We start from the raw sequence: 288,358 nt of genomic DNA on the forward strand, positions 1-288,358 counted from the left end.
GATAACCTTCCATGTTAGATTTATGAAATGAAAACCCTAGAGGGTAAATGTGGAATTATTTATACAGGATATAAAAGAAAATTAATTATGCCCAGTGGTTAATAACGATATCACTTAAAAATGAATATATCCCTGCTGCCTATATAAATAACAGAGATGAAGTTGTCATAGATGTATTACAGTACTTCTTTTGCACAAAAAGTTGTAAAACCATGTTTTTAAGTCAAGTTGTTTCTTTGTTTTTTAGAGAGATTGCAAATTATGGTATACCACTCAGTGTGTGAAAACCAGAACATGAACTAAGCCCGAGTGCCCTGATGACAGCACCAACAGGATACGCAATAGGGAATAGTTGCCTTGCTTATCTTCTAAGAGATAAATGTCTATGTTGGTTCTAGAAACACATTGTTGTATCAAGTGTTGGAACATTCCTTTTTTGCCCGTATAAATTGGGAAGGGCATAAACAAGAACGGTGACTCCTTGTGGAGGATACACCATAGAAAGGCAGAAACAAGATGTCTGATGATTTTGTTGTTATGCATCTAGTGGAAATGCACACACAATAATATGTGGTTAAGTATGTGTTTTGAACAAATGTATGTGTTGTTTTAATATTGTATATTTGAATTGATGTTATGTTGTGATAAATATTAAAAGATGTATATTTTCTTAACAACTACATGGTCAAGAGCCCTTGTTTTGGGGTAAAAAATGCATAGGATTTAATATGTATACATCTAGGGTAGCTCACTCGGTGCGGTAAGGGAAGGAAGCTGATTTGTGGGATTCTTTGTTGATCTTGAATAGTCACGGGCATGTGAAGAGGCCTCCATTTCTAGGAGCTCTCCAAAGTAGCTGGAGCACTTTGCTTCTGTATCTGCTGCTTCATTTCCCCTTCAGACCGGGTCCTCCCCTTGCATGCGTGCTTGGCATTTCACTTCAGACCGGCTATTTCAGATATGGCTATATGCTCAGGGTAATGTATGACTTCTACTAGCCTGCCCATGCTGTACTGGTGACCCGTCAGCCCTCCTGAAGCCCCTCCTCAACCATTGCGACAGTCCTGAGTGTACTGTGGATGTCATGTACGCTGAATCTGAGTAAATTGTCACCTCCTTTTTCCTGCTGTCCTCCAATGCCAATATTAAGGCCACTAGTTCTGCTGCCTGTGCCGAATAATGTGATGGCAATCGCGCACTGACCACTACCTCATTGGTTCCATCCTCTCTTAGCCTCACCACTGCCGTTCCCGTATGTCGGACCCCATCTGTCTGGTCAATCGTTGACGAACCGTCAATGTAAAGCACGCCTCCCCCATCAAGTGCGTCCTCCTGTACCTTGCGGGTGTCACTGAATTCCTGTATAGTTTCCGTGCAGTCATGTGCATAGTGACCTTTCTGTAAGACGTTGGCGAGAAAAGCCGCCGGGTTAACAAGTCTGCACCTCACTACCTTGAGTGATGATTTTGATAGTAACACCTCGTACCATGATGGTCTCTGTGTTGTTAGTATGCTCTTTGGTCTCTCCAGCATTGCGAAGAGGACATGCTCCACGTAAACATTGCTGCTGCAACCCATGGTAATACTTGCTGATTTGTCCACTGCGACTGCAGCAGCAGCCAAAGCTTGTTTGCAAGGATAGTGTCCTCTCATTACTGGCTCGAGCTTCCCACTGTAGTATGCTAGTGCCTTGTGCCCCAAGCCTGTCTTCTGTGTCAGAACTGCTATCATCAATACCCTATCGGATGTGAGAACAAACAGAATTAATTTTTGTAGTCCAGGATCCCCAACACTGGAGCTGTGCATATCGCTTCCGTCAGCTCACCAAATGCCTCAGTCATTTCCATTGTTTTTCCATCGTATTGTCTTAGATCCTTTTTGTGCTTCCTTTGGAGCACTCAGTAGAGGTTTGGTGTAAGAGTTGTAGTCGAAAACCCATGCCCTGCAGCAATTGCATAACCCTAAGAATTGCTGCATCTCTCTCACTGTCGTGGGTTTTGCTGTCCTGCATTTTGCCTCCGCCCTTTCTGGAGTAACCTGTAGGCCATTTTGGTATATCATCTGTCCTATGTATAGCACTTCATTCTGACAGTACTGTAGTTTGGCTGTGTGCACCTTGTATCCCTTGTCAGCTAACACTGTCAGCATGTGTACTGATATTAAACATAGGAGGTAGTTAGCTCTTATCAACAATTTACAGTCAACATTCATTAAATTGGCGCTGTAAAGAGTTAACTATTCAATCATTTTTTAATAATCAGTTTCAATGAAAAAAACACACATTAGCTTAAAAAAGCGATGGGCCAATCCCTTTCACTTTACATAAAACAATCATACGTTGTTTAAAAAGACACACAGACAATTTAGTTGTGACACTTTGACTTTGGCGCAATCTAGTGGCTTCTATCTAGTTAAAGGGATGTTCCGGGACTTTTTTTTTATTGTCCCTACGGTTCGGCCATGTGTTTTTAAGCATAAATCGGTAGATCGTAGAAAACTTTCCTATGGACCTTACCCGACTTTTCGTCCATTAACGCACTCGAAATCAGCCGCCATTTTGTGATAATCCTATCACTTGCCGCATCGCCTGGCTGACCTGCTTCTGCGGCACTAAATCAAATCCCCCGCCCCTGAAACAGACTTTATCAAAACATTCATATTCCCCACCTCTCTCTGTGACGTGACTGTGCTGCGTAGGCAAACACGCCCAGGCGTCTTCTACGCGACTCCACACAGAACCCGGAAACCAACACAGATCAGCTCACAACACAGCGCGCCACAATTCGGAATATGAAACTGTACTTTTAAATCAAACCGCAAGATTGTAAATTTGGTAAAGTACATTTATTGGACATCAAATGTTTAGAGAATATTCAGCGATTTGCATTTTTCTTTGCTCTCGATCCAAAATAGTTCGTCTTGAGGCAAGCGATGTTCGTGTGCAGTACACAGGGTGTTGGTTTACGATAAAATAAGCTCTTCGGTCGCACTGATAATCGCATGGCTGTTCCAACAACGAGGCACTATGCCACCACAACGGTCTGTATGTTGCATCTAGCCGTTAGTACCGCGTAAGGGCATACTTGTACTTGGCGATCGTCCCATAAAATGGTCAGGGTGGTAACGTTGTTCACGCGGAGAAGCAACTGGCGGTTGTAGAAGCCATCCGCCGGTGTCCGGTACTCGTGACACAGACAATAATGAAGGATGTACCTGTTTTAAAAACATAAAAAATGAAATTAGTCTCACCATCAGATCTTTATTAAAATTATTTATTTTATATATTAGGTCGGGAAATTATTTCATAGCTAGGACAGTGCAACTGGGTATTATACGTCAAGGGGGGGCTGTAGGATACTGAGACAGTCCCCCAGTGCAGGGGTTGACAGGGAGGCAGTGCAGGTGGAGAGTGGAAAGGCCCAGGACCGAGGTCGCAGACAGTGGACAAGTTGTAACAGGGGAGAGGGAGAGAGAAAGCAGAAGCAAAGAGGAAGGTTTTGAGGTGCTTCCGTAAAAGGAGATGGTTCTCCTCAAGATAGTGCGCGGTACAAAACAATATGCCACATAGAACGAACAAGTACAACTTAACCCGTCTTTAAAGCTACTGTAAAGTAATTAAATTGCGGTATAAACTCATCTAAAGAGTTACTTACATTATATTTGCATTTTCCATTGTGTCTGTGCGTAGGGCAGCCCCGAAATACCACTCCTTCTATGCCGACGTTATTTCTTCTAATGAACGAACATTAAATGGCTTTCGTTTCTGAAATTATATTCATTATCGTTTACGTTATTGCACCACACCCCCAAAAAGAAGTCTTTCGGGATGGTCCCGGCCTGTCAAGGTCAAATAACAATAGAACCTTATACTGAGTCGTGGGCCATTCCGGCACCCAGCAAAAAATCAAAGCAGCTGACCTTCACTTTGAATGAGCACACATTCCTAGTTAGCTACATTCAGTGTAAGGCCATCTCACAGGACTTGAAATTTACACTCCATCTTTGCATTTTGTCTGCGTGCATTTGCAGCCCCAGAGAACCATAAATACGGAGACATTCTATATTTTTTGAAAAATGATTTATATTACTGTTTGGTTTAATTTAATGTGCAAATGAACAAGGTTGGATAGACACATTGCATGTACACTGAGCAATCACTTTTATTTACACATTACATAGATACACATATTCAATGGGCCTGCAACATGAGGAGACTCGAGAGAACAGACAATCAAATTACAATCATTTAAACCGTGATGTGTATTTCTCAATGAGCTCTGCAGAGGCAATGTTGGGTGGCAATGCAGTTGTCCCCTGCACAGGTTCGTTCACAACTCCATGTATGTGCCTATCTAGGACATCAACAATAAGTCTCTCAATAAACTCATATTGCATATCCTGAAACACTGGTTTGATCACCCATTGTTTACTTCTTTTAGTGAAGGCCTTATTGTAGCGAAGCGTCCCTAAAGTTCCGGTCGTCCTACTTTGTTGACGGCCAACATTATGGTTATGGGCCAAGACCGCTAGAAGAGTCCGATTTATCATGCCCTCCATGCCAAAATGCAATCGTTTTGGCCTGTACTTTAGGCACATATTGTGGAACACCTCCAAATCTCCTGTGTGGCAGAATTCCGTGAGTCCCCTCAAATCTCTTGTTATAGTTTTATCAAATACAATCTTTTCAATGGCTTTGTGAGTGGGTGATGAAGGAATCAACCACTTCTTCTTCCGTGCCTCCTCTGTGGACAAATGGCCATGTTCACAATTGTGGAAATGTTGGTTTGCGGTCTAGCTGTGAACGTTGGTACAGTGGAGCATTACTGACCGCCATTTTTCCAGTAGAATTTCCAACGACCCTCCACATGTTTTTGAGCTCCACCAAAGATGGTTGCTGATTGACTTGGACCACTGTGAAATACCTTGCATATCTTTTTTTTTACCTGCAGCCGACATTTTTTTATTGATTGTTTTTGCAAGATGCCATACTTCAAATTGGTGATTTATATTTTTGTACTCTTCTCTCATTGTCTTGGCAATTGAAACGTGTCTGTCCGTGGCTATCAGGTCGATCACCATTCCCCGCGATTGTAGTTCTTGCAATGATGCTACAAAGCCAACTTTCTCCATGGCCACTGAGGATGTACTTTGTGACACCTGCACGACCACCGAACTCACAATTTTCTTACTTTCCATGTCCTGAAAGTGGTAGGTGCAGTACTTGGCTGAAAATCCTTGGCTGTCGCACTGTCCATCACCGGCTAGCCTGAACCGTTTGCCCGCGAATGTACTATCAATAGACATTTTTTCCATTCTCCAAGCTTCGCTAATGGCTGGAAATAGATAATCGGTTTGGTATTTGTAGAACTGAGTTTTCGCAATGAAATGGATTCCCACAAACTGAAAGAAAGACTCTAACTTTTTAAAACTTGAACCACTAAAAAGTGCAGCCGCTGCACAAAGTAGATTGCCTGCTGGCAGTTGCCCCAGCATGGGTTGTGCAGACCATGAGAAAGGATGATATTTTGTACAGGTGGCATGTATTTTAAGGTTAGTGCCTCGAATAGCACGAGTCACATTAATCAATGGCTCCCCACATACTTCCCCACCAACGAATGCCCACATTACATCCGAATAATAATATCAATCAAACAACTATCGAATACAATGAATTTGGCCTCTTTCCTTATACTGTCACTCTGCATCCCAGCTGGTTCGGCCTGTAACGTTGAGGACATGTCACTCACATGAAAGGTAGAATCTCTGATATCGTCTTCCGCTATGTTCAGTGATATTGATGGTGTTTCATTGTCGTCCACTTCATTCTCTTCCATTGCAACATCTGTTCCTTCTCCGGCGATGGGTGAATAAAACAATTTCTTCAACTTTCTCGATGTCTTAGTTTTTGCGGGTGTGGATTCTGTGAATTGATCTCCGACTGCATCCGAACTACCAGGAGGACATTCACTATCAATGGCTGGTGGTGGTATAGCTCCGTTGTCAATCACTTCATATTCTTCCGATTGACATGATGCATCTCCAGTCTCAAGTCCCTGCCAAAAGGTTTGACAAGCAACATCTCTCGTTCGCTTCACTGTCTGTGTAGATCTAGTTCGTACACCCACTCGCAACTAGAGGACAGATTGGAAAACGGATGTTCAGTTTAAACACAACTTACAGTATTGAACTATTAACAGTGAAAAACAACATAATATAGTGACCAGGACACTAACCTTCTTTTGCTTTCTTTTCTTTGAAACTTTCTTGCCTCGAACTTCAACATCAGGACGCTGTTGCTCCGACTCGTGTGTGCATGTCTCCACTTACTCTTGCGCTGCAACGACTATATTTTCATGATAAGCACATCCATCACGCACTGACGCTCCATCGACTCCCTGAAACATAGAACTTTCATTAGTATGTATAATAATATTGAAAACACAAAATGTACTTGGGGACCAATACCCACGTACATCTCAATAGCAAAACACGAATGAACGCTTTGTGTAGAACATTCAAACGACAATTATTCACGCATTGTTGATCTAGTTAGATGGAACTGTCAAGATCCATACCTCGGGCTCCGCATAGACTTCCATTGATGATATTATTGAAGATGACGCTTCAGCAACTCCCTGAAACACAGTAATTGCATTAGTATGGTTTTCTATTTTGTTAAAAAGAACATAAACTTTGTGCAGGCGTCAACGGCTCATCTAAATAGACCTGCACAAATGATCAGTTGTCTAAAATAAATAATGGATATCTAAATATGATTCGATTTGCTCGATCGTTGGAAGTGTCACCACCCAGAGATCTGCATCAACTACTAGGGGTGATGTTCTTGTAGAAGAAGCTCCGTCATCTCCCTGAAACATAGTACTTGCGTTAATAAAGAAGGAAGTATAGCGGATGTAATCACGTCATATGATTTCGCTTGATCGAACTGTCAGTATCCATACCTCGAAATGCATAAGAACATCAAGGGACGATGTAACTGCGGTGCACACTTCTGCAAGCTGTTGCGCCGACCCGTAATTGCATGCTCCCCCTTCTTCTTGGACTAATGCTCCATCGACTCCCTGAAACATAGGACTTTCATTAGTAATGAACACAATATTGAAAAAAGAAGACACATAGGAGGGCGACGACAGAAGGACATATCAATGGCTAAAAACGAAAGAAACATTGTGTGTAACAATCACGCTACAAGAATGCAAGATCTGATGATCTCCATCGATGGAACTGTCCGGAAACGTACCTCGAGCATCTGAGTGACATCAACGGTTGTCGTCAATGCGTTGGACTCCTCAGCATCTCCCTGAAAGACAGTACTTGCATTATTTTGGATAACAATAATTATAACTGAAAACAAAGACTAGAGGACGAGTACAAGGGTGTACCATTAGGTAAAATAATCACACGATAAATTAAAACTATTGATTTACATGCCTAAAACAAGTCAGTGGCAGAATAGCTAAGTAAGATTACCCGATAGGCGCTTGAAGTGGCTGATGACTGCAATAACGACACGGATGGAGAATCTTCCGCCTTCATATTGAGTGGATACATAAATGGGGAAATTATTGTTAGCTAATGCTACACACTACCTCAAGGCCGAGAGATAAATCCGTAAACTTGACTCACCATTGGAGGGATGTGGATGAATAGAGTGGGAATAGCGGTTGAGAGCAATTTTCGCTTCGCTCGCGGTGTGTTCTTCTTTATTAGCAATGATGTGGAGTACATGTCTGAGCTAAAGTGCCTGCTGCAGATGCGGTATCGGTCACCCCTCTTGTCCGCAAAGACCTCTAGGACTCTACTTTCAAGCTCAGACGGTGGATATCCGCAATATCGGACCCATTCTCTTATCTGATCTATTGTCTTAGGGAAAACATGCATTATAGTACCTTCAGATTTGTTATGGGTCTTCGAAGGGCAACCGCCAATGGAATAGGCAGGCATTGTGGAAAGTTCTGAAAAGTAAAGATCAACAATTCTCTATGAATACCAATGTGTTAAAAAATTAAATGACACATAAAAGGTTCAATGCAAGGTTCGTTTTGGTTGTTGGAACTATACACGTTATTCACATGCGGATAAGTATTTGAATAACTTTAAAAAAATAGAAAAATAATTTGACTAAACTCAGAACATGTGACTAGTTCCTTGCATGTACTGTCTTGAACGAAAAGAAAACATGGATGCAATTTGATGACTACTAGCAAATAGATATAATTTAAAAAAATTGGACGCAAAATAATTATGGTACATGGCCTTACCTTGACGAACAAACAGTTAGATGCAGGGATCAGAGTAGTTTCTTGTCGTAGAACAGGGAGCAGTTCACAGGTTGCAAACTGACGAGTTTGCTCGAAGTGGTCACGGAAGTTCACAGAGACGAAGAGCAGATAACCAGCACCTTCACGGGTTGACTAGCAAAGCGCAAAGAAGTTCTCATTAGAAATATGAAGTGGGTTATAAAGAATTAGAAACAGGGGTGTGTTTGTGAATGAATGACGTGAATATGTCGTGGCATTATGCGGTTTGCAGGGGGGCGTCCAGCGTGAGGGGGGATGCTTGGCAGGAGACACGGGGTCTGGAGGTAGACATGGGAACAACAACCCATGCTCTATAGACCCCTTTGAAGTGTACATGGTCTTTGGCACCTCTTGGCCTTTATCGCTCCCTGACAGCTCCACTTGCCAGCGCAAGTACCCCGGTGCGAACTGCCTTTGATAGGGCGGGGGTGGGGTGGATTGGGGCGGTGGTCGTGCAGACAAGACACAGGAAGACTCGTGAATGGAGACACACTTATGTGGATTGCAGGGGGGCGTCCAGCGTGAGGGGGGATGCTTGGCAGGAGACACGGGGTCTGGAGGTAGACATGGGAACAACAACCCATGCTCTATAGACCACTTTGAAGTGTACATGGTCTTTGGCACCTCTTGGCCTTTATCGCTCCCTGACAGCTCCACTTGCCAGCGCAAGTACCCCGGTGCGAACTGCCTTTGAGAGGGTGGGGGGGGTGGATTGGGGCGGTGGTCGTGCAGACAAGACTTGTTTGCCGCAGGGCCTCACCAAGGAGAGGCCATCTAACTGCATGTAAGAGGCAGGCTGCAGGATCTAGTACATGGAAGGCAGGGTAGTGAGTTTATATATACCTCAACCTTCCTGGAGAATATATGGGTGCAGTTCACCCTGGAGACCCTGGATGCCTAGGCAGTTAGTCAGCAGCAGGCTGGCCTGTGGTGGCTAGGCGGCACGGGCCAGAGGGGGTCATCTCTGTACCCGGTGCCCAAAAGGATGATTTATTATGAACAACCATATTGATTATTTACCTATAACCATATTTTGTATCAATAAAATCCAACGGCCTTTTATTGCCAACGCTTGAACAAAGTGGTGTGGTAACAACCATTGTTAAAATATATGTTGGGTTTTATTTTAGATCTTAATTTCAATTGAACATAAATAATAAACATTACACATTGTAAAGTTCCGGTTGCAGCACATCCAGGGAAAATCCGCTGTATTGTCCACTGTCGCTGGGGAAATGTTGTCTAATGGCAAGTACCGCACAGGCAGGTATTACTCTCCGAACGCCGTGTCCGAGCCTCCCGTGAAGCCACCAAGTGAAGCAACGATAGGCCACCAGCCTGTACCACCTGTGAAAAAGAAAGATGCAAACTGTATTAAAATGACAAAACTTTCTTATCAATGTCGATTCAGGTAAAAAATGTCATTCTGCTTTGAAAAAAATTCTATCTAGAAAATGCACAATATGGAACCAAGTGGCATCACTGACATCACAACCAGAGTATACTTACTCGTTACTCGGATTACGCTGACGAACAGTGCCGCGAAGTTCGTGCATAAGCACCATCATCATCCTCAACACGGTCCGTGAGAGGCAGGCTTCCCTGAACTCTGGCAGCTCGGTGATGCATTGCAGACTTGGCTCGCCTTCCGAAATGTAGGCCAAGCACCCGGAATTTTCACGGCAGCAGCAGTTCTCCTCCTCAGTTGGCATTAGCTTGCACCGATTGCACGTGCACCAGGTGGAGACACCGTCCATGCGACATGGTCAAGGCTCTTCATCCGTTGACTGGTCCTCCCAACTGCCGTCCGAATCCCCATCGTTTTCGCGTGCTTGCCTTTCCAGTAGTTCCTCCTCGGTGTACTCGGGCTCGTACATATACGGCATTATTGTAGCCATTGTGTGGTAAAGAAAGTAAAATAATTTACAGAGATGGTACAGGTGTTCACAAGGACTAGAAGCGGCGAAGGTAGCTGACCAGAGCACAGAAACGAGTCACAGAATACTCAAAGTAACACAGAGAGAGTAATGGAATCGAAAATCTGCTGCTGTGTGTTGTGAAACGGTGTGTTTATACTTATTGAGGAAAGAGGCGTCCTGCCATTTCCATGGCGACACTTCATTAGCTGAGGCGCAGCGATTGTTGACACGAGACGTGCTTCGGCGTTGGGAAATGGGCGGTACGGGTCTGCTGATGACAGGCTCAGGGGCGGGGGATTTGATTTAGTGCCGCAGAAGCAGGTCAGCCAGGGCATTGCGGCAAGTGATAGGATTATCACAAAATGGCGGCTGATTTTGAGTGCGTTAATGGACGAAAAGTCGGGTAAGGTCCATAGGAAAGTTTTCTACGATCTACCGATTTATGCTTAAAAACACATGGCCGAACCGTAGGGACAATAAAAAAAAAGTCCCGGAACATCCCTTTAACGGGTAGTTGATTCAGTAACCAGCGCAGGGGGTAGGGGTGTCACGGTATTAGTTTTATGACGGTACAATAACCTTCTTGCCAAATGACGGTATATCATGGTTATCGCGGTATAGCAGGTGGAGTTATCTTAAATATTTTCTAAAAGGTCATAAATTGTCAGATTATTCATCACAAACAAAACCAGGCACTCAGGGCAGAATTGGGCTTTTCAACATACTTTCCACTTTCCACTGAAATGCCTGCTGCGACTGGCAAAGCAAACTGAATAGCTTTTCTTAAGTGGTCATTTAGGCTTTTAGCTCCCCCACTGGCTACTGGTGAAGATGAATATGTTGCCATCTTGATAACCTGCATGCCACAGATCAATGGAGTCTGATGGTAGTATATGCTTGTGTGCATGCACACGCACTCTCTCTTTATGTTACAGCCTTTAGTTTACTTCGGGACCAAAAGGTGTTCAGTAATCACGGACATGTTACCCTTTGGTATGGCAGCAGGGAATACCCACAGAGATGAGTACATTTCGCAGTGTGACTTATTATATGTAAATTCAATGATAGAACCAGGGAAATCCCCCATTGTCATATGTTTAGAAAACATTATCCATTATAAATATATAAACCCCAAAGCCGCCAACCCAAAGTCCCGGGAGGATAGCTCAGCGGCAACATGTGCGCCTTGGAAGCAAAATGACACTAGCAGCAACACAGGTTCGATCCCGGGTCCGTGCTTAGAAACCTCTGGGTGTTTAACCGTGTTATAAATAGGCAACTAAGACAAAAACAATTACACAACTAAATAAACAAAACAATTTCTTTAACAGCACCGCAATGCCTGCGGACTGTGTGAGCGCTTTAAGAAAAATGTAAATAAAAAAAAGCAAACCCTTTTCCTCCTTGGCACTGTATTTATTCTTCCTATTGCTAACATATTGATTTTGTGTCAGGAAGTGTGGTTTATGGAATGGCATTAAAAATTACTGAAACTACTTGGCAGACGGCACATCCAACAGTGCAAGGCCAAGACTGCGCAGCACTTGCTTACTGCAGCCTTTCCAAATCAGATTGAAAAGCACACTTAACGGTATGAACGGTATACCGGTATAAACAATGTGACGGTTATTATTGTTCAATTCATTGGTTCACGGTATCTTTAACGGTATACCGTAATACCGTTACATCCCTAGCAGGGGGCAATTGCTGTCTTGCACTGTTTATGGAACCCACTTTCAGGTAACTATGTCGTCACCCTAGTGTTTATTCTAGATGGAAGAACTTGACATGTTTCAGTTCTCTAAACATTTTACGGAACTTTCTTCAGGAGTGGTGTCACTGTCTCTGGAGGTATTATAGTAAAAAAACAACAACAACAACTTTGGGAACAACATTAGAACGTGCTATCAGTGCATATCTCTTGAGATGATGGTTCTTGTTGCCCGTGTTTAATATCGAACTTGAGTGTTCTTACTGCAGCTGTTGCTATAGAACAGGGAGATATAAAAAAAGATATAGGCTATAAGTGCTTTTTAAATCTTTTTGATAAATCTAATTTATCAGACTGGGCTAGGTTAGATAATTACCTAGTCTTGTCAGGGCGAGTGGTTCTTTGGGAGGTATGTTACGGTCTACAACAGGATATTGTCCCCTTGGTCCGTAGTTGGCTTCCAAGTGAGTCTAGTGGGACCTGCAAGTTTAATTTGCATTAATTAATATATACTGTCAGCATAGACTGGCTTACTCTCTTGTTACGCATGTAGTGAAATCAATGGTAACTTACCTCTTTTAGAGAGAGGTTCTCTATGGTTTAGATGTTAAATAGACTGAGGAGATCCTCTCAGTAGTTATGTTGTAATCAATCCTTCTGTGTTATCTAGATACTCAGAACGGAGGGTGGCGCTCAGTTGTGCCTAAGAAAATGTGTACTATGATTACTATTTGTAGATAGGGCTCGTTAGAATTCTAATTAGCATGCAGCTGTCAGTATAGTGCTCGTGCTCACCTTGTTGATTACATATAGTGGCCCAGACGGCAGGAGAGCGTTCGTAGCTTTTCTTAATTCGGTCCTCTTTAATAAAAGCGAATTTGGTAGCAGTAAGGGAATTCTAGAGGAAACAGTAGAAAGACACCAGTAAGAACTGTTATTCTTACTTGTTAAGGATCAATAGCTTGGTTACTCAACATGTCGTGGCGGAGCAACCCGTATTGTTATTATTAAAAAGTTCTGGGTTCCTAGGGAGGGGTTTTACCTTAATCCAGTTGTCTCTGTGTGCTCAAATCTGTTCGCTCCTGTCGTTGGAACCTCAAGACACTGTTTCAGTGTAGGTAACGGCCACCATCTTGTGTGGTGCGTGCTATATAGGGTACAAAGTCCTTTTTCAATGTTTATTAGTGTTGTCTCTTCTAATCGCGGTTTACAAGCGCGGTGACTACTGTGTAGCTTGAAAGAGATAGTGACACCGATGAAGCTCTCTAATGATCATGATTATTAATTACTTAAATCACAAACTCGAAAGTAGTGATTTACTTTAGATGTGTGGCCGCGATGGCGGGACTATGTAAATTAAGTAAACATGGGTAGGTTAATCTCTCTCCAGTGACTGTTAATTATTTATTCCTATGAGTATCTTATAGGACTTTGCAGTGAATCTATTTTTAAAGGTTTGATCTAGAGGAGCCTTGTGGGCAAAAAGGGGGTAAAACTGTTAGTATGGACATGAATTAATAGGCTGAGTCCATACAGTGTGTACCTTCTGGGTAGGTATAATTTGCTGATAGTTATTCAGGTAGGCATGATGCTCCATTTAGATTTTGTGCCATTCTATGGCTTCATTGAGCCCTCTTTTGTCGCTTTGAGTCTGGAAAATAAGTCTTTGTTCTTTTTCTAATAGTATTTTTATCTTTTTGATGGGATCATTCCCTTTGATAGTTAGTAGAACAGTCCATTTCAGATCTTCACTTGAGTGGGTGGGTTCTAAGTAATGTTTGACCATAGGTGCCATTAGTGTTTTGTTTCTGATGCAGCTCCTATGTTCTATAGTTCGGGTTTTTATTTTCCGAATTGTTTTGTCTATATAGTTTAGGCCACAGGGGCATGTTATCATATATATGACGTAGTCTGAATTGCAGTTGGTCAGTTGCATCTGTTTCCAGGGTGTAGAGAGACCCATATCAGCTTCTTTAGATTTTATCCGCATGGGTAGTGGCGGTTATTGGGCTCATCCCCCATGTCTTAGTTAGGTTTTCTAACTCTGGTTGTTTACCTCTGTATTTACTACTGCTTACCCTGTTTCCAATGGTGGTTGATTTTCTGTAAGCGAAAAGTGGACAAGGGAGTTTGTTGATGGATTGGTCAAAAATCTTCCATCGTTTTGTACTATGTTTGTGATAGATAAACTCAGATTCGTGAATGTATTTACACTCACTATTCTTTCTCCAGGTGGTTTTATCACCTTGTCTTCAAGTAAGGATTCCCGATTATTATTGAAGGCTCTTTTTTCTGCTTTTCTTATAAGTTTTTTAGGGTATCCTCGATCTCTCAATTTTTTAGAGAGAGTGCCTGCTTCTTTTTCATAGGATTCTTTCGTGATACTATTTCTTTTCAACCACAGGAATTGATCATATGGCAGATTATTTTTCAGGTGTTAAACATGATGACTATGGTAGTGCAGGAGGGAATTATTATCGGTAGTTTCATGATAGGGTGGTACTAGTAATGTTCCTTGTTGGTGGAAGATGGTTAGATCTAGGTAATTGATTTCCTCTCTTTCAATCGTCATAGTAAATTGTAAATGGCGATTGCATTGATTAAGCCATATTACAAAATGATTAGCCTCTTCTTTAGTTCCTTTCCAGATGACTATAATATCGTCTATATACCTCTCCCATGACTGCAGATGATTTTTGAATGGGTTGTTGGCGTAAATATGTTTTTTCTCGAATAATTCTACATATAAATTCGCCACGCTTGGGGCCATGGTAGCTTCCATCGCTGTCCCTTCTATCTGCTGGTAAAACTGGCCTTGCAATTCAAAGACGTTTTTTGTTAAAGTAACTTTTATGCACCAAAGGATGAAAGACGTAGGGACGGGGTCCTCGTCTAGCCTTGTTAGTAGTATTTCCTCTAGTGTTTCGATGGTTTCTTGTTGAGGGATGTTAGTATACAAAGAGACGATATCTAAAGTAATTAGATATCGTGTATTGATATCAAATTGATGATTTTCATAGCGTTTGATAACATCTTTTGTATCTTTAAGGTATGATTCCATTTTGGTGACATCATTTTTCAAATAATGGTCAGCGAATTTTGAGAGTGGTTCTAAGATGGATTTAATACCAGCTACGATAGGTCATCCGGGTGGTTTAGTTAAGGTCTTGTGTACCTTTGGTAGACAATAAAAGGTGGGAGTAGAGGGATCTGAGTTGGTAAGGAATTTGCTTTCTTGGCGACTTATCCATCCTCTGTCTTTGGCTTTTTCTGCTTTTAGCTCGATCATTTTAAGTAGTTCTTTAGTTGGATTTTCTGGTATTTTTTTGTAATATTTTATATAATTATTAAGCTAAGACATTCATTAACATAGTCTTCTTTGTCGAGGACCACTATGCCTCCTAATTTATCGGCACTTTTTATTATGATGTCATCATTTTTGGAGAGGCTAGCAAGTGCATTAATTTCTTGATGACTAAGATTCTGAAAAGTAGGGTGGTTTTTCTTTTCAAATTTCTCAATCTCTTTTAGAACTTGTTTTTCAAAGATCATAGATTCCGGGGAATACAAATGGTTAGGTGGACAGAAAGGGGAAGGATTTTTTAGATCAGTGTGGTTCTTGGTCTGGAGAGTCATGACCTCGTTGGAAGCATCTGAGAAAAATTATTTAAGATGTATCTTTCTCATCAATTTGTGAAAATCACTGCGAAAGAGGAAAGGATCATGTTTCTTAGTGATGACAAAACCCAGGCCTTTGTTAAGGACAGATTCTTTTAGGTCTGTAAGTTTCTATTTTGATAGGTTTATTAGGAGCGATTGCCGCTCCTGGTTTGTCGTTTGTCGTTGTTCCAGTTGCCCCGATTGGGGCCTTGTTGTAAAAAATTCCTAGATTTATTTCCTTGATTGCCTTGTCCTTTCTTGTTGTTGCCTCGCCCCCTTTGGGGGGGTGGTACTTCCGGAGGTGGCATTATCTTGGTCACTGCTGCTGTTGCTTGAGCTAAACGAGGTTGCTCTAAAGCGGACTCTTCGGTTCTGAATGGGATTCTGTGGTCTATTTCCCTGTTGGCCTGTGGATTTGTAACCTTCTTTCGTGTAGAGATAGGCTTTCTCATGGGAATATTTTGTAAGGTCCTTTTTCAAACATTGTATTCTTTCTAGGGTATTGCTTTGTTTAAACTCTTTCATGTCCTTTTCAATTTCGTCTAATCTCTTTTTAACTACCTCTATTGATATAGTCTGTTTTAAGTCAGAGACAACTGGATGAAATTAAACTTGCAAGTCCCAGTAGACTCACTTGGAAGCCAACTACGGACCAAGAGGACAATATCCTGTTATAGACAGGAACATATCGCCCAAAGAACCACTCGCCCTGACAAGACTAGGTAATTATCTAACCTAGCCCAGTCTGATAAATTAGATTTATCAAAAAGATTTTAAAAAGCACTTATAGCCTATATCTTTTTTATATCTCCCTGTTCTATATCAACAGCTGCAGTAAGAACACTCAAGTTCGATATTAAACACGGGCACCACTCCTGAAGAAAGTTCCGTAAAATATTTAGAGAACTGAAACATGTCGAGTTCTTCCATCTAGAATAAACACTAGATTGTCGACATAGTAACCTTAACGTGGGTTCGATAAACAGTGCAAGACAGCAAATGCTCCCTGCGCTGGTTACTGAATCAACTACCCGTCAACTAGATAGATGCCACTTGATTGCGTCAAAGTCAAAGTGTCACAACTAAGTTGTCTGTGTGTCTTTTTAAACAATGTATGATTGTTTTATGCAAAGTGAAAGGGATTAGCCCATCGCTTTTTTAAGCTAATGTGTATTTTTCATTGAAACTGATTATTAAAAAATGATTGAATAGTTAATTCTTTACAGCGCCAATTTAATGAATGTTGACTGTAAGTTGTTGATAAGAGCTAACTACCTCCTATGTTTAATACCATTGTCTTCCTGATAAAAGGTAGAGCTACTACTAACGTAGTAAAAATTGGGTTTCCCCCTTTATAGTATATTGGAGCATGTGTACTGAGTCATTTCTACACCTTTCTTCTGTCGTGCTGCAAATCAAAATGTCATCTACGTACTGTATGGACCTGCTCTCCATCTGTACATTGCCTAGGTCCATCTGGAGGACCCTATTGAATGTGAAGGGTGACTCGCAATTCCCTTGAGGAAGTCTTGTATGTTTCCACTTCTTGTTTCTATACATAAAGGAAGTCAAGTCTTGTGAGTCTAGGTGTAGTGGTATAGAAAAGAAAGCATTCTTCAAGTCTATGACCGTGAAATAGGCAGCTTCTGCTTGAATGCTGCACAAGATTGGTGCAGGATTCGTAACCAAAGGATATTCTGCTTCTACAATATGATTAAGAGGGTGCAAGTCCTGTATGAAATTCCATGACCCCTCTTTTGCTTTCTTGATGGGGTACACAGTAGTGTTGCATGGTGATTCTGGTAGTACTAGGATGCCCTGTTTCACTAGTACTGCAAATGTCTCATAAATGCCCTTGTATGTCTGCCTTGAGAGTGGGTATTGCTTGACTCCTTGCTTCAGCTTTATCTTCACCCCTCAAACCCACTTCAAAAGCCCCACATCATAGGGACTAGTGGTCCATAGGATGCTGGGCACCTTAGCCAGATCCACCTTGTAGAAGGATGGTGGTGCTTTCAGCACCATCGCCATCCTCTGTGGTACCTATCTGTAATGTATCTTTATCCAAAAAGTCACACTGATTTCGAACACTATCTCGTAGTCTGACCTGTTGTCTCGGAATAGTTCTTCGTCTGTCACTGTCATCAATCTATTCCCTTAAGCTACGGCGATCACTGATCGCCATGATCGTCCTGTGTTATGGGTGTTGTATTGGCAACAATAGCCATAACGGAACAATGACCTCTCAATGTTATTTGAAATATATGAAAACAATCCTTTATTCAGGGATAATTATCCCGAAAAAGCTATAAAAGGGGAAGGATCTCATTCAAGTCTCCTAAAATGATTGTCAGAATGTCATGTAACCAACTGCACAAAAAGGTTACAAAAAATATTAAGGCAAATCGTGCATTTAAAAAAGCAGTTTTCCAGACTGATTAGTGGGCCTTGTCAACCCAAACCCAGTTCTTCATAATGTATGCATGTGCTTGCTTAGATATCCTCAAATTCCGTTCAGGATCAATGTCCCGTAAGATCTTATATCCTATATGTAAGAAAAAGAGATGTTTTATCCCTCCAAAAAACTATTTTCAATTGTGTCAAGTCCCCGAATGTGGAGCACCCAAGCCTGTCAGTTGACCCGAACAATTATTATGAATTAAACACTTCCCATATCAATGTTATTTGGTTCCATGTCTTAAAATTGTGGCACAAGTGGGCTTGGATACAAAATATTGCGGCAAAAATGTTATTTTGCCGCCACAATCATGTAAAGGATGCGGGGGACACCCCGGCAAACCCCAGACCCATTATACCATTTAAGGGAAGTGGAGGACACCCGCAACCCCTGCTCCTCTTAAATGGTATAATGGGGTACACCTTTACTGGGTCAAACCACAGCATTTGTGCCACAATTTCTTTTACCGGTGATGTTTTTGACGCGATTTTATTAACTGATACCTGTTATCTATTGTAAATTTAAAGGAAGAAATTGGGGATTTATCCCACCCACCGACTTTTATATTCCTTTTTATATTCAATGTATTCTCTTTTGATTCTACCAAGTGCCCAAGTGGTGAACACACGAGCCTGGCAGCTGACTCAAACCATTCTTCTTAATTAGACAGTCCTTTGTCAGTCTGATTCATAGCACATTACCAAATGCACCATTATGTCTATACACACCTGTAAACATTGTGCTGAGCCATATAACATAATTTATAATTGTTAATTTATAACTTGCTTAATACCAGGAGTGGTCTGTGCGCAGGATCGTGATTCAAACCTGTGTTGCCCTGCGTTGTCTTGCTTCCAAGACAAACACGTTGCCCCTGAGGTATCCTTCATGGTTCATTAACATTTTAGAACCTCAGTTTAGTCATTCGATTATAACATTACTCTTAATCCAATCTATAACATGTATACGACTCCATCTCTAACGCTGACCTCCATCTTTCTGCCTCACTTTCAATGGCCCCCCAGGTGAGTGCTGTCTCTAAAATGGGCTATTTTCTTCTTAGAGTGCTCGACAAGGTGTTACCATTTCTACTGACTCACTTGGGCCCTCTGGTAGTTGCTTTGTTTGTCACCAGCCGCATTGATTAAAGTAATGCCCTGTTCTCGGCTCAACCTATCAGACTCATATATCGGTTGCAGCTTCTACAAAATCTGGCTGCTCGGGTGGTTCCTTCTACTCCCTACGGCTCTCATATCAGCCCTGTGCTTCAATCGCTCCATTGGCTCCTAGTGGCCTAAAGGATCAAGTTTAATTCCTTGTGTTTGATCCACTGGGCGTACTATCACCAGGAAGCTGACTACCCACAAGACACATTCCTGCCTTATATCCCTGGGTGGACTCTCTGCTCTGACAATGCTTTTTTAGTTCCCATACATAAATGTTGTCTTTCTGGGGTAGGTGGGTGTGCATTTTCAATCTCTGCAGGTACATTGTGGAATGATTTACCTGGCACCCTGAGGTGTATTGAGAACCATTTCCAATTCTGATGATCCTTAAAAACTCTATTTTAGGCTGCAGCTTGCCTACGCTTACTGTGCGCGTCCTTGCACCAAGATGCCCCTTGGGTGAATGTGCACGGTACAAAATCGGCTAACATAACATAACATAGCTGCCCATACCTCTCAACCTGTTGATGGTGAAAGCGATTGAAATCGCTTGCTTTTGGCCCATAATCCAATTAAAGTCTGTGGGATCTGATAACATTTTCTTGGCTCAGCATGTCAATTGGTGTTCTATGGAAGAGTGGTGGTGTGTTGGGTAGGTACAAATGTGACCAACGCAGGTGAATCCCTCCAAAAGCAGGTTGAGAGGTATGGCTGCCAAGTTGCCCTGTGCCATGTGGGCACCTTGCGCTGGTCTGTTTTTTACCATTTCATGCTGAGATTTGTAAGACCATAGTTACAATAGGAAAGACTAAACTATATTTCATTTATATAGCGCCATTTCCCCATTTGTATGGCCTCAATGCACTTTGTGGTTGGAACGCCCCCCAGAACCAAAGTCCAGTCTGAGAGAATTCTAAGAGTTTACTTTAAGAGGCGCGTATGCATTCTGCCGAGATTAGGATTTAGGCGGCTTGCTGGGCTCCAGGAGGCAATCCAGAGGTCAGGTATTTGGGCAGGTGCTGTTGGGGGTTAAGAGAGAGTGCTAGTGCTGGAGACTCGATGTGTGCCTAGCTAGACCGAATTGTCGTAGGTTGTCGCTGCATTCTAGAGTGCATGGATGGGGAGCCGTTCCTGCGGCTTGTGTCCACAGATGTGGTGCAATTAATACATACCTCAAACTCAGATGGAGTTTATCTTCGATTTCGCTTTTCTGCGTCTTCCAAGATGATAGGTTGGTCGTTCAAGTGCATCATCTGGTGGGGTTAGCATACTGCCACTGGGAAGGACCTGGCTGGTGGCATTCTTGGGTGGAATAGGCAATTAAATTAAACAGACATTGCCACCTATGGCCTAAGACCAATGGTATTGTTTCCTGTCCCCAAAAGAGAGAACCGTTTAGTTTGTCTTCGTGCATCCCCATTCCTACCCCTCAAAAGTGCGTACCGTGCCCTATAGCCCAAGCTGAGCTGGCGCATTTTCTCTCTACCTCAAGTGAAACCTATGGGCTGAGCGTTCTGAGTGCTTGGGTAAGCCCCTTGATAATTTTGTAAGGGTGTCCAACTGAGAGCGTGATATGACCTGTCCCCAATTCAAACTGGTTGTGCTACAGTTACTAGCTCTAGTGGTTCATCTAATTGAGCATTCGTTCCAGACAAATTTAAATGGCCACATTCAAGGTACAATCCGATTGTCAGGTGTTGTTCGGTAACTAGTTTGCGCCATTTATAGAGTTACGGGACCGGTCGGGGCGGGGATGGATGGGGGGGTTGATGTATGATCTATCGTCTGTGGAGTTTATCACAGTGTGCCACTGCAAACACATGAATCTTCATACCCCAGTATGCAATGGGAAAAACAGGTCTGGCTTAAGGTGTCACACATGACAATGTAACAGAATGCCTTTCTTTCATTTTTCATCCCAAAGCAGCGGCCCTGCATAGCACACAGCCGCATAGTTACTAACATGCTATTTTCCAATCTTTAGGTGTTTATCCATTCCTGTGTTTTTCTTTGCATTATGGAACTTCTACTCAAATTTTTATGACTGGAAAAGCAAAAATGAAAGTCCCAGAATGCAGAGAAAAAAACAGAATGGATAACCACACATAGATTGTAATGGATCATGTTGGCACATATGCATCCCCTCTGGCCGGGTACTACTACCCTTACTGCCCGAGTTATGTGCACTATACCCTCCTTAGGCACCCTTGCTTTGATTGACCCCCATAAATGACGCATAAGAAAGCATTTTCATCACCAGTTATCTGAACAGCTACAGCACCAGCAAGTTTTCTAGCAGATGGCCGCCTTTCCCAGATAATGCCATCCCCCCCCAGAGCCTTCTGAACATGAACAATTTTCACATATTATGGGGGCCCATTTCAAGTTGTTGTTTGGGGTTCCCTTTGCCTACATTTCAGGAAAACAGCTTGAGGCACCCATGGGTTGCTTAAATATTAATGGATATAGAGGAATGCAGCAAGGATGTCAATTACTGCAGATTATCATAGACCGGTAGCTGAAACACTTTGGGCCTTATCACGACTTTGGCGGTAATGCTGGTGGTATTACAGCCGGCGGTATTAGCCCTACCGCCGAACTCCCCGGCGCTAATAGCGCCGGATCACGGGTTCGGCGGTAATGTAATTCCCCATTCCCCATTGAGCCCATTCGGGAATGCCCCATTCCCCATTGGGCTCAATGGGGAACATTCGGGTTCTTACCGCCGGCGGATTTCCCGCCGGTGGTAATAGCGCAAATTTTCGGCAGATTTCCCCCCAGCCAAGAGCTGGGGCGAAATCCGCCTAAGTCCTGATTTGGCGGACCCTTAAATCCGGCGGTAATAGCGCGACCGCCGGATTTAAGGGTTACCGCCAAAGTCGTGATGAGGCCCTTATGTCCAATGAAAAGCTAGTAATTGCTCATCAGCAAGGTGCTAATGCAGACGAAACGGAGTCAAAGTATATGAGGTGATAACGCTTCTGTACGGTGGGCATCATCAAAGGTTACCTGTAACGTGCATGCTTCCAAGCGCACATTTAAGGGGCCTCATTAAAAAAGTTTGGCTGTGCGGGTAAAAACGTGGTGGTAATTCCCTTACCGCCACTTTTCCTGCACCGCCAATTATATGCATTTTCCCAGATTTACCACTGAAAGATATATTGTTTCTGGATGTAAATCCTTCACTTTACAGCCAAAATCACAGATTTACCAACCAAACAGTAAATCCGCCAAAATTCCCCATGGAGTCCTACGGACTCCACAAATTGAGATTTGCCTCCACTTTGGCGCTAATGGTAATTGAGTTTGGCGTGGATTTACTACCAGAATACCACCAAAATCGAGAGTCAAAGTCTTCAATTAAGGTTACAGCATCCATCAAAGCAGACGCAAAACTGCACGAGGCCATGGGAGAAAGTAAAATGTTTCTGGGTAGTAAGACTGGCAAAACGAGAACAGCTGATGCGGGCCTCCCTGATTTTGCAAGTGATAAAAAAATGAAGGCCCTTCCGTGACATCCAAGTGAATGACAGTGTGCAGGGGATGGGTCAGCTCGTGTGAAAGGATACTACAAACCTTTCTAAAATGTCAGATTTGTTTTTAATTTTGAATATTGAACAAGCAAAATAAAACAAAAGTACCCAAATATACATCTGCCTGTACAGTGATCATCAAATGACACCTGTCAATAGTATTGTGTAGTGAACCCCTCCCATGTGTGTTTCCCATTTAAGGGGATGTGCCCCTCCCATAGGCATTGCATGGCCCAAGTTAATAAAAGGCAGCCCTGCAGGCACGTGCAGAAGAACGGCTGCAGACTCCAGAAGAGGAACTCCTGAGTCCGTGTCTCATTTATGTAGGCTGCAGGCCTACACGTGGAGGCACAGGCCTGCATGCCCTGATGCTGTGGTACTCTCGTGCCAGCACGGTGGCAGAGGCCTGCACGGTCAAGGGCATTGCTGGCTGTGCCCCCACCCCCGATTGTGCTGGAGTTCTATAGCACCACGGGGCCTGCCGGATGTCCAGGGCAGGCCGCAAACCCCACAGGCACTGGGCCTGTCGTATGCTGAGGGTCACCTCACGATGGGTGGGCCTGTTGGATGTCCATGGCAGGCCACTCACAACATTGGCGACGAGGAAGAAAGATCCCTGCGAGGTGGTGCGGCTGCCGGGCTATCTGCTGTGCCATGAAGTCATTAAGGAAAAGAAAGCAGTGGTGGCGCGGCCATAGCCGCCGAACAGTAGTTTATTCAGCCCCAAGATGCCAGCGATGCGTCCTGTCCCTGGAGATGAGGAGTATCCGTGTTGTCAGGACAATGCAACTGTGCCCCGAGAAGGAAGGTAGAGCAGCTCCCGCCTGAGGAGTGAAGTGGTGGCCCGCTGACATAACCAAGTGACTCCCGCCTGGGAGAAGGAATGGGGCGAGTCCCCGCACAAGCGCTGGCCCGCCGTTGAAGAAGTGTGCTGCCGGTAGGATGTGGGTAGACCCCTGCTTGGAGAGGTAAAGAGCGGCCAGCAGGGCCTTGTCCGCATCAGTGAGGGAGAGTATGATGGTGGCAGCACCGGTGCCAAAACTGAAAATCTCCCGTCAGACGGCAAGAAGAGAATGGGTAGAGTGTGGCCGGATCCCCTGCAAGCAACTGGGGAAGCCATCACTCCACATCAGCGCTATGAGAACCAATCCCAGGCCAACCAGCAGTGAATTATGCTGTGCTCTGACAGCGGAGTTTGGAAAAGGGGGATGGCTTGTTCACACTCGGACAAGGAAGGCAAAGAAATATCCCTGAGAGACGTGTCGGAAGCGGCCTCAGGAGAGACGTGACGAGTGAGAGGTGCGGCTTGACACAGTACGTGCCGTCGGTACGTGATCTGCAAGCGCCGGCAGGTCCTCTCCTCTAGCACGGGACCCGATTGCTAGAGGCGAGTGGAGCTAACGACGCTAGCGGTGCCCGCGCAGGGCGAGGCGCTATTTGGAGCAAACCAGGCAACGGAGCTCCCCCCTGGTGTGACACGGAGGTGCCTGGGGAAGGTGAAACAGCAGCACAAGGAAAGCGGTGCTTCCCCCCAGTATTTATCATACCTGTGGCGTGCGTGTCGGTGTTGGGATCGCCTCTGTGTGCACCAGAGCAGCCGGAGGGGGTAGGACGGCAGCTCCAAGGCGGCTCCTCGACTGTGGACAAGTAAGTGGAGGGGCCAAGGGGGCCGTGGGCTTCGGCTGTGCCCTAGGGTTTCCCCAAGGTTGGCCTGGGAGGATCTCCAGTGTCTGACTTGCCCAGGGTACCTGCTGACTTTTTGTGTTTGTGTGGCTCGGGGTACTTTGGCTGCGCTCAGACTGTGGACCCGACGGAGTTGGCTAAGTGATTTGTAGGAGTCCTTGAACCCTACCGAGTTTAGTAAGGCGGCAGTAGTGTAAAGATGCAGCGGGGGAAGAGAGCTCCGCACTCTTTATACAACCTGAGGAACAACAAGCCGCCTGCTGCGAAAGAGCAAAAGGAGTCCAACAGAAAGGGGATTAAACGTAAGAAAAACGCCAAACACGTTCTCCCTGTAGTACATGGTGCCATTACCAAGTTTTTTCCGGCGAACCCTCCTCCCGAGACTAACTCCACCATAATCGACGAAGGGCCAGAAGGGTCAGTACAAACACCCAAGGATTGCCAATCCATCATTTCTTCCAACTATGAGGACATCGATAACAATTCCCTTCTGGACCTGTGCCTGTCAATAAAGAGAGGAATGCAGCCGGATACCTTACAACCCACTGTAAGTGGTTTACCGACTCAGAAAGATATCAGCATGAATGATGTAGTTGAGGAGCATATTGCGGCAGGACACCGCGATCGTCTCTCTGCATCTCCTAATCTGGTAATGGTTTCGATGGAGGATGAGCCGGATCAGGAGACAAACGAGGGCACGGGATTAGTAGCTAGCTCCACTCAATTGGCAGAATTACAAACATCTGTCGGAGCTCTACAATTTGCTCTAAAAATATTGCTTCAGATGACAGGGCGCATCCTGGCAAATTCCAATGCCATTGCACTAGCACTGGATATGAAGAATACACTACAAGAGGAGACGGAAGAAAACTTATCTGAGGCACTCCGAATTGCCAAAGAGATTGAAGAAAAGGCAGTCGAGAGGGAGGAGAGCGGGGACCAAGTGGTACGGGAGACTTACATCTCGATTCAAGAGGCTCCCAACGAGGAAGTAGACCTTGAGTTGAATCTCAGGCCGTGGAGCCCCTGCTCACGGAAGCAAAGGAGACGTGCGAAAAAGGCTCTTAAAAACATACCTCCAAAAACGGGCCCCCTACTGTCCTCTATAGGAAGTGGCCCTGCTATAGAAACCCGCTCAAAAAAAGCCCGGAAAAGGATGAGGAGAGCAGCAGCCCGGGCGGCAGAAAAAAAAGGCCCTCTTACCGGATGGCTGATACCTAAAGAAAAGGAAAGCGAGGTGGACCTGGATTCCAATAAGGGGGAGGTCTCGGAATCAGAGGGGGAATTAAGCCTGCTTATCCCGGCAGAGCCTGTATATGAGGGACACCCACCGAGTGACATTTCGGTGCCGCTATTACCAGAGAGAACGTGGGAGGCACAGGAAAATCATTCTAACCGCATTTGTCTCATAAAAAACCTATATACTAGGGATAACCATTCCTGGCTGGCACGCTCAGAGCTATTGACCAGGCTCTATCATATCCCGCAACTCCGAGTGCTAAAATCAGATGACTTTCTGTTTCTTGAGCCTCTATCGGGGCCAAACCCGAATGTGTCTGCGTTACACTGTGTGTTTCTGAATACAGCGCAATTACTAAGAAACCATAAAGAAGAGCTGAGAGCAGTGGATATCGCCATTGATGTGGATTTGCAAGAAATTGACCTTTCAACAATCCCTGAGGCCCCAGAGAATACACCGGACTTGGAAACTGTAAACAAGTCAGTTTTAGGGGAGAATCCCCTATTGTATGAAGTGCAACAGGCAATCAAATCCCTATTGGAGTCTCTTCCCCAGTTGATACAGAAGCATTGAAGCTTATCACTATTATCCTGGAATTGCAGAGGCTCCTCCCATCTTCTGAGAGAGGAGGGTTCGGCTGATCTTCTATCTCAGCAGAATTGTTTCTGTCTACAAGAGACTTGGGCGTTGGATCCTCTTTTTATGGACGGCTATGTTGTACACCAATCTCCGGCACGACGTGGACCCAAAGGACGCCCATTTGGCGGCCTTCTAACGGGGATTGATAATTCCCTGATGTCGCGTTAAATTCAATGTGGAGCTGAGGACCTACTACTGGCAGTAGAAGTTGCTTACCCCCAAGACCAGGGAAATACTAAGTTTCTTCTTATTAACTTATATAACCCCCCCGGAGCAATTGCTAGAGACTCTCTTCAAGAGGCTTTACAGAATTTATTATCTTCCTGGTCATTGGGATCTAGTAATACTGCAGCTGTGGTTGTCGGAGATTTTAACTGCCACATGACCGATGAAACCTCTATTTCCTCCATTCCGGGCCTCAGTACCAGTTGTACGATGACACATAAAAAGAGAGAGCAGGAAGGGCTGGGGTGGCTGCAACTGTTTGAATCATGGGACTTGGCAATGATCAACGGCCGAACTCTGGGTGATAGGCCGGGGAAACACACCTGGTCCAATGGATCGTCTCAGAGCACATTGGACTATATATTTATGTGCCCTTTGATGCGATCTAGAGTGGAGGACCTGTGGGTCAAGTCTAACAGCTGGAGTGATCATGCGGCAGTTATATGCTCACTCCTGACCACATTACCTGACACTCCGAAGTTGAACATTGGAAATATTTCAACTAATTGCCCAGGAACTAGAATAGTTTGGTCGGAGAAGAATGTCAGAGCTGCCGCAGAAGCTCTTAAATGGGATACAGTAGAGGGCGGTAATGATTTTATGGCTATGACTGCCAATGAAATAGAAGAGTGGATATTGGGATTCTCAGGTCACCATGCAGCTATCAAAAAGGGATATCTCATAAAAGATGGAACTGTCCCCCCTCGATATAACGGGCAAATCCGGGATGCCAAGAGAGGACTGAGAAAAGGGATACGCAGCCTAAAACACCAGAATTTCACAGGAGCTTTATACCTTGAGAAATTAAGAACGATTAAAAGTCGTTACAGAACAGAGGTGAAGAGTATCAGGAGAACTGAGAAGAACAATTGTTACCAGCGACTTGTTAAAACTATCTGCTCTAAAAACTCGCGCAGCATTTGGGGACTCTTAAATGAGAATAGAACCAAGGGCAAAAGTATTATTGGCAATCCTATTAATGAGAAAATCTGGGAACTATTCCTCCTAAATCGTAATATGGAAGAGGATGGATCCACAAGCTGCACCATGGGGAAGCCCCCTATTTTACAACCTTTTGATATTTCCCCGGGGGCTATTCTCAACAAAATTGCTACCCTTAAGTCGTCTAGAGCCCCGGGCCCAAATGGGCTAGCCAATGTGGTGATAAAGAGCAACCCGCCCTTCTGGGCAGAGTTACTCTCCATACTTTTCAATAAGGTCTTTGCATCGGGGGACATTCCTCGAACTTGGCAAACTGCTATTTTGATCCCGGTATTTAAAAAAGGCAATCGCACAGATCCAAATAATTACAGACTTCTATCCATGCTGGACGTCACTGGGAAACTCTTCGCCTCACTTCTGCTAAGTGAAATGCAAAAATGGGTGAATGATAAGCAAATCCTCAGTCCATTCCAGTGCGGTTTTAGGCGGGACTTCTCAACAATGCATAATCTCCTGGTAATGGACGTACTGCGCACGAGGGCACTTAGTAGGGATCAGCCCCCTCTCTATGCACTATTTATTGACTTTAAGGCCGCATTTGACTCGATCCCAAGAGCAAGGCTTTGGAACAAGCTTGAAGCATTGGGGTGCCCCCCGGGTTTGCTGTATTACCTCAGACTTTTGCACTGTGATACCTCAGTGCGCCTTCGTCTTAATCAGGAGGGACAATCGACTCAAAATATACTACAAAATAGAGGGGTAAAGCAGGGCTGCGTTACAGCGCCTCTCATCTATAACCTGTACGTACATGACATCCCGGCGACTTTAGCGGAGGTTAACAACTGTCCTCCAAAAATAGGGGATATGTTATGTGCGGTCTTGGCGTATGCAGACGACCTAGTGGTCCTTGACAACACCATCGGTGGCCTCAGGCGTTCTGCCCATGCCCTCTGGGAATATGCAAAGACCAATGGCCTGACCATTAACCTAGAGAAAACTAATGTCCTGCGTTTTACCAGGAAAAGGGTGACCCGTTTGAATTTAACAGTACTCGAACACATAATTATGTACGTTCCGTCCTACCGCTACCTAGGTGTGGAAATAGAGCCCTAGGTGATTATGAACTATGTAAACAGGGCCGTACCACCAGGGCCCTCCAAGTGATTTCACTTATTGCATCTTTCACTAGCAAACAAGGGGGTTTCACTCTGTGGGGAACACGTCATCTTTACATGCAAGTCTTTGCACCAATGGTCATCTATGGACTAGAATCTCTGTTGACGATGAACCTGGCATGGCTCCAAGTGCTAGAGGGAAAGTTTTGGCGACGTATGTTGGGGCTTCCCCCGGGGGTGCCGATAGCCCTGATAAGATTAGAATTGGGCCTGCCATCACTGAAGGCCAGGGTTTTGAAAAGAAGAACTGGGTTCTACCTGAAAATGATAAGTGGATCGGACAATCCCCTCATGGCAGTCTTACAGCAGGAATTTAGCAAAAAATGTACTTCTGCATCTCTGCATAAAGTCATGGGTAAATTTCTTAATGAAATTGGCTGGATCCACAAAGGGTCTACGGTGACCAAGGAAGTGTTAAATGCCCTAGGGAAAAAGGTGGACCTATGGGATTGGCTGGAGAATTTCGCCCATCTGGATACTCTTAAATCTTATCGTTTTGTGAACCATAGAATATTCAAGTTCATGAAACCGCAGGACTACCTGTTTCTCTGTCCCACCAGAAGACTCCGCCGATTCATTATCCTATTCCGCCTAGGTCAACTACCTACCCTGTCGATCACAGGAGCTAGGGAAAACATTCCGACTGCAGAGCGAACCTGTCGCATGTGTAAATCTCCCTTGTACCCTGAAACTGCTAGACACGTTCTAACGCAATGCATTGCACTTAAGATGATCATTATTAAGTTCTTGGCTGAATTCGTGCATGATCCCTGTACTATACCTAAGCTTCCATTTTGGTTGTATTGTACAAACACATCCAATATGCACCTATTCATAGCCCTTTATAACGTATGGCAACAGATAGAACCTGGATTGGGAATTTTAGCTTACCCCATTACCAATTAGTATAAACTGGCGTAGGCTCATTGACTAATTAGTGAAAGTAGTTGAAAATATCAGTAAAGAAGGAAGTTAGTTAGTTTCTTCGAATGCAGATTGTGTATTTTGCTTTAGATGCTATTTTAGTGACTAATGCTTGATGATCATATGAGTTTTTACTTTTAGGTATGATTTTTATATGTATAACTTTTTGATTTTGACATATGTGTAAAGTTTGAATTTATTTTCTTACTACATCACATTAAAGAATTATTATTATTATTATTATATCCCTGAGAAGAGTACGGCGCCGCTTGAATACATAACTTTCCCCCATGAGAGCGCAAGCAACAGGCTGTCGCCTCCGCTTCAAGTGCTGTCACTTTTGCGTCAAGTGTAGTCGTCCCCAACTACAGCGAGCGAGGGAAGCGGTCTGCCCAGAATGGTATCAGCCCGGTGGCGGGGCACTGTATGTGCTCGGAATCGGGGCGCAAACAAAACAGGACAGTGACAGCGAGGGACATATGAGAGCACAAGACCCCCTGCAGGAATCCCGGGCCGGGCAGGGAGTAACCAAGAAACATAAATGGGAGCCCCACCCCCGAGTTTACCAGACTGCAGGCGGTGAACAACTAACGTCTCCAATGTCGGAGCTGAAGTGTCTCTTCCACAAGATCCGTGGCCCACTGGCGGTAATGAGAAAGCGTGCTCCGTGACAGCGCTATAAATGCCAATTCCGAATCGGCAGGAATGAGCAAAGAGCTTCACGTCGGTATCCCTGGCCCATCAGGAGTGAGGCGGGTGCCACGTGAACACCTGGGAAAGAGATGTGGAACGGTTCATGGGGCTATGCATTGACCTTTCTAAAGCTCCTGTCTGGGGGAGAGTAAGAAGCAAGGCAAAGAGGTGCGCTATACCACAGAGCTGGGGGAAAGAAGAAGAAAGTGCTCCATGTCAGAGCGGATGGGGAAAAGTGAAGGTGCAAACGCTCAGTCACTGTGAGAAAGACGGGGAAACACGAGTAGTGTGCGCTCACCAGTACTGGCAGCCGCATGGCCCGCCCCCCCTGTAAGCCTGGGCCAAGTGGTGGTGTGTGTAAAAGGAAAGGCCTCAGGATTGGACTGAAACAATGCAGCTGCCATTGAGTTGGTGTACTACAGCCGGATGGGCCCTGAAACAATGCTGAGTTGATGTGGGTAAGCAAACCAAGAACCATTGCCTGTAGCAGTGCCCAGTTTGAGTAGGGTGGAATGTTCTGTGCTTCCTCCACCAAGTTGTTGTTGGTGCTGACCATTCCCAAATACAGCTCAGAAATGGACGGTGCCCCGTAGTAGAAGGTTGAAACGGAAACAGAGTGAACGGGAAAGCAAAATGATGGTGTCTGTGAAGTACTATCAAATAAAATAGATGGCCTGTTTGAAAATCCAATGACCAACGGTTTGTGTGAAGGAAAGTGCTCTGGGATCAGAGTGTAATAGATGGAAGAATCGCCCTTTAAGTCTTGCCCATCGAGCCTGCCAATGTATGCACCAAGAGAAAAGGTGTTGGTCTGACAAGTGTTTTGCCTCGCATGGCAAGCTGCCTAAGTCACCATTAATGTGATTTCTGGATTTCTGAACTGTGTCCAGGAGGGGCAGAGGTTCAGAAGGCCTGCCTAGTTTCTTGGAACAGGGTAACCTCTGGACAAGCCAGACCAATCAAGGTAGCGATGGCGGCTGTCAAGACTAGGTCTCAAGAGGGGTGAGGGTGACTGAAAGCCCGCAATGAGATCGCCCAGGCCCCCGGAGGTGCAGGAGCAACCCCCACTGCAGGAGCAGTGCGCCAACAACTTCAGCCACCTTTATGCGATTTAAGGTAGGCATCTCTGCCTAATCCCAGCCTCCGTCACCCTTCTTCCCCCCGACACGGAGATCGCTGCATTCAGCAGCATTATTCACATTTAGCAAGGATAAATCTCTTGCAGGCTCCGATTCGAGCCCCAAAGCTCATTTTCGCCCCCTACCCATTCTGTGGCCACCATTTGAACACATGAGGTGTACCCAATCGAAAATGGCCGCAGGCACCTTCACTGTGTCCACCTGACCTGGGCCGCCTGATCCTATTGGCCCAGCCCCTGCTCATCAGGGCCAACCACACGCCGGTAGGCGAACGCCGGCCTTCTCCCTAAGGAGCTTCTCCACAAGGGGCATTTCCTGTCTGGAGCCTGTCCGGAGGCATCCGAGGCCCTGGCCACAGGACTCTGCAAAATAGCGGGTAAGCCTCCCCTGACTTTAGAACTTAACCAGAATACTACAGATGCGACTAACCCGAGACCCCTCAGGCGCCGCACCACATGGGTGCATTCACGCCCCTCCATCTCTGGACATTTGCTCGCATACACATGGCATTAGTTATTTCAAAGTAATATTGTTCTGTTTCCACTATGTGTGCCAATAGCAATGTTGACAATTCTATAATGCTAGAACGTGTGCAGATTCCCGCTTTTATCTATGCACGCTCGGTCCAAAACTCAAAATGCGCAACCTCGCCTCAGCATTAATACGCACTAGCATTTTACCTGATTGCATTGTGCTCTAGTATTTTGAATAGCCCTGTTGCATCTCCACAACGTAAATGTAACAAAATGAACTTCACAGTAACTAGTGTTTCAGGTCTTTATGCTAAAGTCGAATCTAGATGCCAGCTTGCTTGATTAGCCCTACTGCTAGATGTCAATTTGCTTGAATAGCCCTATTGCGTCTCCACAACGTAAATGCACTCAAATGTACTAACTACTGCTGCCCAGTCACTAGTGTTTTAGGTCTCTGTGCCAAGTCGAATCTAGATGTCAGTTTGCTGGAATATCCACACTGCTTCCCTACAACGCAAAGGTACTAAATGTTAGCTCATGGCATCTCCCAGACATTAACGATTTAGGCACTTCACTGAAGTATCTACTTAATATCTAGACGCTAGCTTACAGCATGCTTCTGGCATAGTTAAGAAAATGTCCCCCATTTGCCTCTCAAAAGTCACTGTGGCCCTAATACTATTCACTGTTATATCCAGCATAATGGCCTTTACCCTCCAAACTAGCCCCCCCATGGAGAGAAACCTGAGACTCAGGTCCAGACTACCTAGCATCTACGAGCCGGTAGGAAACCACCAGAATAACGCCAACAGACGTACTATTACCCAACCAAAAAACCTATCACCTAAACAATCCAATCACATTGGTGATCAAACTCCAACTACAACCTGCACAACTCTGGACTCCCTATCACCTAAAAACTGTCAAACTAGCAAACCTAATAGTTCTCTAACACTACTAGGATCTCTCATCAACGCAAGATCAGTGGTGGCCCATGCCACAGAAATTGCGGACATCCTAAATAATGACAATTTGGACCTACGGGCCATAACTGGGACCTGGCTTCACGAGGCTACAGGACCAACACTAATGCTAGCAGTGCCCGATAAATACCAAATTCTCAGAGCCAACAGGCCTAATGCCAGAGGCAGCGGATTAGCCATCATCTGCAAATCTACTTATCCCATCAGACTTGCCACATCAGTCTCTTACTCATCCTGTGAAGTACTCACAGCTAAAATTCCCCTCTCCAACAACCGCATGCTCTCAATACACTTAATATATAGACCCCCAGGGCCTCTAGGCACCTTTGAAGATGATCTAACCAGCCTTATAGCCAACAATACCAAAGACCACTCCCAACCCCTACTACTGGGAGACTTTAACCTCGGCTTTAATGAAACTAACAATAAACATGCGGAGTCAGTTGCAGCCCTGCTAAAGGACCACGGCCTTGATCAAAAAATCCTCTCCCCCACCCACATCAAAGGAAGGACCCTCGATTGGGTATCGGAACTGAACTGCAACATCAGTATCATCGATATTGTTCCACAAAAATGGACGGATCATTATCTAATAACCTTCTCCGCCACCTTGGATCTCCTTAGCCCTAAAATTAACAACATGGTTCCTCCCCTCCTGACCAAAAGTAAGAAGGACATGACTGCAGAAAACATTATCCCTCTCCTCCTTCCTGCCATATCTGGATTGGAAAGTAACAATCCGGTCGCCCTGGTAAATACTTTCAATGATGCTATGACCAAAGCATTAGACACAGCTGCTCCAGCCAAACTACGTAAAGTTAAACAGGAAGCCCATTTAAACGCCTGGTTTACGCCCCACCTCAAATCGCTAAGATTACACAAAAGAAAGCTCCAATCCATTTGGTGCCACTCTCCCACTGAATACAACAAAATAACCTTACAGAATTTGCCAAATCCTACAAAAAAGAAATTATCAAAACCAAGAAGAACACCTTTAATGACAGGATCGCAAAAGCTAACTCCAATACTAAAGAGCTCTTCACTATCCTCCGTGAGCTGGAATCCCCTATTCAACCAATAGACAATGCCCCTAAAAACAAAGCTTGGTGCACAAACACACAGAATGCCCTTGCTAACAAAATCTCCTTGCTTCAATGTAAAATTGCTAAAAAAAAAGCCAATACTCCCACCTCTGGACCAACAAACACCCCAATCCCAGGAGAATAAGACCACTGTGCCATTTAGATTCAAATCTATCTCCATAATTGACACAGAAAAAATAATACTCTCCCTCAAACCCTCAAATTGTAAGGGCGACTCCTGCCCAGCACAATTAATAAAGGACGCAGCTAGGGATCTAGCTCCCTTCATTTCCAAGCTCATAAACTCTTCCTTTAAATCCAACACGGTACATACCAACCTCAAAGAATCATGGGTCCTCCCATTATTGAAAAAACAAACTCTGTACCCTACCATCCCCACCAACTACAGACCAATCACCACAGTGCCCTTTCTACTAAAAATCCTAGACAGAGCTGCCTACATACAAATCCAGGATTACCTGGAGGCCAACCATCTGCTTGGCTCTCGGCAATCTGGCTTCCGCCCACTCCATGGCACGGAAACAGCTCTGCTAGACCTCAAGACACAAATTGAGGAATTTAAGGATAACGGGAAAACAGCCTTGCTTCTCCTACTGGACTTGTCGGCTGCATTTGACTTGGTGGACCATGCAGTCTTATGCAACCACCTCGAATCTGCCGCTAACTTCACCGCAGATGCTATAGCCTGGGTCCAATCCTTCTTAGCAAATCGCACTATGCGAGTCTTCTCCACCACCAACTCAGCCGACCCTATCAAAATACCCTGCGGTGTCCCACAAGGATCCTGTGTCTCCCCCACCATGTACAATATCTTCACCAAGCCTTTGTTTGACATGTTGGACAGATCGGGTGTCATCTACACGAACTACGCAGATGACACCCAGATCCTCATACCCCTTTCGGGCGACGAGACAGACTCAGCCTTGGTGAACAAGATGTACACTCTCATTCAGGCATGGATGGCCACACATGGCCTCTGTCTGAATGACGATAAAACAGAACTACTAATCCTTGGCTCTGAAGCCAACATCCAAAAACTATGCCCAAACTACACATCCTTCAGCATTGATAACAACCCTATCAAGGTGATGCCTGTGGTTAAAACCCTGGGATTCTATCTGGACTCTCAAGAAGCAAGGCAACTCCCTCGCCTCCTCCACTACCTACACCTGCAAACTCATGCGCGCAGCTAGACCTTACCTCTCCAGTACCAGCTGCATTACATTAGCTAACGCCCTTATCATGTCCAGGCTAGATTACTGTAATGCCCTGTATTCTGGAACCAATAAATATATCACTGACAAACTTCAAAGACTACAGAACAATGGCCTAAGAGCAGCACTAAATATCCCTTACAGAGAACACATCACTAACTTCAGGAAAGAGGCTAACTGGTTAAAAATAACGGATAAAATCCTACTTAAAACAGCTTCCCTGACATCTAAGTGTCTAAACAACCTTGCCCCCCGTATCTTATGGAAAAAATAATCAGGAGAATCCCCACGCGACTCACAAGATCTGCTAACACCTCCAAACTAGAGATTCCAAGGTTTAAACGCTCCACCGCGGGAGGAACTAGCTTTCCTGTCAAAACTGCTCACTGCTGGAACAAATTACCACTTGACCTCAGAACGGAACAACTGTACCCGAAATTCAGGCATAAGATAATCAATTGGCTGCGCGCCAATGACACATAACTTACACCTGCCTCCGACCCAGCCACGACCTACCCTTAGACCGGACACCCCAAGACATGCCCTGTTCGGGGTATATGTCTGCATATATTCTTGTATATATTTGCTTTTTGCCGTTGTGTTTCGTCTGTATATGTTTGTATATAGTCTCACATATATTTGCTCTTCCTGCTGCTATGTTGTATATATTCATGCCAAATACTATAACAAGCTTAAGTATTCATGGAAACTCTTGCGCCCGGCTACCCATGGGTTTGGCGCGCATTAACAAATAAATAAATAAACAACAACAACAACAAACAACATTGAACGAGAGAAGGATAGTGGTGGCACATCCTGGTGCCACAAAATCGTGTAGTGTCTCCGCCCGGGGGTACTGAATAATTGGCAAGTGGTGGCCCCTCCAATTCGCAGTGCACCACTACTAGCGTCACCCTGTCCAGAGTATCCCTCTACCATGGGTGCGCGCTCCTGCCTGGAGAAGAGAGGGTGAATCAAAAGGACTGCCAGCGTTACCCTGGCCATGGTATCCCACTACCATGCGTGCGCGCTCCTGCCTGGAGAAGAGAAGGTGAAGCGAAAGGACTCAGCGCACCAAAGGCAGCAACTGGTTAACGAAGTGTGGCATTGCACCAGCAGTCGATAGGCAAGGCCAACAAGACGAGAAGTAATCATCTCCTGGCACAAGGCCATCAGGAAAACGGGGTACCCTGCCATGAGTCCCCCTGCCACAGAAGCCACCCTGCCTGCCCTACAAGTGGCCTCAACACCATGCCACTAATGTCCCCTACTGTACTGTCGGAGGACCAGGGAGCTGGTAGCCCTGCCTGCCGCTGAGGACACCCTGGCTGTTTGCCACAAACGTTGCCCGGCATGCCGCCCTGCCGAGAGACTAGGCCAACGTGGGCCTGAGGGAGGTACCTACCGGCTCCCTGAGTTCAACCACAGCCGAGGTTTGACTAATGAGCACGGTGGCCCTGGCACCCCCCGCTAGGAGGCGGTACATGGGTCGAAGGAAGGGTTGCAGCTCCTGGGGAGTGCTTGTGCGTCCTCACATGCTAGAGAGCAGCACGTTGCGGACTGGAGGAATGCTGCCGAAAAAAAGGGGTGAGTGATGTCCCGTCATGTGCATGCTTAAAGTGGTCTGAGTAAAGGACAGTGATGTGAAGCTGTGTTCCCGCAGTTGGTAGGAGTGCTCTATATGGTACCAGTGGCTCCCTGTGAGCGTCATGCATGGTGGCAATTCCGTAACCCAGGTTAATGAAGTGTTTGTGAAAATGATTATCCTACCGATATTCCTCTACTACTTTACAAATGTTTGCTACTACATCCCCCTACCCTTCTTCAGAAAGCTGGAATCGCTAATCAGAGACTTCCTATGGGGCTCAGCTAGACACAAGCTACCCCTAAAGATCCTCACGTTGTGACACAAAGAAGGGGGGGTGCAACTCCCAGATCTACACATTTATTACTTAGCAGCTCAACTCAGCCATGTCACAAAGTGGCTCCACGAGGACCCAAATGCAGAATCAGGATTACTAAGGCTAATACCTTCCAATCTGTTTCCCAAGGAATCACTCTGGAACCCACTGAAACAAGCATGTGAAGTCCCTATGATTGTGCAGCTGGGTAGACAGATTTGGACTAGAACCTGCTCCATCCTTCAACTGACTCACCTGTATTCTCCTGACACCCCCATCCTTGTGGACACATGCCAAACCATAACAGATCTCAGGGTGGCAAGAAACTGGGAGAGCGCTGGGATTTACACTTGGCGACATGTACGAAGATGCCAAATTCAGAGAATTCGAAGCGATCCTGGAGTCAGAGGAACTAAACAGAGGCCAATTCCTGTGGCATCATCGTCTCAGACAGGTTGCAAAAACGAAATGGCCAGAATGGCCGGAAGAACCCAATCCCAACCCCCTGCTCAGCGAGATGCATGAACTTTCAGACGGCTGGAAACCAATAACCCGACTCTACGGTCGACTGATAGACAGACCCAACCCCAAAAGCGCAGCACTAAAGGAAAGATGGGAACTTGACCTCCAGGTCACGCTCACGGACACTGAATGGGAGAGAATATTACTCTACCCCAAGGAGGTCTCCAGGAACACTAGATTCCGACAAATCCAACTCAATGTTCTCTACAGAACATACATGACTCCGAAGAGAGTGGCCAGCTTCAACAAAAAGACATCATCAAACTGCCCTTGGTGCGGCACCAACGCAGCGGACCTACTGCACATGTTCTGGTCCTGTAACAAGGTGATGCAACTCTGGTCCAAAATAAAGCAAACTTGCATGGAAGCAGGCATTACCAGATACAACTGGGAGCCCAAGGAATGCCTGCTTGGAGCATACCCCAGACTGAGCAAGATCAAACACGTGGTCAAGCTGATGGACATCTCTTGCATCCTAGCCAAAAGAACTATAGCCATGGCTTGGAAGTCAAAACCAGGCCCGAGATACGAACACTGGCTGAGAGAACTAGATCGTTGGACCACAGCCGAGACCGGAGCCTGGCAAGATGGAGCTAACACTGGAGCAGTCGACATAAACAACACCCTTGAAGCATGGAAGGCCCTCCTCCGTGACATACCCTTCTCCGCAGACCACAAGCCCCCCTGAGGTATCTGCCCACCCTAATATTAAACAAGTATGGAACCATCCAGAACCAGGACTTTGATCATTCGTAAGCCCTGGAACTCTGCCTTCACACTCCTTTCCTCCGGAATACGAGCTGAACAAGGACACCCTCACGAAGAGACTGTGCAGTTTGTTGTTATTTTTGTTGTTACCTCTTATCTTGTCACTTTATATGGCTAACAAGTACCTTCACTAAATGCAATTTTGAAATGCAAACTTACCCAAATGCCAATAAAAAGTGTTTAAAAAAAAAATAAAGTGTTTGTGACGTGCGGTCCAACTGCCAACCATCCACAGGGGGACCTGCCACCTGTGACAGTCACCTGAGGGTAACGGGTCGGGAAGTGATATGTATATAAGAGTGTGAGATCATATGTGTGTTAGTAGCACATCCTGTGTGAAGTTTGTCCCATGACTTTGAAGTTATGTCGTTCTGCAACGGGAGGGAGTAAAATCAGTCAAGTTGCAATACTATGTGTTTTGTTCCTTATGAAAAAGGAGGGATGTTGTGTAGTGAACCCTCCCATCTGTGTTTCCCATTTAAGGGGATGTGCCCCTCCCAAAGGTATTGCCCTTTTAAAATGGGCCATGACTGAGTCATGGCAGTCATGGCCCAAGTTAATAAAAGGGAGCCCTGCAGGCATGTGCAGAAGAATGGCTGCAGACTCCAGAAGAGGAACTTCTGAGTCTGTTTCAAATTTATGTAGTCTGCAGGCCTACACGTAGAGGTACAGGCCTGTATGCCCTGAATGGCGTGGTACCCTCCTGCCAGCATGGTGGCAGCGGCACAGTCAGGGACATGGCTGGCTGTGCCCTCACTCCCGATGGTGCTGGAGTCCTCTGCCACCAGGGGCTTCCCGGATGCCACTGGGCCTGTGTTATGCTGAGGGTCACAGCACGATGGGGGGCCTGCCGGATGTCCATGGCAGGCCACTCACAACACATGACATGTTATTCCAAGATGGCCGCTTTACAAGCCCTACCAAATAGAATACGATCTAGCCGTGATTTAAGTTTGTAATCTAGTGGCAGATCGGCCATGTTTAAATGAAAACATCTATCTTTCATTTCAACTATTATCAGAAATTGTTAGAAATATTATTTGTTTTCTAATCGACAATTATGAAAATGTGTGTTTTCTAAAGACCGTAATTTTTTCTAAACTGTAATGAAGTTGATTTTTAAAAAAATCTATTTTCAAAATATACGCGTCGTTCTTTTAAAATTGCTTGCATATGGTGCGCTTTTCAAGGCATGTACGTACCTTCAAGATGGCCTTGCTGTTTGCTGCTTCTACTGCACGGCACACAGAGTTGACAACTTCTGTCGGAAATGACGTTTGGATCCCGGAAAACGCTTGGTGCTTGAGGCGGTGTTGTCATTATGGAGACTTCAGTGGATTTTGTTAAGCTCCAGGGCCGTTTAGAAAACTTAGAAACCCGGGTCTATGGGGAGCGAAGACCAGGGGATGGGCGTGGAAGCGCAAAGGTGAGGCGGTTGGTGGCCAGTGCAGAACTGTCAGTCTATACACCGTAAGGTTGAGAGTGGGCGGTGTCAGTCTAGTGGGCGGTTTCAGACTATTAACTGTAAAAGTGGACACACACTCGTGTGTGAATGCCTGGCTGCTTTCAAACGAGACGCAATTCTACCGGTGGGCACAGCTGCTTAATGTCTGCCTATCGCTTTGTTTTGGCAGAAGTGAATTTTCTGTGTTAAGAATGCTTGAACTGCCAAGCAACGCAATGAGATAGTGCCCCGTGACGTTCTATGTAACGCTCTCTTACCACTTTGTCTTCTCAATTTTTATCACGGACAGACTCGCCCATCTTTCCAAACACGCTTTTGCCATATCTTCTTTGCTTTTAAGACCAGTAGCTAATATTATTTAAGTAGGTAGGTCAACAATAACACTGCTCAATAAACCAAAAGGATACCAAAAATGTAATGCAAACAGATTTTGTTTTTAGGAACAATCAATTTAGAGTATGACCTGGTATGTGCTTTACATCTAATGCCGCTTTTTGAAGAATATTTTTTCTGTTGATAAAACTGAACTTTCCAAGGATATATATATATATAAATTAATACCTTTGCGAATTGTTTAATATCTTACAGTTAACACGTTCAAGGAAAAATCTTAATCTCGTATCTTCCAAGATGACATGAAAAATTAGCCGGCAGGGAGAGGTTTTGCTCTAGAAGAGCTAGTGTTTGTTACCAAAGGAGTGATGTGTGTTTCTGTTCCCACTCCTCTTGCATCCTCGGGTGTGATGGGGAGCATGGAGCTTTGCGTGTTTTCTCTTCCTGGCTCTTCTACTATCCTTTCAACCTCTGTGAGGTACAAGGTCCATAGTGTGACACCACTTTCTCTCTCTCCTTATTCTTTTATGTTACCATTTTGACCTTTTTATTGTTTATTTTCTATGTAAGCTACATTCAGCCATTGTAGGTTTTTAGTGTTGGCCTCTAGCTCCTGTTCAGTTTGCCCTTGCGCCCTCTTCCATTGGGCTCTGTATAGTATCGTTGTGTGCTAAAGGTTCATTAGCTCGCACAAACTGTACTTCTTTTTCCATTTCACTATAGCCTGAGTTTTAGGTCTTAAAGGAGAGAGTTCAGGGATATTAAACAACCCGTGGCAGTCAGTATGTATTTTGCACAACGCTCCAGGAATTATGCCACAGTGGCATAAACACTGTATATGTTGCGAAACACTTCCTTCAACTGATAATATGTAGGTAATCTAACCATTGTTGGGTTCAAAAGTATATTACAGTTACTTTGACTCAGTGATTAGCCCTTGGCTGCAACTGAATACCAATGAGCAAATCTCAGTTAGGGACCAGACACGCAATGTGTTCCCACCCATTTTGGAACTCTCTCATCCAGGACTGTCTAGCACTTATTTTAGCAAAACAAAAGGGGTAATGGCTGGAAGGTTTTTAATTAATCTAAACCTCTGGCATAGCACTGGGCAATGTAGAGAATCCCATCCGTTCTCACAACAGAATAAATGCAACCTACTAGGGAAAAAGGCCCAGCACACTTCTTGCAAGGAGAACAAGGTTTCTTTCCGCAAAACTAGATGCACCAGCAAAGCACTCTGCTGCTGCAGAATGTTCTGGCAAAATTAGTAGAAACAACATATCAAAAAGGCACACAGTATCATCCGTGACATAAATTACATAAGGTACAAATCTGAGTGGCTGGTTGGCGTGACCTTCTACGTAGGCTACCTACTCCATAAGGGATGCCAGGCCATTGGTCCCAGCCCTGTCTGCCCATCTTCCACATGGGATTCTTGTACGTCATCAAGCATGAGGCGTCAGTCAATTGCTTGTTATGTGAATAAAAAACAATGCAGTCTTTATCTCTAACCTAGTTTGCACCTGGTACTGCAGCCAAAGCCGATACTTCGAGGTCATTGTAAATGACAACCTTAACTCGATTCCAGAAACATTGGCGCCCTTCTAAAGCTCTCACCCTCGTTTTAGGTGTGTTGTTTTACCCCTCCTGGCACCTTCCAGCACAAAATCAGTGACCCATGGTGAAGGCAGCCTGTCCCTGTTTTCTGATTTAACAGTTTTATGGTTTGTGGTCTGGGACTGACTGGCACCTTGAAATGCTGGGGTCTTGGGATGGGACAGCTGGATGCTATTACCTAGAGCTCGGACAGGGAAGGCTGGAGGCCCGCACCCTTCTTCTCATGGGATTGCTCTTCACAGCAAGCTCTAAACCCCCTTGTGTCCTTGCAGGGCACATTCTTCCTACGATACGACATGCTGGCAACAAGAGACAATGAAAGGTCTATTCGTCTTTGCAGTTCTGGCCTTTCTCACCAGTACCCACAATACAACCTACTGTTGCATTCATACACTTATTTCCATGTTCGTGGTCGAGGCCTGCAGTACCAGCTGCACTGCAATGCTAGGCCTCAATTTCAATATGGTGGCTATTACCTAAGATGGCGTCTGATTCCCAGTGTGTTCTAAACCCACACCATTCACTACCCTCCCTGCACAATAGCTCCTATCCTCATCCGAAACCGTTTGGGGGGTCTGGGATTTTTTGGCCCCCCTTTCCAAACCTCCAGACCATCGTTCTTCATCTGCCAAGCAATTACAAAAGAGGAAAGACCATATACAAATCAGGCTTGGTCCCACTTATCTTAAACTGAACCCCACTAAGGTCCCTCCTTACTAGAGGTGTAACGGTATGACGTTATAGATCCCGTGAACAGCTTAATTGAACTATAATAACGTCACATTATTTATACCGTTTTAGGGCCTGCAGCTATTAAGTGAGCTTTTCAATCTGATTTGGAAAGGCTGCAGTAAGCATGTGCTGCGCAGTCTGGATCTTGCACTGTGGGATGTGGCGTCTGCCAAGGGGGCCTTGTTTGGCAGACAAGAGCATAGGGAAAGTGAGGCCACATTAGTAAATGCAGCTTTGATGCTGTGAGCGCTCTTTTCTGTGATCAGTAGAGTTGGGTTAAAGGTCAGCCGATTTGTAGTTTTCCTACCAATTTGAATAATGGGGAACTACACATCCCAGAATTCAAAGGGGGAATGAACTGGATGCCCATCTGATGCATGTCCACAAAAAAGACTGTATGAACACTGGGCCTATCAGTGCTTTGTGCTAGTATATAAACAGCCGCCCCCCCCCCCCAACTGTCCTCTGTGTAGATTTGCACATTGGCACTAGAGTTGTTGCTTCGCTAGATCTTTCACCTGCCACCTGCCCTCTGGATATGGCACTGGAATCAAGTAGGCAGGACAGATTCTACATTCAATTTGAAGTATCCAGAGCAATGGGGGTTAGATTTCTCAGGTCTATCCTCGATTTGTGACACCACCCATGAAAGCATTCCTCCGTCTCAACTCGCATGACAAGGTTCCTAATGCGCTGAGACATGGGGAAAATGGTATTGATGGGGCTGTGGTGATGTGGTGGTCTAGGCCATATTTGTGCCGATATGTATTTTAACGTTGTCATTTTCAAAAGGTTTTTGTGCCACTATCTTTAAGAAGTAAATGAACATTTATTGCAAGAATCAAGAAAGAATTCAACAGTGCCCACTAAACGCTGACCTGTTTGGATTACATGGTCAGTGGTGACTCCAACATCAGACCTTTATAATACACCAGGCAGATAGTAAACGAGCTGCAGTGATTTGATCAATATGCAACCTGTTGAGTGTGTGTCGGCTATGACGTTTTGACAAAAGAAACACAATGGGCCTCATTATAAGTTTGTCGGTCCGGGAACTATGGTACCGTTAAGCTTGTTGGTACCGTAGTTCCCGGACCGGAAAACTACAAGTTCTGCTCGCGGGGGCCATTGCGACCGCCAGGTCTGACCTGTGGACCGCACCGGAAACCGCGAGGAGAGCATGTCGGATGCACCGTTGATAACGGTGCTGGTGCATCCGGCCTCCCCGTTCCCATTGAGCCCTATGGGAACGGGGAAGAATACTTTTGAGCGGTCAGGAATGTGCAATTACCGGGTCCGGCAAGGCCATAATGACCCGATAATTGCCCATTCCTGGGCGGTGGAAAAAAATATACCGGTGGCAGCCGTGCCTGTGTTACAGGCACGGCTACCACCAGCCTCGTAATGAGGCCCAATGACATGGGATTTCAAACCTCACTTGAGTGACTTTCTCCCTTTTAATGGGATAAAGCGTTATCAAAATAAACTTTTCTGACTGATCGCAGCGAGGGGTCATGATGCCCATGCCATGTGGTTCCAAAATTATGCGGGTCGAGGCCTATTTTCAAAGCGATGACCTGTGACTGAGCAGCAAGCTCATTGCTCAAAACGTGCATTTTAACACTTCCACTAGTCGCTCTTTCAATGAAGGCGATCAACGAGAGTGCCATGAAGTCCAAATCTGCAGCCGCCTTAGATTCCTGGCGGATCAGCTAAAAATGTGCAGAGACAAGTATCAAAATGCTGACAATTTATGACCTTTAAGAACATTTTTAAGATTAGTTAACTCTACCTGCTGTACCACGATAACAATGATCCGTAATTTGGCAAGAAGGTTATCATACTGCCATCAAACCAATACTGTGACACCCCTACTCAACAGTACAGTTGTGCGTAAAACGCACGATTGCGCATGTAGAACAAAAAGCGAGTCTTCTTGGGAGAGCTGTAGCAAGTCAGGAAGGGGCTTGAGGTTCCCACTTTTCGAGTAGGGTCTGCCCTTACCACGTGAGCTATTCCCACCTTTTGGAAACGGCTAAGGAGCGCAGGCTAACCCAGCCAAAAGCTAATACCTTCTTAGGGATATTCGTGCATAAAGGAGATTGGTTGTGACAGGGGTTGATGCAAGTACTCACTGACCCTCAGCACAGTCCGGATTAAACTTTGCCAGTTTAGTCGAGGTCGCAAGTAGGTTCGAGTCCTGCAGTTTCGCAGCGCTCCGGCTCTCAGCGGCTGCGGGATAGAACGATCGCCCGTAACGGGACAGTTGCCTTTTCTCAGCTTCCGAAGGAGATACAAAGAGAATTTCAGGGCACAGGAAAGCAGGTCAGCAAGACACCTACAGCGACCGTCACCAACAGGTAGTGACGCAGGAATCACAGGTGTGTGCAGCGTTACGCACTCTCCTAATTCGGGACCCAGAGGAGCTAGGCCTTTGAAATTTGGCGAGAGAGGGCACAGGACCACAAGCAAGTGATGTCCCAAGTCCCGGCGTTTCAACTCGAGACTGCGGCAGTTCTGCGGGATACACTGTGGTAGGGCTGCACAGTTGACTAGATGGCCCAAGAACACTTCCGAAAGGGCTCCTTCGGTGGGAAAGCAGGGGGCGCCGACAGTAATGTTATTCCATCTACTCCAAAGGGGTGACGCGCCCTTGCAGGCCTTGATCGATGAAGAAAACAGGTGTCCGACGGGGCAACAGAGGGAGAAGGGGGCCAAACCTTCTACAGTGCCTCTGCTGGATTCACAAGTTTGTTCCTTCGTTGCCAGATACTTGGTTCTAGGGTTGTAACGGTATTCCGGTGTAAACACTGTGGTCAATTTCATTATGATTAAATAACTGTTACCTTGTTTGTTATGGTATACCAATTTTAAATGATTTTTATATTTTGCACGTGTACTGTGCAGTGCACTTCAATTAGTGCAATTGCGAATTGCAAGCAGGGCTGGCACTGGGCTGGGCTGGCTTCTGTGTTGGAGCCTGGGACTGGAGGAGACGGAGGCAGAGTTTGCCGAAGCCCAGTGGCAGCTGCTTATTCAGGGCGCGGGGGCGCCGCCTCCCAAGCCTCCAGAGAATATATTGTTCACTTGTCTGTGTGCATTTATTTTCTTATGCGCAGGGCGGCGTGGCTGCAATGTTTAATAAATAATTTTCTCACATGCGTGGGAATGTGTACTGGCATTGCCGAGCCCCGGGCTATGTCCCCAAACAGCAGAGAGGTCATTGGCCTCCGCGGGGGGCAGTGGCTGTAGGCTAGAGGGGGCTTCAAGTTCTGATGTGTGGTGTGAGGGAAAGGGGTCAGTGGTTCGGGCCAGGGAACAGAGGATCATAAGAGGGCCGACAGTGTCAGGCCCTGTGCCAGGCCCAGTGTCGCTGTTGAAGGAGTGTGTGTAGAGAAGAGGACTGTAGCTGTAATCTTGGTGGTTCACTCACTAAGGGTTACAGCCTTATAAGCACATAGGCAAGACCAGGATTTCTCCTGACACCACTGGAGATTGAAAACAACTCTTTCTTAAATTTGATTATTTAACCAATGGAGCGCACAGCGTCTGTTAACGTGCGATAACTGCTCCACAGGTATCAAACAGTTGTAATTTAGTACGAATAGTTATTTGCATTCCGTAGAGCAAATGAGCACATTTAACTCCTTGAGTGCTGAATCCTCTGTACATTTGCATATGTCGCCATATTACCCAATTCTTTTGTCCGCCGTCAACTCATTTCAGATTGATCCGCCCAAAAACTGACATTATTTTCCGTTTCTGTTGGTTTTTCTTCATGCAAACGTAAAAGCTTGCGTTTCCACAGAATAAACTGACAGTATTTTCTTAACAAGACAGGATTGTAACCCGTTTCGTCATTTCCCTCGGCTCATTGATGCCGCTTCTAGCTGATTACATTTTCCTTCGATGCTTCCACAAATTGGGACTAGCAGAGCTCTCAATTTGATCAGGCATGTGTAATCGCACGTATGCTTTCAGCCTTTGCATTCAAGTAGAAGTGGTTTTGCTTTATTCAATGCAGGACTTCACCGCCCAGAACACAAAGGGAAAAACATGACTAGGTAGATTACATCTGCTTGTCATGGCTATATTTGGGTGCTACGAAGGCTGGTTAATTATCGTTGTCGCACAAAGGTTTAGTAATTATACGGGTGTCATTCATTTCATCAGTTTAGTGGTTAAACCTCTGTGGAACTTATTTGTGCTGCTTTATAGAACAACCTTTCAATCTGCTCTTGAAAGGGACCCGTTGCCATTAACTTCGATTGAAGCACTTAACCTGATAAGTGGTGCATCAGAAACAAGAAGGGAAAAATAGTAGTGTATACAGAATCCACAGAAATGCATACTTTTAAGATGGTAGTGAAAGCACTGCAGTTGAACCTTTTGTCCAAGTGAGCGTGCCATTGGCGAGGAAAGAAAATGTTTGATGTGATGAAAGATAAAAACCCAGTGGTATTATAGGCTTGCACATAGGTGTTCCTACCTGTCCGTGATGGACCGATTCACATTCTATTTTCAATGTTTTACTTTGAGCTCCCACACCATAAGCACTGAGCTAGAAGGAGCCGGCAAAATGCATGCAGCCTCCACCTGAGATCCCCGATGGAGCAGCCATCGCTGATTTCATGGCCACTGTTAGTCACATCTCAAAGAAAGAATAGCAGCTGTTTTATTGGTCAGGAAAGGGCATATTATCCTGATGGATGTGACTGCAGCACTGATGCCAAACTGGTAGATGAGATTAGAAAGTTCGCGCTCTGGCTTTGGAAGTTTTGGATTCAAAAGCTGTCTATGTGAAATGCAAAGACAATTCCAAAACGCCATTTTTGTTTTTACAAAAAACCCTCCATTTTGAAACTGGAACTCAAAATGGCAAACGCAACCATAGCCTGACATTGTAATTCAAAACTTTTACTTGTGATTTATACGTTGGATGGTTCTAAATTGGTTTATAATTTTGATCCTTCAGAATTGCATGTTCTAGACTCGCCACCTCGAGCTGACCATCATGAATCAAGTTCTCATCTCTTATTTGTAGTCATGGCGGTCACACTGGGTTGGTACAACTTTTGCTTTGGCTACAAAAAGCTTTTGGTTGTTCACAGAACTAATGCACGACCTGCTGGGTTAGTGCCCTGACTTGGTGTGCTTCATTGCAATCTAACATAATGTTCTTCCTTTCTCTCCCCTCTTGGTCTTCACGTATGCCTCTGCCCCATTGACCACCATATATCTGCAGTTTTTTTTAGTACAGCTAGGAGAAACATGTCAGTGAGGAGGAACACAGTTTGCGTGTTCTTTGGTTATTTACCCACCCGCTGACTGCTCATAATCCTAATCCACATGGACCATTTCCCCTCGCTTCCTGCCCCTCTCCACCAAAACAAGTCCTCCAAGGATCGCTTTAAGCTTATTCTATCAAACAGTAACATTACACCTTGGTCTGCCAGTGTTATTTGTAAGCAGGGTGAGTGTTTCCAGGCCCCAGACCCATAGGCAATTTCAAAAATTTTGGAAAAAAATCATTTAGTGCTTTAAAAAGCATGTGGCGCGCGGGATGCACCGTGGTAACCATTATCCCGCTTCACTGCCGTCCCACCCGACATGATTGGTCTGCTACAACCTCCTCAAGGACAGCCCTCTGCCCGCGCCCCTTGCAGCCCCTGCGACAAAGGGCGGCTCCAGAAAGTGTCAGGAAGTGTCAGCAGGGGAAGCCGGTGAAGCCAGCGACCAGCCTTCAGCCACCAAAATAAGTGTGGCTTGGGTGGGGAGTAGATAATTACACTACTCCAGAAAACCCCACTCTACCTTACCTTTCCTAAACATAGACTGTCAGGTGAACATCACTCACCCCACTCATACTTACATAGATTTGTGACCACTAGAGTTTATGTATGACATGATTTAATTTCCTGTATATCTCGAGCCTTGAAACACTTGTGTATAGGCGCGTTATAAATGCCATATCATATATGCTGCCTTGCGTCGCATTTAAACATATTTTGTGAATGTTAGCATGGGACACACTTAGATGGAATTATGAAGGCTAGCAAGCGCCACACTTGGAAATAACCGTGGAACATTAGCCTGCATCGCATCTAGATAGGATTGTGAATGTCAGCATGTGCCACACTTTGTTGGAACTTGAATGTTAGCTTGTGCCACACTCGGGATTGTGAACAATGGCCTGCGTGGCATCTAGATGGGGCTATGAATGGTAACATGGCTCACACTTAGATGGAATTATGAACTTCAGAAAGGACCACACCTAGTTGGAATTGTGAAGGCTAACACGCCCCACACTTAGATAGGACTGTGAACATCAGGCTGCGTCGCATCTAGACGGGATTGTGAATGTTAGCATGTGGCAAACATAGATAGTATTGTCAATGTTAGCGGGTGCCAAACCTATATGGGATTATGAAGATTACCAAGTGCAACACTTAAATGAAATTAGGAATGTTAGCATGTCCCAAACTTAGATGGAACTATAAACACTACCCTGAGCCGCATCTAGATAGGATTGTGAAGGTTAGCAAGTACCACGTTTAGAGATGGAATTTTGAAGGTTAGCAAGTGCCACGCTTAAATGGAATTGTGAATGTTAGCATGTGCCACACTTAGAATTGTCAACGTGTTAAATGTCATATAATCCACTAACCAAATAAAAGCTCAAACATTCTGCATACTTATCCCACTCAAAAACTCACACAACAAGCCCCACGGTCTTCACCACACCGCAACAACACATAAGCCTCAACAACAGCACACGAGGACTGACATCGATCTGATACTCGCACCAAAACTCAGCACCCGGTGTATACCGAGTTGAAGCTGCCAACAGAACACCGCTCCTCTCGCTATCCTGCTTACTCTTCACCTTATTAAGCCATCCCACATTCTCGTTTACAGATACGCCAGCGCCTGAGGACCAACTCCATTGGTGACGGTGCGCGGGACAAATACATTTAACAATAGTACATGGCTTAATTGTCGCTGTAAATGTGCTACTGGTGTGATAAAAGTGCACTGGTGTACGGAAATCCTGTAATCGCACTATTTTCTCTTGCTATTTTATGATAATGTGTTTATATAGTACTTTTGCCAAAGTGCTTTACATGGAGCATATTTATGTACAATATCACCCAAATGAAGTTGGTACTAATTGACCTCGGAAGGAAGAAAGGCTGAGTTGGTCTTGCCGAGATTCAAACTTGCGACCTGCAAGTCACATATAGATCACAGCATGTTTGGGTCCGCTATTCCTCCTGCCTCTGTAATGTTTGGCAGACAACACAGTTTTCAAAGTTGACTAAACATCTGTAGTGCTTCATGACTTCAACCACCAGAGCATGTTCTCCCTAGTTCATGGTCCCGCCCCGTATAATGAATACATGCATGCAGTGCACATTTGAACTGTTGGATTGTGTAAATGTGTACTGTATGTATTCATTATAACCATCTTCAGGCCTCCACCTACAATGCCTATTTGGCCAGCATGAGAAAATATTTTTCCAGCATTACTGGATAGCTGTATAATGCATTTTATTTAATGCATGCAACATAATACCAGCCATTCTCAAAACAAGCTGCTGTAAAATACACCATCACAGACTTACACACGTAAGAATAATGTACCATCATTAGTACCTAAAACCCAATGCTTTTGGATCATGTTTATGTGGGTTTGGACAGTAAATTACACATTTTGGAAGCCATCTTTCCAAATTTTTTCGTGGGGGGGAAAAAAACCCATGCACCCTTGTGATGTGGGTTGGGCTCGCTCGCTGACCTCTCTCGCTGGTTAATTCCACCTGCAAAATGTGCACCTTCAAAGTCACCCACCACTGCCCATGCCCATGCTACTTGGAACATGATCCTTTCGACAGTTTTACCTTGGTAGTGTTGCAAAAACCCTCATTCAGCAAACCAAAAGGTTTGGCATAGCCCCACCGGGTACCCCTTCTCTGACCATCATTCTTCAGCAGGAACAAAACCTATTGAATTTGCAAATTGGGCGTTCTTCCTTCTGTGATGGCAGGTTGATTTGAAAAACGATAGTCTGGGTGATTGCCCAGAGCTATGCCTGCAGTTATGATTGATTTTAAAACCTTCCATCCATCATACATTGAGACCCTAGGGTAATACATGTCTTGGACTCCTACTTCTTTAGTTAAACTTGTAAAAAGGTTTTATTGTCTACAAAGTTAAATTGGACCTTCTGCGCCATTGAGTTAAAACTAAAATGTTTGTAAGAAGAACCAAGACAACTTCATGGGGATGATTTCTTGTTTGAGTATGTCTTAGAAAATTTGACGTTTCCTGGCAAAATGATACTTAATGGTTATACACACGTGCGTGCTACACCACAATAACCGAGGTATGCCGGCATTTCAATTAAGGTTATCATACGGTCATAAAATCAATATTGCAACATTGCTACTTGGCTCCTTCTGTAGTTCGGGGAGAACTCGGGTGATCGACCTTGAATGGATGCAGAGCCCCCTCTCTTATCCAAGCTAAGCTTTGTGCGTAAATCGAGATCTTCCAATCGAAGATCTGCTCTCATGCAGGCATTCCAGTTGTGGACCAATCACAGCCCACAGTGGTCCCAGTCATTCATGCACTCCGGTCATCCTGGCACCAGTAGTGTGGATTGGGACCAGACAGACCCATACCGCTTCCTGGGCGCCCACACGTGACATGCAGAAGCCTGCAAAAGAGTTTTTGTGGGAAGCTGCATGCCCAAATAAGGAAAAACGGTGTTACTTGGCCTGGGTGAAGGCAAGGGACAAAATGGCCAAAGGACAGAACAAAAGACTTTGTGGCTCAGACATTTTCCGACCCGGCCAGTCTTGAACCATACGTGGTAAACGCAATGTGATCTGTAAAAAGTAACTGCTGCCACCAGTTTGTCCTAGGCACACTTGTACAATCACTAAAACATCCTTTGAGGGTGTCTAGAGCCATAAAAGTAAAAGGACCCCAGCGCATGGTACTGGAAGGTACATTGTGCACTGTTAAAAAATTACCAAGAAATGGCAACGTAGTCGAAGACTAAGGGAAACCTAGTTTCCCAGTACTTACAGTCTGAAGGACGTGTCAGTTTCCCCATAACATGTGAGCAAACGCCCCCAGAGCACAGCTGAAGGCTGAAGGCTGTGCTCCACCGGAAAAAAGTCAGGCTAGGATAGCCAAACCAAAGCAAAATGTTTGGGGGGTCCACAAATGGAGAGAAAATTACACATTGATTAAATCTTTCATAACAGCCTCTCCAAATATATGGAAGGTGTACAGGTCTACCCTTGGACGAGTGGCTAATATGAGCCAGGACCAGGAACGCAGTTCTCTCACACCTGCACCATGTCTGCACTGTGCTGATCAAGTGGGGATTTCTGATCAACGTCCTGAAATCGCAAATTATCCTGTCTCAAGCTTTACAGTTCATTGGAGCACAGTTCTGCACCGAGGAGGAGAAAGTGCGTCTTCCAATCGACACTGCTTCCAGGCTGACTGTTGTTATCCATAATTCTCAACAGGGGCAAGACAACTACAAGTGACCTATTGATCCACATGGTCCCTTGGTCTCTTGGAGGAGACTGCCTCTGAGACCATTGCTACAACTTCTTATGTCCTACTGTCGCCCGGAATCGGAAGACTGCGATCTCATGATCCCGATCATTGTCTTTCTCAGGAATGTCCTTCAGTGTTGGCACTCCCTTCCACACCTCAGGAAAGGGATGAGTTTCCAGGACCATACTTGCCAGCAGCCTAGGCTGCGGAGTGACACTCATGGGACAGGCCCACTAGGGGCTATGGTCCAGGGAGGAGAAGAATCATTCCTCCAACTTCAAGGAGCTGGTGGCCATTTGGGAAGGCATTGAAGGCCTTCAACCGCTTCTACTCCATTGTTCTGGGGTTGTGCTACATAAATCACCGGGGTGGTATGACGTCCAGGATGCTGTGGACATTGGTTACTGGGGGCGGAAGCACCTCTGCTCTCCCCACAGACCATCAATATCGGTGTGTGGAGGAGGGGACAGACAATGTGGAGGCGAATTACCTCAGCTGGGTTTTCCCAGTCTCGGGAGAGTGGATCCTGCGTCACTCTGTGATCAGTGACATCTGCAGGAGATTCGGGGTCCCCCGGATAGACTTCTTTGTCTCCCCCTACAACACCAAAGTGCCCAGGTTCTGTTTCCGGTTTCCAACCCGTGGCGCATGGATGTTCTGTTGGAGGAATCGCCCAGGGCGCTAGTATTCCTTCCCTCCTGTTCTTTTGATATCACGGGTTATCAGCAAAAAACGGGAGCACACAGTAATGGCCGTTCTAGTTTTCCCTTTCCGCTCCAGGAGGTGCTGGTTTCCAGAGTTGAAGGATCTACAGTTGTAACCACCTTGGGTATTGCCTAGATCCCCCTGCGGCATGTGGCAACCTGGCTCTCTCGCCAATCAATACAATAGTCCGTATGGAAGTTGAAATGGGAGGATTACAGAAAGTAGGGTTTTCTGTCCAGCTGGTTCAAGTGGTCCAGGGTGCTAGCCGTTGAGTGATCCTCCACGCTTAAATCACATGACAGCCAATGGGCAATGTTTGTGGCTTGGTGCGGCAGACAGAATATGCCAGCAATAGAATGTGATGTGATATCCTGTCATTCTACAGTTCTTACATGAAGGGCATTGAAAGGACAGGCAGTACCATTGGACGGCTAGCAAGGTATTTCGGGAAAATTGGACTCTCCCTGGGAAAGATCAGGGCTGGTGACAAGGCTCCTTGAAAGCCTTTAAGTGTCTAGGTGTATGTTGCCTGCGGGGGAACCCACATGGGACCCGCCCTTGGTTCATGCTACAGAAACCCTCCTTTGTACCGTTGGGCCGTAAATATCGCTCAGGGGCAACGCGTTTGTCAAGGAAGCATGATAACGCATAGCAACACAGGTTCAAATCCCGGGCTTGCGCTTTGAAACCTGTCCCCGGTATTAAGCGTGTTAAAAGAACTATTATAATTATCAACGTAGGGCTGGGGGAAATAGACCAGAAGTCATAGCTCTCTATTTTTGGGGTGAATGGTGATATATGATATATTTTTATGATATATTTTTTGATGTTGTTGTGGGTAAGCTGCTAAATACATGTGAGCCGTCACAAACACCTTTTTATTTATAAGACACTTATTTATAAGACACTATCAAAATAAAGTGCAAATACAGGGTTCCTCTTCCTGTTTGTGAATACACACAGCTATAATTGTAGTATATGCAGGGCTGCACAAAATCTACTAGCCTACTCGCATTTGCGAGTAGATTTGTGAAGGGTGATTACCATTTGCATGGTACTCGACCTTGCTACTGAGTAAGACGATGTTTGAAACAGTTACTTGACATTTACTGCAAACCACCTTTGTTTGCAGCAGCTGGCAAATAAAATGTTCACTGTGCATGGCTGGCCTTTTGGGTGGCAGCATTGCACCAAATAATATGAACTGCGCTGATGGTGACATGCTCCATTTTACATAAAACGCTGGTAATATTTTGTCACCCATCACCATGGGGCAAGTGCATTTGTCTAAGTTAGAGTATGTAAATACGGAACGCGCCCTGCAGGTCTAGTGGGATTTTTACAAATTTGCAAGGCCTGAGTATATGTAATAATGTGTATATATCTCGATTTTATTGTCTCATCCTATATCGATTTTGAAAATATATCTATATATCTCCAAAATTCAATATATTGACCTTGAAAGCCACCTTCCTGGTGGCTGTCACTTCTGCCAGGATATTGGAAGGGGGGATTGATGCACTTTTATGTCAAACCCTCTCTTTGAACATCAATACGGATGCGCATGTCCTCCTATGTGATCCGGCTCTTGTCCCCAAGGTCGTGTCGAAGTTCCACCGAGCTTAGGAAATAATACAGCTGGCCTTCTTTCTAGACCCCTTAAATCTCTGGAGAAATGCAAAAGACCATTTCTTATTCGCCAAGAGCAATTTATCACTAGCCAATGGCCAGTGGAAATTCTGAGCCCTGACTACTGGGCCAGAATATCAAGCACCCATGGCATGGCATAGGGTGGGGCGACAAAAGGTTCTGGCTCCATTAGTCTTTTTTTTTTTTTCTTTCTTTTTATTCCTTTATCTCGTCCCATTCCCCCCCCAGCCTTTTTTGTCTACACCTCTTCCCACTTTTTTAGAGGGTGTTTAGAGATGCGACATATTACAAGGATAAAGCCAAAAAAATATATAAGAAAACCATCAACGCCTTAAAAGCAACATTAACTTAAGATGGCAATTACTTGAAACTAAAATGGAGTACTATATAAATATTCAAAATAACATTATTAAAGGAATGGTTTGGTCAACATTTTTTATTGTCCCTACGGGTTTTTAAGCCTAAGTCGCTCGATTTTAGAAAAATTTCCTATAGACCTTACCCGAGATTTCGTCCATTAAACGCACGCGAAAACAGACACCAGGGCGCTGACATTTTGTGATAATCCTATTGCTTGCGCATCGCCCTGGCTGACCTGCTTTTGCGGCACTAAATCATATCCCCCGCCCCTGAGCCTGACATTATCAAAACATTCTTATTCCCCGCCTCTCTCCGTGACGTTACTGTGCTGCGTAGGCAAACGCGCCCAGTCGTCTTCTACGCGACTTCACACAGAACCCGGAAACCAACACAGATCAACTCGCAACACAGCGCACCACAATTCGTAATATGGAACTGTACTTTAAAATCAAACAGCAATATGGTACATTTGATAAAGTACATTTATTGGACATTAAATGTTTAGAGAATATTCAACAATTGGCATATTAAATCGGAATGGAATTATTTTTCTTTACCTCGATCCGCAAATCCGGAAAAGTTTATCGTGAGTCACGCGCTGTTCCTTTATGGTACACAGAGTGTTGGTTTTCGTTAAAAGAAGCACTTTGGACGCACAGTGAACCGCAAGGCTGTTCTATCAACTAGGCACTAGGCCACCGTAAAGGTCGATATGTTGCTTCTAGCCGCTAGTACCGCGTAAGGGCATATGGCTCCTTGGCGATCGTCCCATAAAATGGTCAATGTAGTGCAGTTGTTTACAAGAAGCTGCAGCTGACGGTTGAAAAATCCATCTGCCGGGGTCTGGAATAGGTGGCAGTGGCAATATGGTAGGATGTACCTGTTTAGAAAACATAAAAATTGAAATTAGTCTCACCAGCCGATCACACACAGCCGGGAAACACACAAACTAATGTTTTTTTTTTTTTTTACCGTTGAACCACTGAGAAACGACTGTCTACATGCGTATCGAATGGGTACATGCATGCCCATCTGCCTGGTAGAAAGACTATCCCACAAATGTTGTACTTGCTTTTCATTCATTCATTCATTCATTCATTCATTCATTCCGGTATAAAAGCGTCTAAAGAGTTACTTGCATTATATTTGCCATTTCCATTGTATCTCTGCGTAATGCAGTCCATAAATCCCACTGTGTTCGTGCCAACGATTTTTCATATACTGAACTAACATGAAACTCGGTCTAGTTTCAGAATTTTCAGCCTTATCGTCTCATGTTATTGCCCACCTCCTTCAAATGAAGTCCTTTCAGCATGGTCCCTGTCTCTTAAGGTCAAAAAATAATAGAACCTTCTACTGCCAGTGCGATTCGCGGGCCTCTCCAGCCCGCGAGCAAAAAATCAAAGCCGCTGACCTTCACTCTGCATGAGCGTACATTCTTACTTTGCAACATCCTGTCTAAAGCCAACTGTGAGAACTTGAATTTTCGACTCCATGTTTGTACTAGGCCTCAATGTGCAAATGCGAACTGGCTTCTCTCCCATCTGCAACACCTCGCTCGGCGCGTTGTAAGGCCCCCAATTTTGTCCTCTTTGTCCGCAAGCTTTGCAGCCCTAGAGAACCATAACTATGGAGATATTGACTTTTTGGGGGAAGGTCAGGGAAAGTATAAAGTACCCGAGGAGTTGAGTTGAAAGTGAGATTTATTGTTTATTTGTTTTATTATTTGCAATACGCAAGCCTCCCCTCAGTTAACAGTGCGCAGCACTTACATGAGATTACGAAACTTAGTTACAGCAACAAAGATATATACATACACATATTCACAAGGTTAGCGATATGAGGTGAATGGAGGGAGAAGTCAAAGATGACACCCAGGATGGTGAATGGAGGGTTTAGGGTTAGCATACTTTGTATGCACACTGTACAATAACATTATTTTCAAAAAGACAATCAGATTACAATGATTTATTTAAACCGGGATTTGAACTTCTCAACAAGCTCTGCTTTGGGTGGATATGGCACAGTGGCAATGCTTGGTGGCAGTGCATCAGTGCTCTGCACAGAAACGCTCAAAATTCCATATCTGTGCTTCTCTAGTACACTAATAATAAGGCCTTTAACAAAGTCGAATTCCATTTCCTCATATACTGGTTTTACCCCCCATTTCTTAGTTCGTTTTCCAAAGGTCGTAGTGTAGCGAGGCATCCCTACATTTCCGTAGTCCTAGACTGTTCACGGCCCACATTCTCGTTATGGGCCAAGACCGCTAGTAGAGCCCTGTTTCATGCCCTGTAAGCTGAAATGCAATCGCTTTGGCCTGTACTTTAGGCACATATTGTGGAACACCATTCTCCTGTGTGACAGAATTCTGTCAGTCCCCTCAAATCTCTTGATAAGAGTTTTATCGAAAACAATCTTCTCAATGGCTCTGTGTGTAGGTGAAGATGCAATCAACCACTTCTTCTTCCGTGCCTCCTCTGTGGACAAAGGGCCATGTTCACATTGGAGGAAATGTTGGTTTTCTGTCCAGCGGTGAACGTTGGTACAGTGGTGCATCAGTGACCGCCATTTTTCAAGTAGGATTTCCATTGACCCTTCACAAGTTTTGGAGCTCCACCAAAGATGGTTGCTGATAGACTGGGACCACTGTGAAATACTTTCAAAATCTTTTTTTTTTTCCCTGCAGCCGAGATTTTCTTATTGATTTAGCAAGATGCCATACGTCAAATTGATGTTTTATGTGGGAACTGATCTCTCATTGTCTTGGCAATTGAAACGTGTTCGTCCGTGGCTATGAGGTCGATGTGCATTCCCCTTGATTGTAGATAATGCAATGATTTTATAAATCCTAGTTTCTCCATGGCCACTGAGGATTTACATTGGGACACCTGCACGACCACCAAACTCACAATTTTCTTACTATCCATGTCCTGAAAGTGGTAGGTGCAGTACTTGGCAGAAAATCCAGGGCTGTCGCACTGTCCATCGCCGGCTAGCCTGAATCGTTTCCCTTCGAATGTACTTGCTACAGACAATTGTTCAATTTTCCAAGCATCACTAATGGTGAAATGGAGTCCCACAAACTGAAAGAAAGACTCTAACTTTCTAAAACTGGACCCACAAAAAAGTGAGGCAGCTGCACACAGTAGATTGCCTGCTGGCAGCTTCCCCAGCATCGGTTGTGCAGACCTTGAGAACGCATGATTTAATCTACAAGCGGCATGTATTTTGACGTTACTGCCTTGTTTATGACGAGTCACATGAATCAATGGCTCCCCACATACTTCCCCTCCAACTGAATGCCCACATTTCGGCATACTTATAATATCCATCTAACAACTGTCAAATACTAATGTATTTGCCCTCTTTCTTTAGACTGTCATCCGGCGTGAAAGTTGTTTCGGACTGTGCCGCTGAGGACATATCAACAAATTAGAAAGAAATATGGCTGATATCAAGTTCTGATGCGTCGTTGGGTGCTGTTGCTGGTTCATTCTCTGTCATTTCAACATCTGTTACTTCAGCATTGATGGGAGAACACAACATTGTCGACAGCTTTTTGGGTGGCATTTTCTTGGCGGGTGTAGATTGTGTGAATTGATCTGCGACTACTTTAGAGCGATCTTCAAAACCTTCAGTATCATCTTCTTTTGGTGGTGCAGTCGAACTGTAGCAATGGTCCAATACAACTTTACTGGATTCTCCGAACACATTCAATTCATGTTCTGGCCATTGGACATGAGCATCCCGAGTCTCAACACGCCGCGTCTGAATTAATAATTCCTCCATAGTGTAAATGGTCTGGCAAGCAACCTCTCTCATTTGCTTCACTGTCTGTGTATGTATAGTTTGTACACCCACGGGTAACTAGAGGACAGATTGGAAAAGGGATGTTCATTTTAAACACAATATAAAGTATAGTACAATTGACAGGAAAAAAACATAATATAGTCCCCAACACACAACAATTCCTAAAATTATTAACTGTTTGTAACCTTATTTTTGTTCTTTTCTTTGCAACTTTCTTGACTCGAACTTCAACATCTGCACGCTGTTGCTCCCATTCGTTTCCGCATGTCTTCCCTTCATCTTGCGCTGCAACGACTATATTTTCTAGATCCGCATAGACAGCACGGAATGACGCTCCATCGACTCCCTGAAACATAGTACTTTCATTACTATGTATCACAATATTGAAAACATAAAACACACGTGAGGACGAACACACAGGTAAATCTCAATAGCTAAACACAAATTAAACATTCTGTAGAACAATCAAACGACAAGTATTCAAGCTCTGATGATCTAGTTTGATGGAACTGTCAGAATCCATACCTCTGGCTCCGCATGGACTGCCATGAATGGTTGTATTGGAGAGGAGGCATCAGCAACTCCCTGAAACACAGTACTTGCATTAGTATGGTTTTCAATATTGTAAACATAACACACACTTGGGGTCGACGGCACAGGTACATATAAAGAGATAACCACAAATGATGCATTGTCTAAAAGAATCAAGGAATATCTAAATATGATCAGATTTCATCGACTTATTTCTCTGATTTATTTACATCTGCATCATCTAAATGGGATGTTGTGATTGTAGTGGAAGCTCCATTGTCTCCCTGAAAGACAGTACTTGCGTTAATAGGGAAGAAAGTATAGCAAATGGAATCACGTTATATGAGGACGCTCGATGGAGCTGTCAGTATCCATACCTCGTGCTGCCGAAGAATATGTAGGGATGTTGTAAATGTAGTGCGCACTTCCGAAAGCTGTTGCGCCGATTCATTTACGCAAGGTCCCGCTTCCACTTCCCCTGGAATTACTTGAATGTCAGGCTCTGCATCAAGTGCAGGGGTTGACACTCCATCAACTGCCTGAAAGATAGTACTTGCATTAGTAAGAATTACAATATTGAAAATATAAGGCACACTTGGGGTCGACCGCACAGGTACATATCAATGGCTAACCACGAATGAAACATTGTTTAGAACAATCAAACGACAAGTATTCCAGCTCTGATGATCTAGTTCGATGGAGCGGTCAGTATCCATACCTCGTGCTGCTGAAGAACATCTAGGGATGTTGTCAATGTGGTGGACACTTCAGCATCTCCCTGAAAGACAGTACTTGCATTACTATGGATAACACTAATCATAACTGAAAACAAACACCAGTGGACGATAACTAAGGTGTATATCAATTGGAAAGCACTAACCAAACATTCGGTAAAATAATTACACGATATAATAAAAATATTACTTGACATGCATAAAACAAGTCTGTAGCGGAATAGCCAAGTAAGATTACCTAATACGCGCTAGAAGTGGTTGATAACTGCGAGCACGTCACGGATGTAGAATGTTCGTGCTTCAGATTCAAGGGATAGTCAAGAAGTCGTAAAGGTAAATTGATTGTTAATAAAATGCCAATATTAAAAATTGCCATGTAAGGAGACAGAATGCTAGAGAGTAATGCTATTGAAAATGCGCAATATAGCACAGTTCCCTGTGCCCATATATAGATTTCTTTTGTGGGTTATGAAATCGAAAAAGAATATATTGATAAATGTCATTATTCAAAAAGCTATACACTCATATCAATGTCAAAAGTATTACAAGGGACACAACACCTAAAATATCAATGAATCCATTCGGCCACCTGCACACTACCGCAAGGCCTAAAGCTAAATCCGGACACATTTGACTCACCAGTGGGGGAATGTGGACGAATAGAGTGGGAATAGCGTTTGCGAGCAATTTTCGTGTCGTTCGCCGTTTATTCTTCTTTGTTACCCAAGATGTTGTGTACATGTTCGAGGAAAAGTGCCGGCTGCAGATGCGGTATCGATCACCCCTCTTGTCCTCAAAGACTTGTTGTACTCTACTTTCAAGCTCATCCAGTGGATCTCTGCAATGTCTGACCCATTCACTTATTCGATCAACAGTTTTTGGGAATACATGCATTATAGTGCCTTCAGATTTAGCATGGGGGTTCGAAGAGCAACCTCTAATCGAACAGGCAGGCATTGTTGAAAATTCTGAAAAGTAAATATCGACATTATACAATCTTGTTGAATAAAAATGTAATACAAAAGTAAATTAATCATACAATGATCAATGCAAGGTTTGTTTTGGTCGCAGGAACTATACCAGTTCATCATGTGCGGCTTAGCATTTGCATAAATTGCAGAAATTTATAAATGATGTGACTAAACTCTAAACATGTGACTCGTCCTTTGGATGTTCTGTCTTGCACGAGAAGGAAACCTGCTTACATTATAGACTGGACCCCCGAAGGATGCAATTCGATGGCAATTGACACAGATGAAAATACATTGATCTATTGATAGCATAACAATGGAAACTCAAGTCAATATCAATGAGACCAATGAACATAGCACTATTGAATACTCTACTCGCAAATAGATAGAAATTTAAAAATCAGCGAAATATGACAAGGATACATGGCCTTACCTTGACCAACACACAGTTGGATTCAGCAAGCAGAGCAGTATGTTGCAGGAGAACAGGTAGATGGCCACAGGTAGCACACTGAAGAGTTTGCTCGAAGCGGTCACAGAAGTTCACGACTAGCATGACGAGCAGATTAGCATAGATCTCGGTGGTTCTCAGGTAGCACGTTCAGGAGTTGACTTGCAAAGCACAAAGATGTTCTCATGAGACATATCAAGTGGTTTATAAAGTATTACAAACAGGGGTGTGTTTGTGAATGAATGACGTGTGTATGTCGTGGTATTATGTGGTTTGCCGGGGGCCGGCCAGCATGAGGGGGGGGTCCTGGCCGGACGCACAGTCTGAGGAGGCCATGTGAGCGATGGGCCCTGGGCGTGGGATACCTTTTGAAGTGTACATGCTGTTTGGCACCTTGGCCGTTCGCGCCCCTGAGTGCCCCCCATGACAGCGCGCATCCACTGGCGTGAACCGCCTTTGATAGAGGGAGGTGGGATGGATGGGCCTGGGGCATGCAGATAAGGCACAGGAAGACTGCTGAATGGAGACGCACTTGATTCATTTAAAAAATTGAAACAACCGTTGTTGAAATATGTGTTTGTTTTTTTTTTTTTTTTTGATGGCACAAAAATACAAAACTTTACACATTGTACAGGTCAGGTTGCAGCACAGCGAGGGAAAATCCCCTGTACTGACCGCTGTCACTCGGGAAAGTTTCTCTTATGGCACGAACGGCACAGGCGGGTATTCCTCTTCGAACGCGGTGTCCAAGCCTCCCGTGAAGCCACCATGTAAAGGAACGATAGGCCACCAGCCGGTATCGCCTGTGAAAAATGATAAACTGTTTTTAAATGAACAAGATAAGTTGATTAAACGTTTGTTGTCAATGACAATTCTTGTAATTAATGGCATTCTGCTCGGACAAATGCTATCTAGACACTGCACACTATTGAACGACTTACATGCGTTACAATAATATGTAGATGTAATTTTGGATATAGGAGACGACCATGAAATAGTAGTGGCATCACAACCAGAGTATACTTACTCGTTACTCGGATTACGAGGACGAACAGTTGCGCGAAGTTCGTGCATAAGCACCATTTCAACACCCGTGTGAGGCAGGCTGCCCTGAAGTCTGGCAGCTCGGTGATGCATTGCGGACTTGGCTCGCCTTCCGAAATGTAGGCCACGCATCCCGAGTTTTCACAGCAGCAGCAATTCTCCTCCTCGGTTGGCATTAGCTTGCACCGATTGCATGTGCACCAGGTGGAAACACCGTCCATGCGACTAGGTCCAGTGTCTTCATCCGTTGATTCGTCCTGCTAACTGCTGTCCGAAGCCCCATCATTTTCACGTGTTTTCCTTTCCAGTAGTTCCTCCTCGGTATACTCGGGCTCGTACATGTAGGGCATTATTGTAGCCATTGTGTGGTTAAAAAAAACTAAAATAATTTATAGCGATGGTACAGGTGTTTCCCACGGCCTACAAGCGGAAATGGTAGCTGACCAGAGCACAGAAACGAGTCACAGAATACTCAAAGTAACACAGAGAGAGGAATGGAATCGAAAATCTGCTGCTGTGTGTTGTGAAACGGTCTGCTTATACTTATTGAGGAAAGAGGCGTCTTGCCGTTTCCATGGCGACACGTCATTAGCTGAAGCGCAGCTATTGTTGACACGAGACGTGCTTTAGCGTTGTGAAATGGGCGGTACGCGTCTGCTGATGACAGGCTCAGAGGCGGGGGATATGATTCAGTGCCACAAAAGCAGGTCAGCCAGGGCGATGCTGCAAGTGATAGGATTATCACAAAATGGCAGCTCCCTGGTGCCTGTTTTCACGTGCGTTTAATGGACGAAAACTCGGGTAAGGGCCATAGGAAATTTTTCTAAAATCGAGCGACTTAGGCTTAAAAACACATGGCCGACCCGTAGGGACAATAACATTTTTGACCAAACCATTCCTTTAAGCGCCACTGGAAGTAATAATGGAGTCGGGTAGGTAGGATAGAGAGGGCAGAGGGTGCTCTCTCTTTAGCAAGTAAGTCAAGTTCAAGCCGAGCTTTGAAGAGATCCACAGTTGGGTTGGTTTTGAGTGTTCTGGGCAGTGGGGTTCCAGTGGAGCGGGCGAGTAGGGAGAAAGCTGAAGTTAGAGGAGGCACAGGGCGGGTATGGGACTGTGAGGTTTTGTGTAAACTGAGGTACAATTAGATGGATACTGAGGAGCAGGATTAGTAATAGCTTTGTAGACTAACTAGGAGAAGGATTTTGAAAAGAGAGCAACTCTTGCCCGACAATGACTTCCAGCCACATAGAAAGAGGGAGATCTCAGTAGATCGGCGTATAATATGTTGGGCACATATAGTTATTTTCCTTTGGGCAGTAAGCAGGCTTAATTATTTTTCTCCATGGAATATTAAATCGACAAGCATGTAAACAAAATTTTTTTTTTTTTTTAAATGTGCACAATGGGGACATGAAAACGAATGAATCCTATGGGGAATTGTATACGGGCAGAGCGCCAAATAAGAGTGGGAGTATTTTACTCCCTATGTTTGTAAAGTAGGGAGCAAAATGGTTTTTTAGGGAGTAGAATTGTAAGCCCAATGATTTATAAGCGGGTAAAAATACTGGGAAACAGAAATATTTCTTTGCACCGTTTTATGCATAACCATTAAAAGATACAGGTTTACTACTTCCGATCACGCATTAATAATAGCATTTTCTTCCTGTTGTACTACATACACTGCTGGCCCAAACATATTAATTGAGCGCTAGGAGTGAAAGCAGGGGCACAAGGTCATATGTCTCCCATTTTTTGCTGGGAATATTATTACTCTCTATTGTTATTTTTTGGGAGTATTTGCCTATTTCTAGGGAGCAAAAGTGGCTGATGCACCCCCTTGTCTGTAGGGTTATATACTGGAGACCGGCCAGGTTGTGAGGAGGGTAGAAGAAGGAAGGTAAGCACATTTTGGGGGTACAGGTTTAATACTTGCCACTCTGTACTCTGCCAGGCTTTAGATATATGGTTTTAAAAAGAAAGTCGTGCAACAAGGAAGAGGACCCAGTTGAATCAAAACGGGGTTACCTTTGATCAGACACACTTCAATGAAGTTGATTTATAAAGCTTTGGAGGTGCCTTCTGTCCATAGACATATACGCTGCTGAATGTTTCGATTTGATAAAAATGTTTTCGTTTTGGCAAAGCGCTGTAACCTCCCATGTAAGACCATCAAAACATTTTACAAGAGACTGATTTTATCAGAAATATGATCCGACAGGGTAATTGTGGAAACCAGACCAATTGAACACTGTAGTTTGTCTTCTCGCAATAATCCTTTTTTGTTTTGGCTGACTATCATTTCTTCTTGTTCTAGATTGCAGATGGCTTGATGAAGGTTCAGAGTGCACTTGCAAATCTTGCTGGCAAAAGAGAGCGGATTAAAAGTTTGTTTAAGAAAAGTAAGTGTCCCTGGCTGTTCTGCATCACTTTCTCATGAACTCTGGGTCGAAGAGAAAGTTTATTCTGTTTCAACTACACTGCAAGCCCGTTATGTGACCAGGTGCAGTATTTTTCACTAATGCTTGGTAAGCATGGACGGATATGTCCTGACACCCACAGCATGATTTGCACACACAGTGCATTTTTTGGTAAATTGCAATTGTATATGTACTACAGATAAGCACCTTGATCGTCACGTTGTATATGCCTTTTCCTCATTGGTCTTCTCGTTTTATTTTTTAAAGCAATTTCTATTGATTTATTCAAACCAAACAAAAAACAATACAAACCAAACACAAAGTGCATATATCAACAGCTCAATTGTACATTGCTTAAGATCAGTCACTGCTCCCCTTATCCCACCCCCCATTACGAGCCTAATTATTCCCACACTCTATTTCTGCCTCACGTGGTGGGGTTTCCCTTCCCGTGGGTTCTGTCAGATCTTGTATTGTCCCAAACAGTTCCGCAATTAATGATTTCCATGCCATCAGGGATCCCGCCTCCTCATTTGCTCGCCTCTTGCCATACCATGGTTTCTGCTTCCGTCCATTTCTGCAACTCTTTCCACCACACCTCCACCCGTGGCCTGTGACATGTCTTCCATCCCATGGCAATCCTTCTTTTTGCAAGCACATATGCTAGATCTTTCAATTTAATAACATGCGTTTCTGCGATCTGTGGAACCCCCCCCCCAGTAAGCAGGCCCAGGCTGTATCTATAACAATTTTGACCCCCTTTTGCGCTAGTTTCTGTGCTACTTCACCCCAGAAACGCTCCAATTACCGGGCATGACCAGAACATGTGTACCATGCCAGCCTTTTCCTCATCACATTTGGGACATGCTTGTCGTCCAGCATTTTCGAACCTAGATATCCTCTGGTGTGTCATATATGCCCTGTGCGTAATATATCGTTTTATCTGTTTTAGTCTTGCATTCCTTGACACCGTCTTGTCGTACCCCAGGGCATGTTCCCACATCCCGTCCTCTATCGGGACACCTACTTCAGCTTCCCAGTCTAGTCTCAATTGTGTTAATTCCTTCCCGGACTTCGACATCATCATCTCGTACAGTCTAGAGATCTCGTGCCCCCCTTCCGTCCTGTCATATATCGCATCTATGGTGGCATCTGGTTCTTCTTCTAATACCGTTTCGGGCCACGTTCTCCTAATCCTCTGCACCATTCTGTGATACGTAACATATTGGCCCGTATGTAACCCCATTTCCTCCCTCAGTGCTTCAAAATCTGCGATGGTCCCCTCTCGCCAGATATCTCCCATCGTTACTAACTCCACCGACTCCCAGTGATTCCTGATTATCAACCTTAGCTGCTTATCTCCCCCTGCCAGTACAACTAGTGGCACCTGCGGGGAGCATGGGAATGGGTGCTCCATCATCCGGCATGCTCGTCGCCACATCTTCCACCCAAGTATAATCATCTTAGGGCGCTCTTCCATTTCTGTCTTGGGCAGCCAGATCATCTCTCTTAAATAGAATGGGGCACAATCATGTCCAAACAACCTAGATTCGGGGGTCACTTCATCTGAGAGCCATTTGGCAATATACTGCAGTTGGCTCGCCACATAATAGACCTCATAATTAGGCAGTTTTATCCACCCCTTTATCATAAAAGTTCTGCAGCTTCCATAGTGCCACCCTATTCCACGTACCATGCCACAGGAAGTCCCTACACATGCTGTTCAGTTTAGTGAAAAACTTCTTGGGTATCGGGTATGGAATATTCCCATAGTGTAGGAGCCTAGGTAGGACCACCATCTTAAGCATTGCCCCACGCCCCATCATTGCTAGGGGCAACTTCACCCAGAATTTCATACAATTCTCGATTTTTCTTAATGGCTACCTCGGTGTTATGCCTGTGCTCCACTTCCACTGGGTGGTACACTCCTATTCCAAGATACCGGAAGGTACTAACCGCCCATGGTATTTGTAAAACCGGTAACCGTCCCACAGGGATCTCCTTATACCTAACTAACGGGAAAATACTGGATTTTTGGGGATTCACCGCTATACCAGACATCCCTGCATATCTCTACATTACTTCCAGAATGTACTGGAGATTTTCCTCCGCGTGCCTCAAATACAGCAGCAAGTCATCTGCATATAAAGAGATGAAGTGTCGTTCCCCTCCCACCGCAATGCCTATAGTATCGTATTGTTGTCTAAGGTATATTGCTAGGGGCTCCAGGGCCAATATATAGAGCATTGGGGACCATGGGCATCCCTGTCTGATGCCTCTATAAAGTTGCCATCTTTCGGATATCACTGATCCTGTTCTAACCCTGGCCAACGGTTCACTATATAGCATCTTCGCCCACCTTATGTATCGAGGCCCCATTCCATAACCCGCCAGGGCCGCCAGCAGCCATGGCCACTTGACCGAATCGAAGGCCTTCACCGCATCCAAGGACACAATTGCCATTTTGCCCTCGTTCCTGCTCCCCGATTCAATAACCCGTTGGAGTCGTCTATGATTATGAATTCCTATTCGGGACATAGCCCGTCTGTTCGGGGTATATTAGGTTGCCAATAACTCTCTGCAGTCTATTTGCCAAGACAGCCGTCAATATCTTGCTGTCTTGGTTTAACATCGACAAAGGTCTGTAGGAGCCACAGCTATGCCCAGGCTTGTTGGGTTTGGGAAGCGGTATTATGATCGCTTCTCTAAGTGACTCTGGCAGCCGTCCCATCTCAAACGCTTCATTTCTAACATTGGGGGGAGCACTTCCTCCTTATATACTTTATAAAATTCACTTGGGAACCCGTCCGCCCCCCGGAGTCTTACTAGTGGGCAGCTGCCTCACTACTTCTTCTAACTACTCCAGAGTAATCTGCATCCAGCTCCTCTTTCCACCACACTTATCTTAGGCAGTCCTATATCTTCTCATAGCTACTTCCCCCTTCATCCTCATATAATAACCTATAATAAGCTGCAAACTCCTGATTGACTCCCTCCTGGGTATCAGCTACACTACCATCTTCTCTCGTTATCATTCTAATCGTAGGTCTAGGGGTTTCGCTCTTGTATAACCATGCCAAAAGCTTCCTGTGTTATCCCCTCCCGCATGCTGTCTCACTATATTTTTTATAGTTGAGGTTACACAGTCTTTCCCATTGCCCCGCACATTTTTGCTGCAGTTTAAGTATCCGCTCCATATCTCCCTTCATGTCGCTTCCATCCCTCAATGCCTTTTCCAGTTTCCTTTCTGTTTCTTGTAGGTCAGCCAAGATCCCACCTTGCAGGCCTTTAGATTTTGCAATGGCTGTGCCTCTCATCACCACCTTGAAGGCTTCCCATAATGTACCCGCCGAGTCCATGCTACCTGTATTCACCTCAAAGTAGCTTATAATCTCATCCCTCATATCTTCCCTAAAGAGGGGGTCCTTAAGTGCCTCCGCCCGGCGGCGCCATATCCGAATCCTTGCTCTCGGGGGGGGCAGTATTGCCATCCAAGGACCAGGGGTGAGTGGTCCGAGAGGACCCTCGCTTTATATTCTGCCTGTGTAATCCCTGTTATTACCTCTGACGTAGCAAAGACATAGTCTAGTCTCGTATGTAACTGCTGTGGGGCGGAATAGTGAGAGTACTGCCTTTCTTGGGGGGGGGTATTGTTCTCCACACATCTGCCAGACCAAAGTCGTCTAGTAGTGTCTGCAACGCTCTAGCCGCTGGGGCGGGTCTATCGATCTTTCCATCTGATCTATCCACCCTGGGGTTTAATACACAGTTAAAATCCCCACCCCAGATCACCGCACTCCCCATACACATGCTAAGGTTAGTACACAGAGTTCTGAGATATGCTGCCGTATTCTGATTGGGGGCATATGTATTTACAATGCATATCTCCCTATTCTCCACCAATCACCTCATTATGACCATTCTCCCGTCCGATTCCGCCATTTCCTGCAGCAGTTGGAACGGGACATGCAGCGCCACCCAGATGAGCACTCCCCTGGCATAAGCAGAATGTCGAGCCCGCCACAACCATCACCATCTTTTCCCGTGTCAGGTGAGTCTCCTGCAACAGTGCAATGTCTATCTTTTGTCTGCGCAGGTACAACATGACCTTGTTCCTCTTTAGATAACTAATAAGCCCTCTGACATTCCACGTCATTATTTTAAGGTTCCCCATGATCCATTAGTATTCCCCTTCCACCGGTGCAGTCCAGATCCCTCGCACCCGTGCAGTTCAGATTCAACCATTCAACTCTTCTATGTAGGCTCGTAATCAAACTTAAAATCCCCAGAACTATGTACACAACAAACTCTTCCCCCCCTCCCTCCCTCCCACCCACCTCCCTGCCCTTACCCAACAACACCCTCCCCAACTTTTGCCCAGCTCCATCCCTGGATCTCAGGTGCCCCCATATTTAGCCCTGTCCAGCACAAGCCTATGCTCAGGGCTCAGTAGGGTGAAGTCGCCCTAGTGGCCACTTAACTACTAATTCTCAGCGGTAGGTTGGTTCCATCCCTTTGCTCCTATTTCCCATTTTACTATGCTCCATGTTAGTGCTATTCAGCTCCTAGATGAATTTTATTCACTATATTCCAGTCCGGCCAGGGCATAAGGTCCAAAGACTACAATATGTCAATCAAATCTCCATTTTTCACCATGACAGGGCCACCCTCCCACGTATCCCCTCAATGTCCATGACACAGACTCCTCACTTGTCATGCTCCTGACGATCTCGTTCCGCCTCTTGTTCCGGGCAGCCCTGCAGGTCCAGCCATGATGACGCCGCCTCCTCCGGGGTGTCAAAGAAAAGAGCTCGGCTATTGTGCAACACCTTTAGTTTTCCGGGTACAGAAGCATATACTTGATGCCAGCCATGCGCAGCCTCCTCTTGACGGCCACGGACCTCTGCCTCTGCACCAGCATCGTGTAATCCGGATATGCCATGATGTTGGTGGATGCTCTCTCTATTGTTCCACCCTTACGAAAATACTCCAGGATCTTCTCCCTGTCTTTAAAGTTCAAAATCATCGCAATTATCAGCCTCGGCGGGGCCCCAGGTCGTGGTTTCCTCATCAGGGCTCGATGTGCTCGCTCAACAATGAACCCTTGTGAGAGCTTGTCTGCTCCTACCTCCTGGAGGATCATGTTCTCCACATAGTCTGTGGGGTCTTGGCCCTCTTCTCCCTCCGGCAGGCCGACCACCCGTATGTTGTTTCTTCTCGCCCTTCCTTCCGCTTCTTCTACTTGATTCTCGAGGTTGGCAACCTGCTGTTTTAACACTTGGACCTCTTTTGTGTTGTTTGCGCTGACATCTGTGTTGATCTTCACTGCGCTTTCCAGACCATTCGTTCTCTCTGCCAGCGCCCTAACATCTTGTCGTAGCAGGGTGACTTCAATTCCCACAACATCAATTTTGTTCTCTAGCGCTGTCCGCAGGTCCGCTTTTGCTGAGCCCCATTTGGTGCTCCATTCCGTTATGGCTGCCAGGATCTGATGGTTGCCTCCTTCTGAGGCGCTGTCTGCGGGGGTCGCCACCATGCTTTGAGTAGCTGTTGTAGGGGTCCGCTGCGCTTTTGCAAAGACCTCCATTGTGGGTTGTTTAGTCTTAGCTCTGTCCTTTCACTGACATCGCGCAATCCTTCCTGCATGTCTGGTTCCAACTATACGGTGTTGTTTTGACACTCCCTGGTCCTTCAGGCGCTGGGGCGTCTACCTCAGCAGGTTGCGTTGTGCTATGGCGCGTACAATTGCTTTTCAAGTGGATTGTATCCCCCCACGTTTATTCTCTGCGTACAATTATCCGTGCGCCATCAGCTTACTTCTAAGGGTCGTTCAGTTCGCCCTTCCGTCACTGCCGCGGAGTTTCAGGCCCCTAGAAAGTCCAGCGCTATACATCCACGTCAAAGGGAGCTTCTCCTGGGCGCTTGTGCTTGGCCTGATCAATTCTTGCTTGTTGTGTAGTGGTCCTCTAACAACCGTTCAGGCCTGTCATGTTTCCGCGCCTGATTCATAGTTTTGCTGCCAGTGTCTCACTCCTCGTGGAGCCGCTTCTCTTGTATTTTGTCACATCAAGGAACCCCACCAGTCCAGCCAAGCGCCATCTTGCATCCGTTCCACAAGCATCTGGTCTCTCGACAGATTACCAGCTCCATCGAGTGCCTGAGTCAATCAGCCCGGGAGCGCACGTTCACTGGCACACCATTTTATTTCTTCTCCCGCTCCTTACCTCGTTGGCCTGCCTGGTCACATGTAGATATTGGGTGTGTTCTTGCTATGGTATGTCACACGCTCACACTCATCAGCCATCGATTTATTCCATTATTCCCGCTTTGCCGTGTCATGGGATTCGATGGCGCTTTGCTTCCCAGATTGCCCTCGGTCCACCTTCAATCCGCAGGGTCAGTTATGCGCAGCTATAATGTGCCAGTATTCGGTGCTGGACTCACCTAGGTCGTAGTCCCTGGCTGCAGTGCAGCAGAGCGTCCGCCCGCGCACTGCGCTTCCCACGGCTCTCTGTTGTGTCCGTGTGCATTTACCAGCCAGCCTCTCACTGCCTGATGTAGTTAGAGTATGCAGGTCTCAGCTCCGTAACGTCAGATGGTCTGCCGGGGATTTCGCTGCGGTGTTCGCAGCACGCAACACCAGTCCCGGGAGCTCTCAGCCTGCTCCCCGGGGTCACGTCAGATATGTGTTGCAACGGCAGGCCTCTGTTCTGCAGGGCGGCCGTTAGCCTCCGCGTTCGACTCTGCGTTCAGTAGGTGCCGCTCCTCCGTTCTGCTTTTCGTGCCTTGTGACCAAATGTTATCATGCACACACATCCGATGTGCTCCTTCGGTGCGCCAATGTCCTCGGCTAAGTCGACAGGGGACACACGCTGTTAGCAGCGGCCAGCAACGAGCAATATGTCATTTCTTGTATTGCTTCCACAATATGCAACTGTAGCAATCTGCCAGAGACAACTATTTCATTATAGGGACGCATCCCTCTGGATCTTTTTTTTTTTAAACATTTTATTAATTTATTAACACAACCAAACAATACAAACCAAACAAGCAGTGCATATTTCAACAGTTCCATTATACTTCCTTAACTTCTAACCACTGCTTCCCTTATCCCACCCCCCCTTTACGAGTCTATTACTTGGAACGTTCCGTTTCTGCGTCCTGTGGTACGGTCTCCCCTTCTACAGGTTCTGCCGGGTCTCCTATTGACCTAAACAGCTCAGCTAGCCATGATTTCCAGGCCATCAGGGACTCAGTCTCCTCCGCCCTCCCTGTGTTGCTCGCTTCTTGCCATACCATGGTTTCTGCTTCTGCCCATTTTTGCAAATCTCTCCACCACACCTCCACATTTGGCATGTGGCATGTCTTCCATCCCATGGCAATTCTCCTTTTTGCAAGCACATAAGCCAGATCCTTCAGTTTACTCACATGTTTGAGCTTCTATGATCTTGGGAACCCCCCCCCCCCCAACAGACGGGCCCATACTGTGTCCACTACAATCTTGACCCCCTTTTTTACCAGGTTCTTTTTCATTTCACTAGAAGCGTTCTATAGCCAGGCGTGACCAGAACATATGCACCATGCCCGCGTTCTCCTCATCACACTTGGGGCATGCTTGCCGTCCTGCATTCTCAAACCTCAATATCCTCCAAGGTGTCATATATGATCTCATGGCCCCCTTCCACTATGTTGTATATCGTATCTGTGGTGGCATCTGGTTCCTCCTCCAGCACAGTTCCAGGCCATATTCTCTTGATTCTCTGCACCATTCTATAATATGTGATATTCTGGCCCTCGTGCAACCCAGTTTCTTCCCGCAGCCCCTCAAAAGTAATATTAGAGCCCTCCCGCCAAATGTCACCCATTGTTGCCACCCCAACCGGTTCCCAATGGTTCCTGATCATCATTCTTAGCTGCACATCTGCCCCTGTTATTGCAACCAATGGTACCTGCGGAGAGCATGGGGATGGGTTCTCCATCATCTGGCATGCCCTACGCCACATCTTCCACCCCAGTAGCAGCATCTTAGGGCGCCCATCATTTCCGCCTTGGGTACCCACATAATCTCTTTCGAATAAAATGGTGCACAGTCGCGCCCAAACAGCCTGGATTCCGAAGTCTCCTCATCAGAGAGCCTTTTGGCAACATATTGCAACTGGCTTGCCACGTAATACACCTCATAGTTGGGCAATTTTATCCCTCCTTTGTCATGGAAATTCTGTAGCTTCCATAACGCCACTCTATTCCGCGTGCCATGCCACAAAAAATCCCTACACATGTTATTCAGTTTGGTGAAGAACTTTTTGGCAATCAGGTACGGTATATTTCCAAGTAGTGTAGAAGCCTTGGCAGAACCACCATCTTTAGCATTGCTCCCCGCCCCATCATTGCTAAGGGAAGCTTTGCCCAGAATTGCATGCACTTCTCAATTTTTTTAATGGCTACTTCTGTGTTGCACCTATGCTCCTCTTCCACAGTGTGGTATATATTTATCCCTTAGTACCAAAATATGCTGACCACCCATGGTACTTGCAATACAGGCAATGGGAACATGCTGGACTTCTGGGGGTTCACCGCTGTACCGGACAACTTGACGTATCTCCATCACTTCCAAAATGTACTGGAGATTTTCTTCTGGGTATCGCGCTGTCTTGATTCAGCATCGACAAGGGTCTATAGGAGCTGCAGCTGTGCCCAGGCTTATTATGTTTGGGGAGCGGTATTATAATGGCCTCTCTCAGCGACATTGGTAAGTTTCCCGTCTCGACCGCTTTGTTTAACATTTCTAACCGTGGTGGGAGGACCTCTTCCATATATACTTTATAAAACTCACTTGGGAGTCCATCTGTCCCCGGGGTTTTGCTAGTAGGCAACTGCCTCACCATCTTCCCTAGTTCTTCTAAGGTAATTGATGCATCTAGTTACTCTCTCTCTACCTCACTTATCTTTGGCAATCCTATGTCCTCCAGCGTTTCTCTCATCGTAGCGCGACTACTCTCACCATCGTCTCCATATAATACCTTATAATAGTCCACAAATACCTGATTAGCTCCCTCTTGGGTGTCCGCTACGCTACAGTCTTCTCTCTCTATAGTCCTGATTGTGACTCTGGGGGTCTTGCTCTTATATAACCACGCCAAAAGTCTCCCCGGTTTATCACCTCCCGCATGCTGTCTCTCTACATATTTTTTGTAATTGAGGTTACACAATCTGTCCCAATATTCTGTGCATGTTTGCTGTAGCCTGAGTGTCAATTCTAACTTCTCTGCTGTATCATTTTCGCCCCTTAAAGCCTCTTCTAGTTTCTCCTCCGTCTCCTGTAGCTCAGCTAAAATGCCACCTTGTAGTCCCTTAGATTTTCCTATGGCTACTCCCCTCACCACAACTTTAAAGGCCTCCCATAGTGTTCCTGCCGAGTCCACGCTCTCAGTATTTGTTTCAAAATAATTTACAATCTCCTCCCTCAAGTCCTCCCTGAAGAGGGGGTCTCTCAGTGCTTCCGCTCGCAGACGCCGTGTCGGGATCCTCGCTCTCGGGGGGCAGTATTGCCATTCGAGAATCATGGACGAGTGGTCCGAAAGGACCCTAGCTTTGTACTCTATTTGTGTAATCTCCGCTATCATTTCAGGTGAAGTAAAGACGTAATCCAACCTCGTGGATAGTAGGGGTGTCACAGTATTAGTTTTATGACGGTACGATAACCTTCTTGCCAAATGACGTTATATCATGGTTATCGCGGTATAGCAGGTGGAGTTAACTAATCTTAACAAATATTTTCTAAAAGGTCATAAATTGACAGATTTATCATCTCAAACAAAACCATGCACCCAGGGCCAGAATTGGACTTTTCAACATACTTTCCACTGAAATGACTTGCTTCCACCAAACACATGTGTGGAGAGGGGGAGGGGGCCCTGCTACAACTGGCAAAGCAAACTAAATAGCTTTTCTTAAGTGGTCATTTAGACTTTCTGTTCCCCTACTGGCTACCGGTGAAGATGAACATGTTGCCATCTTGATAACCTGCATGCCACAGATCAATGGAGGCTGATGGTAGTATACGCTTGTGCGCACGCACGCACGCACGCTCGCTCGCACGCTCTCGCTCGCACGCTCTCTCACACACACACGCTCTCTCACACACACACGCTCTCTCACACACACACACGCTCTCTCACACACACACACGCTCTCTCACACACTCTCTCTCACACACACTCTCTCACACACACACTCTCTTTACGTGCTTGCGGGCCAAAAGGTTTTCAGAAATCACAGACATGTTGCCCTTTGGTATGGCAGCAGGGAATACCGACAGATGTGACTTATTATTTGTAAATTCAATGATAGAACCAGGGAAATCCCCCATTGCCATATGTTTAGAGAACATTATCCATTATAAATATATAAACCCTAAAGCCGCCACCCCAAAGTAAACCCTTTTCCTTCTTGGCACTGTATCTATTCTTCCTATTGCTAACATATTGATTTTGTGTCAGGCACGTGTGGTTTATGGAATGGCATTAAAAACTGCTCCAACTGAAACTACTTGGCAGACGGCAGATCCAACAGTGTAAGACCAAGTCTGCGCAGCACTTGCTTACTGCAGCCTTTACAAATCCGATTCAAAAGCACACTTACGGTATTAACTGTATAAACAATGTGACGGTTATTATTGTTCAATTAAGTGGTTCACGGTATACCGTTCTACCGTTACATCCCTAGTGGATAGCTGCTGTGAGGCAGAATAATGTGCGTATTGCCTCTCCTTGGGGTGTCTCACTCTCCATGCATCCTCCAAGCCAAAGGCACTCGGCAATGTCTGTAACGCTTTGGCGGCAGGGGCCGGTATATCCATCTTCCCATCCGATCTATCTACCCTCTGGTTCAGTACGCAGTTGAAGTCCCCTCCCCAGATCATCACGCTTCCCACACATGCGCTCAGGTTAGTACACAATGTTCTAATATACGCCTCTGTGTTCTTGTTCGGGGCGTACGTATTGACTATGCTTATCTCCCTATTTTCCACCAGTCCCCTCCAGTATAACCATCCTCCCATCTGTCTCAGCTACCACTTGCAATCGCTGAAAAGGGACATGTGGCGCCACTCAAATAAGCACTCCCCTCGCATAAGCGGAATATGATGAGCCCACCAACACTCCCGTCCACTTCCCAGCAATCGTATCCATTCTCTCCCGTGCAAGGTGGGTTTCTTGCAACAGTGCAATATCTATTTTTTGCCTACGCAGGTACAACATAACTTTATTCCTCTTTAAATAACTGAGCCCCCGTACATTCCATGTAACTATTTTGATGTCTCCCGTGGCCTATTCAAATCCCATTCCTCCTCCCACAGGTGCAGTCTAACTCTAGGTTCCAATCCAATCTGTATAGACTCGTTCCCCAATTTTGAACTCCCCTTAACCAAAAACACCCCAAACTCCCCATTCATACCTCCCGCCCCTTCCCCAACATCACTCCCCTTAACTGTTGCCCAGCTCATCCCTGGATCTTAGGCTCCCCCGTATCTAGCTCTTTCCGGCCGTCACCTGTACTCGAAGCTCCGCAGGGCGCGGCCGCCCTAGTGGCTAACCTACTGCTTCTACAACTATAATTCGGGGGGGGTAGGGTGTTTTCGCCCTGCCGCTCCTATTTTACTACAGTTTAACTACACATTGCTACACATACATGCTGCTATATTCCAGTCCTTTAAGTTTGTTTCAGTCAGTGGTATCCTAGCAAAATATCAGCCTTACTTAGCCGCACCCATTAATCTAAATCTTTATGTAGCCACTGCTGGGGTGCCTGCTCTGCGCTTTATCAGTATGCATACAGTATATCAGTCACTTATCGTGTTCCTCTTCAGCCTGCTCCGTGTCTCGTTCCGGGCAGCCCTGCAGATCCAGCCATGTCGTTGCTTCTTCCGGGGTATCAAAAAATACATTTTGCCCTTGTGTACCACCTTCAATTTCGCGGGGTACAGAAGAATATATTTTATCCCAGCTGCGCGTAGCCTCCTTTTTATTGCCACATAGCTGTACCGTTGCCTCTGGACCAGCATTGTGTAGTCAGGATACGCCGTGATGGTGCTTGAAGCCCTTTCAATCGTTCCTCCTTTTTGAAAGTACTCCAGTATGTTCTCGCAATCTTTATAGTTCAGTATTTTTGCGATTATCGCCCGGGGAGGGGCCCAAGGCCTCAGCTTCCTCATAAGGGCTCTGTGTGCGCGCTCCACTGCAAATCCCTGCAAAGTTTTTCGGCACCTATTCCCTGTAAGAATAGGTTCTCAACGTAGTCTGTCGGGTCCTTTCCTTCCTCCCCCTCCGGCAAGCCTGCCACGCTGATATTGTTCCTTCTTGCTCTCCCTTCCGCTTCTTCTGCCCGAGTATCCAGGTTAGCTACCTGTTGTTTAAGTACGTGGATCTCCTTTGCGTTCTTAGTGCTGGTGTCCGTGTTGATTTTCACCGCACTTTCCAGGCTGCTCGTTCTCTCCGCCAGCCCCCTAACATCTTGCCTTAGCAGGGTGACTTCTATGCCTACTGCGTCTATTTTAGCCTCCAGGGAAGTGCGCAGGTCTGACATTGCTGTCCCCCATGAGTCTCTCAGCTCTGTGATAGCCGTTAATATCTGATGATTTTCGGTCACTGCGGTGCTCTCCACTGGTGCTATCAAGCCTTTGGGTGTTCTGTCCGCAGGGGAATTTTGTGTTTTGGCAAATGCCTCCATTGTGGATTGCTTGTTCTTGTTCTTGCTCACAGCCCCTCGCCCCGTCATCTTGTGGCCTCAGTTATACGCCCAGGTTGCCTGGCCCCAGATGTGTCAGTCCTGCTTCTCTGTATTAATTCGGCACCGTACGGGGCGATTATCCTAGAGGAGCCCCGGCGTTAGCTTATGTCTGCTGAGCTTTTACTCAGAGTGGGTTGTGCCCTCCTACGTTTCAAAGTGTCTCACCGCGTCCTAGAGACCACGCTTCCCATTGTTGTGATCACCTAGCTTCCAGGCTCCTTGTATTCTGCGCATCACTGTCTGTGTCCCTATCCGCTTAAGTTCGCCCTACATGCCATGCTTCTGTGTGGTGGCAACCACTATTTATTCCTTTGACTTCTCATAGGCCAACTGCATCTTTTCAGCCCGCCACAGCTCCCATTATTATATTGCTCATTGTTGCCAGGAGCTCAATAGCACTTTCAATAGAGCCGGTTCAATGTTTGTCCCCTGTATTTTTCCAGTAGTCGTTACTGCCGGGTGTCCTTTTCCACCCTTATCAGCCACTTTAGTGCTCCTTAAGCGGCCGCCGTGCACTATTCGCCACTTCTTCTGCGGTCTTCCGCTTATTGATCCGTGCCGGGCGAGCGCTTCATATGTCGGCCGTAGCGCAGCCCATCCATTCCAGTAGCACTGGGCAGGGTTTGCTCTGTCCGTTTATTACTCTGGCGTGCACCTCACGCCACTGCTGCATCCCGGTGCTCCCTGCCTGATTCCTTCACAGGATCGCCCCGCTCGCACACTTATCAGTGCGTCGCTTGGGCTCCCGCGGTGTGCGATCGGGGACTGCACAGCGCTGTGTGCCAGCCCCTCGCCTCGCGCTCCCACTGCCCCCGGGCACTTGCCTTCTGGGTCGGCCCGCCTTCGTTAGGGTCCGCGTCGCAGGCCAGCGTCTCGCGGAGCAATCACTCGGCTTGCAGCCGCAGAGGCTCCGATTTACCTCCGCACGCCTGCATCATACTTTCCACACGGCTGCCAGCTCCACTCAGCCGCTCTGGGTGCTTCAGTTTCAGTTCCTTTGTTGGCAGCCATTTTATATTACATTGTATCCAGCAGCCGCATTCTTCGCCGAGCGATTCCTTCCGAACTCCACACACGATTCGCCCGATCTTTGTACAGTGTGCAGATCACCCGTTGCCACGCCTGTGCTGCCAATCCTGGAACCAATAGAGCGTTTATTGTAAGTAGTTTCACGGATCATTTGTCGGATCCTCCGGAGCTGCTGCACAGGAAGCACGTCCTACTCTATGGCTGCTCAAGCCACGCCCCCCGCCCCTCGGGATCTCTTTGTTCACAGCTGCCGCCGCCATTTTGATGCTCCTCTCTCGGCTGGTCCTGAAATACAATGTATCCCTCTGGCTGTTCCTCGGCTTCGAACGTGCAGTCAGCTCGCCCATGTTCTGCCCGATGCCTTCCCACACCTCTTCATGTGTTTTATAGCTATGATCGGATGAAATAGCCTGCGTTTTCAGTCGGATCTGGTCACCGGATCTCAGAGCTCACAGGGATTGCAGCCTATTGCATGGCTGCCCAAGCCACACCCCGGTCTTCTCGTTACTTGTTCTTTTGGACAATACATTTTGTGGGGAGGGAGAAGCTAATTAAAAAGTGAGAGAAGTGAAGCCATCTTTGTTTCTTAAATTGTCACTTTAATAATAATCATGGTTGCATAGGAATGAATATGGTTTACCACTAGTTAGTACAGTTGCCTCGTAGGTGTTTATTTGAAAATGCGCCTGTGGAGTAATAAGGACTTGTTCGTGATTACAGTACACACCTATAAGGACATGAGCAGGAGCCTAAACGTAGTCGATGGAGGTTAGTTTGCCTTGGCGTGTATCGTCGCCCTCTGAGATTTAACATGCCTGCCTTGCCATGGTAAAAGTTACTACTCTTTCTCTTTCCCTCAGTCCTGTCAATATTGTCCACTCTCATAGCAAGGACTTCAAGTGATGGTGAGACTGGGTTGAATAATGCCAGTCGGAAACATAGCAGCCCATATGCAACTAAGCTGTGTTTTATTTTTTCGTTTTTTTCCCCCTTTTTATTTTTGTAACACAACTATACTATGCATCCAGGCATTTGGTTTTATGTTTGCCATTATAAGTATCTGCCTATGAACTCCTGCGTTCAAAGATATGTTTGCTTAAAAGCCAATTCTTGCTGCTGGTCATTTGGCAGATATGCACAAAACCCTAATCAAAACTGATGATCATGGCTTCATAAAAGTGCTTTACTAAAGTTCAAGGTAGGGTAAAACAGATCTTTGTTAATGCAGTAATGGTGTTCGAAGAAATAACCCAGTGTCCTGAACGACTTTCATACAAGTTTAATATGCAAGGAGTTTTCAACAGATTAAAATCAACCTTAACAGTAACGGAACATAACATGTGTGGTAATATAAATGTTTAATCAAATCATTCCTTCTTGCGATGTGCACTTTACTTAAAATTATTTATAAGGCGCTACAAAAGTGGCCTGGTGGCATACGGGTGCCGAAAGCAGACAGTAGAAAAGATCGGGAGGGGTGGCAGGGAACTTACTGCCCCACTTTATCTAAACAGATACATTTTACGTCATTTTTTTAATCCCTCCAAGGTTGGGCTGTTTCTTAAATCTGTAGGCAGGGCATTCCATTTAGCAAGTGAACCACCCAAAAAGCCCCCTTTCTTACCAGATCGAGTGAGGCTTTCGGTATTTGCAGTATCGTAGCACTGTTTGAGTGAAGGTGGCTCACAACCGGTTTACTTTTAACTCTGCGAGCAATGTAGGCAGGGAAGAGCCCTTTAAGGGATTTGTAAGTGAAAGTAAGCAGCCTAAAAATCTATCCTCTCAACAATAGGTAGCCAGTGCAGTTTTCTTTGCGCCTCCGATACATGGGCATACTTTCGCATCACACAATAGTGCTGTTTTGCACCACTTGAGGTTTGGCAAGTTCTATTTGTTCCACCCCTGCAAGAAGAGAACCACAATAATACATTTTTTTTTTTTTTTAATACAACAATTTTTATTGTTTTTTACACAAAGAAAACACACGTCTCGCACAGCGAGAAAACAGTTACGTTCCTCCCCCACCCACCAACAAACACTTTTCACCCATCCATTACTCTAATGTTCCTAAGCGTTGTCAACTGTCTTTATCATGCCAGTAGCGTGTAACTCTGTAATATCCGTTCATGTCCTTGGGTACTACCTCCCTGCCGAGTAGGGGGCATCTTTCAGTGTAAGTCTTCCCACTTTTGCCAAATTTTCGGGCCTTTTTCAGGGCATCCCCTGGCCGTGTAGATTCTTTTCTCCATTGCGACACAAATGCTCACGTCTGTGGTCCATTGTTCATATTTTGGTGCTGATTCAGAGCCCCAGAGTTGCGCTATGTTTCTTTTAATTAATGCACTGGCCGTGAACAATAGCACTTTTTCGTACCGTGACAGTTCAATCTCATCATCTATCCCCAATAATAGCAGTTTTGCATTTCTGTGAACCTTTTTGCCCAAAACCCTTGAGAGATCGTCGCAGCACTGCTGCCAATAGTGTCGAATTATGGTGCAGTCCCATAGAATGTGAAAGAAGGTGCCCTCATCTCGTTTGCATCTCAAACACGTGGAAGAGGAAGCCCTACCCCACTTGAAAAGGGCAACCCTCGGATAATATATTCTGTGCAGTATCTTTAGTTGTACCAATCTCAATCTGGAGGAGATCGCTATTTCTCTAGGGAACATCAGGGCAGTTACCCAATCCTCAGGGAGCATACTACCTATGTCCCCCTCCCATTTCGTTTTCAGGTTCGTCAGTTCCTCGGTGGCAAATGACGTTATGACACCATACATGGTAGATGTGACTTTACTTTTAATCATGTCTGGGAATAGGTTACGTTCCAAAGGGGTGTATTCCGGCATGTCAAACATCTCAGGAAGATGAGTTTGTATGGCGTGTTTGAGTTGTGTGTAACGATACTGCTCTTTAGTTGTCAGACCGGAGTTGGCGATTAGATTCGCAAGAGGTACTATTTCGTTACCTTGTATTACATCGCCAATTTTGGTGATACCCGCTTGGGTCCAGGAGTGCCATTTTGGAAGTTTGTTCACTTCCGGAAGCAGTTTATTATTCCATAAAGGTTGAGCTGTGGTCAGCTTATTATCCCAACCTAGGTATCTGTGGACGTTCGACCATGTTAGAGATAGGTGTGAAAGCATGGATGGGGTAGTGGCTCGATCTTTTCGTCGATAGAGGTATCGAAGTATGGGCCGTTCTTTTTGGGTAAGGTCTGGTTCTCTGTTGTGTGGTAGTGTCATGTCTGCGTGGAGTTTGTCGTTCACTATTGCCATTTGACTGGCCCAGTAATAAGTTTACATTCGGGGCAATCCAATCCCACCTTCCCATACAGATCTTTGTAGCGTGGTTAGTGCTAAGCGCGGATGACCTCCCTTCCATAACAGTTTGCGTAGCGACTGGTCTATTTTCCGAAATTCGTTAGGAGCTATGGGTAGCAGTGCATTTTGAAGTATGTAAAGGAAGCGGGGGAGTGCCAGCATCTTAAACAGTGCGGCTCTGCCTAGTAGTGTCAGTGGTAGGGACATCCAGTGCTGGACGTCTTCTTTGAATCTCGTCATTATTGGATACAGGTTATTGGGCACATAGTCTGTCAGGTCATTCGTGACTTGTATGCCTAGGTATCTGAACTTCTCCTTCTCCACATAATATGGACAGTCATCCGGTACCGCATTGTCTATGTGTTGCAGTGGAAACAATCTGGATTTATTCCAGTTGACGCGAAGACCGCTGAATGCGCCGTATTTAATTAATAATCGCGTCACTATGGGGCAGGATGTACGTGGGTCTTTCAGGTATACTAACAGATCATCTGCGTAGAGGGATACCTTGTCCTCCCAGTTGTCTGCCCACCTAAAGCCACTCCATGTTTGCGTAGATCGCAGTAGAATTGCTAGGGGCTCAATTGCTATTGCAAAGATTAGGGAAGACAGGGGACACCCTTGTCTCGTGCCTCTGCCTAAATAGAAGGGGTTGGAGACGTGTCCATTCACTTTCGTGGTTGCTTCGGGGCGGTTGTAAAGTAATTTGACCCAGCTCATGAAGTATGGTCCAAAGCCCATGCGTTGCATGATCGCCCATATTGCCTCCCAATAGACTGAGTCGAATGCCTTCTCGAAGTCTACAGCAAGTAAAGCCAAAGGATCCTGAATCTCAGGTGTTCTCTCCAGTGCAGTATGCAGCCTGTATATGTTTTGTCTAGTAGACCGCTGTGGCATGAATCCACACTGGTCGGGATGTATAAGTGTGTGTATGACCTGTTGGAGGCGGTTGGCTAGCACCTTGGCCAGCACCTTGGCTTCGCAGTTTATGAGAGAGATGGGCCTGTAGGAGCTGCACTTGTCGGGTGGCTTGTCTGCTTTGGGCAGGACCACAATTGTGGCTTTCCTTAGGTCAGGGGGGAGACAGCCCTGTGAGTGAGAGTGCTGTAGTGCGCGAAGTAAGTGTGGGGAAATTATGTGTGCACCTATTTTTTTCCATGTTTCAATGGGGAAGCCATTCGGGCCCGGGGTTTTACCTGATTGGATTTCTGACATGGCTTGGGTCAGTTCGCCTTCAGTGATTGTCTGTTCCAACAGGGTAGACTGTTCTGCACCTAAGGTGGGGAGGGCAATCTCCTCTAGGACATTCATCACGGGTGGTGAGGTTGGTGCCCTGTATAGCTCAGCATAGTATTTTGCGAAACCCTCCGCTATGTCTGCGTCCTTCACCAATGGGTCTGATTCTCCTGTTACTAGTTGCCTGACCTGGCTGGATCCCAGGTCTTTGCGTTCCAGCCATGCCAGCATCTTCCCGGCTTTATCCCCCGTTTCGTATATCTTTGCACGCATTGCGGTATGTGCCTGCTTTGCGTTATCTAACGCTATATGTTGGAGTTGCGCCTGCGCCAGTTGTAGTGCACGGTGCGTTTCCAAGTTGTCATGGGCTAGGTGTTCGGTCTCTGCTTTCTGCACATTTGCTTCGGCATGGTGTATTGCCTCTGTTTGTTTCTTTTTATGGGCTGTGATCCAGGCTATTATTTCCCCTCTAAGTACTGTCTTGAACGCCTCCCACAAGATTACCGGGCTATCCACTGAGTTGGTGTTCCTTTCAAAGTATTCTTCAGTGGTCTTTTGGATGTGTTCAACCAGCTCTGGGAAGCCTAAATAGTAACTGTTCAGTCGCCAGCTGGGTGGTGGGATCGAATTATTGGTATTAAGTGTTGTCACAAGCGGGGAGTGGTCTGATATGCCTCTGGGGAGAAAGTGTGCCTCACGGACCTCGTGCATGTTGTTCAGTGGCAATAGGAGATAGTCTAACCTAGACATCGAGGCATGTGCACCGGAATGGTATGAGTATTCCCTTGTGGCGGGGTGTAGCGTTCTCCACACATCCTGTAGTCCCAGTGCGTCCACAAATGTGGCGAGTTTTGTGCGTGCATTCGGATTTCTAGATCTTCTGTGTGTTCTGTCAAGGTCCACGTCCATTACTTCATTAAAGTCTCCCCCGATCAACGTAAGGTCTGCAAGGTTGTTCATAATTAGAGGCGTAATATCGTTAGTCAGGGGGGTCAATAGGTTAGGAGGTGCGTACACCGCCATCATGGTCACTGAATGCTCTCCAATCGTGCCTGTCGTGAGTACAAACCTCCCTCCCGTGTCTTGCGTGGTGGATTTGGGGACAAAGGGAAGTCTTTTATGTATGAGGATCAGTACCCCTCGTGACCCCATGGTGAAACCGGCGTGGAATGCCAGCCTGTAGTTGGTGCGTCTAAAGAATAAGCAGTTGGAACCGGCTAGGTGTGTTTCCGTCAGGAATACTACATCCGGGGAGTGTCTATTCAGCGTTTGCAGCACTAGGCGTCTTTTAATGCAATTGCCGAGCCCATTGACGTTCCAAGTCAACACTCGGATTGTTCTATTTCTGGTCACGTTAGTGATTCCAGCTATTCGTCATGTGTTTCAGCGATAACAGGGTGTGCCATCCCCCCGATAGTACTGTGGCGTTTCATGTTATAATGAGAACAGTCAGGGTCGAAACCAGGCTGGTGTTTTATCGGGCGTGATTCCATTTGTGATGTGTAGAGTGCTAGCAAGTACGGATTGACAATTGGTGCGTTAAGGGTGGTGTAGTCTTTGGCATTACAGGTGACGTGGTATCTCGGAACATAACTAACTTGAAACAAATCCCCATCCCCCCCTCCCTATACTCCTCCCCAACATGAAGTATCTGTCGCCCTAACTCTACTGGCTACAAACAACTATATCGCCAGATTCAACTTAATGTGAGCTGTTTACACCTTTCTCCCGACTTACTGTTCTTGTGCAAGTCTGGTGTTCCAGGTCACAAGTCTCGATCTGAGGGCGTGGCTTTGGCCGATGCAGTGAGTGCCCCCGTGCTTCCCGGGCCGCGTGCCTTACATAGCACGGTGTGATCTAATAGTTCGTTAGGTGTGTCGTGGTCGAACAAAATGCCTCATCAGTATCAATGTTTCAGTCCATTTCCTCTTGTTGTGGTGGTTCCTGCACCGGGGGTTGTGGAGCTGGGCGTCCTCTGTCCGGTGGTGGGCGGCGGTTTCTGTTTCTGCCTCTGTTGTTTGCGAGTGTCCAGTCGCCTGCAATGTGCTGCTTTGCCCAATTCCATGCTTCTTTCGGGTCTGAGAAGTGTATTGTTGTCCCACCGTGGTAAATTTTGAGCTGGGCCGGATAGAGCAGGCCGTATTTAACGTGTAAGGATTGGAGTTGCCTTTTGAGCTGATCAAAAGATTGCCTGGCTCTCTGGACCTCCCTTGTGTAGTCAGGGAAGAATGTCACTCTGGATCCATTGAAGGTCAGTGTGCCTTTGGCTCGCGCCGTCTGGAGTAGCGCATCTCTATCTCTGTAGTTCAGCAGTCTTGCGACTATGGTGCGTGGTGGGGCGCCGGGTATCGGTTTTCCAGAGGGGACACGATGCGCTCGTTCGATTGAAAAGAACTTCGAGAATGTCTGGGGCTCAAACATGTCGGTGATCCATTGTTCTAGGAACAGTTCCATGGAAGGGCCCTCCGTTTTCTCCGGTACGCCCAGGATGCGCACATTGTTTCGTCTCGATCGGCCTTCACTGTCCTCGGCCTTCTCCTCCAGTGTTTTCAAACGCGCCACCACTCCGGCCATCCTCTGTTCCATGGTGCGCAGCCCATCTTCATTCCCAGAGATCCGCTGTTCCGCTTCTCCCGTGCGGGAGGACAATTTCTGGAGATCATGACGGAGAAGCGAGACATCTGTACTGATGCTGTCCATCTTTTGTTCCATAGAGGTTCTGGAGTTAGTTATCGCCGCCATGATGTCCTTTAGGGATATGGCCTGTTCTGTTTCTAGCATGGGGTTCGGCTGTTCGTGGTCCGTTTGTGCGTTTGCTGCGGCCGTGGTGAATTGATCTATCCTACTTTGGCTGGTCCCTCTTTTTGTTTTGTCCTTCCCCGTAGTGGCCGGCATGGTTTGTGGCGTTTAAACGGTACCGACCGGGGCAGGTGTTTCGTTGGGCAGCGTCGTTCGGGTGCGGTCCGGCGGACACTGTGGTAAGGTTTAATACGCAGTTGAGTCTGTACGGTGTCCAAGGCCGCGGCCACCAATCCTCGGTGTCTCGCCGTGAGTAGGTGTGCCGTGAGGTAATTTCACCTCGTATTCCGTTGTAGACGATTCTCGGGCAGCGGGAATGGGCGAGGATGTAGATCGGTCCCACGGGGTCCCTGTGCCCCAAAATGGCGGGTTCCCGCTTTCCCTTTATCCCCCTCTCCGTACCGCAGGATAGAGGTGGTAGTCGTCCGGTGACGGGCAGGGGTCCCCTCAGGAGTTCAGTGGTCGCTCCGGTGGCATCTGCAGGCCGCGGCCGCATGTGCGGGAATATTGGTGTGACACTGACTGTCGACGCCGTGTCCAGGGGGGTATCCCTTCCGTTTCACGATTTATCCTCGAAGTTAGGATCCTTCGTTTGCCGTGCGGTCCGGTCCGGCTTCGACCCCGTCGGCTGCCGGTGTTCAGGCAAAATTCAGTAGTGCTTGTTGGTGACCACGGCGCCCTTTGTTCATCCGCGGTTCGCGGCGGCCATCTTGCGAGCTCCGCGGCGCGTCCGCTCGCTTTCAGAAATATCTTACTAAGTGGATTCCGCGGCACCGATTTCCTCCAGGAGCCGGTCGGGTCATTCAGCAGAGGTTCCCGTGTCGAATAGACGCTTTTTGTTTGTGCAGGAAGCAGGATTGTTTCAGAATACGGCTAGCGGCCCGGGAGCGAAGCGATCTCACGTCCTCATCGCTCGGCTGTTGGCCACGCCCCCCCACAATAATACATTTTTGATCAGATGATGTCTCGGGCAACCGTTTCATATCCCTTTTGGGACAGAAAAGAGCGAATGTGTGAGAGAAGCCGAATATAATAAGCCTAAACTGAAACCAGACCGTTAACCTGAGCAGACATGCTCAGTGTCTGATCAAGAGTCACTCCCAGTATTTTTTTCTTTTTTCTTGGGAATGTCATGATGCGCAATACGGAAGGACTCCTAGTCCGCATCGAGTTTTACGCGTCTAGGTCTAGAGCCAACAATCATGAGCTTGGTCCTAACGTGATTCAATACCAGCCCGCTCATGTGCATCCACTCATGTATTAGATCATAAACTTCTGATACTGCTAGGGCGTCTTTCTCATAAATGCCTTTTAGAGGAATGAGGCATTGCGAGTCAACCACGTAGTTTGAGAAGCAGATCTTTTTTTTTTCTTAAACATGTGAAAATATTATATTAAACCGGAGTTAGGGAGGCCCCTTGAGGAATGCCATAACTAAGTGGAACCGCGTCTGCTTCCGCTTGCTTACTGCAAACCCGCATGGTCCTATTACTGAGGAATTACTGCATCCAATCCCTCGCTTGACCACTAAAATTAGCTACATTCTGTAATCTGTTGAAGAGAGGGTGATCCACTAAATCGAACACGGCTGATAAAATCCAAGGACATCAGCAGCATTGTTTTTCCCTCATTATTTTTGTCATCATATTGGACTTCAGTTCCAGCAACGCTGATTCGGTACTGAGAGTTGATCTAAAACCAGACTGACCTTCATTCAAAATAGGGTGGTCTTTTATGTGGTACATAAGTTGTTCATAAGCCACTCTGTCCATTATCTTCAAAATGCAGGGCGAGTTGGAGATCGGCCCATAGTTGGTTGCAATTTTGAGGTCCTGATCTGATTTTCTTTTTAGCAAGGGGGTAATCCAGGAACCCTTCAATCTAGTGGGGACCCTTCACTCTTTAAAAGAAGCATTCACAACCCTAGTAATCGAGCTGATCAAAATCTCAGAACAGGCCTTGATAGCTGTCGCTGGAAACCCTATCCCCTTTGTAGGTGGATGGCTTAAGTTTGGCAAGAATAGCGCGAAGTTCCTCTTCCGTGATACTCCTAAAGTTGAACTTGGGTATAGTCTGCCCTACGGTGGGGTTTTCTCTCAGTGGGTCCTTAGGGGATTCAGTTAGCTCTGTGTTTAAGGTTTGTTCAATACATTTTATTTTTATATTTATTGTTTCTGTCTTGGTTACCATAGCCTCTTGACTATGTGTACACCACTCCACTCCTGATCTTTACAAATAGTTGCTTGATATTTGACATCAGGTTTTTCCAATTCCTTAAGGATAGCAAAAATGCCCTTGGCGTCGTGTTGGGCATTTTTCAGTACATGCTTCATAGGACTTTTGTTTGTTTTTATAGTGGCCAATTTCAATTTATAGGCCGCTCTCTGGTAAGCTTTCCTATTGTTTTCCTCCGTAGACTTTATCCACTGGTAAAATGTTTTCCTTTTATTCCCTCTTAACCTAGTCAGGTCATCCGAGAACCAGATATTTTTTAAATGGTTAATAACCTTCTTATTTTTTAGAGGAGCTATTGCATCAATAGCTTTAGAAAGGGTATCCAGAAGGGAGTCGGTCATACCCTCCACATTCGTGGGAGGCAACATGTCCACCTGGGATGTGGGCGGTATCCACTCCTTCATTGACTCAAGTTGAGCCTCTTCACGTTTCTTGTGACAATCCAATTTTGGTTTGGTATAGTCGTTTTGCGCTGGCTCAAAATATCTATCCTGAATTCAATGAAGGTGTGATCCGACCAAGAGTATAAGGAAATGTTGGATATATTAATCTTCAGATTAAGTAAAAAAAAAAACAATCCATTGTATGACCCTTAGTGTGTGTGGTCTTATCTATATTTTGTCGAAAGCCCAAAGCATTCATAAATTTAAAGTTCCCTAGCAGCAGACTTTAGGAAATAATGTTTGGGGGATGATATATCAACATAAGATTCATCGTGGTGAAGGCATCCGTTCTAATTTTAAGACAGTCTCTCACACCCACTAGGGCCTTGAATGTCATCCTTCCATATATCCAAGGATTTCTTTAATATAATTGCCACTCCTCCCCCCCTCCGGTTCTCTCTGTTGGTGCATAAAATAACATAATCTTTGGGGGTGGCAAGTGCCAGGGAGGGGCCTGCAGCCTCATGTATCCATGTCTCAATCAGAGCACAAATATCTAGATCTCACTCTGATTAGGGGTGTAATGGTATACCGTTATAGATAGCATTAACAGCTTAATTGAACTATAATAACCGTCACGTTGTTTATACCGTTTTAGGGCCTGCAGCTATTAAGTGAGCTTTTCAATCTGAAAGGGAAAGGCTGCAGTAAGCAAGTGTGGCACATTCTGGATCTTGCACCGTGGGATGTGGCGTTTGGCAGACAAGAGCATAGGGAAAGTGAGGCCACATGAGTAAATGCAGCTTTGATGCCGTGACCGCTCTTTCTCTGTGATCAGTAGAGTTGGGTTAAAGATCAGCCGATTTGTAGTTTTCACACCAATTTGAAAGATGGGGAACTACACATCCCAGGATTCAAAGGGGGAAATGAACTGGATGCCCTTCTGATGCATGGCCACAAAAAATGTCAGCTCTGCAGACTGTATGAACACTGGGACTTTCACTGCTTTGTACCAGTATATAAACTGTCCCCCCAATGTCCTCTGTGTAGATTTACACATTGGCACTAGTTGTTGCTTCGCTTGATCCTTCACCTGCCTTCTGCATATTGCACTGGACTCAAGCAGGCAGGACAGATTCTACATTCAATTTGAAGTATCCAGCGCAATGGGGGTGAGATATTTCTCAGATCTATCTTATATTTGTGACACCACTCATGAAAGCATTCCTCCGTCTCAACTCGCATGACAAGGGTCCTAATTCGCTCAGACCTGGGGGAAATGGTAATGAGGGGGCTGTAGTGATGTGGTGGCCTAGGCTATATTTGTGCCGATAGGTATTTTAACGTTGTCATTTTCAAAAGGTTTTTGTGCCACTATTTTTAAGAAGGTAAATGAACATGTATTGTAAGAATCGAGAAAGAAATCAACAGCGCCCCCTGAACGCTGTCCTGTTAGTATTGCATGGTCAGTGGTGACTCCAACATCAGACCTTTTATAGTACACCAGGCTGATGGTAAACAAACTATAGTGATTTGATCCATATGCAATCTTTCGGTGAGTGTGTGTTGGCTATGACATTTTGACAAAAGAAACGCAATGATATGGGCTTTCAGACATTTCTCCCTTTTTAATGGGATAAAGCGTTATCAAAACACACTTTTATAACTGATCGCAGCGAGGGGTCATGATGCCCATTCCATGTGTTAGGCAGAATCATATGCAGTACCCTTAGGGACCACTACATACGATTAGGACTACAAATGATAGTACAATTTCACCTTTGGTACAAACCTGTACTACACAGTAAAGTGGTAGCGATGGCTGAGCAGACGTATCTCAAGGGCAAATGAGCAGTACTAGGGATTGCACAAAGGACTACAATTACTGTGACTTAAGCAAACACTTACTCAAGGTTTCTGGTTAAAAGAATATAAGTACATTGATTTTTAAACCATCTTTTCACAAAACACTTCACTTCTATTAAATAATACCACACTCTAAACATACTACACACAACCAATTCCTCTTGTTCAGGTCAATTCAAGGTAAGTACAGTAGGATTTGACAGACCAGTGTTTTGAAACAAAGACTTTACGGTCTTACGAAAGAAACGCGTAACCGTGGGAAGAATTGTAACAGTAGTCAAACTTAGCACAAAGAATTAAAACAAGGGAATAGTGGGTAAAAATCATAGGCAATACTTTTGTCAAGGCAATAGAATCAGAGGACGTGTTCTAAGAGGCACATAAAAGTCAATAGTCCTGGGCCAGTGTCAAATGGAGCAGGGCTCTGTTGTCGAGGATCACACAGTGAGAACAGTTCAAGATTAACGTTGCCAGGAGTACATGGATATTGTCAAAGGGAGGCAAAAGTTATAAGACGGAAAGAAGAAAGGACAAGCATTGGGCAAGGAAAAGGGTTCACCCCAATTCCTCAAGGTCAGACGGAGAGAACGACCAAATGGACACAGTACCTTATTCGGGTGAAGAAAGCTGGTGATACGACAGTTGTTCCTGATAGTTCCTGCATACTCACGGTTCCTGAAGCTTCAGTCGTGAGGGAGGACGACGACGACGTCTGGAGCGATCTACACTACCCAGGGATGAGGCCAGCAGCAGCAAAGCAATGATGAATAAAAGTTGCGCTCCTTAAAAACAGGAGAGGGCTCTTCTGATGGCTATACGGACCACTACAGCTCAGTGCAGTGATTTCGACCCAGAAGAGGATTCTCTGGCTTTAGAAGGTGAGCTGGTTGATCCCACCAGGCTCAAGCAATGAAGACTCGACTGGATCTTCTCTGTCGTTGAGGGGTAGATAGCTCAGGACTGCAGCCGGGCTTCACCGTGATCCATGAGTTGGAGCAGCCGTCCTCTTCTCCACTTCTCTTTGGTTCTTGTAGTTCCAGTGGCGACTCTGGACTTCCAGCCCAAGAGTCCTGCCTTTTATGCCCAAATCCCCCATTCACACAGTCTGGCTGTCACAGCCCGGACATCCACCTCAGCCAATGGACACAAAGTGCGACTAGGGTCTCCAAGGAGACCCTGTGCAGGGGGTTACTAAACCCCTCCCTCACATTCAGCCCACCTAGACACCCAGACCGCCAAAGGACGGAGAACAAGGAAACCAAACCTGGTTTGGCGCGAAAAAGCAAACAAGAAGAAAGACCTTTCCAACACGAAATGGCGAAAACCACGCTAGGACCCAAAATAAAAATTATATGGGGTAGCGGGTTTTATGTTCACGTCTGTCACCACAGCCAGAACACTAACACGGGTTTCCGTGTAAAAATGATAGAGCCATGTTGAGTTGGGAAGGGGGACACAAAGTGCCCCTTTGAGGTACAGAAGGAAGATATTCCCCCTCCAGTACTCCATTGTAAGATGGTTTGTACTGGGTCTGTATTAAAAAGGACTAGTAAAGCCAATTTTGACTTTACATGTTTCTGGGGGACAGTAGTCATCCCCAGAAATGGAGTTCACAAGGGAAGTCTAAAAGACATCCCTGTGTCACTGTACTAAAGGTGCTGTGTGACACATAAGTAAAAAGATGATGCCTAGGGAGTTGGTGACACTCCATAGCCCATGAGCACAAAAAGTACAACACACATAAAAAATACACTGTAAGAGTGAGAAAAAGGTTCACACTCTTACCAGGTGGAAAAAATAAACCCCAGAAATCCAGCAAAGCTGCTGAGGGACTCACTAGGTAAGGGAAATTAGCCATAAATGAGAATTCTCCCTAACACTATGTGTTTCCAAAATAATGCAGGTCGATTTTCAAAGCGATGACCTGTGACTGAGCAGCAAGCTCATTGCTCAAAATGTGCATTTTAACACTTCCACTAGTCACTCTTTCAGTCAAGGCGATCAACTAGCGAGCGCCATTAAAGACCAAATCAGCAGCCACCTTAGATTCGTGGAGGATCAGCAAAAAATGTGAAGGGACAAGTTTCAAAATGCTGACAATTTATGACCTTTAAGAAGATATTTGTTAAGATTAGTTAACTCCACCTGCTATACCGCGATAACCATGATCTACTGTCATTTGGCAAGAAGGTTATCATACCGCCATAAAACAAATACTCTGACACCCCTAGCTCAGATATATATTCCATTATTTCAACAGCGTTTAAAAAAAAAAAAACTGCTTGTACCTTATTTAGGAACCTATTATTTACTAAGTTTAGACTTCTATGTAGTATTTAACTACCATCCAGGGCAACCTTTAGGACCTGTAATTCACAAGATACATCCATATTCAAGTTGTAGCTTTAGCTTAGATTTGTCCTTTTTATACAGGATTTCACCTTGGATATGAAAGTGGATGCTCAAGGCGAAGTTTGTGCCAGCAATTGTAGACTGACATGGAGGCCCAGTCTGGGGACCCACATCAATTCGATGATTGAGGCAGAAACGTGTGTAACTATCCCGTTTCTGTCAGTCTCACAAATTTATGGAACATGTACTGTCATGGCCATAGCCTCTGGCCCTCGTACTCGGGATCTCTGGGCCCCATCAGTGTTCCTGCAGGGCCCCATCAGTGTTCATGCAGGGCCCCAAGGGCCCAATCATGCCCCTCAAGACTCTCCTGGAGTCGGGCTCATATGGCAGATGGAGCTTCCAATGGGAATGGAACAACATGGCTGCCCCCACATGGTTCAGTTCAGAACTGAACCGTGCGGTCTAGCATCTAGGGTGTGGTCAGCCCTCAAGGCACCTGGGATACCTGTAGACTATTTAAGCCACGCCCGAGCTGCAGCACACGCTTCGCATTGCTCTGCACTCGCAGCGTGACGTTCACCATGATCTGTCCTCAGCATTCCAGGCCTGCACCAGCAAAGGAGAAAAGAACAACACCATTAACCATCCTTACCTGCTTGGCAATCCAGCTCCTCAATCACTCCATTGTCCCCTCGGAAGCTCGTCCTCGCTTGAAAGTGGCATCCTGGAGGAGGAAAGAAAAGGACAACATTAGTAAGCGTTCGCCTTCCTCATTCAAGCGTCATTCGGAAGCGTGCTTACCTAGCGAACTCTCTGTTGGTACTCGACGGCTGTCTGGACATCTTCCACTCAACGTTCCGCATCCCCCGGCCGTGCTTCATCCAGGAACATCATGGCGGCCTGCAAGAGAAGAATAATACTGGTTAGCCAAACGGCAAAAGCGCACATATTGCCGCGCTTCGCGCATTCACTTACCATCTCGAGCACAGCCCTCTCCATCAGCTCGACGTCTTCATCATCCCTTCTGCACCTACGAGAGAAGGAGGACATTAACCAGGGCAATTACAATTACGGACACATTATTTAAAAACAATAGACTTACCTCAAGAGCGGAGTCGCAGCAAGTCTGGACTCTCGGGCCCATGCCAGTGAAGTAACTTGGCAGCAAGGCGCCCATTCACGACGCACCCCTGCACAGAACTGCAGGACGGAGAGCGCATCTTATCGAAACACAAGGTGAGGAAAACTCTAAGGGGGTCGCTGGGGCTCACACTGGAGGTGGGTCCCGAGAGAAAGAGATTGTGGGCTAAACCAGAACTCCTGTCTTCCAGACTAGATCCTTGGCAGAAGGAGAACCTGGGGGAGCCGAATCCAGGTTGGAAGCAGTCCAACCAAGTCGGGTGGCGCCCCTGTGGATACCAGGTGAGCGTTACATGTACACAGAATATTGAGCGGGCTAAACATAAGCAGAGACTTTGTTTCTAGATGACTTAATCCTGTGAGAATCTGTTTTTGTTAAGGCTGTGCATGAGAGGAAAAACTATTTCGGTCCACCATTAAGAGATTAAGAGAAAGTAAAACAGATTGTTGTACTGAGATAAAATGGAAAGAAAAACAGGCCTACAAGAATTGGCTCACAAACCAACCATAAGGTCTTGATGCTCCTCAGAAATGATGATTGGTTCCTTATGGAAGAAGGATACAAGTGCATTCTGGCACTTACTCTGGATGTTTAGGTAGCCCATTTTCTAAAGCTGTACATTGTCTGGGGGGGTAGGGGCCACACAACGTTGCTTTCTCGGAAATACCAGGTGGGGCATGGAGACTGGATCTCCACTATGATATAATTGTGAGATTATTAAAAAATGTTAAGCCTCCCGGGCTCCTGTGGCTTCTCTAATACCACTTTTAAAGCCAATCCTGCCCTATGTGCAACTGTTTTATTGAGCCTATTTAAAAATCTATTGGAGTAGCAATCTCTGCCTAGATCCTGGAGTCAAGCCATGATTATTGTCGTTTTTAAAAAGGGCAACAGAATGAACCCAAAGAATTACAGGCCCGTTTTGCTTTTGGATGGGCGAGTAAGCTATTTCTTCTGTAGTCTTCATTGAACTTCAAACCTTTTAAAAGAACCTTGCCACGCCCCAGAACTATTGGATTTTACAACTACTTAATGCTCAAGTTAAGGATGCAGGTAGACCACTCCATGTAGGGTAGCTGGACCTGCCTCAAGCATTTTTGTAGACGGGTCCAAACTTCGACTAGCCAAACGGGGTGTCCTCCAACTTTAAGTGCTGCACTTGCATACAATGATTTAAAATTTGTTTAGATCATCAGGGGTACTGTACTAAATGATCGGGATGCAGCGTGGACTTCGTCAGGGCTGCGTCCTGGCCCCTTTCTTATTCATTTTCTGATATTGCTGCAGCCTTCACAAATAGGAGTACTAATCCACCACAACTAGGATCTTTGCACATCTAACACATGGCCTACGCAGATGACTATCTGTGATCAAACACCTGTTGGCCTCCAATGGGCTTTAGTTGCCATTAACAATCATCTTCCATCTTTAGATCTTATGGTTGATGTTGGAAAAACAAGACATTTAATTATGAAATCTGAGCATGGTAAAGGTGCAAAACTATCTAAATGTGTTTATTATCTAAACAAATCTCGTGTTGAGCTATAAAACCAATACAAATGCCTAGGTGGTAATTTGCCTAATTGGAAATGCTTAACAACTTATACTCAAATGTTTAAGACTGCAGTGTGTCAATTGGGAATTTTTCACCATCGTTTTGGTCAGTTTTCTATCGTCTCCCCTTCTGTGGTTTTATTTACATAATGTTATGCATTAATTTATGGAGCAGAAACATTTTTAAATTTTGGATATTTATTTTCCTTTTTCTCAGCTAAAATTAATAAAATTGATGCCAATGTTTGGCGAAGTGTTTTAGCTTTACCTAAATGTGTGCCCATAGGTGTCATTAGACACAGGTTGGGTTTGACATCTTTTGAGAGCACACAAATTGGAAATTGATGCAATTGTATTCTATCTGCCCCGTGTCCTTTTTTGAGAAGCTGGCAGAACAACGGAAACTACGCAGTTGTAAGGTACTGAATAAATCTTTATCTTGCAAAGTCATCAGTGGAATCTTCTGAGGGAGAGCTGGTTTTAAACACAACAAAATGTAAATCTAAGAAATGAGCAGGTCTGGATCTGCACAAATAATACTTAGCACTTTTATTTACACATCAAGCCTTTTAATGTTTTGCCGACTTACTTATGGAGCCATCCTTCTAGGACTTTTAGGACTGCTTTTCTTAGATTTATGTTAAATTTAACTCTAGATAAGTGGTGGGTGCTTGATCCAATCTATACAGGGCGTAAGAGGATGTTGCTACTGTGAAGGAGCTATGGAGACTTTTGTCATTTGACTACCTTCTGCCGTGTCCTGTGGCCATTATGATTGGAATCATTTTGAAAATGTTTGGCGTATGATGAAGTTTTATCAGCGTATTACTTTTGGTTCCAAATGTAAAATTCACAGGAACCTTCATGGAGTATTTCAGTTTTAAATAGTTTAGCTAAGGTTTTAGCCTGAATAATTTCTTCTCTCTTTGATTTTATTCTGTATTATGTTTGCTTTTTCTTTCTCTTGCATAAGGTTTATTGAAACTATGAATGCAATAAATACCATTGTAAGACATTTATAAACTTTGGCTCTTTTCCAAACAATGACCAGTGATATACTAATATGATTCTAACTAGTGGCCTACACCTGTTTCACTCATATTGTGGTCCTTATTTCCTCCACAAACTGGAGAGCCTTTTCAGGGCCTTTATTTAACTATCGATCAATTTAGTATTTCTAAAATAAATCAAAAATAATTAGGATTGATTTAAATTCTGTAACCACTACAGGTATGATTATTAAACATTATCACAAGTGCAATTTATATTTTGAAGGATTTCAAAATGTATATATCTGTATCACAGCAGAAGAGCACACGTTATTCCTGAATTGAGTACCTGTGAAATATACTTTTACCCTTTTCAACACACCTTTAGTTGAATCCTATGTCAATAAGATAATTCTAGTGTCATACTTTTTGTTTCTTATTTTAGTTGAAGATTTAAAGAAATATCTGGACCCCGAATACATTGACAGAATCGCTGTCCCTGATGCCATGAAGTTGGAATTTATCCTTGCAGGTACGTTTGTCAGTGTGCCTTTCAAAGTGCAAGTTTACACCGTGGCAGAGTGACTGAATGTTATGATGCATGCATCACAAACATAATTGCCTTTACACCTTGCGTGCCTACAATTGAGAACCATGACATGAGTTGCTTCATTTAGCTATGTGCTCCTTGAAGGGATTTGTTTTTGAGGTGCACTGATGATTTTTCTATTAATCTAAGGATGTGTCCACCATATCACAAGAGGATGAAACTATTAGTGTGCCAGGGCAATAAATGGACATGCCATCTTCCCAACCGACCTAGTACTTCTTAGTTGTGTTTTTATTTCTGTTTAGCAGTTTTCCAAAGCATACCTAGGTCTGTTCTCTTTGAGTAGTCTAGATTTAACATTTTGGAGCAGAACATGTTTAGATTTTGTCTGGAAAGTGGGTAAGCAGTCTAATTGAGTAGGATGTTGTTCCGTTGTCAATTTATACAATTTGTGCATCTCTTTCTACATACATGCCTGGTCTTTGTATAATTCAATTGCACAGTTGCACTTTATTTTTAACATTGTGTTTTCAAAAATAAAAATGTGCTTGTTTTGATATTGGTTGATCTAGAAAATGTTTTGATATATTGCTTGGGATGTTTTTGTTGTGTGCTCTTCAACCCCCATGGATCCCTTGCATGAAATAACATGGTGGGTTGACCTCATATCTGTGAATAGACATTGAGGAAGCAGCCTGAGCTTTTGGCAATGGGTCATGAGTTACATTTACTGCGGGATGGCATTTGGACGAAACCATACTGCGCTAAGCTTGAAAACTTTACTTGCCGGAGCACTGTTCACGGAGGACCAAGGTTCAAACCCCACAGGATAGTTATCACGCAGTCTTCAAGATATGCCCCCAAGCTTTGGCTTCGTCTGTTGCCCGTGAGCAGGCTTCAGTAGAGCCTCTTAAGTGGGACTGAGTGATTTGGTTGAAGAGCTGTGTGTGGAAACAGCCTGGGCTGCTCATCCATTGAGAGGCTGTCCAAATTTGTATGTCGTGAGTTATCAACATGTTTCTTTTAAGGTGCGACAGATGAAAAGATCGGAGAGCCAGGTATGCAATACTTACAAATATCGTGCTTTGATCACTATAACAGACCTATTAAAAAAATATAATATTTTGTGGTCATTCTTGCGTTCCCAAGATGCCCTTTGCTTTTATGGAAATCACCAGGATTTTTTAATTGAGGATATTGGAGATGCTCTGGCACTTAGCCCCATCCACATCACTCTGACTGACGAGCCCCACCACCTAGTGAGGCCTGGATATGAAATGCCTTTGTAGCGAGATGGACGTCTAACACGCTGAATGTGGATACGGGTGTAGGCAGACTCTTCAGTATATTTTGTATTTGTTATTAAACAAGAGTGTGGAAGCCCCTCTACCTAAAATGAACATGGGTCAAATACTGTGTTCTATGGAATTTCTTCCGCTCGGTAGGCTCGGGAGGGTCTAAAACCATGTTTTAACTCCTGCACTCTTCACACAGAAGAAATACCCATGTGCATATCGGTCCAGTCCCACCTAAAAGTGCAGTCCAGTGCCGAAATGCTAGGCAATTCTCTGAACAAGCTCACCATCAGCACCCCCAGACACGTGTTCGGCCTCATTGAGGGGGAAATTTAGCCTCTCTAAAGCAGAGGGAGCTAGGGGTCCGCCCCTGGATAACCATGGGTTACTTGGATTTGAACCAAATGGAAACTATTCTGTACACGCAAAACCCTCCCACCATCCTCCCTTCTTTACAGAGTTGGGAGGGGAGTGGACTAAAGATCCAACTTTGTATGATATTCAATTGTTGACATGCCCGTAGGAGATAGTCACAGAAGATGACCTTCACCCTCCACTATACTCTTATCAATACAGTTGTGTGAAAATTGGCCAGGGGAGATGAATCAACGAAAGAAAGTAAACTAAATCGGGTGGTCTTTTCCTATGAGGCCAGCAAGCTTTTCCTTCTCCCACAAAATTTGCATCCTGTTACTCAGTCCTGTTCTCTTCCTAAACAGGTTCAAGTGTGTTCTAAAGGAATTATTCTAAAGCAACTGTCGGAATAGACCATTTTCCAGGGTCCCTGGATTCTCAACAAACAAAATATTTTTCATACTAAGGTGTCTCTCAGTCTCTTAGGGAAGGAGCAAGCTCTGCGTCACAGATCTCATGGTTGTGTGGTTGTTAAATCCTGGTGTCTGCCTTTTAGCTTGAATTGTCATGTGGCCCAAGCTCCTTCCAGAATGGATGATTATACTTGCCTTTCAAAAATTGGGCGGTTAAATTGGGTCTACAGGTAGGCTTTGTCAGAAGAGCTAGAGGCTTTTTGTTGGGGCTGAGACTTTCTGTTAACCCCAAGATCCCTGACCCTATGAGTCTCCAGCCTGTTCTTACTGTCCTCCCATCACCTAGACTTCTGATTGTATCCAAGACTTCGCTAAGCCCCGTCTCTTTCCCTCTGGTGTAGGAAACATGTGCCAGACCTCTTTAATGCCCAGCCATGTGTCTGTTCTCCACCCACCTCACTTGTACACCCCATAGGCATGCAGAATGTGTCACCCACTCTGTGCTCTTCTCTCCTCTTCTGGTCTTTCCCAATCTTCTCCTCTAGCCCCACCTTCATCACATCCTGTGTTGGTCTTAGTATCACCTTCACCCCTTTAGCGTTTTTCTTCAGCACCACGCCCTTCGTTACTTTCTTCACCTTCTACCACCTTTCACCAATTCCTACTCTGCACCTCTTTAACATCTCTTCTGCCCCTTCTTCACCCTCCTCCTGATGCTATCTCCTCGTCTGCTTCTCTCTTCAACGCCTTCTCTACTTGATTACTTTGACACATTGCAGGTCAAACAATGCTGAATAAATACCCACACACTCATGAGAAAAAGTTAGGTTAATAGAAAAAAGTGCATAACAAACAAGGATGGAATTATAATTCTGTACACATTCTAATCAGCCTCTGGGATACCTCAATGGCTGCAACAAACAAATCAAGGGGTGGTCGGCTGTACAGTCTTTAGTGAACCACGAGAACTCTCTATTTCCAGTACTAAGTTCCCACAGAATGTGCCAAATGCTAGTATATATTACAGAAACCTGGACAAAAAGTGTAATCTTACTCCCTATGGAATATACCAGAAAATGGCACTGTGAGCTGACAGTCTCGCAGATTTTACAAAACTATCTTCTGCCAGTACTATCGAGCCTGAGTCTAAAAACTGGGCATTCTTGTCTCTGCATGTTTGAGGAAGAAAACATCTACAGAAACAAAAATATGTTCTTGCTTCTAATTTTACGAATACTTTTAAAAAGTAACTTGCAACTCAAGTGCTTCAAATTGTTTACTCCTCATAGTGGTATACATTGTTAGGGGAGTTTTCGTGAAGTCCACTTGAGGTAAGACTTCCTGAAACTATTCCCTGGCATACAGTTACCCAACTCTTAGTATACGCCTGTATGACTCCAGGAACCTTGGTGGAGTGGCAGAGCAGTCGGGATTATTTATTTATTCATTTGGATTTATAAAGCGCACACACGGCCCTGTGGCATCGAGGTGCTGTTACAGTACATTCACTTGGATACATATAAAACAAATTCTTGGGAATTATTGCAAAGGTTCAAAGACATTGTTGAGGAAGTGTTCCATGGTTACAGCGGTACATCCTTATTAAGACAATCCTGTTTAGTCTAGTTGAATAACTTGGGTTTTTAGCACCTTTCTAAATGTCAGGAGGGAGTTTTCCTTTCCTAGGCAGAGTAGGAGGGCATTCCAAGCTTTTGGGGCCAACACTTCAAAGCTGGTACCACCAGCTTCGGCTTTATGGAATGCAGAGACTGAGAGTAGGTTGGAATATTGGACTCTTTTTCGGTCTATAGGTGAGTGCCTGATGTATCCGTTCAGCTAGGTAAGGGAGGGCGGTCTGGGAAAGGCATCTGTGTGTTATAGTGAGGGCCTTGAACATTATGCGCTCTTTGATTGGGAGCCAGTGGGCAACTTTTCTGGCCTGGGAGATGTGCTCTCTTAGGGATGCTTATGGCAGCTCTGAGCGTGTTGTTTTGCGTGGTCTGTAATTTGTTGATGTTAATGGCAGATGTGCACAGGAGTAGGATGTTGCAATAGTCCAGTCTTGCACCGATGGTGGCTCTTGCGATGTTGAGGCAGTTTTTATACGAGAGGTGGGTTTAACTGCGTAGATGATTTTTGTCGTGAGAGCAGCAGATGATGAGATGGTGCTAACTTGTCTATCCATTGACAATAAGGAATCCAGGTATACACTCAAGATTTTCACTGCAGCTGAGACTGTAATGGCAGTGTTCTCAATGCTGAATGATCTGTATTTGTTATCTAGTTTTGTTAGGTACTCTTTGGGGCCTACCAGAAGAATTTCCATTTTTTTCCCCATTTAGACATAGGCCATTGGCTGCCATCCAAGCATGGATGCGTGCATATGTCTTCTGGAGAGTGTTGAGGTCTTGCTTGTAGTCTCCTGATGGAGGGAGAAGAATTTGTGTGTCGTCGGCGTAGTTGGTAAAGGCTCTGCCGAACTCTTCTAGGTCGCTGAACAGCGGTAGGGTGGGAAGGTGCAGGATCCTTGCGGGACACTGCATTCGATGGGGGGATGGGGTGGCTGATGTGTGATCAGAAAAGACCCTCCTGGCTCGGCTCTCCAGGAATGAGGTAATCCAGATGGTTGCTTCCTGGGAGAAGTGTGCAGTATCCGAAAGGTGTTTGCACAAGATCTTGTGGTCAACCAAATCAAAGGCAGCAGAGAGATCGAGGAGTAGGAGAAGGGATGATTTGTCTTTGTCAATGGAGTCGAGTAGCAAGATCAAGCAGGGCTGACTCTGTACCATGACGAGGACGGAAGCCGGATTGTCTTTTTCCAAGGATGGCCTGTGACTCCAGGTAGGATTGGATCTGCAGATATGCCGCTTTGTCCAGAGATCTGAGCAAGAACGGGATGGTGGTGATTGAAGGTAGTTGTTGGGCGAGTCGGGGTCAAGGGTAGGCTTTTTAGCAGCGGCCGAACCCAGGCTTCTTAAGGGAAGGGGTGAATGAAGTATTAATAAATGTGGTGATGAAGGGGGAAAGCGCAGTCAGTCTTTTAATTAGATTAGCAGGGCAGATGCAGAGCGATGGATTGATGTGCTTCATGATCAGAAGGACTTCCGGTATTGTTACTTCCCTAAAGGGCTTGGGGGTGTTGGTGTCGTATAGGCCATTGGTGGCTGGTGTGGTAGCAGAAGATTTGGGTTTGGGTGTTGTGACTTTAGACTTTAAGCAGGTTTTGTGATCATTTTGTCTAACATGGCCTGTTGAATAGTGTTGCACCATGTTTCATTTTTCTCTGTGGGTTGAGTGGAGGTGGGAGGAAAGGTCAGCTCATTATAAATGGTGAACAGCTGTTTGGATTGGGAGTTTGCTTTCTCGATTCTGGTGTTCTAGGCAGATGCTTTGGCTGTGGAGATTTCCTTTTTGTATTGTTTCGATACTCCCAGGTTAGGTATCTTGTGTGAGCACGGAAGGGCTTGTTTGCCATGTGGTCAGTGCTGCACGTTTGAAGGTATGTATGTATGTATGTATGTATGTATGTCTAGGATTTCTTGAGTGAACCATGAGTTGGCATGTAGTATGTGCTTGGCACTCTTTTTTTCCAGTGGGGCGGCAGCGTCTATTACCTCCTTAAGAGTAGTGTTATAGAGCTCTACTAATTCTGTTGGGTTGTTAGATTTAAAGTGTGCTAATGCTGAGGTTTCATGTTTCATGGAGGGGAGAATTCTGTCCTTGGTGAGTAATATTTTAAACCTTGCCTTGGTGGCTGGTACAGTTTGGCTAGGTTTACCTTTAATTTTGGAGGGTATGAAAAAGAGCAGCAAAGTGGGTCAGTCCAGGGACGTGGCGTGTTGGAGCTGATGTCAGCGTCACAATTGTGATCTGCTATCCAGTCCAGTATGCGACCTTTGATGTGGTTTGGGTTGTTGACCAGTTGGGTAAAGCCTATATCTAGAACGGCTTAAGTGAGAGCTTTGCCTTTCTTGTCTTTAGGGTCTTTTAAAGCCCAGATTTAGGTATCCTAGGAGAATTAATCTGGTGTTAGTTTTGAGGTTGTTGCCTAGGAGGTGTGTGATGCTGTCTTGGAAGTCGAGAGGGGGGCGGTAAACTGTATGTAATGTTATAGTGTCATTTGGCGAGAGAGATGTTTACTGCAAATACATCAAAGTTGTCTGACTTAGTAGTATTTATTTGTCTAGCGTTGAGGGTTTCTTTGAGAATTAGGGCGACGCCTCCTCCTTTCCTTGATGTTCTATCTTGGCAGAAGATTATGTAGCCTGGGGGTAGGGTTTGGCAGATAGCTGGTCCGGAGGCTTCATGTAGTCAGGTTTCAGTAATGGCTAGTGTATCTAGATCCGTGATAAGGTCATGAATCTCTATGGTATGAGCTGGCAGGGAACGTGCATTGATGAGTGCACATTGAATTTGGGTAGTAGGTTTGTTCCCTAATTTTGTTTTAGTGGGGATGTTGTTGTGGGTGCTGGTCCTAGGGGATTTTGGTGGCGTGGGGGTGGGGGAAGATGGAGTTTAGAAGAGATTGCTTTCTTAGGTCCTTCTTGGTGGCACCTGAGATGTGGGGGCTACGTGTACTTAGTCTTAGGTTTTTCAGATGGAGGGGCAAGGGGTGGGTAAGGACTTGCGCTTCTAGGAGTGGCTTGGGTATTCTGATGGAGCGGCTAGGTGGGAGGATGCGGGCTGATGTGGCGGACGTTACACGTGGGTTAGGTGTGTCTGCAATTGAGTGCAGGGAGGAAAGGTGTGGGTTTTATGTCGTGGGAACATGGCAGTATGGGCGACCTAGTATGGGGCAGTTTTATTAGAATGCTGGTGCAGGAGGGGTAAAGTTCGGCTATTTTCATAAGCGGAAGATGTGAGCTGTAGGTTGTACACTTAACCCAGTAAATACAATTGTCCAAAGAAAGACTTGCACATAAAATGTAATATTAAAATATACATTTGTTATATGTACACAAGGAAGGTAGGTAACACGTGGTTCACTTAACCAACACACAGGTTGCCAAAGGCCATTGGTTCAATGGTAGTTGCTCGCAGTACACTTGTTACAGAGTTTGACATTAATGACATTTCTACAGTATTATCGGTACTACCGCACAGTCACATTAATCCAAAGCTTTACAGTAATTGTATTTAGTTAGCAAAACCACATAAGATAGTCTTTTAAAGGTTGGCTAATAACACTGCAGCAGAGTTTAACATTCTACAGATCCTTTTCGGGGAAACTAATGCTTTAAAGGTCCAATCCGTAACTATATGAAAAAGTCAGTGTAGGAGTGGATTCAAAGTCTCAAGAAGCAGTAGAACAGCAAAGGTTCCTCGGGATACTTTTAGTCTCTAAGGAAAGATACTTGGCAATTCAACACAACGAGGGAGACCCAGCAAAAGCACTCTCTAAAGGGACACAAGCTGGCAGTTTGGGTCAGAGGTAGAGTGGACACCCTGGACACCTCTTCATGCACTCCAGTCATTCTGGAGCAACTTCTTGGTCCAAGGTAAGTTATACCTTTCACTCCACAGTACCTTAGGTTAGAAGAAACTCTTGCAGCTGTATTCTCCTCTGTGCAGTAGCGACAGGCCCGGTTTCCTGAATCCTCCGTCTGGTGTTTGAATGGGATGTATCGGCAGCAGTCTCTAGAGAGGACACTTGGCACAGATGTGTTTGGTCACCTTGGTCGATCTGCGGTTTTGGTGTCTTTTTCTCAGTACTAACAAAGGACAGTATTCGCCCGGTTGAGCTTCGATTCTGAAGTCCTGCACTCTGGTGGGGGGACTTAAATGAGTCGGATCATGCCTCTGGAGGTTCACTTACAGCTCAGCAAAGACCAGGATGGATTCAGCCTCTCAAAGACATTGCACTGCAAATGGATCAGAGGTCTCCTGGTATTCGCGGTCTGCAGCTCTGGAAAGGCACAGTACCTTGGGAGATGGCTCAATTTGTAGTTAGTCTCAGGGCTGGTTGGTTCCACCAGCCAAAGGGAAGGAGTCGTTCTCTTCGGAGCTCCTCTGTTGAGTAGAAAATGGGTTCAAGATAGCAGTCGCTTCACTGTGATGAGAAGGGACTGCATGCATCTCTGGTTGTCTTCAGCTTCAGTTACTTCAGTTTCCAGTGGTCCGCTTGCCTTTCAACCTGGAACCGCACTTTTTATTCAGTTTTCCCACACACTCCTCTGCAATCTGTCAGCATTTTACAGAAAGGGGTGGGTGGCTGTCCAAATGGGACAGCCAGCCCCCTAATGGGAACTGGTTCCATTCAGGCACTCAGGCAGAAAATGGGCAGGGGAGTGAGAAAAAAAAAATATATATCCCCCTCTCTCTCTCACACACACACACACCCTCTCACACATACACACACACACACACACACACACCGCCCCTCTCACTCACCCCCCCCTCTCAGAATGGCACAAGAAGGGCCAACAAGGAATAACCACAATAGAAATGGCGAAAAAAGAAAGGAGCCACCATGTTAGAACATAGGAGACCCTATTGTGCACAACCAGGACTGTGACTACAGTATGCTTTAAAACGTAGCACAATAGTTGGTAGAACTGTTAGACAACCCTATAGTTATGGCTGGTGGCAGTGTATGTGACTAAAAAGTCACAGGAGCAGAGAGAAGGCGGATACTGGGTATCCCTTTTGCACTCCACATAAGGTCGGGTGTGCTAATCTCTCATAGTATAAAGTTTTAGGAAGGATACAAGGTATCCCTCTATCGTTAGGAACTGTGGTTTGTTAGGGTAAGGAAAGAATCTCCAAGGAGAAACCAAAGGGTTCCCAGCAACACTGCTCATAAGGAGCTCTGTGCTGCAGAAGTTAAACACAGATGTCTTTAAAGAGATACGGAGGAAAGCAGACTCCATAGTAAAGATAAAACAAAGGGAACAGAGGTCCAAAAGTCAGAGCAAATAAGAATGAATGAGGGGGGAAAAAGGCTTCCTTCATTCAGGAAATAAGAAAAAGGTCCAGAAGTCCAGCAAAAGTGCTTGGGGCCTCACTGGGAGAGGGGATGAAGCATAAAAATGATAAATCTCTCTATGCCTGGTACTTTATCTTTTCTCAATCATCTCCTGCGTTGCTTCTTCACCTCTTCTGCTTCTCTCACCTCCTTATTCTGATTATGACCTCTTTCTCTAACCTCTTCTGCTTCCCTACTCCTATACTATTTCTCTTTACCTCTTCATCAGTGCTAGTCTGTCACTAACATTTGCTTAGTTCTGATACTCTCCACCACCTCCACTGCTCCTCTGACTCATCCGGTTGTATAGGGGATAGAATTCTCCCATGGCTGTGCCTTTCATGAGGTTCTGTACCTGTGGGTTATCTCCTTGCCCCACTCTAGGTTGGTTAATATATATATTTTGATTTTGAGCATCTTTGCTGTCTCTGAGACTTTACAAAAAAGGTAGCAGGTGCTCCTCTCTAGAAAGAACATGGCATGATAAATGTGTTCTGAGATGAGCGTTTGCAGCACACGCTTTTTGCTCACTGTACCTTTCACAGATGGGAAATATCCATTTGCATATCAGTCTTTGTCCCGCCCACATGGGCAGTCCAGCACCGAAATGCTATGGCAATTCCTCTCTGAACAAGAGTACCCACAGCAACCCATAAACGTGTTTCAGCCTTGTTGGGCCTCATCAGTGACGTGAAGCTGTGTGTCTCTGAGCACAGTGAGCAGAGAGTCCTCGTCAGGTTGCCCCCAGGTAACTCGGGGTGACCAACCCCAAGTTCCTTGCAAATATTACAAAAAAGGTAGCAGGCGCTCCTCTCCAGAAAGAACATGGCATGATAACCTGTTCTGAGATGAGAGTTTGCAGCACATGCTTTCTGCTCATTGTATCTTTCACAGATGGGAAATATCCATTTGCATATCCGTCTTTGTCTGTCTCTGAGACTTGTCCGTATAACGCGAGAGTCCGTGCTGTCAGGGAGGAATCCATGTTTCTTTCCTCTCCTGGTTTGGGGCTTAGTAATGTAAATGGACTAGGTTTCAGATTGCCAGACCCATTCTAAAAGGCCTGCCGATTCCATGCCCCTTTTGTCCACCTGAATAAGGCTTGGCCCCACTCTGCTTGAAGTGTTCTGTAACACTAAAGAACACGTGTTGCGTGCCTTTGACCTAGGTGTGATTAGGGAGGAGCGGGGACCGGGGGGCGGGCGGGGTCAGGGCCTCTACCCGATGTAAACTATTGGCCTTGCATTAAGAAACAGGGGTGGTACATGAATGACCCCCATGGTCACCTGCACCCAACCAAAACCTTAAGGGTTAGGTAGATAGCTTATTAACAGGGGAGTGAGGCAATAACTTTAACTCGCATCTTTTTTGTAGAAGATTTCCTGCATCAATGGTAAATGCTGGGAGCAGCAAGACGGCCTCCAGTCTGGGGCATGGAAGAGCGCACAGGTTCCAGGTTCACTCATAATATGCTTCAGAATATGATGGAGGTCTCTAGAATTTAAAAGATATGGGTCTGTGTAGCCCTTGTTAACTAACCTCCATTGCCTGGGCCTAATGTCGGTCTAGGAGTGCATCTTGCTTCCCAATCTCTGTTTCACTCGCTTCCTGTGTATGTGTGGCTACTGGAGATCAACCGCACCCATAGCCCACGTTTGGACAAGATGCTGTATGGAGGTGAACAGTATGATCTACCTTCAGAATCTTGGCACCTGCACAACACTTTCCTCGCAGCAACTCTCCAGCTGGCTTGTGTGTCTCCTCCTTTCGGGTCCCACTGTGAGGTGCCATTACCCAATATAGCCCCCCAGGTAGTCTCGCCCAGCAAAGCGTAGGAACCTGGAACAGTCGTTGGAGCCACAGTCGCCCTCTATGCTTGACACCACTGTCAATGGTAGATCATCATACATTTCTGCCATATTCTTCTGAGTAAGACCCGGAGCTGCATGCATGCAGGTTTCTGGCACCAGCCATCATTTATGGTAAGCAGAACAGAGGGTGCATACAGTTGCCGTTAATGGGCTCCTGGTGTAGGGATTGATGGAGCTCTGCACTATCCCGTCCACACCGCCCCCTTTTAATGAGCAAAGTTTAATGAAACAGAGACTTAGTTGCAGAACATTGGATTTTACTGTACCACCCTGGTATGTGTATAAATAAAACTGAACATACAAAAATGTGGCCAAACCTTGTACATTGCCATTGTTTTGGATGAGATTTGTAAATTTACGCGTATGTCTGCGTTTTACTTATGGAATATGACTTTCTTTCAGAGGAACAGTATATTCTTGAGCATGCAGCCCTCTTGGAAGAGTTGAGTGTTCTGCAGTCATTCCTGGATAGTGAGCATGTTAAAGGTAATTTCAATATCGTGCCTGGAGTCGAAGTTGGTTGAGCTGGTTTGCAAATATGCTTCCTTCTGCATAAATGTTATATTGTGTTGACAGACCTTTGAAGTAGTATTTAAAAGGAGTCGTCTACTTGAATAGTAACCTGTCAATCCTGCATTGCCCTGGTAACCAATTGCTTATGTGTTTATAATCCTGCATTGCCCTGGTAACCAATTGCTTATGTGTTTATAATCGTACAGTAGGTGTCCCATTTCATTCCTGATTGGCTATTGTTTCACCAACTGTACAGTCAAGATGTGAAAGATATTACGACTTCACGGAACACATCATTCTGTAATACTAGCTTAAGAAGATATTTGGTGACCTCCTTTTGAGACTTTGGCACTACATGTTCATACAGTTTTCCATCTCGGCGAAGTAGACACAACATGCTTTTCCAAAAGGTCACTTTGGACGATGCACTAACTTGCTTTTTACCCATATAGCCATAAGTCATGATGATGCATGTAAACCACTTGTTCATTTTCGCGCTCTGAAACACTTGTGTATGAGCGCGATACATAATATTAATTAGTGTTTTCATAAGACTTCCATCTTTACCACTAGGACTTTCTTTAGCATTGGGGCCTGTAATGAACACTGGGGAGACTGCAACATAAGAGCCAGTATCGAGCACATCAAATAAGAATCGGGTATATTCCTCCGAATGATTACTTTGAAAGACTAACTCCTGATTGAGAGGATACAAATGCAAAGGGACCCCCTCCACACTCTCCCGCCCAAAGTACAAACTGGTAGAAGAACAAGTTACTTACCAACTGTAACGTTATTTCGACTGGAAGTTCCTCCCACGTATTCCTCATCTTATGATATTCGTATCCTGCCAGCTTCGCTGCTTCTGAAAAAAAAATTCTCGCGAGGTCGTGGCGTCGATGTCCTTCGACGGGCTCGTACGTCACCATCAGTATAAATAGCTTGTGCTGTGCCCGTTGGCTTCAGTTCTGTTTTTTTAGAGGAACTATTCGAGGAACACCCAGGCGTGCCTCATGACTGATGGACTCTTTGTGAGAGGAAAGTGTAAGAAACATAAACTGTACTGTCGGGTAGGATGGGAGCTGCGATGAGGAATTTTTGGGAGGAACATGCAGTCGAAAGAACGTTACAGTTGGTAAGTAACTTGTTCTTCAAATGGATTGTGTCCTCCCACGTATTCCTCATCTTATGATAGACTTCCATAGCAGTGGTAATTTTGAAGGTGCGAGTACTAGTTATTATTCTCATGGACGGATTGGAGTACCGCCTTGGCAAATAAACCCTCATTGCAGGAAGAGGCATCTAAGCAATAATGCTTGATGAAGGTATTCATTGAAGCCCATGTTGCAGCTGAACAAATATCTGCTGCAGGGACTCCCATCTTCAGAGCCGCAGAAGTAGCCATCCCCCTAGTGGAATGGGCTTACAGTCCATCCGGTGGGTCTTTTCCCACCTATCTGTAGCACTCAATTATAGACAGAATGATCCAACGGGATATAGTTTGTTTTGTCACCGCAAATCCCAATTTATGACCTGTCTTGCCCACAAAAAGTTGGTCGTCTTGACGTAATTTTGACATTCTTGAAATATAAAAACCGAGAGCCCTTTTGGGGTCCAGTCTATGCAGTCTCTCCTCTTTGCCCAAATGAGGAGGAGGATAGAATGTTGGTAATATGATTTTTTTTTTGTGACAAGTGGAAGTCAGAATCTACTTTTGGTAAGAAAGATGATTTAACCGTAAGAACCACTTTGTCCTTGTAAAAAGTAGTATATGGAGGTTTACATGAGAGAGCCTGTAGTTCACTAACCCTGCGGGCTGATGTTTAGGCCACAAGAAGGACAGTCTTCAATGTTAGAAGCCTCGAGGGACAGGAGTGCAGAGGCTCAAAAGGTATACAAGTTAGAAACTTATAGATTTAAATCCCAAGTTGGGACATGAAAGGGGACCGGAGGGTATACATTAGTAAGCCCTTTCAGGAATTGAATTATCAGTGGACTTTTGAAGTATGAAACCCCTTCCGAGGAGCGCTTAAAAATGGCAGCGCAACTAGATGCAATAGGAAAGAGAGCACCATTGGGGTGCCACATTGAAAAGGGTCAAATCCTGATCTTTGCACCAGTTATTGAATTTGTTCCAATGACACTGGTACAAGGATTTTGTTGCTGGCCTTCTGGCTGAAAGCAAAATCTCCATTACGTCATCCGGATGATCCCAATCCTTGTATCTCAACCTCTCAAACCATGCGTGGATTTTGAGTGTCTTGACCTCTGGGATGGAGAACCCGACCTTCCACTTGCGAGAGAAGATCCTCTTTGCAGAAGACGTATTGGAGGGCAGATGGACATGTCCAGAAGGTCCGAGTACCACGTCCTCCTCGCCCAATCCGGGGCAATTAGGATCATGTTTTTTCTGAACTTTCTCAACCTCCTGATTACTTGAGGAATCACGGGGACTGGAGGAAACACGTACAGAAGTGGAAATTTCCACTACACCACAAACGCGTCTCCTAGAGCTCCTCTCGGAGGAAATTCCCTTGAGCAGTACTGTTCGCACTTCCGGTTTACCGTGGTCGCAAACAGATCCACTTGAGGGGTTCCCCAAAGTGCGAAGATCTCCAGAAGGACTTCCTGAGCTAGCTCCCACTCGTGGGAGACTGTGCTCTGCCTGCTCAGAGCGTCTGCTGCCATGTTTGCTCTCTGGCTAGGTAAACTGCCGATAGAGAGATTCCTTCTCGTATTGCCCAGAACCAGAGCTGCATTGCCTCTCTGTACAGTGGTAGTGACCCTATGACCTCCTCTCTTGTTGAGGTAGTTCATGGCCACCTGTAACGCTCACCTCATATCCACGGGGACGCCACTCAGCCTGATTGTACCACTCGTGATCTCGAACCCCTCCCTTGGAATCTGTTCGACCGAGGATTGGGCCTGAAATACAGGAATTTCGGATTTAACTTTATTGTCTCTTGTTGCTTGACTCCCACCTCCCTTGAGGACCAAACCTTCCCCTTTGTCCTCTCCTCACCTTGTTTTCTTGTATTGTGCGCTCTCCATCCTGCTTCTCGGTGCAGGGATGCGTTGCTTCACTGGTGCGGGCCCAATGAGTCTGGACTTGCTGTAACTCCAGTCCGACAAGGTAGGTTTGTTGGTATTGATGAACTGTCCTTTTCTTTTCTCCTGCCCCTAATAATGTCTCCTCTTCTCCCTTTAGGTGCTGGAAGAGGTCGTTGATTGTGTTGTGCTGCTTGGGCGGGCTGAGCACGGAACGGTGAGTGAAAGCGCGATGCGCGGCACCTTCTTGTCTTCATGTGCTAACCTGCGTTTTTTCTCCTTTGTAGGTCGATGGTATGTTCCGGAATGGGTGTGACCAATAGCGGCTCGAGTCCAGGTAAGCGTGTGATTATTCTTGCTGTTTTCGGAATCTGAATATGAGCTTACTAATGTCTTTTCCTTCGTATCTTTTCTTCCCAGGATGCAGCTTCCGCAATTGGAGATGGCGTCACTGAGATGCTGTTCTCTGGACCAGAGGGGCGATGGATGGAAGCAGGATTCTACTCAAGATAAGTGTTGCGCTAATGTTGTTCTTGTTCTTTCAGGTACGCAGGTCTAGGAAGGCAGGCAAGGATCTCAGGAGACCGATCTGAGCGCGGTGAGTGTCACGCTGCAGGCGCAGAGTAACGCGAAGCATGTTCCTCTGCACGGGCGTAGTTTATATAGCCTCCAGGTATCCCTAGGCCTAACCACACCCAAAAAGCTAGACCGCATAGCACCGTCTCATCTGTGACCCTCCAAAAGGGTCACAGATGAGACGGGGAGGCCTTTAAGGCCAATATGGAGGATAGTAGCCTGGCTCCAGTGTCTTGCCTAAGAGGGTTAGAGACAGGGATCATGACACCACCGGGTTGTCCGTCATTATCAGGACATTCTTTCGCTGTACAGAGGACAGGAAGGCCTTCAGCGCTAGTCTGATTGCCCTCAGCTCCAATAGGTTGATGTGTAATTTGGACTCCGATGGAGACCAACGATTGCTGATGGAGACCAACGATTGCTGATTGTCAGATCGTTGGTATGGGCTCCCCACCCCGTGAGTGAGGCGTCCATTACTACTGTTATCTCCGATCATGGTTGCCAAAAAGATTCTCTCTTGAGGATGTTGTCGTTGCAAGCCCACCATAGTAGATCCTGAGCAACTGAGCTCAGGACTTGCAGAAGATCCGACATACTCCCCGAGAACTGGGACCACTGAGTTCTGAGGGCCCATTGAAGGGATCTCATTCTCAGCCATGAGGCCGAGCAAACTAAGAAAATTGAAGGCCGGCAGATGCTGGGCATTCTGGAACTTTGTTACCATCTGCAGAATGTGGAGAGCTCTCACCCCGGGAGGTGACGCTTTACCTGAGGAAGTATCCAAAACTGGAGATTTTGGGATGGTATCATGTGAGACTTTTTGAAATTGAGGGAGAAGCCCAGTTTGTGAAGGAAGTGACAGGTGATCGACAGATGTTCCTGAGCTTGTTCGGGAGAACACGCTCTGATCAACCAATCGTTCAGGTAGGGGTAGACGTGAATCCCCTCTCTCCTGAGACTCGCTGCCACAACGGCCATCAGTTTGCTGAAAACCCTCTGGGCGCAGGTCAGCCCGAATGGCAGAACTCGAAACTGAAAGTGAGAACCGCGAACCTCAGGTACTTTCTGTGCTTGGAATGGATTAGCACATGAAAGTAAGCATCCTGAAGGTCCAATGATACCAACCACTTTTGGAGTTGGAGAGCCTGAAGGATCTGAGAAAGGGTTACCATCTTGAACTTGTCCTTCCTGAGGAAGTTTCCTAAGTCCAAGATGGGTCTCAATCCTCCATCCTTCTTTGGAATGAGAAAGTAGGGGGAGTACCAACCCTTGTTCCTCTCCGCTACAGGTACCTGTTCTATTGCACCTTTTTCTAGCAGGGTTAAAATTTCTCCCGGTGGATGATTCTAAGGCCTTTTTAGGAAGGGAAGGCAGTAACCTTGAGCTACTGTCTCCAGTGCCCAAGCATCTGAAGTAATGCCCCGCCATTCTTTCAGATTCTGAGAGATTCTGCCTCCCACTGGGGTTTTTTTGTGATAAGGCCTCAGAGTGATTTGGAGGCGGCTGCAGGCGCGGCTTAGGGCAAAGATGCCGTTCCTGAGTCCAGTTTTGCACTTTTTCCTCGTCCACCACGAGCAACATTTCTCTTGCCTCTTTGAATGGCCTGTCCTCTTCCGCTGCCAACAGATGAGTAGTACCGAAAAGAACGACCTCTCCAGGAAGATGAGCCCGAATAAGGTTTCTGAGGCTGTTGCATGGAGGCGCTAAGAGATTTAGCTGCCGCTTTTGAGGTTTGTAGTTTTTCTAAGCTTTAATCAGCTTTACTACCAAACAGCCTCAAGCCATCAAAAGGCATGTTGAGAAGTCTGGCCTGCACATCTGGTGCAAACCCGACTTCCTCAACCACGCAAATCAGCATAGCACTGTGCTTGCAGCCATGGATCTGCTGATACTATCGGCATTATCCAGTCCAGACTGGAGACATTCCCCTATTGCCTCCTTTCCGTCTTTGACAATATTCAGGAAGTCTTCCCTTTCTGCGCCTTCCGGAATATGTGCAGCCGCCACTGAAATGCAGTCCCACAGGGTATGGGTGAACCTGGCGAGGGTACAGGTGACATTAGTTGATTTGGGCCATGCTACCCGAAGTAAAGACCTTACGGGCCCAAGCATCCACCTTCTTATCCTCTCTTTCCGGGGGGATAGATGGATATGCTGTCTGTCTTGAGGAAGTTGCAGCCTGAATAACCAGACTTTCTGGAGTGGGATGCCTGCTTAAATAATCAGGATCAGAACTAGAAGTTCTATACTTATTACTGTTGACTGCAGCAATAGTATCAGGAACTTCCCAGGTTTTTTTTTTACTGTTCTTTGAAGTGCCCTATGGAAGGAGAGAACTGGATCTTTCTGGGGGACCTGATCAAGTATGTCAGTCATATCATGCTGATCAAAAGTGGATGAGGCTCTACCCCAGCCCATGTATACAACCACCCTATTCATTAAACTCCTTATCCTGAATCTGCATGTTCTGTAGGGTCAGATTTTGCAAACTCAAGCTCAGGTGACGTATCAATGTCACTAGGAGAGTGAAGGGTACAGCACAGGTGTCTCATTTTCGATTCTGGATCGATTAATTCTTCTGGGACCTCTTTAGTACCAAAAGGAGAACATCACACATTGTATGTTTCGGAAACAGCAACATTCAGTTCAGTTTTTTTACAACAGAATACACAGTATTACTGACTAGACCCTTCATCGGGTCCTACCAGGCTGTTACTGGCTGAGTCTGCTATGCATAAATATATTCTAAGCGGGGCCCAAATGTCCTTTGGTTTACATGTGTCTGGGAGTGACATTACATATTGTTCCTCGCATTCATTGGCATATATCAATTCTTTAAGGAAGTAGCTCACTCGTGGTGTCTGTGCGCTCTTCAATTTTAACAGAATGCACTTTTTGGCCACTGCGCATGCAAGAGTCTCTTTGTCTCCTCTGACTGTTTTCCAATATCCCCAAACAGGTATCTTTGTGGTGTGAGGTCTGCTGGTATCTGAGTAACTTCCTCCAAAATGGTAGCTGCCTTTCCCCAGAATACTTGTACGTTGGGGCAGCTCCAATACATGTGTATCGAATCAGCCTGTTCAGTTCCACATTTCTGACAGATACGGGGACCATTATTTGTAAACTTAGCAACTTTTTTGGGGGTATAGTGCAGTTTGTTCAATATCTTAAATTGGATCAGCCTGAGGCCTGCATTCATGGACACTTTCTTGGTCAATTCACAGTACCTCACCCAGGTTCTATCGTCTATGCTTTCTCCCAGATCTGCTTCCCAGGAGGCCTTGATTTTATTTACCGTTGGGGTGTTAGCCTGCACGGCCGCATATAGCCCTGAAACTCTTGTTCCCGATCGGGTTGACAGCGCCAATAGACACGGGTGTGGTGGGGGTTCATCAGGGAACATTGGCCATCTGGCCTTAAAAGCCATTCTCATTCTATGATATTGTAATACCATCAATTGGTCACTTCCCATCCCTGTTTTAAATTCTTCCAGCGTTATAAACTTACCATTGGGGAATATGTCTCTAATTTTAAATTCCTCCTCCGGGTCCCATTTGTTTTGTATGCCTGGATCGTATGTGGGTGTTATGCCGGGGAAGTTCCAGAGCGGGGCTTCCGCATAATAAGGTTTCTCTACTCCAAGCCTACGGTAGAGCTTGTACCAGGCCTGCACCGTTGTACTGACTGGATCGAATGGGCACTCATCTCTGATTTCTTTTGAAGATGACCGACCTTATATCGGTTGGGCGTGCAGAATGTTTTTCTAAACAGATGTGGGGTGATGTGTCTTGCTCATCGTACCAGTGCTTAACAAACTGGGCCTGTGCAACTAGATAATATAGTTTGAAATCTGGAGCGACTATTCCACCTTTGCTGTATGGTTCCACCATTTTTCCCACTTTATCCTGGCCGTCCCCCCGCACCAGACAAACTCCACCGCCATGGATCTAAGCGTGTCAAAGAAGCGCCTTCAAGGCCAGACCGGTATATTAGTAAATATGCACAGTAGTTTCGGGAGAATGACCATTTTTAGTATAGCTACCCGACCAATAAGTGAGATGGGAAGTTCAGCCCAGAAACAGAGTTTAGTGGCAATCGTACGCAATAAAGATTCGTGGTTATTCAAAAGTAGGGATGTTTTATCTCCTGACACAATTACCCACAAATATCTTATCTTATCTGGGGACCACTGCAGGCCGTGTGTGTTTGGACATCTAGTAGCCGGGGTCAGGGGAAATATTTCAGATTAAGCATGGTTAGTTTTATACCCCGAGTATTCTGTGAATTTGTGCATTGCTTCCAACGCTGGACCCAGATGTATGTCTGGTTCCCGATAATAGGGCATCGTCTGCATATATAGATTGGGTCAAGCCCGCCATCCGTATCCCCCTCTGTCCCTGATGTTCTCTAATAGCTGCTGCAGCTAGTTCCATTGTCAGAGCGAATAGTATGGGGGAGAAAGGGCAACCCCGTCTCGTACCCCTCCCCAGCTCAAACCATTCCGACACGGTGCGGTTGGTCAACACCCTAGCTCCCGGGTTGGTGTATAGTACCTTGACACATTTCAGAAAGTATGGACCTAGCCCAAATTTTTCAAGCACCATGAATAGGTACTTCCATGATACAGAGTAAAACGCCTTTTCGGCATCTAGAGACACCGCTACTGCCTGGGCCTCCGACTTAATCTGGGCCATTACCCCAAACAGCCTACGTAAATTGAGTGCTGTCGATCTAGTCGGGATAAACCCGCATTGGTCCGGGTGTATCGGCACTGGCATGTGTGGCAGGAGTCTGGCGGCCAGGATCTTTGCAAATATTTTTGCGTCACAATTTGAGGGACAGGGGCCGGTACGAGGACATCTCATTGGGGGGGGTCGTCTAGGTTTGGGGAGTACTGTGATAATGGCCTCTCTCATGGACGCTGGGAGCGTCCCTACCTCTATGGCCTCCTCCCACACAGACACCAGTATCGGGGCAAGCTCCTCGCTGAGCTCCTTTTACAGTTCAATCCCCAGCCCGTCTGAACCAGGGGCTTTGCCATTGGCTAGTGATTTAATCGCTTCCTTTATTTCTTCAATTGTGAGGGGCGGGTCTAACAATAGCTTGTTTTCTGATAAGATTCTCAGGAGCGTGATTGTGTGCAAATATTCCCCAATTTCGTTGGTGTTTTTGAGTCATGGTTAGCGTATAGTTCTGTATAAAAATGGAAGAATTCTTTATTAATACCCGCTTCACTTGTTATTGTGCCGTCTCTCGCTATTACACCAGCAATTGGAGTGTGGTATCTTTCAAATTTTAGTAGGTTAGCTAGGGTGCGTCCCGCCTTATTCCCCTCACCATATCAGCGTGCCCTTACCGGGGCGGCCACATACAACAGTTACCTGGTAGCCAATTTATTGAATTCTTGTAATTTGCTATTTATTTCTGCAAGGGTCCTTTCTTCGTGTAAAGAGGTATATTGTTGCTCCAACTCCCCAAGTTGTTTCTCCACCTCCGTTAGTTCCCCCCTAACCCGCCTCAACAGTCCCGTGGATTTGGAGATTAGGATGCCTCTCACCCATGCCTTTAAGTGTCTCCCACAGAATAGCGGGGCTATTTACTGAGCCCTTATTGGTTTCAAGGAAAAATTCGACCTCGGTGCGCAATTCCTCCACCGCCGCAGGGTCCCCGAGGATGTTGGGGGGCATCCTCCATCTCCCGACCAGGGGTCCAGTGTCATATCTAACAATATGGGGGAGTGATCTGAAAGGGTGTGGGGATATATTTTGCTGCTAACAACATTACACATGAGTGACGCAGACACCAGCCATTAATCAGTGCGGGACTCCGTATCATGCACAGAGGAGTAAAAGGAATACTGTCTTTTTTGGGAGTGCAGTGTTCTCCAGGCATCTACTAGCAGCAATTGTGTCATTTGTTTCACAGTGTCAGCTGTTTTTGTGGGATTCCTGTGCGCGGAGGTGGATCGATCCAAGTTAGTGTCAAATATAGTATTGAAATCGCCTCCCCACAGTATTCGCTCGTGGACACATATACCAACCTTATGTATTACATTTGTATAGAAATCGGGGTCGTCCACATTTGGACCATAGGTGTTCACCAAAATCAGTTCCTCCCCTGCAATGCTCCCCCATACTATGACGTATCGACCCAGCGGGTCTATTTTACTTCTCCCCTCTTGAAACCCGACGGACGGACGGATGAGGACTCCACGTGCCTTTGAGGAGTATTCTGTACAGTATCTGTGCCTACCCCAATCTGAGGATGATGGCGAGGGACATAGGCTCCCACTTTATTCAGCTTGGCTCGGTTGTTCAGCCCACGTACGTTCCATGTAAGTAGTCTCAGTTTAAGCCCTTGGGCCGTTCTAGCAGCGTTAGCAATGCCTGTATGTCCATTTTGCACTTCTTGGCTTACTGTTGCTTAGGAGGATACCATGTGTTGCAGTGTCGCCACTTTTTTAACTTTAGGGACTCCTCCAACTGAGTCCTGACCCCTGAACTTCCCACCCCTTTCCCCACACCGCTCAACTGAGCTGAACTTCCCATGATTTCTCTGCCCCCCACCCACATCATCTCCCCCAACTTGACGATGCTGCCTAATAATGAACATCCCCTTTAAACTTGTGGAGCTTTCCTGAGGGTCTCCTGTTGCAGTCACTTGGCTCGTCCTGACGGAGGCTCTCGGCTTCGTTCATTGTAATGTTTTCACTCAGTCCGCCCATATTTCAGAGTTTTCCTGTCTCTGGGCGGGAGTACCTTGGCTTCCGCCGATAATAGGGGGTCTCCCCATCCCCATCCCCTCGCGGCTCTTTCCCCCACGCGGGGCCTGAGGATGTGTCCTTGTTAGTCAGCCGAATCTGGTATTTCTTCATTTAGTCGTGATCTGGCGTTTTGGTTGACCCCTCCGGTCTCTGGGTGGTAAAGGAATGGATGCTTCAATGTATGCCATGGCTACTGTGGGGTTTTCATAAAAATGGGCTCTCCCGCCATGTTGGATTCTCAATTTCGCTGGGAAGATGAGGGCATATGGTATGTTACGGATTCGTAGCTGTTTCTTAACTGGTTCGTAGGACCGCCTCTGTGCCTGTATACTAGCGGAGAAGTCTGGATATATGTGAATTCTGTTTTGTTCAAAATGTAGGGTACCTTTCTCCCTGGACAGCCTCAGTATCACGTCTCTATCTCTGTAATTGAGGAGCCGTGCTATTATGGTGCGGGGGGGTGCCCCGGGCTTCGGCAGCGGCGCCAACGTGCGGTGAGCCCTCTCCACAAGGAAATTGTCGGAAAAGGAATCTGATCCCAGGATGTTCCTCAAAAGGGTTTCCACTTGCCTCTCCATGTCGCCCTTGCCGAACGTTTCTGCGACTCAGACGATCCGGATATTATTTCTCTGAGATCTTGACTCTAAATCTTCACACTTAGAGTTTTTCGTAGCTCTGTCTGGAGGTGGGCTATGTCGCAGCCATGTTGTGATAGTGTATCTTCATTGGTGCTTATCCTGCTCTCCGCTTCCGTGATGCGCACACTCTTTTTCTACTCGGGCTTTAAGGGACCCAATTGTTGCGACTATATCGTCCAGTTTGACGTTAACCGCCATGAAGCCATTCTGGACCAGTGTTGACAGACGGTCCAAGGGATCTTCCCCTTGCTTGTCATTGTGTTGCGGTGCCTCCTCAGCTGCCCTATGTGGCTGGGAGCTGGCGAAGGTATCCATCGGACCTGTCTTTCTCCCCCCGTGCCCTTCTTCTCAGTGCGTCCCATGTATTACGGTGTGCAATTCCTGAGTGGACTGTGTCCTCCCACGTAGTATATGATTACGTGGAAATGTTTTTTTTGGGTGGGCAACAGGGCGGGTGTTGTGAGAGAGTTGGGCTGTCACGCACCCTTCGATCTCCGGGTGTTCAGCTGTCTTTGTTTTTCTTCCATAGGGCTGCGGTCTTCACTGGGTTCTCCCTGATTGTTAGTTCACATATGCTGTCCCCAGATGGCTCATAGTGGGATGTCCCCCTCGTTCCCTTACAGGATTGATGAGTTACTGTCTAGTTGGAGCCGCCGACCCCTGTCTTCACACAGTTGGGTGTTGGGAAAGCACCTTCCCCTTAACCCCCAAAGTTCTACTGGTGTCCCATTAGGTGAACCCCGCTTAGTGCCAGGGGGGAAAGGGGGGAAAAATGGCTCGCCACCCAGCGACCGCAATTTCAGTGGCTCCTGCTGCACCTCAGGGTATGTGTTAGGCGCTGTATTTAATTAATTGCAGTCCAGATATTGATCTGCTGTATTTATCCTTCCCTCTGCCTTTCCACGAGGAGTAGAGTGGCTGTCCCGTTCCACTTACTTGAATTGGGCATTTCCACCCGACTGTGTGCCTCTGCGTCGCCCTCACGTGCCCTCCTCCTCAATCTGTCAACCCGGAGGGGAAGGGGGCCACTCCTGCAGCCGCTCAGCCGTGTCTGCGATCCTCGTGTCCAGGTGCAGCAGTCGCGGACGCCGGATGCTCTCGGCGGTCGCGGCAGCGCAGCCGCGGGTATTGGTGTATTACGGCAGCAGCGGCCGCACGGGTGTTGCTGCTGCTCGTGTGTGGCCCCCGGCGTTCCAGATCTCCCCAGCCGTGTTTAGCCTCGGTTGCAGCCGCTCAGCTGCGCCCGCGATTCCCGCGACCAGGCGCAGCAGTCGCAGGAGCCGGATACTCTCGGCGGTCGCGGCAGCGCAGCTGCGGGTGTTGGTGTATTTTGGCCGCAGCAGCCGCACGGGCGGGCGTTGGTGTTGATTGTGTGTGGCCCCCGGCGTTCCAGATCTCCCCAGCCGTGTTTGGTTTCGGTTGCAGGCAGCGCGATACAGGCACACCGCTTCGCTCCTCCCCCACTGCGGCCCTCCCCCACTGCGGACCGCTCTTCCCAGCAGACCTCCGCGGACCTTCGCAGTGGAAACGCTGTGGATCCGGCGGCGGCGGAGCTTTCAGTCCGCTTGGGCGCCTTCAGGCGATTATCGCAGGTTTCTTTCGATGCACAGTCACAATTTTCTGGCTGCCCGTTCCAAAGGTCTCCCGCCTCAGAGTTCTTTGTCTTGTAGCCTGAAAGGACGACTCAGATAGGATATATTTGATGAAGGATTATTAGTGAAGCCGGAGCTCTCTACTCAGGCGGCCATTTTGGTTGTGCGCAACAGCGCCCCCTGCGTCAAACGCTTTTGGCTTCGATGTTGGCGTCGACGAAGTCGTCGAGGGTTTCAACGACTTGTTTTTTATACGGAGTCGGGGAAACACTCGATTCTCGAGGAATCTTTGACGATTTGACGTCGACTCGAGACTTATGAGTTTCACCCATGCTACTGGGTTTTACCACAGTAGTTCCTGACTTCCCTATGTCGTCCAACGGAGCGACCGGGTTCTGGCTCTTTTGAGGCTTTTTTGAGGGGGTCGAGGCCGCATTCTCAAAGACCTCCATCATCTTCCTTCTAAATTCTTCCCATTTTCTTAGTCGGACATTGTACCAATTCGGTAGATGTATCGGAGGATGAAGAGGGAGATCCATGTCTCCTCTTCCTAAGTCTTTTTGACGAGGCCTTTGAAGAGGCCTTGGAAGCTTCCTGCCCCACCGCCAGTTTACCTTTCCTCTCACAAAGGGCCTTCTCCGTCATCGACTGACAGGAGCCACAGTCGCTGGTTCGATGGTCTGAACCTAGGCACCAAAGACAAACGCAGTGAGGATCTGTAATCGACATCTTCGATCCGCAGTCGATACATTTTTTTGAACACCGTCTTGGGAGTAGAAGGGCTGGAAGAAGACAACATTTTCTGAAAATTTCAAAGCGCACTGTTCTCGAGACCTCGTGCACAGTGCCCTCTACCGAGAATTTTTTTTCTGAAGCAGCGAAGCTGGCAGGTTACGAATATCATAGAATGAGGAATACGTGGAAGGACACAATCCATTTGAAATAGATTTTACTTGACCGTTGAATTTTCGCGTCACCATAAACCAGGAGAATGCAATCTGTTGATGCTCCAGTATGCGTTTATACACTTTTTATTCACTGGTATCATGCACAAACATTTTACTTGCGTTTTATGAAAGGTGCATTATATTTTCCTAAACATCTCACCCCACATCTCCCACCCTGCTTTCCTCCCGAGAGTTGACCTTGGCTGCTTTCTCACAGCTACCACTTGGTGAGATTGGGAAATCTAAAAATCATGGCTAGAACTGTGTTGATACAGTACCACCAGACCCTTAACAGACTGCTGAGTGGATCCACTTTTAACATAATAGTAGATTTTTTAGGGGTGGTAATGAATATTCAGAAGCTTTTTCAGGGATATTTTGAGGTCCTCAAATTTGGTTTCATACAGACCATTGTCACGGTTGGTTTAATAATTCCACAAACTCATGGTAGGAGGAGATGAACAGTTAACCGGTTTTTAATTTGTCGTTCAAGTCTTTTTTACGGTTGGAGGACTGCAGGTTGGCCTAACTAAGGGATGTCCCTGACAGATTCTTCAATCCCCCATGGGCTCTCTTCCCTAGCTCAGGCTTTCATAATCCCCTAGTGGTCTGATAAACTAGCTATTGGTAACCATTACTGTCGAAGCTATCCTAATCTAGTAGTGAGGCCCTGGAGTCATAGGCCTTATCCAGTCTGCTCCCCTCAGTAAATTACTTTTATAAATTATTAGTCGCATCAAAATATTAATATACATATACATAAGTGATAACATTGTAAGAATAATAGAATATTTGATCATAAGTATCACATTTTCTAAAGTGATTATATGATAATATTGAAGTAATAGAAATCCTGAAAATGAATTGGGTAGATAGACTAGACAAGACAGAGTATAGGGGGAGGAAGAGGGAAGGAAACGCAGTTGAAAATCCAAAGTGATTTTTAATCAGAACAGTTGAGATATTGAAATAAATGTCCAATTTCCAGTTGAATTTGTGTAGAATTTTGCAGGAAAAGGCATGATATTTTTCAACACGATGAATAGAACAGCTCTAATTCCACCAGGCAGTAAAGGATAGTTTACAAATTGTTTCCAATTGGAAGAAATTGTAATATGTAAAGCAAGGCTAATAAAAAGGATAAACAGAGTCAATTTGCAAATACAGATGTACAATAGGGCCAGTCATAATATTGCAAAGTGGCATTGGCACTTGAAAATGAACTCTCTTGAAGGCAGGTCCATATTTTGGTCCAGGTGGAACGTACATATTTACAGTCCTAGATTAGGTGATAAAAATCTGCATGAGGAAGGTGGCAGGACCAATAATTATTGGAAGATCTATTGGAAGCTTTGGCAATTCTTGAGGGAGTAACAAATGCGCAATGTAAAATAAAGAAAGGAGTTTGAGTAAGATCGCCAGCTACTGAAGAGGAATAGTATAGTTTTCAAATATTCGTCCAAGCTTCTAAGGAGGGTTGGAAATCCCAGTTTAGTTCCCACTGTCTGATTTAAAGAGGTATTGAATAGTTTCCTATTACTAGCATCGTTTAAAATAACAATTTGGCCGCTTTGATGGAAGGATTGAATAAACATGATATTAATAAATGTGAGGGGGATTTGTGGCTTAATGCAGGAAGAGACTTGGTTAAGGAATTAAAGTGATCTATTAAAGGTTGCCTCTGAATGGTATCTAGTCAATCCATCAAACCATTCCATCTAATGCCTTAAGGCCCAAATAGACGAGTTTAGAGATAAAGGCCAAGCAGCACTACTCCTCCTTCTAGACCTCTCGGCTGCATTCGACTTAAGTCGACCACAAAGTCCTATGTAGTCACCTTGAATTCGCAGCCCATTTCTCCGAGGAGGCCATAACATGGATCAAGTCTTTTCTGAGCGACCGGACTATGAGAGTCTTCTCTCCATCAGCCTTGGCAGACCCCATACCCATAACCTGCGGCGTTCCACAGGGATCCTGTGTGTCACCTACACTCTATAACGTATTCACCAAGCCACTCTTCGACAAAATGGACCATTTGGGTATCGCCTACACTAACTATGCAGATGATACCCAAATCCTCCTTCCGCTTTCAGGAGATTACGTTGCTGACTTGGCTCTGGTGTATAGAATTTACAGCATCGTTCAGGCTTGCATGGCCACCCACGGTCTATGCCTGAACAACGAGAAAACTGAGCTCATCATTCTAGGCACCCCAACCCTTTTAGCAAAATTCAGCCCAGACTATGCCAACTTCGCTATTGGTGGTAATAAAATAAAAGTAGCAAAGGAAGTGAAGACCCTAGGCTTTTACCTAGACGCTACCATGAACTTCACTAAACAAGTTAACTCTCTTGCATCGGCTACCGCATACACATACAAACTCATCAGAGCCAGTAAACAATTCCTCTCCACCGACAGCTGCCTCACACTGGCTAGAGCCCTTATACTTTCCAAATTGTATTATTGTAACGCACTCTACATCGGAGCGAACAAACAAACTGTCCACAAAATTCAGGTTCTACAGAATAATGCCCTGAGAGCTGCCCTAAAGATCAATAGAAGTGAACATATCTCTGCCACTAGAAGAGAACATAAATGGCTATCTACCTCTGACAATATCAAACTTAAGACTGCCTCCCTCACCCACAAGTGCCTTAATAATAGGGCACCACCATACCTTACAGACAGAATCTGCAAAAAAAACAAACTCCAGACCAACGAGAATAGCTAACTCGAACTGCCTCCAAGTTCCACGGTTTAGACTATCCACTATTGGGGGACATAGCTTCCCAGTCAAGGCTGCGCAACTATGGAACTCCCTACCTCCTGACATCAGAGCCCCGCAGCCTGATGCCAAATTCAGACAGACTTTGACCAACTGGCTAAAAGATAATGAGAAATGAGCAGTAATACTGTGTACTGTATTACATGCACCCTTGTAACCTCAGTGCAATCTCTTGTAATTATGTAATGCTACTTTGTATATATTGATGTGATTTTATGCCGGCCTTTGGCCATGTAATCAAGTTGAACATATCCTTTGTGTTGCACCCTGTTGCTCCAGGGTCTGGTGCGCATTACAAATAATAAACTAAACTAAACTATAAGCAACGAAAAGCATTTCCATCGAAATGCCTTTCCATTGACTAGAATTCGATGGTAATTTCGAAATTATTTTTGACACTAGGGTTGGGGTTATATTAAGGGTTAAGGGGGTGAGGGATGCGGGGGCCCCCCCAAATATACAAAAAACATTAAAATGTTACAAGGAGCTGGCCAGTGCCGACATTTCAGCACTGGACAGGTCCAGGTAATGTTTTAATGTAGAAAATAAACTCATCGAAATGCTATCTTTTACATTTAAAAGTACATATTGGAAAAGTTTCGATGGATATGTACTTTTAATGTAAAACATAGAATTTCGATGCTTTTATTTTCGATGCAATCACCATAAACCATACGAATGTATCACCAAGTCAAACTCACCAGTACTGGTCATAGGAGACTTTAATTTGTGGGCTGATGACCCATCCGATTCTCAAGCCATCTCTCTATTTTCTTCTAGTAGCTAGCTATACTCAATTAGTAAAAGTTCCAACGCATCAGACTGGTCATACACTAGATTGTATCTTATCCCACAATTGCCATAATTTGCATAGTTCTGCCATGTGCACCAAGCCCTGTCCCTGGTCTGATAACTTCTTAGTCAATGTTACTATCTTGCTACCAACTTCTCCATCTATATTGGACACTAATATTAGGACACCGGCTGCTTTCTCTACCTTATTGTCTACTAAACTGGGCAACATAGAATCCTTTAAGAAACCCCCAATGTTTCTCATCTCTCGCTGGCCATTAAGGCTACCATTGATATCCTTTCCCCTGATAAAAAAAAGTAAAAATTGACTATTAATACGTCATGGTTTAATGACAATATCCTTGAATCAAGGAAAATTAAAAGGGCTCTGGCTTGCTCACCTTGGAGAAATACAAAATATCTGTACATAACTATAAACATACCATCACTGAAACTAAAAGGAAAACATACAATGTACCTATTGAGAATGCTAAATCCAGCTCCAATTAATTATTTAAAATTCTTAAAGAGTTTGAGAGCCATTTATCTCCATTTGCCCCTGTAACTAAAGACTCGATGTGGTGTCAATCTATACCGGAGAACTTTTCAAATAAAATTATCAGGAATCAGCTAACCATTGCAAATCAACTGGCCAGCCTTGTAACTAACAAAGGCCTGGATAGTATAAATGTTACAAACTCAGACCATTCAGTGACTTTCCCAAAATGTGACTTCCATAGTTGTTCAGAAATGGAGGTTCTTGAGATTACCAATCTGAAGACCACATCATTTCTTGGGGATTCATGGCCCGCTGATATCGTGAAAGGTTTCCTAGACGTCTTAATTCCGTGGATCTCGAAAATTATTAATGCATCATTTGAGGAAGGGCTGGTGCCCGATTCCATGAAGGATGTTTGGGTAACTCCACCCTTTAAAACATGAATACTCTTGACCCTGGCAGGAGCAAAGAATTATCGGCCAATCACTAATGTGCCTTGTTTTCTGAAGATTATGGACAGTGGCGTACCTGCAATTCTAGACATTTACAGAAGAAAATAAAATTCGTAATCCTCACCAACCTGGTTTTAGAACCCAACACGAAACCGAGAATGCACTCCTGGACCTTAACTGCAACATTATAGGGATTATCGAGAAGGGTCATCCAACACTTCTTATGTTGTTAGATCTCTCTGCATCGTGTGATCTTATTGATCATAATCGACTACATGAGAGAATGAAAACTATTGCCAATTGCTTAGAAAAAGCCTCTCAATGGATTGCATAATTTGTGGGTCCCAGAACCTCTAGAGTGGCCGCTCGGGCACCGGAAGAAAAGTTCTTCCGACATGTGGAGTACCACAAAGTTCTTGTCTATCCCCTCTGTTTAATATCTCGATCAAGCCATTACTGGACTGGGTTTGCAATAAGCAGATTATGCAGACACCCAGGTATTATTTGAATTGACTGGAAACTACCCAGATGATGCCACTGTAGTGAATGGCGTCTATATTGAAATCTAGGACTGGATGGTGCACAATTCATTGGCACTTTATTAATGAGAATACCGAACTTCTCATTATGGCCTCTGGTCCACGATTAAAGAAACTCAGCATTCAGTATGCCCAGTTTATGATTTCTGGTAGTTTGATCTCTAAGTCGATAAAACACTGGGTGTTGTTTTTGACGCCAAACGATCTATGAAGCAACATGTTTCACAGATCTGATCATCATATGGACGTGATTAACCAGATTAGGCCTTGCTTCTCCATAAAGAATAGGTCATTGTTGGCGACTGCATTGGTGAATTTGCAACTAAACTTTTGCAATAGTCTACTAACTGGTACATCACAGGCAAACCTTCATCGCCTTCAGATTACTCAGAATGGGGCTGTTTTTTAACTCTCTAGGTGTGACCACAATACAGCATTGGTATTGTTTATTTATATAGCGCCTACACACAGGCAAGTGTTTCTTTCCTGTTGGAAAGAATTGCATTTACTGCCAGTCAAGCAAAGAATCCAGCATAAGATTCTGTCTCTCTTATAAATGTCAGAACCTGACTGACCCTCAATACCTCATTAAGAGGTGGCTCTCGCTAAAACAACCAGGTTGGATGTTGCCTTCCACTGAAAATGTTGATTTGAATCAACCTCGGTTTCATCTGAGAAGATTCGGTGACACAAGCTTTGAATTCCATGCACCAAAGGAGTGGACACCTTGTCATCTTATGTCAGAGTATCACCGACATTGACAATGTTTGAGGAGTGTTAAAACCCTTCTCTTTAACGCTGCTGATTAACTTTGAAGGCTTCTCTCTCAATGCCCGGTAGGTTCTCGCAGTTCTTTTTCTTCTTTCTCTCTCTTTTGTTATTTTGTGCACTATGAGGCCCATGGGCATGCAGCGCCTAATGAGAATTCTAATAATAACATTGTATTGTTGGCATAATAAAGCAAAAGGGATTTCTGGAAGATTGTGAAATAAATGTTTTATTAGTTTAATGCTTGAAGAATACCATCTGTTAAAGATAATGGAATTTGATTTGTTAGGGTAAGATGCATTAAACCAAAAGAGCTCTCCTAGGTCAGTATGAGAAGGGGCAAGTAGGTTGTTTAGATGTAGGGGCATAACATAATTGACTTTCATAATAGAAAAATTGGGTACATTGTTTGCGAGCAAAGGTTTTGATGTAAAAAAAAAATCAGGGAATTTGAACCTCCCCATTAAGTTTGGGTAGTCTAGATTTGTTAATAGCAATTCTTTTCCATATGAATATTTTAAGTAAAGTCTGTTTTTGTAAATTTTAGTTTGAAGTGAAATAAGCATCAATGACAGAAAATAAAAGATTATGGGGCTAATCATCAGTTGTGACCATCCTGAAGTAATATTGGTAACTGTCTCTAATATAAGATTAGTATTAAGAGCAATGGTAGTGTGAATATCCTTAGTGATAAGTAGGCTAAGGTATTTGATATGTGAAGGCTGCCAAGACATACCAAAGAGTGGGTTATTAGAAAGAGTGCAAGCATTAGTGAGTGGTAAAAGTTCGGATTTGTCAAGGTTTAGTTTAGTTTGTAACCAGAAACTAGAGTTTAAAGTAGAAATTAAGTCAATCAAGGATGCTAAATAGTTATGGCCATTACGGCATTACCTGATCTATGTCTTGTATTAATTGCAGAATGACATGAAGGCCATACCAAGAATGTCGATTCAGTGGCTGAGTTACAAAAGAGGCCTCTAAATAATGCAGCGCCGGTTTCCCAGGTGGTTATAGTAATCTCGGACACTGCAGCGACACCTGATTTGCTTAAGTGCTCAAACGAAAAGTTGTCTGTGTGGCAGGTTCAACAGACACCCAGGCAGCGGATCCGATAAGTAAAGCTGCTTCTAATTACAGTTGCAGCAAAGTGCCTACGAAATCCCTCAAAAGGAAAGAAAAAAAAGGCAATCCGAAAAAAACAAATAATGCAAGTCTGAATATGTCCTCCCGCAAGTTCATGCGAGATGTGGACTTGCGTGAAGATTTGGAGGACTATCAGACTATTAAAGATTCAGCACAAGACGTAACAAGACTGGTCCCAGACACTGAAGCAGCAAAACAGAAGGAAAAGGCAAAATCACTTCCCAGTGTCTTATCGAACGGCAGCAATCAAAAAGACTATACAGAAGGGTCTATAAAACTGTCCGACGCTTTAAAACAAAAAGAAGTGTCGGATGGAATTGACACCAATTTAAGAATGTTGGAAAGAGGTGTGGCTGATATTTTTGATATCTTAAAAATCCAGAGATGATATCAAGAGGTAATACTCGGGTCTCTGCGGGTCCCACCTCATTCACCACTCATAATGTCATTGAACAATCCATAATCTGTGTGGATGAGTCGCAGCAAAAAACGGAAGCCAGCACCACCAAAGGCAAAAAAATGCCCCCCCCCCCCACATGTAGTGAATAACAAATGTATTGAGGTAATACCAAAGGCAAACATCGGAGGGGCTCCAAACAGTATAGTTATGAATGAAACACAGCTGTTAAAAAAAAGAACTTAATTCAGGTATTACAAAGTATGCATTAACCAAAATTATTGACAACTTAATAACTAAGAAAATGGCCCAGGTTTCACAAGAGTCTGCCGTTCCGACCAACTCTGCCGTGCCTCCCTCGGGCCCCAATACTAATCTGCAACAAGTGAATAGCACAGTGTACAATTCTGGTTTTGGTGAGAAAGAAAAAGGAACGTCTGATAGCGAAACCCCTGTTAATTATGTTTACTCTGTCAAAGAAGATGAGGGTTTCCTTAGGGACCCGGTCTATCCTAATGAACCCAGTCTAGTAATGTACTATGATTTTGAAGAAGGAGGTCCCAGAGCTTTGAAAAGACTGTACATCTTAAATCTATTTGGCAACATCCCCGAATTAAGTTTGATAACCACCTCAGACATACAACTAGTTGACTATATACACAACTTCCGGTATGATTATGTGCGCCTCTCCTCTGGTAAGAAACCTGATCCTAAAAGAGGCAGGTTCTTTGCAACAAAAAAAAGGGTTTGATATAGTGCCATTCTTTAACGATTCCAAAAAAGCAGAACACATGAGATCAATGAATAGAGTAAGAAATGAGGGGGAAAAACAGCGATTTACGGTCTGTTACAAGTGACTGGTCCTAAGTGGTGTCAGAAGCAAAAGCCTGTCTAAAGGATATGGAAGAATGGAGGATGTTAGCTACCTCTCTTAGAGAGTCCATAGAACAACTAAAATCCACCCAGAAGCCCCCTTAACAAAGAGTCCAATTTTAAATTAGTTACCTGGAATACCAGGGACCATAAACGGTTGCTTAGAGATGATGCGGATTGCACAGTTACACGGGTGTGATTTTATTATGTTACAAGAAACTTGGGCCACCTGCAAACTATACATGGACGGTTACAATATCATAGGTTTACCTGCCCTACAGGGCCCCCGTGGAAGACCAAGTGGATGTTTGGTATTAGCTTACAGATTAGACGAGAATATTGTATTGGAACAGAGCAGAACTGTGATGGGGTGCTCAATAATAGCAAGTTTTCATCTACTCACCAATGTCTCTATAAAGTATATTTTGTTGTGTAATATCTATTGGAATACTTGCAATTTGAATAATGAACAGTTGGGAGTATTTTTTGATGAGCTCGATGCTATATTTAATGACTGGCTTGACATCTACCCTGTAGGATCGATTATAATAGCAGGAGATCTAAATGCACATTGCAATCCCTCTGAGGATAAGTTACGGAATAGAACTGCCATGTCTAATCAATTCTGATAAAACAAATAGAGGTATGCTTTGGCTGGGCTACTGTAAGAGTTGGAACCTGCTGCAAGCATTTAACTTTAAGCCCACCTGGTACGCACGAGGCAAGAGTGCCATGTTAGACTACATATTTATGAGTGCACATGATATGATGAACTGTAATACTCTAGAAGTAATCCACTCTGTGAACAGTGACCATGCAATGCTCTCCCTAGTGCTACCTTGGGAGAAAAAACAACCGACCGCCCCCCAGTTTCCAATACAAATAGAAGTCACCAACCATGGCAAATATGTGAAGTGGTCCAGACATAAAGTTCGGCAATTTAACAGTCTATTGTCTCAAGATTTTGAAGATTCTACCTATGAATTAAAAATTGCTACTTATTCGGTAGTTATTTGATGAATACTTAGACACCACCTTAAGTAAGAAGTAAATCTTACAAAGGAGCTAATACAAGGGATAGTAGAGTCCATATTCACACATGTAGTCATGTGGTCAAATTAAAAAGAAAGCAGCTATGAGGAAATCCATTTGGGATCTAAAGAAAGGGAATAGCCCTGTTTTGGAGCAAAACATTAAGTTGAAAATAATCAAACAGAGATACAAGAATTGGCACACATTTTTCAAGTCCCAGATGGCCCAAAACAATGGAGAGAGGATGCTCAAAGCCATGATTGCCTCCAATCCGCCGAAGTATTGGTCCATCATAAATAGCCTACAAATAGTACAGCATCAAATACAAGCCAATCCTATTGATGCTAAAATTTGGACTGAACACTTCAGCCAGCTCTATAAAAGGCCTTTAGAGCTGTGGATACCACCGAATGCTGAAGAGGAAAGATGGTCTCTCAATATCACAGAAGTTAATATCCTAAAATACATTAATAAATCAAAATCTACCTCTACTCCTGGTCCGAACCATTTATCTTTTCTAACTCTGAAAAGTCACTCTATCATCTGGTCCAAACTCTTGCATTTGCTCTTTATTGACATATGCTTGAAAAAAGAAATACCACCATCATGGAAAATGTCATAAGTGTTCCTATTATATAAGAAAGGGGATAGGATGAGCACAAAAAATTATAGACCAATTACTCTCCTGAATGTTGAATCTAAGATCTTTGCTGCCATAGTCCTGAAGAAACTTACTACATGGATGATAAATCTATCCTAGATTTTAGACAGATAGGCTTCAGAAGACATATCGGAACTGATGCAGGTGGTCTTCTCCTGTATCGAATAATGAGCTCAGTAAAATTAAAATCCGTCGAACACCTAAATGTAGCTTCTATGGACTTAACCGCAGCGTTCGATTTAGTGGATGGACCCACTCTATGGAAAACTTTAATATCTTTAGGCATTGACAGTGGTCTGCTGAATGTAATCATACACCTGTACTCTAATACCGCCATGCGAGTGAGGTTGAATAATAAAGGGCTGTTATCCGATAAGATCACCACTGCTAACTGTTTAAAACAAGGATGCAGGTTAGCAGCCACCCTTTTCAACTTGTACGTTGCAGAAGCTGGAAAAAATCTTAACACGAGTGGTCTGGTAGGCATAAAGTTCGGCGCAATCACAATTAGATGGAAAGCCTATGCAGATGACTTTTTATTCCTGGATGGTTCTAAAATAGGCCTACAAAGATTAATCACTGACTTTGGGGCATTTAATGACGAGAGAAAGTTAAGAATGAATCCAATGAAGAACAGTCCTGTTTCATGGCGGAAGCCAAAAGGTGTCGGCCGCATTCTCGTTTTGGAACGGTGGTGGTATCAAGATCAGGAGTCAATCGGCCTTGAAATTCTTGGGTTACACAATGTATAGCTCCCTCTCTAATGTGATTTGGAAAACAATCTTGTAATAAAAGCAAAAAAAGTCACAAATCGGATGAAGTCTATAGAAAGAAAATTTGGTAATTTCACGTTGGTCCCGTGTATTCAATTCTATAGACTAAAGATTTTACCAAACCTAACTTATGGCCTGGAGTTTTTACCCGTTTCAATTGCGCCTTTTCTGAAAAAACTTGAAGCCTTAATTTAGCGCAAATTTTATACTGAAATGTATTCCTTTTGAAATGATCAGATATGAATTAGGCCTAACCTCCATTTCCTGCATTATGCACATAAAAAAAACTAGCCTTGCTTAGAAAATGCATGATTGCAGATAAAGATCCAACATATTGGCATCTGAAAGTTGTGGAAGAGGGTAACTTTATGTCTTCAATCATATGGGATTGTGAACTAATTCTGATGAAAGTGGGCTTGACAAATGTGACCCTCCTAAGAAATTTTGGTAAAGTTAAAGAAATCTGTTAAAGCTTATGATTGGCTGGAAAACAATGTTGTACTGCTGAATTCAAAGTTATACTCACAAATAATTTCATTCTGGAAATAGTTTCGGAAACCAGAAAACTATATAGCAAAATATCCCTCTAAGCTATTCAGGAACAGAATGATGCGTTTTAGGTTCAATGTGCTGAATTTGAATGAAGTTTTGACAAGCCGTGGTTTAGATATGCTAGGGAAGGTGGGTTGCAGATTTTGCATTTGTACAGATGAAAAGGAGACCTACTATTGGTTTGTCCCAAGCTAACACACCAAAGAATTGAATGCTTTTCATAATTTGTACTGGATACATCTAATGTAGATCGGGATAAACTATGGAATGAAATTCTACATGGAAACTCTATTGCTCTGAAATTCAAAGTGCTTACATTTTTGTATAATATCTTTGCATTAGAATGATTTATAAGAGGGCTACCGCTGTGCAGTATGGTTGATAAAGAGTAAGATCACTTTGTTAGAGTGGGATAGACATTTATGCTCGGTATACAAACATCCCAAATTGGGTACCTGATGTTAGAAGGTCCCGCCGAAATGAACTGTTTATCGTGCCAGTAGACTTCGCCTTAAATCAATATTACTGGGGTAATGGCCAGTGTACAATAATGCTAAGTAATTGGTTTACTTTTAAGAATTTTTGCGCTTATGTTTTTCATTTTTAGGAGAGTTTATTTCTTCTGGTTTTATTTTCTACAGATGTTAATATGTGAATTATGGAAATGTTGATAATATTTGTAAACCTATTTCTCTTTTTTGTACAATTGTAAAGGTTTATATAAACCAAAACAGTAAAGATAATAATAGTAGAAATTAAGTTTGGCATAGTAGAAAAGGGGTTAGATAAGTATAATAGAATGTTATCCGCGTAAGCCAAGATTTTAAACTCAATATTGCCTGCTAGAATGCCCTCTACTGTATTTGATATAATATTCTGTAAAAGAGGTTTAAGAGCCAAATTAAATAATGGAGAAGGAGGACCTCCTTGGCGGATACCTCCTAAATATTTGAAAAGAAGGCGAGAGGTAGTTTTACTTAAGATTCGAGAGGTGTGATACGAATAAAGGATTCTAATTAGATTAATGAAATAAGGTGAGATTTTAAGGATTGTAGCATAAAGGACCAGGAAACCCTATCCAATGCTTTTTCTGCATCTATTGCAAGAAGAGCTATGGCATCACTAGATTTTTGAGCGTGGGACAAAACTTTAAATAATCTAGAGTTGGAGGAAGCATGGCTATCTTTGATAAAACCAGATTGATCAATGTGAATAAGTTTAGGGAGGAAGATTTCTAATCTTTTGGCTAGAATTTTAGCAACAATCTTGGAATCAGAATGAATTGGGGAAACTGGTCCAATTTTTTATGAGTGGATCTTTGTCAGGTTTAGAAAATAGTATAAGAAGTGCTTCACAAAAGGAACCAATACTACTACCCTTATTAACAAAATGAGTATATAATTCTAAAAGCTTGGGAGAAATGGTCTATAAAAGTTTTTTAGAAATCGATGAAAAATCCCAGATTTAAGCTCTAAAATGGCCTGTTTGATTTCTACTAAAGAAATGGGATTATTCAGTGACAAAATGTTCTTTTGTTGAAGAAAAGAGCGGCTTTCAAATGATTTGACGGAGGGGTCAGATGAGTATAGAATAGAAGTTTAGGAAGGCCTTGCTAATATTTTCTTCAGCTAATCCTTTGTCGGGACAAGTAATAGAAGTCATGATCGTTTTTTCTTTTTTAACTTTTAGATAAGAGACAACATTTTTTGGGCTTTGTTTGACCCATTATGAAATTTGGATTTGGATCAAAATATAGAATTGGCTGCTTTATCAGTACACAATTTATTGAATTATATGCATTTATTCATAAGATATTTAGCAATATTAGGTTTAGAATTATGATATAGGTTGTTTTGAATTTTGTAATGTAAGTTTTAGATTCTGAATCTGCTTGCTTTTTTTAATTATAGCGACAAATCGAATAATCCACGCAAAGTCGCCTTGAAGGCATCCCAGTTGTAGTAAATTGATGCATGTTTTAGGCGATTAGTAACAAAAAAAACTTTGATAAAAGTATTGTTTGTTTCAATAAATTTGACTTCATTTAGTAAAAAGGAATTGAATTTCCAAGTCTGGGAGTGAGAATCCATTCATGGGTTGAAATTACCGGGGCATGGTCTGAGATCGTTATCAGAGTTAATTAAGGAAGATGCTAAGGAGGAGTTCATGAATATGTAATCCATACTAGAAAAAGATTGATTGGGGGGGGGGGTGGGTTAAGAAAAAAGGTATAGTCTTGAGTATCAGGGTGGCACTCTCCAAGAGTCGGTTAGGCCAATATTATTTATCATACTAAGGACTCTTTTACGTGATTTGGAATTAAAGTTGGAAGAGGACTTCCTATCTAGTGTAAGGTCAACTATTTGGTTGAAGTCCCCACAAAGAACAATAAATACAGTCCATGTTTTTCTGCAAACTTTTAGTTTTATGTTTAACCAAAAGAGGGGGATCAGGTGCAGTGGGGCCATAAACATACATCAAGGTTACTGGTAAGTTATTGACAATTGCATCTACAGTGATCCAACGACCATCCAAGTCTTTTTCTTCTTTGACTAGGAAAAATGCAATCCATTTGTTGATCAAGATGGAGACTTCTCCTTTAATCATCTATAGCATTTGAATAAAACAAAGAACCAATCCAGGAGGCTTTAATCTTCTTATTCTCAATGTCTGAGTCCAAATGAGTCTCTTGAATACACGCAAAATCAACTTTATATTTAGTAAGTTGTGAGATGGCTTTATGGATTTTGATGGGGCTATTTAATAGTCCTCTGTAAATGTGTTGATGTGTAGACCATAAGTGGTATAAACAAAATGCTTTTAGACTGATAGATTAAATAACTATCAATACAACAATAGATAAACCAGTGTACTAATAACAAATCATCAATGTAAAAGTAGGGATACATAAGGGAAGACATATGAGGGAGGGTACACAGGACAACAAGAATAGTTACACCTAGGTGTGCTGAAGTAGAAAGAGGATTACAGTGTAATGAACAGGTGAAATCTATATAAAGAAGAAAGAGACCCACACAAAAAACAAGTCATCGAGCAAAACATGCAAGTTTGAGAAGCACAAGATGAAAAGGACATAAGATATAGTAGCAGATCGACAGGAGATAGATTTAATATATAAAATAGACAAAAGGATAGGACAATATAGAAAAATTGAAGTGCAATAAGAGTAATGCGTTCATAAATCCGCTATTGAGTTGATAAATCATCGGGATGTACTTGACAAGGAACGTGAAAATATTAAATTCTAGTCTTGTAAGGAAGAAAGAGATGGTTCCGCTGCTTTAACATTTATCTCTAGTTCGATCAGGGCTGTAAGGAGGTATGGATGGCGCTGACGATTCCGATCTGCTATTTTATTTATTTTTTAGTTCTTTTTATGGTGAGTTACAATGATGAATCATCCTTCAAGGTAGGTGTTGTTGAAACAGAGGAAGAAGTGGTCTCCATCAGAGTTCATTGGATAGATTGAAGCAAATTGAAGACATTCCTTGGTGGGGGCATTTGGTATCGTAATGATCATTCTCGCCGGATCAAGCAAGCCGTATCTAAATCCCAAATCTTTCACAAGGGGTCTTGTGTCAAGAAACATTTCCATTTGGCTTGTGTGGGTTTAGAAAAATCAGGAGAAATGAAAATGTTGTGTCCCTGAAAAAAGGATAGGCAAATTCTTTTTGGCAGCTACTAGTGTTGGACGAGCTTGTTGATGTCTTAGAAAGCAAGCAATAAAGGGTCTCTGAGTTATTGGAAGAATATCGAGATCTAATTTGGTGCGCACGTTGCATCTCCAGTGGAGGGAGGAGAAAGTAATTCCTATAACTTTAGGGATCCAGTCAGTGATTAACTTAATTGTCATCTGATTTGATTTTCTCAGGAATTCCATGGAAGCGCAGGTTAGCTTTTATTTCTATCTTTAAAATCTGTATTGTCCTATTCCAAATGAAGAATTTTTGTTGCTTATTTTCTAATCCATCAGCTCTGTCTTCTACAGAGGATATTCGCTCTTCAGCTTTGTGTAGTCTGCCTGTAGGCATTTTTAATTAATTTTAAAAGCATTTAATTTCTTCTTGTAAACTAAGTGTGTGAGCCTAGTGTAGAAATGGAGGTGTGAATATTGATAAGCTCCTTAGGGATTTTTTCCATGCATGTATTTAGTGCAATGTTCAGATAAAGAAACGGATTTGGTGCTACTGGCCATCCTTTTGGTGTTGTTGTAGAATAGACAGTTGCAAGCTAAAAGGATACACGCACTATTCTTTCCTGAAATCGGGTATCAGTATTGAGTAGGCCCTTGAAACACAATTCTCCATGTATAAACGCCTCACAAATGCCCAATAAAATAAAAAGATCCTCAGTGAAGGGTAATCTGTCACACCCGCTTAAGTGGGAGGTGTCCGCTGGGTGAGGAGGCAGGTAGACTGTGTATTAGGTCATAGACTCTAAATATATCAATAGAGGATTATTGGGCTAAAAATGCACCCCAACTCCAGCTAAACTGAGCAGAAAATAAGCACCATGTTCTGGAACTTGTCAATCGCATCGGGGCGCCGTGCTGGTACGAAACGTCATTAATGGCGAGCGAGCTCCGAACAGACAATCCAAAAAGAGGAGATGCATATAGGCCAAGGGCTCTGCCGGCCCCAGTTCAGGGGGACTCGCCATGCAGCAATTCTCACATATAAATGGTGGCTGAAGAGAGCGACCAGCCCGCAAACAAGGTGCGAAGCGCCCAAGAGGCACAGTTCGGGGCAATGAAAACAAGCCGGCAAATGCGTAACCGAGTTGCCTCAAGACTGGGAGTGTGACGCTTCGCATAATTGCAGTAAGCATTCCATTAAATAAACATAGTGAAATGTGGGTCGCCATTTACTTATTGCATCCCAGTTGTTTTTGTGTCATTGAAGTGAAATAATATTGTCCATAATAAAGCGTTATTCTCTCTGTCGGAGAGAGCCACTAATTTAAGCTGCCATCTTGGTGCCGCTTGGGCACACCCGCTTTAGGAATTTCAAAGGACTTCCTAATCTCCTGGTGCCCCCAATGTTGTTAATGATGTTCAAGGTAATGGCTGGTCCCTCACACATTCTTTCTCACTCCTTTCGTGGATCTTCTCTCCTTACTCTTTCCCTTGTTCTCTTCCTCTCCATCTCCTCACCCCTCTCTCCTTTCCCCCACCTCTGTCCTTGCTTGGTGCTCTCACCCACCCCTCATTTCTACCTCCAATCGAGAGCTTTCTCTTTGTCGCTTGTTCTTTCTTGTTCTGTCTCTCTTGTTCTCTTGTTCTTTCTCCTAGTCTTCCTCTGTTCCCCCCCCCCGTGGACCCACCCCTCTGTCTCCTCCCGCTCCCCCCTCTGTCTGGCTGTCTCCTCCCACTCCCCCCTCTGTCTGGCTGTCTCCTCCCGCTCCTCCCTCTGTCTGGCTGTCTCCTCCAGCCCCCCCCCCCCTCTATCTGGCAGTCTCCTCCCGCTCTCCCCTATGTTTGGGTATCTGCTCCTACTCGCCCCACTGTCTGGCTGTCGCTCCCGCTCGCCCCTCTGTCTATACCGACCTTCATTTCGATTACCCTCTCTCCCCTAATTTCCATTTCGATTACCCTCTCTCTCTTATACACACTCACAATTGCAACCTCCCTCACTTGGATCCACACAGCCGATACCTTACCTCCGTTTGTATCGATCACCTCCACAGACTTCTTAGCAATCTGCGCCAACTTGCACCTGGTCTCTCCGTCCACCACCACATCCCCTGAACACATTTCACTCTGCCATGTGAATGTGGGCCTTTTTATAGCCATGATCTTCCGGTGGTTCTGCTTTATCTGCCTGGTCGGTCCAATCTTGTCCTAGGCTATTCCCTGGGGCTGGATGTTCATGGTATAAGGTTTAAAAGAAACATAACCACACTGGTGTTTGTGCAGTTTTGCCAGTCCAGGCGGGTTGGCAGTTATTGGGCGGCTCGCCTTTCATCCAACTTGGGAGGTAAGCAGAAGGTTGCCATGAATGGTAGCTTCTTGTTTCGCATCTTTATCCATCCACTCGTGTTTGTTTGCTGCTGTGTTGGATTCTGGATCTTGCGGTCCCGCCTCCTATCAGTGTGCCCACCAGTCAACTTGCATCGATTTCCCAACCTTCTGACATGGCAGCATCTGCAGATAACACACCCAAATCCTCAATACACTTGGCAGCCTATCCAAGGTAGCCATAGTTTGGTCATTTACACTGCTACAATGTTTGGTTTCCTTGCCTTAAGCAGTATTTTCGAACACAAGACACTTCTATGGAAGAGATCTGTCATCTGGTGCCCAAAGAAATGCCTCAGTTGAATTGACTGCTCACCTGAAGATATTGTAAACTACCTGTTTTTAGCACCTCGACTTGGGGAAATTTGCTTAATGCACTTTCATCAGCACTAGTTGCACACACCACCTCACAACAGAAGGTGCCAGTGTTCATGGAATTTATTGAAGAATTGTAACGCTTTTACCCATCAGTCACACACCCCAACTTGGCTGGGATCTAAATACTGTCCTTCATAGTTTGGTAGGACTTGCCTCTGAGCCAGTGCATGAAGCTTCTATGAAGGAGCTCAAACTATCCTTTGTCATTGCCATCAGTAAGGTGAGCGAGCTGCAGGCTCTCTGGACGAACCATTCCTCACTGTTCACAAACATAAGGTGGTCTTCAGAACATAGACATGGTTCTCTCCCACATACATTTCAAAGTTTCATGTTTACTAATCTTTAGAATTGCCAGGCTTTTTCCTGAATCCACAGAGCAGGTGGGAGAAAGCACTGCACACACTTGATGTAGAACCAAAGCATTGCGTAAGACAAGTAAGTAGTTTGTGTCTTTTTCAGAAGGGAGAGGGTGATCCAGTGAATAAATGCACGATCACTAGATGGAAAGTTTGCTGTATACAATTTTGGTGCACATTGGCTCACAAACCTCATCCTTTTTTTAAGGCCCCGTCATGTCAAGGTTCTGGAACAATGCTAGCCTTCATTGCAAGCATGCCCCCCCCCTCGATAGTATGATGGTTAATTTCACATTCTTATTGTTCATGGCCTGTAAGAATGTCATTGTATTTTCCCTTGTTCCCTCCCTTGATGTGCTTTAAAACAGTTTATTTATCTAGCGCCTATACACAATCATATCATATATTGTATATCATATCAAATCATATATCATTTAGAAGCTATTTGCAAAGCGGCAACATGTAGTACCATCCATTTTGCCAATTCACAACACTGATGTATAGAAATGCAAAGGAGGTCTGGTTCAGAGGTGGGGCAAGCAGAACTAAAACATCTGTTTTCAACTGTTCTTCTGCGGTTTTTAGAGCTTTTGCAGACCATATGATCCATCAATGTTCTGTGTTGAGAGTTAATTGTCCTGGGCGACTTGAATATTCATTTTGCTTAGGCTTCCTCTCATGCATGTTATCTAGTAGACTGTATGTCCATATTAGGCCTGTCCCAACATATGAGGTTTTCAACACCCCAAGCAGGACGTACTCTCAATTGTATTTTTGGTAAATCTCATTAGATTGTGATGAGAGAGCAATTAGTTTTGACCACTCCTTAATTATGATGTGGAAATAGTCTAAGGAATACGTAGATCATTTTGTACCTTTCTTGATCATTTAGAGATCACTCGGACCATGATCTGCAGATGTTTCGAAATTATTAACACCATTTACTGACACATTCCAACAGATGGTAAAAATTCTTGCGCCTGCGAAAGAGACAAGTAACCTCTCTAAATCTTCTAAACCATGGTATACTGACCAGGCGAGAGTGGCAAAAAATGCTGTTGGCTAGAAAGGGCATGGAGAAAGGCACGAGATGAATATCGCAGAATGTCATGCACTCAACCGCCTCACGAAACAGACAAAAAGGGCCTTTTTTCAAATGTATTTTTTAACCAGCCCTAATAGAAATAAAGAGCTGTTCAGAGTTCTCTGTAGACTGTGCACCCCAGCAGCCCACGTCCCAAAGTTCTGTGAGGATGTATTCCAATTCTTTGATAACATTAAATCTATCATTTTTCTTTACCTACACCACCTATTATCGTTTGACATAAAAATGTGATTAGTTGTAAGCAGTCTATAATCATTGCTTCTTTTTCCACCATTTGCGAGCCAGTCTTAATCAAATTGACGGAGGCTCAAAGTCCATATGACTCTTTTGCTCAGCCAGAATTAGGAAATCACTGAGATCATTTGTAATTTTTGATCTATCACTGAAAGTGGGCAAAGTGTCCGACCAACCTCTGATGGCAGCCACTAAACAAAAAACCCCACACCTAAACGAAGAAAAAAAAAACTCTTTGTGGCCTTTAATGTAGGTTAATTACCAGACTATTTCACAACCTCCCTACATCAGGAGGCTGTTTGAGGTTTTGATGTTACCACAGCCTCTAACGTTTGTTGAAGAAGCTGGTTGGCTTGATGATATTCGGGCTTTTCTATGTCCAGACTATAACACTGAATCAGTCTTGCTGGCTGCGCTATATAATTAAGATTTTGGGTGGTGTCTGGAGGAGTGGGTGTACTCCTATTATCTGCAGCATTTTGAATCTTATCTGAGCTCTGACTACAGGAGAAGGCTTGGGAATGGACCCAATCCTTTTTTGCGCAATTGAAAACAAACCGCATCTTCCCCCTTTTTCTTAGCTGTGGGCGATATCTCCTGTTGGGGTTCCCCAGGGATCCTCTGTCTACTGCTATTTAATCTATGTATGATTCCTCTGGCAGAGCTAGTGTGTAGTTTTAACATAACTTGTTACCTGATGACAGCCAGCTAATATTGCATTAGAGTAACTCAATCGATCTGTATAAAAACTTCCAGGAAATTGTTACTTCTCCAGCATGGGGTCTGGTATGGATTCACATGCTCATGAATATTCCCCGTCGTCAGGCTGGGAATCCTCGGTAAAGAAAAATCAGTATCAGTTTCGTTTCTGATCTGTCTTTCGTAGTAGTAACCAATCACTGATCTCTGCGTCATACTGACCACAGCCAATGACTGCCATCTCCCTAAGCCCTGTCTCTGGCAGCCATCTTCAGATTTATACCGCACGTTCAAGTGTTAGGATCCTCGTGCTATTGCTCTCGAGCTGTAGTGCTTTTTTCACACTTTTTTCCTAGGAAAATTGTTCTCTTTTTCGGTCAAAAGAGCCTCAACCTCCACCGTTTCCTTATCCGATCAACGGGGACTCGTGTCGGATTCTTCTACGCCCCTCAAGGGTGAAGATTTCGTTGAGCCATGCGTTTGGAGGACTCCAGAAGTTTCTCAGGCCCATCCCGATCATGGCCCAGGAGAAGGGAAGCTAGACGCCCGGAAAGCTGTTCAGGGTCTGCCCTGGATGCCAGCTTCAGAATGTCTTTAAGGAGGACGAACACTCCCTTTGCCTCTACTGCCTGCATGAGGACAAGACGCACATGGAGAAGGACTGTGCGTTTGCGGCAGTATGTCGGAGCGGACCATCAAGGACCGCCATCTGCGTCTCGCCAACTGGCTGGAAGGGAAGAGCCCGTCAGGCGAGAAGAAAAAGAAGTCCGAGCGGTCTTCTAAGACCTTTGAGGGTGCCCCGGCGACGGGGGTCCAACAGAAGGCCAAGCACCGCGAGTCCGCTGGCACCGGGAGCACCGAACGGTCGGACTCTACGGGTGCCAGGCAGGGTGCATCCTCCCCGGCGCCATCAACCACGAGCCAACGCTCTGGCTCGGGTAAGAGGAAGGCCGAGCACCCGGCGAAGCTCCTGGAGAGACCCCGGTCGAGCTCGAAGGCCCCATCGGAGGGGGAGTGAGGCGGTGACCCTCCCCCCCCAAGGAGAAGGCGGTGAGCGCACCTAAGGTGGTGAAAGCCTTGATCCACCCAGCCAAGGCCTATCGAGACAGTCGCGGCGGCCCTGGCTCACCTCTGAGGAGGAGCTGATCGAAGTCTTAGGCCTTGGCGTGGAAGAAGACCTGCCCGTCGGGAGGGACCCCGACGTAGGAGACGACGAGAACGTCGACGGGGCACCTGACCGCCCATCGGAATCCCCTCAACCAGTGCCGCAAGACAACCCGGCGGACATTTTGTTGGCTATACAGTCCTTATGCTCGGAGATAAGGACGAGATTGCCGTACCACCAACGGAGGAACCGCTCCCGACGGGGGACCCGGAGCCAGGCCCTTCTGGGAGCCCTCCTCTTAAGAGAAGAAGGATTCATCCTCCACCTCCTTTTCAACCATCGTGCCCTGCTGAGCCCTCCTCCCCGTCCACGACCCGTGGGGATGATACGGGGACTGACACGGCCGCGACGGGTACAGACGACAAGGTTTACGACGAAGATCTCCCGTCACCTCCTCCCCGGGCTTCCCCGCCCGACGAGATTGGATCGTGTCACGCCATGATCGCCAGGGCATCCGAGCTTTTTCCAGCTCTGCCCGGAAGAGAAGAAGGAAGGTTTCCTTTATCAACGGCGCGAGACCAAGAGGAAGACGGTCCTCGATGTACCTCTACTGGACGATATCTGGGATGAGGGTCTCGCCCTCCTCAAGAACCCATCCACAACGCCTGCGAGAAGGGATCGGTACGAGAAGAAGTACCGGGTCGTGGATGCGGCTCCCTTGCGCCTTCGGGCACAGCCGACCCCGGACTCGGTCGTCTCCGCGGCAGCCAGGAAGAAAGTGGGGGGGGCCTCGGCCTCTACGTCAACCTCCACGCCGGACGGCAAGGGAAAGAAATTGGACACGATGGGACGCAGAGTCATCTCATCGGCAGCGACGACGATTAAGGCTGCCAACGCCTTGGCTATCGTAGCCCGCTACGACAGGGAGTTGTGTTACAAAATTTCCCCCTGCTGGACTTCTTACCAGACGACAAGAGGGCGGAGGCCCTAGAGATCTTGCTGGAAGGAGAAGTGGCGTCGGACCACGCCATTACGATAGCGACGGACATCGCTGACACTGGATTTCGCCAGTTGGGCAACGGCGTGTGCCTTAGGCGGCGTGGATGGCTCAAGGCAACTGACTTCCGTCAGGATGTGCAGACTGGAGTCTTGGACATGCCGTTCGACGGGAGCAACCTGTTTGGGAAAACAGTGGACGATTCCCTACAAGCCATCAAGACGGAGACGGCCCGGGCTCTTGGTGTTCTCCAGCAACGACGGCCGCCCTTTCGGAACGGCGGAGGCAAACAGGGTGCCTCCAAAGGTTCCGGCGGCGGATTTTCCACCTATCGTCAAGCGGCCCGTTCGTCGTTGCAGGAAGCCTACAGGGGACGAGGCGCCAAGGAGGACAAGGCGGCAAAACCTCGTCGAAGCAGGACTGAACCGGCCGTGGGGTCGGGCCCCCACCGAAGCACCCCGGTGGGAGGCCGCCTGGCAAGCTTCGGCAGTGTGTGGGAGTCCATCTCCACCGACCGTTGGGTGCTGGATGCCATGGCCCAGGGTCACGCGCTCGAGTTTCTAAAGAAGTGCCCGCGCGTCCCCCCCCGTGGCCAGGAAGGAACATCACGTCCCTCAACTTCTCTTGGAGGTAAAGGCGGTGCTCAAAGGCGCCATCGAGCTCATCCCAAAGAGGCTTCGGGGCTCCGGAGTTTACTCAAGATACTTCCTCGTGAAGAAGAAGACGGGAGGATGGCGTCCCATCCTGGACCTACGACGACTGAACAAATTCATTAAGGCACAGAAGTTCCGGATGGTCACCCTCCAGCACGTCCTGGGGCAACTGGAGGAGGGCGATTTCCTGTCGTCGTTGGATTTGGAGGATGCCTACTTCCATATCCCCATCCTAAAGGGACACCGAAAGTTTCTCAGATTCGTGGTCCAAGGGCATCACTACCAGTTCAGAGCCCTTCCCTTCGGATTGAGGTCGGCACCCAGGGTGGTTCACCAAGTGCCTCGCACCGGTGGCGGCGCAGCTGCGCCTGGAGCGGATCCACGTCTACCCCTACCTGGATGACTGGCTCATCCGAGCAAAGACGAAGGAGCTCGCCGCGGAGCACACGGCAAGGACCGTCCAACTACTCACGGACCTGGGATTCTCCATAAACTACGCCAAGTCCCATCTGGTGCCCGCGCAAGACGCACTGTTTCTGGGAGCGAAGCTCGACAGTGTCGCTTCTGGCCTCTCCGTCGGAGGAAAGGATGAGGGCCATCTTGGGCAAGGTACAGCGGATGCTGGTTGCGGACGCGGCCAGGGTGAGGTCCATCAAGTCCCTCCTCGGAATGATGTCGTCTTGCATTTATCTCATCCGCCTGTGCAGGCTTCGGATGCGCCCGTTACAGGAGTTCCTGGACGCTCGCTGGATCCAGACGACTGGCAGCTTCGAGAACAGGATCACACTCGACGAGAGCTTCCGACGAGCGATCCGGTGGTGGGGCACCCGCGCGCATCTGACGGCGGGCATGGACTTCCAGACCCCGGGGCACCAGAAGACAGTGACCACGGATGCCTCCCTGGAAGGGTGGCGAGCGCACACCAAAAACCTGCACGTGAGGGGTCTTTGGTTGCCGGCGGAGAAGTCCCTCCATATCGACGTCCTGGAACTCCGTGCAGTGTTTTGGGCCCTCAGGTCCTTTCTTCCGTCCCTCAAGGCAAGGTGGTGAGGATCTTCACCGACACCACCACCACCATGTTCTACATCAGGAAGCAGGGCGGTGCCAGATCCCCAGCCCTGTCCAAGGAGGCGCAGGGGATGTTTCTGGTTCCCTTCCACCTGGCAGGAATAAAAAACACCATCGCCGACTCGCTCAACAGAGAGCTGCGCTCGCGCTACAAGTGGTAACTACGACAGGATCCTGTGGACCGCCTCTTCCGAAGGTGGGGCACACCCCAGATCGATCTGTTCACGACGGCGGCGAACTCCAAGTGCCGGAGGTTCGCCAGCAGGTTTCCCCAGCCGAGGAGCATGGACGATGCTTTCTCGTTCTGCTGGGAGGGCCTGTCCTATATGCGTTCCTTCCATTGCCGCTGCTGATCCGGCTCATCAACCAGCTCAAGAGGTCACGGTGCAGGATGATCCCGTCGCACCTGCGTGGCCGAGACAGATATGGTTCCCGGACCTTCTGGACTGGTCAGCGTCCCCGTCAATCAAACTGCCAGTGGACGCGGATCTTCTCTCCAAGGAAGGAGGCGCCATCCTCCATCACGACCCGAAGTCGCTGAACTTGCAGGCCTGGCTCCTGCAGCGTTAGAGTTTGGAGGTTATGACATACCGGCCGAGGGCAGAGAGGTTCTTGCAAAGGCCAGGGCGTCCTCAACTCTTAAATGCTACGGACACAAATGGAAGAGGTTCTCTGTCTGGTGCCACGCACAGAAGATTAACCCTCTACGGATTACGGCTCATCAAGTACTGCCGTACCTGCTGACGCTGGCCAAGGCTGGACTGGCGCACGCTTCCATCAAGATTCATCTTGCTGCGATCTCCCGATACACCAGAACCACGGGACGGACGTCTTTGTGGTCTCATCGTCTGGTGAAAGAATTCATGAAGGGACTGTTCAGATCGTTCCCGCCGGTGAAGGCCCCGGCCCCGGCGTGGGAGCTCAACATGGTGCTGACCAAGCTCATGGGACCTCCGTTCGAGCCTCTGCACTCCGCTCCGTTGAAGTTCTTGTCGTGGAAAACAGCTTTTCTTGTGGCCATCACCAGGCCCTTTCCTTACTTGACTTTTCACGGCACGAGGGTAGTGCTCAGGACGCACCCCTCCTTCATGCCCAAGGTGCCGTCGGACTTCCACCTCAACGAACCCTTGGTGTTGCCTGTTTTCTTCCCGTCGCCTTCGTCGCCGGCTGAAAGGACTTTGCACTCGCTGGATGTGGCTAGAGCGCTGAAGTTCTATGTGGACCGCACGAAGAATTTTCGGAAGACGTCACAACGTTTTGTGAACTTTGGACCATTTCAATCAGGGTAAGGCTCTCTCGAAGGCTTCCATTTCCAGATGGCTCTCCGGCTGTATCATGTACTGTCATCGGTTGGCAAACCGACCGCTGCCTGGCCGTCCGAGAGCCCATTCCACCAGAGCAATCGCAGCTACCACGGCGTTCCTATCTGGTGTGCCCTTGCTGGACATCTGCAGGGCTGCTACGTGGAGGTCGACGCACACCTTCACGAAATTCTACTGCGTCGATCGGGATTCCAGGGAGGAGTCCAGGGTCGGCCAAGCAGTGCTGCGCAACCTGTTCGCCTAAGGTGAGCCTGGTGAGGAGGTAAGAATTGCTTAATGTTGAGTTTTGTATGTAATGCTTAATGTTGAGCATTTGCCACCTCCCGTGGTTGTGCATGTGTGTACTGCTATGTATTCTTTTATTCATGAGCATGTGAATCCATGCCAGACCCCATGCTGGAGAAGGAACACGTTACCTACCTGTAACTGGTGTTCTCCAGCATGGGTCTGGCATGGATTCACATGCAAACCCTCTCGCCTACCCCTCTGCAGCTCTTCACTTGGTCATAATGCCACTTCACGTGCTACCAAATCTGAAGATGGCTGCCAGAGGCGGGGCTTAGGGAGATGGCAGTCATTGTCTGTGGTCAGTATGACGCAGAGATCAGTGATTGGTTACTACTACGAAAGACAGATCAGAAACGTAACTGATACTGATTTTTCTTTACCGAGGATTCCCAGCCTGACGGGGAATATTCATGAGCATGTGAATCCATGCCAGACCCATGCTGGAGAACAGTTACAGGTAAGTAACTTGTTCCTTCTGCGTTGGGACTGTGGCCTGAGCCTTCAGACTTAGTATGCAACCTCAGTTTGGTTGGGTTCGGCTCCTTTTGAATTGAAAACCGTGAGGTTCTTCCTGAGCTATTTGTCCTTTTCAGAGAAGGTATAGCTTATGAATGCAATCGTACCTAGTCGTCTTGGCTGCTGCAACACCATTTATTTAGGCCTGCTTAAAAAAATCTTTAGGTAAATTGCAGTGCATTGATAATACGGCTGCAAGGCTGATCTCCATTTGAAGGTGTGACATCATTTCAGCCTCTCTTCACTGGTAGCATTGGCTACCAGTGGCCAAAAGGATTGAGTAAAAAGCTCTGTCTTATGCATAATGCCTATTATAAAACACATTTTGAATTCCTTGCAGTTGATGCAGCAACAAGACACTGCAGTGAAACAGTTTTAGCCCAAACGGGACCCGAAATTTAAAAATTCAGCATGGAAAACAGGAAGAGTAATAATTTTGGTAATTATCCTTTATTATTTTATTTATTATTAGCTTTTTCAAACATCTCAAACATCAACCCCCCATCTTCCCCTGGTCCCCTCCTTCTCCCCTAACCTGCATTTTGACCCTTGGTGTTAGCTTCAGTGTCTACATTATGTCCAATGTCGTCCGGTTCTGTGGGCACCAGTGCAGCATGTAGTCTCCCCTGAGATAGTCCAATATCAAACCCCATTCCTGGCGAAATGTCTGTCCCCTTGTTTTCCAAACGTGATCCATTCCATGGCCACTATGTCCCATACTTGGCAAAGCCATTCAACATTTGTGGGAGGCGCTTACTGCTTTCATTTCCTCGCTATTACTACCAAAGCCGCTATCATCAATATAAACGATTTGCGTTGGGGTTTTGTAGGGATCTGGAATTCTGGCTCAAAGAGGACGCACATCCATTCTTTCTAGGAGTAGGCTGGCGGGCCTTCCATCATTTTCTGGATCTGCGATTTAACATCTTTCCCAAACCCTTGCAGTACTGGGCAGTCCCACCATATGTGCCTCCAGTCGCCCCTCCCCGAACATCCTCTCCAATACTCCTGAGTAATCCCAGGGTACATTTTATGTAGTCTCCCCGGAGTTTAGTGCCACTGTACCTTTGTCTTGTACCATGCCTCCCTGATTTGGATAGATCTGGTTAATTTCGAAATTTGTTCCCAGAGTGTTTCCCAATGTTTCATGGGTACCTCTTCCCCAATTGTGCTCTGCCATTTCAACATGTATGGCTATGTGCTGCCAGAAACTTGTCCCTGTAGAATCCCATATGAATTGGATACTGATTGTTTGTCCCCTGTATGGGTTGTTATACGTTTTTCGAAAGAAGTATGTTTCTTTGTCCTGCTCTTTTCATGTCGGGTTGTTTCAACCAGTGTCTTAGTTGGTAGTATTCCATACTATCCTTTTTGGACAGGGCTAGTTGACGTTTACAATCCTCCCCCTCCATCATGTCCCCTACCTTTTTACACACCCACTGCCCGCCATCTTGCAAAGGAGTCCAGGCACATTACCGGGGAGAACTGCGGGTTCCTCAGTATTTGAGTAAATGTGGATGAGACTGTAGACTATTGCCCCAGTCTAATCGGGCAATCCCATATGTCGCACACCACAAGAATGTGACTCAGCCCTATATTGTTCGGTCTGTATTTACACAACCACAGCACCCCCTCTAGGGGAGTCCCTGCCACTGCCTGATCTATTCTCACCCATGGTATTGACAGGTCATTAGAAAGCCATTCCCGCAGGACCCTCAACTGAGCTGCAGCGTAATATTTGGCAAAGTTTGGAAGATCAAAGCCCCCATCCTTCTGCCTAGAGGCCATTACTGTCTCCAAGGCTATTCTGGGGCGTTTATTTTGCCAGATAAAATTTGTCTGTTCAGTGATTTGAAAAACGATAGTGGAACCTTAACTGGAAGCGCTTGGAAAAGGTACAGTACCCTGGGAAACGCCACCATTTTGGAGGCCATTCTCCCCAACCATGAAATTTGTAGTGGATTCCATCTATTCAAGTCTGCCTTAATTTTGGAGAGTAGCGCCGGGAAATTTGACCCGTATACGGTCGAAATAGGATTAGTTGGCATACCTTGGGGTGAAATTATCGTATCTATTGCTATTTTAAATGGGGACACTGTCTGTAATCGCATCATTTTGTTTTTTTGTAAGCCAGAGATTTAGAAGTTCTGATTTGGCCATGTTAATTATTAGCCCCGCTACTCTTTCCACCATAGAGTTCCTGCAGTAGTGCTGATATTGAGGTAACGGGGGGTGTCAGAGTCATCAACATATCATCAGCAAAAGCTATTATTTTATGCTCCCTCTTTGCCTCCCCCAGCCCCCAATCCTATCCTTTGTATTTCTGGTTTCTGCCTTATGGACTTTAGTAGCAGCTCAAAATACGCTGCATATAAGAGTGGGGCCCGAGGGCAACCCTGTCTCGTCCCTCGAGAGATTTGTACTATTTCCAACAGGCGTGAGTTCAGGGAAATCCTCATCGTAGGTCTGTTGTAAACAGCCTAACCTTCTGTATAAACTCTGGGCCTAATCCCATGTGTTCAGAGCCTCAAATAAAAAGGACCATTCAACACGGTCAAACACTTTTTCGGGCATAGAGCGATATCAATACTGCTGGGAATCAACAACGCTCCACCTTTTCTATTAAATGAGACATACCCACTAAATCTGGCAACAAAGGTGCTAATCGAGCCATGAACACCCCTGTATAACTCATCGCATCAAAGTTTAACTGCGCTATGGGGCGGTAGGACTCGCAGACCTTTGGATCCTTATTGGGCTTGGGAAGAAACACGACATTGGCCTCGGCCATTGAAGGAGTTACCATACCTCCCTGACCGAATTTAAAGAGGCATGCAAGCTTCAGGCTCCATTTAGTGCGTATCTTTTGTTAGAAACAGGCTGGGTAACCATCTGGGCCTGGAGTTTTGTTTCGCAGTAGAGCCTTAATCACTGCCTCCACCTCCTGACTAGTAATTTCTTCCTCCAGTCTCTCCCTATCTGCTTCCCCCAGCTTCCATATTGAAGCCTGTTCAATGTAGCGTTTTGCTGTCTGCTGATCGGGGTTATCGGATTTGTATAGGGAGCTGTAGAATTCCTCAAAGGAGTGCAGTATCTTCTGGCTCCTTAATCGACCCATCCCGCTGTTTCAGGGCCGTGATGGTACGGTTTGCCTCTGCCTGTCTCAGTTGTCTGGCCAAGAGTCTATGGGCCCTATTCGCGTTAATAACGCTGTTTAATGTACAAGAAGGATCTTTCCGCCGTATGCGAGCGGAGTAGTTCCAGCTGAGCTCCAAGGTCTTTCAACTTTTTATGCGACGCTCAGCATTTTGTCTTTGGTACAGTTTGCAGGGTTATACTTATCTGTGCTTCAATTTCTAGTTCCATGTCCTTGCTCATTTTCTTTTTTTAGGACTGTAAATCTATATTTTACCCCCGAAGTACCACTGTAAAGGCCTCCCAAATCCCTTCTAGTGACTCTTCTCTCGTTCTCTGCAAAGAATTCCACTATAATCACCCAATACTCCTACCACTGCTTCATCTAACAGTCTCATGCGGGAGAGTCCAAGCCCCTAACCATCTGCGCAGTTCCCATCTCTGTATTGCAAGTGTTAAGAGGTGCGTGGTCGGACTGTGAAATTACTCTCAGATTCACATTTTCTATTTCACCCAGGAGAGCCACCGAAACACAAAAATAATCAATTCTAGACTGTCTGGCACACATGTGAGAAGCAAGTGTATCCACATCCTTCCCCTTTTAGTGCATGCCACACATCTTTCAAAGCCAGGTTGTCAAAGGCTTCTTTTAAACTCTTTGGCGGGGGATTGCTCCTTTAACTATTCCCTAAACGTCTGTCCCCGATGGGATCCAATGCCAAGTTGAAGACCCCTGTGAGGATAATCTCCCTCCCACCCCCCACAAATATTTCCAATTTCAGCATTACTTCCTGAAGGAAATTAAACCGATTTACATTTGGAGCATATATGGTCCCTAGAGTCATTCTCTTATGACCCAATTGCACCTGTCGGAATGGGAACCTTCCCAACTTATCTTCTAGTGTGCGCAAGACTTGCGCTTGAAGAGAGCCTCTGAAGACTTTCAACACTCCCGCTGATCTCACCCATGCGTGCGTTTGCTTGATAAATGTGTATAAAGTGTTGAAATCGGGGGAGAGACCCATCTGATTTCCTTATGTGGGTCTCTTGAAGCATAATGATATCCACCTGGTAACGCCTAATCATCCCCTCAAGCTTTTTGCATTTGACTGCGAGTTTAGACCCCTTACATTGCACAAAGTAATCTTAAGAGACATCTCGCCCATAGTTGCCGTTCCCTTGCATCTTATCTTGGAAATATTCTGCAGGCTCGGATCTCCCCCCGCCGCCCCACCTTCTTACTGCCCCCACCCACCCAACTTACCAAAATCCACCCCCCCTCTGCTATCCCCCATGTTGGATCCTCCTCCCCTCCCGGTCATGCCCTGTGTTCCCAAGAACCACGCAAGATACTACCCTGGAGCGATGGACCTGGTTCAACCCCGGGAATCTCCCTGAAGGGATGAACTACACCCCATAGCAGATTCCAAGATCAACCCTCCCCCCCTCACTATTAATTTTTATGTTTGTCCCCTCTGCCCTCTTCACAGCCCTCATATTGTCTTGTCAACAGTTTGGCTCCACTACGAAGGCCCTATAGTGAAGCCCTGTTGACCATAGGTTCGGTGCCCTCCCCATCATTTGGCCAGGGGGCCTTTTCAACATTACTTCTCTGCCTCCTCCCCTCCTCCCAGACCACTTCCAGGGTCTGTCTCCCTCACAAGGTTGAGCATGTCTAGGCATTTGCATCTGTGGGGCTCCTTCCATGTTCATTAGCGACAGCCCTTCCTCATGAGTCGCGACTCTTTGCTGTTGCCTTCCCACGTAAACAAGAGACCAAATGGGAATGTCCAATTGTAAGCAATATTTTTGGCTATCAAGACTTCTGTCAGCGGGTGCATGGCCTTTCTTTTTTATAGAATGGTTAGCGGCAAGTGTTGGTAGAGGGAAATCTGGGTTCCATCAATAGTTATTCCGGGGTGGAGCCTAGCTGCTTTAAGAATGTCCTCCTTCATAGTGTAAAATAGGACCACCAGGATATCTCGTGGCCTCACTCCTGGATCCATCCTCTTGGGTCCCACCCTATGCACACAATCAATCACATGTTCCATTTGAGTCTCTGTTAGGAGGCTCCCAAAGCATTCTTTAATGGTATCCCTCCGGTCTGCATCTAGGATCTCCTCAGTCAGTCCCTTTACTCTTAATATTGGACATGTGGGAGAGATTTTCCAAGTCCTCTGCTTGTAGTTCAAGGTTGTGGGTAGCTCTATCTACTTGCTCCAAGAGATCCCCATTTTGTTTGATTCCCTCTGCCATTTCCGACAAGCCTCGTTCTGTAACGTCCACTCTCGTACCAAGGTCTGTAATTTCCTTCATGACTTCTGCAGTGAGTTCCTCAGGTCTTCCTTCATTTTCACCATTTGGTCTTGGAATGAGCTCATCATACTTTCCTCCATTCCCCGAGACATTCTTGCAGGTTTTCCTTATTCCGGGTCATAGTGTGGATCCGCCTCTTTGGGCCCCCCAACGATTGTTTCCCCTTGGTTGATTCTTGCTCGTCCTGCTGCTGACGCCAACAACATTTCAGCTGACCCCCTTGCGAGTCAGCTGCGCCTTTTAGATTTGGTTGGGGCGGACTTCCCTTTTGCCCCTGGCATCTATAGAGTTCCTGCTGATGCCCTCTTTCTCTTTAATGTGTCCCTGGTGATCTTGTGCTCCTTGGGCCAAGTGAATTTTTAGTTCCTGACTGTTACTGGCCTAGATATATCAGTAAAGGAAAAAAGAGTGAGCCAGACATGTGATGTCATCAATTACATTTGTGATGTCCTCTTTGATGTCCTGGGTGTTAGTCTTAGCAGTGCACCGTGGTGGCGCGAGTTATGGTTGCTTAGCTTACTATAACTGGCGAATTTCAGGGGTTTTTCGGTTTCACTTGGAACCATAACGTTCCTTTAACAAAGTTTTTTTCACTGAATTTCATAGGTTTTTATTAGTGCAATTTAACCATAACGTCCCTTTTTAACAAAGTTTTTTTTCAGTGAATTTCATGGGTTTTTACCAGTGCATACTATTTTCCTACAACTTAGTAAAATCATACTTACTCAATATAGCAATATTTGTGTCCCATTTACAAAGTGTCACCTTAAAACTCTGCCATTTCCCACCTTCCGGAATAATTTTTAACACTTCTATACACTTTTTGCAACTAATTCAACTAGTTTTGCATCTGTAAAAGTCTACGAACATCTGACTTCATAGCGGACCTTCCGGACAGTGCCACATGACCATACGCTGGCGCGCGGCTTGATGACGTGTCTGTGAACCCATCTGCACTTCACGATAAGATCTCTGCTTCGCGGACAGTTCAGAACTGCATTTTCTACTGATCTAGGAACTTTCAACTTCAAAATTTCCCTTGCACTGCTCCAACACCTATTTCTACTCATTATCCATTAACAATCTAGTACACAGTACATACTTTTAACAAAACTGCTATTTATCTTAAAATAGCAACAGCTAATCCCATCCCTCCTCCCCAAGAGCCACCACCACTGCTGTAATCAAGGAGCATGATAAACACTGCCCCCTACCATAGAAATAACACACGCGCAACATTTTCCCTTGTCCACCTACCCCTCCATATTAGTGTTTGGTTCCTCCTCCCTCATTTCCCTCCCCACCTTTCGTTCTCAGCTTTCCTGCCAAATGAAATGCATCCAAAAACAACAAAAGACATATTCCTTTAGTAACCACCTTTCAGAGTTAGAAAACAGAACTAAAAAAACATGTATAGAGTCCATCTACTTTATATTTCTCAGTAAAGTACATAGACTCAATAAGATTTTCCAACATTTCCATTTGCATTTTGTGTTCTGCTAATGGGAATATTGTGGTGTTCATCCTCCGTTCCAGGGACTGGATTGGTGGATACCGGCCCAGCAGCCCAAGTTATAAGCCCAAGCGAAGCAAGGGTGGATAACGAGGTCTCTGGACCATTATCCCCCCATTCCAGCCCCTGAAATGTGGGGGATGAAGGCCATTAGTACCCCAGGTTCCCAAAGCGGGAACCCGGTTTGCTAAAAAAAGAGGATTTTTCTTCCTACACTGGGAGGCCTGTGGCATCCCGGTGTAGGAAGGAAAATCCTTTTCCAAGATAGCCACCATGGAAAGGGAAGGCGAGGGTTCCATACATGGCCTTCTTCGCTTTTCATTGCAGCCTGCAGAAGGCAAAAAGAGAACCCTATGACCATATTACCACAAGCACATTTTTCTTCCCTTTCAGATCTATCCTAATTTCGAATAACCTTAACACAAAGCCAGTCCCAGGTGGACATGGCCACTTAAATCCTAAGTTTTGTCCCTTGTGGTCATGGCCAGTTGCTAGATTGTCTGGATCATGACCTTATTCCATGACCCGGACAATCTGGCCACTGCCCATGACCACAGGCTACCCCTCAGTCACTAAAGGTATACCACAATTTTTTGTAGCTACATTATGACACTTGTCAAATAATAAAACACTGGCACATTTGCAAAACCATGCTTGTAGGTCCTTGCCAATGCTCCTTAAGCAAGTTTGCTGAAAATCTAACCATGTTTTATTATTTTTAAAGTGTCAAATATATGCACATACAATCGTCATATACCATAGCCCGCACTTGACAAAATCCATTCAGACTTTACGAAAACATCTATATCTAGTATATCTAGATCTATAATCGTTTTGCAAACCTTTGTATAGATTTGTCAAACGACACCACATTTATAAGCCTTTACAATATTTTGGGACCCCCCCCCCCTTTAATTTTGCTCCCTCTTGACAGAATCCCACCAAACTTTGCAAAAACATGTATATCTAGATCTATTATCAGTTTGCCAAATGAAATGTAGATTCGTCAAATGGCACCTCATTCATACTCTCTCAGAATCCGGTCAGGAATGTACATGCAAAATTTCATGCAGTTCCATTAAGTGGTGCCAAAGTTATAAGCCATCCAAGAACTGCATTTCACCAACCCTTTAATGCTGAGGTGTCTGAACTTTTACAGGACTGTCCGCGAACATCCAAACTGTTCGCAGACTTTTGCAGCAAAAAACGCCCTTTTTTTTAAAAAAATTTTTTTTTGCTTCTTGCAGCCATATCCCATCCCATCCTCACCACCCCTCACCTCCCCAGGGATTATTTAATAAGTTTGACACCTGCAATGTTGTGTTTTTTAATAGTTTTTACCGCAATGTCCGCGGACAGTGGCGAAGTCCGCGAATCCAAGATGGCGGGCGTATCCAAAAATCTGACACACTTCACGTTCTTCACCATCCAATCAGCGAACACGTCGCATGTCCGCGGACATGACGCAAGCTGATTAGCCAATCGGGACACTGTCCGCGGACCGAACAGGGAAGTGTGTCCGCGAACCGGACATAGATATCACACATTTTTTGTGACCTACTTTTTGGTAATTTTAAAAAAACTACTTGATAGATTTTCACCAAATTTACAAAAGCACACTTTCGAGACCAAGCCGCTACTCCTGGTCCAATTTTGGTGAAAATCCGTCCAGCGGTTTGGGCTGTAGGCGTGAGCAAAGTTTTTTTTCCCCATTCATTCTGTGGGAAAAAGACATTTTGGGACCCCCCCATAACTTTGCCCCCCCTGGACCAAACCTCACCAAACTTTGCAAACAAATTCAGAGTGGGCTATATACTTTTTTTGCAAGTTTGGTGAGCGGAGTTATAGGCCGCCCAAAAAGTGCTCTACCTATGGAAACAGCAACTTAACTATAACTACACGGATATATCAATATAATTTTATTTTTTTAAAGAATTTCCTATTTAAAATTGTTGGGAAATGAGCCTCAAAGTTATTATTTTTTTTTTTACACTAGGAGGCTGCCATTTTGTGAAATGAAGCAGCCTCCTCTGTTCATGTTAAGCTCTGCTCTTGGGGCAATAATCAAGCAAAAGCCCCTGCTAGAGAAAGTTTGTATGCAGTACCCTTTGGGACCACTGCACACAACTAGGACTACAGGTGTAAGCAAAACCAACCTTTGGTATAAGTCTGTCAGATTTGGTAGCGTTGCTGCGCAGCCAGGCTTATCTCAAGAGTGGAAATATAAGCTGCAATGTTACACAGTGGTCTACAATAAGAAGTTTTCAAATAGACTCTTATACTCCAGGTTTCTTGGTAAAACACTTATTAATTTATTTCAGTCAGTTATAAAACATTCACTAAAAGGAGGCAATCTATATCACACAAAAATGTACTTCAGTACTTCACACTATCAGTTTCTGATGCATTTAAACTACTTTGAAGGAGGAGCAAAATGTCATTGGTTAATAAAAGGAATAGTACAGTTACTCTTAGAGAGTGCAAATAGTTTTAGTTCGCCAGAGGAGTCAATTCAGTGCAATAGGTTAGGCCAAAGTCAATGGGCTAAAGTTTTGTATAGGATAAGCAGTTCAGTTAAACGGAAAAGTCTTTGCCACGGTTCTCAGAAGTAGTTTGTAAAAGAAAGATTCATATGTTGGGACACAAGCTGAGTAGGCCTGCAAGTTGCCAAAGTTTTAAACACCAACAGTGAGAGGTAAGTTCTCTCGGATGGGTTTTCACAGTACCTTACAATGAAGAAAAAGATGCAGCTGAAGACTTCTGTTCCTGGCAGTTCCTGCAGATCTCGCTGTTCCTGAGCCTCAGTTGTGGGGACAAGAGGGAGGATGTCGAGGGACTCTGGCAAAGGCAAATCTTCAATTCCGGTAGCTGTAGACAAGCACACAAACTGGTGTCCCTCTCCCTGGTTATTCGGTTTCCTGCAGCACTCTGAGGAAAATACAGCCAGCTCCGAGAATGGTATCCAGGTGGCTTATGGGTCGAGTTGATTGGTCCCACAAACTCAAAGGGAGAAGTCGTCCTTGAAGGGCTTCTCTGTCGAGATGAACTTTGCGATTCGGAACTTCAGCAGGACTTCACCGGGCAAACCAACGGTCCAGGAGTCGCAGTAGCCATCCTCTTCCAGCTCGTCTACGGTTCTTTCGTTCCAGTGGTCGACACTGCCTTCCAAGCTAAGAGACTCGCCTTTTATCCAGTTTCCTCTCATTCATTCCAGCCTAGCTGCCACTCACCCAGCAGGTTGGCTGTCCTTGCAGGACAGTCAGCCAGCCAATCACGCCAGAGTGCATTTGGGTCTCCTAGGAAACTAAGCAAAGGGAGTTTCGGGCACCTCCCTCACTTCCTGCCCACCCCAGACACTCTGGTGCCAGAGATGGTCTTCAGTCCTGAAGCCCGCCAAAGGCGTAGCAACAAAGGGACCAAACCTGGTTTGGCGCACAGAGACACTCTAGAAGGACTTTTACAAAAGGAAATGGCGAAAAAAAGACGACCAGGACCTGTTTAAACAAAGAGGACTCAGACGCCATCTTTAAAAACATGGCTCCCGCGATTTAACGCTACCGGTGTTCGCGGTTGGGTTAAAATCATGGTAGTTTGTTGTAAAACCACTGCCACCAGCCATATCGAGAGGAAAGGGCAGCATTTGACTGCTACATGAGTTTCTAGACATAGGGTATACTAGGTAACCTCTCCGGCACTCTTGTAAGATAGGGTGTGCTGGGTCTAGGAATTTGAAAAGACTAGTAAAGTCAATTTCACTGTACTTTCTCTGGGAAACAGTAGTTTATCCCAGAGAATGAATTTAAACCTTGTGACCGCCTAAAAGGCTTCCCTGTGTCACTGTACTGAGGGTGCTGTGGGTGCTGTGCGACACAAATGAAAAGATGATGCCCATGCAGTTGTCCAAAACTCCATAACCAAAGAAAACACATACAGAAAACACATTGAAATGAAAAGTTCAAAGTCCCAAAGTTTAGCAAAAGAGCTGGACGGCAGTAAGGTAGAGGGATTACCACATTTATGAGAATTCTCCTTCACAGCCCCCTACTGCGACCTTTTGCTTATTACTGCCGGAGAGCAGATAATGCTGTTACGCTCCTGTCCTGTGCTGCTGGTGAGTGCTGCCACCTCCTTCTTTTCTTTTTTTTGTTCTTCCTGCTTCTCTTGGGCTCCCCCGGCCCAGGAGACTAAGTCCCGGCAAATGTAGCACGCCGGCTTTGTATTTATAATTGCCTTGCCTTTCATTTGAAGTCTCCCGGGCTCCCTCCTTCCGGGCATCCACTTTCCCCAGGAAAGGGCATTCCATATATGGTATTTACTGACCTGGGAAGGCAGGAAGAAGGGCAAAGAAAAATATGGCCAAAGGACAAGCGCAAACCTTGCGGCACAGCCGCCTTAGGGTACTGACCACGTTTTATTAGTCCTTTTTAGTTGCGGTACATTGAAATGTGCACAAGCAACTATTTCACAAAACGGTAGAAAAATATCTGCGGCAACCAGCTCGTCCTAAGCACATTGTAAAAGTAACCAAAAAGCCATTCTAGAAAGTTAAAAGGTTGCAGAGTATCCTAACCACATTTCACTTTAAGTGATGTGTGCAATTGTAACACTACAATTAATTCACAGACTGATTAGTACCTAATCAGTTTCTCCATAAGAATTTGCAAGAAGGGGCAGCGTGGCTAGCTCCATGGAGTGAGGCAGCTGGGAAAGTGAGTGCCCGCTGGATCCTTACAGATGTTATTTGAGGATGTCCGATTTTGCTCAGGAAATGCATAAAAGGGTCTGGCAGTGATCGTAGAACACCCCTGGGAAGTCTCAGCGGAGGAAGCGTGAGAGAAGCGGCGTTACAACTCTCCGAACACTGGGAGCGCATTGAGCCCAAAATGCCGGATGGCGCCACCGGCACCGCATGAGATCTAGGCCACTAGGAGACGCAGCCGCCACTAAACCTGAGAGGAGGTGTGGAGGAAGCGCAGAGATAACCGGTGGTGAGGGTGCTGGGGTGGCAGAGCAGAAAAGGGAGGTGAGAATCAGTCGAGAGCGAAGCGCAACAATTCAAATGGATTGTGTCCTCGAACGTATTCCACATCTTTGACAGGATCTTTGACGCATAATGTCCACAGCTGTGCACTTCAAAAACTTTTTTAGCAGAGGATGTCCTGCGTCGATGACGTTGGGTCGATGTCCCTCGAGGGCGACGTCACCGGATGTTATAAATCGGATGCACATCGGCCGTAGCCTCAGTTCAGATTTTTCTGTGAACGTGTTGCTTCATGAAAAGGGCTCGAAGCCGGCGATGACTAGGTCGGCACTGTGTCCGTCCTACTCGGTCGTCAACCCTTTGCTGTCGTATCAGTCCACGGCACCGTTGACGTCTTCGGCGCTCACAACGCCGAGGTTGTCGACGCCTTCGGCGCCCTCGACGCCTTGGGGTATTTTTGCCCGCAATTTGCCATTGGAGTACCCATATATTGTGGATCCTCCTAAGAAGGCTACTATGAAGTCTGTGAGGCCAGTTTTGGACTCCAGGCCCTCCTCTGTCCCCAGGCCAAGGTTTGAACTCCCTCTGGACGACATTTATGAAGAGGAAGAAAGGTCCGATTTTGAAGACCCTGGTGAACTTGGTGTGGCTCCATTTTTTCTGGTGACAGTCAGTTGGAGGAGTTAAGGCAAACCCTTCATGATGCCAGTGGGTTGGACACTTCTCCGTAAGTGGAATTTGGTAGGCCTGAGCCTGGGGCTCAGTTTTCATACAGACCTCTCATGGCTAGGGTCTCGGAGTATCTGGGCTGGTCCAGTCCTCCTGAAGACTTTGTACAGGATGATCTAACGGACATCTTAGATCAAGGTCCATCCTCTGACCTGGTGTTACCGTTTCATCTCACCTTACAGAAAAGGCTGGCAGCTGCTTGGCAGACCCCGGAATCTCTTCCGGCTGTTTAATAAATCTTTGACAAAAAAAGTACCGCCCTTCCATTAGTGACCCCAGCTATTTATCCACTCGCCCCAATCCCGAGAGATTAGTAGTTCAGGCAGCTACGGCCACCTCGAGGCAGGCGCCGTACCTTACCATCCCTCCTGAGAGGGACGACGAGCACTTCGACGGTTGGGCTCGGAAGGTATTTTCTGCAGGGAGCATGGCATTGAAATCGGCCAACTCCACTAGTGCCTTGGCATGGTTCTCACACACTGTGTAAATGTGTTTCTTTAGCGGCTCAGCATATTCCCGAGGGGGAAGAAAGGGATGGGTTCCTTGCTCTCGTGCAAGACGGTAAGGATGCCATGTGCGAATCCCTTCAGTCGGGTTTGGATACGGCCGACGGTGTAGAAAAACCCAGATTTACTTTTCTGATGCTTGTTAATCTGCTTAGAATCACATGCTATGCATATAGTTCGACATCCAGTGGTCACCACAGAGTATTGCGCGGCATGGGCGTGTCTGTAACACTATACCTATCGTGACTCGTAGTGTACCCAAAATCCCTCACGCGTCGAGGTCCCGCAGATTGTTTTTTTCCACCCAGCATACTGGTCGCCTTAAGCAGAGCTTGTTCAAAGACATTGCGAATTGTCCCATTGCCCTTTGGTCGAATAGATTATATTAATATTTGAGATCACCCTAACTGTCCTTCCTTTTGACGGCTCTTCCGGAGCTCCGCCGAAATCTCCAATGGACCTTTGACGGACGCTGATCCAGTCGGTGCTGCCGACCATGTGGCCGGGCCTTCCAGCCGACCTACACAGTAGGGAGAGCAGGTCGGGGTGGACATTTCTGTACAATCTGAGAATGCCTTTCCCTTTCCTCCCTCTTTCCTCTTTGGTTTTCGTCCCTTTCTCTATCCGCGGCAATGGAGTACTCAATTTAGGTTTTGCCCCACTTGCAAGGGCAAATTTCCTTGCAAGTGGGGCAACGACGCAAGAAAATTGTGATTGAGAGGACAAACAACGACTGTGTAACCGTTGCTTGCTTCTCGATCACAATGAAGAAGATTGTGCGGCTTGCAAGCTCCTCCGTCCTAAAACATTGAAGGCGCGCCGCAATAGTGATGAGCATACCCCCGACCTGGAGGTTGTTGACCTTTCGACAGAGTGCTCCCGCTCTGCGTCATCTGTCCTCGGCCCCGCCAGGCACGGCTATGGGGAATATACACCCCAGCAACAAAGACTAACATTTGCAAGTCACTAAGCACACAACCCCTGGCCAGTCTTCGAAAAAGACCACAGCGCCAACTCCGTACCCGCAGACCGTAACGATCGGCAGCCCTCCCCGCAGATGCACCTAGCGATCGGGTACTTGAAAACAAAGGGCGCTACTTCTAATATTCGAAGTTCCGTCGAGACGCATCGTAAGAAGGCATCCGCCGACGTCCGGGCCCCGCCAAAGAAGGCATCCGCCGGAGTCAAGCGGAAGGCATCCGCCAGAGTCAAGCCGACGGCTCTGCCGAAAACAACACAACCGTAGGCCGAGGCTACGCGTCTGCCGCCTGCGGAGGACGTTGCCAAAAGCATTGCAAGAATTTTTTTGGCCGACTAGGCGGTAGTCCAAGTATTCGCCGAGGCCTACTGAAAAGGCCAAGGATCCGTCGAAATCCAAAGATAGCCTAAGGGGAATACTGGAACCCTCTGCCAAGCCTAAGGAGAGACACAGGGACACACCACGTCTGTCGGTCCCCCAGGAGTTGTTTACGGATGGCGAAGAAGGTATTTCTACGGCAGTGAGTCTAAAATCTTGACGTTTACCAGCAGAAGATAGTTTACAGGACCCCTTTCCACCTCTAGACCCCTCTGGGTCTTCTGTTTGGACTAGGGAAAAATTTGAGAATTGTAAGGAGAGGCTTGATAGGTTTATCTCCTTATCAGAGCAATCCATCCCCAAAAGATCACGGGAAGAAAGCATTTTGGACCCTGTGGCTACATTTCCAAGACACTTTCACCCCTCTCACGAAAAGGATGTGTACATTTACGACCTCACTGAGGAAGACGTTTTTTCAGCTATTCAGGATGAAGATCATTTCATCGATTCTGAGGATATGCATGAACCCATAGATTGGTGGGGGGGAAACCCAGATGTGGGTGACCCTCAGCCTTGGCAGTCTCCAAACCCTTGCCCAGATCCTGATGCCCTGTGTTTAGATTCCCCCCAGACTACTCCCACTAGACAGCCCTCTCCAGTGGACAATCAAATGACGTTGAACGCCATGTTGCGCAAAGCAGCAGAACATTTCAAGATCACCACCAATGAAGCTGACTTTGTGGAGGATATTGTTAGAGAAGCCGCCGGCCAGCCAGGCTATTCCTCTCCTCAACTCAATTAAAAAGCATCTGGCTCCCTCATTGGCAACACCTGCACTCACAAGAGCAGTTAATCCGAGGATAGAAAAGCTTTTTCGGCCTTCACCCTCTGATCCCCTTTATATCCGAGTTCACTCCACCCCAGACTCTTTGGTGGTGACCACTACAAGTAAAAGGGCAGGGGTCCCCCCTGTCAACCGGTGAGGCAACCCCCCCCCCCCCCAACAGAGTGTAAAAGGCTCTATGCCCTAGGAAAGAGGGTCACGGCCGCCGCATCTTTTTCTACACACATCGCTAACAATACCACCTTATTAGCCAGCTAAGCGGACGCTCGGTGGGCCTTGTTACAGGAAGGCCTGCAGGAGGTTCCAGAACCGCTACGGATTCGCCTTCTGGCCACGGTAGCCGAGGGCAGACAAGTAAACCAAAGCAGACTTAAGAACACTTTGGATTCCGCTGAGACAGCGGGTCGATCTTTGGCTCAAGGCACCTTCCTAAAAAGACATGCGTGGCTAAAGAACTCTGGGTTCAAGCGAGAAACGCAATTGTCACTCATTTATCAACCCTTAGAAGAATCCAACCTATTTGAAGAGCGGGCGGCGAAGCTCTCAAGACCGCAAAGAAGGAACATGACACTCTGTGTTAAATCTATTTTCGGAACTTGTCTCTCATCAAACTCAAGTATCAATCACACAAGTTGTTACCCACCTCAAGACTTGCTTGGTACTGGATCCAAAAATGTTGAAGGGAAGACAATAAGTTTCCTCCTAGGGACCCCTATACCTCCGACTCCAAGAGTCAGGACGCACAGGAACCCCCAGGGAAAACCCCCAAATGGGAAAAAAACCTGTGTCGGGCTGCTAGGGTTCATAGAGTCCTGAAACCAGCCGGAATAAACTTCCTCTGTTCAGGCAAGGAGATGATCGTCAATGGACCCGTAGGAACGGAAACTGGGTAAAATAATACACAAAGTGACAGGCTGGTGAATACAAAGGAGTGAAAAGTAAGAGAAATAGAAGTAAACAGATTACACGGATTACCTGGGTCTTATCCGGGCTATCTTAAGGTAAGAACAAGACGAAGCAGAAATTCTGTCCTGATTCTATAGGGCTAAAGAAGGATAAGTTGGTTAACCTTCCAATAGTATGTTACAAACTGTCTTACTACCTAAAAGTGCTTCCCTTACCGTCTTTGTGATTGCAACAAAGAGAAATCCCTGTCCTGTACTTCCGGGTAGAATATCCTACTGATTCCGTGGCTATGGCTGGAATCAGAACTGCTATTGTAAAGATAACAAAAATAGCAAACAAAAACTAATAAACGTATCCATCGGAGATGATGAGTAAGTGGAGAGAAACAGACCACTAAGAGTAATATACCTGTGGAAATCGCAAAAGGAACGAGGAAGATTCGTAATAAAGAAAGAACCTTTTCCTGCAAGCCCGACTGGGTTTTCTAGCGTAAAATAAAAAAACACAAGTAATTAAGAGAACAGCGTTAAGAGGTGGTAGTAAGGAGTAGGAAGTAGTGGTTAAGGCAGATGAAGATCTACGCGAAACTTACGGAGCGTACAGCTTGTCGTAAAGAGAGAAGCAACGCGTCTTGCGACTTGTTGGGTGTCCGGATATGCTGTGTGGAAGTCGGGGGGGCGTGGTCAACCTTCGGTTGAGATCTGGAGAGAACGCTAGAGCGTTACAGCCCATTCCGTAGATACCCGGAAGTGTTTGAGCCGTGTTCGAGAGTCGGCAAAACACTGCGAAGACCAAATTAGGTGTAACACTCTGAAGACGCTAGACCAAATCACACAAAGACCCTCCACAAGACTGGGATCTGGGTCCAGATGCATTTTTCGTGGCCAACGCTTCCCTCAACACCAGTACACCTCCGGAAACAATTGGTCCTCTCCACAGGGAACCAGCGGATACACCACCCTGTATCCCCAAAGGGGTCAGCGTTGTGGGAAAAGAAGGGGCAGGGATTCTACTCCCAGAGGCTCCCCGGCCTCAGGTTCAAAATGACCCGATGTTCGGGGTCGGTTAACATCATTCCTTCAGGCATGGGAGGAGATAACTACAGACCAGTAGGTGCTAAAGACCGTAGCCCACGGGTACTGTATAGAGTTCAGCCGGTCCCCAACGTTCAGACCTCCACGTGCAAGATGACTGACGCCAGACCATCTGCATATCCTTCAGGAAGTAGAGACACTACAAGAGAAGGGTGCCATAGAGGTCGTACCTCTTTCATAGGTAAACAAAGGTATTTATTTAGTGTACTTCCTTGTACCCAAAAAGGATCTCACCATGTGCCCTGTATTAGATCTGCGCCCAGCGAACACATTTGTAAAGCCACAAAAGTTTTGTATGGTAACCCTGCAGGAGGTAATCCCCCTGCTCATGCAGGGGGTTTACATGGCAGCATTGGATATGAAAGATGCATACTTTCATATTTCAATGTTGCCGGCACTCAGAAAATACCTCTTACGAGACCTGTCTATCAAATACCCAAAGAAAAATAGATCTTATATTCAGTCTTGGATTCTCCATCGGCGAGAAGAAATCCAGCCTAGACGTCGGTTCAAGCAGTTCCGAGGGGCTCTAATTCAAACAAAGGACGGTCTCGTCTTCCCCTCCAACGAGAGGGTCCAAAACCTGCTGTTTCAAATCCCTTAATATGTAGCCAGTCGAGAGGTGACGGTATGCAAGGCTATGCGACTGTTAGGAATGATGGCGTCATGCATTTATTTGGTTCCCCACGCACGCTTGTGTCCAATGCAGGAGTGGCTCAACAGCCAGTGGTGTCAGGCCAGCGGACAATGGGATGATCTAGTGGTTGTCTCGCCAGCCCTCGTTCTTTCGCTGCAGTGGTGCTCGAGGGACAACCTCTCGAAGGGGAAAACCTTCACCATCCCTGCAGTGGAAGCCACTCTAACTACAGACGCGTCTCTCACAGGGTTGGGCGCTCTCCTGCTTTAACAAACAGCGTACAGAGTTTGGTCATCAGACATAGCATCCAACCACATAAACCTGTTGGAACTATTGGCAGTATTCAAAGCACTGAAAGCTTTCCAGACACAACTGCAGGGAAAGACAGTCCTGATCCTCACAGACAGCACCACGGCCATGTACTATCTGAACAAACAAAGGAGCACTCACTCTCCAGGGCTGTCCAAACTGTCCCAGAACATTTGGAAGTGGGCTCTCAAACACCTGTTGTCACAACATGTTCCAGGGAAACTCAATCTTCTGGTAGACGTACACAGCAGAGATTTCCCACTACCCATGGAGTACGAATGGCGATAACACGAAGACATCGTCTCCAACGTTTTCACAGAATGGGGCTTCCCATAGATTGCCTTGTTCGCAACTCTGGAGGACGCCCAATGCCAAGATTACGCCTCCAGGTACCCCCAGAACCGTTCCCAGGGGAACGGACTCTGGATAACATGGTCAGGGAAATTTGTTTACACTTCCTCCAACCCCCCCCGACTGCCCTACTCAACAAGACAGTGCACAAGATGCATCGGGAACCAGTCACAATGATATTGGTGGCCCCCATGTGGGCCCGCAAACCCTGGTTCACTCATTTGATGGAGATGTCTCTATCTCCTCCAATGAAGCTGCCTTGCCCGTACAACATGTTGTCGCAAGACAAAGGGGGAGACGCTTCACCCATGCCCGCAGACATTGAATTTAGCGGCTTGGCTCCTGAAGTCATAGAGTTTGGACACCTGGGGGATGGGGGGGAAACGAGAAAACGTAACACTCAATATTGCAATTCCAGTAAGTGGAAGCGGTTTGTCATCTGGTGCAACTCTAAGAGCATCAACCATAGTGACTGCTCTCCCACACATTGTTTGTACCTGACTCATTCACTCCACTCAGGCCTGGTCTTTAACTCTCTCTAAAGGTTCACTTAGCTGCTCTTTCAGTCGAAACACTTATCACAACAGAAGGTGTCGTGGTGGAAGATACCAGTGATTAAGGCTTTCATGGAGGGAGTAAAGAGAATTCGCCCTCCCATTTCTAACCCATCTCCTCGATTGGACCTTCATGTGGTGTTGACGAAACTTATGGGTTCTCCTTTGAAACCCATGTATAGAGCGAGTCGTAAGATCTCACCTACAAGACTGCCTTTTTAATAGCTATTTACTTCCATTAGGAGAGTAAGTGAACTACAAGCGCTCTCAGTTTTAGACCCCTTTGTAACAGTTCAGAGATAAGGTGGTTCTGCACACTCACCCTAGGATTGCGCCTAATTCATTTCAACGTTCCATGTGAATCAATCCATAGAACTACCAACGTTCTTTCAAAACCCTTCAAACGAGGGTGAAGGAAGCCTGCACACACTTGATGTACGCAGAGCAGTCATGTTTTACATGGAAAGAACCCGACCACTAAGAAAGACCAATCCGTTCTTTGTTTTCACCGGCAGCAGGTCAACAAGAAGACCTGGTCTCCAAATCCACTATCTCTAGGTGGATTGTCAAATGCATCACACTCTGTTTCTCTCTTACTAAGAGAGAACTGCCCTTCAAGCCTAGAGCACACTCTACTCGAGGAACTGGGGCTTCCATAGCATTCATCGCAAATGAGTCCATTTGCAAAGCGGCAACCTGGAGTTCTGTACACACCTTTACAAAACTCTATTGCCTAGACACTCATTCTAGGTCTGATTATCAAGTGGGACAAGCACTACTAAAACATATTTTCACTACTGTTCTCTCACGACCCACCTCTAACTCCAGGTACTGCCCGCTAGTCTATGCACAGCATGTGATTCTAAACAGATTAACAAGCATCAGAAGACATGCATTACTTACCGTAAAAGCATGTCTGATGATTGTACCTGCTTAGATTCACATGCGCCCAACCTGCCTCCCCGCTTGGATGGAAGGAACATAGACGTCTTACTACTTCTCTTTTTCTGTACTCACTCACGATGGTCATAAGGCTCCCTCACGGCAGAAAAAAATACAATCGGAGGGACCTTGACACTTGAGGGATTTTGGGTATACTACACGTTACGATAGGGATAGTGTTACAGGCACGCCCATGACGACGTCCCCTTTCGATGCTCGAAAGACGAGATGCAATACTCTGCGGTGACCACTGGATGTCGCACTATATGCACAGTATTTGATTCTAAACAGATACAATCATCAGAAATGATTTTACGGTCAGCACTTGCATCCATGCATCCGAATAAAGTGGTCCAGGGACATTTTATATAAAGGTGATTGGCAACCAATTTTCACAGCAGTCTGGGAAGCTTGCAGACTGACACTTAAATGGTTATTACTGGTGGTGAGCCTATTTCTAAGCACTACCAGCTTTTGCATATAAGGGAATCCCATTGCTGGTAAACCCCTTACTTCGAATCTGGTTCTAGCCCCCTGTGTTACCGGTTATTGCTTAATTACCGTCTGTGTATGAACTATAATCATAAGGTGACTTTTTTAATATTATTAAAATGATTCCTGTTGAGCTTTCAAACTTTACCTTTGTGCTTTAACTTTGGTGGCGTTGATAATAGCTAGGAGGCATCTTGATTACTTTCTGGCTTTAAAAAAATGTAAATATGTAATTGCAAAAAGTTCTATTTTACTTTTTCTGAATTTGTACAAATATTGTTACATATACACATTCAGATTGTGATCATAAAAAAAATAAGTTGAGAAGAATTGAGCATCTAGCCGGCTACAAAATATCCTTCTGAGTTCTAGACTTAATTCCTTATTGTTTTTCAGCTGTTCCTGGGTATGCCACAAAACTGCAGAAACTTTCGCAGATCCACATACAACAACAGGTAGACCGTTATTTAATGACTGTTTTAATGTATTGCTTCTCACATAAACAATGAGATGAAGTAATGTAAGGAAGTATGAAACGGCATGTACGGTACTGTTTGGAAAGGTCCTCTGTGATATGGTAGCTTAGTTGTTGGGAAGTGATGCATAGATATGTAGCTAAGCACTTGCCACATAGTGGGTGTTATTACCAAAAACACATTCACAAGTCATAACTTTGAATCAACATATAAAATCGGTTTTAAGGCACATCCTCCCGGAAACGAGAGAAAACCTGGTGCTGCTGCAGGACCGCATCCGACCTGGCACTCCTCCAAGGAACTCCGAGCAACCTGCCGACAACTAACACATCCAAGGCCTCCTACTATCAGAACACCATTGCAGAAGCCGATGACAAAAGCAGAGCCCTGTTCAAGGCGGTCAAGCACTGCGTCAACCTGCTACCCGACCCTGCCATACCACACCATCAAAAATCCATCAACGCCTTATTCCTTGACCAAATCGGCAAGATTCACCAACACATGGACACTAGTTCTGCTTCCACAGACCCACCTCCTGTCCCTCCTCGTGAAATCTCCACACCTGGACAACATTCAAGACGCTTTCTACAGAGGACCTGGTAGAAACCCTGGCCGTCGTCAAAGCCACATCGTATACAGACGACATCCTCGCAGTATTCATCCTCAAAACCTCCTGGCAGAAGCCTTCCTTCCCTACTATGAGTAACAGCTCCCTAACTCAAGGCACCTTCCTATTGACCCTAAAGACAAGACAATTCCTCCCTCTACTTAAGAACCCCACTCTGGATCCAGACAACCTACGTAACCATCACCCATCTTCCCTTCCTAGTTAAGATCATCGAGAAAGCGGTAGCCACGCAAATGCAGCAACACATCGATGCCAACAATCTCCTCCACACCAACAGTCTCCTGCAAACTTACCAATCTGGGCGGAGACCCAGATGCAGCATGGAGACGGCAACCAGAAAGTTGGTTGACGCCCTCAACATCCTTGACGATGACCCCTGCCTATTTTTTCATATTTAAAGTGCTCACACAGCCCTTGGGCATCGAGGTGCTGTTGCAGGAATTTTTTTCTTCTTCTTTTTTTTCTTTCTTTGTTGCGTATTTATAACGCGCTTAAATATCCAGATGTTTCTAAGCGCGGACCCGGGGATCCAACCTGTGTTGCTTTTTGTCTTGCTTCCAAGACAAACACGTTGCCGCTGAGCTAGTTCTACTCAACCTCTAGGCCGCTTTCAACACAGTGGACCACTACGTGCTCACGGGCACTCTACATTGGCGCATGGGGATCAGCGACCTTGTCCTCCGCTGGTTGTACCTTGCCAGCGGCCAGCTGTCGATTCAGATGGACTCCTGTAGATCGCCAATTCTACCCGTCACCTGTGGAATCCCACTGGGTTCTAGCCTCTTCCCCAGTGATCCTCAATCTGTGCATGGAGCATCTGGGAGCCCTCCTAACCATGAACACTGTGGGCTTCACACCCAAGCTCACTGCCTGCAAAGTCCCTCGGGTTCCACATCGACAAACGCCTTTCCTTCAAGGCTTGTATAGCTAAGAGGACAGCTTGGTATTGGCGCTCTCTCCTGCGGAAAGTCAAGCTCTTTTTCCTTCCGGACAGCTTTAGATTCACCCTTCAAGCTATGAGCCTATCCCACCTGGAGTGGTGCAGTGACCTCCTCAAAGGCCTCCCGTCGTCCTCCCTTGTGGCCCTGAGAAGTGTCCTACACTCAGCCGCACGCCTCATCAACGGCCTACTCTGATACGACCACATCACCACGGCCCTCATCGACCTTCAGTTGCTCCCACTGCACGCACGGATCACCTTCAAGTCTTGCTTCTTGCTGCATTATCTATAAGGCAGTCGCCCTCTAGTCACCCAGCTACCTTGCAAAGAAACTAAGCATCTCCGGCAGACAGCACACCACCAGACGTCCGGAATCATGCATACTTTTAATCCGCTGCTGCAAAAAGGAAAGGACCAGGCAACCAGCCTTCTCTGTCCATGCCCCAAGAATATGGAACCTCCTCCCCGCCAGCATCAGACTTGACCCCACAGTTCAGAAAAGAACTCTCTTCAAGGAGTCTCTCCTCCTCAACAACTAGGCCATTACGTCACCCCGGGCCACCTGACTCGCTAGATGCTGTCCGCCCCTCCTCCTCGCCACTCTGTACAGCTGTACCCATCCTCTGTCCCCTTCTGTATTCTACCCCTGCTGTATATCATTTGTTACCTCTTATAGTAATCCGTGGTGTGTTTAACTCTGTAAAGCGCTCTTTTGCTTCTCGAAGCTAGGTCTGCACTCAATAAAATGGGTCCATGTCTTAAAATCGCAGCAAAAATGGCTGCGAATACAAAATATTGTGGCATAAATGCTGTGGTTTTTTGTGCCACAATCATGTAAGGATGTGGGGGAACCTGCAACCCCCAGACCCATTATACCATTTAAGGGGAGCAGGGGTGCAGGGGTTAAATGCTCCCCTTAAATGGTATAATGGGGTAACACCTTTACCTGCGTTTTTTTTGCCACAATTGTATTACCTGATACCATAAATACCATAATAATAATAATTATAGAAGACTTCTGCTAAACCTAATATGGATGTCCACTGTGTCAAACACATTTTTTCTCAAATCGATATCCCTCATACATACTTTGATTTTTACTCCTACACTCTCAGGTATTCAGTTCTATTTTTGTCTTTTGCCACTGCAGGACCAATCAGAAAACATAAATGAAGAGACCAAAAAATTTCTGGAAGACTATAATAAAATGGTATCCTTTAGAACAGAACCTTTTGATTTGTTTGCATTGTAAGCATGTGATGTCAAATTCCGATGTGTGTATTCTCCCCCCCACCATGCCTTCTCCCCCACTGTCATTAGCATGGTGTTCCCTTGGCATAAACTAGCTCTCGTGAACATGTGACTCATTCTTTAGTATTTTCTGAACCACAGACATCTTGAGTTTGACCTTTTGACTTGGGTGCTCGGCAAACAAACGACCAAGGAAACTAAACTGGTTAATTTGTATTCATTTTAGTATTGGGAAAAGGAAAATGTTTTGCACTTCCAAAAGCATATACCACTTCAAGTAAAGTTAACCACTATAATTGTGTTACTCGGTTTTTCTTGTAGTATTTTTAACTTCCATATACATTGATTTTTATTTTTGTTTTTTAATGCCAACTTAAACAATTTGTCTTCATAATGTGCCTTTAGAGCATTTTTTCACTCTAAAGTGAAATTCATCAAAATGTGCTGATTACATGGTGCTATACATGGACTGATGGTTGGGTCACACAACCGTGAACAATAACTGAGTCTAGGAGTATTCGTCTACTGTCCTGTTCCTTTTCTTTTTGCATAATTTATCACAGCGGCCAGCTCATTAAAAAGTGTTGCTGTGTTTCAAGCAGAAGGATCAAAACTGTGGTGAGCAATATCGGCTCTGACTTGCCTACAATTTTATGCAATCGTGCTCCTCCTTTTTGAATCCATCCTCAGATCGGTGTTTCACATTACTCTGGTACAATATACAAAAACATCGCCCAGCTGGCACTAGAATTGCGACGACATATGATGCGAAATCTCAATATGAGGGCTGTGTTTGTATTAAATGGTTATCTCTTGAATAATGGGTTTGGTTAAAGAGTCCATCTAAATCTCAAGGTTCACAACTCTTTTTGAATGCAAAGCTGCACTTAAGTGGATCTATGACATATATGTATTCAATAACAATCAAATTTATCAACATCTTTTGAGTTGTTGGGACACTAGGGAGCATCTGGAACTCCCTTTTCACAAGTACAAGTATTAAGGCACATATATATATATATATATATATATATATATATATATATATATATATATATATATATATATATATATATACACTCGGTATCGTGGTAAACACCTACTGTTAGTGACCAACTGGATCCTATACAGGAACAGGTGTGCATTAAAAACAGAAGTGGACTAACCACTCAAGAGATGTTGTTGAATCTGATTAAAACCTTACAGGCTGTGTTTCCCTTGGTGACTTAACGCGAATGCCACAGGTTACGACCAATGCAGGCTGACACACCTACTTCAATAAGAGCGTTTCTCTTTCCTGCCCAAGTCCAGAGCTCAATGGAGTATTGTCCCCAGATCGTTTAGACATTATATGCAAACATAGTTGCTTCCAGGAGCTTTGTTTTGAAAGTTGACGAGACAAGATTGAGAGGTCTTTCACCACTTAAATACTTTGCCTCATTAGGGGTATGATGAAACCGAGATGGCCTTCCTGGTTGATCAGTGACCAGGTTGCTAATCTTCAGTGTACATTGATGCTGAAGATCTCATTTAAGGCTTTTCATTCCTTTTGGAATAAAGGATGTGTGTTCTGTGTGATACCCAAAAGGGTCAGAATCACTCTCTTTAACACCTGTGTTCCAAGAATGGCAGATTTCATGAAGCATACCTACTAATTGGAGGGCATTTTAATGTGCTTTTGGATGAAACCCTGGACTGATCTCAACATTGTTCTGTGGCTAGAGAAGGATCAGTCCCTACCCTACTGTTGAATATGGAACTGACTGATGCATGGGAGCATGTCCAAACCTGAAGCCAGGTGGATCGGCAACCTTAGGCTCTCTAGACGTTTTAAACTACAACTACCATCGGCATACGCCAGCATAGTCTATAGCGAGTCGTAGTCCAAAACGTCCAGAGAGCTGCAGGTTGCAGATCCATGTTTCTAGGGTCTATTTTTATTTTGCTCTCCATGGGTTCATTGCAGTATTTTCAAACTATAAGCTACTGCTCATGAGTCCCTTTCCAATCACTCCCCAGTGTTTTCTTTCCCCCTACGTTGGATAAACATTGAAAGAGTTGACGCATGGTAGATAAAGAGTGTTATTCTATGGGATCTGACCATTGCACAGAGTATTGGATAGTTTGAAACAATAGTAATAATGACAGATGACAAATAATTGCAATGAGTGACTCTTGCTCGTAAGTTGATGGGAATGCAGAAAGAATTGAATGGGAGACAAAAGTTCACGTCCTAGAAAGCAAACCGAATCACAGAATGGTGGAAACACGCAGAACGCCAATTCAGGCAAGGTTGTCTTTACTGCGATTCCCAATATACAGGGGCATACATTGAACTAGTAACAATATGGCCTCCAGTTAGTTTATTTTAAGAAGCTACTAAAAGTGCTACTATAAGTGCTACAGAGGTGTATTGATGCCTCATCCAGAAATCCAACAGCGGCTGACTATATTGTTGGGCTTGTTCAGACTTGTTTTGTATAACCATCTACTATTCAAAGTAGCAATTGCTGTGTCCACTATGTTGTGGTAGTAAGGACAGACCAATTGTCAGATCTATAGTGATGTTTAAATAATTTTCTTCTTTGTCATTGGTGTGCTTTGTATAATTATGAACAACTTAAAAAAGGAACAACAAAAAAAAATAATAAGAAAAGTTATAAATTGCTGTATTAGCCTTGAAAAAACCTTGATTAGGTCGAAACACCTGCTGGCAGGCAAGACAGAAGATTTTGTGTTGAATATGCTCCCCGAATGTTGAAGGCACTAGTGGTGATATACACAGTACTAAATATTGAATATATTAGTGATGTACAGTAACATGCAATGCTTTTGACTAGATTTATCCCTACAATTGAAGGTGTGGCAAGGCAAAGTTATGTCCGATATGTATAAGCATGCTGTTGATTAGATTCAGCACATGCGGTTGAATTTATTTAGAGTTGTTGAATAAACATAATGCAAAGGAATTTGCTTGAAGGTGTGAACTTCTCATTAACTTTAGTTCAAATTTTCAACAAATTAATAGTTGGATGTTTATTTTGGTAATGGCCGAAAAGAACGGAAAAATAATGCTGAATCTGTGTTTTGTGCGCATTCAGCATAGTAAAACACTTTGAATCCCATAATGGCGAAAAATGGGGGTAGGGGTTACAGAGGTGTTCCCACTTCCCTAGTTCGGCAGCATTGGGTGAGATTTTAACTTTAGAGCTAAATCTACCTCACTTGTGAGAACCCCAGAACATTTTGCTGGACTGGTAGATTATTTTTCCTTATACCTCCAGTGAGTGGGATCCTTTTTCCACACTCAGATCTTTTTACTCTATTATCCTCTTGGTATATACCTTTTTATTGTTACAGGGTTGCCCTTTGGGCTCCACTTTTACTTCGTCTGGCTAACCTTGTGAGAACTATAGTTCCTAAGGGCAGAAAGGATATTTCTATCCCTTCTACATTTTGTTTGGTGAAACCAGCACACCCCACCTTATGTGGAGTGCTGGGACATGCACTGTAACAATTATGTTACAGGGGTGAGCTTACCTTAAGTGGCTAGTGGCAGTGAACCTTTTTACAAATCCGGTACACCTTTACCTCGGGCTATTACAGCTGCGGTAAAGGCACCCATTACCAAAATGGCCCGGCCGTCGTCTTTTTTTGTTGTTGCCATTTTCACGCTTCTTGTCCCTTCTTGGTCTTTCCCCTGCGCTCTAGCGTGGGAAATTCCTTTGTGTGATTTCTATCTTGAGTGGGAGACCTCGGTCAAGCATGCGCAGGCTCCAGATTTTCTGTGAAAGCAGGAAGCGAGGAAGGAGTCCAAAACTCTGCAGCTCTTTGTCTTCCGGCCTGCCTGTGAGAATCCAGTTCAAATTTGGATGCTGACTGTCCTGAAAGGACTGCCCCCCCCAACCGAGATCCCCCCTCCTCTCCCCCCAAGTTTGAATGTTGGACATCTGTTTGATTGGCTGGGTTCCTGCATAAAAGTATGATCCTGGAAGCTGAAGAGGAAGTCTACCACTGGACCTGAATCTGAAGATGAATAAACTGCAGCCGAGAAGATTTCAAGCAACTGGAGAACCTGCTGTGTAACTGGAGCCTGCTGTTACCCTTCCTTCCAAATGACCTGGGGACTCTGAAAATGATGACCCATAGCCTGGTGAGATCCACTGGACTCAGGAAGACCTACATTTTGGGCCACCCCACGTTGTGCTGCGACCTTGCGGGGCTGCAATACCCTGGGACCTCAAGCCAGTGAACGGTCCAGTCTTCAGCTGCAATTTTGGTGGCATCCTGCAGCACTTTCAAAGACGTGAATCGAGTCCGAAAATCGACTGCTGGACCTTGCAAGTGATGAGAATCATACGGCCGATATTCTGAAAAGGGCACCAAAACAATAGAGCCTCATCCAGTTGTGAAAGAAATTCTTTCCTAGAGCCTTCCCTGTTAATCCTTGCTGCAAAATCCCTTCCAAAGTCTTGTTTCTATCATCATCGTTCAACCAGGTTTTTTGCTGCAGATTCTGAAGTCTTTCTGCTGCAACTCTTCTTCTGTGCTGAAGTACTGTGTTGGCTGGGGAATTTATTTAACTTAAGCCTATGTGATTTCTGCAAAGCCTTTGGAGTATTTTCTGTGATTGGGGTCCTCTTGTGCATCATACCCAGGCCCACTGCTGATATCCTCCTAGGGTGTCTTCTCAGAAGTCCCAGGACCCTAACAAGCTCTACAGTGAACTACTTACTTGTTAGAACTGTCTTCCACAGGAACACTGACTTTTTCTGCAACTGAACCCTTTTCTGCAACAGAACCCTATCTCACCCTGCCTACAACTGGCACCTAGACCACTAGGGTCCCTCTCCTGCCTCAGAGAACTCCTGCAATAGAATAGGGAAGGACTGGATTAGAAAATGATTCTGCCATGAACAATAGAAGTGTACCTACTTGTGAAAGAGTTAGTTGGTAACTAACTCTGAGAGTGAGCAGTTGCACAAGTTCTTACTTACCTTGAATGTGTGTTGTGCCATTATGAAAAGTATATGCACGGTTATTTTACTCACCTGTGAAGTGGCTGCGTCTCTCCCAAAAGTAATGCTGTTGGCTTCACTTAACTATTTCTTTTAGAATATTAGTGTGAGTTCACCAACTGGGTCTTGCATCCCCTGACCAGGCTGTTAGCCTGCCTAAACCAAGTCTGCCTTGGGTTTTACCTATCTGGAATAACATTGATCATTCTTAAAGTGTAACATTGGGTTTTGCTTTCCCTGGCCTGTTTTATACAGATGCTAAAACAGTCTGTGTGTTATCCTGAATATGGTTATCGGTCCCTACTGTCCCTTGAATGAGTGTTCCACTATTCGGAAAAGTATACTTGCAGGTTGGTTTACTCTGTGATTCCTTAACTGCACAACTGCTAGGGTCTACTACGCTGGAATTACTGAAAGTAATCATGAAGTAACTTATGGGTTTACTCCCCATGCATAGGTGTGTCCTATGCTAAATGTGTTTTATACAGTTTGACTTGCCCAGAAATACTGTTGGTGTTCTTAACAAGGTCTATGCTTTGGTCTGTGTACCTTCAAGTGTTGTGTTTTTATAATGCGTTATGACAAAGTACTTACTCCAAGACCTAACTTGGCCTAACTGTATTACTTCTGCTTGTAAGAGTTTCTGTTGGACCCTTGGTATACTACACGTTCTTTGTACCTACCTACAGCCCTCTCTCCCTCCTAAGACACGCCTGGCTGCTCTGTTTACGCTACCATATACTCGGGTGGTACATAAAGCCTTATGCTAAGAGTGGCGTTTTGTACAGTGTCAGTTGTATGGTTTTGCTACGCCCTTAGGTGGACTTCAGAAAATTGTCCTGATAGGCATTATGAACTTCAGGGGTTATGGAGGTGTCCCCCCGCTTACATTACATGAAAAGCGGGGTACAAATGTCAAAAAAACACATTCAACATTTTCGAAATGCGAAGAGGTCAGCTTCACGTAATTGAGACTTGTTCTTTTATGTTGATTTTTTTTCATGTAGAACTGTTTCTTGATGGGACATGCACATTGGTGCAACAGCCTGCCAGCCGAACTTTGGTAGGCCTGAGCTGCTCGACGTTAAAGCCCATGTCCACCCCCCCCCCCCCACCCCAGCCGGGTCATGAAAGCTACTCGCACCCTTGGATATTTTAATGACGGCGGCCAAAAGTGAGGAGCATCGGGGACCAGTACTTTGCTTACTGGCAAAGTAACTGCAGTAAATTGAAGTGGGGGGAAGGGGAAATGTTTTTTTGTTTTTTTTTTCTAATGCGGGGAGGCAACAGGGAGAACCTCGCTGATGCCTCCCCATGTTCGGAAAAAAAGCACCACCAGGGGAAGGGTCTTTCTTTGGTGGCTGGAACAGCGGGTGGGGATTGTGTATTCTTGCCTGCTATTCCAGTCACCTGATTGGCTGAGCGCCCTTCCCCAGGTGCGAATATCATGTAACGGCTGAGAACAGGGCGCTATTGTCTCACTTAACAGTAGTGAGTTATCAGCTGGGTTTACTGCCATTCATTATGCCACGTTTTAAGGCATCCCTCTTCTGATTTTGGAGTAAGTTGAAGATTTTGCAGAGAACCACCTGTTTAATAATGGCAATCTGGCCTCTGTCCATCCTGGAGCATGGCACCCATGATTCTGGATACTAAAGAAATCCTGCACAAACTAGATGTCGACCAACCCATGGCAATCCTCCTGCTGGGTCTGACTGTATGGTATAATGATGTGGAGGATACCACCCTTTTATCCAGGCTAAAAGCCTGCATGGATACAGAGTGTATAGTCCTAAAATGGATCTTGCTTTCCTGAAAGTGAAATGGGCGCATTTCACCTTGAAGCCTATCGTCCCCATGTGGAGTCCATCAGGGCTCCCCACTCTCCCGTGGCTCTTTAATATATTCACCCTATAGCTATCCTTGGTTCTGGAGCATTGTAATATTGAGTTCAGCATGTACGCTGTTGACTGAACTCAATTCATCTGGACACCAGCGTCTCAAAGTTAATGGAATGCTTGGCAGAGAAACAAGCTGAAAGCCACCCCTACCTCATCCCTGGGAGGTCAGAGCTCTCTTGGCCTGCCCAGTCCAAGGTCATGGTGATATGCAGATTACTTTTTATGGGTGACCTTTTTATTTTATGTCCGTCTTTAGTGTGTGATTGGATGTTTCCTATACCTTTTGGACTGACTAATATACTATGGCAGCACACAGCATTTTAAATGCAGTGACTTCCTTTTAATTATCTTATTATTTCTTAAGTGAACTACTGTTTGCAAGAGGTAAAGTAGGATTCACATCCCCTTTACAAAGATTGAAGTGAGACCGCACACTCCACCTTAAGTGGAGTGCTGGGGGGATACAATGTAGCCCCCTTCTAACTTACCTGGTATCATTTTTGTTAGCTGGTATCATTTTTGTTACAATTTCAAGTTTGCTTGAATGGCTGGTGGCCGTGGTTTTACCTTTGTGACTTTTAGTCTTTATTACTTGCAGGCTGTCCAATCATCCTCTGTAATGCACAGGAAGGACACATACTGCTAGAATGGTGGGCTCCTTCTTTTAACCCAATTTCTCATTTGCTTGTTGTTTCTGAGGTGGTCTTCTGCCATTCTAGGTGGGAAAGAACTTGGTTAAAGTTTTGTCTTTGGAGAGAATGCTTTGTATTCCCAGCAGAGGCTCCAGAGTGTTTGAGAAGGTAGGAAGTGAGGGAGGAGTCGAACTCTAAAGCCCTTTGTCTTTCACCTTGCCTGAAAGGAACCCATTCCCAATGGGGTGCGAGGGGGCTTGCTGTCCTGATCGGACAGCCAGACTGCCCCTTTCTGTAAACTGCAATGAGAGTTGCAGATGTGCTCTAGTTACTGATAAATACTCCGAACCTGGAAGCTGCTGACACGTCGACCACTGGAGTTAAATCCGAAGAGGAAGATGAAGACTGTAGTGTTTTCCAATGACCGGTAAGCCTGCTATGTAACCGGAGCCTGATGTAACCCTTCTTTCCAATCGACCTGGTGGTCCTGAATGCGACAACTCCTACCCAGTGGCTGGTGAGTCGACTATTCTCAAGCAGACCTGCATTTTGAGCCATCCCACGGCATGCTGCAACCTTGCTGGGCTGCAAATGCCCAATACCCTGGGACCTTGAGCCAGTGTGCGGTGCCTGATCTTCCGAAGTCTGATTCCATCAAAACTTTGGTGGACTCCGTCTGTACCTCCAGAGACACAATTCAAATCCCTGATGTCCCCTCACCAGAGTGCAGGGTCGAGAGAGTGAAGAGAATCAGACCGCCGATATTCGTTCTTCATCTGGCTCCTGTAAAATCCACAGAGCCGCGAGAATCTGCAAAAAATCCTTTGCTGGAAGCCTACTCTGATGACTGCTGCTACAAGGTCCCATCCAGTTTGTTTGTCTCCATACCGAGAATCCGGGGACCGGGTCCTGTGCTGCTGCATCCTGAAGACATCCACTCTTTTCTCCTAAGGTACTGTGTGGGCTTGGGTAAATACGTACCTTAAGTCGGGTGTGCATCCTGTGAGGCTGAGTGGGTGATTTCGTGTGGTTGGGTGTTTGCCCATACCACATGCCAAGGCTTAAGGCTGGAACACATATAAGGGAGTCTTCTATGAGTCTTCTATGAAGTCCCTAAACACTAAACTAACTCTGAAGCTCATACTTACTTGTTTAAGAAGATCTCCTATGGAACTCGGAATTTCTTGCAATCTAACCCATTCGTGACCAGCCTACAGCTGGCTTTTAACCCATTAAGGTCCCTCTTCTGCCTCTTAGAAAGCTCATGCTATAGACCAGGGAAGGACTTTTTCAAGATGAGGATTCTATCTTGAAAAGTATAACGTGTAAAAGTACTTACTAAAGCAATTTGCGTGGTAACTGTCTCTGTAATATGTAATGTAATGATATTTGTAGAGCGTGAGCTAAGGACAGAAGGCTTCTAGGTGCTAGTAAGACGTATGGGGAGGACTGATCCGAAAGCATAGAGTTCAAGAGAGTGGGGGCCAGCACAGAAAAAGACCCCACCCCGTTCCCCTCTGCAAGAAATCTATGAATATTGGGATACATGGCAGGGTTTGAGAAGAGGAACGAAGAGCTCTGGCAGGCTTAGAGTCGGCTTTCAGCGTAGAAACTCAGTGCCAAAGTTGTGAATGACAGTGTACCAGAGACTTAAACTTGATCCGGTCCTAAAGAGGAGACAATGCAGCTGACAGAGCAGATCCTTAGAATGTGAGAGTCTAGGGCCTCCAAGAGCCTGCCAAGCTGCTGAGCTTTGGAGAATCTGTAAGAGTTGTAGCGAAACCTCTGGTTGTCCAAGATCGATGCAGTTGCAATAATCAATGGATCCCACAATAGACGAGGTGACTGCCTTGGCCTTGGACTCAGGAAGAAGGGAATTGTAAGACTTTTTTCAGAAGTTGCAATTTAAAAAAGTCTGACAATCTAAAGAAATGTAGGTTACTTTTTTTCCCCCAACTTTATTTAATAGTTATTCAATAAAAAATTACGGCTGAGTAACATCAGAGTGAGAACAGAATAAGGATAATTTCATATACACCAATTCAACAAAATTTATATTACAACTAATTTAACAACATCTGAAAAAGGAAACAAAGCATTTAGGTTTCTATAGACCCACTGGCCATGAGTTTGTTTTCCAAACTTTTTACTGCTAGAACTGGCTCAAGGCAGGGCCCCAGGGAGGTCGTCTAATAGTTGGTAGTCCACAGAGTCCCTGTGGCAGGGGACCCGACCACGAGGATCTCCCGTTTTGTCCCTGTTGAGTTTAAGGCAGTTCATGGCCATCCATCTTGCGATCGAAGACAATCCTTCAACCTCGAAGGAATATCCGCGGGCTGGTGCATTTAAGGGGAAGAGGATATGCATATTATCTGGGTAGAACCGCACCTCATCTACAACCAGGTTGACCAGTGGCCGCAAGTATACATTAAACAAAAGCGAAGAGTACCCTGAAGGGGGGCTTAATAAGGGGAAGAGATACTGTCTGGAGGCAGTCAGCCAAAAAAGAGGCAAACCAACGAAGCGGAACGCCTGTCACTCCAACCCTCTCAACTATGAAGCAGAATCCCATGGTCGATGGAATCAAAAGCCGTGGAGTGGTCGAGGAGAATCAAGGCTCCCACCTCTCTACGGTCTTGAAGCAAAGCAGTGCCATCCATGATTATGATTGACTATGACGGACTATGTACCCATGCATGGCTATTCTAGAATAAGTTACAAAGTGTCCTTAAGTTTATACACCTTTGTGTTGCATTCTGCCCCTCTAAAATGTATATCAATTATTTTACTTTGAATGGTGTTTTTCCCCCTTCTGAAAAGTAATAAGCATTGGTGCTGTTTTATTATTCTGAAAAAGCTTACATAGGATTTACCTTCCTTGAAATACATAGGGGATCATTACAACCCTGGTCCTAAGGGGTTAACGGCGCCGTAAAAAGCTGCGGCGCTGTTAACCCCTTAGCGCCTTACTAAGAGGTCCCTTTGCAGGACCCGACCTGAACGGCTGGTCTGGACCAGCCGTTAAAGTAGGAACCGCAAAGGGACCTTGAAGGCAATTACGGTACCGCAATTTGCGGTACCGTAATTGCTGCCTTACCCATTCCCATTGAGCCCTATGGGGCAGAAATGGAAATGGGAATGGGGAAGGGCCATGGAGAAAGGGGGAATTACCGCCCCGCCAACCTTGGAATGGGGTGGTAATTCCCCCTTTCTCCATGGCGGACTCCGGCATGGACCATGGTGCTAATAGCCCCATGGTTTAGCGCTGGAGTCCTAATGAGGGCCATTGTCTTTCTTAAAGTGTACCATTGGGTTTTGCTTTCCCTAATCAGCGTTATAGCGCTGGTTAGGACAGTTTTTCTGAAGTCTAGCTAAGGACTTAGCAAAACCATTCAACTGAGACATTACAAGACTCCTTTCATAGTATAAGTCTATACCACCTATATGGTTGCGTAGACCGAGCAGCTAGGCTTATCGTATGAGGGAGAGAGGGCTGTAGGAAATTACGCTGAACCTGCCGTACCAAGGCTTCAATAGAAACACTTGCAACCAGAGGTATTATAACAAATAAAGGTTTATTTTAAATACAAGTAGGCCAATTTTAGTCTTTGGGTATGTACTGGCCATAGAGTCATAAACATATTTATAAAACGCACCACAATGCTTGAAGGTACACAGACCAAAGTATAAAACCTTCTTCAGAACACCCAACAGTAATTCTAGGGAAGTCAAACTGCTTCATACATATTCAGTATAGGTCACACCTATTCTTGGGGAGTAAAAACCATTAGTTACTTTTAGATTACTTTCTGTAATAGAAGGGTAGTAGACTCTAGCAGTTGTACAGTGATGTTCAGCAAACCACATAGTAAACCAACCTGCAAGTATACTTTTCTGAACAGTGGAACACTCATTCAAGAAACCGTAGGAACCAACTACATCTATGATAACCGTTATACTAGGCGAGTAAGACATTTGAGTGTAATCTACAAATTACAGTTGCTTTCAGCTAAGATAAGCAATAACTCTTTACACTAATTTTGGATGCACCAGGCAGACCAAGGTCAGCTACACCTAAAGGAACACTTTTTTTTAAGATTGGCACACAACTATTCCAGGCAGCTAAACATAAGGTTGGAATATACTATTACAGTTGCTTTTCAGGTCAGTGCAACACAGATTGAGGTAAGCAGTAACTCTTTACCTTGTTTTAGGATATCTTACCAGCTAATGCAAGGTAAGTAAAGCATATATACTTTTTAAAGGAGCTACCAGCAACTTGGATTAAGTATAACTTAAGGCAGACTTATTCTGAACAGACTAACAGCAAGTCAGGGGAAGCATGACCCAATTGGGGGGACACAGATTTATATCCTAACAGTAATAGTAAAGTGAAGCCAACAGCATTACTTTTAAGAGGGGGACCCAATTCACAGGTAAGTAAATTAACCTTAGATCTACTTTCTGTTAGAATTGCAAAGAACAGTTTATAAGGAAAGAAAGACTTAACATATGCTTTTCGGAATGGCAGAACATTTCCAAGGTAAGTAAAATAACCTTACTTCTACTTTTATAAGTGGCAGAACACCACTTTCAAGGTAAGAACTTGTGTAACTGTTCACTTTGAGTTACAGTTACCGACCAACTTCTTTTACAGGTAAGTCACTTCTGAACACTTGTTATTCTAAGCATTGGGCCTTTTGCCTAGAAAAGAAGTCTTTCCCTTATTTTTGGAGCATTTGTTTTCTCAGTGGCAGTAGGGGGTGGGGGGTAACTAGGGTCTAGTGTTCCACAGGCAGGTCAGGATAGGTCCTTAAGTACAAAAAGTCAGAGTTCCTAAGGAAGACTGTTCAAACAAGTAAGTATTTTACTTTAGAGTTAGTTGAGGGTCTAGGGGCTTCTGAGAAGACACCCTAGAAGGATTCCAGCAGTGCACGTGGGTGAACTAGACGAGAGGACTCCCAATCACAAGAAACACCCCAAAGCTACACAGGAATCACAAAAAGCTTAAGGTACGTAAATACCCAAGCCAACACAGTTTCTCAGCAGAGAGGAAGAGTTGCAGCGGGGTAGACTTCAAGATCTGCAGCCAAAAACCCGGTTGCTGAATTCCTTGTCGTGAAGACTGAAGACAGGACCCTGGAAGTACCTTTGCAACAAGGATCAAGGGGGGGGAAGGCTCCAGGAAAGTGTTTCTTTGCGGCTGGATGCAGTTCTGTGGTTTTGGCAACCTTTTCAGGAGCCAGAAGCAGGCTGAATATCGAAGGTCAGATTCTCGTAGTTTGCAAGGTCCAGCACTCTGGTGAGGGAACTTATCGGACTCTATTCACGTCCCTGGAGGTCCAGCAGGATGCCTACAAAATTTCAGCTAGATTCGGAATTTGGAACACTGTGCACCACACAATGAGACAAGTTCCCGGAGTATTGGGGTATTGCAGACCCGCAAGGTCGCAGCACGATGTGGGATGGTTCACAATACAGGTACTCTGGAGTGTAGTGGGTCTCACCAGGCTCTGTGTCGTCCGTTTAGGGATCCCCAGGTCGATATGAAGGAAAGGCTACAGCAGGATCCATTTAAACAGCAGGCTTTCCGGTCGCTGGAAATTGCTACAGCCGTTGTTTGTTCATCTTTGGTTTCGTTTCCAGTGGTTGACTACCATCTTCAGCTTTCACAATCAGACTTTTATGTTGGAACCCAGCCAATCAACAGCCATGCAACATTCAAACTTGGGGTGGGGGGGGGGGGGGGTTGTTGCCAGTCCTTTCCTGACAGCTAGCCTCCCAAAGGATACAAAGATCCTTTTTACCCTTGGGAACTTTAGTTCTCACAAGGTTAGCCAGAGAAAGTTAAAAGGGGAGCCCGAAGTCAACCATTCAACAATAACAGGGTATACACCAAAAGTTGTCAAACGTTAAAAAGACACTATAGAGAATCTTAATAATGACACCCATAAAAAGAGTAAAAGACTGTGAGTGTGGCAAAAGGTTCCCACAGGTATAGGGAAAAATAATCTACCAGTCCAGCAAAATGTTCTGGGGTTGGCACAGGTCAGGAAGATTTATCAGTGATAAAGTCGTATCTAACACAGATCTAAAACAGTCTTGGGGTTTATACGTACCTTTTTATGTAGCTGGATGCTCCCTTAAAAAGTATATGTCCTTTTTATTGTAACAAGTGTTGGTGCAAGCCACTACTAGTTAAACAGTGGAACTGTTAATACTGTCATTTTACTGTAACAATATTTTAAGTATTCACATGAAAAGTAATAAATATTGGTACCGTTTTATTATTCTTAACTGAATGAGGGTAAAAGCTTACCAATGGGGAGGGTTACCTACCTTGATTAACAGATTAATTCTTAAAGTGTCTAAAGCCATCTCTTCCGGGCAGTGGTCCAATGATACTCCTGGGCAGGCTTCTTAAAGTGTACCATTTGGGTTTTGCTTTCCCTGATCTGCTTAGAGCATTTCTAAAACAGTCTTGAAGTTGTCTTTGAGTTGCTTGTAGCCCCTCTTAAATGTATGAGTCTTTACTTATCTTGAACAGCTGCTGCTCTTCTAAACGTGTAACATTGAGTTTTGCTTTCACTGAATTGAGTGTTTTTATCATTGAGTAGCTTAAGGCCCCTCCAGAAAGTATCAGTTGCATTACTAGCTCTGAACTGTGTTCTACAAAGGAATATCTGTTACAAGGTGAATACTTGTAACTGTTATGGTTTATTAAGTGATGTCTGTAACTGAGTCTCACTTCATGACTGAACAGGTCTACTACCCTTGAATTTCTGATTGCATTCCAAAGATATATATAACCCTTTATTTGTACAATTCATAGTGTTTCTTTGGACCATATGTATGCTACAATTTCTTTGTACCAAGTTACAGCCCTCTCTCCCTCCCAATGGCTGCTATGTCTACGCTACCAAATGTTGTCAGGTGGTACAGCTTTCTACTAAGAGTGGATTTAGGAACTGCCTCAGATGTATGGTTTTATGAATCCCTTAGTACTTTAGATAAACTGTCCTAACTACTAGATATGTATAATTATCCACAGCATACTAGCTTGCTAAGATGTAAATGTTAATGGTAAGCCCTGTTACTCCTACATCTCGTTCTACTTCCTCCATATTCTTAGGATCAACCATCCACTGGGTAATGGATTGGAGCATTTTTCCAGCTAAACACCCTTGCATATAATTAAATTCATAGCAATCCAGCAAAAATGCAAGCACGTGGCAGCGCTCCTCTGTTCCTTTTCTCTATAGTGGACATACTGGAGTCTCCGGTGTGGTTCGGCTTTCACGACTGTGGAAAATAAGGCCGAAAACATTTTTGTAATCGTATTTTGGGAAAAGTCGATGGGGTGTTGGGTTAAGGAATAATTAAGGTAGAGATTATGGGGGGGCTGTGGGGAGTCACCCCCCACATTTAAAATAAATATAGCGTTTTGGAAATTTAAGAGGAGAAATTGGGTGTTTTCAGCCTTGTTTTATTCTCAGCATTATAACGTAGATCCCATTTTCTCTTGCATCTTTTTTTATTTTTGGTCCTGCTTTTTCTTTTTCACTGTGGTGCACAGTATTGCAGTGGTTCCGGTTCCTCGGCCTCTGTCACTGAAAACCTTTTTTCAAAACGGGTCTTAGTTGCGGGTGGCAGATGCCCATGGTAGTCTCACCACTCTTTAAGCACAGAGTGCATCAGCCCCGACCATCATTGGGATGGCTGCTGGTCCTGCGACATCCATTTGATAAGGCACCTCATTGGGATGGCTGCTGGTCCTGCGACATCCATTTGATAAGGCACCTCACCATATGCATTTGACACTGAGAGGGAATAGTCTCCAGGCTTCGACCTCCAGGAATTCTTGAAACAAGTGCTTTCAAGAGGTAAGCAAACTTCTTCCTTTTTAGACACACCGCCCAGGGACTCCTTTCACTGTGGCGGGGGAAACACTTATGTTCTCTGCTCCAGGGTTAAACCTGGTTACAATTTAAAGGAGCTAAAGCCATCTCTTCCGGGCAGTGGTCCGATGATGCTCCTGTGCATGCTATTTCCAGGTCAAGGCCCCAAGTGATACACGTATTGTACAGGAGCTAATAGTTCCACCGCAAAGGGGCTAAGGAGAAAAAGGTGCAGAAAGGGCTCCCCAAAGAGCACAGACCCCGGCTAAAATCGAACTTGGCTGTGCCCAGTGGCTGCATTATATTTTCATTCTGTCCTGATAAAAGCAAACTTAGCTGTGTGCTCTACCCTCTGTCTCCCTCTGCTCCCTTGTGCCCCCCCATCCGCCCTGTGCCTCAGTACTTCATACTGGTCAGTGTAACCCCCTCACCACTGCAGCTAGCTATGTCATCTGTCCAGAAGAAACTTAAGGACATACTGGGCTCCAACCCAGGCCTGCCTATTGCAGACACCTATGGCACAGCTTCCCCAGAGAGACTCTCACTAGCATCCTTTTCTTCGTTAACGTACATGACCTATGGACTCGCTACATGGTTGGCTTTCTCTCTCCTATTGCCTATTCGCCATAGCCAGAGTCATTAATGTCTATTTCAATGGAACCATCATGGTTCAGGGTCCTCAACCCAACCTTCTTTTCTTTGACGGGCTCCTCCCTCGCCTCTCTAACCTTACCTCTGCCTTTGGCCAGGCTCCCTTGCCTTCTGTGCCTACTTCCTCCTCTGCACAAGTTCCCTTGCCCACTGTGCCTTCCTCCTCTACACAGGCTCCCTGGCCCACTGTGCCGCCGCCTCTTCTGCACAGGCCCCCTTGCCGGCCTTGGCACCTCCGCCATCCTCCACTATCCCTCTGGCCCTCTTTCTGCCCTCAGGGGGTGGAAGAATAACCACTATCCCTTGAACCACGGAAGACCTTCAAAGATGGCAAGCTGTACCACATTGCCACGCTCAACACTTGCGCCGCTGTCAAACACGTCTTGACAGTCTGACATCTGCAACCTCCTCAAAGTCCTGGATCTTGATGTGCTAGCCATCACAGAGACATGGTTCAAGGATAGCTCTGTCACAAGCTTTGACACACTCCTCCCCGAAGGCTACAAAATCCTCTCTGCGCCCATGCCAAAGAAACAGGGTGAGTGGGAGTGGCGCTAATCGGTATACCTGTGTCCATCATCCCTACTCTGGCCTACTCCTCCTTTGAGTGCCTAGTTTGCAGGCTCTTGCTCTCTCCTAAATATTCGCTCCTTATGGCCACCTTCTATCGGCCACCAGGACAGTCCACTCTCTTCCTCTCTGAATGGGCAGACCTGGCCTCCTCTCTACTTTCCTCCTCCTCCTAAACTCCTCCTGTTGGGTGATCTCAACATCCATCTGGATTCTCCTCAGAATAACGCCTCGGGACCTCTCCGCAACCTATGCAACTCTCTCCCTCTCTATCCTACCCTCTGACTCCAATCACACCGCTGGCCACACTTTGGGTGCTCTCCTCTCTCTATCCCTCTCCCTAACTCTCTCTTGGACTGACCACTCCCTTCTCTTAACACACCTGAAGCTTTCCCCCTCCTCTTGCAGTGGCACACCCGGCAGGGCCACCCGGCTTCAAAGTCACCAGGACCATGAAAAAAGTTGACCGTGGTTGCCTTTGGCTCCACCTACACTCCTCCTCTCATTCCCACCACAGGCCATCCTCACCCTCTCTGGTCCCCCTGTGATGTTCCTTTGTGCCCGTCACCCTTCTTGCACACAGGTGTTGCCTATTTTGCTTGATTCTTCTACCCCCCCTTCCCTCCCCCCACACCTCCTCCAGCCTACCACTGTAGGAGTCTGTCCTGATACATTCTGGTTTCACCATCACCATCGGTCTTGTGGCCAATGATGGATTTTACTTTTATGGACATCATTGATTCATGGTGCTTCACCCTTTCTCAACTCTCATGCTGGACTTACTTTGCATCTTGTACTCATGGTGGACCTGAATTATGCTGGCTTGCAACATTGTGTTACTGACTTCTGCAATTGTATTCACTTTCTCCTCTTGCTTCTCCACTCTTTTTGACTGCTTACTCTCTGTTCTCTCCTCCTCTCCCTTTTCCTATCTCCTCCCCTCCTCCCCTCTATGCACTTACTCTATCCGAATTGTCGGTGGACTTAGTATGAAAGCAACCCTCCTCCCCTTACGTGTCCCCCCTCCAGCACTATCTGAATTGTCGTCAGGCCTAGTATGGTAGTCGCCTGTCTATTTCCATTTCCTTCCCACTCTCCCCATCCCTTCCTTATCTATGTCTTAGCTCTTGTCAGGCCGAGTACGATAAATTTCACATGCTTACTGTTCATGGCCTTGTAAGAATGTCATTGTATTTTCCCTTGTTCCCTCCCTTGCCTTGAAGCACTTTGAAACACATTGTGTACAGGCGCTATATAACTATCACAATCATTCCTGCTGCTGACTCCCACCCTGACACAGCCCTCGCTAACTTCAATCTCTCTATCGCCAACATTCTTGTGCAACTCTTGGTAAGACCCTAATCTGACTGCCCTTAAACGCAAATGTAGGGCAGCTGATCAAAAATTGAATTAGTTGGGCGGACCATCTGTCAAACTGGCCTGCTGCCTCCTTCAAAGGCAATATCGACTTTGCATCCGCCCCCCGAAAAGTCTTTATTCAAGCCCACATCTCCGTGGAATCCGAACTTAGTCTGCAAGGAACTGGCCAACACTGCCGCAGCCTCTTCCTCTGTCGCACCCACCCAGGACTTTTGTTCGACCCTGGCTGCACACTTCATCACAAAAAGGCAAGACATCCTTACCTCCCTCTCTTCCACACCACAGCATACAACACTGGAGCCTGCCTTGGCCCCCCTCCACCTGCCCTCTCTTCTCTCTCACCCGATGAGGTCACCAGAAGACTTCATCCAAGCAGGTGGACCCCTGCCCCTCCAAAACTTCCTCGCCCCAGCCTTGGCTGATTTATGCATCTCTCCTTTTTCGCTGGAGTTTTCCCAACTGCTCTTAAGCACTCCCTTGTGAACCCTCTGCTCAAGAAACCTTCCACCGACCCCTCCATTCCGGAAAACGCCCTATCTCCATCACTCCTTTCCTGGGCAAACGCCTGGAGAAGTAGGCTATCTCTCAGCTGACCCTCCACACAGATTCTATTGGTTGCTTCCATGACCATCAGTCTGGCTTTGGAGCATCCAGAGGCACGAAAACTGCTCTTCTGAACACATGTAAGACCTGCGCTCAAATCTTGACACCATCACTCCCACTGTTCTCATTCTCCTTGACCTCTCCTGACACGGTTAACCACAACATCCTGTTTGCACGTCTCTGTGACACCCTGAAAATCACTGGTCAGGCTCTGGCATAGTTAACTTCCTTGCTCTCCGACCGCCAATCCCATGTGGAATTCTGAGCCTTTCTCTCGACTATCGCTCTCTCAACCTGTGATGTTCCCCAGGGATCAAACCTATCCCCCTGGTTGTTCAACGTGTATATGGGTGCCCTGGAACGTGTGGTTGCTACCTTCACCTCTAAATTCCAATGTTACGTGGATGACCCGCAACTATCTTTCAGGCTACCCCCAGCCGCTGCCGTCGGCCCCTTCTCCTCCTCCTCCTTATCCGACTTTCTACCATTCAGTCATGGTGTGCTGCAAGCGACCTCTGCCTCAACGCAGGTAAGACTGATTGTTCGCAATGGGACACTTTCTACCGCCTACCCACTTTCCCTCTGGCCGGCCTCCCTTGGCACTGTGCCCGCACCCATCAGAGGCTAAAAACGTGGTCATACTCTCCTTCTCCTCTCACATTTCAGACATCTCTAAAAAGTCTATCAGCTACACCTCCTCAGAGGTACTCTACCTTTTCTCACCTTCCCCCAGCAGCTCACTGTCTCTAGAGTCTTGGTTCCCTCTAGGCTGGACTACTGCAACAGCCGCTTCCTCAACCTTTCTGCTTCTGCCATGCGCCCTCTGCAACTTATTCAGAACAGAACCGCAAGACTTATCCTTGACCTCAAGCCCAGGGACAGCATCTCTCTGGCACTGAAATCCCTAAACCGGCTCCCTGTGGCTGCAAGGGTCAGGCTCAAGACCCTCTGCATTGTCCACAAGACTTTCTGGGGCCTGGGACCTAACTACCTGCAACGTTGCCTACCTAAATACTGTCCCTGACGAGCCCTCTGCTCCTCTACCTCCAACCTTCTGCGAATGAGCCGGTTCTCCAAGGCGAGATTTGGAAGGAGATAGTTATCTCAGCAGGTGCCTACCTCTGGAATAGCCTCCCTGCCGCCCTCAGTCTTGAGCCTCTTCTTAAATTCCGGAAACTCCTCAAGACCTTCCTCTTCTCCCCTTCCTTCTCTCTCCCTCTACCCTGCTAACCTATCCCTCAGCTCTTTCCCTCTCCCCCTCCTCCTTCTTACAGCTTGCTGACTGGCCGCCTGGTGTACCTCAGAGTCCCACAGGTCCCAGTCACCCCTGCCAGGCACTTGTCTCCGGGCCCTGCACCTCGCCCACCTCAGTGCACTTGTGAAATAACCCAAGAGAGTGAGACTCTGCACTTACCCCAGTCTGCACCGACTTGTGTGCACTTGGACCTCCCCCTCCCTTGACCGTCTGTGCTCTTGCGCAATCCAAATGCACCTGCCTGAAGATCGTCTGTTTCCCCCTTATCGTCACCCCTCAAATGCACTTGGCAAAACTGCAGAATCGTCATCAGGCGTATTTGTTGTCTCACCTGTTAAATGTATTATGCACTTACTCTGCCTGTGCAGACGATTACCTTCTCAGAATTTCAAGGGCTATGAGCGACTGCTGTTTTTTCCCCATGTTCCCACCCTCCTTGAGCACTTTGAAACACTTGCCTGTGTAGAGGCACTTTATAAATATTTCCATACCATACATAGGCACAAGACAAGGGCAAGTTCCTTGACAAGATGGTTGAAAGGCATTGGAAGCTGGGTCGGCTATTTCCTCTTAACTCAGGCACATAAATATCTGGATAGGCCCACACAAGAGTGGGAAAGTGCTGCTCCTCACCGTCTGACTTCACAGGAGATCCCAGGACCTTCGGCTGTAAGAACCATGAGGGAGATTAGCGTTTGCTTTGTCTGGACCGTTCGCCCCCCCCCCCCCACCCCACCCTCTCAATCCAGTGGTTGGCGCCAACACAGATGTGTCTGCCCCCGACATTGGAGTTGCTGCAGACTTAATCATCCCAGATCTATTCTGTCCCCTGGTTCTCCACAAGGGGCTTTACATCCCTGCTGGCCCCTACATGAGTGCACATTTCAGGTCATAATACAATTCCCCTTGATGAAGTGCTGCTTCCATGATATTAGTAGGGAAATGCTGCCTCTAGTCACCCGTACACAGGCAACTATCCAGATTAGTCAGACTATTTCAGAGACCAGCCTGTGGTTCACTGACCTTCTCGATGGTCGTTTCTGATGTGTTTTCTCCTCCGACTGCTTGGTAGGCTCAGATCCCTGCGCCATAGCAGCCTTTTCCATCTTTGCCACTATCAACTGCAGGGCCACTGCCTCCACCCCCCAATCCTCCCTCCTCTATCTTTGGCAGACACAGACCCTACTGATCAGGCTTTTGGTGATGGCACAGAGAATCCATCTAGCCTCCTCCAGAGGGTGTCTGGACTCCTTGAGTCCCGAGATACACCATGGCCTAAAACGCATGTTGGGTAAGAATTTTCCAACTGGTGTGGGACTCTACAAAACTTAACCCATGGTATTAGGTAACCCATCTTTTTAATATAGGCCTGTACTACACGAGTTGGTAGTGTGACTAAGCAGCCAGGCTTATCTTAAGGGGGATAATTTGAGTTGTAGAGCTGTACAATTAAATTAGTAAATACATGTATCCAAGTAAACACTTACATACTTATAGTTGTACATATTTATTTATGCATGAAAGAAAGGGGGTGTGGGGCACACTCTGGTTCCCATCTTGGTGTATCTTCCACAGTCCAGTAGATCTTCTCCTCCAAGCGCTTTCATGCCTCTTGCAATCTTCAGGGAGGCAGTCTGTTCAGGTGGTAATGGTTAGTACCAATTATGGCCTCATGGAATTCTGGTTGCTGTAGTCAATTCAAGTAGCCAGGAACCTACTCACCCTCCAATTACAGTGTAATACCCCAATTGGGGTATTTATGTATAAACAAGGATAATTCGACCATCTTAAAAAGCAGCAACTAATAGTAACATTAATTACAAAGTTAGGATTCAGTTCCTTGGTCATGGTGACGAAAGGGAGGATGTCTGGCGGTCTTCTGCAGCAGCACTCGAGAAAGGGACTCTGGAGCAATGGGGTCTCCTTGATTCAGCTGCCTTTTTGTGGGGGGGTTTTCTCAGCGCCAAAGAAAAACGGACGTCTCTGGTTGGAAGTTACTTGATCCCTCTGTCCTGGACTCTGGTGAGGGGACTCTGTATGAAGGTTTCCTGTGTTATATAATAGTCAACAGAACAATTGGACCCATGGAACCAGGAATAGCCTCTCAACACATTTATTTACTTCATAAATACCAATAAATATTCAATTTCCAATTTATAAAAACTTTTATTTGCATATCATATTCATATAAAATACTAGAACATTTCCACAGAAAAATATCTACAAGTTCCACTCATACTCAATCACTCCTATCATTCATTCAATTTTTGCTTTTTCGTATCAAATTTTCTGACATGTAAATATAAATGGCCTCATATATGGACGGCCTCCGACCCTAACTCCAGATTACACAAAAGTCCTCCATTTGATTATCTGATGGTTCCGTCTGTGTGCTTCTAATTACACTGACATTAGTCTACACGTGTTTCGGTTGTCTTTTTCGGGACATCAACATTCATCGGCCCTTTGTTCATACAACCTCATTCAGGACAAAATTTGGGGAGATTCCTTATTCCCATACGCATCGAGTAGGGTGAGTATCACCACTCAACTAGATTGTGTATTCCCTTTCTGTATCATTACAGGATATTCAAAATCTTTCCTCAAGAGGGATTCTTCGCAGCTCAGGAGGGACCTTTTAATTATCATTGGTCCAACGGCTATGATCTCCTAGTAAACCAATTCTAAACGCGTCTTAATACGCCAATATGCACGACGTACACCAATTCTTAACGAATAGCCGATCTCTTCTTGTAGTTATATCTTTAGACACGGTCTTGCTTCCTCTTTGCAGGTCCCAACTACATGCCGTCTCGCTTATCGACTTCTTCCGGCATTTGATGGATTGGTGTACGTCGTGCATATTGGCGTATTAAGGTTCGGGAACAAGGGTCTGCCAAGCTGTAGCAAGGTGGAATCCAGCTGGAACCTTTTTCCTCGAATCACAGGTACTGTGGGGCTTGGGGTGTTCACCATTTTAGCCTAAGGTGTGCTTCCTATCTTGTGAAGTGCTTTTGTTTCATTTTAGAGTTGATATCGACTCTCCTGCACTGGCCTGAACAGCTTGTGCCCTCTGCAAAGTAGCTCACTAGAGTCACTGTGATTTCTGCAGAACCTACTAACTTTATCAAGACTGTATCTAAGAAGAAGTGCATCAGAACTATTGACTTTGTCCATTAACTTTGGATATCCTTGCTCCCTAAAGGCACCCTTCTAACCCTACTGGCTTTGGCAGTACTTGTTCCCTCATAGGTTATAATTGTGGTCACTATTATTGCTGGGATAAAAGTTTATCTGACTCCCTTTGGGAGATTGTAATTGTTTTACATTGTGGAAAGTATGTTCTGAATCTGATTATAATCTTTCCTTCCTTTACAAACTCAATGACTGAATTGGAAACTGAAAATAAGTGTGATACTGACCTTAATTAAAGTCACATCCGTGTGCTAGAATGTGTTAGCATAAAATAATTATCAACTGTTATTGTCCTTTACAAACTGAATCCAAACTTTGATGAATGTTACTAGTGGATACAATGTTTTAAAGAATGCTTATTTAAAGCTTGTGTATATAATACATATGTATATGTAGTATATAACTTTTGAGTGTTGTAGTGTTACTTGGCTACTTTTACTTACTGATTTCAATTGCACAGCTCACATTACTCCTCGTAAGATAATCCTGGTTGCTCAGTCACACTATCAACTTGTGTAGTACAGGCCTATTTTAAAAGGTGGGTTACCTAACAGCAAGCAGATAAGTCTTATGTAGTCCTCACCAGTTGGACTGCACTAATTCTTACCTAACGGTGAACCATGAAGTCTCACAATATTTCGTAAAAATGCGCCAAGATATCTTTCACATATGCTGAGTTTCCCGCTGGGATAAGGAAGTTCACTCCTAAAGCGTGTCACCACTTGGACAAGGGAGATTAATCCAGAGGAATACTTGGCTCTTTGTTTTCTCAGTATCACTACTGTGACGGGGTAGAGTACTTCTGAGGAATACTTGATTCTTTGGGAATTGGGCTCCCCGAACCCTGCCCGGCTTTCCTGCAACTCCTGTTCCCAGTGAAGATAAAGGTAAATATACAGGTAAATATACAGGGGAGTGCAGCCGGTTCTTCCCGGGATTTCGGGTCACTGTAGCCACTGTACGCATTCAGCACGTCTTTCTGCTTTCTTCCTTTCGTGTCTGTGTCTCCGCAGAGCTGTTGCTGTGGCAGTCTGTGTGTTTTATGGACCACATGGTCTACCTCGAAGAGGCCACGCCACTGCTGGATTTATCCTGCTTCTACAGCAAGTCGGGGTTCCCTCAGGCTCGTATAATTGTTCTCGGCCCCTGGATTAAAGACTGTCTGTCAGCACTTCAAGCAGCGCAGGTATGAAATTTCTGGGCCCTGTAGGACAGCCACCAGCTTTCCTCGCTGCTCTTCCTGCTCCCGAAAGTCCTTCCTTTGTCTTTACATTATACTTCCCAGCCTGGCGCAGCGTATGGTCAAGATTAGTTAGTTATTACAATTTTTATAAAGCGCCACACGCCCGTGGGTCTCAGAACGCACATGCAAGCATCTGAGGTTCTCTTCATGCCTCCTAGTGACCACCTTATCCAAGTTCTTGCATAACCCCTTCTATGGGTGTTCTGTATGCCTCTTTGGTTCTGCTTCATCTCAGTCCTATCTGACATTGTAGATGCAATAGTAGAGAAGTCACAATAACATACAGCTGTGGCTTCAGGTTGGTAGGAGAAATAAGTGGTTTCAGGTTGGTGGGGAGGAATGAGTCAATAGGCCCCTGGCTTCTTGGCACAAGAGTTTAGGGAGGTCTTTCACGGGACGGAGTCTTTATACCCACGAGGAGAATCTCTCCCCGAGTTCCACCTGCTTTTTACCACTCATAGAGGGACTATTGGGATAGCAGCCTCACCTACCTAGCCTTCTAGGGTATGGCTCCCCTCTGGGGGGAAAAGTAACAAAATCCTGTGAATAGTCACACTGACAAACCCGAGTGACCGGGGGAGGGCCAGGCTCTTGACCATGTTGACACTAACTCATTATTTGGGCGTTTTGTCCATCCCCTCCTCTCTTGCTAAAATCTTCTAAATTCTTGATGCCAGGTGACCATGTGCATTTAGTTCAAGCAACTGATGCCCCAGGTCAGAACTTCCAACGGGAGAATGAGAAGCCTCCAACTTCAACTATGCATGTCCCAGTGTCTGTGGAAACCCACTTGTTATCAGTTATAACATCCCAATCCACTTTATACCACCCAAGAACCAGTTCGCCCAAAATCTTCTTGCTTAATCTTCGGTTTCAACCAGATTGAAGAGCATTCATTGTGAAGTGCATCATGGTTCATTGTTCATTAATCCAGACAACTGAAATCCAGCAATGCCGCGAACATTTTATAGGCATGGATGGTTTCACGCCTTTTGGATTATTGGCGGTCAAGTCCTTGGGCTCCAATTGCATATTCAGACTTGACACTGAAGTCCAATCATCTGGAAATTCCTTTACAAACGGAATGAGGTGTTTCGCCATGAAAGACAGATGGTACATTTTGAAGTATGGCACCCCCAACCCACCCTCATTGCACAGGAGTTGTAATTTCCACAAATGAATTCTTGATGGCTTGTGATCCCACAGGAACTCCTATAAATCGGTCAAACCATCGTGCCCTGTGTCAGTGGGAAGTGGGATCATACTCGATACATAGTTCACCTGTGGTGCTACATTCATTTTTAGAGTTAACCTTTATTTTTCGGTCGCTGATAGGTCAGGAAAATGTTTATGCTTAAATGAATTGTCCAAAGAGCTGGAGTCAGTTACCTTTTCCGTAGTGTATAGCTTGGACTGAAAATACATAAACTCTTTATCAAAAGTCAACTGGCCAGCCCCCTCTTCACGGCATAGATAACTTTTCCTTAACTTCCAAACGATGAGCCAGGTCCCGTTTCTCGCCACCGTCATAATACTTGCATTGTGTCTTAAATAAGGCCTTCGCCCCTCTGACAATAGCTTGTTTGAATCGTATTTTCCTTGAATTGCGTATTCTCTGCTTACTTTGCAAAGTAACGATCATCTCTTCCAATGCCTTTTTTTTCCCTTGCTTTCTTCATCACAGAGCAATCCAAATGTTTCTCATGTAACATTTGAAAGCTTCCCAAATCATGCCTACCTCGGTTTCCCAATTTTTGTTAATCTCAACAGACGCTCTGCTTCCTTACCAATTCCTTACCTATTTCCTCCACTAATTCATCATTGTGTAACAAGGAAGTGTACATCCTCCACGGGCTAGACCAATGATCTGATTTGTTAATACTCCCTATATCACTTGTATGAAACAAGTTTGTCACCTGCACTGCCGTCAATATCACATCAATTCTGGAATACGTGCCATGGGCATAGGAATGAAAACTATAATTGTGCTTTTATAGCCCGCTTTAATACCAGCGAGTGGCTTCTAAGCGCGGGATCAGGATTAAAATCTGTTTTGCACAGGGTCGTCTTGCTTCCAAGACAAACGCTTTGCCCCTGAGCTATCCTTATTCCCTAGCGACCGGGTGTTCCATTCTCCAGACATCCGCCAACTATTCATGCACAACTTCCTGGTGGGCATTGCGGGGTTACCCGCTCATATTTTTGACTTTTTTTTTTTATTATTTTTTTTTTAGAGCATTTCAACCTAAACCATATTATTGGCTGCAAAACGTTCATTGGCCGTTCTAAGCTTCATCCTACTATTTAACCATGACTCTGATCATTTATAATTAAGTTCTGTTCCCCTCATCAGCCTAAACTGCGCCATGTGGTGTTATTCTCATACTCCACACCATTTAATTCAGAGCCTCTTTGCAATCTAGCTCATGCCAGCGCTGCTTTTATGCATCCACCAATCACACAATTCATCCTCTCCACCATCACAGCAGTCTATGGGTGATGAACGTAAATGAATTTCCCCAGAAATTCCATATCCTCACAAAATCTCCTCTCTTGAGCTACAAACTGGGGCTCATTGTCACTTAGAATATCTTGTCTAGGATTTGGATAAATTTACTTGTGGTCACCCCATCCATTGGTGCTACTTCCATCCACCTGGAATAATGATCTACATGCACCAACAGAAACATGTGTTCCCCTCGTAAGCAATGATACAACTCTACAGCGTCAATACGTAGATTCACCCAAAGTCTTTGGGGGTACTGGAAGAAGGCACAACTATAGTTTGACACTCAGATTTCTGTCACAATTGGCACACATCTAGCATTCTCTCAGTATCTTCTTAAATTCGGGATCCATATTGGGCCTCCTAATCTATCCCTCCCCTTGGTGATCGTGATACCCGGATGCCCCACATGTGCCAGATGGTATGATGTGTTCTAACCAATTCCCTTCTGTAGCCCACTCTTCTTTGGCTTCGTAAAATTCCTTGCAACTCCCCTAACGTTCTTTTCTTTTTCCTTTCTTTTTAGCCAGCTAGCTCCGATCCAACCCATTAGTGCGTTCAATATTGTATTGTCCTTCCCTTTGTCTTCCCACTCTGTCAGACTCTTAGCACTTAAGGAACACACTTTTCCCTTGGCATCATCTTCATCCGACACTGGTATTCATGAAAGAAAGTCACCTCACGCTTTCTTTCCCTGGTAGGTATACCACTTACAGTAATACGCCATCAATACGAATCCCAACCTTGCTGTTCTCTGGTGGCCTTGGACATGCCTTGCACAGTAATAACTTCCAACACTTGTAATCTGTTCTCATCACAAACCCTTTGCCCCAAATATACTGGTGGAAGCGTTCAGGCCAAGAGTTCTCTTTGTTACTGAATAAAACGATTCTACTTCTGTCGCTGCAATTGAATCAAAGGCTATTATCCTTTCACTTTCTCCTTGATCTGGGATAACACTGCTCCTAAAACCTTTCAACTGGCATCTACTGTGATTATGTTCCACCATGACACACAACCTCAAAGGCACGGGTGTTACTTCTCCCATTGTTCACCTCCTTAAATGCTTGTTCAGATTCCATCACATTCTTCATCCGCTCTCTAACAGAAACTTAATCTCTCCCTAGTCAAAATGGCGTACAGGGATCCACACTCGACCATTAGTTCTCTACACCATCTATGTTGAACATACATTAGGGGCCACGTTCCCCCTCACTGTTCTAACTACTTCCACCTCATCCCTTCATCCCTAATCTCTCACACTGCCTGGTTTCTTTCATCTCCCTGCAGCCTGCAAAAGGGTCTTGCACGTTGCAGCTTGAACACTTTTGATTCACCACTGGGCAGTCTCTTGAATTGGCATAATGTCCCCATCTGCCTCGTGAAAAGCATTTTCATCTCCAAAGGTCAAATTTTTCTCCTCCTGATTTCTTATAGTTTTCTTCATCCCTTGGTATTCGCCTCCAGCCTTTCTTTGTTTCTCGTTTAACCTCCCTCTTAGTTTCTTGTTCCTGCTCTTCTTTCCCTCTCACATGCTACAGGCTCCTTCCTTATACGTCATAGCTTTGGAGCAAATGTCTTTGTGTAACATTTTCCCTATGGTTATAGCTTGTTCTAAAGTCTTGGTTACCACTCATCCACAACCTCTCTACTGTCACTCCACTGTTGGTGTAGATAATAATTTTGTCTCTTATTAGTTCATCTTGCGTCGTTACTCCTATTTTTTATGTATTTACTTATAATGCACCAGTAGCCTGTGGCCATAGGGCGCACATGAACACATTGTGGACAGACAAAAAAGAACTTGTGAAACTGGTGGGGAGAAAAGGAGGAGAGGGGGAACTCTCTACTCCAATAAGAATGGTTTTAGGGACAGCCAGAAGGTGGTTGGGTTTTGCTCCTGTCCAATACACAAAGGAAGTGAGATCCAGACATTTCGCCGCACAGATAGGAAAGGAGTTGCCCAGTTAATTCTTGTGTTTTTAAATCCTCCACACTGGGACAGATAAGATGATCGCAAATTTCTGGTCGAAGTATGGCTTGATACTAATGATTTGAAATACAGGAGCCTGGCCATATAAGCACCTGTGGACTAATATTTTTGTCTTGAACTGGACATGCGCATTGACCGGGAGCCAGTGTAAATATCTTCTATGATTGGAGATATGTCGTCTCCTCTGTATTCCTTTGATCATGCTCACTGCATCGTTCTGGATGACTTGACATCACTGGAGACAGAACTTATTTGCTCCGATCAGCAGGGCATTATAATAGTGAAGTCTGGATAAGATGGTGGCCCTTGCTATTGTGGTACAGGTGGTAACAGAGATTGATTTATTAGTTTTCTTGTATAATGCGCTGCAGGCTTCAGGGGGCACGTAGAACAATACAAAATAAACAGGTGGCGAAACGGATTAGAAAGTCCAGGATCGAGAAATCAGTGGTACCAGACAAAAGAACGCATGAAGTTTAATCTGGAGGGTGGTTGAATATGTGTTTTCAATCCTTTTTAAAAAATCAGTCGTCATAGTGACTGTCCTCAAAGACAGTGGGAGCGAGTTCCAAGCAATTGGGCCTTGCAGATCAAAGCTTAGACCGCCTACGGTAGCCGGTCTGAAAAGGGGCTGTACCAATCTAAGTTTATTCTTAGATATTGGAGTTTGCGAGGGAATATATTGTTTGAGTGAAGCGCAGAGATATTTAGGTGCTGTCAGAGATGCATTTGTGTGTCTGAGTGAGATTCTTATGGGTCACTATATGCTTGACCGGAAGCCAGTGCAAGTCCCGTCTTGCCAATGTGACATTGCGCTTTTAGACAAGCCCGTAATGACATGAACTGTGCTATTCTGGGTTACCTGGAGAGAAGACGGGATAGCCCGAGAACAGCCACTCGGAAGACTTCTGCAATAACCTAAGCTGAAGTTTATAAGGGCAGTGGCAAGGATGGCAGCATTCTCCTGGTACACAAAAGGCCGCAAGAGCTCTGAATCTGCACCGAATGTTGCTTCATAGTGAGCTCAGAATCAAAGGTAACACCAAGAGTTCACCTTTTTTGCCACAGGATTGACGGCATTAAGAATAGTGAAGCTTCCATACTCCGGGCCATCGTTTTTTAGTTTTGGGGCAGTAGCCACAATGAGGCATTCCGTTTTTGTTGTGTTTAATGCCAATGAGTTAATGAATGGCAGTTTAGATCTTATTGAGATTGGCTAGGTCCGTGGCGTATTGTATAGTTTCATGATGACCTGTTAGCATAATTAGCATACTGGACAACCAGGTCGTCCAACAATCTCAAAAGGGGAATAATATAGACATTTAAAAAAAGACGGTGAAACGCATGACCCCTGCAGCACCCCACAAGTAATGGGAGTAGGCTTGGAGTGGGCATACCAGCTAACAATTCTGCAAATCGTGGCCCCAAGAAGGAAGTAATCCATGAAGATGCCAAACTTTAACAGCCCACTAGGAGTTGTAGTCGTTCCACCAGTATCGCATGATCGACAAGATCAAAGGCAGAAGGGAGATCCAAAAGCATTAAAATTGCAGGTTGGCCTTGGTCTATAATGTTGAGCCGGTTATCCTTGAGGTCAAGTAAGGCAGTCTCTGTACCATGAAGGGCTCTAAAACCGGACTGATGGGACCCCAAGATATTATTTTGCTCCAAAATACCCTGCAATTGTGTGTAGGCCACCTTATCCAGGATCTTCAGGAGAAACGGCACATTTGCAATAGGGCGAGTTATCTGTCACAAAAGGGTTAAGATTCTCCTTTCTCAGAGCCTTCTGAGAAAGAGAGGATGATGAATTTAGTGACCCAGGGACAAAGTACATCAATGCACCTAATGAAGAGGCTAGATGGACAAACATCTCTCCAGCAGGAAGTGGGCTTCATATGAGAGACCATCTGAGAGATGTAGGTCTCTGTGCATGGGGAGAAAGGAACGCTGGGTGACTCGGAGGTGACAGGGGGAGTGAGTTCACCGAAGTCTACTTGCAACTCTTTAAAGGGGTCAAGGGCGCTCCTTGACAATTGAATGGCGTTTTGGTGTAATGTAACCTTATTAATAATGGCATTGTGAACAGATTGACACCAGTCGTAATGTTTAACAGGAGCAGGAGCTAGACAAGGTTTCCTCTTAAATTAGTCGATGGCAAAAAGCTCTTTGTACCTGGATTAGGCTTGGGAGATCTGTCATTGTAAGTAGCAGATTTGGCATCTACAATGGATACTTTGTATTGCTTAATTAGCAGTTTGTAAGCAGCCAAGATAGGTGGTGGTGGGGGGTAATACACCAGCGGCCTACGGCAGACAGTTTCTCCTGTCTGGGATGGAGAATGTTGTAGTTAAACCAGTTTTTGTTCACGGTTTCACTCTTCATCATTCGGGTTGTAATTGGGGCTAAGGTGTTAATAGCACCTTTCAGTGAGACGATGAGATGGCTGGCTAGTTTGTTCCCCTTCTCAAAGTTATCTAATGAGCCCGGATGAACGCTAAGCAAGGAAGATAATTTTTTTGGCGAGACGTTCTTCTAATTCCTAGACTGAATAGATAGTCTGAGATTAGTATTGAGCCGAGCAGGAGGCCCAGGAATATTAACGTGAAAAGAAATCAAATGGTGATCAGACAAAAAACTGAGAGATACCGTAAGATTTGTAACAGTAAGGAGGTGGAAGCGGACCCAGTCAAGGGTATGTCCAGCAAAGTGTGTAGGGCTTGAGGACCATTGCGTAAAGCCAGTGTCCCCAAGTGCACCCAGTAATGAGGCATTAGGTGTATCAACAGGAGCCTCGGCCCAATGATTGAAGACACCTAAGACCAAGACCGGAGTATTGCTCCTAGTGATTTTATTTAGGATACCAATGAACTGTTCTTCAAAAAGGGGAAGCATCTTGGGGGGACGATGGCTGACAATGATAGGGATGGAGGTATTTATCAGATTTTTTGTTTCACAATCAAGCTTTCGCAATCATCCAGGGCCTCACAAAGAGCCTGATGACAGAGTAGTGTTTGTTTGAGAAACAAAGCCACCCCACCCCCACGTCCGTTTTGTCGATCTGCCCGGAAAAGACATGACTTGCCAGGGATAGCAAGAATGGCATCGGAAGAGATGGCTTCATTTAACCAGGATTCTGTAATGGGCCGAAAATCAGGGCAAGATGTCCTCGACCCCGCCCCATACCGTGCGCTCGAAGCAAGCGCGTGTCAAGAAGGGAGAACTTTAGCAAGGAAGCAGGAATCGCAGTGACAGGAACAGCAGGAGTCTCAATGGGAACAACATGCACCAAATTAGAGGTAGCACTAACATTGAGTCGCAGCCGAGATGTGATCTGGAACGTCGGTTGATAATATATTCATAGGACATATTCCCAAGGGAGAAATGGCAGATGACAATGTGACATTATTCAAGCCAAACTTTTGAATTTGGGGACATTGAAGAAAGACATCGATATGGGGGTGGGTATGACACCGGACGACACGGGCGAGGAGCTCATACATAAATGATCAGAGTTCCACAGCCAGTCTAGCTATGCGGTTGCTCTGAATGCAAGCAAATAGGTCTGAGTGAGACATGCTAGCTTGTGCCAAATTAATGTCAAAAAGAACTTGCAGCGTGTAGGGAGAAGCAGTCCAAAGAGGCCGCATGAACCCGCACCGGATCCAAACTGGCACAAAACTGGCCGTTGGCACCTGTGATCAGATTAAATGCGTGACAAGGACGGAATAGGATGAAAGGTCCAAATAAAAATTACAGACCTCACCAAAAGATCTAGAACACACACCACGAAAAGTTCTAACTACCAAAGGTTCAAACTTTTCGTGGTATGTGTTTAGGTGGGGTCGATATGAAATTCTTATTTTTTATTTTTAAAAAGCTGCAGGGTTTTCGGGGTGTCCCCAGCAACACCCCACTCACCGCAGTGAGCGGGGGACGCCCCTCGTGCTCGAGCTCTCCCAACAGAACAGGAAAAATAAAAATAAACAGGGGCTGCGGGTGTGTCCCCCCGCAACATCCCACTCACTATACTACAGTATAGAGAGCGGGGGTTGCGGGGGAAACTCCTGCCTGTTCGCATGGGAAATGGACAAACATTTTGTGTTTGTGTATTTCCCATGCAAACCTTTCCGTCGCGTGAAATGCAGCCGCGGACAGATCACGCAGATCCACAAGGACTACAGAATAGCCAGGAACTGTAGTTCCTAAGAAAATAGTGCATGTATCAACGTAACTCTCACTTTGTTGTGATACAGAAAGGCAAAAAGAGGACTGACACTCGGAAGCACTAATAAAATGACAACCATTTTAAAATACTCACGAGCTAAAATGACGTAAAGTTTAAAATGACCATGAGGAGCAAGGGTCAATGTAACAAGGCTTGTCAATGAGGGGGAGGAAGTGAGGATGCCTTAAATAAGTACAAAACCGACCCATTTGCGCCATGCGCAGACGTCGCTGTGATCAGATTAAATGCGCAACAAGGACTGCAGAAAAGCCGCAAACTGTAGTTCCTAAGAAAATATGATAGATGGGGGCGGATGTTATATAGGAGCGTCAGGTGGTGGAAGTAGGTCCTAGCAATTTTGTTTAACCCGAGTCTCTGCACTTAATAAAGGCTCCAGGTGAATAGAGTTTTTACCTTGTCAAGGGATCTCGTTATTCAGAATCTTAAAGCTCAGATAGTTCCAGTGCAATTTGGATCTCGCTTTGCTGGACCCAAAGATCAACAGTTCAGTTTTGTTCCCATTAAGACAAAGCCAATTGTTTGTCATCCATGATTCTATCGGGTGGTAAATATATTAAATGTTAGCCTTGTCAGAGCCCTAGCATCCACTAAGCTTGATGACTAGTTGCGTGTCACCGCCCTAGTTTGTAAAGAAAATCCTGTATTTCTCTAGTAATGTACAAAGAGGTCTGATGTCTATGTTAAAAAGGGTCGCAGCTGATGGGAGTTGATGGTGACAAGGAATCCCCCCAGTGTATGCTGGATTTGCGATGGGATAAAAAGGATCTGACCCAGCAGTTGTCCTTGCCACAGTTGCCCAGATCTCCCAGGGTGTTGATCAGGTGTTTGTGGTCTAAGTGATCGAACACCGCTGACAGATCAAGCAGTATCAGGAGGCTTGTCTTCTCTTTCTCGAGAATCATTAACATGTGTCTGCAAGTCAATGAGCGCAGTTTCAGTACTATGTACTCGTCTGAAACCTGATTGTCTACTGTGGAGAAGCATGTTTGACTCTATGAATATTTGACTGTGAAGTGGCCACTTTGTCCAGAACCTTCTGGAGAAAATTGCAGTTAGTGATGGGCCGGAGGTTGGAAGCCTCCTTTGGGTCCAGACTTGTTTTTTTAATCGAGGGTTGACTGAAACAAACTTGATGGCCACGGACACGTGATTGTCTCGAATGGATGCATTGACCAGTCGGTCAAGAACGTTGCAAATACTTTTTTGTTGTCTAGAATACGTTTCAGAGGAAGAATGTTTTCTGGACAGGATGCTGGCCGCATGGAATAGAGTTCTTTCCATATCCGCAAGAGAGATGGCGGAGAACCTAAATTTGTAAAAATAATTGCGATTGAGAGCTGGGCGTTTCCATACATTTTAAAATCTGGAACAATGTCCTCATTGTTCAGAGAGTCCTTAATTTGCTTGTCAAGAAGTTTTTTTGTGGTGGTGATAGTGTTTTTATAAAAAGTTTTTTTTGATTTTTCCAAGCCGCTTTGTTTGCCTCAGAGGGGCGTTCTACCATTTTTGCTTCTAGTTTTCTTTTAGTCTTTCTTAAGCTTGTGAGTTTTGGAGAGAACCAGTTTTGATGGCCTACATTCTCTCTAACTGACTTTGTTTTAAAAGGGGCATTTCTACCTAGTAGTCCTGTAATCTGACTGTTAAAAGTGAATACCAGGTTCTCAGCCGTATCGGTGTCGGAGGTACTGGACATGATGCCCGGCAAGCACACTTCCAAGTCAGCTGGTTAAAGTTGCGACTGGAGATTCTTTTTGACAAATTACTGATTTTTGGAACGGGTTCCTGAAATTGGACTTGGAAATCAATAGCGTAGTGGTCCGACCAGATTCATGGGGAGGTACGGCCCATGCGTACCGTTGGTATCCTTAAAGCCACCCAATCCAATATATTCTTGTCTGTGGTGGGTTCCTTATTACAGACGTGGAATTTCATGTTTTTCAGATAGGATTCCAACTCTAACATCTTTGTCCACCTTATTGCCTTGCCAGCGATTTAAGTCACTGAGAGCATGGAGCAGTTTGGCCTGAGGGAACTGATCCGGATTTGGGAGATTTCTTCATTGAAACCAGGCATTTCCACAGGGGGGTGGGTACATTAGATTAAAGTTGGTGTAGCAGTGCCAAGTTGCACAATAACGCAAGTTTATTTAAAGCGCTGACCTACTCTTCTACTGGTTCCTCCATCCGGTAGTAAAAATAGTACTTGTTAACGATTAGTCTTGGGGTAATAATACAAATTCAACTGCTTAATCGCAGCTTAATTGTTCCTTCCATCACCTTTTCCTGCGGGAGGTAACCCTCTATTTTTGGTGACCTCCTGGTCTTCCTCTTTAATTTCGTACAGTCTACATAGTTAACACAATATTTTTTCATTTTGGTCCATGAAATGGGGTGGTGCTCTTGGAGTCGCGAGGAAAGGTCTGGGACAGTGAATAGTTATATTTAGCATTTCCTCTTTAGCCAAGCAATAGTTTGCTCTATCTTCATTTTACCTAATCCACTTACCAGATCTTTTCTATGTGTTTGCCAGCACCAATCTTGTCCACGATACTCCTACGTGCTTCTCTTGTATTGTACAAGGTGCTTTACTCTCAATCACCTTGCATATAACTTTTTGTAAATCTAGCTTGAACCAGTATACCCAGCATGCTACTGGGTGCTTTTCTCTGACGTTGCATGCTTGGCTTGCCTCTCAGGTGCTTTACTCTAATACTTCATCTCAGTTACCCTTTCTGTCTCATGCTGACCGTTTTGCCCCAGTGGCAGCTCTTCTGAAATGTGCACAGAGTTGATCCCCTTTCCGTTCAGTGCATCGTAGTACCGACTTCCCCTTGGCTGTTGCTTCCACACGTTAGCCGATTTTCACTTGAATGTGGACTGTTTCTTCTTTGTTGCCGAATCCAGCAACAGTGGGTGGAAAGTGTTGTAACCGGTGCCCACTTGTCGGTTCGAAATTGCTTGCGCTGGGCTCTATTTAGCTGATGCGACTAGCCTAGGATAGCCTAGTTGGCTTGAAACCAACTGCTACCAGGAGCCATTTTGACTCCACATGCCAACTGGTACCTTACAAACCTACATATGTGACATTAGTTTTGAGCATTTGAGAATGTTAATAAACAACTGGGAATAGTTTAAACATAATGGATCATACATACGTAATGTGCAAAAATCTACCATTTTCATTTCCTATAGACATTAGATTTGCAGTGTGCTGTGTACAGGCGGCTTCTGGTTCCGTAGCAGTAGCTCCTGCCTGCTGGGTGATGCCGGATACCCAGGAGCTAACTCCTGCTCATTGCATCTTACATTTCTACCTGCACGTGTAATGATTACGCTGGTTGTTGTCATGTAAGTTATAGGTTTTATTTTCTCTAATCCGTCAACCATGCTTCCAGCTTCCTTCTAACCTCCAAATGCTCTCTCGAATCTCCACGGGTACCACGCTCACTGTTATCCTTAGAGATTCCACAACACAATTCTACCATACAACATACCACAGACTATGAACTAGAAGTACAATAGTCACTGTGGTACGTAACTTTTACAATTCTTCAGAGGTGCACCTATGTAATTGTGCTCTTGAATTTGGTATAGGGTCTTGTGCCATAGTTTATGGTGTTGAAAGGATTGCCTTTCAGAGAGGCAAAGGAAGGAGTATGATAGAACATTCAGTAGTGGTAGGGAGAAGTAAAGACTGGTAGATAGTTGGGATGAGGGTGAGGAATGGATATGATGCACAGGAAGGCATGAGAAGGAAAATGTAGAGGAGCAATGGGTACTATTGGACTGAATTTGTCATTTGGCTCCACTATATTCTATAAGGCGCAGCACCAAGAGGTAAGATGGCCGGAGAGGAGATAGCTGGTGGGTATGTCTGGAAAGTACTCATTTCATGGTGGTCCTGGGGAATGTTGAAGCCATGTTGACCACTTTACTGTCTCCTTCTCTTGTTAGATTGCTTCCTCTTTGCCGGTTCGGACGCCAGCCCTCCGACTCCGGCGAGCGACTCGTTCGATTGCCACGCTACCGCTGGCTATGCGATTTATCATGACCCCGCCCCTCCGGGTCATCCAGGTTCTTTGGGGTTTTATGTACGTCATCCCAAACAAGAGGTGTGTTGTTCAGGCACAATTCAGCATTACCTGAAGTCAGAGGATGAAGTAGTCCCTATTTGGCGAATCCAAAACAGGGTTAAGTCTTTCTGATTCCCATGTAGGCCGAGTACCTGTTCTGGACAGCGATTTCCTTACCGGAATGGGAGTCCTTGTCCCCAAGAGGGGAGACCATCCCAGTGAGGTTCCGCTTATCCAGGCCTCTATGGAGGAACTTGCTGAGCAAGCTCACCTCCCTAGCCTCAAAGTGGGAGGCTGCCTTATGGGGGGGATGGAGGACAAATAGCCTATGCCCAAGAACACGCAGCCTGCAAAGCCTCTCTTTATCAAGACAGGAGTGTACTGCTCATGTAATAATTGTAAGGCCTTGATCATTGGGTTAGGTGTTCTTTCTAACCTGCTTGCTGTGTCCTTCCCCTGCGTCTAATTCTCTCCTTCTTCCCTATTCGCCATCCCCATTCTTTCTTACTTTCTTCTAAAATATCTTGTATACATTTGGCAAGTTATAAAACACCAAAAGTAAGTAAATAACTTCTTCTGGGCATATCTGAGCAAATCATTGCTTATCCACTTAGCTAGGCTAGATAGGAATGTGTTACTATGCTTATCCTACTGTCAGACTACGGCACTTAGCAACTATTTTATGCAAATGTACTTGAAGCGCTAGCAAGCAGGTTGAAGTGCTTTTTATGAGAATGTGGTGTTCTTGTTTGATTATTAAGTGAGTGATTAATCTGGAGATAACCTTTGGAAAACTATCACATCTTCACACTTCTTGCGCTGGGCTTTGCCAATCTAGACAGCATGTATGCTTGAAAACGTTATTACTTGCATTTGGCCACAACTAAATTGAAAATAATTTCCCATAAGATGCCTCTTGTAATGTGCTATATGTCTGCATTGGATGCTGAAGTGAGTGAGAATTTTGAGTGTCAGAAGACGATTGACTGAGCACTGTTTGCAGAGTGCTCAGGTTTCCTATGGCCATGCCTGAGAAGACCATTGTCCTATTTTTCCCTTTGGATTCTGGGATTTGCAGCTATTCTTTCCCATTTGAAATTTAGGAAAACTACAAGTCAGAGAATTCCAAACAAAGACAGGACTGGATGACCGTACGCATGGCCATGGGAAATTGGAGAGCTATGTGGATGCCTGGTGGGTTTTGTCTCTAGTTTAAAAGCACTCCTACACTTAACTTGGAGCTTTCCTATTTACTTGTGGCTCGAAATTGCTTCTGGGGTCATTAAACACTTGGAGGAGTTGTTTAAAGAATCCATGCTGTGTGAGTAGGTGTCTGGTCAAATGGTCGAAAATAAAAGATCGAATGACCATTTGATCGAAGTAAAATGGTATTGTATCTCTTAAGCTTTTGGTTGCCTATAACACATTTTGAATGTCCTAGTTCACTTGGTTGTTGTAGTTTGGTATCCCTCATGGTTTTGCATTTGTAGATGTGTTGCTAACGCTGGAGCAGGTATTGTTAATTAGTGTATTGAACGCTCCCTGCAATGGTGTGATGAATGTGTTTGTGTCTGAGAAGTATGGTTATTAGGTCTCTAAGCTGGACTACTGCAACAGCCTCTTTCTAAACCTGCCTGCTTCTACTCTCCACCCTCTGCAACTCAATGAGAACAGGACTGCGAGACTTGTCCTTGGCCTCAAGCCCAAGGATCGTATCTCTCCGGCACTGCAATCTCTGCACTGGCTCTCAGTGGCTGCGAGGATTAAGATAAAGACCCACTGCATTGTCCACAAGGTGGCCTGGGGCCTCAATACTGCCAACTCTCTCTTCGGAAATATCTTTCTACTCAAGCTAGTCGTTCCTCCGCCTCCAACTACCTCAGGGTCAGTCACTTCTCCAAGCAACGAGTTGCTGGTACATCTTTTTCTTCAACTAGAACTATTATGGAAAACTAACCCATCACCTGAAAACAAATCCAATCTTAAAAACATCTCCGCGCTATACAAAAGTGAGATAATTTGCACCAAAAAAGATGCCTATAACGCCAGGATTGACCAGGCAGGTTCCTCCACCAAAGAATTATTTAAAATTCTAAAGGAGCTAGAAAACCCCAATCCCCCTCCAGACAACTGCTCAAAAGATAAACCCTGGTGCACCAGCATCCAGAAGCCCCTCAACAATAAAAGCACATGACTCCAGACCAAAATCGAGAACAAACGTCAACAACTCCACAGCAACAAAACCGCCAACCCTAGCTTAAGCCCACCAACACCCAACAAAGCCAATATAGGCTTCACCTTTAAGAAAGTGACCATCCGAGAAGTCCAAAAGATCATCACTTCCCTAAAACCCTCTAATTGCAAAGGCGACAGCTGCCCTGCCCAAATAATAAAAGACGCTGCCAGAGACCTCTCCCCCTTTATCACTAAGTTAATTAACCTCTCATTTGCCAACAATTCTGTCCCCAACAACCTAAAACAATCCTGGGTGCTCCCTCTCCTAAAAAAACAATCCCTGGACCCAGCCATACCAACGGATTATAGACCCATTACTACTGTCCCTTTTCTGTTAAAAATCTTGGACAGAGTCGCCTACATCCAGATTCAGGAGTACCTGGAATCTAACCAACTGCTAGGTATTCGCCAATCTGGCTTCAGACCTCAACACAGAACTGAAACTGCTCTGGTTGACCTCAAAAGCCAGATTGACGAAATCAAAGACCAAGGAAATGTAGCCATCCTACTTCTCTTAGACCTCTCAGCGGCCTTAGATTTAGTCGACCACGAAATCTTATGCAACCACCTCTCCATCGCAGCCCACTTCTCCGCCTCTGCCTCCGCATGGGTACAATCCTTCTTGGCAAATAGAACCATGCGGGTCTTCTCCACAACAGCTGCTGCTGACCCTATCCCCATCACCTGCGGAGTCCCACAAGGCTCCTGTGTCTCCCCCACCTTGTATAATATATTTACGAAGCCCCTATTTGACAAATTGGATCGTCTGGGTGTCACCTACACCAACTATGCAGATGACACCCAGATTCTCCTCACCATCTCAGGCAACTACAATGCGGACGTCACCCGGATCCACGAAATCTTCTCCATCATTCAGGCATGTATGGCCACCCACGGCCTCTGCCTGAATGATGAGAATACGGAGCTTCTGCTGGTCGGCTCTCCTAACAACCTGTCTAAACTCAGTTCCAGCTACAAGATCATCATAGACTGTAACACCATCCCTATCGCTAAAAGTCTGAAAACCTTAGGTTTCCACCTTGATGCCAACACCAACCTCGCCAAACAAATCAACTGAAACGCCTCGGCCACTGCCTATACGGGTAAGCTAATCGGGGTTAGCAGACCCTTCCTATCCCCCGACAGCTGCCTCACTCTGGCCAGAGCACTCCTTCAATCCAAACTAGACTATTGCAACAGCCTGTACCTAGGAGCCAACCAATCTGTAACTAACAAACTCCAGGTTCTCCAGAACAATGCTCTACGCGCAGCAACATCCCAAGGCGCGAGCACATTTCCACAACCAGAAAAGCGTGCAAATGGCTCTCCATACAGCAAAAAATTGACCTCAAAACTATCTGCCTCACCTACAAGGCCTTAAACAACCTAGCCCCACCGTGCCTCTCCAACAAATTCACTCTAAAATCCACATCCAGAACCACTAGATCATCCAACTCCTTATGCCTGCTAGTGCCCAGATGTGCCTTAAAAAGAGCAGGAGGTGTGAGTTTCACTGTACTAGCCTCCCAACTCTGGAACACCATACCACTCAAAATTACAACCACTGAGTCCTTCCCGATCTTTAGGAAACTTGTTATTGGCTGGTTACTGAACAAAGAGTGGCATCCACCATCATCCCGAATGTACATTTTTTTGTAAATTTATGTACTTGTAAATGTAAATGCATATCTTTTGCCTGTAACCGTGCCCTAAGCGCCCTTCTACCCACGGGTCCGGAGCGCTCTACAAATAAACCAAACAAACAAAAGCTGGTGCCTCCCTCTGGAACAGCCTCCCTGCCTCTCTGAAACTTGAGGAGAACCAACTCCGGTTCCGGAAGCACCTCAAGACTTTCCTCTTTGCTTCTGCCTTCCCTCTTCCTCTCCCCTGCTGAATTCCTGGCTGAAACTGAAACTGCACTGGTCACCTGGCTACCCTCTGATCTCGGCCCCAGGTCCCTTCCCTGCCAGTTGCACACCTGCACTTTGCCCTCCCCCCTCCCTCCCCTAGCAACCCTTGCACTTGGGTCTGTATATGTAACCCTACAGTCCCCCTACCTGCACTTTGGACACCTGCTGTCTGCACTTACCCTTCAACTTGCCACAAGCTGGCCGTACTTCTTTTATTGTTTGATCCCATGTACTGCACTGCCCCCTCCCCTGTCCCCTGCATTTGCACAATCTCAATTTCACCTGGCCTAGTAAGATCGTTGTCTGTCTTCCCTTTGTTCCCCCTCCCTTGCCTCATCGCAGCGCCCTTGAAACACTTGTGTATAGGCGCGTCATAAATGCTATCATTTATCATATCATATTGTGTGTTAGGGAAAATTCTCCAGAAGGGCTAATTTCCCTTACCTACTGAGTCCCTCAGCAGCTTTGCTGGATTTCTAGGATTTATTTTTTTCATCTGGTAAGAGTTAGCCTTTCTTTCCCACTCTTGCATGTGTTTTTCTGTGTGTTTTACTTTTGTGTTCATAGACTGCGGAGCCTCACCTACTCCATAGGCATCATCTTTTTACTGTGTGTCAAACAGCACCTTTAGTGCAGTGACACAGGGTTGTCTTTTTCAGACTTCCCACTCTAAGCTCCATATTCTGGGACTGACTACTGTCTCCCAGAACATGTAAAGTTGCCATTGACTTTATTAGTCTTTTTAAATTCACAGACCCAGTACAGTCCATCTTACATAGAGCACTGGAAAGGGTTAATAGTTATCCTTTTTGTCTGTCTCTCATGGAACCTTATTTCGTTCCCCTTTCTTTAAGACTTTGCTGGTGGCAGTGGCATCTACCATATTTTTCCTACCGCGGTCTATGTAAATAGCCTTGGTACTGTTTTAGGCTATCTTGATAGCCTCGAACTTAAATCCGCTGGACCCCATTTACTTTTATTTGGTTCCGGCTGGGTTTATTCGCCATTTCTTTTTGTAAAGGTCTTTCTCATGTTTTACTCTGCACGCCAAACCAGGTTTGCATCCTTTGTTCGCCGTCCTTTGGCGGGCTTCTGCACAGAAGCCCTCCTTAGGTGCCTAAAAGTCTGGGGGGGGACAGGATGTGAGGGAGGGGTTTTAGGCCCTCTGCCCAGTTTATAAAGCCAAGTCAGCGACATTGAAGCCTCTGGCTGAGTTGCCTGTGAGAAGGTTTACTCCTCTACCTAACAAAGATTTCTTTTAAGTCCCTCACCTCCATCTTTGAGGCGGAGGAACAGTCTGAGGGTGAAGCTCCTTATGGGCTCCAGTTTGGGACTCCTAATGCACCACAGTGCCTCATCTTGGAGGAGAGTAGGCTGCAGGATCTTTGTGATTCCTTGCACGATGCCAGTGGTATTGACACTTCTCCCGAGCTGGAGTTTGGTAGACCTCACCCGGGTGAGCATGCTGACTCCTCTTGCCGATGCCTTACGTTGATCAGGATGATCTTAAGGACATTTTGGATCAGAGTCCTCCTACAGATCCCATATTGCTATTTCATGTGGCTCTGCTGAACAGGGTGGCTAAAAATTGGAAAACCCCAGAGACTAATCCGGTGGTGAACAAGTCTCTGACGAGTAAATACTGCCCATCCAGTAGTGGCCCCGGCTATCTGTCATCTCAACCCACTCCCGACAGTCTGGTGGTTCAGGCAGCCACGGCTACCTTGAAACAGGCTGCGTACACTACCATCCCCTTGGATAGGGACGATAAGCGTGTGGATGGATGGGCGCGCAACGTATTTTCAGCATTGAGTATGGCGTTGAAGGCGGCCATCTCCTCTTGTGCCTCGGCAAGATTTTCGCACAAACTGCGGGGTTGCATATCGATGGCGGCTGACCATATTCCCGAAGGGGAAGAAAGGGAGGGATTCCTCGCTGTTAATGATGGCAAGGCAGCCATGTGTGAATCCCTTCAGTCTGGGTTGGATGTTGCAGACAGTGTCAGCAGGTCCATGGCTACGAGCAACGTTCTATGTAGATTTGCGTGGTTGCGGGAGTCTGGTTTCGCTCCGGATGTGCAGGCTCGACTTCTCAAAATGCCATTTTACGGGTCTCACCTTTTTGGCAGCAAGGCTGACGAGAGCCTTGAGAAGCTGCAGACCTCTATTCGCCAAGTCTTTGGGCGCAGCTTTTCAACTGCCTCAGCCTTTTCGTGCTAGTGGACAGCAATGGAGGGGTAGCTCCTTTTCATTACTCATTTGGAAAGACGAGAGGAAGGGCCAGTCAAAGAAACCAACGCAAGTTTCCTCGTGGTGGACGAGGTAGAGGTGCCAAAGCTGCTCAAGCAGCAGCCTCTTTGCCATCAGAATATGATACCGCTGCTTCAAAACTGCTCGGAGTCCTTCAGTCACGGCTCACCGGTGTCTCAGCATCTGGAAGAATGGCGAGCCATTACTTCGGATGCTTGGGCTCTGGACACAATAGACCATGGGTACTGCCTTCCTTTTCTACAGAAGCCTTGTGACAATCCACCGGGAGTACACTCTTTGAGGGTTCCGGATCCGCTCCTTGTGCAGGAAATATTAAACCTGCTAGAGAAAGGCGCTATAGAACCAGTGCTTGTAGAGTAGAGGAACAAGGGTTGGTACTCCCTTTATTTTTTTTATTCCCAAGGAGGACGGCGGACTGAGACCCATCTTGGACTTGAGATACTTGGACAAGTTCCTCATGAAGGACAAATTCAAGATGGTCACTCTTTTTCAGATCCTTCAGGCCCTCCAACTTCAGGATTGGTTGGTGTCATTGGACCTTCAGGATGCTTATTTTCATGTGCCGATCCATCACAGGCACAGGAAATACCTGAGGTTCGCCATTGGCGGCTCACACTTTCAGTTTCGAATCCTGCTATTCGGGTTGGCCTCCGCCCTGAGGGTATTCACCAAGCTGATGATGGTAGTGGCAGCACATCTCGGGAGAGGGTGGGATTCACGTCTACCCCTACCTGGACGATGGGCTGATCAGGGCACGTTCTCCCAAACAAGCCTTGGATCATCTCAACTTTACCTGTCACTCCCTTCACAGACTGGGCTTCTCCCTCAATTTCAGGAAGTCTCATATGACACCTTCCCAACAGCTCCAGTACATCAGGGCTGTCTTAGACATGTCTTTGGGGAAGTGCTTGCCACACAAGGTGAGGGCTCAGAACATTCTCCAGATGGTAGCCAAGTTTCAGACTGCCCAGTCTTCTGGCCTTCGAATTCTTGAGGTTGCTTGGCCTCATGGCATCCTGCATTTTTCTGTTGCCAGAGGCTGTCTGAGAATGAGGTTCTGTAACTGGTGCTCAGGACTCCATGGTCCCAATTCTCAGGTAAAATGTCGGATCACCTTCAGTTTCCGGTCAAGGTCTCAAAGGATCTTCTGTGGTGGGCCTGCGAGGACAACCTCATGAAGGGAGAACCTTTTTGGTATCCATGGCCGGAGGTAACTGTTGTGACGGATGCTTCCATCACAGTGTGGGGAGCTCACGCCAACAAACTGACAATCCGCGATCGTTGGTCTTCAGAGTCCAGGCTTCACATCAATCTTTTGGAGCTGAGAGCAATCGGGCTAGCCCTGAAGGCTTTCCTGCTGTCTGTACGGGGGAAGAATGTCCTGATAATGACAGACAACACGGTGGCCATGCATTACCTCAAGAGAGGGGGTGTAGGGTCACTACCACTGTACAGAGAGGCGATGCAGCTCTGGTTCTGGGCAATTCAAGAAGGAATCTCCCTAGCGGCCGTTAATCTGGCTGGAGAGGAGAACACAGTGGCGAACGCTCTGAGCAGACTGAGCGCAGTCTCCCACGAAGTCCTTCAAGACGTCTTCGCCCTTTGGAGAACCCCGCAAGTGGATCTGTTTGCGACCGATGCCAACTGGCAGTGCGAGCAGTATTGCTCAAGGGAATTTCCTCCGAGGAGCCTCAGGGAGACGCGTTCGTGGTGGATTGGTAATTCCTGCTACTGTACGCACTCCCTCCATTCCCCGTCATTCCTCAAGTTCTCAGGAGGTTAGGACGGTTCGGGTCCCGCTTGATCCTAGTTGCTCCAGATTGGGCCAGGAGATCGTGGTACCCATACCTTCTGGACATGTCTATCTGTCCTTGGATTCGTCTTCCCCAAAGAGAGGATTTTCTCTCGCAAGAGGAAAGCCGGGTTCTCCTTCCAGAGGTCAAGACTCTCAATCTTCACACTTGGTTTCTGAAAGGTTGAGCTACAAGGATTGGGACCTCCCAGATGATGTAATGGAGGTGTTGCTTTTGGCCAGGAGGCCCGCAACAAAGTCTCTGTACCGTTAGAATGTTTGCGACAGGTGCAAAGAAAAGAATGTTGATCTTTTTTCAGTGTTCGACTCCGGATGTTCTACCATTTTTGCTTTCTTTAGCCCACAAGTGGCTTCAGGTGGGGACCATTAAAGTTTACCTAGCTGCGCTTTCTATCTTTAAGCGATCAACCGAGGATTGCTATTTTAAGATCACTTGGTTACTCAATTTCTAAAGGGGCTCACAAATGTGTTCCTGCCTTCGCCATTTCAGGTTCCGATGTGGGACCTTAATGTGTTCTTAAAGTTTCTGATGGGTGCTCCATTTGAGCCATTGCACTCATGTGCATTGAAGTTGTTGACCTTTAAAACCATTATGTTGGTTGCGCATACATCTGTGCGCAGAGTGAGAAAGTTGCAGGCACTTTCCTGAAAACCACTCTTTACTGTATCCCACAAGGATAGGGTTGTCTTGAAAGTAAGACCCTCCTTTCTGCCTAAGGTAGTTTTGGACTTTAATTTGAGTCAGAAAATTGGGCTGCCTGCCTTCTATCCTCCTCCGCATCCTAATGAGGAGGAGGATAGAAGCAAAGGCTTCTTTGATCCAGTTGAAAGAACGTTATCAGGGGTAAGTAACTTGTTCTTCTTTCCGAAAAGGTGCAAAATGTAAACCCAGTGGTTTTTTTAAAGCCCTGTGACCTGGCTGTTTTTTTCTGGTCCTTCTATTTTGTATTTCACTTTAGGAAGGGGCATTTTTTGATGTTGTTTTCCTATGTGAGCTTTGACTCTGGCTCACAAAGACTGTGAACAAATTCAGTTGGGCTGGGTGTGTGTCTGCCTGACACTAGAGTCCTTATCTTTTGTGTGTGCCAGCATAACAGCAGGGAGTCTGGCCGGTCTGATTGTAAGACAGCAAAATGTAAGTTGCATATCATATGAACTCCCTGAAGGCCTCCATATACCATGTCCTGTCTTGCGTGTCACATTTGACCAGTACCATATTCAAAAGTGACTATAGTATTAACTTTCCGCTTTTGCAGTGTACTTAAACGGGGGGGAAAGTGGCACTTGAATTTGGTATTGAGGTCCTTCATGAGGAAAAGCTTTTAACCATATGACATCCCTAGTCTCCTGACTGCCTTCCGAGTTGTGTTCACCTCTGCCAGGAGTAGGCCTTGTCCTGTAAGGAGCCCTCCTGAGTCTTGTATTTCAAACTGGCTCTGAGAATAGTACATCCTTATTCTTTAAAGTTATGTCTGATTTTCATTTCGATGAGGAGACTTATTTAGCTGTCTTTTAGTCTCTACCTCAAGGTTTTCCTGCTGAGAAAGCTTTCCACAATGTGGATGTAGCCAAATCTTTGAAGTACTACTTGGAGAAAATTAGATTATTGTTTAAGTCTCCGGTGGGGTTTCACCTGGACTCAAGGTAGAAAAGGGCAGCATTGCCAGATGGACTGTCATGCATTGCTAAAGCATACACCCTAATTTGTCTTCCTGTTCCAGAGAGATTCCATGCACATTCTACCAGATCTAAGACTGCATCAGAGTTTTCCTTAAGCATGTGCCGGTCCCTGAAATGTGTCGGCAGCCACTTGAACTACATCCCAGGTGTGTTGCTAGCGATATTCTCTGAATGGTTCTTCCTGGCAGGATTCTTCTTTCACCAACTGAGTTTTGAATGCTCTCTTACCCTGAAAACCTGACACATGCCGTCTCCTTCAGATATTGTTTAGCTGTATAATTTGTTTCCAAGTTGTGAAAGAAGGGGAGCCTAATGAGCGTAAGATGAATATAACAAATACCTTCAAGGGGATTCAGGTACTCTTAACAATGGTTCTCCGTCCTTTACAGCTCTTGCCCAGCCATCTCTCGACTATATGCCACTGCTTTTTTTCATGCTTGCCATAAAAACTGGCAGTTGAGACGTGGGCCACGTTTAGTAAGTGTAGGATGGATACCAGGGTACATAAGAGGCTTCATGTACCGGGATTCCTTATTCAAAGTTCTTATGCTCCTTTAGTGCATCATGTGTAAAGCAGTTTTCCAGCCCAGCCTTCTTCAGGAGCAAGCCTTCCTCCATCGTTGTGCATATGGACGAGCCACGGCTATAAGAGTACCTGAATCCCCATGAAGATAATGTTTTGTATTTTGTTCATCTTTGGTTTGGAATTGGACTGTAGGAGTTGCTTCAGATTTGACCAGTAGCTAATTGGACCCTGTGGATGTGGAGTAGCACAAACAAGTACCTGAGATTCAGAAAGGGATCTCTTCGAAACATACAAGTCTGGAAAACCATTGGGGGTCACATGCTATGGAAACAGTTGAATTGCTTTTGTCATAGTTGTCAAATCCCCCCGCCTCCCCTTCCAAAGCAGCAGTGCTCGTTTCTCTATTGTTAAAGATGGTGACTAATGTCAACTTATAAACCACAAACGTGAATGTTTGCTATTATGCAGTTTCTACAACCAATAGAAAGGGAAGGTGCCATGTTTAATTATTTGAGTAAGTAACAATAAAATGTAATATTTTGCTGGTAGAATGTTAAGCCAATGTGCAATTTCAAAATTGAGCATTCCTAAACATTTAATAGAAAAACTAGCAGCGTTTCCTTAACTATCCCTACAGACTTTACTCCTCTCCAAACAGTTTGTTCAATGGGATGAGATGCTAACGCAGATGGAGGCGGCACAGCAAGTGAAGCAAACTCTAGACTGACTGCCACTTCTAAGTAGATCCGCCTAAATTTGGAAAATAGGCGAAAATGTCATATGCAAATAGTAACTATAACATTCATCTTAATTTACAGCCATCCTTACAGCCATCAGCATATGGCACGTAGAAAGGTTCTGTACTTGAGGATTGCTGAGATTGGATTTGAACATGCATACTTTGAGCTCATGTATCTTCGTCCATATACAGACGTGCTTCCTCAATTCTCCTCTGCTCATCGAGAGACAACGTTTGATTGTGGATTCTGCCGCAAGCTGCTTTAGGTTTACCAATGCACACAATTCGGCCAAATATTTAGCCTTGTGCCCCAACCTGGCATTGGGCATGCAACTTCATTTTCGTTTAAATGTTCTATTGAATTCAAATGTTTGTTTTTATATTTATTTGTTAAGGAAGTTGTACATCATTTTCGTGTTAACCAACATGCCCTGAAGAAATGCTTCTAATGGAATATGTATCATAATTAAAATATTTAAATATACTACATTGAAAATGTATTTTATTTTCAAATAACTAATACCAGAAACATAACTGTGAAGAAAATTTCTGTTTGGTCTCAATACTTTTGTGAACATGTTCTAAGTAACTTGATCCATCACGTTTTTGCAAAACCTTCAAGAAAGACCATTAAATATAACGCTGTTTTTAGGCTTTCATTGGTGCTATCTCATGAATACTATGTGTTCTCTCTGAATTCCTTCTACTACCGATTGTGCTAGACACCAGTGGATAGCAATCCGTTTCCAACATTGTGACAAAGGAATGTGATGAGTGAGGATCGACACCAAAGTAAGCCAGGTGATTAAAAAAAAAGAATACATCCGCCCTTTATACAAACTAAAACCCTTTGTTCCAAATTTTACACTCGACGAGGAGAAGCTGTACTTGTCCTTTTATAACTGGAAAACAGTTTTGTAAGTCACAATTTCATTGATTTAATCCTGGTCATTCTTGGGCATAACTGAGACCATTTATTTTTGTCAAACTTTCTTGATGAGCTATGGCTTTTATTTTTGGATCTCTGTTGCCTAGCAATATGCAATGCCCACTATATCTTTTATCGCTTCATCTAACTTCTGTTAATGTAAGGATGGCTTGTTGCAGCTAACTGTAGCCCACACTTGTCTAATCCCTACTCTTCCCCAACCCAAAACAAAGTAGAGTAGGTTGGCCATCTGCTCACGACCCTAGAAGGCTTTGTGGATGGGTATATTCAGACAATCAAGCCATGCATTCAGGCTCTTGTATTTTCCGTAGCAGGTACTCTCTCGTCGACATAGACAAATCCATTTTAGTTTTTCTTTTAGTTTCTTGACAGATGTGGTCTTTTCTTCACACAAGTCCCTAGATGTAGCATTTAAGGTATGCCTCATATAAATAACACCCCACACTCCGCCGCAAACCCTTAATTAAGCCACATTGCCTGGGTCTTGGGCTTAATGTAGACTTAATCTGTTCCTCCAATTGTTTACATGCCAGTAGTACTGCACTGATGGGTGCTATTATTGTAAAGTATTTAACCATCTAGTTCTTGTATAACGTCTCGGCCAAGAAAGGTCTACGATTACATGAGTGAAGTCTCCAATTTGAATAGACCTACCTAATTATGATTCAGAAGAATCGGTAATAATTTTAAAAAATGTACTTTGTCACACACAAAAGACAACCACCGACATTCTAAGATAAGGAAAGCAAATTCTGATGTTCAAAGTCTCCAAAGAAAACTTGTTTGATCTGAAATCCTAGACTGGCAAGCAATTGCTACAGAATTCAGTGAATGAGACCATTCTCCGAAACATCATGTATTGCTATAATATGGAACTCAAAGGCTATTATGAAATATATGGAGAGCTTGTTGCAGGCTAACAACAAACACAAATTGTGTTTTAGATCTTTAAGCTGATCCTTATGTTGCCATCACATTACCCTTTGTTCCTATGGCCCAGGATGATTATCACTGTTCATCAAAACTCTTTTTCACTTCACATACTAAACACCAATATTTTCCTGATAAAGGCACAGCATCAATGTACTGAGGACTAGAAGTCCAACAATCCCATTGAGGGCTGGCTGTTCACGCACTTGTTGCTTACATAAATTTGCCTTTCAATGGATTGCTTTTCTCCCACAGATTCCTCATCTGATGAATATCCTCATTCAGCTCTGCCGTTCAGCAACGTTTTGCCGGGCGGCGTAGTGGTCTTCGTCTAGGCCGGCTTGCTTGGTACTTGATCGTCGGCTCCGGATGTGACGTCAGGCATCGTATAAAATACCAGGTCACTGGTCACCAGGTCGGATGAACAGGGTGGAACGGATGAACAGGGTGGAACGGATGAACAGGGTGGAACGGATGAACAGGGTGGAACATGTGGACGGAAAGGGTGGGGCATGTGGACGGAAAGGGTGGGGCATGTGGACGGAAAGGGTGAGGCATGTGGACGGAAAGGGTGAGGCATGTGGACGGAACGGGTGATGTGTGTGGATACAACGGGCGAACTGATGTAGAATGGGTGAATTGGGTGGAACAGGTCAAATGGATCAAATAGGCAGATGAACGGGTGATGTGTTCAGAACCAGTGAAGTGGGTGCAACCAGCTAAGTAAATGAACATGTGAAGACGTATGTGGATGGATGATGCATGAAGAAAGGATAACTTGGCTAGAACGAATGAAGGTGCAGTGCATAAATTGGTTGGAGTACATTAAACGGTTGAAGTACTTGGGCCGGGTTGCATGGAACGGACTGGAATGCATGGAATGGATTGGAGCGCATGGAACGGATTGGAGCGCATAGAATGGCGTGACCTACACGCAATGGTTTGGAGAGCATAGAACGTTTAAAAGAGCATTGAAAGTAACGGTTTGGAGTGCCTGAAACTGTCGGAATACGTGGAACACTGATTACTTGGAACAGACGGAATACACAGAACTGTTGGAGTAGGCTTGACCTCAAGCACCTAAATAATCCACCATATTCTCATCTCCACGCTTACTCTCTTCTTTACATCACCACTCAAATAGAACACAGCGATATTATGACACCATTCGGTATAGCTGTTCTCATACCATCATTTGCCACATACTCCCCATCACTCTAACTAAACACTGCTGGTTACACACCCTCCAGCCTAGGCGTTTCTCCTCAGGCCTAACGCAGCCAAAATCGGTCTGGATAATAACCTGCCAGAATGAACACATACTCCTAATCCCTCAACCTCCAGACCTACCGCTAAGAAACAGCTGTCACACGAATGCCACACCAGCTGCACACACATCCGGTGCTCACACGCACCTTTTGACTCTATTCTCTCTACTGACCTGAACTTCAGTTCCCGAGGGCGTTCAACCTACCAGCGCCTTGAGACCATACCAATGGTACACAAGGCGCTATATAAATGCAAAGTAACATAACATAACTACATCCCATGCTTCAGTTCCTTTTTTCCATGCGGTTGCACGCTGCATCAGGAACACGACTTCCAAGTCTTAACTCAACGTTTTGGACAAATAACTGTGTATTTTCTTTGAAACCTCGACGTCTACTAATCGGAATTCAGGCTTCAAAAGATCCAAAATGTTGATGACTGACCCCCAAGACATTTGTTATTGGGTCTTGGGTGCGAGTTGCGACACAGTCTTGTGCGTTGTGCATGAAAATGCAGTTGAAATCCCTTTGCGTGAGAGCTGCAAACTCTTTGCGCCGACTGCCCTCTAAATAGCTGCTGTGGTCACTCGTCCGGTCTTCCGAGGCCAAGATGGAAGAGCCCACCCCCGAATAAGCCTCGCTGAAAAACTAATAAGCGGTCACACTCTCAAAGCCATTCTTCCTCGTCTTCGCCATGAAAGAAGCAGCGTCACCGCCATCAACACATCGTCTGAAAGAGGTAAGCCCTCGACTGCGCTGACCACTTGGGAAGAGTGGGAATGTTTCAAGACTGAACTGCTTGAAATGTTTAAAAATCAAGCTAGTGGTGGTGTGGTTCTTCCGCCACCTACCCCGCACCAACCAGAAAGCTTTGGCAGCAAAGGTGGCACTCGGTGCTCCCAACATTACGCTAGCCATACCATCAATGCCTTCTGGCTCGGCCCCGACAGAGACACGAAAAATGCCTTTGGCAGCAAAGCCTTGCTTAGTGGTGAAAGCCGTCCCATCGGCACAGACAACCGTCCCATCGGCAGCCATTCCGTCGGCATACGCAGGGAAACCCTTAGTGCCGACTGTTGGCGATGGTTCCTTTTTACCACTGTCAAGGCTGGGATTCTTCGACTCCATGAGCTCTCCGTCCTGCTTCTCTTCAGCAGGGGCGCTGTAGATGGAGCTAGTTGCTTCACTGGTCCGTATACGTGATGGCCAAGACCGGCTGTGTTTGTAACAATGATTGTCTGTATGCTTTTGCAATGTCTTTCCCAATGATTCTTGTCCGTAATTCTTGTATTTCCTTTTCCCAATGGGTGTGAAGATGGTCACGCTGCGTCGCAGTGTTGGAAGCAAGTCCACACAGTGCCAGAAGGGGAATTGAGAGCGGCTCCACTAGAAGGCAAGTAGGGTTTCAAGGTGGTACGCAAGGCTTGGGTATTGCGCGGCCAAGCATTCAATGTTTATGCAGTTTCTAACCTTGTGCGTTCCTTTTCTCTTGCAGGGATAGCCTGGCGTTGGATGATTGAGAGTGACGATCCGAGAACCTGTCAGCGGCTGATAGATGGCATATCCATGAGGATGCTGGACGAGAGGAAAACTCGTGCGGAGGTGTGCTCGGACAGATGAGGATGAGACGAGCTGCAGGCGATGGATTTGCAGAGACAGGTAAGATGCGCGCTGTAGATGCTGAGATGAAGATAGCTGTGTTTCGTGCGATGGTGTGGCTGATTCAGGTAATATGTGCGTCGCATAGGTAGAGTTGAAGTAGCTGCGCTGTGAGCGACTGTATAGCTGGATTCAGGTAAGATGCGCGCTGAAGATGATGTCCAGGACCTGATGAGAAGTGTGCTGAACTGGTAAGAGCTTCTGATGCGGTAAGCGTTATGCTAAACACAGCAGACTAAACGCGAAGCCTCTACATGCTGGGGGGCTGGCTTAAATAGCCTGGCCCCAGCCACTACCCTTTAGCTCCGCCTTGTGACCCCACCTCACCACTCCCATAGACTTCTGCAAGTGCCTTCAATGCTTTCCAATGGCCACTACCCGGCCTGGGTGCACTTGCTTTGGACACTTTCTTGTGAGCCTGGCGCCAAAGGTGCCAGGACAGGGTCCATTTGAACCCTTAAGAGGATGAAAGTGATGGCCCTTGGTTAGTGGCCATGACAGGTACCGACTGCGACGATGGAACAATTTGTTGGCTCAAGCCCATTGATTACAAGATGCCAGTGGCTGGGATACGTCTCCAGACCTTGAGCTCCAACAGGCTCAGCCCTACACGGATACTAATGTGAAATTTAGGATCTTCGTTGATAGGGTGGTATACACCCTTGGTTTAAAATATTCTGCTGTACCCCTTCAGGAGAACGAGCTCACAGACATTCTGGACGAAGGTCCTGCAGTTGAGCATAATAAGCCATTTAACTCGGCTATAGCAGACCCCTTAGCCTCCATCCTTGCCCAATCTCCCATGTAAACTCCAATTTCATGGGGAAGTATAGGCTGGCAAGAGGAGACCCTTCTTTCCTTGCACCCTTCTCCACAATTACCACCAGACCTGCAGCATCCACATCCAATCTAATACCGGATAGGGAAAGAAAAAGGTTGGATGCAATGGCCAAGAAGCTTTTTACTTCTGGCAGCAAAGCCACCAATATAGCCTGTGGATTTGCAAAATACTCCTTTGGCTTGTGAAAATCTGTGGGTGAAGGGGAAATGCAGGATGGATTTTTACAGCTGGTGGGGGGATGGGAAGGAGGTAGCCAAGCAGTCGTTGCAGACACGCCTGACCTGGCAGACTGCGTTGGCCGTTCGATGGGGTCAGCAGTAGGTATGAGGAGACAGGCCTACCTAAAAACCTCTGGCTTCACCCCAAATGTTCAGAACTGGTTACTGGACATGCACTTTGAGAGAGATTTGCTTTTTGGCCAAAAAGCTGATGACTTTGGAGAAATGTAGAGTCCAAAATTGCTGCTAAATTGCTGGGCCTAGCTGTGCAGCCGGCAAAGCCTGCCTTCAGTTTTGCCTCACGAGGCAGAGGCAACAGATGGTATGTTCCGTATGGCAAAAGGCGCAGCTCCCGCAGGACAGGCAGAGGCGTTTCTCGTGTTGCGGAAGGGGCAGAGGGGCTTCTAGAGGCCAGCAGGCAGCAGCGGGGGCAGCTCTGCCCTCTAAACCACTTTGATTTCTCATCCCACGACTTAACGGTTGGTGGACGGTTGGCAGGACATTGGCCCCAGTGGTTGGAGATTACCTCCAATGCCTGGGCCCTGCAGTTGATTTGGTGGGGTTGTTGTCTGTCCTTTTTAAGAAAACCACCAGACAGACCCCCCCCCCCCCCACTGCCTCAAATCCAACCAGGACAGGAGCTCCAGGAAGAACTGAGAGCCCTGTTGTGAAAGGGTATTGTGGAAGAGATACCTCCCGAACAGAGGGGGATTGGGCTGGTATTTCCGGTGCCCAAGAAAGGTGGATGCCTCAGTCCCGTTCTGGACCTCATAGCTCTGAACCAAGTTCCTGAGGAAAGATAAATTCAGGATGGTGACACTGGGAAAAATTCTACGCGTTCCTGAACTTCAGGACTGGCTGGTGTCAATAAACCTGCAGGAGGCTTATTTGCATGAGCTAATACAAGCACAGGAAGTTCTTAAGGTTCCTCATGGGGGACGAGCACTATCAGCTCCAATGGTCTTCACCAAGCATATGGCGGTAGTCACAGCGTACCTCAGGCGATCCAGGGTACATGCATTTCCTTACCTGGGTGACTTGCTTATCTGAGGGAAGTCAGCGGGGCAAGTCTTCCTGCCTACTACTGCACAGGCTGGGCTTGAATTCTCATGTGATGCCAGCTCCAACTCAGCTTGAATTGGAGCTTGAATTCTCATGGGTACCCCAGCTCCAATTCAGATCTAAGTGATATTACTGCGGCTTCATTTCCAGCGACGTAAATGTTTGCATGGGAAATGCACGAACACAAAATGTTCGTACATTTCCGATGCAAAAATGCAGGGGTTTCCCCCACAACGCTCGCTCACTATACTGTGTAGACTGGTGGGACAACCACAGCAACCTTACGGCAGGGGAACCCTTGCCCGTGTGGTCACGGGTGCGTCTCTGAAGGTTTGGGATGCTCACGGCGAGGAATTGCAGGTGAATGGTGAGCGGTGTTTGGTCAACTACGGAAGCCAGATGGCATATCAACAGGCATCGAGCTAGCCCTGAGGGCTTTCACTCAGTCTCTCAAGGGGAAGCATGGCCTGATGCTGACCGTCAAACAGTGGTCATGCACTTCCTGAACAAGCAAGGCGGCGTGCTCTCCATTCCCCTCGGCAGAGAGGCGATGCAGCTGCGGTTCTGGTCGCTGTAGAACCGGATCTCAGGACTTGGCACTTCATCTGGCGGGGTCGGAGAATGTCTTGGCGGATGCTCTGAGCAGGCAGAGCATGGTCTCACACGAGTGGGAAATGTGCCAGGAAGTGCTAGAAGAGGTCTTCTCTCTCCTGGGTACCTCAGCGGTGGATCAGTTTGCCACAGAGTCCAACAGGAAGTGCAGACAGTTTTGCTTGAGGGAATTCCCAGCGAAACACGCACTGGGGGAGGCATTTCTGGTGGATTGGACCTTCCCTCTCCACTACGCCTTTCCCCCGATTCCCGTCATTCCATGGGTTCTCAGGAGGTTGAGGAGATTTCGAGCGACCATGATCTTGATTGCCCAGGACTGGGCGAGGAGAATGTGGTACCGATCTCTTGGATTTGTCCGCCTCACAAGTTGCTTCGGCCTCAGCATCGCCTAACCCAGTTGAAAGGTTGGGTTCGAGGGGATTGGGTTCTCCGACGTATTCCATATCTATGACAGGTAATGTCCACAGCTGTGCTGCTTCGGGAAAATCTTTGGCGTCTGCGTCCATGACATCGATGCGCCGTCCCCGAGGACCTCCTCCGACGGCCGACGTCACCCGATGTGATAAGTAGGACGCACGATGCCCATAGCCTCAGTTCCGTTTTTTCCACGAACGTGTTCGCTTCGTGAATCTCGGTACGCCTCGACTCAGAGTTTGCTGTTTTCAATTCTCGGTTCGTTGAACCTGTTCGGTTTGTTGTGCAAACCTGTTCGTGGCGATGTCTTCTTAACCTTCAACCCCACGTCCGGGCTTCAAGAAATGCGAGGACTGTGGGTCCAAGATGTCGGACATGGACTCGCACGACGCCTGCCTTGGGGAGGCCCACGATACGGACGACTGTGTCGACTGCCAGTCGCTCATGGCAAAGGCCTTGCGGGAACGCAAGAAGAAGCGGTCGGTAGGCCGGGTGTCTAAGCCCCGGAAGTCGAGGTCGGCGGGGCTTTCGACGGATGACTCGAGGGGTCTTGCCACTCCTCCGCCTCTTCGAGGCATTCCCGGAAGCGCTGGCATAGGTCACCTTCCCCGTCCTCTTCTGAGGACTCCGCCCATCGGCGGGTCGCTTATCCCTCCATGCAAGCGACACCGGAGGAATGGGCTTCCTTCGGGAAGCAGATGCTAGCGATTCTTGAATCACAGGGCACCGGTCCGTCCGCGCCTCCAAGTGGGGTCGGTCGGCACCGGTCGAGAGACACCGCTCGTACGCCTTCGGGCTCGGGTGGTCGGCAGAGGTCCCGCTCGGACAAGGGTAGCCGTTCTCGCCATGCCCGTTCCAGGTCCCGGTCCTCAACGCGCTCAAGACCGCGTGATCCTGTGCCGTCTTCGAAGAAGATGTTGGCGCCGAGGTCGTCAACAATTTCTCTCGAGGCTCCGCCTCTGAGGGGGTCGTCGGCGCCTAGGTTGTCGAGAGACCTGCTCGGAGCTCCGGCTTCGAGGCCTGTGTCGACGCCGCCGATGCTGGCGGTGCTGCAGTTGACGTCGACGCCGATTTGCTCGACGCCTTTTCTGTCGACGCCGACTCGTTCGGCGCCCTCGGTGCCTTTCGAGGCGGTGGTGTCGGAGAGGCCCCATGGCACGGGGTTTGCCCCTAGAAAGGCTCTGGCTAAGGTCAGGCACTGCTTTGGTCCCCAGAAGTCTTCCTCTCCCCGCCTGGAGTACATTTCAGAGGGTGATGAAGGCTCTGATGGCGGCTTGGTTCCGGTTCCCGATGACCTTATCTCGGGCCATAGCCAGTTTGATGACCTGCGGCAGTCGCTGCATGATGCCAGTGGACTGGACACCTCTCCAGAGGTGGAGTTTTGTAGGCCGGAGCCTGGCACTCATGCCGGTTCTTCATATCGGCACCTTATGTCTCGGGTCACTGAGTACTTGGGTTGGTCAGCTCCCCCAGGGGAGTTCGTTCAGGATGATCTCACGGACATCCTTGATCTCGGTCCCCCCACTGACCCGGTTTTGCCTTTTCTTATGGCTCTGCAGAGAAGGGTGGCGGCGGCTTGGACTGCTCCGGAGAGTCTCCCGGCAGTGGGCAAGTCTTTGTCGTGAAAATTCCGTCCAGCCAGTGGCGACCCCTGCTACTTGTCTAGGCACCCCACTCCGGAGAGTTTGGTGGTGCAGGCAGCTACGGCCCCGGCAAATCAGGCGTCGTATCCTACCATCCCTCCGGATAGGGACAACAAACGTTTTGACGGCTGGGCGAAGAAAGTGTTTTCTTCGGGGTTGTATGGCGCTTCAGGCGGCCAACTCCATATGTGCCTTGTCTCGTTTCACACACACTCTGTGGAACTGTGTTGCATTAGCGGCTGAACATATTCCCGAATGGGACGAATGGGATGGTTTCCTTGCTATGGTTCAGGATGGCAAGGATGCCATGTGTGAGGCTGTTCAGTCGGGTTTGGACTTGGCTGATTGTGTCAGCCGGTCCATAGCGGCGAGCACCGTAATGCGCCGGTTTGCGTGGTTGCGGAAGTCTGGGTTCGCTCCTGATGTGCAGTCCCGGCTCCTCAACATGCCCTTTGACGGTGAACACCTTTTTGGCAGCAAGGCTGACGAGAGCCTTGAGAGGTTGCAGACCTCCAAAGCTGCAGCGAAGTCGTTGGGTGCTGCAGTTCGCCAACCTCTGTCTTTTCGTCCTAAGGGACAGCAATGGAGGGGAGGTTCCTTTCGCTATTACTCCTTCAGTAAAGCAAGGGGAGCTAGCAGTCAAAGAGGCCATCGTAAGAGTGCCAGAGGTGGAAATAAAGGTACTCGAGGTGCCACGGCCGCTCGGGCAGCTGCCTCTTTGCCCTCGGGCAACGCCACAGCCGCTACCACTCAGTCATGAGGCCAGGTCCCATGGTTTTCCGGTTGGGGGAAGGCTGGCGCAGCATCTTGTAGAGTGGCAAGCCATTACTTCGGATGTGTGGGTTCTGGAGATCATAACCCACGGCTACTGTCTTCCTTATCGGCAGAGGCCTCACGACAATCCACCAAGGAGCCTCTCTTTGAAGAGTCCGGATCCGCTCCTTGCGCAGGAAATTCAAGCCCTACTGGAGTAAGGCGCCATAGAACTGGTGCCTGCGGCGGAGAGGAACAAGGGATGGTATTCCCCTTATTTTTTGATATCGAAGAAAGACGGGCGATTGAGACCCATCATGGACTTGCGCGGTTTGAACAAACTCCTCAGGAAGGACAAGTTCAAGATGGTGACTCTTTCAAGTCCTCCAGGCCTTTCAACTTCAGGACTGGTTGGTGTCTCTCGACCTCAAGGATGCTTACTTCCATGTGCTGTTCCATCCCAAGCACAAGAAGTACCTGAGGTTCGCGGTTGGCGACTCGCACTTTCAGTTTCGGGTCCTGCCATTCGGATTGACCTCCCCCCCCCCCCCCCGAGGTTTTTCACCAAGCTCGTGGTGGTGGCAGCGCATCTCAGGAAAGGGGGGGGGGAGACTCACATCTACCCCTACCTGGACGATTGGTTGATCAGGGGGAGCTCTCCCGAGCAAATCCTGGATCATCTGTCCGTCACCTGCCACTCCCTTCACAGGCTGGGCTTCTCCGTCAATTTAAAGAAGTCCCATTTGACACCAACGCAGCGGCTCCAGTACATCGGAGCAGTGCTCGACACGTCCCTGGGGCAGTGTTTTCCTCCTCAGGTGAGGGCTCTTCACATTCAGCAGATGGTGCACAAGTTTCATTTTGCCCAGGATCTCCCAGCGTCCGAGTTCTTGAGACTGCTCGGCCTCATGGCATCCTGCATTCTGATGGTGCCAGAGGCTCGTCTGCGGATGAGATCTTTGCAGTGGGCACTCAAGCTCCAGTGGTCTCAGTCCTCCGGCTGGCTGTCGGAGCCTGTTCAGGTGCTGCCCTCGGTGGCCCGGGACCTTCTGTGGTGGGCCGTCGAGGGCACTCTGATGAAGGGGGCCCCATTTTGGCTGCCCTGGCCGGAGGTGACGATCGTGACGGACACATCCCTCACGGGATATGCCAACGAGTTGACAGTCAGCGGTCGTTGGTCTCCGTCAGAGTCCAGACTCCATATCAATCTGTTGGAGCTGTGGGCCGTCAGGCTAGCCCTGAAGGCTTTTCTGCCGACTGTGCGCGGAAAGAGTGTCCTGATTCTAACAGACAACACGGTGGCCATGCACTACCTCAACAAAAGGGGGGGGGCAGGGTCACTTCCGTTGTGCAGGGAGGCGATGCAGCTCGAATTCTGGGCCATCCAGCAGGAAGTTTCGATCTCGGCTGTTCATCTGGCCGGAGACGACAACGAGACGGCGGATGCTCTGAGCAGGCAGAGCTCGATCTCTCACGAGTGGGAGCTGGCTCAGGAGATTCTCCTGGAGATCTTCGCCCTTTGGGGGACCCCTCAAGTGGATCTCTTCGCCTCCAGTGACAACCGGAAGTGCGAAAGGTTTTGTTTGCGGGAATTTCCTCCAAAAGGAGCCTTAGGAGACGCGTTCATGGTGGAGTGGTCTGTCCCACTGCTGTACGCATTTCCTCCAGTCCCCGTCATCCCGCAAGTGCTGCGGAGGTTACGGAGGTTCGGTTCCTGAATGATCCTCGTTGCTCAGGCGTGGGCCCGGAGGACGTGGTACCCGGACCTTGTAGACTTGTCCATCTGCCCTCCACATCGTCTTCCCTACCGAGACGATCTGCTCTCACGGGAGGGGGGTCAGGTTCTCCATCCAGAGGTCAGATCCCTCAACCTTCACGCTTGGCTTCTGAAAGGTTGAGGTAGAAGGATTGGGACCTCCCTGAAGACGTGATGGAGGTGTTGCTCTCGGCCAAGCGGCCGGCAACTAAGTCTCTGTACCGTTGCCGTTGGAGAATGTTCTGCGACTGGTGCAGAGTTCAGAATGTGGATGCTTTTGAATGTGACATTCCCATGGGTCTGTCTTTTTTGCTTTCTTTGGCCCACAGGGGCTTGCACGTGGGGACCATTAAAGGTTACCTGGCGGCGCTGTCCATATTTAAGCGCTCGTCTGAAGAGTGTTGCTATTTTAAAATTCCTTTAATTTCGCAGTTTTTGAAAGGGCTCACTAATGTGTTCCCTCCGTCACCTTTTCTGGTGCCAGGTTGGGATTTGAACCTTGTTCTTAAGTTTCTTATGGGTGCTCCGTTTGAGCCTTTACATTCTTGCCCTTTGAGGCTGTTCACTCTGAAAACTGTGTTTTTGGTTGCGGTTACTAGTTACAGGCACTTTCAGTTAAGCCACCCTTCACCGTGTTTCATAAAGACAGGGTTGTCCTTAGAGGTTGTCCTTCTTTTCTTCCGAAGGTGGTTTCGGAATTTCATTTGAGCCAGAAGGTTGTTCTTCCGGCGTTCTATCCTCCTCCACATCCTGGTAAGGAAGAGGAGAGGCTCCATAGGCTTGATCCTAGGAGAGCGTTAGAGCTTTTATATTTCGCGCATGTCCCGGGTCAGAGTGGAGGATCAACTTCTCATTGGTTACGCTGGAAAGATGTTGGATTATTTTAGCTATCTCCGAGTGTTACCGTTTGGCGGGTAAGGATCCTCCTCCGGCTGGCTTGCGGGCCCATTCTACCAGAGGAGTGGCTGCGTCTACTGCTCTGCAGAGGGGAGTTCCTATTCGTCACATCTATGATGCAGCCACCTGGGCTTCAGTACATACTTTTGTACGTCACTACTCCCTCGATTCCATCAGAGGATAGGATCTGGCCTTTGGCAAGGCAGTTCTCTATTCCGCAATTTGATTGGGCATGCTAAATTTGTATTCTAAATTCTTTCCCACCTCCTTGCTTGGTACTGCTTTGGGAGTCTGTCATAGATATGGAATACGTCGGAGGACCCAATCCCCTCGAAGAACAAGTTACTTTCTTAACTGGTAACGTTCTTTCGATGGGATGGTCGACGACGTATTCCATATCGCTCCCTCCCTGCCTTCCCCGCTGCAGAATTTCTTTTGCGATTGCAGCTTGCGTTCCGCAAGGCCTTGTGTGTCTGACTGGCAGAAAACTGGTGGCACACGTTCTGGGGAAAAAACTATAACTGAGGCTATGGGCGTCGTGCGTCCTACTTATCACATCGGGTGACGTCGGCGACGGCGCATCGACATCATCGAAGCAGGACGCAGACGCCAAAGATTTTCCGAAGCAGCACAGCTGTGGACATTACCTGTCATAGATATGGAATACGTCGTCGGACCATCCCATCGAAAGAAAGTTACCAGGTAAGAAAGTAACTTGTTCTTTTTCACCTGGCCTTGGATTCCCTCAGCAAACATGCATGGCTCTTGAGGATGAGGTATGATGACTGGGACCTCTCTGAGGAGGTACTCATGCAGGCCATCTACAAGATCTCTGTATGCGTGCAGGTGGAGAAGATTTGAGGCATGGCACAGAGAACGCAGGATTGACCCAGTCGCTCGCCCCACCACTACAGTAATGGAGTTCCCTCTGTCACTGGCCTCGGCGGGCCTTCAGGTTACCACAGTCAAAGGATATTTGGCGGCCTAGTCTATGTTCAAAAGGTCCCCGGATCAGGGTTCTTTCTTCACAATTCCGATGGCCCAATTCCTGAATGGCCTTCTCAATAAGTGTCTGGCAATCCCTTTTGTTGTCCCAGATTGGGATCTTCATCTAGTCCTGATATGCTTGAAGGTGGCTCAATTCCAGCCCGTGCATTAATGTCCCTTAAGGCTGCTGTACTTTATAACAGCCTTCTACGTTGCAATCACTTCAGCCAGGGGGTTAGTGAGTTGCGGGTATTGTGCTGCAAACCTCAGTTTCTATGTTTTTTTTCAGACGAAACTCTCTTAATGTGAGGCCTGGATTCCTCCCTAAAGTATCCTGAGTTTCACCCTTCTCAGTCCATTGATTTACCTGTCTTTTACCCTCCACCAAACCCATCAGAAGAGGAAGATCGGTTCCACCGTCTTGATCCCAAAAGAGCCTTAAGCTTCTATGTCGCTGTAACATCTGAGTTTTGGAAGACTGAAGTTATTCCTGGCCCTTTCTTTGTCCCGTAAAGTTTTGGCTGTGACAAAGCAGACCCTGTCTCGTTGGAATATTCTGTGCATAACTGAATGTTATCAGTCGGTGGGCAGGGAGCGTCCTACCAGCATCAGGGCACACTCGACTAGAGGGGTTTTGGCTTCTACAGCACTACAGAGAGGAGTTGCTGTTAGGGACATATACCCTATTCTGTGGTATCTCCCTGTGTTACGTTTTTCATAGGCTGGTTAGCCTTTCCGGTTGTTTCCCCAGCGGACTGAAGCATGGGGTGTAGTGACGTGGTATTTATACAATGCCTGATGTCACGTCCTACGCTGACTATCGAGCAAGACGGATTGATGGCTGAGTCAAGGTCCAGTATGCCCCCCTGTGGAAAAGTTTCCAAACGGCATAGCAGGGTGAGGAGAGCTATCGTATGAGGAATCTGCGGGAGAAGAATCCATGGGAGCATTACGGTAAGTAATTTTCCCTTTCTGCCACTACTCCACACTTTGCTCTAACCAGTATGGGGTGATGGCCCCTGCCTAACTAAATTGCCATAAATTTGGTCACAAAGGGATCCTTTATCTCTCCACGCTAGAGGATGATGGGCTTGTTGGAGGCATACCAGTCCTAAGGTAGTGGACTGTCGCATAGTAACAAGCCAAGATATTTGTATTTTAGATCTCCTAGGGCCAAACCCACTGATTAAAATGCACCTACCTTCAATTGATCGCAATGTTGTGGTTCTAGTACAAAGGGCAATGGCTCTTAAAAAATGTTTACAGCAGCCCTCTGAATCGAGCTTCACACATTGTGTTGGAAGATTCCTTTCCCTTTAAGATATGCTTTTCAGCATGATAAAAATGTGATCCTATGCAAATATACCATGTTTGCTCTGGGGTTCAACTACATTTGCACCTGCTCACCAGATATGAGCTGTGTTTCTAGTACAGACCATCAACCCCTAAAAGGGAGAACAGTTCTGAGTGACTGGGCAGCTTGTAAATCTTTTCTGCTGACGCTATTCACAAAGACGCCAAAGGCCTTTGCAGTGACCAGTTGCAAGCCCCATGTGGAACACACTTAGATCTGTGGAGATGGCAGTAGCCATATATCACTTGTTTACTGTTGGTTTTCATTTTAGCAAGGTATTGCGTGACTTTCATGTTTCCCAAATGTATTTTCCACCTTGCACTGCATACGACTATATATTCCCTACAGTGTTTATGCTAGCTGTTTATTTCTGTCAAGTGCTTTCATGTTCCCCAACATTGCCTAATCACTATATGTTGTATCTTCATAATCCTGTAATTGCTTGCTTCTGGCACACTGGACGTTGTTCACTTGGGGACTCCACTCCCAGGCAACCAGCCTACAGCCAGTAACGAAGGGCTCACATTCCTCTCAAACGCCTGGCCGGCTCCCCCATCGGAAAACCTGTTCAGCAGCTCCCTTGCGCCAGAAACTAGCCCCAGTCTAATCTGCCGCCTTAAGCTGATTCTTTACTCCCCTCCCATGAGACCCTCCTCCACTACCCGGTGACTGTTGGCCTGTCACCCAGCTATCTCCTGCTGGGAACCTATATTCCCACCCAACAATGACAGTGCCCTTAAGCCCCAACTGCCCTGCACTGAATAATTTCATCTCCCAATACCCTACAATTAACATCCCCTCTGGACTCAAACTGCCAACTCCCCTGACCTGTGAATTGCACAGAATACCTGAAAGTGTGTGTTGCACTCTGCATCCCATCTCCCTAGGAAACGACCCTGGCAATACTTGCAGTGTGTGGGAACAGCCTTATAAAAGCCTGTGGAGAGAAGGCTAGGGGTTTTCTTTCTTGTTGGCTGTGTGTGCTGACTGAGGGGGTCTATGGCAGAGAGGTCTCCTATCTAAGGTACCCTTGTTCCAAGTTCCCTTAATTTTCCCCCTCTCACCAAACTGTTCTTTCTTCTCTCTGCCCTGGCGCCCCCCTACCCTCCAGTCTGTCTGTCTCCCTGTGTGTCTCTGTGCCCCTCTCTCTTCCCCCCCCCCATCACCATCTCTACCAGCCTCCTCATCCACTCCCTCTCCAACCCTCCCTTTCTCCCTTGGTAACCTATCCTTGCTCCTTGCATCCAAGGGTACTCCCCAGACCCCTGGTTCCATGCCAGTGGGTGTGCCTAGCTAGTCCAGTGTGTCTAATGTATCTTGCTGGTCGGAGTTTACTCCTCTTCCTGTAATAAATCTGTTCCTGGTTTCTACAAATACAAGCAAGGTAGAGTCAGTTTGTGTGGACACCAGTGCTGGGATCTTGAAATCAAGTGGTGCCACATTTTTCTGTGAGTTTGTCCTAGCCCCACAGGTCTCCAGTGATTTCAGATGAGCTTTACCAATCCTAATACCTTACTAATTTGACAACTCGACTGCAGGCCCCACACAGCGAGTACATCTCAGGGAAAGGGGTTACAGTGCTTTATAAACCCTGGCTCTCTTTTAATGGATGTGGAAGTCTGAAGTAAGTGCTGGAGAGACAACGGACGCGGATATTGGATGTGGCTGGAGGAAGATGGTTGTAGGTGATTGGAGGAACACAGGGTTTCAAAATCTTTGACGTAGGGCAGAGTTTGTGGTTGTTTAGAGTGGGGACAATTTTGGAAGTTGGTGTAATTTCCACATGCCAAGGGTGCAGGAGCCCTGGCAGTTTTTTTTTTTATTAATAAAATGATGTGTGTGATTCTGTCTCGGAGGGTGTTCTGCTAACCAGACCCTGCTTTTGTAAAGGTTCAAGCCAAAAGCATAATGTACACCTGTGCATCGTTTCATCATCCTGATCTGCAGCACTGCTCTTCCGTTGCACAGAAGGTGCCCCTTTGACGTCTGTAGTGACAGCCAAGTCACTGAAGAGGCTGCGTTTAAAATGGTGGTCAGTCAAAAGGCTGAAAAAATAATATCGAATTACAAAAATCTCGAAAAAAAAAATATCGAATTATTTATTTATTTGTGTTTTTGGGGTCAGGTAAGTTAAAAAAAAGTGTTAAAATAAAAAAAATATAAAAAAGGGGGGTTGGGAGAGGGAACCCCCCCATTTAAAAAAAAAACGTCATAAAAAAGAATTAGATATTTTTTTTCGAGATTTTTTTTTCGAGATTTTTAAGTTCGGTATTATGACTATGAACCGTTTAAAATATGCACATCTTGTCCACACCACATAATTAAGATGATCTACCATCCTGGTGCCAGTTTAAGCTTTAAGCATAAGCCACATCCGAGTTTGGAATATACTGGCTAGTAATTCACTTAATTATTAAAGCCACACCTGATCTGTGCCAACACTGAGAGTCCGGAATAGCCCTGGACAATCTGTGTATTCACTGTAAACTGGCTCTTTGCTGCAACCAGGAAGCAATAACCAGGGAGAGCAGCCTCTCGTTTGATCCTGGGAAACCAAATTCACCCTAAACAAAAGGATGAGCTTCACACCAGGGTGTTGCAGAGGGCTTTTGCTGCTGATGGTTTGTGAAGGGGGAAGGGATAGTGTAGACACCAGCGGGGTATTGTGCACAGTTGGGGGGAGGATTCCACCATCTTGTTTTTCTCTGCAGCTCTCCTTCCAGCCTGTCTCGTACACTTCCTTTAGCAGAAAGTGCTCCGCATTCATTTGGACCTCTTTTGGAAGAGTAGTCCTAATCAAAGCCCTGATGTGAAGATCGAGTGTTCCAAGGCAGAGGCAATCTCTGCTTCCTACCCACTCTCAGGATACATGGGGTGGGGGTGGGGGGGGGCCTGCTGCTGGAGCAAGTTATTTGCCCCTGCCAGCTACACTCGTACCCAGGGGCTGACTGGTGGTGAAGGACTTCTGCAAGTGTTTTCCAGCCATGTTGGCAGAACAAGAACTCCTGAGACCCTTGATTGGGACTGTATGCATCTGAGAGACAGAAAAGCCAGGATGCCTGTTTTTCACTGTCTAACTACTTAAAGTCTTCTACTAACCACGTTGGACACCCTTGGAACTAACGCACCCTCTAGTACTGCTTTTTGCACTCTTGACCTTCGTACTGCTGCTATGGCACCTTCGGACCAGCTCACCACTGCATCAAACCAAATGGAGCCGGTCGCCTTTTGGGCTCAAACCAATTTACCGGTCCTCTGTTCGAACCACTGGAAGTATCCCATCCTGCGATGACCTTGAAGCAGTGGTTACCAACGTCTCAAACTGGCCTTGCATCGAGTCGCAGCCTTGTCGAGCCACACATCAAACCATCAGTATCACAGCTTCAAACCATCACAGGACCTAGGGGCGTGCTGTTACGCGGCTAGCTAAGATGGCCGCTGCCTGAGAAGCTCGCTTGAGGTTCTGATATCCTGTTAAAAATCCTGCTCTGAATATGCCCGTTCATTTCTAACTTGGATATCGTGTTTCGTCTGTACTCCTGGGGCACAGTCTGAACTAACTTTGTGCCTGAACGAGGGACGGAGTGAGGTGAATCGCTGCGACTTCCAGCAGCGACCTCGTTGGACATGTTGGAGTGGCGGTGGGGGAGGGAGCACTCACCTGGCGTTTGGTGGCGTTCCGCTGGCGGCCCCGATCCGATTGTGGACAGCTGCGGGCTGTGAGCCAGAGGAGACCTGTGACCCGCTCTGCTGGAGGCGCCACAGCTAGCTGGGCTTGGCTCGGACCCGAGTTGGGGATGTCCGTGTCTCTGGAATCTCGTCCTGTGAATTGCTGATAGGAGCTGAGACCCCTCTGTCCCGGTGCGCCCTGCACTGGCCGGGCCTGTGGAAAGCGGTCGAGGTTGTAGGTCTTGGGTGACTGGACTGGCATTGGCCCCTGATTATCCTGGTGCTGTCCCTGCCCCAACTTGACGCTTAAACCTGGTCTGCTATATCCGGCGCTGTACCTCGCTTGGCTGTGCCTGCTTGTGCCTCTGTATCAGCAGGACCATGGGGCCCAGGGGGCTGCAACTGGCACCTGACCCGGCGGCAACAGAACAACCCTGCACGCGGAGACTGGTGGATGAGTCTCTCCGTGGGACACCGGCATCTTCACTTTTGCAAGTCTGTTGCGCTAAGGAGTGCAAGGGGGTTTTGCATTGACCTCCAATCTGTAAATCCAGACTGAGCCCCGGGACCCCCGTTGCGTGCCCCCCCCTCCTCTCCAGCCAACGTCTGTGGCTCCCATTAACAATTTATTCCACCCAGTGCTTCTGCACCTTTGCAGCATTGTGGTCCTGGACCCGTAGGAACGAATCCAGTGCGGGCACTGATCCCCCTAAGTGCCTGATCATCAGAGGTCCCCATTGGAAAGTATTGCTGTGGACCCGGGGATGGGCACCTATCTTCATTGCAGGAGTGGTGTACCTGCTCCTCCAGGACTGGTGGGTCGGAAACCATCCCTGGCAACTCGTAAGCCTGCACCCTCATAGTGCCCCCCCTATGCTTTACATCCCTTGTCCTGGCAGCCACTTTTTTCCTTCATCAATGCACTTCACTCAACCTGATAACCAGTGCGAGTACCCCTGCTGTCCTCTCCCAGCCAAGCTAATCTGAACTGTGACAGTAGTCCCCATTGACTTTTCATACCAGGACCCACGCTACCACTGCAGCCAACAACGCCAGACCGAACGTACGGCGCGGGAACGGGGATTGAGGGGTAGTCTCTGTCGCTCCAACCTGAGAGTCTACTCAGCTGACTTGCATACTAACCTGATTCGGGAGAGCAGTGCTAAAAATTTCTACATCTGTGCACCCCACCCCAGTGCGGTGCATGGTCTCCTTGAACCCGGCTGACGTTAATACTACAACTCCTCACTCACTCAATCTCAGCATGGGGAACCAAAAAAAGCAAGCCAAGATGGACCTATTTGCCCGATCCGACCAGTCTACGTCAACCCCCACCCCCCGTTCAAGCCAAGAGACTGTTCAGATCGATGCTGTTGCCCTGAATCAAACACTGTTGGCCTTAAAAAGCAGCACTGATAGTATTGGTGTTAAAATAGACGCATTGACATGCAAAGTCGACACTTCTGCTATACAAATTGATGGCTGAGGCAGAGCAGCGAATAGGGGAGGGTGAGGACAAGGTTGCCACGCTGCAGCGGGAGATGGCGGAACTTCAACAAGCCGTGAAGAAAGTAATGGCCAAAAACGATGATTTGGCGGGACGGTCCAGGCGGAACAATATACGCATACTTGGTGTTCTGGAATTGACAGCCATCGAGAACATGGAGAAGTTCACGGAGTCCCTCCTGATGGATATCCTGGGTCACCCTCCAGTAACATCTATGTTTATGGTGGAGAGGGCTCTTCGGGCACTGGGGGCGAGACCCTCTACCGGTGCCCCAGAGCGCCTGATCATAGCTAAGATTTTCAGTTACCGGGACCGGGACATTATTCTCTGTTCTGCCAGGGAAAAGGGTGAGCTGCAGTGGGGCTCCTCCATTATTCGCCTGTTTCCCGATTTCAGCCCAGTGGTTCAGGAGCAACAAAAAAATTTCAATCCATCAAAAACACCCTTGGAAAGAAAGGTATCAAGTATGCCATGCTGTACCCGGCTAAGCTCTGCGTGCAGTACAACGGATCCACTGTCTTTTTCACCTCACCAGAGGCTGCGGAGTGCTTTGCCTCTAACATCCCGGATCCAGGGGGCTCACCAAGGCGCTCACCGCCCAACCCTTAGGGTCTATGCAGCATGATGACCCCAGCGGTTATGATCAAACAAATCCGTGACGGTATACCCCGTCTTTAGAATGGGCTTCAGAGAGAAAGTATCCCGTGGCCTTGACCATTAGGAGCAGGTTGGCTGCCTTTAGCGCTCCAGGTTCTGCAGACACTGCGGATCGTTTCATTGAGTTTATGGAGCTGGTTGGATTTGGGGGTGGGTTAAGGGAGCCGGTAGGTTATAGTTTCTGGCGTGGGTGGGACAGGTGTGGGAGGCTACTAAGTTTGGGGTGGCTTTGTTTGTTGTTAATAAGTACACTGGCGTTCCAAGGGCCCAGGACAACGCACGCAGTCTGCAATGGGCCAACTCGCACAACTACGCCACGACCTTCGACCTATGCTCGTACAGACCTGAACATACTCCCTGCCATTAAAGTATCGCAAATGCCATGGCTGCACACAAGTTAGGTGGTCAGAGGGGGAAAGCAATAGCTTTAGTGTCTTGGAACATAAGAGGTTTCACTAACTCACTAATGCCAAGAAAACACGTTTAATTACAAATTACTGTAGAAATCATGGGATAAGCATATTATGCTTGCAAGAGACGCATCTTGCAAAAGGGACCCCTTTACCTAAGCTTGCGGGATGGGGTATCCACAGATACAAATCATCTTTTACATCGCACTCCAGGGGCATGGCCGGTCGCCTTTTGGGCTCAAACCAACTTACCGGTCCTCTGTTCGAACCACTGGAAGTATCCCATCCTGCGATGACCTTGAAGCAGTATTTTATATATATATATATATATATATATATATATATATATATATATATATATATTTTCTTTTTTTTCCTATAATACAGACTGCACAGACAAATTGCAGACAATGAAGGCAGATTCGTAATGCTAGCGGGGGAACTACTTGGCGCCAAACTCCTTCTGATAAATGTATATGCTCCCAATGCTGACTCTCGGGAGTTCTTTCATAAATGTGCCAAGCACATACATATGTTCCCTGGGTACGGGATTATATGGTCCGGCAATTCCGACATGGACCTTACGCTTGACGAGGACAGATCCACTACCTGTCAATCATACCTACCGCTGCAGCAAAGGCTTGGTCTTCCATATCCCGATATCGCGATCTGGGTGATGTATGGCGCCCCAACACCCAGGTGTCAGGGAATATACCTTTTTTTTGGGGAGTACACGGCAGCTTGTCTAGGATTGACTATATAATGGCCTCCCCCTCTATACTCCGAGCCGCGACAGAGCTGACTATACTCTCTCGCGCACTATCCGACCACTCCCGCATCCTCCTCAGATTCATGCCTGTGGAGAGCCCACCATCCTGCCTCCGCTGGAGATTCAGGGCGTCTGCCATCGAAGATGTGGCTTTCCGATCGGAGATAGGTCAAGACATACAGACGTAGTTTACTGCCAATGTTGGCTCAGTCCCTGACCAGGTCACAATATGGGAGGCGTTTAAGGCTTATCTGAGGGGGTGTTGTATCTATAGAGAGGGAGGGGTGCTTATAACTATCCGTAGGTCCATGCGCATACTAGAAGATAAGATCAGGGACGGAGAAAATAGGCATGGATCTGCGGATAGCGACGCAATCGGGCGCAAACTGCAATCTCTGAGGGCAGAACTCTATTAAATGGCCATGTGCGAGGAACGATGCATGGGGGATCCAATCGTGGCAATACAATATGGGGAAGGGGACCGCCCAAGCAGAACCCTAGCATGGGCTACCAAGAATGAGCGGCAGCCCATGGGCATAGCCGAGATTGAGCGTCCCGACGGGATCCTGGTTAGGGACTTGCAGGGGATCAACGACACATTCTGAGCATATTACGCCAGACTATATACGCCGCGCCCTGGCCACGATGAGTTAACACAGTACCTGGATGAGGTTGCCCTGGGCTGGTTGGACCGGGACCAGGGAGGCTCTCTAAACGACCGTATCACCGAAGAGGAAATCGGGGAAGCCATAAAATCACTCTATAATGGGAAAGCACCCAGACTGGACGGGATAACAGCCGAATTTTATAAGGCATACGAGAAATTGGTAATACCCCACCTCCTGGCAATGTAGGAGCATGGCTTCTCCACTGGTTCTCTCCCGGAGACTACTAGATCGGCCCTTGTGTCTGTGCTCCTTAAGTCGGGGTAAGATCCTCTGCAATTATCCTCTTATAGGACGTTGTCCTTCATCAACACCGACAATAAGATACTAGCCAAAATTCTTACTGCACGTATCCTTCCTCACATCCCCGGCCGCTCTACCCAATATAATCTGCGACATCTTTTCACTCTCATGCATAATGTAAACCCAGCTGTACCAATAGCGGTGGCCGCTCTCGATGTGGAGAAGGCCTTCGATTCGGCTGAATGGCCTTTTCTCTTCGAGGTCCTCAGGCGATCGGGTTTGGGCTAGCATATATGTATGGTGGGTCAAAATACTGTATACCGTCCCTAGAGCGGCTATATACACCACACAGAGGTGTTCGCTTGGGTGCACACCTAGCCATCATGTCCTTATACGCAGATATACTTCTGTATGTTAAACACCCACTGCAGAATCTCACTCCCCTAACACAAGAGGTGGTCAGATTTGGGGAACTGTCTGGACTCGGAATCAACTGGACCAAGTCTGAGGTACTCCCCTTAAACCCCAGCGTACATCAGACAGATTTGGGCGACAGGTTCTGGTGAAGATACGATTTTTGGGCATTGTAATATCCACCACACAAGAAATCCTGTACAGGGACAACTACATACATGTATTAGAAACTCTGGAACAGAAGGTAGTCGTAGATGTTCCTTCCCATATCCCAGGCAGCCTGCATCGCACTAGCGAAGATGGTAGTTCTTCCTAAACAGCAGTACATAATTAGCAACGTGCACTTGTGGCCCCCTGCAGAATACTGGTCCTGGGTCCGGAAGATGACAAGGCTGGTTTGGGCCGGGAAACAGCCAAAAATAGCTTACATCACTCTTACGAGGCCCTATGAACAAGGCGGCCTCGAGTACCCAGACATGTATCTCTACTATCTAGCTGCCCAGACACAATACATTGTGGGGTGGGCTGCCCCGAGTCCAGAATCGCCTCACTCCCCCCTGGCTAGAGCAATAAGTGCTCTGGATGATTTGATGGGCCTATTATGGGGTATCTGCGAGAGCACCCCCAGGGGTGAGATTCAACCACTGGCTATAACCTGCAGAGCTTGGGTCGAGTTAGGGCGCCTACTAGACTCCTCCCCATACTATCTACCTACAAATCCAACATTGTCGGGACCCCGTTGACACATGAAAAATCCTTCAAAGATCACTTTCGGACACTTTTGGCGATATGGTTCAGGGCACCCTTTTTGTGAACTGTGAGGGACTTAGGATAAATGGTGGACACAATGCCTTGACCCTACTGTACTACTACAGGGTCAGCGGTATTCTGAAAAATAAGTGGCCCGAGTTCCCGCACGCCCTCACTCCTCATCCTGCCCAGTGTTAGATCACAAAACCTCTGTCCCCCCGGAAACTAGTATCCACAATTTATAAACTGATTAGAAACTGGCACAGCATTCAGAACCAAAGATGCAAAGAAGCATGGGAAACAGACCTTGGGGAATCATGGAGCGATGACCAGTAGAAATCCATCTATATCCAGTCTCGCTACATATATCTAAACTCCCGATATAGGTTGATCCACTGTAAATTCCTCCATCAGATTTACTACTCCCCCCGCAGCCCCAAGTAGATTCTTCCCTGATAGTTCTTCGAACTGTAAGAGGTGTGGGAAGCAAGCGGCACATTTCTACCATGTTGCTTGGTGCTGCCCCCGCATTAGACCTTTTTGGAAAGAAGTAGAAGATGCAATAATAAGTATGCTGTCCTCGACGAGAGAGTACTCCCGAAGCTCTGGCTCTTAGCCCTGATCGAAGGAAGCAGCCACACTGAATAAAGACTGTTGGGCATGTCTTCAGTGGTGGCCAGATACTTGGTAGCCAGAACTTGGAGTGTGAGGGGGTTGCATCTCCCCCCCCACACTCCTGAAGTGGCAGGAAACCGTGAGTCAGTCTGAACAGAGAGAAACTAGATACGCCTCCACCCTTCCCTCCCCACCAGCCGCCCATTTGATTACTGGCCCCCATTCAGACAATACCTGATGGACAACGCCTCGGCTTCTCAAACCCCTGCATCTACCCCAGAGCATATATAGGAGGGCACACCTTTTATTCTTCTCTGTGCCATGAATATACATAAAGACATGTGCAGTGGTGGTCTGCTAGAGTACTTGAAATGATTTTTATTTTGAACTTTTTCTTACTGTGCGAGATACGGGCTGATCACAGCAGAGCAGGCGTGAACTTGGTTGTAACAATGCGAGTTTGGTTAGGTGGGAGGGGGGCTGGGCTCCCGTAAGTCTGTTAATGGGGTTGCTATGTGTACTTACCAGTTGAAATTCAATAAAGAAAGTTTGAAAAAAAATAACATCACAGGACCTCATGTTGAACCGCTGGGGCGCCACTCCACTCCTTAATATGAAGCACTAGAAGGCATCCAGTTTGTGAAATAGACAAGCCTCCTGTGCTTGAGTGAATCTCTCCCCCCGTGGCACTAATGAAGAAAAAGCCACCTGCTGGTAGCTTTTATTACAGCGGCTTTTGCTTCATTAGTGCCGGAGAGCGGAGAAGTGCTTTTATAAATAGAACGTTTTTGTATTTATGATTGCCGTGGTTAGAAAACCATGGAAATCATAAATACAACAACATTGTATTTATAATTGCAGTGGCTTTCGCTTTGAGTCTCTCGGGCTCCCCCGACCCGGGGGAGGCCGTGAGACTCAAAGCAAAAGCCAGCGTAATGATAAATACAACTGATTGCAGTGGTTTTCTTTCTATGTTTCCCTCGGGAAATTAAAGAGAAAACCATGGCATTCATAAATACAATGTTGTATTTATAAATACAGGTACTTTCGTTTTGAGTCTCCCGGGATCCCCTGGCTCGGAGGAGCCCAGGAGACTCAAAACTAAAACCGCTGCAGTCATAAATACAACCTGGTTGTATTTATAATTGCTGTGGCTTTCTTTCTAAGTTTCCCAGGCTACCGTGCCAGAATTCCCCCGAGTCGGGGGAGCCCAGGAAACTTTGAAAGAAAACCACTGCAATTATAAATACAACCGCGTTGTATTTATGATTGCAGGGGTTTGCATAGAAAATGAAAAAAATAAATAAAAAAAGAACTTACCCGCAGCAGCCTTCCTGCCTACATTCTCTTCTCTCCGCATCTCCGGCACTAATGAAGCAAAAGCCGCTGTAATAAAAGCTACCAGCAGGTGGCTTTTGCTTCATTAGTGTTACGAGGGCAGAGATTAACTCAAGCACAGGAGGCTCGCCTATTTCACAAAATGGACGGCTCCTAGTGCTTGATATTAAAGGGGTTTAAACATTATTTGTGTAACATTTTACTTTACTATACATTTTTCTTTTAATTATTGCCCATCTTTTAAGAACATCATTTTTTTTGGGGGGGGCAGCGCTGTTGAGCAGCCAGCAAGATGGCCACCTAGCTCTAAAGCTCCAGGACCCACAGCCTACAATCAGCGATAAACGGCGGAATCCTGTCATCTTTGCCTTCATAAACGTGGCCCAAGTACCCCCTGCACACGGAGCACACACTGAAAGAAAATCACTGTCGGCGGCTCTGTGCTTCATGAGCTACGGCAGTGAACGTCTGCCGCGTATACAGGCCCGCTGGGCCCGCCCTCTCGATATCCGGAGAGCGGTTAGACCTTGGCGTCCCCAGAGGTCGCGCTGGCATACGGCGCAACATCCCACTGAGGAGCCCCCCGAACCTGCTGCTGACCCCGGAACTGCTGCGGAGGGACGGGGTTGCTGATTGGTGGCTCCGCCTGGGCTGTCTTCTGCTTTGCTGCCGCGGGGTGTCCTGGTGGCCGGTGGTGACGGTAGGTTGCGTGGGGAGGGGGGATGCGGTGCTGCCGTCTCCGTTGCGGCTTCGCCTGGTCCCCGGCGGGCCTCCGGCACATCAGCGTTGGGGCCGTGAGTCGCTCCCCTCCTCCCTCCCCCCTAGCGTTGCTCTCTGCTCTATCCGAGCGCGGGGGCGATCTGGGGCTGCGCTGCCTGGGGGCCTGAGCGGCATGAATGCTCGCCACGCCTCCTGCCCGCGAATACACGGATGGGCCTCCTGGGTCTCCCCTCATAAACAGACTGCCTGTCCCTGTGCTCCGCTGCACGGGAGCACACAAATGCTGATTATTGGATGCAGCTGGGGAAATATACTACGCACCGGCCCTTCATGCTATGACACTATCGCCTCACTAGACTGCCTCATCTGGGGGGCCCATGCATCCATGCGCTGCCTTACTGCTGTGGAGGAGCTGCGACGGTGCGGGGCGCTGTAAAGGCAGCGTACACGTCGCTATTTCAGCATATGCAGCTCAAACATCATTTTTTCATTTTGTGGCCCCCCATTGTCCACCCCATCAACTGCAAGATCCTCTGTGGGCCCAAGTAACATGTAAAGCGTGCCTGACTATGTAGGAGTCCTCCTGGCTCCCCCACTAACGCCTGCTGCACCTGAGGCGAGTGTGAGTCACCTGCTCAGCCCATCAGGATACGTCCTCCATGGGCAGCCTTGGTCCGCAGATCCCTCAAGACCAGTGCCCGCCCACGGGCTGCCCACTCCCAACCAGTCGGGGCAAACACCTGTACTACCAAGCTCATTTTTCTGCATGCAATAAACATGTGCCAACGACCGCCCAAACCCGGGCCTCCTAATCTACGATCCCCACCAAACCTGACAGGCTGGGAGCTGCTCCTTACCTCAAATGCCCAATAGAATGTGGGGTACCAGCAACATTGGTGCCATGGACAAGTTTACCAAGGCGACGCCCAGGGCGCCCCCAGCGTCCTCCACGTTACAGGATGAGGGAGATACCCAGCCGGACCCCCCCCACAGCCTGACTTGTCTGCAATGATGTAGTCCATGGCCAAAAACTTTGCAGCCTTCCCTGAAAAATTGGACGTTTTTAATGCAAATGTTGCCTTCTTGAAAGCTAAACTCGACCAACATGGGTCCAGGTTCTCCGAGATGGAGCAAAGAATAGGAACCAACAAGGACAATGTCCACACCCTGCAAAACAGTCACGGAGCTGGTCCGCGACATGAAGCAAGTCAAGGCCAAGTGCGATGATCTCGAATCTAGGTCGCAAAGAAATAACATTCGCATTGTGGGGGTAACAATCTGCGCTAAAGGGGCGGATGGAACTCGCGGTCGAAAACCTTCTCAAATACCTCCTAGATAATCCTGAGTTATCACCATTCTTCAATGTAGAAAGGGCACATTGCTCTCTGGCACCTCCGCCTAAACCTGGTGACTTGCCCAGGCCAATAATCGCAAAATTACTAAGATACAAGGACAGAGACCTCATACTTTGCCTGGCCAGGGAGAAGGGGGAACTGAGGCTAAACTTCTCAGTAGGGGTGCAGATGAAGCGACGCCAATTTGGAGGTGTGAAAAAAATGCTAATAGACAGGAAAATTGAATACGCGATGCTCTTCCCTGCCCGCCTCAAATTCACTTACCGAAACAAACTGTACTTTTTTACTGTCCCGGATGAGGCAGTTAAATTCATCGAGGCACAAATCCCCCTGGTGGATCCCCCGGAGGATCCTATGGATGACGACTGAGATCTGGGCTCCCAAGTCGGAACGGTAGCCCCTTCAAGCCGTGGCCAATCCGCAAACGGCCCTCCACTGGGCCAACCTGTTCCCCCTTCCCGGCTCTATCCTGGGCCTAATACAGTCCCTGCATCAACATTTCAGGAACACTGCTGGTGGAAGGGGCACATCCCCAATTGGCCTGTGCTCAACGACATCAATTGGACCTGAACTTTGCAAACCGAGCCTTACTGTACGGCACCATTTGTTTTGATCTCGCTACCTAATAATATGTTTGCTTCATTGTAACCTGAGTTCCATCTAGCCGTTTTTGAAGATTTTCTATCACAATATGCATTAATACTGTGGGTCAGTCGGCAGCTGCAATGTCTCTTAAGGCAGAGTGTTTATGTTTGAGCCCCGGTTGGGCTTTTGGTCAAGTGGTGCCAAGTTGGGGAAGGCACGGAGTTGGTCACTCTGGGGGTGGGTACTATCACACTGCTAGTTTGGCCTTGGCGGTGAGGTTGGGGGGTGGTGAAGTTGTGGAATGTTTTTCGAAACTCGGCAGGAAGGTTACGACTGGATCTGAAGGGAGGCGTGTGTGCGCCACCGTGACACGTATGATTGTAGACAGAGATGGATCCTTTACTTGGGATGTTCCATAAATTGTCACCATGGCTATTAAAATGATGACATGGAACGTCCGGGGTTAACAAACTTCACAAAGTCCTGTAGGATTACAGCATATGCACAAAGACATGGGATCAAGGTGCTCCTATTGCAGGAAACTCACGCTCTGAAACTCCTATCATCAAACCTGGAGCAGACCTTGGGTCCCAATAGATTCTATATTCAATTCTCTACTCAATCCAGGGGAGTCTTGACTCTTATCCATAAATCGGTTAAATTCATGCTCCACACAGCCCACATCGATACAGAAGGCAGATATGTGATCCTCCACTGCACTCTGGATAACGAGGAATGCTTGATAGCCAACTCATATGGTCCCAACACTGATTCCCCTGAATTCATAGATGCAGTAACTGATATCCTAGCGAGATATGTAGAAGTCCCTATTATATGGGGGGGGGACATGAACCACATAGGGTCCCCTCTCGAGCCGCCAAACAACTTCATACACACATGGGCTCCGTAAACCTACACGATGTATGGAGAATGTTCCATCCCCAGGAGAGGGACTACACGTTCCACTCATCAGTACACAATAGTTCCTCAAGAATTGACCTGTTTCTACTGTTGAGGTGCCAGGTAGGCAAGGTGACTGATGTTAAGATCCTTGCACATATGCTCTCTGATCACTCTACTTTATTGCTACAGATCCAACTGGGTAGGACCGTGACAGCTTGACGCCCCTGGAGCTTTAAATCTGATGCGCTGTCTGACATTGTCTATAAGGATGAGATCCTATCGGATATAAACGTTTTTTTTTTTTAGAAGAACCCACAGGACACCCCTGAGGGGACTCGCTGGGAGGCATTTAAGGTATATATCAGGGGGATGTGCATCTCAAGGGAGGCCGGGGTTCTCAAGTCTATAAGGCAGACCTTAACAATTCTGAGGTTAAGCTTAAAGCACTGGAACAGGAATATGCTTCGGCACCAGCCCCGGCAACCCTAGCTAAAATCAGAGCGGAACTAGAACTATTTGAATCTCATGCCCTGAGTGAGGTGCAATACTATGCTTGCCCCTTGGCTGCCCGAAGGTATGGTGAGGGAGACAGACCTAGGAGGACCCTGGCTAAACTGGTACGTGCGCAGGGGGGTAGAACCCGGATCGATAGCATTCTGGATGAGCAGGGCTCACGACACTGGCCGGACCAAACCATTATTGACACCTTTGCTAGTTTTTACGCCACTTTATATGGACCCCAGCCGGAACACACAGCCCAGGACCTAGACGACCTACTAGAAAGCATACCTGAGTCTCATCTCCCAAGGCACCAAGGAACAACTCAATGCCCCGTTCACCTTAGATGAGATAGTCCGGGTAATTTCAGACCTTCCCAAGAACAAGGCCCGCGGTCCAGACGGACTCACATCTGAGTTCTACCAGGAGCATGTTGCCATCTTGGCTCCCGTACTACATGGGGTCTGGGCTGAATCACTACGGTCGGCCACTCTCCCTCCCTCCTTAAGAGAAGCCTTGATCACCGTCCTCCCCAAACCAGGTAAGCCCCTAGACGAATGCGGTTCCTATAGGCCCTTATTGCTTATCAATACGGAAACGAACATTTTTGCTAAAATAATAGCGAATAGGTTCCTTCCATTCATGCCCCATCTGGTCCATGCAGACCAGAATGGATTTGTTCCCGGCCGCTCTACAGCACTTAATATCCGTCTTATATTCAATGTGATGGCCAGAATGTACCCAGATGCGGACGCAGTGGCAGTCACATTAGACGCTCAGAAGGCATTTGACATGGTCTCATGGCAATACCTGTGGGCCGTGCTGGGGAAGATGGGTGTTGGACCAAATATGATAGCCTATATAAAACCCCTGTATACAGGACCTATGGCCAGGGTGCTATTCAACTTCAATATCTCCTCTCCCTTCGCGCTGCTTAGGGGTACCTGCCAGGGATGTCCGTTCTCCCCTATCCTTTTCGTGCTCGCCATTGAGCCCATGGTGGACCATGTCAGGAATAGGCACACCTGTAAAGTTATTAGTTTACAGGACACACTGGAAATCATCTCACTGTACGCTGATGATGTACTTCTATACGTTAGAAACCCCTCCACATATCTAGACCCAATCATCCGAGACATAACGAAAATTGGCACGTACTCTGGCTTCACCATGAACTATTCTAAATCAGAAATATTCCCTCTCACAGCGGCAACCCAACAACCATCATGTGAATTCTCCCTACGTTGGTCCCCAGGTGGCATCAGATGCCTCAGAGTGCAAGTATGTCTAACCAGGGCCTCTTTAGTGGCGGATAACTATGAGACCGTGGCACAGCTCATTGAATCCAGAGTGCTCAAATGGCGCAATCTTCAGCTGTCCCTTGTGGGCAGGCTATCCCTAATAAAAATGATCGTAGTTCCCAAGCTCCTCTATATCTTTGCTAATTTTCCTGTGTTGCCTGGGAAACACTATTCCAAGAGGCTCCACTCAGTGTATGCCCAATTTCTCTGGCATTCTGGAGGCGTCCGCAAGAAGTGGCAACATATGACCTTACCCTACGAAAAAGGTGGTTTTGCCTAACATTGTACTGGATTGCGGCACAGGCCCAACATCCAACATGCCACACACTGGTACGCACACTTGAATCCGCCCCCACATGTCAAATTAGAGATACTGGCAAGCGAGGGGAACAACATCATGACCTTAGTATTATACCGTACGTTCCAGACGGATGCCCCAGTGGACCCTTGGGCCACCACGATCGGAGCGTGGAATAGCATTCTGGATTCAAAACAAGAGCATCGCCCTTATTACAAATGGCTTCCCATATGGCAGTTCCCTGGTCTCTCCCCCACACACGACCAGCACCTCATGCGACATTGAGGAAATCTGGGCTACCGGGCACTAACTGACCTATATCCCGACGGTAAATTTATTACCCCTCAAACATGGCGGCCTGAACACTCCAACTCACCGCTGGAGCTACTACAATACTTCAGGCTAAGAGCGACGGTCCGTGAAATGTGGCCCTACTACCCATACGAGCCCCCAGACTCACCAGAACTTCAATACATATCAAATTCTGTAGGAGGTAGGGGCATAATATCCTCCCTATACAAAATGCAGCTGGGAAAACTAGAGGACGCAACCCCTAAACCACGGGAAGCTTGGGCCAGGGAGCTAGAAAGGGAAATCATGGAAGAGATGTGGAACCAAATGTGTGGGCACACTCGCAAGGTCTTTCTTAGCGCTAGATTCCGCTGCATACAATACAAACTCCTTAACAGACTTTATTATACACCGCTCAGAATTGCGAAATTTTCTCGCACCCCGACTCACACATGCCCGAAATGTACATCTGAAGAGGCGGATCATATACATATATTTTGGTCCTGTGCAGCGCTGGGTGCGTTTTGACTGGATGTGACGAAAGCGCTCTGAGATAATTGGGTCCCCAGTGGACCTCGACCCATCGGCCTTGTTGTTTGGAGTGTGGGCGGGTGAAGGGGAAAAAAAAATGTCAAAATTCTTAAATGTGAGTACTAGTGTTGCAAAAAGATGTATATTACAATGTTGGAAGCGGCGCCCCCCCCCCATTGTGGGGATATGGCTGAAAGCCCTTAATTGGGTACAAACATGTGAAAAAGAGTATATTGGATCATTACCCATGCCATCTCGCCCCAAGAATGTGTGGACTGAATTCTGTAGCTATCTAAACAGCAGAGACGAGGTGGAGTAGAGCTCCACCCCCCTGCTGGGCCCGCTCGACTAGTTATAAGAACCGTGCGCCTCACGATCCCTCATGCTACTATGCTTTCCCCTCCTCGAACCTGTGCTGCTGGTAATAGATCATGATGTTATGCCTAAACGCAATTTGTGATGCTTGTCTTTCTCTGTGTAAAATGTGCTGTGCCTGTCCTAACCTTCTGCCAATAAACAAATGTTAAAAAAAAGAACATAATATTTTTGAGCGCACTACTCCTTTAAGCCCCAGACTTCGAACCAAGTGGGAGAGAACCCCCAGAAGACCACAGGAGGAAAGGTACAGGAACCACTTAAATCCATGACTGATAACGAAGAAGAGACCCCCTTAACAGAACCAGAAGAGATCAGGAAACCCGTAACCCCTGATGTTAAGATTAAAGGACCAAGACTCATGAATATTACATTCCATCAGGGTGCAGGACACCCATACGCCCAAGACTGGGATCCTGACAGAGTCCCTGAGTAGATGGGCCATGTGGTTGCAGGAACAGTTTCAGACCCAGACATTGTTCTTCATGAATTACTCAACAAGTCAAGAAGACACTTTTGAATCTTAAATTTCCTAATCTTCCGATTGTTGCTTTGAGTTCCAGATGTATACTGCCTTCAAAAATAATTATTTTTTGTTTAGATACATCGTTCTTGCCTTCTGTTTTCAATCCCGGTAAACCTTGTTACACCAGGTAGAAAGCTAGTCCAGTGTTCCATTGTCAGTTCATGTTGCATGTCAAATGCATTGATCTATGTAGTATACTATTTGTCTACTTACTGTGTTAGATTTGTTGTACATAGAATCGGTAACACATGTACTATTTTTCATCGCCCCGAGAATGGCTTTTGAAAGCAGTTTTACAGGCAGCACAGGCTTGTGAAGCAGCAATGACCGATCTGCAGGGGCCAACTAAAGCAACACTTCACATTTCTGCTCCTGCTAGTAAAGGTTTCAGGAGGATTGCTTATCTGAGATTCAGGTCTTCAGCTCTCTATTGAACAATCTGGCATTTGTTTCAAGCCAGGGCTACCCAGTGTACTATGTCCCAGACCCCAGAGGATCCTGCAGCAAGTACTAGTTGAGTACATATCTTTTGTATGACTGCCAAAGTTTCTAGTGGTACCGTACTCGCAGTCAAGCTTTCATGTGTTATATATTCAACGTATACCTGCTTGTGAAGTAAAGGAGGAGAGGGTCTCTTCAGTACAGCACTTCACACTTCTGACTACAGAAAGAATGAGTTAAGCAAACTTTTGATATGTTTGAAGATGTCCATCTTATCAATTCCCAATCTGAACAAGGCCTAGCTCAGTTTCAGGAAATCGGGCACCAGAAACCCTTTGGTATACTGTTGAAATCAAGCTTCTAGGAAGGATTGCATAGCAACTCCTAAACATATGCCCCAAGGTAGCATCTGCCTGGGTTTGCATTGTGACTTGCACATGCTGCTTACTGAGTAAATATGTGTTCCCTGATTAAGTGTGGCGATTGGTCCATTCGCTGAATGTGTTGTATGATGTCTGCTACTTTATCTTGGTCACCTACACCCTGCTCCCGATAATTTATTTATAGTGAATTCCAAGTCTTCCAACCATCTTGTTTCGAGAATTGTGTTTGTACTGTATAGTATGATCCAAGCTTTCTATAGTATTCAGTCTTATTCCAACAGGCTTTGATGGAAAAATAACTCTACATATAGGATAAGCATCCGTTGATTCACCCCAACGCAACATGTGATCTGGGCATGTGTGATCAGGCTGAGGCATGCAGTGAGTATATTTGTTGAAGCACATGCAATTGAATCAGTTTCTTTTGTCCATTTCCACGTTGCAACTTTTCCCACCCTTTCATTTATAGAAACGTCTTGTTAATGTAGGGGTGGTAGTAGGTCAGGATTGTTGCACATTGGCGTTACAGGAGTGTCCTGCTGTGAGGCGGGTAACTAACATGTCACTGCGCTTTTGATGGGGTTGAATGTGTAATTCTTTGTAGAAACAATCTTGAGTTTTTTTCAGACCCTCCTCCTGACTCTGCCAAATCATGATGGAAAAAATGTTAGTCTCCATGGTGATGTACTTTGTTGCCTTCACAAGTTGTTATGCTGGTGACCATAGTGCCTCCCTGGACGTTTTGTGGTTTGAGGACTGACTTCATAGGCCTATTTATTTTCATCCCTTTATATTCCAATTAAAGGCTTCTTAAAAGTACATCCTTTTCAAGTGTCTTCAGTAGCTAGGCCTATTTAATAGTTCAGTGAGGGTGTGTATTATGTTTTTAGCACTGTGCTCCTTCTAGAGAAGAAGAGTGATGCTACCTTTAGCTGCTCATCTCCTTGTATGAACCTTGCTGCTACTGAATGTGTGTTCATTTTGCAAGCCTGTAAACTGTTTGTACAGTTACCAGTACTTTCTTTACTAACTATGCTAACAACTGATCCTGGAGCTGAGTGGCAAGGATTACAGTAACATTTCAGGCATCTATGACATCATTGAGGTATAGATGACTATGAACTGGATGTGCCTAAACAGCAGTAAAACCAAACGCCTCATTTTCAGCTCCTGGCAGGCTCGCTTCAAGTTGAGCATAGACTTTACAACCTTTAAAATCAAGAATAGTGCTATCCTGGTTCTAGGGAAAGTAAAAACTATAGGCATCACTTTGGAATCCTCATTGAGCGCTGAATCCCATGCAAATCAAATGAACAAAAACTGCAGTATCATCTACGCCTGCCTAGACAAATCAGGCCTCTGATCAATGACACGCTTGTGTCCCGCAACTCCCTCCTCTAGTACTCGCATAGGACGGGGGTCACGTGAGCAGCTCGGTCCTCATATCCCTCAAGGAGGATCTGGGGAGTTACGAAACAGCAGGCGCCCTATCCGTTCTCCTCTGTACCCATTTCTCCAGTGGCAACTGCCATGGCTCCTTGGGACTGGCAAACGCAGACGATCGCTTCTGTGTCGCGTGACAGGTTGCTCCCGATCACGTGATGCCTTTTCAAGCCCCTGATCACGTGATACTGGTGCGTGTCACGTGACAAGGAAGTGAACAGCATAAAAGCGGTGAGTCGCGTTTGCTCGTTGCTTCGCAGCTGTTTCTTTGGAACTCTGCTCGGCGCTGACCTCCTGATCTTGTTTCTTGGCTTCTAGGACCTCGGATTTGCACTACAGACTTCTTTGGATTCACCTCCTGCTCTGGCGCTCTTCATCTGGGCATCTGGTTGCCTTTATTTGACCCCAGGATTGTTTCACGGACTTCTTTAGCTTCTTCCTAAGATTGAACTGCTCTTTCACAGAACTTACCTGAAACCACGCCTTCCGCCCTGGATTAACAGTCGTTGGTTTTCTTCGATACCACACTAAGAACTGCAGGTGGAACTAATCGGTGTTGCACTGACATCGCGGTCCATCTCACCCTTACCGACATCTGGTGATACTGCTCACATGTCCCCACAGATCCATACCCCAAGCCCTTGTGTGGTTAGCAGTGACCCTCCTGCCATTACTAGGTAAGCCATTTCCCTGAAACCCTTTATTGCATTCTGTCTTGATTACTGTGATTGTTTGTGCTAATTGCTGATTGCATTACAGCGGCCTCAGGGTTTCCAGTGTTCCATGGTTCCGGATTTCCAGTATCTCCCACCTGTGGACTCAAGGATCGCGCAGAGTCATTTTCATATCTCTCTGTGTGGTACTTGGGGACGGAGGTCTCTCTAATCTTCAAGACGATCAAGTCTTGACAGACTGTAAAGCCACTTGTCTAGATTATGGAGGGCTCCATGGATGACCCCATGGCCGCAATGGTTCAGGCAATCACAGTCTTAAGGGCCGATATGGCAGCTGCCACCACTGCCATTCTTCAACGTCTTGATTCTATACAAAGCGTTCAACATCCCCTTCCAGTAGATCCCGAATTTGGGGATGCAGCACCACAACCCCCTCTGCTCCCGGCTTCTACTGTACAAAACCCCATCCCCGTGGCGATTCCTATTCCGTTCCCCTTGGTTGCCCCCGAGAGATTCCATGGTGACCCTAGAAAGTTCTGCACCTTCCTTAATCAGTGCGAGCTGCATTTCCTGTGTAGACCATTGGCTTTTCCTTTTCCAGCTGCCTGGGCCAATATTCTGTTAGAGAACGACAGTCCTACCCTGTACGATTTTGACTTACTGGTAGCAGAGATGTCACAGGTCTTTGACACTAGGCATAAGGCCCAATCACGTGACTTGGAATTGTTGGACTTAAACAAAGGAAGACGGACACTCATAGACTTTATCACCCTTTTCAATCAGTTATCAGTAGAGACCTCATGGCCTGAAAGCAAGAAGGCGGTGGTGTTTTATAGAGGTCTGAGCAACTCTATGAAAGATTCCCTTTCAGTCGTCCTTTTCTTTACCAACGCAATTCCCTGATCTAGTGGATCTGGCTGTGCAGGTCGACGCCCGTCGGACTGAACGTAGGGCCGAAGCCGGATTCCCTAACCCACCCGTCTCCTCAACCTCCTCTCCGTCTCCTGAGCCTTCTGGGGAACCCATGCAAGTGGGAGGGATCCGTAGTCCTATCACCTCCAAGGAAAGGGTACGTAGAAGGGCGGACAACGCTTGTTACTATTGTAGTTTAAATTAACATTTCCTCAAAGAATGTCCTTGTCGCCCAAAACCGAAGAACCAGGTTTTTCGGACAGCTCGATCCTAGATCCGGGGACTGGATCGAACACACCCAGTTTCTCCTTGGACTCAGTACCCGCTTTTGGTTGAATAAGACCCGGCATCGTACAGGCTGTACTGCAGCCTACCCCAGAAACCACACACCCTGTTATCATTGATTCAGGGGCCACAGGGAATTATATTGATATCACGTTGGCCTTGTCCCTGTACCTCCCTTTAGTGAACAAATCACAACCGGGACCCGTCCAAGCTGTTGATGGTACTGCTTTAGTGTCTGGTCCTATTAAACAACAGACGGCTCCCCTCAACCTGATTATCCAAGCCACTCATAAAGAGACAATATGTTTTGATTTGATATCCATGCCACAGTTCGTTCTCATCTTGGGTATTCCATGGTTAAAGGAACACAATCCACATATTGACTGGAAGTCAGGGCAAGTACACTTCGAATCTGAACTATGTCAAAACTTTTGTCTCCCGATGTCTAGAGGTGACGAAACGCCGTCACTGGCATTGGGTGCTGTCGCACGCCTCTCCCTGGAAGAGGCCGAAGACTCTTCAACCAGCTCTCATGTGGTAGGGGTAGGCGCAATGGGCATTCCAGCAGTCTAACAAGACTTCAAGGAGGTCTTTGACCAAGGGACCTCTGAGATCCTCCCTCCACATCGCCCCTACTACTGTCCCATAGATCTGCTTCCCGATTCTGCCATACCTACCGGTCGTATATACTCCCTTTCCCTTTCTGAGGAGCAGGCATTGAAAGCCTATATACAGAAATCCCTATGCTTGGGACACATACGTCCTTCCTCGTAACCTGCAGCCAGTCCGATATTTTTTGTCCCCCAAAAAAGAAGGCGACCTCTGCCCGTGTGTGGACTATCGGTGTCTAAACGCCATCACTGTAAAAAATCGCTACCCCATACCCCTCATAACACCATTACTCGACCGCCTAACTCTTGCCTCAGTGTATTCAAAACTGGATCTCAGGGGTGCCTACAACTTGGTTCGCGTCCGCAAGTGGGACGAATGTAAAACTATGTTCTGTACCCGCTATGGGCTGTACGAATATACGGTCATGCCATTTGGACTGTGCAATGTGCCGGCCACTTTTCAGCGTTTCATGAACGAAGTCTTCAATGATATAATGGATGTGTACGTGGTCTACCTAGATGACATCCACATATTTTCCCAGAACCTGGAGGAACATGGTATACATGTTCGCGAGGTACTGTCCCGTCTACGTAAGCACTCTCTCTTTGCGAAACCTGAGAAATGCCAATTCCACGTCGACAATGTCGAGTTTCTGGGTTTCCATATCACACCAGGTGGGTTGGCTATGAACCATTCTAAAGTTCGGGCAGTGTTGGATTGGCCGACACCTCTCACCCTCAAAGCCCTGCAATCGTTCTTGGGTTTCGCCAACTTTCATTGACGCTTCATATTCGGGTTTTCTTCCATTGTGGCACCTCCCACAGCTTTGACCAGTCCTCATGCCCCATACCTCTGGTTAGAGGAGCACCAGAAGGCCTTTGGTGCATTAAAAACTGTCTTTACCACTGCCCTGGTCCTCCACCCTGACCCAGAACTGCCTTTTGTGGTGGAGGCAGACGCCTCCTCATTTGCTCTAGGGGCGATACTATCTCAAGCATGCCCCACCTTGGATCGGCTACACCCCGTGGCATTTCACTCCTGCAAATTCACCCCCACTGAAAGCCATTACACAGTGACAGAAAAAGAAGAACGTCATTTGCCTTTTCACACAACCCCTGCCCATGTTGGCCTCTATTCCTACCTGGGTGGCCCAGCACCCTGACCAGTTATGGGTAGCCCTTTGTGCAGGACAAATTAGAGCTACCCACCTCTGAAACCCGCAATCTTGCCTTGGAGTGGCCCCATGACTCCTCCATAAATGGACACCTTGGTCAGAGATTAACATTGGCTCTGTTGAAGCGCTGGTGCTGGTGGCCTTCCATGAAGTGGGACGTCGACTGTTATGTAAACACCTGCTCTGTGTGTGCTCAGTGTAAACACCGTAGGGGATGTCTGGTGGGCCTTTTACACCCGTTGCCCGTAGCCCCAAAGCCATGGCACACTCTCAGCATGGACTTTGTAACAGATATACCCCGAGTACAGGGATTCGACACTATATGGGTTGTAGATTCATTCATCAAAATGGCCAGCTTCATTCCATGTACTGGTATCCCTTCCGCCCATGTTTTGGCTGGGTTGTTTTTCAGGTCCATTTTCTGTTTGTTTGGGTTACCGTCCATGTTGGTTTCTGATAGGGGGTTCCAGTTTACGTCCCGTTTCTGGCAGGCCTTGACTAAGTTTCTTGGTGTTGACGCACGTTACTCCTCGGCCCACCACCCGGAGACGGGCGGTCAGACCGAGCGAGTAAACCAGACCATGGAACAGTACCTGCGTTGTTTAACGCTGCAGCATCAACAGTCCTGGTTTTGCGTCTTACACCTCGCCCAGTTCGCCTATAACAATGCTCCACGGGTTTCTCCCCTTTCTATGCCCTTTATGGTCAGCATCCTCGAGTCCTGCCCTTCCCTGATCTCTCCCTTACTAGCAATCCTGCAGCTGCCGCCTGTGTCTGGGATCTGTCCGCTGTTCATTCCCAGACCCTTGTTCACCTCTTGGAAGCCCAGGCCTCCCTGAAGTCTGTGGCTGACAGGAAGCGGTTGGCGGCCCCTGTTTACCCCGTGGGTGACAAGGTGTGGTTGTCCACTAGCCACCTCCACTTGTCAGGTTGTCGCAAGCTTCTGCCCCGTTTCATAGGGCCTTATGTGGTGTCTCGAGTGATTAACCCCGTGGCTTATCGGCTCCTGGTCCCTGGTGCTTGGCGTATCCATCCCGTCTTTCATACCTCCCTGCTCAAGCCTTGCCCTGGTCCTACCGCCTCCGTGCCCCTGTTTTCCTGGGTTCCCTCGATGTATTCGACGTCTCTGGAATTCTGGGTTCCCGTGTTTTTAGGGGTCATTTGCAATACATGGTGGATTGGCAGGGGTACGGACCGGAGGAGCGTTCTTGGGTCCCTGCTGGGGACATGCAGGCTCCTCGCCTTGTTTCTCGCTTCCATCGTGATCACCCGTCCTGCCCACGGGGTTGTGGGCCTTTGGGGGGGGGGACTCTGTCACGCACCCTACTCCTGCACATGCCGCTACAACTCCTAGGTTTCCCGCAGCACGCATGTGTCCCGCAACTCCCTCCTCTAGTACTCACATAGCATGGGGGTCACGTGAGCAGCTCAGTCCTCCTATCCCTCAAGGACGATCTAGGGAGTTACGAAACAGCAGGCGCCCTATCCGTTCTCGTCTGTACCCATTTCTCCGGTGGCAACTGCCATGGCGCCTTGGGACTGGCAACGCAGATGATAGCTTCTGTGTCGCGTGACAGGTTTCTCCCGATCACATGATATCTTTTCAAGCCCCCTTTACCGACATCTGCGGGTACTACTCGCGTGTCCCCACGGATCCATACCCCAAGCCATTGTGGTTAGCAGTGACTCTCCTGTCATTACTAGGTAAGCCATTTCCCTGAAACCCTTTATTGCATTCTGTCTTGATTACTGTGATTGTTTGTGCTAATTGCTGATTGCTTTACAGCGATCTCAGGGTTTCTAGTGTTCCGTGGCTCCGGGTTTCCAGCATCTCCCACCTGTGGCCTCGAGGATCGCACAGAGTCATTTTCATATCTCTCTGTGTGGTACTTGGGGACGGAGGTCTCTCTAATCTTCACGACGATCAAGTCTTGACATTCTCTCTATTTGAAATCATTTATCTGTCCATATGTTCCAGGTAGATCCCTGTGTTCAGGAAATTGGGGTCAGATCAACAGCGTTACTCACCAACGGACTGGGTAGTTCTGTTGGGCACTGAAGACCGTTCTATTTAAGTAATCATTAGTACAGACCAGTGTTGTATTTTCATCTCTGTGTGTCCTGTTTTATTTTTGTTTGTCTTCTGTTTTCATGTTGGCGCCCTGATGCCTGCGGGCTTTGGCGTCTTATAAATTTGTATTTATTTATTTTATTGATAATCTTCCCTGGGTCGATTCACAAGCTGCTTGAATAGTCAATATGTGCCAATATCGGAGAAATATATACTGTAGACTAATACAGATTGCAACCTGCTTGAACAGATCACACATTATTTTAGCTTCATCATCCGAAGTTGCACGGGAGACCTGGGGCACCTACATAAACATGGAAATCACATTTGCAGAGACATTTCATGCGATTGGCGGGATACGATCCCTGCTTTTATCTGATTGGTGGAGTAAATTGCTAGTAAAAGATTTGATGCAAAAAGATGTGGGCAAATGGAGCATCACTGCCCAGAGACTCTGCTTTAGAGACAATGGCATTGTATATTGGTCCTAATGGTACCCACTACAGGACATCCACTTTGTGACAACTCGGGCAAAAGGGTGGGTAGGTAATGGGGCAGTTAACAGTTGAGTGTTCCCGATCAGGTAAGCGCTTCGTTGTAGAAGAAGGGAGTGGATGCGGCCAGAAGGCCAAGCGAGTTGCATGTAAAGATTGGGGGAGGCTTTTTGTAATTGTAGTTTTTCTTTTAAACACATCTGCTTTCACTGCTTTTCCAAAGCTGTTGAAGCGATTGTCAATGTCCTCCACGCATGTTTTAGATTAATTGTATAATCCAGTCAAAAGCTGTTTTCGGCTTCCAAAAGCAATGCTTTGTCCTTGCTATGTAAGTTTACCTAATACAAGGAAGTTAAGTAACTTTCCCAAATTGGGGCTGCTAGAGAGACTGATCAAGATGGCTGCGAGGCTGTGAGCTCCGAGGCGAACCTACAGTATTTTAACCTGCATCCTGACCTGCCACCTCGCTCTACTGTAATACTGCAGGGGATACTGAGGTAAACGAAGTCGCAGATTCAGTGTGTAGCGGTGAAACAGCAGGTATCGGGGCGCCAGTTTGAGCCAAGTGCTTCTGACGGAGGCAACGGCAGTCTTCGCAGGAGGGGCTGTCCACAGGGTGGAAGCTGCTGATAGTAGTGGACCAACGGGGCGCACAGTGCTAGCCAGCTAGGAGAAGTCCCTCCTAACAAAACCTTGAAGGACAAAGGGCCTGCCGCCTTGGACAGTGTGCGGTGTGCATGCGCCACGGCGGAGACCCGATCCACTCAGTATCTGGCAAGGCCCAACAAGCCTGGAATCAAGGTGTGAAGGCTGCAGGGGCGGGCAGTGGCAAGCTTTGCCATCGGCGCATGGCGGCCAAGCATACGACTGTGGAGGGCCATGCCAATGAGGTTGAGAGCCTGAGAACTACCCCTGTGACTGCAGTATGTGGAAGGAGCGAACAGAGGGGTCCTGGAAGACTGTAGACGGAGACGCAGTCGGTGGGAAGCTTACAATTCTAAATTGAGCACCTTTCCTGCTTTGCAAAACTGGTGGCTTTATTAACAAACATTGACCGGTTTAAAATCACTTTAGTACACACACAAAACTTTGTTTATTTGATTACTTGCACCAAGTGCATTGTGCCTTGCAGTGGCAGAGACCTGCTAGCAACATTGTATGAAAAAGGCACGGGGCTACTTGGGGTGCACCCCTGTCAATGCACTGGAACTTGGCCAAGACAATAGCTGCAACAGTGGCAGCACTTTGACTGAGATCCTGCAGGACAAACAAGTAAGGATACTATCCGGGGGTCGGGGGCCCATATTCCCTACAAACTTCTCTCACAGTGGGTGTGAGCTTAATACACACCAGGGATCTACTGATGGGGTGGCTGAAACACCTTGCCGAGATGTCTAAATCACAGAAATCTGGAAAACAGCAGCAAACTAAGTTGCACTTTGAGACCCCAGTCAGGACTCCAGCAACAGACATGTTCAATGGTGGAGGCCCAGCGACCCTTGCTACTGGATCCGAACGGGACTTTGGGTGATATCAAGTCCATGTTGGTGCAGGTGAAAGCAAGCATCCAGTTACTTGACGGCAAAATGGACACCTTCACATGCAAAGTTGACCACATGCAGTTGCGTCTTGATAGACATGGGGAACGACTGGGCAAAGTTGAGGGTTGAACATCTACGTTGGAGGATGGACACTGCCAACAGAAACCTAGCTACAATCAAAAGGGCGCTAAAATAGCTGATGGACATGCAAGATGACCTGGAGACCCGCTCTAGATGCAAAAACCTGCGGATAGTGGGTGTGCCTGAGGGGGCAGACCATCGGAATATGGAAACCATGGTGGAGGAACTCCCGAGGGACGTCCTGGGCAATGATGCCTTTTCAGTTGTGTTCTTAGTGCAAAGTGCTCACAGGATACCGAGCAGAAGGAAACCAGTCCCAGGAGCGCCGGCATGCTCACTGATCGCCTGCTTTCTTAATTACTGAGATAGGTATCTGGCTCTGCGTATAGCTAGAGACAAAGGCTCTCTGACTTCACAGACAAGGTACAATCCTTGAGGAAGACCTTTATTGATGTAAAGAGGAGGCTTAAAGTGCGAGACACGAGGTATGCCATGCTTTTCCTGCCAACCTCAGAGTGGAACACAAAGGGCGGACATTGTTCTTCAACAACCTGGAAGCACACACATTTCTAGAGACACTGTCCAGAGAATCACGACGTGGGAAGAACAATGACTAACAATACATATCTATGCACTGCACTTAGTAGTGGAACCAATCCCCAGCGAGTCGAATGATCGGATCCATGGTGGTCAGGTCACAATCTTTGTTGTAGGATTGCCTGGAGGCAGGGCCCTGGAGTGCCCCCAAGTGGGAGGTGTTGAGTTATGTTTGGAATTGGGTGGTGGAGGAAAACTAGCGAATTGGGCTTGCTGGTGGGGGATGTTTTGGAGTTGAAGCCGTGGAGGGAGGGATGGAGAGGGATGGCAAGTCGGGGTTAAAGAGGGGAGGCGGGTGGGGGGCTGAGATAGGAGGTAGTGGCATGTCAGTACAAAAGCATTGGTGGATGCACTGTTCGCAAGGCGGATTCATGGAATTCAGACGATACTAATATAGGTGGCTCCTGACACATTGGATTTCAAGTGAGCAGGAGCCACCCATGATTCAGTGACTTCCAGCCAACTCACCAAATGATCAATGTCCTTCTCCAATGTGTCTAAAAGCTTATGTTGAGTGTGGTCAGCATATTGATTTAGGTAACCCAAAGCCGCAAACTACATCCTGCAACAACCTGTATCTTGGCTCCCACCATGCTGCTTAGGTTCTTCTAAAGAGAAGTGAGTGAATCCATTCCAAGACCTCACTAAATAGTATGGCCAGGTTCTCGATGAGGACATTTGGGCCTGGAGTGCTCTCTGAGGTGGTCAAATTCATGGCCACTGTGTCTTCTTGGTCTGTAATGGGAAGAGTTGATGAGTGACCTTACTCTCCTCAAAAGAGAGACTGCAATGTAAAGCCTTGCAGGAAATTATTATTATGGGATTTATTGAGTGCAGACCTTGCATCAAGAAGCAACAGAGTTTACCAAGGTATACAACAATACAGATACACAACGGAGGGCTTTTCAGAGGTAAGAACAGATATACAGTGGGGTGAAGGATACACAGGGGCACAGCTGTACATGGTTGTGGGGAGCAGAGGGGTGAGCGCTGTCTAGCGAGTCAGGTGGCACAGGGGCGCCATGATGACTTAGGTGTTGAGGAGGTGAGACTCCTTGAAGAGGTGAGTCTTATGTTTTCTGAATTGTAGGAGCAAGTCTGATGCTGACGGGAAGGCGGTGTCATAGTGTTGGGGCATAGGCAGAGAAGGCTTATTTATGGTCCTTTCCGTTTTGCAGCAGTGAATTTCAAGTCTGCACGTGTCCTGGCTTCTGGTAGTGCACTGTTAGCCAGAGGTGCTGAGTTTCTCCACTAGGTAGTTGGATGACATTAGGATACTGCCTTATAGATGATACAGCAAGACTTGAACGTGATTAGTATGTGCAGTGGGAGCCATTTAAGGTCGATGAGGGATGGGGTGATGTGGTCCTATCTTTGTAGACCCTTGATGAGGTGTGCAGCCATGTGTAGAGCATTTATCGGGAGGACCATGGGAGGCCTTCGAGAAAGGCATTGCCCCCATCTAGGTGGGATTGGACCAATGCTTGAACGGGGAATCTAAAGCTGTCAGGAGGAACGAAGGGTTTGACTTTCTGCAGGAGGGAGAGCTTGATATCAAGCAGTCTTGAGTTTTCTTAGCTATGTGTGTCTTGGAAGAGTGGTGCTAGTCGATGTGGAACCAGAGAGACTTGGCGCAGGAGGTGAGCTCAGGTGTGAAGTCCTCAGGATTCATGGTTGATAGCCAGGTCTGTATGTCTGGGTGTTCTATGGTGTTGGTGAGGAGTAGGAATTCGGTCTTGGAGGGGATGAGCTTCAAGTATGCACTGGACATCCAAGAGTAGATCAGCAAGAGGCAGGTTTTGAGCCTGTGGCGGTCCTTGATAGAGTTGATCTTGAAGTATAGCTGTGTGTCAGCATAATGGTGGATGTTGTGTGTGGCTAGGAGGGTTCCCAGCAACTCCATGTATATATTGAAGGTCACTGGGGAGAGGATAGAACCCTGCAGGACTCCACGTGTGACAGGTAGAATTGGTGATCTAGAGGAGTCCATCTGCACAAACAGCTGGCGATTGGCGAGGTAGGACTTGAACCAGCGTAAGACAAGGTTGCTGATCCCCCATGTGCCGATGTAGCGTGTCCTTGAGCACCAGGTGGTCTACTGTAGAACCAGGAGGCAAGGATGGCAGTCATCAAGAATGTTGAGGGCGTTGTCGACTACCTGTATGGCTGCCATCTCTATGCTGCATCTGGATCTGAACCCAGATTGGTAGGCTTGGAGGAGATTGTTGGTGTCAATGTGTTGCTGCAGTTGTGCGGCTACTGCTTTCTCAATGATCTTACCTAGGAAGGGAAGATGGGTGATGGGGCGATGGTTACCTAGGTTGTCAGGGTCCAGAGTGGGTTTCTTTAGTAGAGGGAGAATTTGTTTCCAAAGAATGTGTAGTGCAACAAGATGCTCTAAATTATACTTCTTTCATGTTTATTTTGTATGTGTAATGTGTCATAGCTTAACCTCTTATATGGGTCTTTAGTGGGTCCCATTTGGTGAAACCTGCATGTATTATTTTGGTAATGTGTCCAATGTGTTATTAGGCTCTGATCGGCCTCTATTAGCAGATTCTTTACACCCTTGGAAGACTCCTTGTTCGCCTGATCCCGTCTACCAACTGCTCTTAAAGCAACTTTCTAACCTCATATGATATGATTGTTTATTTATATAGCGCCTATACACAATGTGTTTCAAAGTGCTTCACGGCAAGGGAAAATACAAAACATTCTTACAGGCCATGAACAACAAGAATGTAAAATTAACAATCGTACTCATACCTAGCGACGTTTCAGATAGTGCAAGTGCTAAGACACAGGTAGAAAGGAACAGGGAAACAGACAGGCAACCCGTACTAGGCCTGACAATGTTTCAGAAAGAGCTGGATTGGGAGGGGCAAATAATAAGTAAGGAGAAGGGGAGGAGAGAAACAATATTACTATCATACTAGGTCCGGGGACAATTCAGATAGAGTAAGTGTCTAGAAATAAGAAAGAGGGGGAGGAGGATAGAGAGGGGGCTGGAGAGAGGAGAATAGAAAGAGAATAAAAAAACAGTGAGCAGAGAGGCAGAGGGGAGACCGAAAAACAGTTGCAGGAGTCAGTGAACACCAATGTTGCAAAGGAAACAGAAGTAGGCAAGGATTCACTGCGACTATGGGCACATCATGATTCAGAGCCAGCGTGAGAGCGGGAACTGTAAGTTTGCTAATTAAATTGGCACTTGTGTAGCAAATCTAGCTATTTAAGTTACCCTGTTCAATGAAAGCACAGCTCACCCTGCATTCCTCTCTTGCCTTCAGAGCTCTCCCTATCCTCTTTTCTCTGTTCACTGCAAGTTCGAAGGGGCTAATGGAGAGAGAATGCAGAAGTAATCATCCCCTTCACTCATGTGCCAGGCCTGTGTGGGAATGCTACGCACATTTTCTTTTTTTCAAATAATTGCAAACCAGAACTAATCGGGATAATACTGTTATTACTCAAAAACTCTTGGCTGCAGCGGTTTGGTCTAACATGGCGACATTAGCCTTGTTGAGATTAGGTATTTTTCAAAAAAGATTAATTAAGTGCAACTGGTCGCGTCTCACCGGATTCCGGGTTTAGCCAAGAAAAACCCCCTTGAGCATAAGTATAAAGTATGAATAATCCGGAAGGAGACTGCTCCCCACTGTTCAAAGAGATTGTTTTATTTTCCAAAAGTGCCCTTAAGGGATGACACGTGTTTCGGTCTCCCTGAGACCTTTTTCAAATCAGGGCTTGCATTCCTCTAATGCCCCCATTTACATTTGGAATGAATCATCCTCAATAAACGGGTTAGATCCCTCTTGAACCAATACAGCGTTTGATTGCGTGTTGCTCAGAATCTCAAGGGGGCCCCCAAAAAATGGAGGTGGAAAGAGGACATCAAGGGAGTACAAGTGGGGGTGTGGGGCACCAGAGGACATCACAGGGCTCACAACGGGGGGAGGGGGCACATGAGGACAAGGGGGTGAAACGGGGAGAGGGAGCACAAGAGGACATCCATGGGGGACCAGTGGGGTTGGGGGGGAGCACAAGAGGACATAATGGGGCTCCAACGGGGAGGGGGGCACATGGGGACATCACAGGGGGGCACAAGAGGACCTCATGGTCCTCCAATGGGGGAAGAGGGGCACAGAGGACATCACGGTGGTCAACAGGGGAGGTGGGCACATGCAGACATCATGGTGCTCAACGGGGGAGGGGGGTACAAGAGGACATCACAGGGTTCCAACGGGGGGAGGGAGGCACAAGATGACCTCATGGTGCTCCAATGGGGGAAGGGGGGCACAGAAGACATCACGGTAGTAAACGGGGCAGGTGGGCACATGCAGACATCATGGTGCTCAACGGGAGGAGGGAGGCACAAGAGGACATCATGGCGCTCCAACAGGGGGGAGGACATCACGGGGCTCCAATGGGGAGGAGGCACATGCAGACATCACGGGGTTCCAACGGGGGAGAGGGGCACAAGAGGACATCACGGGGCTCCAATGGGGGGAGGGGGCACATAGGACATAACGGGCTCCAACAGGGGGAGGGGGACACTAAGGACATCACGGTGGTCAACGGGGGGAGGTGGGCACATGCAGACATCACAGGGCTCAACGGGGGGGTGGGCACATACGGCCATCACGGGGCTCCAACGGGGGAAGGGAGGAACTCGAAACATCACGGGGCTCCAACGGGGGGAGGTGGGCACATGCTGACATCGTGGGGAAGCGGTGAGCATTATGGTGCAGACAGGGGGCAGACAGGGCCTTCGTTGTGGGCCTTAGGTGAGGGGCCGGCTAAAGCCTGCCAGTCCCTCATTGGTGTAAAACAGCTCACAGCAGGCCAATAGGGATGCAGATGGAAGTCAGAGGAGCATGGGAACACCAGAGCACAAAGTGAGAAAACTGCGGCCATCTTGGAAGTGCCACGAGGTTGGCTGCAAAGGCAGTAGGCAACCGCAAACATACACAATTGCTGCAAAAAGCACTGTCAGAGCAGGAGGAGAATACCAGGCTGTGCGGTGGGAAGGCGCAAATTTACAAGGGATTTTGGCACAGATTTTAAAAAGAAATCTTTTTTTCGATTTTCAGTCGATGCACCAAGTGCATTGTTAATTAGTTGCATGGTGCTCTTCCCTCAAGGGTGACAACAGAGGCCCTGCACAACCAAGATGGCAGGAGAGGGAGAGAAAGGTCTTCGCACTCCGGTGCATGAGGAAAGATGAATTGTGAACCAGGCAGTGGGCCTTAGGTGAGGGGACGGCCAAAGCCTGCTGGTCCCTCATTGGTGTATAACAGCACACAGCAGGCCAATAGGGATGCAGATGGAAGTCAGAGGAGCAGAAAGAGAGAAAACGGTGGCCATCTTGGAAGTGCCACTAGGTTGGCTGCAAAGGCAGCAGGCAACAGCAAAAAAACACAATTGCTGCAAAAAGCACTCCGTGGGATGCTATGATATCTCCATGCAACATCAGGTGATTCTGCAGGTGTAATGGAATTTTTAAGAATTTGCAAGGCCTCACTTATCGCACTAATATTTTACTTCAGCCGTACACAAAACTGCTGTAGTCTTGCACATTTTATATATTGGGTTCAAGTATCTTCTGGTTGCATTAAAAACACTAGCACAAAATTGCTAATCAAATGGGTTTATTAGCTAATCAAGAACTAATTTATGCCTTGGGATGGGAGGGGGGGAGAAGAAACCAGGCAAGGCAAGGGGCAGGGGGAGGACAACAGGGGGTCAGAAAAGGGGGTGGAAAGAGGACATCAAGGGAGTACAAGGGGGGTGTGGGGCACCAGAGGACATCACAGGGCTCACAACGGGGGGAGGGGGCACATGAGGACAAGGGGGTCAAACGCGGAGAGGGGGAGCACAAGAGGACATAACTGGGCTCCAACGGGGAGGGGGGCACAGAGGACATCACGGTGGTCAATGGGGGAGGTGGGCACATGAAGGCATGGTGCTCAAAGGGGGTAGCGGGGCACAAGAGGACATCACAGGGCTCCAACCGGGAGGGGGGCACAGAGGACATCACAGTGGTTACGGGGGAGGGGGGCACAGAGGACATCACTGGGCTCCAACGGGGGAGGGGGGCATCACGGGGGCACAAGAGGACCTCATGGTGCTCCAATGGGGGAAGAGGGGCACAAGAGGACATCACGGGGCTCCAACAAGGGGGGGACATCACAGGGCTCCAACAGAGGAGGGGGGGCACATGCAGACATCACAGGGTTCCAACAGGGGGAGAGGGGGCACAAGAGGACATCACGGGGCTCCAACAGGGGAGAGGGGCACAAAAAGATATTACATGGCTCCAACAGGGGGAGGGGGTACATAGGACATCACGGTGGTCGACAGGGGGAGGTGGGCACACGCAGACATCACGGGGCTCCAACGGGGGGAGGTAGGCACATGCGGCCATCACGGGGCTCCAACGGGGAAAGGGGGTACAAATCATCACGGGGCTCCAACGGGGGAAGTGGGCACATGCGGACATCACGGTGCTCCAACGGGGGAGGTGGGCACTTGCAGGCATCGTGGGGCAGTAGGGAGCATTATGGTACAGACAGGGGGCAGACAGAGCCTTCGTTGTGGGCCTTGGGTGAGGGGCCGGCTAAAGCCTGCCGGTCCCTCATTGGTGTAAAACAGCTCACAGCAGGCCAATAGGGATGCAGATGGAAGTCTGAGGAGCATGGGAACATCAGAGCACAAAGTGGGAAAACTGCAGCCATCTTGGAAATGCCACGAGGTTGGCTGCAAAGGCAGTAGGCAACAGCAAATACACAAAATGGCTGCAAAAAGCACTGTGTCGGAGCAGGAGGAGAATGCCAGGCTGTGCAGTGGCAAGGCACAATTTACAAGGGATTTTGGCACAGATTTTAAAAAGAAATCTTTTTTCGATTTTCAGTCGATGCGCCAAGTGCATTGTTAATTGACAACAGAGGCCCTGCACAACCTCCAGGAGCACAATCAAGATGGGAGGAGAAAGGTCTTCGCACTCCGGTGCATGAGGAAAGATGAATTGTGAACCAGGCAGTGTGTCTTGGGTGAGGGGACGGCCCCAATGACGGTCCCTCATTAGCGTAAAACAGCACACAGCAGGCCAAACGGGGTGCAGATGGAAGTCAGAGGAGCACAAATAGAGAAAGCGGTGGCCATCTTGGAAGTGCCACGAGGTTGGCTGCAAAGGCAGCAGGCAACAGCAAACAAACACAATTGCTGCAAAAAGCATTTTGTGGGATGCTACGATATCCCCATGCAACACCATTTGATTCTCTGTTTGAATAACATATCACGGATCCGCCTACTTTACATGACAATATAATAAATTGCTTTGTGCAGATAAGTCTTCATTCAGTATAATTTGAAGTGTTTTTGTAATTTCTAGACCGCTTTACCACCTGTAACTATTCTTGAACTCTTTGACATTGGGATCCCCATTGACGTTTGGCCCCAACATTCACATCTTTTAAGATAATTTTGTTGAAATAAAGTGAGGGAGACCACAATAGGTATAATAAAATAGAAGATTTATTCCATAAAAGAAGACCCATTGCAGGTCAGTCCTCAGGCAATAAAGGAAACTGCCCACCTGTCAAAACAATGGTTACATGCAATGACATTCCAAAGTAGAACGTTGGCTGTCATCATGTGCACCATACGGTTACAACATATGTTCCTTCATACACATAGCACACAAGTACTAATACACAATGAGTGCAGGGGAACCAAATGGGAAAACAATAATGAGAAAACAAAACTAGCAAGACATGAACTGACTGTATAAGCTAGGGATATAAAGTAGTAGATGCAATGTTCACCAAATTGGAAAAGACAATAATAATTTGTGCATGAATATACAGTCTGCATGATCTAAACAGATAATGCTCACACAAAAAAATTGAATAGGAATGTTCCTACTCTTACATTACATAATCATCCAACCTATAAGGTCTCCTTCTCACATTGGATGTTGCACTCCCCAGGTTTTCATTACTATGCCCTCTATGTGTTTACCGTGACCGGCATGAGTGCCCCCGTGCCTTGACCTGGCCACCTCCTGATGGTGGTTAAGTGTCAAAAATGATGAACTACATCTCCCGCCATCACGCCCCACCTTGTATCAATCATCATCTACCATCAGCAGTCTTTCCTCATGTCCTTCCACACTTGCACATTTCTGTAATTCAGGATGCCTCACAATAGTTATCTGGTCCATGCTCCATCGCCTCCCATCACTGGTAACCACATGCTTTCTGCCCACCTTCACAACTTCAATAGGCCTGAAAAAAATCGAGAACAGCCTTCTGGTACACTAAATGGTTTCTTCACTTTTACCACATACATCTGTTTACCTACAACCATTCAGTCACCATGTTGCCCGCCTCAGCTAACCAATGTGGAAACCACTCTGATTGCATTCTCCTGCCCTTCATTTTCTCAAAAGGGTTAACGCCCATCAAAACATGAGGAGTATCTCTGAATGCCCTTCATCCACTATAACCCATTGGCAAGTGTCAACTGGATGGTCGCCTTAATTATACTGTTTGACAAGTCCATTGGCCTTGGAGTTGTATAAAGCAGTGTAGTGGCTCGGAATGACATTGCAATCCAAATATCAACGCATCTACTGTGATACCAACTGTACCCCATTATCTGGGATAATGACCTTGGGGTAACCTTCCCTTGAAAACCACCTGTCCAAAAATTCAATTACACATTTGGTTGTGATATTCTCCACAAACTCTACTTCAAACCATCTCGACGCATAATCGACCACCACAATAGCCAATCTATACTCTTGCCACAGCATACTCACGGGCCCCATAAAATCAATAGCTACCTTCTCCCATGCCTGCACCGGAACATCCACACTCCCCAAATCAACATTTAGGGTCTTTAAGGATTTATCACCTTCGCAACAAGGAATGCATAAACCTACCTCCCCATCCATACCCGGCAACCAAAACTTCCCTTCATCTCTGTTTGTTTAGACTCTTACCTAAATGGCCACTATGCGCCTGCTTAACCAATTCACTCTGAAGAGAAGACAGCAAAATCAACTTTTCTCATACTGAACTACTCCACTCACCTCTTACATTGTAATATGGGGAAGTACCCCAAACACGCTCAGTTCTGACCACAACTGCCTTCAGTTCATCATCATCATCCTTAATGCCATCCAACCAAACCTCCTTCGAAAATGCATCTTTTATTGTATCCTCCACCTGTGCTATTCACTCCTCACCCGCTTTATCCACCTCTGCAATGTCCTTCCTTGAATAACTTGATTAGCAATCAGCCAAGGATTGCAAAAACCTGGTACGTTTTACCACAAAATTAAATCCCTGAAGTTCAGACAACCATCTTGCTATCCTTGGCGTTACCAAATCAGCCCCCTTTTTGGAAAATGTATGTGCCAATGGTTTATGATCACTCCTGATCACATAGGGGAATGCCCCACACATAGGTTCTAAAATAATTTGAGGCCCAATAGCACGCTAAACTCTTACGCTCAATGGTAGAATATCTTGACTCCACACCGTTAAGGCTTGTGATGCAAACGCCACTGGTACTTCCACCCCCTTCCTGTAATGGCCAAGAACCGCACCCAATCCCTGACCACACGCATCCACCCTTCTGATTGTCTTGGCCTTGGGGTCAAACCTCTGCAAGGAGGGTGCGTTCGCCACTTCCTCTTTCATCCTCCAAAACACCCTCTCCTCCTCCTTACCACACACAAACTATGTCCTCACTCTCAACCGCTCCCTCAAAACAGCACACTTTTGCACAAATTGTGCATAAAACTCCATCAAACCCAGAAATGATTCCAACTCATTCTTATTTCCTGGGGATTTGATCTTCCATTCGCATCAACATTCTTGGGGTACATTTCAAACCACTTCCCAGTCAGACTATGACTCAAAAACGATAAATGGTGTACCTTAAACTCACGCTTCTCCTTTTTAACTGTCAAATCCACCATCTCCAATCTCCTCAATACCTCATACCCTCTTCCATCATGTTCTGACTTACTTCTTGCACCCACCAAAATGTCATCCTGGAAACATCTTACCCTAGGAACATCCCCCCAGAAAATCTTCCATAACCCTTTGCAGGACCGCTGATGGCAACCCAAAAGGCAACCTCTTAAATGGTATGCCCCCATAGGCGTGATGAAAGCTGTCAAAGGTCTATATGTGTCATGGTCATGAAGTCAGGGGCACAGGCATGCAGGGGTCGCATGCACAGGAGACCTGGATGGACACTGTCCTAGCGCCTTTGGTGCCAGGCTCATGAACAACAGTAAACAAGAACATCCATTTAACACAAAAAAGCTTTTATTATGGACATAGAACTTCAGATGCATTAACCTTGAACATTCCATCCATTAAGCAGGATGCATTAACCTTGAATATTCCATCCATTAAGCAGCCCCAAGTGCATTCTTGGGTGTGGCTGCTAATGGATTGCCTTCGCACATGCTCATTCTCTAGGAGTGGCAGGGTGTGGCTGGTAAGCCGGCCCTAATGGGCATGCCCACGATCTCAGCTATATAAGCTGTCCCGATCCTCAAGGCAGACGCTTCACGTTATTCTGCACTTGCAAGCAGCGTAATGCTCACCGTCGCCTGAGTCAGACTTACCTTTGAAGATCCTGTTTCCTGGACATCCTGCTTCCTGCCAGCATTACAGGCTGAAGTACATGCTTCAAGACAGGAAACCAATGCATTACGGAGGGATTTTATTGTAACTCGAGAAAGAACTGCCTGGAGTGACCCATTCTTCTCATTCTTCCACACCACAACAATCAACACCGGTTCAGGTAGTTCTTCCAGGGGCAGTGCCTCTAGCCCCTCCCGATCCCGAACGCTTCATCGGCGACCCAAACAAGTTAGCTGTATTTATGAACCAATGTCGCCCTCATTTCATGTGCAGACCAGGAGCCTTTCCTAATGACCAAGCCAAAGTGGCATTTGTACTCTCGTATTTAGGAGGTAGTGCGGCGGACTGGTCTTTACCTTTGGTAAATCAAGATGACCCTTTACTCTGGAACTTTGGGAATTTCCAACATGAGATGGAGAAATTGTTTGCCCGTCATACTCAAGGACAAGCTCTGGACAACGAGTTGTTGTCACTCAGACAGGGGAGTCAAGATCTATTAACCTATATGACAACCTTCAGTCGTCTCATAGCCCAGACCAACCGGCCAGAAGAGAAGAGGACTACACTCTTTAACCGAGGGTTACGTGGAGAGCTTAAGGATGTATTGGCGCAATGGTGACTCCCCCTGAGAGGTGTGCGGACTACAAAGACCTGATGGTGCAACTCAATCATAGGTTGCAGAATCGGAAAATGGATCGAACTAGATCAGAGGGACAGTCAGTTTACGTACGACCTCGTGAGAATCAGACTAAACCGCACAAACAGTCTGAGCCAATGCAAATTGGTGGATTACGAAGTCCCCTTACCAAAGCAGAAAGGGAAAAAAGAAGACAACAGCTTTGCTTATATTGTGGACAAGCAGGTCACTTCCTCTGTGACAGCCCGGTAAAACCACCCAAGAAAACGTTTGGGGCAACAGACAAAACTGTTGAAGAAGAAGAACAGAACTCAGGAAACGCCAGTGCCCGGCAAGTGTAGGGATCAGCTTGTCGAGCATGAAAAAGAAATCCATACAGACCTCACATCTAGTCCTTCCAGTGCTTTTGGTAAATCACAAGCAGCCATCAAATATACATGCCTTGGAGGCATATATTGATTGTGGAGCTGTGGGTAACTACATTGACCAAGATTTGTCTCTCTGAATAGGCCTTCCTCTCCGACAGAAGCAGAAATCAGAAAACGTCACCGCTGTGGATGGTTCTCAGCTATCATCCGGCCTGGTGACACAATACACCAAGAAAGTCAAGCTTATGTGTTAGGACGGGCATCAATTGGACATTACTTTCAATCTCATCAGTGCTCCTCAGTTCCAGATGATATTGGGAATGCCCTGGCTGGAGACCCACAACCCCAGGATCGACTGGCGAAAATGAGTTCTGACATTTCCTCATGATTGTGCCGACAAGTTACAAAAAAGATGACACCAATCTGAAACCGAAGAATGGAATCATGTTGGGCCTCATCAGCTCCTTACCGCTTGAATACCAAGATTACCAGAATGTCTTCAAAAAAGAGCAGGCCAACGTTCTGCCCCCGCACAGACCCCACGATTGTCAAATAGATCCTGTACCCGGAGCCCAGATCCCTTGCAGCTGAAATTTACACTCTGACAGAACAGGAAAATCAGCATCTTAGAACTTACCTGGATCAGTACCTGGCAAACGGTTTAATTCGCCCGTCCAAGTCACCTGCCTCCTCGCTCTTATTCTTCGTGCCATATAAAGGAGGGGGACTTTAGAACTTGCATCGACTGTAGAGCCATCAATCAGATTACAGTAAAAAAAAAAAAATCGATATCCTTTACCACTTATATCAGAGCTCCTGGACCAAGTGAAACATGCTCGTATCTACACAAAACTGGATTTAAGAGGAGCATATCATCTCGTAAGACTAAAAGAGGGAGACAAGTGGAAAACAGCCTTCCGCACGAAGTACGGCCTCTTTGAATACCAGGTCATGCCCTTCGGGCTATGCAATGCCCCCGCGGTGATCCAATTCTTTGTGAATGATGTACTCAGTGAACTACTGGACGTTTGCGCTCTTGTTTACATTGACAACATCTTATCTACTCAAATTCCATGGAAGAACATGTGGGCCATGTCCGGGCAGTCTTAGAGAAGCTTCGACAAAATGTTTTTTCCATGTAACCGAGGTCGAGTTTCTCGGTTTTATGCTCACACCACAAGGTACATATGGATACACGAAAGGTGGATGCATTAACCTTGAACATTCCATCCATTAAGCAGGATGCATTAACCTTTAACATTCCATCCATTAAGCAGCCCCAAGTGCATTCTTGGGTGTGGCTGCTAATGGATTTCCTTTGCACGTGCTTACTCTCTAGGAGTGGCAGGGTGTGGCTGGTAACCCGGCACTAATGGGAGTGCCCACGATCTCCACTATGTAAGCTGCCCCGATCCTCAAGACAGACGCTTCGCGTTATTCTGCACTTGCAAGCAGCGTAACGATCACTGTCACCTGAGGTCAGACTTACCTCTGAAGATCCTGCTTCCTGGACATCCTGCTTCCTGCCAGCATACTTACCAACTGGGGGAAGCTGTTCTTACCTGTACGTCTGTTCGACGAACCAAGTATTCATCTTTTCGGAACGCCAAAATCTTCATCTTGGCACCGCAGCACGACACGCTCCATCGTCGACAGCAGCACCTGCAAGGAAAAACAGAAGACCAGGTTAGACATTAAAAAAAAACAGTCCGTTTAAGGTTGCGCTACGCCATACTTCCCACTTTTCCTTAAACCATCACTTACCTGCTGTTAGACACTGCAGTAGCATCCCTCTGCCATCCGGCCGCATCTCGTGTCTCACACCTGCATTGAGGCTGCATTTCCATCTAAGGGAAGAAAACAGAAGAGAGACATTATTGCAGGCATAAATAGGAGCAACATATAAAGAAATTAAACAGAACGAACAGCATCACAAGAGCTCAAGAAAGACTTACCAATCATAAGGAGAAGCATAGTCGCAGCTGGACTGGACTAATCCTTATCAGGGATCAGTGAAGGAACTAGATCCCATTCGACCCGCCCCTGCCAGAAGTAGCAGGACAGAGAGCTTATCTTCCATAATTCACAGGTGAGCTTTATGGGCCGGGGTATGCTCACAGAAACCGTACTTTGGGGTGAAGGGTTCGAGAGGTACAACAATCACTGATTGGCGCACTCACACACTGTTATCTCCACGCAGGAGCAGTGTAACCACATACCACAACTCACAGCTTTTCTACTGAGGGAGAGGCCTGAAGGGGGTGATTCAAGTTCAGGGAGGGCTGCAACCGTGCCCCAACACCTCCGCAAAGACCAGGTGAGCATAACAATATGTGTGGTACAGGTACACCTGGTAATAGGCAGATGATAGAACAAGCATGCAATACCACTCTGCTTCCTCCATGTTAGTTAACATCTCATTCACCCTGGGCAATGAGTGCCTATTTACTAGGATTTTCCGGTTCAAGTCCCTTAAATCAACACATAACCTGATGCGGCCATCCGGACGCTGAGTCGCAACTATGTGGGATAGCCATTCAATGGGTTATAAGGCTCCCTTTTCATACAACCCCCGCAACTCCATCCTGACCTCTTCTCTCACCCCCCAACGGAAGGTTCCTAACCTTATGCGCACACAGCACAGCATTGGTAACCAATTGGATCTTGTGACAGTACCCTCTTAATGTACCAATCCCTTTGCGGAAAACATTCTGCAATTTCATACTAATCTCGTTTCCAAACTTCTCAGTCTTATCCTTCCCCACCGTCCTCCGTTCTTTCCCCGGATGCAGTTCCAACCCAGGTTGGCCCTGGTACTTCCACCCAAACAGACAGTCACCCTTCGCCGCAAGATGTATTTTGGCATGTATAGGTTTATCACCATAAGCAATATCACTCCAAACAAAATCCCTGATGTCAATCCTGGCCCCACCATACACTTTAGGATGGATATCCAACGTGTGCAAGGCATGCTTCCTGTCACCCCAAATGTCCTTATACTTCTCCGAAATAATGGTATAAGGTGACTGCACACCCATCTACCACAATCCCCACTTCAGGGGGAACATATTCAGCCTCGCCCATATCCCCTGCAATGTGGACAACTCTGTTATTCCACTCTCCTCTCTCCTCCCCCACACATTTTACACTTATCAGCTTCCGGTGCAATGTTGTGTGATATACACAATTTAGCAAAATGCCACATTTTCCCACACTACACTCTCATGGCAGGACATTCCTTAGGATTCCTAGCATGTTTCTCAAAACCTAATCTAGGACATTGCCCTTTCTGCTGAAGATGGTGGGGCGCTTGACGGCTTCCCACCCCTGCTCTGTTATACTTCTTTATCATCCTCTTACAACACACGCACATTCTCCTTGATGCTTTTGGCATTAACCTCCATCAAGCATTTGCTCATCAATTCCATAGCCCCCCTGTTTTCTTGAGAAGAATGTATAGCTCTCGGGGGGGGGGGGTGGCTAGCAGCCATGCTGTAAGAACACTTACCTACAGCGCCTGCTGATCCTGACCTGTAATACCGGCATTACCGGGGGAAGTTTCCAGCCAACATAACTATTGACAGCTGAAGTGGGCTGGCACAGCTGGGTGCAGGAAAAAAAGGTGGCAGAGAGCTAAGCACATGCCCGAAAAGATTGAAGCCTAGCCTGCGGCAACGAATACAACATAGCGAACACTCAGCTGGAGCCAGCGTATGAATAGAACAAAGCTATGATAATAAAGAGGGAACGGCAAGCGAACATCAGAGAAGCTCAGCTGGACCCTGCTGTGGGTCCATCACGAGTTGAATCGGGCTGAGCGGAATATTGGAGGACAGCACAGACACTGCACAAGCAGAGCACCGTGGCGTGTGTGTCATGATGCCTGCCCCCGGGAAGCCAGACCAGGCCCAGCAACCCCGGAAGCAGGCATCATGCCATTTAGAGCATGCCCAAAAACCCCAGTTAGGGGCTGTTTGCGTGCAGTCCTGGCGCCTATGGCGCCAGGCTCATAAGGACAAAGTCAGTCCTGGCGCCATGGGCGCCAGGCTCATTTCAGAAAACTTACCTAATGCAGACCATGCTGCATACTCACCTGGTGCAGACCATGCTGCATGAAGCCACAAGCCAAATGGGGCTTAGGAGGGACTATTTACTTAAGGGACTACTTTTTTCTCGGGTGGGGGCTGTGGAAGAATACTTACCTGGGACTTCTTCCTAGGCTATTTAAACCACGCCCGGACAGCCACACGTGCTTCGCGTTATTCTGCATCCAGCAGTGTAACGCTCACCGTGCCTGCAGCAGCTTCCAGTCTTCTGCCACGCCCGCTTCAAGCCCGGAGCTTCTAGAAATAAGAAGAAAGAAGGAGAAGAGGTTAGAACAGGAGCATCACAGTAATCCTTACCTGAATCCTTGATCCATCACGCGCTCGAGCTGGAAGCAAGAAGTCACACGTGCGTCGCCTCGCATCTCGCGGCGCCGTGCTGAACTCATCGGCCTTCGCTGCATCTCTGCATTCCATCGCGACCTTCAGCATCTCCCGGCCGCCAGCCTACACCTAGGGAGACAAGAACAACAAGGTGAGCTAAGGGAAAACCAAAGGACAAGTAAGCAAGCTACCCCCAAAGACTTACCGGATTTCCACGGGGGATACTCACCTCATCTCGGGTCGGCGCAGTTAACTCTGCATCACCGCCGCACCCCGGCCCCTAAAGGGAAACCACTGCACATTACAAGCTACCCCCCCAAAGACTTACCTGATTTACCGCAGGGGGAACTCACCTCATATCGGGTCGGCACAGTAAACCCTGCATCATCGCCGTACCCCGGCCCCTAAGGGGAAAACCACTATAGACTTACCTGACTCCCACCAACTGCCCTTTGGACCCTCCGTGGAGGTTAAGTTGGCAACCTACAAGGAATCGGAAAGAGTGAAGATCAGACATTTGAACTCTTACAAACTATTGGATCCTAGAGTCAATACTGGAACTCACCAATTCCTCCACACCAGTAAAGTAACTGGTCATCTACGCGCCCCTGCGCTCGATGCAGGATGGAGAGCCCACCTTTCTAAACCATCAGGTGAGAACAAGAGGGAACATCGGGAGTGGTCAGTGGGCAGACAACGGGAGTGGAAGGTGGGTTAACGCTCGAATTACGGGAGGTTAATTTCCTTTCTCCTTTGCAGAAAGACATTCATACGAGCCGACAAACGAAGTAAGTGGGGGTGTCCAGTCAGTCATCTCGTCTCTACGTGGCACCAGGCCGGTCCAGATCGACGTCCCTGTGGGAACCAGGTGAGCGTAACAGTGTGGGTACCGAAAACCATCGTAGGAGTGCCGTAAGAGCTGCACACATAGCAGTATGGCATACCTGTGCGGGTGGGCCGCACCTTGCACGCTGGATGGAATCTGGAACGCATGAAGGCACGGGGGTACCCGGTGCCAGATGATGCTCCCAACCCCCACCCCCGCCTCATATCAAAGCGCAACACAGAGGCGGACCAAGGAGGGAACCATTGGTGCGCGTAGATAGAAGTAGCCCCTGTACACGGGATAAGAACTAACAACGAAACACCCATCCGCTGATGCCAATACTGTGCGTCGCGGACCACGGAGGAGACCATTGGTGCACATAGATAGAAGCAGGCCCCTGTCTGCGGGATAAGAACTGTACTATATAGTCAAACCACTCTGCCGATGTAAACCGTGTCCTACTGCAGTCCACACCCAGACAGAAACGACCCGGGAGCAGGCTCTGAGTAAGCACAAGCCAGAATTTCGCATGCAGTAATGGCCACAGGGGGCACTCCGAATGAACCGCGTATGGAAGGTATAGTGGAGAAGGGGCTGTGGACTTGGGGACAGGCCGCCCTGCAGATCACTACAGCATGGAGAGATAACCTGGCGCGCTGTGTGCGATTTAGGGCGCATATAAAGAAGAAAGAAGATGCCCAGAGCCGCCAACGGCTCATCTTCCCCGCCGCCAGACCGGGCAGACTAAGAATTAACATAAAGGGTGGACGCAGACCACGGTTGACTAATTAAGGGACGGGAGAAGTAGCAATACCCCTGTCAGCAGAGAACATCAACTAAGGGGTAATCTAAGGGTAAACTGCTGGATGGCGCTTCATCATAGGGCAATCCACATCCCTGCAGATAAGACCCAAGAGCAGGGTCTAGCAGAAGCACATGCTGGACTACAAATCACGCGGGCCAATAAGAACAAGAGCATACCGTTTGGTGCCGGGAACGGAGTGGTGGCACACAGGATAACACACCTGAACATTAGGAGTGCGCTGCAAAGAAAATTGGCCAGCTGGGCAATGTGGGGGCTCAACAGGGTGCAAAGAGCACAGGCTGGGTGCGAGGGAGAATACAAATGATGACGGCACGACACAGGAAGACTCAATGAGTGGGGAAGTCCAGGCTCAGGCTGAAGCACGTGTGAAGGTCTACGGGCCTACAGCTAGTTTCCAACAGGCGATTGTGGACCCTGCAGGAAGCGGAACAGTCGTACTATGCCCCATTACCTATTAGCACGCAGGACTCAGTGACGCTCACTGGGGTCTGATCACTCTTGAGCACTGCATACATACAAAGAAGCCCCCCACTGTATTACCCTCCCCCACCAAGGCCAGAAACAGGAACATACCGGCTATCCCATGCCATCCCTACTAATTACTCAAACAAAAAAAAAATCAAACATCCTTCAGTTACTGCATAAATGTGGGGCAACATTCGGCCACAACAGGTCCACATGACAGATGGCATTAGCTAAGCATTCACTTCCATTTTGAGTAGTTCAAGACTATTTTATTTTCCCCACGCCTTTTTGGGTTTATGTCGGTAGTAGCTAACCCGCCTGGGTCAGATTACAACGGTCCATGCCCAGGGGGTGATGCACAACTGAACGAGAACCCAACTCTTCGAAGCGAAGCACCACACCAGAAACTGATCGAAACAGGGCGCACTGATCAGGGGCGAATTAAACGGTAAATATCAATGACGACAATATTACAGCACAGGATGTTCAAAGCAGCCTCAATCCAATAACAGGAATTGATCAGCGGAATGGCCAACAAGTACGGAACAAAAGGAGACAGAAGAACCGGCACTGGGTTAACTAACTATGGCGTCCAAGGTGCAGAAGAGCAAGTCAAAGCAACCTATGTTAGACAATTTACTAAATCAACAAGTGTGACGGAGAACGCCTCGCTGGCGACTCCATCTTCACAAGGAGAACAGAAGTAAATGAAGGGAGTCCAGAATGTTCTGGGCACCATAGCATCCGGCAGGATGTACGATCACTTGCAGAACGCACTGGAGCCCCAGATAAGGAAGTTGCAGTGAATACTGCTAGCCAGAAGGACACCTCGAGGGACGTGTCGATATTGCAGCAACAAGTGAGGAACCTGGAAGACAGAGTGGAAGATGCAGAAGGAAGGGCCAGATATCACAATGTCAGAATTATTGGACTCCTGGAAGGAGTGGAAAGACAGAGAAAGGATTTTTTTTAATAACTCTTTATTAAATTTTATGATGACAAACAATAGATACAATAGAAACAAGAGAAACATTTTTGGGACATCCCCTTGCTTTGTAGATACGCTGTTCAAGGGAGGCACTTCTGCTTACTTCGTTGAACTAGCAGTTTATGCATGGTCTATCTGCAGATCCCCAGGTCGCAGCAGTCAATTGTTTCCCCACCCCCAGTGCCACTGCAAGAAATGCTTTCTCATACTTATTAAAGTCCACCTCCCCTCAGACACCCAGTATTATCATTTTCGGGTCTTGTGGAACTGAGTACCCCAATATCTTGGAAATTCTATTGATACATTCCACCCAGAAAATCTGTAATATGTCCCAATCCCAGACCATGTGGAAAAAGGTGCCTTCTGCTCTTTTACATCAGAGACATTCCCCTACCTCCATCTCACCCCATTTCACCATCATCGTTCGGGGTAGAACGACCGGTGCCATATTCTAAGCAGTATCAGTCGTAACTTGGCATCGATACCTATTTCTCGAGGAAACATCAACGCTTCCACCCATTCTTCTGTTTCCAGCGTTCACAGGTCTCTTTCCCATTTTTCTTTCAGCCTAGTGAGTTTCCTGGTACCAAAGGAGTTAAGAGCCTGATATAGCATGCAGGTAACCTTAGAAGAGATGCGGTCCGGGAGAACATTAGTCTCCAAGGGGGAACAGGTGGGTATTTCGGCCAGGTTCGAGAATTTGGTCTTCATGGCGTGATTGAGTTGTGAGTGTCTAAAGTGGGCTATAGGTTGCAACCCATAGTTCCCCTTCAGTGTCTCAAAATCAAGAAGGCGCCCCTCTTCAAATACGTCCTTTAGTGTGCATATGCCTAGCTTCTCCCAGGTCCCAAAGTATCCCATTTTCTGTATTTTGGGAATGCATTGTGCCACAGGGGTTGAGAAATTGTTGGTCTTGCGTCCCATATAATTTGTCGGTGTGCCTCCCTCTAGACCCGGCGGATATGGAGTATAATTTTTTATTGTCAGCGCATAATATCTGTAGGGGGAGATGTAGCTCCTACCGCCTATTTCCGCCCGGATGTGCAGGTCAATGTGTAGCCACTCATTCACCACCCCTGTCTGTGTGGACCAGTAGTAGGTGCAAATACTTGGTAGTCCTATTCCGCCCTCCCATACTGAGCACTGCAGAGTCTTAAGAGCGACCTGAGGTTGTTTCCCACCCTAGAGCAATGTACGTAGGGACTTATCAATTGTTACAAAGGTTTCGAGGGGAATGGGGAGCGGGGTATTCTGTAGGACATATAGCGGCCACGGAAGTGTCATCATTTTGAACAATGCTGCCCTGCCCATTAGTGATAGTGGAAGGGATTGCCAGTGAGAGACTGCTACAAATTAACACCGGTTGTAGGTTGGGCTCGAGAAAATTGTCCAACTTTGGACTAATGTGTAAGCCTATGTAAGTGAAGCCCAGGATTGAAACGGGGTATGGACAAGGTTCGGGGATTGCGGCATCTCCCCCTGGATCGTGAAGTATACTGTCTTTTGCTTGTTCACTCTGAGTCCCCCGAAATTCTGGTACTCCAGGAGAATTTGGGACACGATCAGGCAGGAGACCATAGGGTCGCTAAGGTATTTAAGGAGATCATCTGCGAATAACTAGACTCTACCTCCCCACCCCCCTCCCCGGCCAGGTGAATCCGGACCAATACTGATCTGATCTGAGTCTGATCGCCAATGGTTCAATTGCAAGAAGAAACAGTAGGGGGAAAAGGGGCAGCCCTGTCTGGTTCCGCGACCCAGCGGGAACATCCTAGATGATCTACCATTTACTCCCAAAGTCGCTTCAGGAGATTCATAGAGAAGTTTGGCCCAGGATGTGAAGTCATGCCCAAATTCCAACCATAATTTCCCACCGAGTGTCCCACCCCACACACAGAGTCAAGCGCTTTCTCGAAATCGACCACCAGGAGGGGCAGAGGATCCGGGATCTCAGGGGCTCTGTCCAGGGCGATCTGGACCCTGCATAAGTTCATTCGAGTAGATCTGCCTGGCATGAATCCACACTTGTTGGGGTGCACTAGGGATCCAATCACCCCAAGCAGTCTATTAGCGAGGATTCAAGCCAGGACTTTCGCTTCCCCATTTATCAGTGATATGGGCCTATAAGAGGCACAGTCTCCGGGAGTTTCCCCGAGTTTGTGAAATACCACTATGCATGTTCTCCGTAGGTCCCGGGGACGTTTCCCTTGTTCCTTACACAGGAGAAACATGCAGTGCATGTGCCCTATTAATGCCCCTCCCAATCATCTCCAGATCTCTACAGGAAAGGCATTTGGGCACAGGAGTCTTCCCCATTGAAGCTGCGCCAAAGCCTCCTGCAATTCCTCCTCAGTGATTTCAGAGTCGAGTTGTTCAGCCTGCCGTCTAGAAAGTCGAGGGATTATAATTGAGATGGGGAAGTTCAGGTCGCCCAAGATGGGCTCCCTTGTTGGGGGGAGGGGGATACAGTTGCTCATTATAGTTAGTGAAAGCCTCCGCAATGTTGGGGTCCGTCGTCAACAGATCCCCTTTGTCTGACTGGATGCCCCTTACCTTCCCTTTCCTTTGTTCACGTCTCTCTAGCCAGGGCAAAGTCTTGCCTGCTTTGTCCCGCTTCTCATATATTTGACTCCGGATTGACCAATGAGCATCCCATGCGTTATCTAGGGCTTCCTGTGAGGCCTGGGTCCCCAGCTCGAGGAGTTGTTCCTCTCGTCTAGCCACCTGCCTCTCTGCTTCGGTGATCTCCTGAGTATGTTGTTTGAGGTAAAACGATACTAAGGAAATAGCTTCCCCTCAAAGGATTGTCTTTTATGCCTCCCATCTCATAATTGGACAGTCCACCGCCCCCTCATTCAGATCAAAATACTCTGTGGTCTTGTTAGCAAGGCCCTCCACTATTTCAGGTATCCCCAAGTAGTATGTGTTCAGGCACCAACTGGTTTCAGGTTTATGCTGTGTGCTTTTTAGGGTTATCAGTAGGGGGGAATGATCAGAGATTCCTCTTGCAAGGAATTCTGCGGACATTAGTCTCTGGGACATATTCCGTGGGTGAAAACATAGTCCATTCTTGATAGCGATTTATGTGTATTGGAGTAAAATGAGAATCCTGTGTCTGTGCTGTGTAGTGCTCTCCAAGTGTCCAACAGCCTCATCCCTTCCACAAAGGCAAATATAGTTTGGTCGGGGCATCCCTGATCCTGTTGCACCAGTATGTTCTGTCTTGGGTAATCTCCATGACCTCGTTGAAGTCTCCGCCCAAAGCCCACGAATCGGCCCGCTCTCCAAGCAGTATAGTCTGAAGCTCATTGAGGAGCTTGATTGTGAGTGAGGGGTGGGGGGGCATAGGCTGCAACGAGGCCCCAGTTTTCTCCCCACATTTCACCAAACACCACCACTTATCGGCCCCAGGGGTCTGCTCTCAGTTTCCTAACCTGAAACGGCACTCGTTTATGAATAAGAATCATTGTGCTTCTGGCTCCCTTAGAGAATCCTGCCTGATGTGTGCAGATAATTGGATCTTTTAAAGAAACCGCAGTCAGTGCTGATTAAGTGGGTCTCCGTAAGAATGCCAACATCGGGGGAAGTACTGATTGAGGTATTGGAGCACTAGTTTATGTTTTATGGTGGAGCCTAGGCCATTAACTTTCCAAGTCATCCGGAACATCGGCCCAGCATGTGTCATCTTCGCGTGTTCGTTGTCCTGTAGTGTATAAGGAGGATATTGTGTTCCATTGAGATCTCCTCATGTCAGGTGCTCCCAGAGCCCCGGTGTCTGCACCATGCCGACTCTGCTGCTACCTCGTAACCCTGCAAAGTGAACCTGGAGTGTGAAACCTCTCCAACCCCTAAACAGTGGGATTCCTCGTCTCTCAATCTGGGTGGAGAGGGTGTAAATTCCCTTTGTCCTTATCCTACTTGATCTCTCTTCTGCTTTCGACACAGTCAACTATACCATCCTGCCCAACCGTCTCGGTGTAAACCTGGGTATCACTGATCAGGCTCTGGCCTGGCTTACCTCTTTCCTCTCTGATCGACCGTCCCAGGTCCAACTTGGGTCCTTCCTATCATCTATCTTCCTCTCTACCTGTGGTCTTCACCAGGGGTCTAACTTCTCGCCCTGGCTTTTTAACCAATACGTGGCAACTCTTGCCCACTGCATTGCCATTTTCTGCTCTAACTTCCAGTGCTACGCTGACGACACTTAACTCATTTTCAGGCTGCCCTCAGCCACCTCCTCTCCCTCTCTCATCTCTGATTGCCTAACTGCCATTCAAGACAGAGGTCCTTCTCATCAGCACACCTTCACCATTCTTTCCCCTCACTCTATGGCCAGCCTCCCTTGGCCCTCCTCCTACCCCCACCTGCAAGGCTCAGAACCTCGGGGTCATCTTTGACTCCACACTTT

The 288,358-nt window shown here is 46.5% G+C and overlaps 1 protein-coding gene across 1 annotated transcript; it reads left to right on the top strand.

The window, feature by feature from the left end:
- Positions 1-39,588: 39,588 nt before the first annotated feature.
- Positions 39,589-220,762, top strand: DCTN3 (dynactin subunit 3). The gene is made up of 7 exons (XM_069626830.1): positions 39,589-39,818; positions 64,695-64,779; positions 96,936-97,022; positions 108,340-108,423; positions 169,041-169,099; positions 171,839-171,898; positions 220,177-220,762. Exons 1-7 carry the CDS (start codon positions 39,714-39,716, stop codon positions 220,264-220,266), a joined length of 570 nt encoding a protein of 189 aa, XP_069482931.1. The 5' UTR covers positions 39,589-39,713; the 3' UTR covers positions 220,267-220,762.
- The last annotated feature ends 67,596 nt before the right edge of the window (positions 220,763-288,358 follow it).

Source organism: Ambystoma mexicanum, chromosome 6p, assembly GCF_040938575.1.
Source record: "Ambystoma mexicanum isolate Mex_15411 chromosome 6p, UKY_AmexF1_1, whole genome shotgun sequence".
Lineage (NCBI taxonomy): Eukaryota > Metazoa > Chordata > Amphibia > Caudata > Ambystomatidae > Ambystoma > Ambystoma mexicanum.

Coding starts and splice junctions, on each gene's coding strand:
- DCTN3 (XM_069626830.1), top strand. CDS start 39,714: ATGGAGACTTCAGTGGATTTTGTTAAGCTCCAGGGCCGTTTAGAAAAC. Junction 64,780..96,935: donor TAAAAGTTTGTTTAAGAAAA/GTAAGTGTCCCT, acceptor TTCTTATTTTAG/TTGAAGATTTAAAGAAATAT. Junction 171,899..220,176: donor TGGAAGACTATAATAAAATG/GTATCCTTTAGA, acceptor CTATCCCTACAG/ACTTTACTCCTCTCCAAACA.